Genomic DNA, 248405 nt, shown 5'->3' with positions numbered 1-248405 from the left:
ACAGGATGCTAATTAGTTTTCCTATCCAACGGTTACGATGGCAGCCCTGCTTGGAAAACTGCCTCAGTACTGCAGGGTTTAGAAATTTGAACACCTCCAGCTTTTGTTCAGAACTATAAAATGACACCAGAATATCATTTTGTTCTGATTAGTTTTCCTGCTGAAGTTGTAGTTTTTGTTAGAGAGGAAACCCAAATGATCTGTCTTAGTGAGACATGAAAATTAGGATAACAAACAACCAGATTTCGCCTCCGAATTTTTCTTGCTCGGTCCTTGGTGTAGGTAACCTCTCGTGTCCTTTCTGCTGTTTTTGGCCTGTCCTTTTAAGCAGTGATATAAACTCACTAAAGTTCTCTCACCCCAAAAGGGTGTGGCTTCTTTTGGAGCCAGAACAGTTGGCGTGCACTTCCTGTAGCACAGATGGTAAGAAAGTGGCTCCACATCTCTGTTTCTAAACCAGCGTTGGAGAGGACTACCCCCGGCACAGGACTTGGGTATTCGAGAGCTTTTCAGCATTGCCAATATGAAGTATTCCAGCATTGCTGGGCGCAAAACCATAGCAAAAGTCCCAAGTCACACCCTAGGGGAAGGATTATGGGGAACTTTAACTTTCTACTTTGTATAGTTTTGTACAATTTGAACTTTCCACAATGAGCATGGAAAACAGTAAGGAAAAAAAAAAAGCAATCAAAGCCTGGCCATGTTTATTTGGAAATGGTCTCTTTATCCTTTTCTGTCTTAGCTGCTTTGGGTGGGTTAATTAACCCCTCTGTCCTTATCTATGAAATGAAGGTAATCATATACTCCTTATAGCATTGTTGAGTGTTAAAAACATATAATATATGTAAGTACACATATCAAGTGCACATAGTAACACTCAGTAAGCTTTACTATTGTTGTTGTTGATGTTGCTCATTACCAATGTCCAAGACTCTCTCTCTCTGAAACACAGCTATTGAGTGGGGCAGAACATAACTCGCACCCTTTGCATGGAAGGGAGAGAATCAGTCCTAATTAGAAGGACATTCTATCAGGAAGACGCTGAAAGATACAGGCAAATTCACAGGTTTCCCCACTTCTCTAATCCTTTCTCCAGAGAGCATCTAGAAAGATCACTGTCCACTCCATACTCCCTCTAAGAATCAGTTAGATTAGGCCACTCCCCACATGGCTCTCTCCCAAGGCTTCCACAGCACTCTGAATGAAGTCAGCCTCCTTACATGTCCTCTTGATCCCACATGATCTGCCCACTTCTGTCCTGGATCCTCCACTCTCCCACCAGTTCATTTAGCTCTGGCCCCCCACAAGGCCTTGCGTGAGCAGCCGCCTCACCCCACGTCCCATGCTCAGTGCTCCTCACAGCTTAGATGTCACATCCGCAGAGAGGCCTTTCCTGGCGCCCCTTTCATTATTCTCTACACGGCCCCCTGTTATTTATTTTACTGTACTTATCGCACACCACAATTAGTTTATTTGCTTTCTTGTTGGCTTTCTCTCTCTTCCAGAATGCAGGCTCCAGGAGGGCAAAGACAATGCCTGCGCTGCCACATGGTAAGTGCTTAATAAATACTTGTGGAAAGAGGAAGAGAAGAGAAAGGGAAGGAGGAAGGAAATAGGAAGGAATGAGAGGGGAAGGGAGGGAAGAAGAGAGAGAAACTACAAAAGAAGGGAGAGTACTCAAGGGGGTAGGTTTAAAAGCGTAACAACTGGTAGAATGTGGTGCCAATGACAGAAACAGTAATAGTTTGGGAGGGAGAATAAAGTTAGAGAATAAATTGATGAGTTCAGTTCAAACATGTCGCATTTAAAGTGAAGGCAGGACACCCAAGTGAAACATCTAACATCTAGCAGATAAATAGACGCAGTAGTGAAACTCAGGGCCAGGCCAGGGCTGGAGCTGCCAGCTGGAGTGTCACGAAAATGTCACTGAAGCTTTCAGAACGGAAGAAATCTTTAAAGGTAGGGAAGGAAGGAAAAAGAGAAGCTGCTTCTGGGAATCAAAGTCTTTGGGTTCTGTGGGGAATGTGACTGCAAAACTGAAACTTAAAGGAATTCATCAGGAGTGGAGCCTGCAGCTTAATTTGACCCAGCATGGGAAACCACACCCAGCTCAGACACGGACAGGATCAGCAAATTGATGTCTCCATGCAGGATCAGTGAAGGTGGCCGAGAAGGCACATTCAGACAGGAGCAGACAGAAGGTGCTGTGACGTCAGGGCCAGTGGAGAGGAGCAGGTTCTGATGAGACCAACAACGGTATAAAATGCCTAAGAACCCACTGCTAATGGGTTAAAGACTGCAAAGACTGCTTAGCTCAGCGTCCTGCACAAATGTGCAGAGGTGATGGCGAAGCTGACAGGCAAAGTTGTGGTTAATGGAGTGTGTCTTTCCCTTCAGGGCTTTCTGCTCCATTTGCCCCCTCCCTGGCTGCTAGTGGTGTTTTTCAGAGTTGCCATGGAGAGGAAGAAGGAATAAAGGCTCTGGAGCCAAGGGCCCTGGGTTTGCATCACCCACCACCATGTGACCCTGGGACCATTTCCTCTCTGAGCCTCAGTTTTTTAATCTTTCAGGTGAGGATGATAATAGCTACCTCCTACGGTTTTTGTGAACATACTAGAAAGCCTCTGAGAAGCCCCTAGCACATAGCCAGTGCTCAACAAACGTTAATGCTCTTTCCTCCCAAGGCCTCTCACATTCTGCCCCCTCCCATTCTAAGCAGACATTGAAAATTTAGTGGAATGACATTGGCTTTTCTAGGGATATTGGCACTTGACATTTTTTATACACCTGTGGAATTTGTTTTTAAATTATTCACTCATTCTTTCTTTTCACAAACATTTATTGAACACCTACTATGTGTCCAATGCTGGCCTAGGTGCTGGGCATACAAGGGTGAACAAAACAGATGCACTTCACTTCAAAGCTGGTTAGGGAAATCAGCTTTACTGCTCTAAAGCACATAGACGGGAGTAAGTACATAGCAGTAGTGCTCAAACTCCAGCAGGTATCAGAACCACCAGGAGGGCTTGTTCAGATTGCTGGACTCGCCCTCACAGAGTTTCTGATCTGGAAAATCTGGACTGGGGTCTAGTAGTTTACATTTCTCACAAGTTCTTAGGTGCTGCTGCTGGTCCAGGATCCACACTTTAAGAACCACTGGAATGCAGTATTAGGAAGGAAGGGGGATAGAGTATTAAAAGCAGTAAGTCAGAAGAATCTGATACCTCTTATCTCTAGGATGTGTTGTTCTCCTTGATGAGGACAAGCTGGTGAGTATTCCAGGTAAGTGCACAAACTCTCAGAGATTTTGGAGAGAAGGAGGAATCTGAAGGCGTAGTGATGTCGGTTCCCAGATGCTGGAGCCCCGCTGGACCCCAGTCTCTCTCTTCTCTGCCCACAAACTTCTCTGTGTCCTTCAAGTTTCTATTCGAATCAAAGCCATTGTCTGACAACTTTCCTCCCTTCCCCAGGCAGATTTTTGCCATCCTCCACACTCATAGCACTTAATACATCTCTCTATTATGACAACTGTCTCATTGGACTGTGGATTTGTTTATTGACCTATATTCTCCAGTAGACAACGAATGCCGTGATAGATGGGACTGTGTCTTTATTGACTGCCAGACCGACTGATTGGCTACACAGGGTATGGTTAAGGAGTATTAAAACATATGTGGTGCCAGGAAAAACTATCGCAATTGATATTTTATGTAGACATTGAGAATTGGGAGCAAGTATTTTCTTGTCTGACAAAGACGGGTTCAGATCTTTGCTCCACCATTAGCCATGTAATCTTGGATAAATCATTCTGAGCCTCCATTTTATCATTGGTAAAATAAGGACAATGATCTTAGCACGTATGTGAGGACCAAATGAAGTAATATGTATAAAATGTTTAGCATGGTGCTTGGCATATAGACAACATTAAACAAAATAAAATTCAATATTTGATAAATAAAGCAAAAAGAACAACAGAAAAATGAAAATTGATTGGGCTGGGTAAAAATAACCCTGTCAATTAAAGCTATTTACAATATTTGCTTAATATTTATGCCCAATTACTAAGCAGCAAAATATTATTTTGCATATCACTTAATATATATCAAATTAACTTCAATAATTATTTTTCCAACATTAAACTCTGTTCATTTGTGTTGTTCTCAAGTCAAGAAGACTGAAGACTAAGGAAAAGCCATTTGACCTTAGGATGTCATTCAGAAAAATGGGTACATAAGAGGATAAGGAAGGATTTTGAAGTGAATAACAGGAGGCCACAAATATAGACAATTGTTTTTAGGATGTCTGCCAACAAATAATGAGAGAGAGAGAGAAGGAATAACAGCTTTTTGTTGAACAATGTATCTATAGAAAATAAATGTTTCCATTGACCTTAGTAATATATATATACATTAGTAATATAGAGATAAAAATATAGACATTAGTAATATATATATGTATATACCAAATTTGAAATGGTTTTAACACAAAGTACCAGGCATTCTTAAACCTGAAGTCCTACGGTTTTTTTCTCTAATTCTGTGAAGTAAATGTTCAAATATACATATAGTTCATTTTAATGTTTCATTGCAAGAATGGTTCCTTTACCAATGGATTCCCAAGGATATTCCTTTATTTATTTATTTTTTTTATTTTTATTTTTTTGTGAGGAAGATCAGCCCTGATCTAACATCCATGCCAATCCTCCACTTTTTGCTGAGGAAGATGGGCCCTGGGCTAACATCTGTGCCCATCTTCCTCTACTCTATATGGGACGCTGCCACAGCATGGCTTGACAAGTGGTGCCTCCATGCACGCCCGGGGTTCCGAACCCTGGCCCCCAGCAGTGGAGCGCACGCACTTAACTGCTACGTCTCAGGGCCGGCCCCTCAAGGATATTCTTTTAATCAGCACTTAAACCATTTCTATTTTAAGATTTGTAGCTGTTTTAAAGGATAAATATTTTTAAATGGGCAGCGCCTTGTGAGAAGAAGAACACTGTTCCATAAATGAGGTCCTAACCACCTGGGCAGGGTAGAGCAAGCAGGAGTCTGTTATTGGCTGAACTGGTCTCAAAACAGTAATGTACCGGAAACAGATGACAGCAAATTTCAAAGCACAGCAAAAGCCTCATTAACGCTGAACTTGGAAGTCGCACTTCAGCTTAAAATTTGCTGAAACAGAAATAAAAAACATACACGAGGCCCTTTGGGTCTCCATGTGTGCAAAAAAAATATGAGTGATGTATTATTCTATGGGGTTCTATGATAATCAAGCTTGACTGCTTGTTTTTTAGGAAGCTTTTATCTTTAGATTCATTCTCGAGGCAAGCTCGTTAGGTGCACTCTCCCCAGTGTGTTCAAGTGTGCACCAAGGACTTTCCTGCAAACAGAAACTTGGAGAGGGAAACTTAAAGAAAAAAAGCTTTCTGCATTGCAGTTAATGACCTCTCACTGCTTGCTTTGCAGAGGATAAGCACAGATTGGAAGCATGGTTAGTAACTAATCAAGAAAAAAAATTAAAGCATTATTTATGTTTTTTTGTTTTTCTATTACTTGTTTTATTTTTTAAAAAAAATGTATTTTTCTAGTTCAACCAACCCTTTGCAGAATAAGAAACACAATGGAATGTTTGTTTACCTTTTCCAAAGAGTTCAATACCTAACATTTTAGATAGGATCCTATTTTCTAATCTTGATTAATCCATAACTTTCAGATGCAGTGAATTGCAAACAGTCATTTATAAGGTGATCCCTTGGAAGTTTGAAACATTTTTTAATGGGAAAAAAAGTTCTTTGCGATGACTAGATTTTCACACTAGCCCACACAAGTCTAGTTAAGCCCTGATATACCTAAAAGGACAGTAGGAATAAAAAGTACCGAGGCAGCGCTGTTTTGGAGATGAGAAGAACACAGACATTAGAGCCAAAGAGAGCTGAAGCCTGGGCTGGAATCTAGGTTAGCCGCTTACCAGTTTTGCAATATTTGGGCAAATAACTTTACCTATCCAAGCCCCTGTGGCCTCACCCATAAGATGGGGATAAAATGCTTAGATCCCAGGGTTGCTGCTGTGACAACAGCACACGGATTGAGAACAGAGGCTCTGAAGCCAGATACCCTGTTTTGAATTCTGGCTCTGCCATTTACTTGCTAGGAACCTCGGACAAGTTACTTAACTTCTCTATGCATCAATTTCCTCATCTATAAAATGACAATAAAATGGAAATTTACCTCTACAGTTGTGTCAGTTGTGTTAGGTTGAGTCAATATATAGAGTGTTTAGAATAATACTTGGCATATGGTAAGCACTATAAAAATGTTAGTTATTATCATTATTATTAGGTATGCCTCCTGTCTCTTCTTAAACAATAATAAGAAACTATCCTAAACTTAAAAAAATGTATAGATAGATAATAGAGGTACTTTCCTAAGAAATTGATTTGGTTCATGGTAATTTCCCACTATATATGTGAAAGAAATTTCAACCCCCAGAATGTGCAAATAAAGAAATGGAGAAAAGAAGGGAGGATTGTGTCTAGCCAAAACACAATTTCAGATGCACCATTCACTTGGTTTAGAAAGAATGTCAAGTGTTACCTATTCTTCACCAGAAGGAAAACAAGCAAGTCTCTACAGCCAGACATAGAAAGTATTGTTTTGAGAAAATGGAAAGGCACTCTCCGACATGCTTGGGCAAGATTATCATTCCACTGCCTTTTAATTACAATTACCATACTAAAAATATTTGCATTGTACTTCATTCATTCATCATTGTTCTATAGCCCCGTTTGTGGAATATGAACATATTTGATGCCTTGCAAATGAAGACAGCTGGATGCTTAAAAGCCAGTTTGAAGTATTAAATAGACTGAGAATCTTAATGTATTCTTTTTCCCTGGTACAGTGAAATTGTTGTTTATCAGATATATCATTAATTCCTAGGATTAGGCAGCGGTGAGGGAGGAAATGTAATTTTAATAGAGAGGTTGCCAATATTTTAGCTTCACCTACTTGGAAAGTTTAACTCCTAAACGTTGTAATGAACCAGGAGTCATGGCCAACCTTCCAAGATGCCAAAATGGCGCCCCGTTATAGGGGAATAGAGTGGAGGAATAAATGAGGTAGGGATTACATGAGAAGAGCTAGTCACTTCATTTTCTAAAATCTGCTGTCCCTAGGAAGCCTGAAATCACTGAGACCACGGCCTCAGGGAAAAAAATATGCCTTTCTCTTTTGGGCCCAGACTGGGACCCTTGGATAAGGCAATGACTTGGTATGGGGCATGGGGTTGTGGTGGTATGGTGTGGAGGTCCTTAGCTTTGAATGTTCCTGCACAGCAGAGTGTCATCCCCAGAAGCAGGGCTTCCAGCTGGAGAATACCTGAAAATAAAAACAATGCTAAGTATCACTAATACACTGTAAGTTATTTTGAATTTCATCTTGGAACTGGAAATTCACAATGCAACTCTTGGTATTTCTCAATTAGTTTATTGAGACAAAAAAGGGCTCCAAGGCCTAAGTGCAGATCACCTTGGAATTTTCCAGGGATCCCAGCCCAACCAGGGCAAGTTATCTCGAGGGCTGTCCAACTTGAAGGTGGGTAACTGGTGACTTTAAGGAGAAAAAACCAGAATAACACGAAGAGGTGCCAGAGAACACATGAAGCATTCTGGGACACTTGGCCCTCCTAGTTTCCTTTTAAAATTATTTTTATTATTATAAACAACTTTGCAGAAAGTTTATCCCATAACCTCTTCAATAAAATTATTGACATATCTGTATGAATACTTATAACTTTGTCCATATGTACATATCTTGCTTATAAAAATTTAGTCACTCTGAATATGATGGGGGTCTTACTTTTCAGGTAGCATTATTTATAACATTATTTTCTTTGACTTTTTCTACATATTTATGGTATGACTTCATATTTAACGTTTGATATATCTTATCCAGTTGATAGAACAACTTATTTTCTCAAAGGTGAATCAGCTTCTTACTCCTTATTGTTGGACTCGGACCAAAAAACAAAACCAACCAACCGAACAAACATTCCCACCATAACTTACAGAAAAGTTTGTTGTCTGTTTCTTTTTACCCCAAATGAACTACTTTATTTGAACATATTATCAACTCACTATTAGGTGATCAAACACAAAAGTTTTCATAGTGGCAACTCTAAAAATGGCTAACAATGATGGGAACAATGCAACTACTTAAAGGAAAAAATGGAGAAAAAAAATTTGTTTATTCTTTTGTCCCTATATTACAATGTAGTGAATTTTGCTGGAGTCTGATATGACCACTCAGAAGGCCAAAATGACCCAATTGTGCTGTCCTCTGGAATCTCATTTATTCACTTATTCATTCATTCATGCAACTAATATTTACACACCTGCTCTATGCTAGAGACTATTCTAGGCAGTAAAAATACCCCTTTCCTCATAGACCTTATTGTGGGGAACATAGAACAAATAAATGAATACATAACAAAATGTCAGGTAGTGATGAGTGTTATAAGGAAAAGTCAGGAAGGGTAAAGGTATAGAGAATGACAGGGGTGGGGTGAAATGGGGAGGCTGCTATTTTAGAAAGGGTGGTCTGGGGAGTTTTCTCTGATGAGGGGGTAAGTGAAGAGAGTGATTCCTACATGTGTCTATGGAAGGAGATGTCTTGTGTGTCCCCGTGGAAGAAGTACAGCTCACTTTTACATCTCTTCCTTGTTTGTTATTCATTCATTCAAAGCATATTCATTTTTGTGAACGTGCTACTGTTTTGAAAACTATGGGAGATCTGAGTGAACCATACAGGCATGGTATCTGCCTCTCAGAGTTGACGGAAAGACAAGAAATTACAAGTGTACTAATGCTTTGAGAGAGGAAGTACCGGGCGCTGTTTATGCCTGGGAGGTCAGGGAAGGCTCCTCTGTGGAAGTGGCCTTTAAGCAAAGAAGTAGGTGTGAGCCAGATTAATGTGACAAAGGCACTGGGAGCAAGGGAAATTTACAAACAGAAGGGTCACTGTACAACCTTGTTTTGCTGATGCCTTTCAACTTTGTCACCTGTCCAACCTCCTGAGGGCTAAGAAGTAACATCATTTGATCGTATTACCTTGCCTCTCTCTGGAAGATGTACAAATGCACAAAGAAATGATTTAGCAGCAGATGAATAAAGGAAAAGATACAGCACAGGGGGCAAAAATAATAACAATACAACCCAAACTGCATGACTCTATTGTACTTCAGATTTGGATATCTTTATTTATAGAAGGTTTTATTGTCAATCAATCCTTTTGATAGCTGGAGTGCCCTTTGAAACACAGAATTGGGGTAATAAATTTTCCAAAGACTACTTATCAAGCTATGGTCATTTCCGGTTTTGTTTCTAATTGGACTCATAAATTTTCTTGTGTCTTTAAAATAAGATTTATAATAGAGAAGCAGCAGTAAGAAGAGAAAACACCAAAACCTTACAAGAAAAAATATGTAAGTTTTATTCCTTGTCTATACCAACTGATTCTTTGAAACACAGTATGGTAATGATATAGGGTAGGAAAGCTGTTGGCTCATCCCCTAATCCCATATTCTACTCGCAACTGTTCATAATAGAGAAAAATTAGAAACAATGTGAGGGTTTTGCAAAATGGTGTATGGTTCCTCTATACAATGGAATACACTATAGCCATTAGACATCATGTTGTAGAAGAAGGCTTAATGGCATGGGGGAATATTCACAATAGATTAATTTGAAAAAGAAGGCTGCTAAACAAAATTTTAGTGTGATAAAAATTAGGTCACAATGTAATTACAAAGAAAACTTGACAAAGAAAATATATCAATATTTTAACAGGCATTATGTCTGCTTAATGAAATTATAGATTGTTTTTATTTTCTTCTTCATGTTTGTGTTTTCCAAATTTTTTGTCACAAGCATGTATTGGTTTTGTAATCTGACAAAAAAACACCATGGACATTCTTATCTTTTTTTTTTTTAATTGCAAAGAGAAAGCAGGGATTTGAGTAGCAATCATTTCTTTCTTTCTTTTTTTTTTTTTTTGCTGAGGAAGAGTTGCCCTGAGCTAACATCTGTGCCAATCTCCCTCTGTTTTGTATGTGGGGCGCCACCATAGCATGGCTGCCACCAAGTGGTGTAGGTCCACGCCTGGGAACTGAACCCAGGCTGCTGAAGCAGAGCAAGCCGAACTTAACCACTAGGCCACTGGGCCGGCCCCCTACATACCGGTGGGTCTTATTTTAGTGTAAGGATTAGAGTAGAGAGCAAGCTTTCTGAGTTTCCATATGGCTAGCTAGTTGTTTTAACAGCATTTATTGAAAAATGCACCTTTTTTTTCAATAGTTTAAAATTCAACTTTATATTATACTCAATTTTCATGTCCTTTGGGTCTGTTTCTGGATGCTATGCCTTTTCATTCATCTATTGCTCTGTTTCTAAACCAACACCAGAGTATTTTAATTACCCTGGTTTTGTAGTATGCTTTGATAATGTGTTAGGTCAAATCCCCCCAAATCCATCCCCATTTTTCTTTTTCAAAAGCATATTGTAATTTTTTTTGAGTTAATGCATTCTTAAATAGCTTGACTTAACACTTTACTTTGCTTTACTAACTAGAAAGGATTCTTCCTTTAAAAAAAAATATTATCCAGAGAGTGAATTTTAGTGCTGTTCATTCTAGCAAAGCAGGGCAAAAACTATGCTAGCTTTTTGAAGACAGAGTCTATTTGTTCTTCAGGGCTTCTGTTGAGAAGCGATGTGGTCACTGGCACTTTAGCTCCCTCTAGCAAACATCCTTTGGCCAAATAGCAAAGCCCCTTTGACATTTGAGCACCAAAATCTCTGGAATCTTAGCCATGTCCCCATGTCCGCAGACAAGATCTGGTCTAGTGGCTAATTACACGGTCTAGGACACATTCCAAATGAGGTATTATTGCTCTCCCATTCTGAGCAGCTATGACCATCCCATTCAAAAAGAGCCGAGGAAGCAGCGGAAAGAGTGATAAACACTGGTTAACCCATTAATGCCTGATTTCTAAAAATTCTCATTTTTGTACGCCCAGATACGTCAACTCTGGTTAAAAAAATCAAACCACACATACACGTATGAACATAAACCTCTTTCAACTGGGTCAGCTGCTAAGAGATAGCATGATTCTTTTTCTAATATCCCCTTAAATAACAATTGTCTTCAAAAAGTCATCTGGGCTCTCTGGCTTCATTCATTTCTGTCCCTGACTTCCCCAATATCCTATGGTAGATCCTCTGGCTCTAGAAGCAGTTTTAATAAAACAGCTTTCTTACAGTCAAATCTCTTTGTTGTTCATCCAAAACCTTTTTCTCAAGTGTGAGTTTCCCGTATCTTGCTTCTAAACCTGTCTGTTGAGACTTTCTTCCAAAGTTGCTCACACCTGGCTTTTCACTTCTGGCTTCTCCTTCTTTTGCTCTTGCTACTCTATATTTGCTCCTGTTCCGATTCTCTTTCCACTTCAGTAGGCACCTCTGGGGAATCTTATTCAGCCTGTGCCCCCTACTCTGCGAACTACCCATCCCAGCCTCTTCTGTTCTCTCTCTCTGTCTCCCTTTCCCTCTCTGAGGTTGAGAACATTCATAAAGGGCCATGTACAAATGGGGTGGAGCGTGAGGAGCTACAGAGAAAGAGAACCATAAAGCAGACAGGCAGGGAGAGGATGAGTCCAGGGGCCACATGACCCCGGAGAGAGGAGGAGAGGGGAGCTGCTCCATGCCTGATGGCACCTCAGTTCTAGTCCTCTCCTCTTTGGGCTTAAGTCAGTTGAAGAGGCTTCTGTTTCTCGCATTCCCTAAGTGTGAGACGATACCCCTATCCCTGAGGACAGTCCTAGTTATCTCCTTTTCTTTATATGAAACCCGAATCGATGGGAGAATTTTTAAAAAATAATACCACCTTTGAATTGATGACTTAGAACATATGTCTCTAAAATATGAAATTTCTTTGTTTTCCAAAGGAATTGTCTAAAGGAAGAGGCGATTTACTGAAGTATTTAAGAGTGTGCACTATGGAGTCAGACTGCCTAAGTAGCCTGAGATCTCAGGACCTCTCTGTGCTTTGGTTTCCCCATCTGTAAAATGGGAATAATAGAAGTACCTACCTTACAGGGGTTTGAATGGGGTGATGCGTATAAAGCTCTTAGAACAGTGCTTGACACATTGTGAATCTGCAGTAAATATTGCTGTTGTTTTTGTTATTATTTATAATAATATTAATATATAATAAATATAATAATAATAATAATGCTCATGGGCTGAGCAACATATTCCTACTTGGTTTTCCACAAGAACTTTAACATGTCCATCTCAAGACTTCCCAAATTCTTTTCAAAGAGAGCAAAACTGCATGACTTCCTGGGCCTGTCATTGCCTTCTCCATCCAATCCAACAGTCCTGGAATTTGACCTCAGCTCTGTTTGACTTCAGAGCCTGTACTTATTCTATTAGACCAGCAGTTCCCAAATTTGACTGCATCTCAGATCCCAAAGATATAGAATCAGAATCTTCCAGATTTGGACTTGGGAATCTGTGTTTTTTTTCATTTTTTTTTTTTTTTTGGTGAGGAAGATTGGCCCTGAGCTAACCTCTGTTGCCAATCTTCTTTTTGCTTGAGCAAGATTGTCCCTGAGCTAAGAGCTGTGCCAATCTTCCTCTATTTTGTATGTAGGTCACTGGTATAGCATGGCTTGATGAGTGGTGTGTAGGTCCATGCCAGGGGTCCGATTCTGTGAACCCCAGGCTGCCGAAGTGGAGAGCACAAACTTAACCACTACGCCACTGGCCGTCCCCCATCAGGAATCCGTATTTTTAAAAACTCCTCAGTTAATTCTAATGGACCTGACCATTGGATCAGAGTTTGGGGAACTACTGTGGATGACATTACTTTATCCTCACTAACTTCATCTATACAACAGGTGCAGTAAATATCTGTTTGATAGAATTGTTAACTTAATATATATTGAATCTTCACTGTGTGCCACTCACTGTGCTAAGGGCTTTGTATCTATTACCTCATTTAATTCTCACAAGAATCTTGTGAAGTGGATACTATATTATCCCCACACTACAGATGAGGAAACCTGAGGTACAAAGAGGTTAAGTTACTTGATAAAAGTTGTTCAGCTAGTAAGTGTGGGGAGCGAGCATATCAACGGCCAGGGTTAATCTGAAGATTATATTAGATAATATATTTAAAGCACTGACACACAGTAGGTGCTCAATAAATGTTCTTTTTGCCCTTTCTCTTATCCACGTGATTCTATTCATGCTCAGTGAATTTTAGGTTGAAGACAATACTTTGATCTTAACAGTGCATGGAGAATTGAAAATTCAGTATTCCGGAAGGTAAAAAATAAAAAGGAAGAAGGTACCAGTGGAAGATGGAGATGTTTGGGATCTCCAGAAGAGAGAAACACAAGGGAAAGTATAATTACATATGGGAGAACAAGTGCACGTGAGGAGAAACAGTAGCTTGGCCACTAAGGGTAGGGAAAGGCAGGCTGATAAAATTTAAAAGAGGAAAACCAAGGTATGAGGGTAGAACCACAACATCTCAGGGGGGCAGAGTCCTAAAAGGACAACTATTCTAGCCCCCTCCCAATACATGGTCATCCAGTTCTTACTTGGACACTTTCTGTGACAAGAAACTCAACTTGTCAAGGCAGAGGAGGCTCTAGTTATTAGGAAATTCTTCATATTGATTCATTCTAGAGTTTCTACCCACAGGTCCCCCTTCTACCCCTTAGGGCCTTGAAGAATAAGTCTCATTTCTCTTCTATTTGACAGCTCTTCCAATATATAAAGACAGTTACTCTGTACCTCCTGAGGCAAAACCTTCTGCTTCTTTTAATCGTTCCTCATATGACGGAGTCCCCAGCTTCTCTACATCCTGGTCCCTCTCCTTGTGCATGTAGATAATTTTTCTTTATCAAGCCTTAGTTGGAAACAATACTCCATGTGCATAATGACCGGCACCGGGCAGCACTGTAACTCGGATTTCTTTACATACCAAACTTCTATCCATGCAGCCTAAGATGGCATTCATTTATTTTGGCAGCCACACTTCATGGAGGACCCAGATTGAGTTGTCTGTCACCGAAGACCCTTAGTCTTGCTCTTACATGCATCTGTGAAGATACCTCTGCCCCTAGTCTGCCTTTCAGCAGTGGGTTTCCCAGGGTGGGACCCCCACATTTGTTTCTGTGACAGTCAATCCATTGCTCCAACATTGTATATGCTATCTCTTCCCCTCCTGGCTTTGTGTCATCTGGAAATGTGATGCAAATGCTCTGGGTTTTCATTCACAGCACTGATAAAAGTCCTTAGGTCTGGGTCTTAGAGTGAGCCTTCTGTCATCCTGATGGTAACTAGTGTGGTATGAAGGTTTTAAAGTCCAACAAACCTGGTTTGAATTATGGCCATGCCACCTACTGTGTGACCTTGGGCCAGCTGGTTAAACTCTGAGGTTCAGTTTCCTTATCTGTACCACCAGGATTAAGGGAGAAGATGCAAGGAAAGCATTTATCACGTATTAGATGCTGCACAAATGTTGATTCCCTCCACCCTTCCTTCAGGTCAACATGGATTCATTAATCAGCATCTTTAGGGTACGGTTCCCTAACTAGAGATTCATCCATTAATTATACTAGAATCCACGCCCATATACCCTCATCTTGTCCACAATATCTTGTCATGTGCATTGCTAAAATCCCACTTACATAGAGCGGTCTCCTCATGAAACCAGGGCAGAGACAAAGAAAACAGCAATAAGATTTCACTTGCACGTAAACTTAGGAAAAGTAGTGAGCTACCAAGAAAGTTGGTTGACTTTGAAAACAGTCAAATTCAGGCCACAAGCAAGTATTGGGCAACCACTCTGTGCTTGGCAGCGAGCTGGGGATAGGCAATGGTTTTACAATGATTAAATCGCAGTGTCTGCGTTCAAGGAACAACGCTAGAATTCTAGAGTCACAGGGGCTAGTCTGAATCGCGGAATTGAGTGAAGTGATTTAGTTCCACTTGTTCAGGTATCCAGTCAACATTGAAGCGGCACTTGCTAGATGCCAAGCCCCCGCCCCCACCCCTCCATCCCGCTAAAACAAAAAAGAAGACACCGTCCTTGTATTGGGGGAGTTTAACATCTAGAAGGGTTAGGAGTTCTTTGTGCTAAAGGCCCTCTGCTGAGTGCTTGAGATGCCAAACTAAGACAGATTCTCTGTCCTCTCAGTATCCAAGTTGTATCTTGCTATGAAACGTTTATTTTCTGTAACTATTTGTTTTCTTTCGTCTTGCTCCCTGGACAGCTTTTTGCGGTAGAGACTGCGGCCGCTAGGGCGGTGTCCGCCTGCCACACAGTAGGTGGTCAAAACCTGGGCACCGGAATGAAATGCAACGGAATCGCTCCGGGTTGAGCTTTCTCCTTTGAGCGAGAATAACAGTTCCAATGTGGACGCTTGGAGGTCAAGGCGAACGAAAAGAACGTAAGAACACTTGGATGGAAAAGCCTTCTAGAAATACTAAGTATTCGTTCTCTCGTTTGGACTGGGGCAAACGAGAGTGTTTCAGGAAGGGTCTGGCACTCTGTGTTCCTAAAATTGGTTTCCTAGATGGAGTTGGAGGGAGGGGAGTGAGGAAATGCTGCTTTGAGTCACGGCGCCCCGAGTGAAGAAAGGGAAGGAGGAGGGGTGAGAGCGGTGAGCCAGACGCAAGCCAGGGACCTGGAGCAGAGGAACATCCCAGGCGATTGCAAGCAGTGCGGCGTCTGCACCCGCAGTGGCCACGGCGCGCGGGAGACCTGGGGGAAAGGGAGAGGGCAGGAGCGAGGAAATCCAGGGACAGCGCGCTGATTGGTCCTCCCCTCGGGGCGTGCGCTTCTGTGCGCCAAGCGATTGGTGGTGGGAAAGTAGCAGGTAAACCGGCCCCCGCTGCCTCGCCATTGGTCAGCGGCGTCTCTAGCAGCCACACAACTGGTCAGCAGGCCGCCGAGCCGCGCGCGGATTGGCCGGGGGCCACCGCCGAGACCGGCTCCCTTCGGGCGCTCGGATTGGCTGGCGGGAAGAGGCAGGTATCCGGGCTCCGCGGCTCCTCCATTGGTGGGCGGGGAAGGGGGGTTGGGCACAGCGATTGGTGGGCGGGGGGCCGGGCCTGGGCCGGCGGGGAGCGGATTGGTCGGAAAGTAGGTTAGTGGTGCGACATTTAGGGAAGGCAGAAAGTAGGTCAGGGACGGAGGTGCCTGTTTACCCGCGCCGGACTCACCGCCGCCGCCGCCGCGGGATCTGAGTGGGGGCGCGGGCGCGGGCGCTCCCGGCGAGCCACGGTGAGTGTCGGGCTGGCCGCGGCCAGCGGCGCGGCCCCGGGCACCCCGTCGGGGGCCGTTAGCACCCTGGCAGGCGCGGCGCCCCCGCCGCCGCCCCGGGCGCAGCCCGGCCGCCGGGGAACCCTGTCCGACGTGCCCACTGCCGGCCTTAAAGGGCCCGTGCCCGCTCCCTGCCCCCACCCGGGCCGCGAGGAGGCTGCGCCCCTTAAAGGCGCCGCGCCCGTCCGCCCCCATCCTCTCTCGCGGGGGCTGGCGCTGCGAGGTAGGGCGGGCAGAGGTGCCACAGGCGCCCTTAAAGGGACCGGGAAAGTGTCCGCGGGAGTACCCACCTCCCCTCTGCGGGCATCGCTACCTGACCGGGGGGAGGGAGCAGCCAGCTGCCTCTTAAAGGGACAGCTCCGCCCTTTGGGAGCAAGGGCTCGGCTGAGGGGGAGTCCTAGGATGTATCCTCGGGAGCTGCGGGGACCCCCGAGGGGACCATCCTTGACGGCTGCACCCCAAAGGCGTTGGGCGAGCAGTGCCTCTTCTGCCCTTCCTCCGGCTCTCCTGCACTTCCCTTTCGGGAGCCTGCGGGGCTGGGTGGGGGCGGGGAGGGCGTCTCCATCGGGCTTGGGGAGTCCGAGCCTGCCTTCCCCTTCGGCCCTGTCGCGGGGGCTGGCGCTGCACCCGGGAATCCCCGGCCCGAGATGGGGCCGATCCCAGCCTGCGAACTTTCGTCCGGCCTGCGCCGTCTGGTCCTGGGCAGCCCCAGGAGGATCCCCGTGGGTCTGTGGGCAGGTGCCCCACGGCGCGGGGCTGTCCCCCGGCGCCCAGGTGTGGGCCCGCCGGCGGCCCTGGAGCCCGCGAGCCCCGCGGAGGGCGCAGCGAGGCTGGCTCCAGCGCCGGGTTTGACAGATGTCAAAGACGACGGTTCCCTTCTCGCTCGGGGTTGCCGGGCGTTGACAGCCGACAGAGCTCTCGTTTGCTCGGAGGAAGGAGTGGAGGAATAGAAATTACTGCCGACCTGTGGGGCGCGAGTCGGGCACCCCGAGGGGTCGCGGGAGCCGGCTGCAGGGCGCACGCAGGTGCCGGAGGCAGGCGCAGGGCAAGGAAGGGCTGCTCTGGACGTTGGCATCTCTTGTCAAGTTTGTGCTGGCCGGTGGGGAACCAGGCTGACACTCCTCACCCCGCATTCTCTACCCCCTTGTCCCTCCCCCGCTCGACCCTTCCCGGTCACCTAGCGTCGTTTTTGGCTCTTTGGCGCTTATGATCTCTTCTCCTGCTTCCATAGCTACTCCTCAGCAAGGAATTATGAGCCAAGTTTTATTACCCAGCTTCCAGAAATAAGATTCAGTATTTATGAAGTAGCATTTCTTCACTGTACCTGTATTTCCCGGATCTTCGTTTTTTAAAAATCCATAATAGCTGCCCATGACGTGCATCTCATTTTCCACAACGTTTGCTTGTCATTTGTCCTTCTGACATCTGCTGCTCTTTCCCCCTTTAATCTATTTTTATATGGCAACTATTATTTTAATTCTTCTGGTCCCATTGATATCAGGATCTGTCAATTTGGGTTGGTGGAGTTTTTAATTAATGTGCTGGTTGAATCATGAGCTTAAAATAATCATTGCTGCTCCTAAGCAGTTTTGAATAATCTCATGCTCTCTGTGCTTGCAAGACTAAAAAAAAAATAAAATAACACTGCTGTTAAATTTGATTTCCATATCAATGAAACTCTAAAATATTTTTTAAAACACAAAATTGAATCTTTCAGTCCATGCTCTGTTACTGAGTTCACTTTATTGATAAGTCTTTAAAAACAGTTTGTTGAGCATATTTAGAAGGCTTTAAAGTTTCCTGGGTAGGATTTGACTCTGCCTGTATCATCTGAAGCTGGATCTGTAGAGGCATTTTGGTTTTGATTGTAGATGTGGCCAGTGGATAATAATAACAGTAATGTTAAAACTAGAGTGAAATTTGTATCTTATTCCAACCCCGAAAGTTTAAAAAGAGGGAAAGAGAGAGGAGCAGGTGTGATAGAAAAGCACTAGCCTGAGAGTTAGAACATCCTAGTTCTAGCCCAGACTTGGGATTTTGTGGCTGTGCCACTGGGGTCAAGTTACTGAACCTTTCTGGATTCTGTTTGCCTCAGATGGAAAGTAAAGCAGTTCAACTAGATGATCTCAAAGGTTCCTTCTGCTCTGAAGTTCTGTGTGTCTCTAAATATTTAATACATCTGAATTCAGGTTGGTACTTACCTGCTGGAACCTCCAGGACATCTGAGCTGAAATCCTATTTTCATAGGAAACTTAAACAGATCAACAGATGGTGTTTTAAAGAATCCATTTCAAATGATTTATAAAATGACGACTACTCGCGAGTTTGTCTGCTCTTTGCAGAAGAGGTTTGCATGCCGCAGGGAGGAAAAGGAAGTGGCCGTGCTTTCAGATTTATCCCTCCTCACCAACAATCTCTGTGCAATTTATATACTAAACGGTGGACAAGCACTGTAGAGAGCACTGTAGAAAAACTGCCTACAAATATGTAAAAACTAAGTATTTAATATCTCTCTTTGGTATAAGTGTTGCCTTCTTTCTGTGAGCTTTCTTCTCTTTGTGAGTCCATCATCACCTCTCACTTTGGTGAGAGAAGTCAACATCAAAGAAACAGTTTCTGCCCCTTATGATGTTACAATTACAGGCTGGGATTTTAGCTAGCATCATGGTAGACACTGGCAGAGAAGTAAAAATCCTTTGTAGACTTTGAGATTTCATTAGCAGCCCAGAAACACAAGCATGTCGCCCTTCTCCACAGTCCTTTCTCTCCTCATTGCCACTTTATCACAGTACTCAGACTTACCCCAAGCACCCACCCTGGCTTTTCTTCTCCCTCTGTCTCGAAACAAACCCTGCTGTGACTTCAGCTCCCTCAGCATCTCTTGCTTCCTGCTCAAAATGTCCTGTCTCTTTCCCCCATTGTCTTCTCCCCTCCTCCCAGTTCAGAAAAAGCAAGTGGATCTCTCCTCTGTTCTCTCTTCTTGGACCCTCACTTTGGACAGAAGCCTGGACTCTGGTTGCAGAAGGACCTGGGGACTTGGGTTTGGGCTGTGTGGTCTTGGACAAGTGCTTCGCTCCTCTGACCGCAGTCTCCTCCTCTGTGGTGCCTGCCTCATGGAGTCCGTGTGAGGATCAAGGGAGATGATGTGTGTAAATGCCTGGCACACAGGAAGCCCTCCCTCCGTGCCTGCTGCCACTCCCTCCCGCCACTGCCAGGGTCCTGTCACCGGAATATCCTTGGTGTTGTTTGCTCTCAGCCTCCTCCCCAACCCAAGAAAAGCTTTTGTCTTGCTTTAGGGGAGGAAGGATGGAAGGGGAAGAAACAGACCGGGCATGAGCCTACTGTGCGGCAGGCGGCTTTCACATGGCTGCTCTTGGTACCCCTGAGTCTGGATATCTCTCTCCCTGCTCCCTGCCTGGTAGCCTCTCCCAGGGCTGTGAGCGTTCACCTCCTCTACTCTCTCATCTGCTCCTCCTTAGCTCCTGCCCTCTGGCTTTTCTCTCTACTGCCTTTCTTCATATTTCTTCTCAAAGATCTCCAGAAACTTTACGTCTTGAATTCCAGGGGCCCGTCCTTTGTCCAGAATGGTTGTGCTTGGCCCCTTTGTAGCTTTTACCCTGCCTGTCTTTGCCTCTTTATTGAAGTCCCCTCCTCCCTCAGCCTTTGGGTCGTGATGCTTTCTTGGCTCTCTTCCTGCCACTCTAAAGGTAGGTGTCTGTCCTGGCCTCCATCTGCACACCGTCCCCCTCACCCGGGGGTACTTTTCCAATCTTGATCTGTCTCTCCTGTTTCAGCTGCTAGTAGGGCCATTGTACACATTCACAGCAGCTGTAGCCAGTGTTCGTGGCCTTGGAGTTACAGGTTGCAAACTGCTTGCAAGCACTGTCTCCTTTCATCCTCGTAACACCCCGGTGCCTGTAGCCCTTCACCCCCAAGCTGTCCTGAGAGGCAGTTTGGTTGGGTGGTTAAGAGTGCAGACTTTGGAGCCAGATCTCATATCCTAACTGTTCCTTACTACCTTTATGACTAGTGGTCACATTGCTTTGCTCTCTCTGTCTTGTGTCCTCATCCAGAAGCCTGGGATCACTGTTGTCCTTACCTTAAAGAGTTGTGGTATGGATTAAATGAGTTAAAACATTAAGGATGCACGAAGCTATTCATGGCACATCGTAAACACTCAGTGAATGTTAGCTGTCAGTATTGCTGCTCCTTCTTGCCTCTCCATATCCAGCTCGCGTGTCTCCCAGGCCTCGCTGTCTGCACAGGACTGACCGGTCAAATTGGAGGGCTGTCTGTTCCCTGGACCAGCCATTGGCCCATTCCACGCCCCCACTTTCTCATGTCCAAATGCTACTCTTCTTTAAGACCCAGCTCCAAGGCTTGGTCGCCCAGGAGCTGTTTCTGTTTGGTTTTCCTTCCTCCCAGCCCTGGCAGCAGTGTCCCCAGCCCTTGAGCTAGCCCTGATTCTCTGAGGTCCTGCTGCGTTCTGCATCGTGGTGGGCTGTCTTGGGGTGTATCTCACCTGCTGGCTCGGGCCAAGCTCTTGGGGGCAGTTCCTCTTGGCTTCCCAACATCACAGGCACAGGGAGCCTGCAGGACATGCTTGTCCAACCCCAGGGAACGGTCTTGAGGAGGAGGAGATGGGATTGATGGGTACTCAGGGACTAAGCAGGTGGAGGGAAGGGGGAGACGCCTGTGGAGAGGTGGGGGCATGAGAAGAGAGGTGCAGCAGGGGCACGAGTAGACATGGCCGTGAGTTGTTAGGTCTACACGGAAGGAGCGTTTGAGTTGGGGAGCTCACGTTAGGAGGAGATGAGGTTGGATAAACTTTAGTCATCATTGCTTCAGGGGAACGCTGAGTGCTGGCGTATGATGGAAAATGATTTTTACGTCAGTACACGCTGTCCTTTTAAATAGTATAAACTCATGTTTATCAGCCTGGTTAAAGAAGGGGATGGATGGTCTGTCTAATTTAATATTCTGGTTAATACTCTACCCGTTGGATTTTGTACATATACTGAGTAAAACATTTACATGTATTTATGCCTTCAACCACTATTTGAAATGTGTGACCTGGGTGAATGAGTGAGCTTCTTTGAGTCCGATTTCCCTCATTTGCAAAATAGGAATGATAGTGATGATGGTGGTAATAGCTGCTACCATTGATTGAGCTCTCCCTATGTGCCAGCAAATATGTTTGTCACCTTATGTTGATTAACTTGTTAAATCCTCATAACAACCCCATGCGGTTGGTATGATGATTATCCTTATTTTAGGAGTGAGACGGTTTTGTAAACTGCCCAGGTCACTCAGCTGGTACGGGGTGGGGCAGGATTGTGCATAGGGGACTTCGGAGTCTGCTCCGGAACCACGGTAGTCAGTGCCCGCTGGGAGGAATGGCTGGATTAGATCCTGAGTGTGAAGCACCTAGCGCCTTGCCAGGAGCCACGTAGAGCCGCAGTGATGGGTCCCCAGTCTTTTTCTTGACAACTGTGGTACGCGTCTCTGTATCTCCTAAGCAGGACTGAAGTCCTCTGCAGCGGGACACGGGGGCAGGGGGTTTGAATATTACTCTAGGAGCAGGTACAAGGGCTTGTGAGCATTCTTCTCACATCCTGTTGTGCATTTCTGTCTCTTGCTTCCTCCTGCCTTTCTACGGCATTGCTCTGACACGGGCCTCGAGTGGCTCAGCCAGCCCCTTCCCGGGCAGCTCCCTGCGTGAGATGAACCTCGGAACAGAGCTCAGCACTCCTGCCCCCATCGCAGCCATCCGCAGGGCTTCTCACTGTGGAAGAGACCTTTTCAAAAGTCTCTCACCTTCTTCCTCCTCTCCCCAGCTTTTTACCCCAAAGACAGATGTCCACAGCCTTGGTATATGTATATATATCTATTTTTTTTAATGCCAGTTGTTCCTGAATACATTTAGATAGTAAGAGAAACATTGTTTTATGTCAAGAACCTGTTACATAAAAATGTGTTATATAATGTTCAAATATATACTGCATAGTGAAATTAGATACCACTTTTTTCCCCAAAGAATAAAAACATAATAAACACAGGCTACACTGCGTATAATTCATCTCAGACTTGGAAGGCATGAAAGGATGTGCTCTGCCCTCAGAGCTGTCATTTTGAACCTCTGTTATTCTCCTCGATGCTCCAGGTGTAGGATGTATAGGAAGTTGACCTGAATCTGCCGTGGAATGCTGTTGTGAAATACTCTGGAAGTTGTCTTTTCTTAGGGGAGAAGTGCCTTGCCATCTTGCTCACTTCTAGCTCTCTCCTGTCGAAGCAGAGGGAAGAAGCTCTTTCTGCCCATCCTGCTTAGAGCACTGAGGGCATCTTCTAACCAGTTTTCTGCTCTACCCTCTACTTCCTTCATTTCTTCCCACACAGTGGGGCCAACTTTGCCTACCAAGAACAGCCCTGTTGCCAGCAGCCTGTGGTTGACACCCCTGTGTCCACTCCTCCAGGCTCCCCAGAGTCTGACCCTGTTCCCCCTCACCAGCCCTGCTCCCCTACCCCAACTCCCATTCCTAGATGGAGCCCAGAGCTGGAGGTGCAGCTGTGCTTGTCTCTGCCCTGCCCGGGCCGCCCAGGCCCTACTCTCTCCTGCTCTCTTGCCCTGAGAGGAGCCTCCTCTTTGCCTCGGCCTGCCTTGAATTTTACTTCTTTGCGAAGCCTCCTCTGATGACATTTGCCCCCTTTCCGCACTTGTGCACTCACTCTTTTTTTTTTTTTACTTTTGATTGCCAACCATTCCTTCAGAAGCATTGGTACTTCATAATTAGCAAATTGTCATGTCATATCTCATCAGGAGGGCCAGTTCTCTCACTTTTTAATTGTTTCGTGAATAATTATCTTGTCTTCACTTCCCACTCTCCAGGTCTACTCATTTACTCACTCAGTGAGGTTATTGGATGCCCACCGTGTGTGCAGCACTATTCGGGGCACCGAAGATACGACGGTGAACAAAACAGTCCCAGTGGAAGGAGACAGACAGCACACAATTAAACATGGGAACTCCTGGTAGCGGTCGATGCTAGGAAAGCATTCACATACAGTAAAACCATAGTGATGATGAGTGGTGGGAAGGAGGTCACGGTAGCTGGGTCCTCTGGGGAGGCCTCTCTGAAGAGGTGACATTTGAACTCAGCTGCAGGAAGATCTGGGGGAAAGTACCCCTGGAAGAGGGAACAACCAGTGCAAAGGCCCTGAGGTTGGACATAGCTTGATTGTTTTTGAGGAAAGTAAAGGCCAGTGTAACAGCATCATGAGTTCCTTGTGTACAGATGTTTCATCCTCCCTGTAGCCCTTAGCCCAGCACTGGAAAGACCCTGTACATGCTTGCACACAGAATTGGAGCATTTGCCTTTGGTTATCTGTTGTATAAATAGCAGTCTACTAGACCCTGCTCAGAAGGCTTTTAATAAAACATTATATTGCATATAATCAAATTAAGGGTTTAAAGAGTTTTCTCATAAATGTACTCCAAGCATGTGTCACCAACCATTACTGTTTAGTTATGTTCAGTGCAGAGCTTCAGACCTCAGAATTCTGTTCTACATGAACAGCCGTCTTAAAAACAGGTTTGTTCCAAAAGCTCATTTGTAAGGCAGTTGATGGAAACGTGGGATAAATTTTTCTATAGAAAAAAAAAAATGAACTAAATGGTGGTTTGGTTTCCAGGTGAGCCCACAAAAGCCGTTTAGTGCTGACTGTAGCTGAAACCATGCTGTTGACTACTAAAGATTATCAGCATTAATTAAGCCTTCTGAAGCTAGACCCCCTCATCCATGTAGCACTATACATCATTTACTATTAAGATTAAGGGGACCCACTTGCCTTAGTCCATCTCCTACTATTTTTCCAGTCTGTCAAAAAGTTATAAAAGGGATTTTTAGGGGGCCGGCCTGGTGGCGTAGTGGTTAAGTTCGTGCACTCCACTTTGGCGGCCCGGGGTTCATGGGTTCGAATCCTGGGCACAGACCGACACATCACTCATCAAGCCGTGCTGTGGTGGCGTCACACATACAAAACAGGGGAAGATGGGCACAGAAGCCAGTCTTCCTCAGCAAAAAGAGGAAGATTGGTAACAGATGTTAGCTCAGAGCCAATATTCCTCACCAAAAAAAAAGGGATTTTTACTCTTGTGCCTTTAAGATTTAGCTGCACGTGTTTTAAACGAGACAGTGGTGTGGAAAGTGGGGAAAACCCTGGACTGGGAGCTGGGAGAGGCCCGGTCTCCGGTTTTGACCCAGCCACGGACTTGCTGAGTAATTTTGAGTAAGTTGCCCTCATGGAACTTTGATTTCTCAGGTCCTTCTGGGCTATAAAATCCTATTTTCTTACCATAACAGGAAAACATACATATATTTCATTGTGGAAATCTGTTCTCAAATGGCTACCTCTGATTCCTTTTGAAGAAGTAGATGACACACAAATAATGAGGAACTCAGGAAGTTCCCATGTACGGTGCTCAGTAGTTACGCATTCAATATGAATCTTGGTTTTGATCTGCTATCTTTCTTGTTGAGTTGAAAGAAATTTTGTCCTAGAACTTTTGGTCCAGATAAGATTCTTGTGTTCTTGGCCAACTTATCTTCCATGTAATTATGTAAATTGGTTTTGCTTTTTAACTCTTAGGGATAAAAATGGTGACTATGGTTTGTTGCTTGTGAAATATACTTGTAAGTGCCCTTAGGGAATGGAATGAGTTTGCAGGAGAGAGCAGAGCTGAAAGAGTGTGGGATCAAAAACAATTTTAAATGTTAAATGCAAAGCTATTTTCAGTATCCTGCTGGAAGAAAAAAAATTTTTTTGAGGCTTTAGATGATAGAAGAGGTTTCTGCTCCAGAGGAGAAAAGAGCCTCATGTTTTGCAGTAGTGAAAACTACCTGATCTTTTAACTACCACCCCTTTCTTCCTCCTTTCTCACCTCTGAGTTTTTTTCTTTCTTTTGGCATCATGAGCCACATTTGCCTTTTGAGAGGTCTGATATTTAAACGACGCTGGTCACAGAGCTCAGCTGGGACTTAGAGTGTTAGGGACTTAGAGTTCAGATGACTTAGGGTGCAGGATGCTATGTTGTGACCTTTCCCAGCAGGTTCTAGGGTGAGGGAAGCCTCATTGGGTGTGACAGAGCACTTTTAGCACTGCTTCTGTTTGGTCAGTTGTGAATGGTATGTTCCATTTTTTTTCTTTTTTCCTTACTTGAAGGCATAGCAAGGAGTTGGTTGCTCTGTGGATTTACCTGTGGAGCTAAAGGGTGGCCTTATACCTAGCCTTCCTCTTTAGATGCTAGACTATGAGCAGGAATTTTGTCTGTTTTGTTTTCTGCTGTATCCGCAGCAACTAAGACAGTGTCTGCACAGAGTAGTCACTCAATAAATATTTGTTGAACGAGTGAATTCAGCTTGGGAAAACCTCAACTTTCCCTCCCTAACAGTATTAGCTCATGAGCTTGGTCTTGCAGGGTACTTTGGAATTTAGGTTACCATTTCCTTTTGATATCTATGTTTTTCTTATTCTTCTGGTTGGCCAGATATAACATCTTTTATTGAGGGTCAGGACTTAATTGGCCGTGGTTGTCACTGCCCTGCTGATTTTCATCTTTATGTTATCTTTAATTGACTCCAAAGTACAGCAAGTCAATAGCTGAGCAACATCAACTAAAAGAAAACTTATTGCATATTTCTTTGGGCATAGTACTACACATTTATTTATTCAGTCAACAGATATCTGAAGGGCCATATACCATGCACCATGCTAAACCGAGAAGAAGAGTAGAAATAGTTGTTGTGGCCAAGGAGCCTGCAGTTTCATATACCGGTAGAAGATAATCCAAGGCCATGTATAATGCCAATAAAGTGGTCTAGACTATCTGTAAGTGCTGCAGAAATTCAGAGACCAGAGAGATCTTTGTGAGTTGTCATGGTGGGGAGGATGCTTCATGGAAGTGATCAGGTTTTTAAGGATGGGTAGGGTTTGGATTCACAGGCAAGGGTAGCATAGGTATTTCCAGGGAGTGGATGGGAGGAAACATTGCACAATTAAAAGCACGGAGGTAGGAATGACCAGTTTGTATTCAGGGGCACAGACTTGCCTAGAATGGAGAGTTCTTAAAAAATGGCGGGAATTTAAGTTTGGAAGATCATTCAAGGCCTAAATCGGAAGCATGTCATTTCAGATGATAATAATTGCTAATATAGAGAGAGTTCTTATGATGTTCTTAGCATTTCACATATATTATCTCATTTAATTTCTACAAAACCCCGTGTGGTAGGTACTATTATTAGCCTCATTTTAGAGATGAGGAAATTGAGGCACAGAATCATCCAGTAACCTGCCTAAGGTCACGTAGCTAGTAGGCTGTGGACTCGGGCTTAAAAACTAGGCCATGGAGGTTCTTGACCAGTGGACTCTGCTGTGCCCCAGTGTCCTCCAGATGTAGGATTTGGGCTTGATTGGGGGTTTTAGAGTCATGAGCTGAAAGTGGATAAGGATCTATTTAGCTCACTTCTTCATTTTGTAGATGAAGAAACTCAGCGAGGTTAAGTGGCAAGTCAGTTTACCTGGTGAGGTAGAGATGGTAGACAGTGGAAAACCACTGAATTTGTTTTATTATGATTATGATTATGATTTATTGACGTGAAATAATTCTCCCTAAAGCATTAGTCCACTGTTGGTGTTCCAGTTGGATTGGAGTAAAGAGGGACTGACTGCAGTAGAGCCCTGATAGGAGGCTGCTGGCTGAATCCAGGCAGAGGGTGAGAGGGAGCCAGGACTGGGAATTAATTGTCAATTATGTTAACAGCACGGCTGTTTTCAGTCACCCTTTAGATTTCTACAGTACGAGGCCATCTGCCTGTGCGAGTGGCTTTCAAGTATGTGAATCTGCACTGCACTGTGACCGAGGTACCTTGGTCAATGAATTCTCCAGAAGCAAAGCACCGTTATGGAAGTTGAATGTTTAAAAAGAAATACCCACATTTTCTGGAAAAAGCACAGGATTGGGAGCCAAATAACCTGCCTTCTAGGCTGCTTCTGCTACTTGAGCCACCAGATAGCCTAAGCCAAATCACTTAGTGTCTCAAACAGTGGCTGATTCCTTATCCGTGGAACAGGTGTCATGATTCTTGTCCAGCCCCTTATAGTGTGGTCTGATGTTGGAGTGAGATAAGGGAAGAATAAGGGTTTTGAAAGCTGTAAAGTTGCTCCCTGGTGGTGGAGAGCAGTGTCCTGGCTTTCATAATGAAGATGTACTGGCCTTACAGGGATAGCCTGGAGGGCACAGAAGGAAGTTCCCCCGCCTCCAGGGCAGGTTTAGGGATGAGGCGCTGTCCACCACATGGGTGCTGACAGGCCTCAAGTTGCTGGGTAGGGCCATATTTTAAAGTTGATGATATGCTTCACCCTCAGACATGGGGAGCCACAGCCTGGGTGGCTGGAAAATTAGTCACAGACGTCCAAGTTAATCTATTCTCCTCTGCACACACCTCTCAGGATGGTGATGGGCAGCTGTGAACCAGAAAAACAAGTGTCGGGATCCAGCCAGCTGGCCAGTTGGGCATTCTTGGATGTTTCACCTATCCTGGGGCATTAGGCAGACATCCAGAAGAACCTTGATTAGCCTGGAAGATTAATGGGTGAGCCAGCATGCTGTCCAGGTAATTCTTGGTTGCAAAACCTGTAGCAAAGTCTTGATATAAAGGACTGAAGATCTGCCAAATCTTAATTTTTGTTATTTTTAATAATAATAATAGCAGTACCTAACCTTTGAGTATTTACCATTTGCCAAGAACTGTGCTAAGTGCTTACTTGCATTTTCCCATTTAATCCTCACAATAGCCCTGTGGGCTGGGCACCGTCAGTCCCACTTTCTAGTTAGGGAAACAGAGACCCAGAGGTGCTTCAGATGACACACAGAGAGTGGAAACGCTGTGATTCAAACTCAGGACAGTCTCACTGAAGAGCTTGCTCTCTTAACTGCTGCAATCTTCTTCCTCGCTTTTCCTGGCACCCCGAAATGCTTCCTGTGTCTGGTTTTGAGGTTTCTAGCAGCACAGTGGATCTTTGGAAGGCGTTTTTGGTTGATAGACATGTCGCCGCACAGTGGCCTCAGCTCACTGCAGCTCCCCCCTCTTCACGGCCCACGGCTGACATCTAGCAGCTCTCACTGGCTGCTCTGTGGCTCAGGAGCAAATGGATGCCAACAATGAATGCAGCAGAGTGACCAACTCTTGCCAACTAATGCACGTGGGGGAATTTTAAAGAGAGAAAAAGAGGACAGCAAAAGAAATTGCTCTGGGTCAGTTTTACAAAAAGTGGCTGGGTAGTTTGTAGTCTGCTAAGTTTTCTCGTTGATGCTCATCAAAATCTCTCCACAAAAGCCTTTCCAAATGTCATGATCCCGATAGCAACACCATTTACCTCTCTTGTGTGACTTACAAAGTAGTTTTTACATGCATTGTCCTGAGAAGAGGCGTCATAAGGACTGTTTTGCAGGCTGGGAAATACCTAGAGTTTAAGCTACTGTCCAAGGTCCCAAAGCTAGTCAGTGGCAGAGCCAAGACTTAAACCCTGCTTTTCTGACTTGAACTTCTGTTCTCTTCCCAAGTTCCTCTTTCCTTTCTCTATTGAAGAAGTTCTTGAATGTTCTGATTTACTGTGTTTAGAAGTCAGCAGAAATTATTAAAGGGAAGTATTTTGTGCTGCACATTGTTACTGAATCAGAATTACTGAATCAGAAGAAATAAAAGGTCGCATGATTGGTTCTTGTGTTGGGTTGAATTGATTTGCACCCACTTGGTATGGCACAGAATATACATATATCTTTTGTGGTTATTATTGGACCAACAGTCCTTCTAACTTTGAAAGTCCAAAGGCCTTAGTAGATGATGAAACATGGAGTTTATATAATTTCTTTAAAAAGTTGACCATCGGGCCAGCCTGGTGGCACAAGCGGTTAAGTGCACGCTCTCCGCTGCGGCGGCCTGGGGTTCGCCGGTTTGGATCCCGGGTGCGCACTGACGCACTGCTTGGCAAGCCATGCTGTGGCGGCGTCCCATATAAAGTGGAGGAAGATGGGCACGGATGTTAGCCCAGGGCCAGTCTTCCTCAGCAAAAAAAAGAGGAGGATTGGCAGATGTTAGCACAGGGCTGATCTCCTCACAAAAAAAAAAAAAAAAAAGTTGACCATCAAGTTCTTGGTTAGGAACAAAAGCTCCTGTTATCACATTGTTTCCATGGAGAGATTTGCCTTGGCTCATATCGTTTTGGCCCTCGGTGCCTTTTCTAGGAATGGAGTGAGCTGCTGTAGGAGAGAGGACTGGTCGTGCTTATCAGTTAGAGCTCTCTCCCCTCCTGTTATTGCAGGAGGCTGACGTGCTTTTCTGGGCTTTCTCGGTTTTTCCTGTGACCGGAGCATAAATCACCTTTATGATCCTAGTAATTTTTCATTTTTTAAAAGTTTTCCATGAAATAAACCTGAATGGAACACTTTCTGACATAATTTTGAACATCCCCTTTAAAGTATTTAATTGGTGGCAAGGGGCTTTGCTAGCAGCCTGTAGAACTGGTCTCACTCACAAGCTTCTTGCATTAGTTGGGGCACAAAGCAAGTTCCTGTATGAAAGAGATCCACAGACACAATGGCTGACGCCAGGTGGAAACTGATTTTTCTCTCATGTACAGTCTAGAGTAGACAGTGGTCCAGACCTATCTTCAACATGTGGCTTCCACTTGGTGGTTGAAGCTGGAAGCTTTGGTTTTTACCATCTCGCAGGGGAAACAATCAGGGGGGACACACATGCAGTCATTTTAAAGGCAAGACCTGGAAGTAGCACATTCTTTTTTTTTTTATTGTGAAATTTTTGTTGTACATTATTGTTTATCAGTCACCATATAAGTGCATTCCTCCACCCCTTGTGCCCACCCTGCACCCCCGCTAGCTCCTGGTAACCACCAAACAGTTCTATCTGTCCATGTGTTGGTTTATTGGAAGTAGCACATTCTTTTGTCCCGGTGGCCAGAATTTAGTCGTATTTAGCTGCAAAGGAAGCTGGGAAATATCTTTAGTTCAGAGGCCACGAGTCCAGCAAAATCTCTGTTTTTAAGGGTGGAGAGGAGATCGAACATTGGGGGAAGTTAGCAGTCTGCTGCATCATGGTACCAGTGGGAGGGAGTAAACAGAGTTTGAGGCTGGTGTCAGAATAGCTGGGAAGATACTGGAGTCCAGGGTCAGAATCTAGGCAAGCACGCAGAAATCAGTGCACATGCAGCCATCTAGAGGTCAGGGCAGCTCATTGGTCAGAAACCAGGCAGCCAGGTAGAACCTAGATGCTGGAGGGAATATGAATAATCCAGATGACTTCACTTGTCAATAAGAGGAAGTTCACCAGTGGAGAGAGTACTGGACTAGAAGTCAGAAGACCTAGCTTTGAGTTCAGCCTTCTACTTTATAACCTGGGGCAAAGTACTCCCATGAACATTTGCTTTATCATCTGGGTTATGAGAGTAGTGGTGATGTCCTTCCCTGTCTCCTGGGCTTAGTGTGAAGATAACGGATGGGGAACTGCTCTGCAAACTGCAGCTCCATGGAAACAGGCATAGCATCTGTTATTCACCTTTGTGTCCTGAGCACCCAGCCCAATGCCTGGCATGTGCATATTTGTTGTATGCAGTGCGAAATATTATGAGAGGTAGAAAAAATGCATTGTGCTAAGGAGATCGTGATCCTGGACAGTCTTCTAGGCAGAAAGATTCTTCTGCTCTCCACTGGCCAAGGTCTTGGGCCTACGTATAAAACCAGATACACCACCAGGAGATGGGCAGAAATCAGGGCAGCTCCTGACTGGGTAGGACATGACACATAATATGTCCTTGGCAAGGCCATTTTATTACTCAACTGTTTAGGTGACAGAATACAACAAAACTGGAGATAGGACTTTCATTTGCATGTTGTAGTCCATGAATGTGAACTGATCATTTTTAAATGATTTAGTCCACTGGCAGATTGGAAGAGAAACCTTCCCAAGGCCACCAAGACTTGATTTCTTGCTTCAAAATAATAAGATGCAGTTATGAAATTCTTCTTTTGATTTGAAAAAAAGTATGTGACTTGTTCAAAACAGTAGATATTTATTGAAAATATGATGTAGGTAAGAGGATACAAACATGAGCTTAATGTTTCTATTTTATGGGACATTTCTTTTCTTTTTTCTTTTTCTGAGTAAGATTTGCCCTAAGCTAACATCCACTGCCAGTCTTCCTCTGTTTGTATGTGAGCCGCCACCACAGCATGGCCACTGACAGATGAGCGGTATAGGTCCATGCTTGGGAACCAAACCCGGGCTGCTGAAGCAGAGTGCGCTGAACTTAACCACTAGACCACCAGGGCTGGCCCTCATGAGCCATTTCTATCCTAGCAATAGTGATTTTTTTTTTTTCTTTTGCTGGGGAAATGGGGGCTCAGTGGAATAATCAGATTTTTTTTTTTTTTAAACTTCATGAAGGGTTTCTTTTATTCATTTTGTTGTTTATGTATTCACGAAGGGTGAACTTCTTTCTTGGAACTCTGTGGAGTATTTTTAAATGGACTTTACTGGAAAGAAGCAGGAATTGAAATTATATTCACAGCATGCTCTTGACTCTGTTAAAATCTCATGCACAGAAGGAGGGAAATGCATCAGAATGTTAACAATGGTTCTCATCTCATGGAATTAGAGGAGATTTTTCTTCTCATCTTCTTCTCTGTGGTTTCCTGTTTTTCAACAATGAGCATATATTACTTTTATACTCATAGAAGCCCAGTTAAAAATTAGTTCCACAAATTAATACTCTCCAGCTAAATCAAGAATCTATATTTTTGGCAACCTGGCCTAGGCTATAACCCTCATGTTAACTCTGACCTATCCAGATTATTTTCTGTCAAAGGCATTAAGGAACCTGTTATAAAGAGGATGTTTTCCTTCTGGAAATCCACATAGAAAGCTAAGGGTTTATAATGTGTTAGGGGAGATGTCCTGAGTAACTCTCCTCCTGGAATTTGACTAGCCTTTATTACAGTCAGTTAAGGTAATGAATTTTGCAGGTGTCTCACTCACTGTGTGACTGCTTTTTCCTTTATCCTATACCCCTATGTCCCTCACGTACCCCAGACTCCATTGTTCTGGGATTGGGTGACCCTGTCCTCTGTTCTCTCAGGCCCCTTCCATTTCTAGTGTTCTCAGTTCACGTCCCTTCTGTCTGTTCATGACTTTTAGGTTTGGTTGTGGCTTCTTTCTACCAACACTTTTATAGACTGAAGAGAGCTAATTGTTGTCTTTCTCCCTGTAGCAGCTTCCTCTTGCTCCTTGTCATTGCTCAGGTCAGGGGCCTGAGCAGTGCTCCTGGGATGTGGTGAAGAGGAGGGGTCAGGACGGCAGGGAAGGGGTGGGGGCGCTGGGCTGGCTGAGAACCTCGGGAAGGCACTGGGCCATCCATCCAGCACTTGGCCCACACCTGGCAGGGCAGGCTCAGGCACGGCTCTTGGAGATGACTGCTTGGTGTTTGAAGCCAGGCAGTCCCTGAGCCACGCATTCATCTGTGGAGATCCTGCAATGTGGCAGCCATTGTTCTAGATGCTGGCTGGGGGCACAGTGATGAGCAAGGCAGACCTGGCCTCTGCTCTCAAGGAGGTTTCATTCTAGTGGGAGAGAGAAACGGTTCACAGAGAAATAAACGAAGAAGATAGTGACAGATTGTAAGAATGGCCCCAGAGGTGGTTACACTTGACCACGTGTAGCAGAGCAGGGCCAGAGTTGGGATGATTCCAAGGCCTGGCTTCTTATATGTCCCCGTTACTTTCTGTGGGGAAGGGATGAAATCAAGGAGACCTCTTGGTAAAGCTGAGGGCATGAGCCGGGGCGGGCTCTCTTGGTCACTCCGCCTGCCCATCTCTGGACTGCCTTAGGTGCGTGTCTGTCTTTTCTGAAGACAGATGAGCCACTTTGCACATAGGGGTCCAGATTTGTGCATGCTGCAGCTTTGCCTGAAGGCGAGCTTGTATTTTCTCCCTTACTTTTGGCTTTTAATGAGGACCAGCCTCTCAGTGTCCCTCCAGTGGGATATTGGGCTGTTACCTTCAGGAAACTAGTTTTAATTAACTCCTCCCTGCCTCCCGTCACCCAGCCACCCCTAATCTTCTTCCTGCTGGCTCAGAGTCTGGCCTTTGAGTGTATTTAGAATATTTTACTGTGCTCTTGCCCTTTCTGAAATTCCTGACGACCAGCTCTCACAGGATCTTTCCGCATCACTGTCTGCTTGGCTTTTGACTGCCCAGAAATGCTTGAAGCTAAGCAAATGTAAGCGATTTCTCTGAGCATCCTTGTTGAGTCTTCTTTTATGTTATACTTCTGCTGTCAGATCTAGGACATTCATCCTGCTGTCTGTGTCCCTTCTTTCTGAAAACCAGGACCCCCACGCCCATGGAGACTCTGCACCCTTCCTCCTACAGACGTTATGATTGCTTTCCTGACCCTTCTCCTCCCACCTTCCTGTTCAAAGAACGAAGCCTTTGAGGCTTGCCTTGCACCGGTTTGATGCAGTGTGGGAGACTTCAAGTTATCTGCCTCCTGAAGGGGTCTGGGGATGCACTTGGCTTCCAGAGCTCCCCTGACTCCCCTCCCATCCACGGACTGTGCCGTTCCACCAGAGAAGCAGTCATTCATGCAGCCATCATTTAACACTCCTACCAGGGCCTCCTGGGGAGGCTCTTTGTTACTAAATTCAGTCTTCTTGGGTGGGTGGGTGGCGGGGGGGCGCGGGGGGGGAGCTCGTTACTATTCTCATTCTTTGGGTGTTGTTACATTCCTTTAAAAATATGTCTCCATACCTGCACGTGTGTGTGTGTGTGTGTGTGTGTGTGTGTGTTGATATATCTCCTTGTACGGATGACAGAGGACTTTGGAATGAGTGCGGCCCTCAGAGGGCCTGGATTTAAACCCTGGGAGGGGTAGTGATCTTTTGGGAAATAGATCCATTTGTTTCAAATATTTGCCAGCTCAAATTTATTAAGTTTTGTTTCAGCCTTAGTTTCACAGTTTTCCCCAATTTCTGAGATAACTTTGGAGTCTACTGTATTCAGCATCCAGAAAGCAAACAGTCATTGGCTCCCCACCTTAAACTCACAGCCTCGTGAGGAAAGCCCTTCATCGCCTGCCTGGTGCCTGTGGCTCTGTGGGCCTTCAGCAGTCTTACACGGCCTCCTCCCTGGGAGTGTTGTTGGGGGCCTGGGGACTCAGAGGGCCAAGGCTCTAGCCTGGAGCGCGCCTGTTACAGTCGGTACAGCTGGGCCTGTCTGCAGGCCTCCTTTCCCTTGGCCCCAACGTGGTAAAGTACGTCTAGTTTGCTCTGGAGTAAGCCATTTTATTTTTAAAAAGTTTACACCAAAAGTTGCCCCCTAGGTGGTCTGAATGGCTGCAGTCTTGCCTCGTGAGTTTCCAGTGGTTAATACGGTGGCCTGGCCCTGGTCTGACGGGCCACACCTGGCTAGCAGGCACCCCTGTACCCCTCGATGTGGGGTCGCCTCCCTCTGCTAAGGAGGAGAGGAAGAAGTGGTCCTTTCCCCTATTTGAGCCAGGACAAGCTGGATGAGGGAGTCATCATTCATTCAGCATGTTGAGAGCAAGAAAATATGATTTATGTTTTCTAAGGGTTCTTGCAGCTGCCTGTGCACTGAAGTGGGGAGGACGAGTGTGAGCAGGGAGACTGGTCCGGAGGCGGTTGTTCTGGTCAGGTCCAAGCCACGTGGCTTGGACGCTGCTGGGAGGCGCCCATGGGAGAGTGGGCAGGGCGCAGACAGGCCTTCACTGGCTGCCCTTGCCATCTGCCCCCAGGCTGTAGCCCTCCTGGACCGTGAGCCTGCCCTTCCTCAAGCATGCCAGGCCCTGCAAAGCTCCTGTCCCATGGCTGATGCTGTTCATTTCACCTGGAATGGTCTCATCCCCTGCTTCCTAATCCCAGCGGTTCTGGCACTGCCCAGCCGAGTGACCGTGGCAAGTTACCAGATCTCTCTTGAGCCTCAGTCTCTTCTATGAAAGAGTGATCACAGATCCGCCTGCTGGGACTGAGGATAATACAATATACAGTGGAGTGGGTTTATTCTAGTAGACTCCAAAGCGGTCTCCTGCTTCCAACCTTGCCCAGCTGCTGTGTGCTCTCTGCCCAGTGATCCTGGGAAGAGGGGTCAGACCAGGTCATGCCTGTGGCTAGAACTCTCTCCACAGTAGCTTCCTGTCTCACTCAGAGGAAAAGCCAAATCCTTAGCATGGTCCACAAGGCTTCCCGGTACTTCTCTGACCTCATCTCCCACCCCGGGGCCTGGGTATGGTTGAGCAGGCTGGGTTCCACGTAGCTCACTGTGGTGCATGTGAGTGGTGCCCCCTTGAGTTATGCAGTGCACAACTTGTGCAGCTGTACATGCTGATCCTGCCTGCCCCTCTCTCACTCCACTCCAGCCCCTCCGAATCCTTGCTGTTCTTCAAACATGCCAGGCGTGCTTCCTGTTCAAGCTCTCTCCCTGGACTGCCCACTCCACCCTTCCCCTAGATATCTGCTTGGTTTGTTCACTCACCTTCTTCAGGCCTTTTCTCAAATGTCACCGTGTTTAAATTTGCACCGCCCAGCCCATTGCCCTCTGGGTGTTCCGTTTCCCTTTTCTGCTTTATTTTTGCTCTTAGCCCTTATCACCATCCTACATATTACACATTTTACTTACTGATTTGGTTTTTTGTCTATCTTTTCTCAATAGGACGTAAGCTAAGAGGGGAGAGACTGTGTTTATTTTGCTTACTTCTCTATCCCCAGTGCCCAAAACAGTGCCCGACAGAGAATAGGGGCTCAATAATGAAGGAGTCGGTGCGTTTGCAGTAAACCCAGCGAAGTGTTTGGTACTGTGCTTAGCACACAGTAAGCGCTCAATGAGTGCTGGCTGCCATTATTTTTATTGGTGTTGTTGATCCCCCTCAGGGACCAGCTCAAGTTCGGCTTGTGGGGTTGAATTGGTCACGGCCGCCTCTGCTCCTTGCTGCCCTTCTCTCTGCGTGGCAGTGATCATGCTGCATTTGTGGGGCTCACCACATCTTTTCCCTCTTCGAGTCCAAATTCCTGTGGGGCAAAGACTGGGTTGTTGGGATTTGTGTCTTCAGTGCCCTGTGGCTGCCAGTCAGCATGTAGTAGGAGCCCAGAAAGTGCTCCTTGCGGGCAGCATGGCAGGTGGGAAGAGCTCTCGAATCCGTCAGGACCCTCCCCAGTGGTCCTTGCTCCAGTGTCAGTGCCTAATGTTTGCACCCCACTCCCAAGGGGGCCAAGGGAGAGTTTGACAACCAGTTAAATGATGGAACCTCTAATGTTATATTTAGAGCAAATTTTGGGAAAAAGAGGGCCTCTGTGCATAGTTCTTCCGGTGACCGCTTCTGGGTAACCTGTGCGTACCACATGTGCGAGCCTGGCCCTTTGGCTGCTCAGGCCCCAAGGGGTTGGGTCATTCAGTGGAAACAGTGTGAGCAACACCAGCGTGTGTGGAGGAGGCCTGGGAGAACGAGAGAAAGCTTGAGCTGGGTGTTAGGGGACTTGGGGTCGAGGAGGAGAACATGGCTTCTGGAGGTGGCGTAAGGAGCAGGAGAGCAGCCCCTGGCCCATCTGGGGACAGGGGTGAGTGCCTTGGGAGGCATGAGTAGGTAGGTGGTTTGGGCCGTGAGAAGAAGGACCTGAAATGCCAAAGCAATGTGTTTGGCCTCTTGTATGTGGCAGGAGGGGTCCAGATTGGGGATTCTGATGGGGAAGGGGTAGGAATCAAGGGGGACAGGGGCTGTGGGGAGGAGCTCTGGAGTCATTTTTCTCTTGTCCAGAGATGGAGTTGTTGTCTTGTGGGACCCAGAGGTGGCACAGCAGTGCCAGAGACCCTGCCATTAGGGACCAGCATTGGCACCCTCAGGGCAGCAGAGCTTCAGCTGAACCAACAAAGTGCAGGGGATCGAGGAGTTAGAGGCGGGGCTTTGGCAGGGACTGGGGTGCAGGAGGGGACTCTTTCTCTTTGGAGGCAACTGTTGGTGTCTTGGGGTCGCTCGGATTTTCCTGCCCTGCTCTGGTTGGACTCACCTAGTCATAAGCCGCTGTTTCTCTGGCATCAGTTGGGTTCCTACACTTTGTGCAGGGCCAGTTGGTCTGACTCATCAGTCAGTCTTGCGCCAGGTTGCTCTACAGAAGAGCTGTAAACCCAGAGACACGCAAATTCGGACTCAAGTCTGAGTCGGCCTGTAACTCTCGGTGTGGCCTTGGCTAAGATGCTCCTTCTTTTGGGGGTTCACTTTCTTTATCTGCCAGGTGAGCAGAAAAAAGCTGAATCTCTGAATTCTGGGCTGGAGCCCCTTAAATCTCTCCTGCCTTGGGTCAGGATTAGCCTTTGAGGCTTGGGAGGGGCTGAGCCTTCAGATGGGAGCCCGGTGGCCACACTATGGAAAGGACAAGGCTTGACATGAGTGTCTTAGGGATTTGAAAATTGTTTTCTCATCCAGGGCTTGATTCGTTCTGCAAACTAGGGAGGGTTCTCCCATTCCCCTTGCCTGCTTTGGGATGGAATTCCCGAAACGACCTTGGCTTCATGGAGTCTTTTCCATCTCCCATTCTGCACTCCTAAGCAGGCCCCTGCCCATGCCCAGGGTTCTCGTTCTCCTTTGGCTACCGCATCCTCTCTGGCCTTGTTTACTGAGATTTCTTCCTAGCTTTCCCTTAACGTTCATTGCATCCAGCTTCGAGCTCTGGACCTAATGTGCCCAGCTGGGCAACCTCGATGGCACGAACACATGTCCCTACACATTTGCCTCCCCTTTATTCTTAAGATTATATCCTCAGCCTTCTTCCATGTGGCTCCCTGGTTTTTATCATGCTCATTTAAGATGACTGCATAATGTTCTATCAAGGGAATGTCTTCAATAAGCCATGAGCTTGCTGTGGGGCATTTAGATTGCTTCTAATTTTTGCTCTTTCAGCTAATGCTGCATTAAGCCCCGTTTGTGTGTTACAGAATCATTTCATTAGTTTGGCATTTATCTAGCTAATGGCAATGGCCCAGGATTAGATAGAGAATCAGAATTTCTTTTTTCAAGAGAAATGCTGTGAGGATATATTAAAATTTTACTTTAAATGCTAGGAATGTCTTGGTCGTGTTTTCCATGAATGGAGAAGCAGGGAAGTGGTAATGTGAAATGAGATGTAAGTGAAGGGCTGCATGTTTTCCAGTAATAGATGACTTGTTTGTTTCTAAGTGTGGAGGTGAGCCAGTACATTCTCTTAAGGTGTAATCTCTCTGCTCAAATTGAGGAATTCTATATTCCTCTATCTTTGACACTTTGATTAAAACAATAACAAAATAAAATAAAGTGATACTTTCTTGAGGATGTTTTTAAGAAATGCCCTAAAACAAGGAAAAGTAAATAGGACTTCTGAGAAAAAAACATGTCTCCCTAAGCCAGAGTGAGCCTGTCAGGAAGTGCTCTTCGCAAGGGAAGCAGGTTGCAAATTTGCTGAAAGGATTTGGCATTTTGTTGGCCGTTAGGAAATGACTAGAATGAAACTGACAAACACACACCACCGGCTTGGTCCCCAGTACTCTTTTGAGCCTGAAATCTGTGTTGGCTTTGGGGTGACAGAGAAGGCTTCCTCTGTCATGCTGATCTGTTGTCGTGGTTTCAGTCTCTGGTTGATTATTATGGAGACCCAGGCTCCAGGCTTTTGTATTTCAACTTAATCCAATAAATATTTATTGAGTCTTTACAGTGTATAAAGTTGCAGGGAATAAAAATTGGGGGAGAAAAAAACGAAATTTACCCTTGACCTGGGAGTGGACAGGATAAAACAAGTCTAGAACTGATTATTATTGAAGAGAGATTAAGAAGAGGGCCCTGGGAGAAGTCAGCCCCACCCTGTTAGAAAGAGAAGAATTCCATCTCCTTGGGTGACTGGGGCGGGGTATCAAGAAAGGTGTTGTGGAGTGGTTGCTTTGGTCAACACCTTGAAGGATGGGCTGAGATGGAGGCTGGACATTCCCAACAAAGGGAAAAGGCGTGACTAGAGGAAATGGAGGTGGGAGGACGTGGGGGATGTTTGGGGTTTGGCTGAAGTGATGGGCACATGTAGTGGTGGTTATAGCTAGCACTTTAGGGCTGTATCATGTTCCAAGCCTGGTTCTAAAGAACTTGATATATATTAAGTCTTCTAATCCCTGCAATGACCCAAATGAGGTGCTGTCGCTGTCTCCATTTTACAGATGAAGAAATAGACATAAAGCAATTAATTAACTGCCCAAGATCGTACAGCTGTAGAGCCGAGATTAGACCTGGTGGGTCTGGCTCCACAGTCTCTGCTTCTAACCGTGAAGCTGTCCTGCCTCTGATATAGAGGAAGAACAGGCACTAGAACTGGAAAGGTGGGCAGACACCGTATTTTAGAGGCTTAGAATACCAACAGTTAGGCGTGCAGAGGTAGAAGAGGAGCGAGAGATGGAGGTGAGAGGGATTGCAGAGGTGGGGGTGTGGGGGAGTTTGGTGAGAGCCATGAGGGGCCGCAGGAGTGAGAATTTCAAGAAGGGGGTTCATCAGCAAGGCCCAGGGCTGCAGAGAGTTCTGGGAGGTGAGATCTGAGAGCAGGTCTGAGCCAAGGAGAAAGCTGAAAACCTCTAGAGAGGGGGCAGCGGGCTGCGGACAGGAGGAGCTGCTGTCTTTCTGCCTGGGGGGTGCTGTTCCTCCTGGGAGGCTTCACTCTGTATTTTGAAGACGGCGAAGCAGGCACAGGCATCCAGTATCGTTTTCTGTGTCTTCTCATGACAGTGAGGGGCAGGTGAGAGCTGGCAATTCTAATTTGGCAAACCCAGTGGCTTTTCTGCAGCCTAATGATTTCTGAAAGCTGTTGGCTATGCTGAGGCACAAGTGTGACTCCTCATCTGAATGCTGTAGCAATCGCTATTTTTCCTGGAAAATTGGGCCCATGTGGGCTCTGTGTGTGGTTTATTTGAGTTCCATTTTTATAGCCTTATTACCTTGTCCCTATGATGCAAGAGGCCCCTCTTTTCTCGAGCTCTGCAGTGAAGATTGTTTCTTAAAAGGCACAAAGTGATCTCTCATCATCTGGGTGGTGCTCTCTGCAGCAGCAGTTTTCTGCAGGCTCGGCACACACTTTTCATCACCCCTGACACCAGTTGTCGTGTTTTTCTGATCGTTGGCAATTTACTGAGAACTTTTAGGCAGCTCTTGAGTCTCAGGACATAGGTGTTTGCCGCGGTCTTTTTCAGAAGAGTGTAAATATCCATTCAGCTCCTTCTCTCTGAAATGTGGCCCTACCAATGACCGTACTAGGGCCTGACACCCAGTCTTGTCCTCTGGCCTTCAGTTGATAACAGTGGCAATTAGCATTTATGGAGCCTGAACTGTTACCAGGCACATGCTAAGGGGTTTATGTTCGTGGTCTTAATTATTCTCAGTCCTTATAGAGAAGGTACTATTATGTCCCCATTTTACAGATGAAGAAAATGAATCTTAACGAGGTAGAGTCACTTGCTCCAGGTCACACAGCTAGTAAATGGCAGAGCCAGGTCTCAACCCAGGCCTTCCTAACCTTGGAACCCATGTTCCATTCATTCACTCATTTATTCATTCATTCAACAGCAAATAATTGTCTACAACATGCCAAGCCCTGTTCTAGACCCAGGGGATACAGCAAAGGAAAAAAAAAAAGCAAAATTTCCTGCCTTCAGCTAACATTCAAATTTGAGGAGATAGAGAAAAAAAAAAAATGTATATATAATATGCATTGTGCTATGGTAATAAGGACTATGGAGAAAAATAAAGCAAGGAGGTCAACTAAGAAGTGTTAGGAGAAATTTAAATAGCAGAGTCAAAGAAGGCCTCATTGAGAAGGAAACAAAATTGTTAGGTTAAGTAGCAAACAAACCCCCAAATCTCAGTGTAGCAACACAAGAAAACTTTGTTTCTTGCACAGAAAAATTCCAGTGTGTCTGCTCCTGGTTAGCAGGCATCCATCCTTGTGGCTGTTGAAGGACCCGCATACCTTCTATCTTGTGGTTCTGCCCTCCTCAGAGTACTTAGATTCCTTTCCATTCAGCTGGAGGATGAGGAAAAAGAGAGAGTTTTGTGAGGAAGTTTTTATGGGCCAGTCTGGAAAATGCATACATCCCTTCCATCCATTGGTCAGAACTCAGTCACATGTTTACTCCTAACTGCAAAGGAGGCTGGGAAATGTCATCTAGCCATGTGCCCACGAGAAAAAGGACATGGGTTCTGGTGAACTCCTAGCAGAGTGTATGCCATAGTGAATGAAGTGAAGAAGTGAGTCGTGTGTTTAACTAGGGGAGGAGCATTAGGCAATGAGAACAGTGAGGTAAAGGTGGCCGGGGTGGCTAGAGTGCGTGAGGAGAAGGTGAGGAGGAGAGTAGTAGAAGGTGAGGACAGAGAAGTTTTGGGGGCCAGGCCATTGGGGTCACTGTCAAGACTTGGTTGCATTATGAATGACAAGGAGAACCAGGAACATTTCAGGGTTTTAAAAGAGGAATGACACGACCTGAGTTACATCTTGAAAGGCTCACTCTGGCTGCTGTGTTGAGAAGAGACCGAGGGAGCAAGGAGGACGCAGGGAGAGGAGGCGGAGTCTGTTGGAGTTATCCAGGTGTGATGGGAGTAGCCGGGTCCCGAGTGGTGGTGGTGGTAGAGATGGTCAGAAGTGGTGGGACTGGAGGTCTCTTCTGAAAGGGGAACAACGGGTTTTGCTGTGGGGTTGGTGGTGGGGTGTGAGAGAAAGGGAGGAATCAGGACTGTTCTGAGGTTTTGACTTTTGTTTAATGACTATCAGTGTCACTTTTTACCATCAGAAGTAAGAGGAGGAGGAAAGTTTTTGGGAAAAGATATCCGAATGCCCCCTGGGCCCTGACTTACCTCCCACAGCCTCTTCTCCGCGGGACTTGCTTCAGCACAGATGCCCCCCTTGTTCATAACTGAGCTACTGAGCTTTCAGACAGAGGGAGGGCGTTTGTAGCTCCTCCCAGCACAGAGCATGGACGAGACAGCATTGGCAGTGGTCTCACATTGTTGCTGTGGGTCTTTAAGCCAAGCCTTGGGGCCCAGTGTCCCCTCTGGGTGGCCAAGAGATGCCTACAGAGGCCACTTCCAATCCCTCCTGTCCGTAATGTAAGAACGTGGGTGTGTTTGGGAATGGGAGCAGAAACAGTTTCCCTGGTTCTTCCTTGGCAATCATGCCCTGCCAAGGCGGAAACTAGAGATGGAGCTTTTTAATAGACGGTGATCTCACTAAGAGCATAAAGGGGAAGAAAGCCTCTCTTAGAGCAGAGTATGAGCTGTGGCAACAAATGTTGCAAGGCTACTGGGTGCTGGGCACTGGCTAGGTATTTTGGTTTCATTGGAGAGCGAAACAGATGTACTATTCCTGCCCTCATGGCAGAGGGAGACCATGTGGCTAGACTGGAGAATGATTTGTGGAAGAAATTATATTTACACCTAAGTATTTCTTTTTTTTTTAAACGATTGTGAATGCTATTGTATTTTTAATTTCAGTGTCTACGTTTGTTGCTAGTATATAGAAATACAATTGATTTTTTATTTTTATCTCATATCCTACATCCTTGCTAAACTCACTAATTAGTGCTAGGAATGTTTTTTGTATATTCCTCAGGATTTTCTACGTAGACAATCATATCATCTGCAAATAGAGATTGTTTTGTTTCTTCCTTTCCAATCTGTATGTTTTTAATTTCCTTTTCTTGCCTCTTGTGCTGGCTGGGACTTCCAGTACTATGCTGAATAGCAGTGGGGACGATGGACGTCACTGCCTGTTCTTAGTCTTGGAGGGGAAGCCTTCAGTCTTTCACCATTGAGTTTCTTGTCAGCTGTAGGGTTTTTTGCAGATGCCATTCGCACTTTGCTGGTATGGGTGTGGGTGAGACTATGGGGTTATCTGTGTTTGGCTGAAAGAATGGTTGTTATCTAAAAGTTTTGCGTTTTGCTAGAGGGAGCAAGCTTTCCTTGGGGCTCTTTTTGTCTGTGCCTGTGGCATTTCCAGGTTGTCGGCCTCTTCAGTTCCAAGTCTGGGATATGTGAGGCAAAAAGAAAACGCAGGGAACCCACCACGGTTCCTTCCTCTGGTCCTGAGGTCCCTAACTGGTCTGCCCTCTTCACTCTGCCTTTCAGAGTCTTCTTATATTTGTTTTACATATAACACCCGCGGCTTTTAGTTGTGCACAGCAGCTGGAATAGGGGAAAGAATGTCTGCTCCATCTTCCTAGAAGTGGAAGTGTTGGGATATTAGAGAACAGAGGTTGGGGCCAGTCTGTGAAGGGCCTTGATCCTAGTGGTTTGACTCTGTGGGTGGTGTGGAGGAATGGCTGGGTTGGGGAGTGGCTGTTGCCTGGGTCCAGGAAGGAGATCATGAGGTTCTGGACTGTGATGGTGATGTGGGGCAGAAAGGAAGAGGAGGAAAGTCCACATGGGTAAGGAGGAAGTGTGAGGAAACTAGGTTGAGTCTGAGGTTTCTTGTGCAACTAGCTATGAGATTGAGAAGGGAGGGGGGCAGTGTAAGTGCAGCAAAAGGGGTACATTCTAGAGCACATCTGGAAGATTGGACTAACTGTGCTTCCCTCCAGGGAAAGCTCCACAGAGGAGGCCTGGCTGCTATGTAAAAATCCAAGGAGCATGCCTTCTGGGCACAGGAAGCACTGTGGAAGAGGGCACAGATACAGGTGGGCTGTGGGCTGCCAGCTAGCTGAGGTGTCAGTGGGTAGTTGCTGGTTCCATAACTGGGAAGGATGCTTTAGGAGTTCCCGAAAGGAAGAGGTTCCAGAATGGGAGTTGATGCTGCCCGTGGCCTGTCTGGCTCCTTGCCTTCCATTCTTTGTGTGTTGGCATCAATCTTTTCCACTGCAGACAGTCCACCCTCCTTGACAGGGCCCCACTGCTGACAGCCCCAGTTTAGCAATTCCAGAAGGGAGAACTCCTTTCTCTACATCCAAAATCAATTCTAGAGACGGGCTCTGATTGGCCTGGCTTGGGTGATGTGCTTATCCTTTTGGACCAATCACTGTTGCAGGGAGCAAAGTATTCTGATCTGGGCTGGATCATTTGCCCACCCCTGTGGGACAGGCAAGGTCTTTTCAAGAAGGCATCTAGGGAAGATAACAAAGAGTATTTACTTTGGCTACTGTGATATGTCTTGAAGAATTTATAGTATGGCAATATAGGAACTCTGGAGAGTTTTAAGCAGGAGACTTGATCAAATTTAGGTTTTCTTAAAGTCATTGCAGACACTGTATGAGGTTTTGGTTGGAAATAAATAAATGACTAGAGGTGGGGAGACTGGTTAGGAGGCTGCTGCTGTAGCTCCGAGGAAAACTGATGAGACCTGAGCTAATTCAAGTCCATACTTATTTCATTTGAATTTCACCTTCCGCCACAGCATCAGTGAGGTGAAGGAGAGGGATAGAGCCCGGAGACAATTAGGTGGACAGGGCTTGGTGACCAGCTGGAGGGTGCACAGAAAAGAGGGGCTTAAAGAGGTTTCACCAGCACCACAAAACGGGTAATAACTGTTCTCTGGAAGGCTAGCTTTATCTTTGGAAACTGGTTATTAAGTGGTAGCAGACTTGACATATCTTACTGCTTCTTGAGAAGTGTGAGTGTTGTTGGCTTCTTATGGTGCCCTAACTGGAACAGGAAGCTCATTGATTATATTTTTCTCCCTTTAAAAAGTTTCCTTTCTTTAAGGAATCAGATAGTAGGAGATACAGTCAGGACTGCCTGTCAACAGACAGATGGATGGGAGGAGGACACTGGCCTGAGGACCCTTCCTCCCCTGCCAGCCTGCCCCGGGTCCTGCAGGTCTACTTTAGAAACATTCATCCCTTTGGCATTGTCCTTGCTGGGGAACCCTATAAAGATTTTAAGCAAAGAAATGACATAACCTGACGTACGTTGCAACAGATGCCCTCCTGTGTTGAGAATAGACTAGGGGTGGAGGTAGGAGTGACACCAAGAGTAGATGCAGGGAAGCAGGGACTCCAGTTGGGAGGCTATTACCGTAATCTAGGATGGTAATGGTGGAGCAGCGAGAAGCGGGCATAGTCTGAATGTATTTTGAACATAAAAACCAGTTTTGGTGAGGATTGGATATGGAGTAAGAGAGAAAGAGAGGAGATGAGAATGACTCCAAACCTTTTGGCCTGGGCAACTGGAAGACTGTTGGCTTAAACTGAGATGGGTGAGATTCTGGGAGGAGCAGGTCTGGGGGAAGGTCAGGGGTCTGTGTTAGACGTGTTAGGATTGAGACATCAAACATGTCTTACACAGACCTCCTGTCCACTTGACATCTGACTTGAAGCAGGCAGCAGGATATGCTAGCCAGGAGTTCAGAGGAGAATCCAGGCTTGAAGAGAAATCTGGGCGTCATCAGCACGTGGGTGATACTTGAGTCCCTGAGACTAGGTGAGATGACTGAGGGGCGATTGGAGGTATACAAGGGGAGATGAGGACAAGGACTGAGCCCTGGGACACTCTGACATTAGGAGGTGGGGAGATAAGGAAGAACTCCAAAGGGAAGGAACAGCCAGTGAGGTGGGTGGAAAACCAAGGATGCCGTCCTGGAAGCCAAGTGGAAGGAGTTGTCAAACAAGAGGGAATGATTAACTGGTAGCAAAAGCTGTAAGATGAGGACGAAGACCTGCCCATTGGATCTAGCAACATGGAGGGTAGGCCAAATGTGTGCTTTTGGACCCGCGCTTAACCTTTCAAATGAGTCATAGTTCATGCCGTGAAGGAGAATACAGTTGTGCGAAAAAGGGTCATTTAAGATTGATTGAAATAAATCTGAGAAAGATATGAAGATAGTACTGTGGGAGTCCAGCAGAAGGGGACAGTATTTCTGGTTTTTGTGGGGAGGGTTGGGGTCAGATTCATTCATTCATTCATTCCACAAAACCTTTTTGGGTGCCAGGAACTGGGAGGAAATAACTGGAAAGTTACTGTTTAAGGGGTATAAAGTTTCAGTTTTGCGGATGAAAAGAGTTCTGGAGACAGATGGTGATGGTTCTACAACAATATGAATATACTTAATACCACTGAGCTGTACACTTAAAAGTGGCTAAGCTTATAAATTTCGTTTTGTGTGTTTTATCACAATAAAAAAAAATTGGCGAGAAAAAAACTTATTGGACCCCACTGTGAACTTGGTCTGGAATATAATGTTTGAAATGGATGGCATTTCAATAGAAGTAGATAATGTGGAGAGAAGGGGAGGAAAACATCCAGCTAGAGGGAATACTGAGAGGCAAGGGACCAGCCCTCAATTCTTTTTGTCTGGATCGGAGGGTCCACTGGGGGATACCTTGTAAACTGAGGCTGCAGTCAGGCTGGGCCAGTTGGTGCAGGCGTGGCAGCCTGGGTGCGGAGTTGGGCTTGCCTTCTTAGATTCTGGGAGCCTCTGAAGGTTTCTGCCCACAGGAGTGTCATTCCAAAGGACTGCATTTAGAAGATTAATCTCGTTAATCCTTCCTGTTAAACCATTGCCTATTAAAAGCAGTGGGATGGAGGCATGCATTTCTACGGTGGAAACTGTGGCCTAGCAGAATTTTAGATACCCAGGCATGTGTTAATGAATTGAGTAGTTATTTTTCTACCCATTTTACAAATATTTATTGAGAAATATCAAAATGCCCGTAGTGTTCTGGCACTGGGGGTAAGGAGAGGGTTGATTTTACCAAATCTCATCTCTTGATAATTCTAGGGACCACCCCTTGCCCCATTCCTAAATAAGAAATGCTCTCTTGTGCCATGTGTCACTATCAAGTTCTCAACAGAGTTCCGTGGGAGCCGAGAGGAGGGGGCCTGGCCTGCCTGGGACACTGGGGAGGCTTCCAGCGAAAGACTGCCCAGTGGATTTGAAGGCTGGGCAGGATTTTCTAGGCAGAGAAGCAGAGATGGGCATCCTGGGAGGACGGCAAATTGAAACTTATTGAGAGTTATAGATTTAAAGAAAATGTATAAATATTCTGTTTTAAAGCTAAACTCCTGTTTCATTGGCTTTTAGGTGGTGTTGGCTAGAGTGCATGCTTTTGGACTCAACCTTGACTTTTCAAATGAGGAATCCTAGGCCTTCACTGGTAAGTTTATTTGATGCCTTCTTACCAAATTATGCTATCGAGGATTGGTATTTGGAATGAAGGGCAAGGTTGTGATCATTGGCGCTGCTCTGTGGAGGTTACCGAGACTGGACCCTTGAGAAACCTATAGTACAGGTGGAAAGGATCCGCAGGAGAAGTGAAATCTCACTGTAGTTTTCGGTGGTAGATGCGGAGAAGGAGGCCAGAGGAGGAGTATTCAGGGGTGCGCAGGATGGACATAGCTGGCCTCGTGGAGAGGTGGAGCTTTGGCTGTGTTTGGAAGGAAAAGTCCAGGGAGGAGTGAAATGAGCTTTTTGGCTTGAGAAGGTGGGTGTAAGATGTAAAGAAAGTGGGCTTAGCGCAGACCCGTAGAAGCAAAAACTTCATCCAGAGGAGTCACGGGCAAGAACTTTGGCAGGATCTGCTGGCGTCTGATTGTTCTAGGGCAGGTCCAGCAAACTTTTTCTGTAAAGGATCAGAAGGTAAATGTTTTCGGCTTCCTAGGCCGTGAGGTGTCTGTCATAGTTACTCAGCTCTGCCACTGTAGTGTGCAAGCTGCCGTGGACAATACGTAAATGTGGGCGTGGCTGCATTCCAGTAAAGCTTTATTTACAAAGCAGGTGGTGGGCTGGATTTGGCCTGTGGGCTGTAGTTTGCCCACTCCTTTTCTGGACCCTGAATGCCAGGCTCAGGCACTTGGACTTTGTTCTCAAGGCAGTGGGAAGCCATTGAAGTTATTTTGGGCAAAGAGGTGAAATGGCAGAAGTGACATGTTAGGAACATTCGTCTGACAGCTGGACAGGAGGCATGGGCCCTGTTGGAAGGCAGCAGCAGCAATCCAGGCATGAGGTCATGTGGTTAACAGTGGGTAAAATGGGAGCAGGGGACCAAGATGAGCAATATTGCAAAGGGAGAATCATAGGATTTGCAGTCTTCTTAGACTTTAAAGGCAGGAGCCAAAGAAGATGAAAATTTAGACTTGGAAGTTCACAATGGTACCATTGACAGAAATGCAGATATCGGGGGTGGAGAAGGGTAGTTGATGCATTTGGTTTTAGATACATTGAATTCAGGATGACAGTGGTTCATCCACAGGAAATGTCCAGTAGATAAGGGCAGGTCTGGAGATGTAGAACAGAAGCCATAGGATTAGATAAATTCTCCCCATGATGAGCAGAGGGCTGAACCTTGGGGAATGGGCATAACTCTGGGATGGGAAGAAGAAGATGGAAGAGAACCAGAAGCCACGGAAGAGAGTCCCAGGAAGGGAAGAGGATGAGGCAGCAGAGACGAGGGAGATGGGACCAGAAGGAAGACTGCCGAATTTGTGATAAGGTGCTTACAGGTGGCCTTGAGGAATGTGATGCCAAGAGAAGGAAAGGAGAGAGGAAGCCAGGTTGCACAGGTTCGGACATAAACAAGGGATAAAGAATCAGAGGCATTAGTAAAGTAGACCACTCATAGAAAGTTTGGGTGGTAAAAGAAGGGAGACACATAAGGTTTTGGTATTTGCATGTCAAAATCACCTTTTCTTTAGCTTTGAGGCAGGCAAAGCGTGCTGTGACTGGTTCTTGTTTCCTCCTCTGGAGCCAAGCTGTGTTTGGGAGTTTGTGTGTACAGTGGGCTTGCGATTGTGTTCTTAGGCTCCCTTTGAGGTGTGGTGTTCATAACTCTGCCACAACTTGCACCACAGAATCCAGCCCATGTTTGGACTCTTGCCATGAGACAAGATGTGACCTGTTGGGGAAATAGTTGCATTCACCTAAATTGGAGGAGAAAATAAGGTAGACCAAGAAACTGAAATGAAACTTCTTATTGCAGAGTCTCCCCAAGTCTGGGAATTTGAGATAATTCCTCAAGTCATTCAACTAGATATCAATTGATGTTCTGAGTGTACGTTCTTTGATTTGAATTCTAAGTACTTTTTGGCTACTTAGCAGTTAGAGATCTAGTAATAAAAGCAACAAGTGTGATGGTTTAGAGCTGCCATTTATTGACTGCCCACTGTGTACCAGGCACAGTGTTGACTGCTCTGTAGGTATCATTTTATTTCATCTTTGCAACAACATATAGCACGAGAATTAGTATTCTCATCTCAGCAATAAGGAAATCAGATCATAAAGAGGCTGAGTGACCTGCCCAAGGTCACAGGGATTTGAATCCAGATCTGTCTGACCCCTGGTTTATGCTGCCCCCTGTTGTCTCTAACCGGAGTGTGGACTTTGTCCTCCTGCTTATGTAGAAGGACCAGAGACACATGGAGCTCTACAGGTTCAATATTCAGAGCCGGTAGTGGGTATTTCCATTTCTTAGGAGTCTATTAAAAGGGTGGAAGAAGTGTGGGACCTCTGGAAGAGTCGAAGACCAAACTTCACACAGTTTAACTGTTTCCCCAGCTAAAATTTTCCTTCAGTTGGAGAAGGTGGCAGCCTTGGGCTTGGAAAGGAAGTATCACTAGAAGGCATGACGGTCAGATTCCAGGCCTAGCTCTGTGGCAGTTATAATCTACTTTTTGTTCCAATCCTTGGTATTTCTCTCTGTCACCTCCAACTCCAGGCTCCCAGGGCAGGGTCCTGCGTTGTCTTGTTCACGCCCACACCCCCAGCGGTAGCACGGGATAGGGCATGTAGTGTGTGCTCACTACATATGTGTTGCTTCTAATGAGCCAGGTGACTTGGGACAAGGGGCTAACCCTTTGTGTGCCAGGCACTGCATCATAGAGGTGACATAGGACAAGTTGTCTGTCCTCAGGAGACAGATGTTCTAGGAGGAGAGACAGACAGCATAGGTGTGTGAGACGTGTCATGTGAGGTCAGGCCGGTGTGAGAATGCTGAAGTGAGATGGTGGGAGAGAAGGAGGTGGAGGGCGATTGGGGGACAGTTTAGTTAGGGTCATCGGAAGGCCTCACCTAGAAATGAAGCAGGACGGTGGCGCTGTCGGGAGGGAAAGAGTCATAATAATGTTCTTTGAGGTGACTACAGGCATGTCAGCTGAGCCGTCAACACTCCACTTTAGTTCTTTTGCTTGGCTGTGGTTGCTAACAGCCCGCTGACTGCCGCTCCCCTTGGGCCTCCTGTCTGGCCGTGCTGAGCGCTCCCTTCCCCTCCCGGGTCTGTGCTCACTCTCCTGTCTGGCCTGCATCTCCTGGTTCCCCTCCAGCCCACCAGATTGCCGCCTGCTTTGCAGTTCTATTTTCTCTGTCCTTAGCTGAAGAAGGTTTTACTTGATCCCTTCACGTGCGCCCAAGTGTTCTGGCTCGTCCACCGCTCACCTCTATCCTGAAGTCCCCCAGATCTACGCACCCAGCCCAGAACCTCCTCCCAGCTCTCTGCCCTGCGGGTACCTCAAACCTTCCCTCCCCTGGTGCCCAGTGTGTCTCTCTCGCTGTGTTGCTTGTCTCGGGTGGGGCTGCACCCCTGTTGTGTCTGCTGCAGGAGTGTCCCATCGCTTACCATGTCCCAAAGAGCCATCTTCTAATTTGTCAACTCACTCCCTTCTTCTCCCTCTCCGCTCCTTCATTTAGGACTCACCATTTGGATTTTTTTCAACAGCCTCTACGTTGGTCTTCCTGTGTCCATCTTTGTCCCCCTCATTGCACCCCCACACTCAGTGTGATGTTTCTAATTCACGCATCTCATCGTGGCTTTCTTCTGCTTAAAACCCCCGAGGGCTCCTCATTGCTTATAGAAGAAAACCTTAGCCCCTTCAGTGGCCTGCAGTCCTTTCACACTCGGCCTTTGGCCACCTTCCTCTTTTGACTTCTTCCCTAACCCATCTTCTACCCACAGCCCACCCTCCCACCGGCCTTCACCTCTTGGCGCCTTTGCCAGTGCTGGGCCGTCTGCTGGGATGGGCCCGGGACGGGCCCGCCCCTGCTCCCCATTTCGGGAACTCAGCTCGAGTTTCTGAGTTTCCGCTCTCCCGGACACCTTCCTTCCCCACCCTGCCCCTCTCTGTGACCTGCAGATGACCTTCCTCCTGGCTCCCAGAGCGCCCTGCATTTCTCTGTCTCCCCAGGCACTTGTCAGCATAACTGTTCATTTACTATCTGTTGTGCTCAGGAAACTGAGCTCCTTCAGGGTGGGGACAACATACACACACACACATGCACACAATCTCTGGGTTCTCAGTGCCAGCACAGTGCACTTGGCTCAGGAATTGTTTGTTGAAAGAGTGAGAATAGCAAAGTCTGTTTGTGCAGCCAGACAACAGATTTATAAGGTGATCAGATATATTTGAAATCTGTTCATTGGCCCTTCAGTTTGGTGGGGCCACCACTCTTCTCAGTTTTGAGCACAGGATGGATTGTTCTAGGCTTGGGTTTGTGGCTGTCTGTTGTGTCTCCCAGCATACTGAGGCCTTGAGAATATAACTTCTTTATATTCTTCGCCCCGGACATTTTTTTTAACTCCTGTTGTTGATGGGATAGTAATAGCAATTCAAACGAAAAGTCATCCATCAAGGAATGCATAGGAGTGAGGTCCACCCAGCTTCATCCTGGATGAATCCCGCATTTCCTAAATTAGCCAAAATAATGATTCTTGCTAACAGCTTCCCACTCAACTCCCCCACCCCCACTCCCATAGCCCAGCTGAGGATGCTTTTCTGGCTGCTGGATGAGGATAGCTAGTGGTCCTTTGTGGAGGTGCCCAAGAGCATTTTCATCTTCATGTAGAACCTTGTAAAGTCCTCAGTGAGTACTGAAGAGTAGCAAATTGAAAGAGGCTCTGACCCCAGGGATACCAGGTGCTTGGTGCACCTAGGCGATAGCCAGTGCATTCTCATGTTTTCGCTTGGGGCCTTCGGCTTACGGGTCCTTGCATCTTCTTCACTTCCTAGTTCTGCCACAGAACTGGGAAATTGTGCCAACAATGCAGCTTTTATTTGGGGGCTCACAGTAATCCAGGAAGGCCTCCTAGAAGAAGAAGCCATTCTCAGCACAGAGGTGTCCTGTGGACCAGGGTGCTCCAGTGGGCACCTGGGACTTGCCTTCTTTGCCTGGAAATCCTTAGGATGCTGCTCTCCCTTTCAGGGGCTCTCCGTAAGCCTTTCCCTCGGCACGGAATGCATTTTCCTTCTGCTTTGCCTGATTCGTGCCAACTCACCCTTCAGATCTCAGCTGCTCTGCCTCTTCTTGGGAAGCCTTCTCCAACCTCCCTGATCAGAAACCTGGGTTTTACCATCCCCAATACCATGATCATTACCTACTGCTTACTGCTTACTCACCACGTGGCAGGCACTGTCAAAGCACTTGCTGGGTAACCACATAGTGTTAGGGTCTCAGGAGGTGTTGGCTGGGGTAAGTGTGATCGTTATTATCCCAAAGATACCATTTGAGGAAACTGAGGCCCAAATCCATTGAGGACATGTGAGCAGGGGCTTGCCCGCAGGTGCCTGACTGGGTTTGTGCCCACTGTCTTCAATCCTCCCCGGGCCACTCTGCCACGTGTTCCAGCAGCCCACCCTCCTGCTCATTCGCAGCCCTCATCAGAGGCCATTTTACACGTATTTGTGTAGATAGATTAATGCATGTGTGTCCGCCCCCGCCCCCCGCCCCGCCCCAGGCAGCCCCATTAGCCCCACAGTGGCAGGAGCCTGACCTCTGGAACTCGACACAGAGTTGACCGACAGCCTGCTGGACTGCCCAGGCGGCCACTCGCCCGCTTCTCTCCTTGCCCCTTGCATCACTCTGAGCACAGAAAAGGGGCTCCCCTGGGGCCCCCACGTTTCAGCCTGCCCTCTCATCTCCTTTTCTCTGTCAGAGCGGCTGCGCTGAGCAAGTGTCTGTGCCTCTGCTACTCCCTTTGTCGTTTCTCCACCTTGCAACCACCCCTCCCCCCCATCCTCTTGTAAGGAAGTGGATCCCTTTCTCTTCCCAGGACAGAGCCAGTGCCCTTCCTGTGCGCCTCTGGACCTGCACGCACTCTGAGGATGGCTCTGACCACCACGGGTCATCATGACCCCCATGCCTGCCCTCCTGGTCCTGCCCAGCCCCTCGAAACCAGCGCTGGGGTGGTCTCAGGCAGGGCAGTACCTTGTATGGTCAGGGCGGGGGGTCTGCAGACTGGGGTAAGGGAGGACAGAGTTATTAACCTTAAGAGCAGCCGCTCCGCGATGCAGTCTGTGTGCGTGTGCCTGTGCTGGAGAGTGTGTATGGGGGTGTGTGTGTTTCTTGCTCGATGTTTTTACTTGCATAATTTATCCTTGTGCACATTCGAATCTATGTTTCCCTCTCTCAGGGGTCTAATATGGGGCTTTGAATAATGGATGTTTCATAGCTGTTAGCTAAATAAATATTTTCTCCTCTCCCAAGTCAAGGGCGCCTCCCCTTCCCCATTCCCCACTTTGATACCTTGGCAACAATTTCACAGGGTTGTTGTGACTAGCAGGACCCTCTTTCCAGACTCCATTCCAAGAGCAGTGATGTGAAAGTCCCGTCTAGACTCCAGCAGGCGGGGCAGGGGCCAGCTACTCTGCCTAGGCTGGCAGCAGGAAAGCTGGGTCCCCCAGGGGCACCTCACAGGGCCTCCAGGGCCCTCTAGGGCCAGGCTGGCTGAGCTCCGAGTAACTCACACCGTCTTGAGTGGGGAAAAGTAAAAATAAAAAAATGGCTTCTGCCCAAGTGGGGAAAGTGGGCGTTGGGGAGGAGCGGCAGGAGGCCGGTCGCCACACCTTAGGTACCTTCGCTGGCAGCAGACTGAGGTTGGCTTAAAGCGCAGGTGGCCTCCAGGACGATGCTGCCTTTACAGGACAGTGGCACACTGGTCTCAGGCCCTGGAGGCAGACTTGCTTCAGAATGTCAGCTCTGCGCCTGCCAGTGGTGTGACTGGAGACAAGCCACCCAGGGTCCCTAAGACTCAGTTTCTTCATGTGTAAAATGGGATGGTGGTAACAGTAGTTACCTTGATGAGGTTCTTGTGAGGGGAAATGAAACGTGCCGACTACTGTACCTGGATGTAGAAAACGCCAGATGTCTATTATCATTGTTGTTATTGTTAATCATAACTGTAAGAAGACTTTGGACAAGGTACACAGTCTAAAATGCACAGTTAAAGGCCGTGAGGAGTAAGTGAGATGGTGTGTAAGAAAAGCACTTTGTGAATTGCAAATTATGTGCAGTTATTATTAGCACAAATGTATCTGTTATTGTTTTGGCTTTAGAAAAAATGAGCACAATTTGATGATGTTGAGTCTAAGTTCTTTGTTGTTTTTGTTTCTAGTTTTGGAGGGAGATTTGTCAGGCGAGCGTTTCTTGGGATCTCACCCAGAGGCTGCGTGACCCACATTGGTGGCACCTGGCACAGAGGAGCCTTTCCGTGGCTGCTGTTATGATTTTAAATTTTTTACCATAAACATTTAATAAGTAGTAGTATATAGTAAATTCTTGTAAGTTCATTGACAGTAAACTGTGGGAATTTGCTCTGGAACTGAGAAGATCTCACTTTCAGAGTTTTGTGCCTAGCATAGCTGAATAAATTTAAACAGTTATTCAGAATTTGGTTATAGATAACTACCATTGTTTTCTCAAGTATGTTAATATCAACTGCTTGACTCTCTTGTGTTTATCTCCATTCCATATCATTTCCTGGCTTTCTCCTATCCTTCCAAAAATAAAATTACACAAAAATTACCCATGTAAAAAAAAATGTAGATGCTTTTAGGCGGAGGGTGAAAACTCTGCTCACTGGCTGCATCTGGCTGACAGATGTGTTTTATCAGCACTCACAATGTTTTAAAACTTTTTAATAAGTGGCTAACATTTAAAAATCCGTAGATATTGGCTAGAAGTCTGAATTCCCAGCTCTTCATGAAAAATCGAAGATCAGGCAGCAGTGGGTCCGTCTCCCCTCATGGTGATGCTGCAGAGTGGGGTCCCTCTTCCAGGGTCTCTCTGTCCAGTTGGCCGGCCCCGCTCAATCGGTGGGTAATTGAGTTTGTAGTCTCTGCTAAATGTAACCAACACCTGTTAGCACTCTGCATCAATTTAGAATTATTTTCATTAGCAACTTTGATCATAGATAGGAAGGTTGTTTCACCCGCTAAGTTGTCGTTTTTATCATAACCCGAGTGGCTGTAGTGTTTTCTTCAGGCTCTTTGGGGTTTAGTAGAGTCACCTTTTCTCCTCCCTGTGGGATTTCCTCATTAACAACTTCTAAGAAGTCTTTAACAAGACTTATAAATCCACATAAAATATTGGATACCTCAGGACATAAATTTTGATGGCCCCTATTTAAGGGAGGTTGAAAACATGTCAACTGCTTTAATTCAGTAATTTATGATGTTGTAAATTTGAACAATTAAATACACTTAATCCTTTTTATTAGCCATCTCATTGAAACAGTTGTAATTTGGCAGAATCCTTCTTGAAATAGGGGAGGAGTTTGAGATTCTCAGTCCTGGAGACCGTCCCTGTCTGTTGTCTTTCCTTGGGCAGCCCACACCCCCTTCCAGCCAGTGAGAATGCAGGGCTGGTGGCCACAGCAGAGCTGGGAGAGGCGATGCTGTGTCCTACCACGGTTACGGTGGGGGAGTCCTTGCAAACACTGACACTCTTAAACTTGTGATTACTCTATGAGCCTTCAAAATCTGTTTTTTGTTTTTGTCATCATGAAAGAGTGTACTTTTGTAATAAATTCAGACAACCCTAAAGTGCGTTAACATAAGAGAAGCAAGTCTTCTGTGAGCCCGCCCTCCCAACCTTCCCCAGAGACAGGCACTTCTGAGACTGTGTTGGGTATAGCACTGGACTTTTTCATTTGCTTGTGTCCCCCCAACCCCGGCCTCCTTTGCCCTCACCCCCAACATACACGTGTTTACTTTTGTTTTGTAAAAATGGACTCTTTCTCTGCATACTGTTCTGTAGCTTCCCTTTTTTTAAAAAATTTTTATTGAGGTCTTGTTGCCTTATAACATTGTGTAAATGTCAGGTGAACATTATTATATATCAGTTTCTGTTTGGACTGCATCATGTTCACCACCAATAGTCTAGTTTTTATCCGTGCCTATACACATGTGCCCCTTTACCCTTTTCGCCCCTTCCCGCCGTCCCCTGTGGTAACTACCAATCTGTTCTCCATATCTATGTGTTTGTTAATCTTCCACATATGAGTGAGATCATAGGGCATTTGTCTTTGTCTGACTTATTTCACTTAGCATAATACCCTCAAGGTCCATCCATGTTGTTGCAAATGGCACGATTTTGTCTTTTTTTATAGCTGAGTAGTATTCCATTGTATATATATAGCACATCTTCTTTATCCATTCATCCATTGATGGGCACTTGGGTTGCTTCCACATCTTGGCTATTGTGAACAATGTGCAGCTTCCCTTTTTATAGCCAACTGTCAATTATTATGGTTATCTTTTCAAGTCGATATGTACAGATAAATGTACCTTATTATTTTTAACAGTCATACTCCATGGTATGGATGTGTTTTAAGCTTATGTAATCATTCCTGTATTGGTAGACACCCAGGTTGTTTCTGGTCTTTGCCATTACAACCATGGCTGCTGTGGAAATTGTCGCACACGCTTGTGGACTTTTGCATGAGATTTTCTGTGGTATAGATACCTAGAAGTGGAACTTTTGGTTTAAATAGTTTGCCATATAAAATTTGGATCATTATTGCCTAAATGCCCTCCAAAAAGGCTGTACCAATTCATGCTTCTCCCAAGAGTATCCAATTATAGCTCTAATAGTTCAGTTTTTGCTTAAACACGTATAAGAAAAGTAAACTTAAAAACTCACAAATATGCCATCAAAATGACACATTTGGCTTAGATAAGCATTCAAATACGTAAATATATAGATTTAATTAAATGATTTTCATACCTTGACTTTGGGTGGTTATCACCCTACAAGTTGACAAAAATGTTCCCCAACTGTTGTAACCAATTTAATTATTAAATACTTATCTGAGGATTTCAGTCATGCGGGGTGGCCTTTGGGAGAATAACAGCCAAATCACGGCTTCCTTTTCCACAGCTCCACCAGGGCTGCCTTGTCTTTCCCACCAAGGGCTGAGCCCTTGGTACAGAGGCTGGGTCAGCATTTAAACAGGCTACCCCAGGGAGTGCCAGGCCTGAGGCCCAAGAGACTCAGGGAAGGGGAGACGGCAGGTGCTGTGGTGAGGTACCGAGGGTTCCCAGCACCCCTCCTCGCATCTGCACACCGTTTTACATTGACAGGTCTTCTCTGTGTGTTTTCTCAGAGCATCCCCACGACCTCCCTGTGAAACAGGCGCTCCCCTCTCCTCCCTGTTTATTTCTGGGGCCACTTAGGCTCAAAGAAATCCGGCTTATTGAGTGTTGCACAGCTGGTAAGGGGCCGTGCCCTGCACACAGGCGTCTGACTCCTCTTGTGAGGGAGTCAGACCCCTGTGAGACTGAGAGGCAGCTCTTTGCCTACAGCACTTCCACTGTCACGTGGAAGTTTCCTTTACTCACCTGGGGGTGGAGAAAGGAAAGGGAAGTGACAGTCCCAGACTTCCTGTGGTCACTTTTGTCCACAGCTTTCTCCTAGGAGTGCTAACATTTATGGTCGTGTTCTCAAATGTTTCCTTAGCATTTGGGAAGGATCTGTGAATTCTTGACCAGGGGCCTTAACTGATCACACGTGGTTGAGAACTGCTGATCCAGAATATATCTCCTTCTCCTTTCTGATCCAGAATATATCTCCCTCTCCTTAGAAAGGACAGGTCTCGGGAGATGGTCAGCTTACCGCCTACTTCTCTGACCTGGCCTCTGGCTTCTGCTAACAGGTTACCTATATTGGCTGAAGCTCCTGAGCACTAACCTCACTTATGAGCCTGCAGGGAGATTTGATGTCCAGACCACTTCTCCTTCCAGAATACCCTCAAGTTCGTTAGACCCGTGCAGGGTGGTCTGGTTTAGTGAAAACAGGATCTGGAGTTGGATAGACCCAGGTTCAAATCCTGTCTCATTGCTTTTACTAGCAGGTGAACCACTGGCTGTTGACCTCACCTCGCCTTACTGAGCCTCAGTGTCCCCTTCTTACCAAAGAGGGGTAATAATTCTCTCATGGGGGCATTTTGAGGAATACATGAATTAAGATGTGAAAGGTGCCTCTCAGATGTTCAGCACAGAATAGACACTTTATCAGTGTGAGAGAGAAGGTTCTCTTCTGGGGATGCTCCAAACTAGTGGCTGCTGGCTGGGGATCATGGGGCCAGGGGAAGGCCACCACATGAGCCCTGAAATGAATCATTCCCGCCATGTACTCTCGAGAGCTCACTGTTGTAGGGGAGCCCAGTGAGCAGAGACAGTGTCATGTGTGCAATAATAAGAATCAGGGGGCCGGCCTGGTGATGTAGCAGTTAGGTGTGCACGCTCTGCTGTGGCAGCCCGGGGTTTGCAGGTTCAGATCCCGGGAACATACCAACATGCCGCTTGTCAGGCCATGCTGTGACAGCGTCCCCTATAAAGCAGAGGAAGATGGGCATGGATGTTAGCCCAGGGCCAGTCTTCCTCAGCAAAAAGAGGAGGATTGGCATTGGCTGTTAGCTCAGGGCTAATCTTCCTCACCAAAAAAAGAAAAAAAAAGAATCAGTTAATAGAGGAAAGATTAATTAACGTCCAAGTGAGGTGGGATGGAAGAAGTCGTCAAGCAAGTAGGGTATTGAGGGTTGAACAGGAGCTTAATAGAGAGGAAAAGGCCATATGTAATTAATAGGCAACTGTATCCATTAGTGATAAAGTTACATTTTTTAATGTATGTATGTTAGCTTCTCTTTGACTCTCACCAATACACTGATATATTCAAATTCAGCCTCTTTCTTTTCCCTTTCCTTTTTCCTCTCATTCTGCCTCTCCTTCTCCCCACCCTACCTTAAGACATTCAGCCACTAAAAATTTCTTAAAGATTTTCTTTATGTGTTAGTCAGTCCTCAGAGGATGACGCTGCCTCACTCTACTAAGTTTTTACAAGGGCTTTGGTGTAGCTATTTTTTTTTCCATTCCTTTTTTCTACAGTACGAGTGAGTTCTTTTGCTTTCTCAGCAGTGAACAAGCTACCGGCCATTTGATGTTACTGCGTCACTCCTGTATGCCAGGGGCCTGTGTTGTCCCATGTAGTCGCCGGAACAGCTTTGTGGGACAGGGGCTCTTAATTCTTTTTTACAGATGGGGAAACGGAGGCTTCAAGAGGTTAATATACTGAGCGTTACGCAAGCAGGGTTGCCTCAGTTCAGCTCGGGGCTCCTTGTCCCTGTCCCCTGCTGCCCTGCTCAGGGCCTCGCGCACAGTAGGTGGGCTGCACACGTTTGTCTGAACGACTGAGGGGGCTGCCGCCACCAGTCATCTGGACTCGTGCTGCTGGTTCTGTTACTACTCAGTGCGGTGACAGTGTCCGCACGGAGCTTCCTGCCAGAATCACGCAGCAGTTATAACTGACGGAAAACCCACTTCCCGTTCCTCTCGCTTTATTTCTAAGGCACTTGTAAGCAGACAGGTTAGACTGTTAAATGTTTTGCGCTGTCTCTGCCCTTTAAGGAATATCTGATGGAGAGCAGGTGCGGTGCCCCAAGAGCCCGGCCTGGGCGTCGGAGACTGAGTCCAGCTCCGGCTCTGCTGGTGACTCCTCAGTAAGGGTGGTGAACCACATCTCTCCAGAACCGCATTTCCTCCGTGCAGCCTGGGGCGCAGGTGGTTCCTGAGGACCCCGCCCTCGTATGATAGAGTGAGGCTGTGGAGTGTGCTGGAAGGAACACGGGTGATGGTTCAGGAAGACCTGAGTGTGAATCCTGGCTCCTGTACTTCCCAGCTCTGTGCCCTTGGGCGAATCACCTAACCTCTCTGATACCCATTGTCCGCGTCTGTGAAGCAGGGCAAATAGACCTGCTTCCAGGCTCACTCTCGTGGTTACAGGAGTCCGTGGAAACACAGTCGCCTTCCTTCCCCCTGTCTCCCACCCCTCAGTGCCTTGGTTTTGGACTCGCTGGGTGTTTCTGCAGTGAAACCCAAAACGCCTTCCTCGAGTGCAGCATTCATTACACCCACGACACCCTGAGATGCTCGGCTCTTAGATTTTGTGAAGCTCTCTTGTGTTGTGAGGAAACTCCTCAGAGGAAGAGGGCATCCCACCCCACTGAGCCTGGTTAGCGCTCCAGGGACAGCGCCTTAGCCCACCCCCTTGTCCCTGTGCAGACAGCAGCTGCGCTGGGAGTCAGCGTGCATGCATGTCATTTGTTCTGCGCCTCTTTGCAGAGGGGAGAACTCCATTCATTTAGCAAATGTTCGCCATGCCCAGGCCTTCTGTTAGGAGGTGGCATGCAGAGAGGCCTAGACTTACAGTCGCTGCCCCCTAGGAGCTCGCAGGGAGGAGGGAAGGGTGCAGATAGACAGTGGGACACATGGGCTGTGCCATCATCAAGGCACGGAATAGGGTGCCGTGGGAGAAAAGCGGCCCAAGTGGCTCTCTCCTGGGGAACCAGGAGGGGCCTCAGAGACAGGAGTTGAGTAGGACTGGACGCTGCTGAAGTCCAGGAGGAGGATTCCAGGCAGGAGGAGCCACGGGGCGGAGGCCCGAACTCTGGAGGAGGTGACACCCGGGTGCGTGTCTGGAGCTGAGGCCAAGAGGTGGGGGACCTGAGTTGCCGCGTCCTGCTGTTTGTCTGTACACTGTTGACCCCAGACCTTTCTCCTGAGCCCCCCGCTCACGTACTCACTGCTGGCTCAGCATCCACGCTTTGATGTTTAATGGGTTTCCCAGACCCAACATAACTGAGTAGAAGTCTTCATTCTTTTTTAAAAAAAAAGCAAACCAGGGGCCGGCCTGGTGGTGTAGCGGTTAAGTTCACATACTCCACTTCTGCAGCCAGGGGTTTGCGGGTCCAGATCCTGGGCGCGCACCGATGCACCGCTTGTCAAACCATGCTGTGGTGGTGTCCCATATAAAGTAGAGGAAGATGGGCACAGATGTTAGCCCAGGGCCGATCTTCCTGGGCAAAAAGAGGAGGATTGGCATCGGATGTTAGCTCAGGGCTGATCTTCCTCAAAAAAAAAAAGCAAACCATCCGTGCTTCTCCCCAGTCTCCCCCATATCATGCGGTACCACCATTTACCTGGTTACCCAGGCCCAAAATGTGGGCATCGTGATCTTGCTCCTTCCCTCACCCCTCACAGTGTCTGTTTGCAGTTCTTGGCAGCCCTTCCATCAGAGTAGATCCTGAAAGCCAACGCCCTATTCCACCCACGTCCGCATGTCCTCATCTGTCAGCAGGTCTCCCTGCTTCTGCGCTGGCCCCACTGCGGTCAGTCTTCCACACGATCAGGCAGAATGACCTTTTAAAAAGTAAATAAGGTCATGTCACTTCTGTGTTTCAAACTCTCCAATGGCCTCCTAGCATCCCTGGAATAGAATCTACACTCCTGGCCATGGCCTGCCATCCCCCCCTTCTCTGGTCTAACCTCTTAGCACTATCCCCTTTGCTGCCTCCTTTCCAGCCACTGTGTCTTTCTTGCTGTTCCTCTTTCTTGCCTCAGAACCTCTGCACTTGCTGTTTTCTGTCTGGATTGCTCTTCCCAACATCTTTGCCTTACTCACCTTCTGCTCTCTCTTCAAGTGGTCTTGCACCCATCTAAAATGATGATGGGTCTGTCCCACCCCATCATGCTGTCCTCTTACCCTGTTTTATTTTTCTTCATTAGCACCCATCGCTACCTGAATTTATGTTATATATTTATTTGTCATCTTCATTGTTTGTCTTACCCCACTGGAATGTGAATCCATGAGAACAGATCTTGTCTTCTCTCTCTCATCCACCACTCTGTCTCCAGGGCCTAAAACAGAGCCTGGCACACAGTAGGTGATCATCAAACATTAGATGGGTAAGTGAAAAAATGAATGAATTCATGCAAGTGAAGACTTGGGTGTTTGTTCCGTGGGCAGTGCAAATCCAGTAGACATCTCTCAGGAGGTGAGTGACGTGGTCAGCAGCTTTATTTTAGAAAGCCAGCTGGTGGCAGTGTGGGGGCTGGACTGTAGGAGGTGGCAGCAGAGCTAGTTTAGAGGCTGTTAAAATGGTCCAGGGAAGTGATGCTGAGTCCCGTGTCGAGCTGTGGGATGGGGAAGAGGGAACCAATAACAGGATGTAAAGACCTTAAGTATCTTTGGTTCTTATCGGGTAACTTGGTGTGGTGATTTCTTTATAAGAAAAACAGGAGGGGACGAGCTGGTCTGGGGAAAGGCATGATGAAAACCTGCATGATGTTTTCTCTCCAAGCAAACGTCAGCCCCGGGATGCACGTCCTCTGCCGTGCTGTTGGTTCTCTGGGGAGCGACTCTGCTGCTCTGTGGACTCCCCCGTGCAGTCTTTCTGCAAGAGTGTAGTCTAGACGGTGGCCCCAGTGAGTCTGATTGTTCTTCCTGCACACGAGTCCCTTCGCCTTACACACTACACGCCACACTAAGTCATCGGTTCTTTCTTGCAATGGGAATATTTCTCCATATTTGACTCCAAAAGAGACTGGCTCTAACAAACTCTCCTTTTTTTTAGAATGCCTCGGTTCTGCCCAAGTTCAAGGTGGGGTTCTCTGAAAACTCAGAGGTTCAGCATCTCCCTTAGCAGAGACATGCACAGGAACTCTTGTCCTCCCTCGGGGGTCAGGGGGTCACACTGACTGCAGGCACACGTTCCTAGCCTGGGTGGAGCCGTGCTGTCTGGTACTGCCTCTTGAGAATGTTCTCCTTGGGCTTGAATGATTCCTTCTTCCAGAAATCTCTGATCCTCTCCAAGTTTTGATGACAAGCCTTTCATCTCGGAGTAAACACATTTGCACTCATCTCGCTGAGGTGTCCCCTCTCTGTCCCTAACAGAGTATGTCCATAACAGAGTATGTCATCCCAGGCTCTTAAGCCTTGGTCCAAAGTTCTCATCCTGTTTGTGGAGCCCTGTGAAGTGAAAGATGGTACCATCTGTACAGCCAGTTGCTCACGTCCCACACCTCCCTCTCCCTTCCAGAGGTCCAGATGTCGTAGGAATAACATTAATAGCTACACCATGCAGCTTCCTGTTTGCCAGGTGCTGTGTTAAGCACTTTACGTGCTACCCCCCTGCAGGGTAAGTGTTGTTACCCTTTTGCAGACAAGAGAGCTGAAACCTGGCAGTGCCGTGGGGCTTAGTGTTAAGAGTATGGGCTTAGAGTCCAACAGACCCGGGTTTGAATCCCAACCAGCTGCGGCTCTCAAGCATGCGACTTAACCTCTTTAATCTTCTTTTTCCAGATCTAGAAAATGGAAATAATATAGAGAGGGCTCGTAGTTTTGCTGTGAAATTAAATGAAATAACATACGTAATTTCATAAGTACTTGCTTACTGTATGCTAGACATTGTGCCATCAGTAAATAATAAGCCCCTCACCATAGACACTGTTGTCAGCGTCGGCATCATCATCATCTGCTCAAGGCCACACAGCTAGTCTGTCTCTAGGTGGGGCCAGGATTTGAACGTAGTCCTGCCTAGTGCCAAAGTCCACATTCTTTCTCTCCTGTCCTACGCTGTTGCTCCCAAGTTCATCTTGCCTAAGACTTTCTGGTCCCTAAGTTTGTTCTCTTTGTCTTTCCTGGTTGTGCCATTTGTTCCCTGCTGGGCGATGGGCTCAAGTAAGTCTCAGCAGTTCCTTGGTCTGTTCTAGCGGATGACCTTTTTTCAGTCATTGACTGAGCAGTCCCCACCAGCTGGGGTGTTCAGGCTGGAGCTTAGACAGTTTTCCCTGATTGTCAATGTCGTCTTGTCTACCGGGAAAGCCAGGGAGGCTTCCCATACAACAGGATTGTCCAAAGGAAAGGAGCAACAGCAGAAAGGCCTGGTGGGTGTTCCTGTCTTTTGGGGTCACAGATCCTTTGTGAAGCTGGTGAAATTTATGGGGCTCTCTCCAGAAAAATGCACATGAAGATACTCACAAGCCCGATATTTTTCATGACACATTTTCCACGAAGCCCAGTCAGGGATCCCAGCTGAGAAATTCAGATCCAGAAGGTTAGCTTAAGTGCTCTTTTGTCATCCTGCCCCTCCTCATTCACAACCATGAAGAATTTTCTGTTTCTGTGGGATGTTTGTATTTGAAGGTTGTTGGGCTGTCCTGGTAGCGTTGGAAATACCTATTTGATTGATATCATTTGCCGTTTTCATTTCTTTCTCATACTGGAGAAATGTATCCACACGCTAGAACTGGCCTGGCCATTTTGACAAGACTGACCTGCAGATTTGCACATAAATTCAAGCCATTGCCTGCATCTAGCAGACAGGCTGGAGAGGTTTTTTGGCCACAATTATCAGACTAATAGGAATTTTATGGTGATTTATAAATCATAAGGGTGCATAAGCTTAGCCTCAGCAGGGTTCAGTGCTCTAAATTCAGGTAAATGTAAATCTCTACTTTTCAATTTTAAAATTTTTGAAATTTCAATCTTAAAGAGTATGCTTTCTTTCCCTTTTTTTTTCTTCCAGTTCCCAAGGTATGGGTCTGGGAGAAGGCAGATTCCAAACACCTTAAAGCCCCAATCTTGTAACTCGCTTGGAGGCCCCTCCTTGGGACCTTTCCAGCGAACCATGGAATCAGTCTGCTCTTTCTGACAGCGAAGGAATCATGGATGTCACTGCCAACGGCCACTCCCCTCCCTGCCTGGCCTTTGAGGCCCCATAGAAGGACAGGAATGAGCTTCCAGTAAGCGAGGCCCCAGAGTCCTTCCTGCTGCTCTGGCTACAGTGCCAGTGCCCTTTGCAGTGGGACGTGGCACGTGGATTTTGGGCGCAGGAACTGAATCCATCATATACTAGATCATTTGGTATAAAGCTCTTTCTGATGAGTAGTTTTTCCTCTGAAGTTTTTCTTCTTTGCTTTTTCTAAGTTATAAAAGCAACAGGTGCTCATTTCAAAGCCAGGATTAGAACTCTTCATGCCTAGCTTGGAATTCCAGCTCCATCAACTTATTAGATGTGCGGCCCTGGGAAAAACACACACGCTCTCTGAGCCTTGATTTCTTGTTGTACAGGAGAGATGATAATTTCACCTCATGACATGGCTGCGAGGATTGAGGGAGATTAGTACCTAGAATGCACTTCCAGAGGTTTGGCATGGATTCATCTAGCCAGTGAATATTTATTAAGCACCTACTGTGAGCCAGTCACCATTCTAGTTGCTCTGAAAACACTCAAGAACAAGACAGAGAAGGTCTCTGCTCTCGTGATGCTCACATTCTAATCAGAGGAGGCACAAAGAAACAAGATCGTTTCAGAAATTAAGAAATTAGAACCCATGGGTGGTGCGCAAGTGACAGGAAGGGCCACTTTCAATTGGACAGCCAGAGGAGATGGCCTCTCTGAGGAGGCTTAATGCTTTGTGACCCCTAGGTTCCAAGTTTTCCAGGACACCTTTTAACAATCCTGCCCTTTAAGTACAGGTCCCAATTTGGAGTTTGGAAAATCTGACCACGTAGCCCACATCAGTTCTCTTTTGGGTGGTACTCATTCACCAACTGGCTCCGCAATCAGAGGCTGAGCTCCTGGGACTGGGAGCCGTGTTGCAGGCCTTTGGTAAGCCTCTTAGTGAGCACAGGGAAGTGCTCCTCTCATAGCACTCACCCCTTTGAGCTGGCGCTGAGTGGGGAGCCTCTGGGGCGGGAGAGGGGTGATTAGTTCCTAGTGGGAGCCCATTTTGCTCCAGTGCTGCTTTGAGCCTTCCGATTTCTAAGGGGCCGGAAGTAATTTCTCTCCCAGTGAGACTATGGCCCACTGCAGTCTCCTGATTCTCTGCGTGCTGTTCTTTAAGGGCTCGTTGCGGCCACACGAGAGCCGGGCCGGAGCTGTCCCAACCTGTGCCTTGCCAGTTGAACCACAGAGCAGGCAGCCTGACACCTGATGCCGAGCGCATCGCCCCTGCGGGGTGTAGTCTGGATTTTAAATGCCTGCTGCACTGGGCAACAGTGACCCAAACCCACGAGTGAGAGAAGCTGCCGAGCAGAGGGCGGGCTGCCTCTGACTCGCCTGCCATGTTCGTAGCTGACCTACTTTTGTTTGACCTTGATTTGCTCAGTGCAATTAAAGACACTGTCGAGAATGCACTTCTGCTGCCTGACTGAAGTCCAACGTGTGACAGCCCAGGATCTCAGACATACACATGACCGAGGCAGATGGACGGACGGATGGGCGGTTAGTTTGTCACTTACCTCTGAATTGTAATTCGATCACAAGGAAAGGGCTTAATTTCAGGAACACGGAGCAATTATTTGAGACTAGATACGATGCCAAGGCAGCAGGCCTTGATTCTTTGCTACAGGGCAGCTTAATCAGGAAATGGCCTAGATGGCTGCCTTTCAAGTAGGTCCTTGCAGTAGCCTGGCAACTGGCATGGGGTCATAATTGGAAGAATTTGGCTCTGAGTGTCTATGGGTGTTTACAGGGCTGTAGGGCAGGGCTTCTTTTATTTATAGAATATTGTGAGCAACAAGCAGCAGAAGGCTGAAGAGCCACTCAATCTCGATTTATTTTTAACAAATTCCATTTTTCCCCTCATCCCAGAAAGAGAACTGAGTTATTAAAAAACGGTAAAAAATACATCATCGCAGAGCATGCCATATCTAATTACGGGGTTGCCAGCGTCGGCCTGCAGGCACGTTTTAAGGGTTTTGTAAATCAACCATCCATTCAATCTGTGAACTTATATGACTCCTATTCTTCGTTTAGATGTAGAGCGAAATTATTGGCAAGTGAGAACTGATCAGAAAAAGTTCTACACTGTCTAAATTGGGAGATGGAAGATATAAATATAGAATGTTGTACTTAACGTTGTCAGAGGGAGATAAAATCACTCTTCGTTGTCCGTTAAACTTAGCTATACAGCGTCCATCCCATAGCACTAACTGTCCGCTCTAGCGTTTCTTGCTCCTCGCAGTGGCGAGTCTGTGCCATCAAAGGCGCTGTGTTGTGACATCTCGCTGAGCCCAACCCGGAGACTGTTACTCACATGGTGATGAAAAGACAGGAACGCAGTGCTCTTAGGCCTGTGTGCTCATGGTGCATTAGAGCTGGACAAGCCTTCAGAGACCCCCTAGTTCAAGTCCATCTTACGACAGGTGGGAAGCTGAGGCCCAGAGAGGAGGGACTTGCCCAGGGCCCCATAGCGAGTGATAGCAGAGCTGGGCTGGGGCCGCGGTCTCTGTGCTTTTCTCTGACAGTGCCCTGCTGTGCCAAGCTCGGAGCCAGTGAATTAAACAGATCTGATTTCTGCCCTTAGGGTTCACAATCTCAGACAGACAGACATCAGGACAGCTGAATAATCACCGTATGCCTAAGTAGACCAAGGTATATGTGTGCAAGACCAAGGTATATGTGTGGGTGGAGGAGAGGAGGAGAGCAGGGATTTTGGAATCTGTGCATTTGGAAACCAAGGCACAGGTAAAATCAGTTGCTCTCTCACCCACTTGGGAAAAGCTTTACAGATGCTGTGAAGTTTCTAATGGAAAAAGGTGTGACACACTTGCTGAGTGTTGGCGGAGGGAAGGCATGGTGCCACGGTGGGTGCCAGTGAAGATAATTATTACAGTTTTGGAGGAGCCCTGGGAACGGATATTGAGGAGATTTCATGAGAATACCAAAGGGAGCGAAGGGCTGGGGCACAGGCCAGGGCTGGGTGGTCTTGAGTTCCATGGAATGCTCCACCGTTTACTGGGATGGCATGGGGGTGGCATGAGTGCTGCATTCCCAGTCCCCTGGCCCCCAGGTAGAAGAGTAATACCTGATCATGGTGGTCTTTTTTCTGACCCTCAGAATCCCTCTTTGCACAGCTTTCTTTGTAGCCATTATCAATGGACTAGAGCTGGCATGTGAGCTGGAACCTGTGTCTCTTTCTTGCCCTGGGCTAATGCCTGGCACTGTGCCTGGGCCAGAGTGGACTCTGGGTGTTAGTTCTCTTTCTGAGGCTGGGAGGGGGCAGAGAGACCCAGGGAAACCTTTATGCGGAAGGACAGACTGTGCAAGCTTCTGGGGAAGTCACCTCTAGGCGATGCTGGAGGCCAGTGGTTTTAGAGGATGTGAGTAGGCCAGGAGGGGGTGACCTGGGCCTGAATTAAGGCCATAGCAGTCAGCACAGGGTGGCCAAGCGGGAGAGGAGCGATTACAGAGCAGGAAGAAGCAGTGGGAGTTAGCTGCTGACAGCCAACCAGAGGGGGAAGGACGGTGACGTGCTGGGACTTGAACCTACAGCTGCAGAGGACGCTCGGGTGGGGAGGGAGGAATCGGGGCTGTGGCAGAGCCAGCAGCTCGGGAGCTGGGGTCACTCAGGCTGGGCTCTTTGGATTATTGAGTACATTCTCTATGAGAAGAGATGGTCAGTCTTCCTGCCCAGTGAGCTCCTGGCCACCCCGAACAGTGGTTCTCAAACATGTTGCAGGTGTTTCCAGGTGGCGAAGAATGAAATCAGTACATAGAGTGGCCCCAGCATCACCTCCATAAATTTTTTTTCTCAGTCTTTTGATGCCTACAGCTACTTCCTGCTTTTGAGTTCTCAGAGTTGAGATATGTAAATTAGCAGTAATAATTGCACAGCAAATAGCTGATGAGCTTTAGTTGGAGAATTTTATAGTTTTTCTTGGATTTATATTGTAGTTTTAATACAGTCTAAGAATATTTTCATTGATAAAATAGTTTCTAGTGTTAAAAATATTTTTCATTTTTATAGTTTCTAAAGGTAGTAATTTCTCATGATGGGGGATACCTCAAGGAGCAAATTCTCCCCTTTCTCTCGCTTCTTTCCTGCTCCTGGCCATTTCCCTGTGTCCCAGCCTCTTTTCCGATGTGCGGCTCAGTCCAGGAGACCAGTCAACCCAGGTCAGGGGGTTGTGTCAGTAAAAGGTTTGGTGGTAAAGAACATGGAGACCCTCGCCCGAGAGGAGGTTGGGAAGTTGCCTGTGAACTGGGACAACCCCCAGTCTTCCTGTCCCAGGCACTGGCCGGGAAGTTGGCCGACCTGGTCACTTCATGCTGCCTGCCCCCAGATGACAGTGGCGTCAGTAATTGATGCTATCTTTAAATTCTCCAAAGTAAGAGGATGTGATGATTGGTTACCACGGCCCTGTCATCTCACACGTTCTCTGAATTACTGTGCCAGGGACCTAGCAGGCATTCAAGAAACACTTTTGGTTCATTGAGCCATTGCTGGTCACAGTCACCTCCGCCACCACCAAATGGTGTTCTGAGAGCCTTAAGCGAAAGTCCTGAAGGTTGTGTATGTTAAGTCTGGTCCAGGGTCCATCCTCCTTCCTGCAGGCTGGTTAGCCACACCTGGCCATCAGCACCTGTTTGCTCATATCAGAGATAGAGTGGTCCAGGGGAAGGGACAGCAAGGGTCACTTTCTCTTGCCATTCAGCTGTGTGGGAAAATCCCATCTACTGATGACAGGCAGGCCCCTGGCCCCCTTGGGTGCCACACCCCGGTATCCTGCTCCCCATTTATGGATGTGTCTGCCTGGTAGAAAATCCTTCTTTATTTGAATCCAACCTCCCTCTTGGTGCTGTTTCCTCAGTGACCAGTTCTGCTCTTGGTAGCCATGCAGAACAAAGGTGGGTCGGCATGGCGGGATTCCACTTTCCAAGTCTGGTAGTCATGCTCATGGACCCCCTTCCCCTCCCCTTCCCCACCCGCTATCCCCTCCCCAGGATTTGTGTCCTCCGGTGCCTTCAACTATCCTTTCCATGGCATGGCTGTCAGTATCAGTGTTAACAAGAGGCAACATGAATCCAGCGTTTACCAGGCACTGTTCTAAGCTCCTTACATGCATTGTCTCATTTACTGCTTACAGCCACCCAATGAGGTGGGAACCGCCAGTATCCTTGTTGTACCAGTGAGGAGACAGGAACACAGGTCCAGTCTCGGCCAGGGTCACACAAGGAAGCAGAGAGCAGAGGTTTGGACTCCGCAGTCTGGCCCCGAGCCTCAATTCTTAGCTGCGGGGCTGTGATGTCTCACAACCTCAGCACCAAAAGTAAGCCCGTGGTGCACTAGACTGGGGCTGGCCCTGCATTAACTTATTTTGCAAGAAGTGCTGAGTTGAACCATTTTCTATGAAACTTCCTCAGTTTGTTTGGACAGTATGGACTGTGGGGCAGAGGCCTTTGCACTGTCACCGATAAATGGGCTCATCCTAGCTCTGCCGGCCCTGCAGCCTCATGGAATTTGGGTTTAGATCAGGGTGACAAATATGGGCTGTTAGTATTTTCTTTCCTGACCATGAAGTCTGATGCAATAGGTTTCTTGTTTATAGGCTTAGTCATGGTTTGTGGCCAGAAACTAGAGGGAGAAAGGTGCTAGGAAGTGTAAGACGGCCCACCTCTTCAAGTCCTAATGCAGTATTCAGTCTCATAGCACAGCCCCAGAGGTCACGGGGTAGAGGGATTGGATGCCCACCTGCCCTCCACAGCTGGGATGGTACGTGCCAAATACACACTTCCCTGAAATGCATACATCAGGAAGGGCTTCTGAGGGTGCAGGAGAGGGAGGTGGGAAGGGGATGGGTTGGGGCTGGTCCAACCTGGGCTTGAGTGTTGGCCCTGCCCCTTGCCAGCTGTGTAACTAGGTGCCAGTCACTTATGGTCTTGGTTTCCTCTTCTGAAAGATGAAAGTAACACTTTTAAAGATATTTTAAATAATATATTAAATAACAATAACAATATATTATTTAATAATAATATGTTTTAATCATCTTTTCATGGGGTGTTTTGAGGGTTAAATGAGCAGAGGCATGTGCTGTGAAGCTGCAGTGACTGTCGGGGAGTGTTCCCCACACCTGATACCTCAACGTTTGCTTACCGAGCCCTCCTTCACTGTCCGGCCCTGCCTGCTTTTGTGGCGTGGGCCCAGCCCCTCCGCTGCCTGCCATCCCGTAGAGTGTGGAGAGGGACTGGAGGCGTGGCCGTCCGGGGCAGGAGCAGTCCCAAGGCCCGGCCTTGCTTTCATGTTGCTCGTTGTGCCCTGACCCTGGCAGCTCAGGCCAGGCTCCCCCAGGAGTCCAGGACAGATGACCCATGACTTTGTCAGGAGTCTGCTTCCTGTGCTCAGGGGCCTGGGGCTTTTCCAGTCCAAGCTCTGGCCACACACTGGCTGAGCCGAAAGGGCAGAGAAGCTGGGGTTGAACCATCTTTCTCTTTGTCGGTTGCTTTTCAGGTAGTGCGCATCCCAGATACCATTTCCTAGAGATTTAAGCAGCCAAGTGAGGGACCTGGTCCCCCAGCTGTGGCCCCAGAGACCTGGAAGGAGAGCAGCTCAAAGCAAGAGGGAAAAAGGGCTGGATAAAATCAGTTCTATCATTACGAAAACTGGGGCCCTGAGCAGGGCCCTCACCTCCCTGAAATGTAGTGTCTCTATCTGAAAACTGGGGACTGACCCCTCAGGTTGATAGGAAATTGGGATGAGATCCTGTACGGGCATAGCAAAGGGCACCTAGCACAATGTCTGGCAATTAATAAATATGAATATTAGAATAATAATTTCCTTTCTCCTCCACCATCTACTCCTTCTCCTTTTCTAGTCCTGACTGCTGCTGATTTTCTATATGGCTTTGGGTAAATATCTTAACATCTCTTTGCCCCTTGTCTCTTTGTAGAAGAGAGTTGAACACCATACTACTGGTTCTGACTGGGTACATGGCGCCCCCATTAGACATCTTTGGAAGGGGGGCGGATTTGGCTGCCACACGGATGGGATACAGGGTTTTCACTGGATGGGATACAGGGTTTTCACTGGGGGCCAGCAGGGATGCCAGATGTAACACGTGGAGAACAAAGTTCACTGGGCATTCATGTAGGTGAAACCCTATTTATAATTGTCTGAGCCTGGAATCTGACTCCATTTTACACATCAACACAAATAAGTTTTGCATATTTTTAATATACACTGAATTTTCCAGGAACACAACCACCAATATGTGAGGTTTACCTATTTGTTATCAATAGGTCTAAGCATCTCCTTATCTTCCATTCTGTCTTCTAGAGTCACTGTGGCCAATGTTTGCATATTGATGGACATACTGTCTTATTTTAACTAACTTTATTTCTTTTCTTCTTTGTATTACAGTTAGGGTATTACGTTGATTGTTTTTGAAATTATAAGTGTTGGCATGTTATATTATTTACGAATTTCATTTCAAGAGAGTGAAAGGAATGTTAAAAATAATTGTATTGAATCTTTGCAAGTACAAGAGAGGGAGTGTGTGTGTATTAGCTTATAAGTTAGCTGGAGAAACATTAGGATAGACTTGAAATAAAAAGAAATGGTTTCATCTCTCTTAGAAATGTCCCTTTACGTGAGGCTATGGAATAGAAGTCAGAATTTTTAACTGCATCCGTTGTCAGAGAAATAAGGTGTTTTGATGTTTCCCCTGTTCATTTGAGAAAACACATAATCTTAAAGAGTCTGAAACACAGTTTTTATTATCATCTTTTTTCATCTTTACCACCTCTGTTTTTTTCACCCCTCCCACCTGTCCATATATTTTTTTAACATCCATGTGCGGATTTTTACAGAAAGGAAAACCAGCCGAGCTCCCTGCTCTTTTCCAAGTGTGTTTTGCTTGTTTTGTGGCCTCTGCCTGCATAAATGAACTGTGTGAATTGTGTGAATTAACCTATGCACGTTCTTTACTGATTTTTCCACTGAGGGGTTTGCCCTTCTTCTTGATGTCCAGGAGGTTTTATTTTCGTTTTGTTTAACTCAGAAAGCGTACTACCCCTTCACCTGTTGCCGAGCTGTGAGTCAAGCAGACCCGGGCTGGAATCCGGGCTCTCCCGCTTGCGAGCCGAGAGACGGCTGCAGTTTCCTTGCCTCTCCGAGAACTGGTTACTTCTTCCTTGAGAACAAAGTGGAACAGCAGCGACCTGTACAAAATAACAGCCTGGCGCGTGGTTCCCGCTGCTGCAGCGTTTGCGTTGTTGTTATTGTTGTGATTCCCGCACTGATTATTTTCTCAGAAGAAGCACCCCCGCTCCACCGCTCACGCTCTTTCGAGGCCTTAGACGTGGGACACTCACTTGCTGTAACCGAAGCTCAGAAAAACGAAACTGAAATCACTGAGAGGTTTTTTTTCATTCCTCGAGTAGGAAAGAGACAGATGAAGGAAAACAAGCTGATTCCGTTTTAGTTGAAAGAGGAACCTGCAGAGATATTCCTGGGGGCAGGACACACTCAGACGGTCCTCTCAGCTCTGGGCCCCGGTGCAAGGCCTCGGGCCTCTTCCCAGCATCAATCGTCTCTCAAACCGTGCTTGCCAGGGCCGGCGAGCGGGCAAGGGCCTCTCAGAAAGGTGTCCTGTCGGTCAGAGTTGAAACAGAAAGGATCATCTGTTAACTGTGAGTTAACCAGTTAACCACCTGCCATTCGCCGGCACTTCGGTTGTTCACGTCCTTGTTACCGGTTTGGCGTCCTTGCACTGTGGGAGGGAGGGGGGTGGGCGCGAGCCGGCCCTGCCCTCTTGCTCCTACTTGGGACAGAGCTTTGGCTTTTGTTTGCTGAGTCACTGAAGCAACAGAGCATGTGCGGAGTCCTGACTCTGGAGTTGGGCACATCGGTTCTGTCCCTGTTCCCCTCTCCCAGCTGTGCCATCTTGGACAAGTTGCTGCACCTCTCTGAGGCTCAGTGCCATCTTCTACACATGTTGATAATAATGCCTTCCCCGAAAGGTCGTTGTGAGGACCAAACGAGCTGTGTCAGGGCCAGCCCTGTCCTCGGCACATTTGATGCTCAGTGACTGGGAGGTCGTCCTTGCTCCAGAAAGGCGGGGTGCAGGTACACAGACCACAATGTAGTCTGTGATGCAACTCAGACGGCTCGTAGGTACCTCGCGTTAACATGTCCCGGACCAACGGCTCCTGCCCTGCTGTGTGGGTGACAGCAGGCAGCCCTTCCTCCAGCTGTCACACAGGCACGCCCCCTGCAAGTGGAGCTCGGGTTGGGTTTTGACCCCCAGTCGCCCCCTCGGCTGGGGGCCTTTGTGCCATTCACAGCCTGGCTGTCACCCCTCATGTCAGAAAAAGACAGGAAATCCCGTTGGCTGTTCCTTCAGAGTATACCAGGAATCAACCACTTCCCGTCACCCACCGTGGCCACTCAGCCCCGACTCCCCTTCCACCTCACATCCCGTCCATCAGCACAGGCCGCCTGAAAATATGTCTAGAATTCAGCCGATTCCCACCACCTCCTCTCCTGAGACCAGGGCTGAGCCGGATCATCTCCCCAGACTACTGGCCTCCCCCCACCCCCTACACACACTCATGCACACGGTCCCACCACACACACACAGTCCTCCCCACAGGATCCCTCCTCCCCACGGTCTCTCCTCAACACGGCAGTCGGACTTAAACCCCCGGTGGGATCCCGTCACTTCCCATTTCACTCAGAGTCAAAGCCCAGGCCCTTGCAGGGGTCCGCCAGGCCCCGTGTGGTCTCTCCCGCCCTGGTCCGCTCACTGGTCCTCTGACATCTACGCCTCCACCACAGCCTGAGCACTGGCTCTGCTCAGCCTGGAAGGCTCCTTCCTCACGCCCTTACCTCCTCACGTTTGACCACCTTCATCTCCAGGCTCCTCCTGCCCCATCTCTGACTTTCCTCCCCAGCACTTACCACCAGCCAGCATCGTTTCCTTATCTGTCTCCTCCGCTTGCCCTCCTCAGCAGAACGTATACAGATGGGGACAAGGATCTTTGTCTCCCCAGCCCCAGCCCTGCCGTGGAGAGCAGTGCCTGGCACTTGGATGCCCTCGGTAAATATTTGTTGAAAGATTAATGAATGATTGTGGGCAGCACACCAACACTGTCTTCATTATTACGAAATTGTCCTGAATTGAAATTTGACAGCCACATGCAATTTGTGGTGGAAATTTACTCCAACAACCAATTCTTTCACCGTGTGGGTGCTCAGTAAATTGTGTGGGATGGATTGCTCTGGGGCTTTGGGGCCACGATAGCCATCTGAGGCCTCCTTCCCCATCAGCCAAAACCTGTGGTGGGTGGGACATAGGGGGGATGTCTCCTCCCCGTGCCCCCGACACCTCCTAGCAGGGTGTCGCTATGTCACCCAGAGCCCCTGGTGCAGCCCAGCTCCGGGCAGAGGCTGTCTCTGTAGGGAAACCATTGTCCTCTGCTTTCACCATCTCATCATCCTGGCAACTGCAGAGTTCTGTTTTTATCCCCCGTTGACTTCACTTTCTCCTTATCCTATTCCAGCTTTTCTCTTTTTAGGAGTTCTTTCTCCGTGTTTTAGTTTCATTGACTGTAAAATGAAGGAGCTGGACTCCTAACGTACCACTCACCTTTCAAATTCTTACGCGTCCTCAGTGCCTCCTGCTGCAGAGTGCTGGCCTCTGGGATGTCCCCCGGCCCTCCCAGGTCCCTCTCCAGCCTTTCCCGCCGCCCTCACTGACTCCCTCCTGGTCCCCAGAGCTCACTGTCCTGGGTCTCCTCGACTTTAACTTCCTTCCTGCCCGCTGCCGGGCTCCCCACATGCTTCTGCTCTCACCATCCCTGAGCTCCTTCATCCCAAGATTTCCCGTCCGAGTTTGCTTTCTTGGACATCAACGCTTACCTCCCACGGCCTCCACCCCTCCTTCTTCCGTGGGCACCAGGTCGTCCCTCTCAGTAACCGCAGTTACCCGACGGGCATCCTAGTGCCTTTCATGTATTGAGCTCATTCAGTCTGGGAGGAAGAATCCGCCTCCTTTTACAGGGGAGGAAACCGCAGCTCGCGGAGGGCACGGAACTGGCCCAGGACACACAGCTAGTAAGTGGCAGAGCTGGGATTTGAACCCAGGCTGTTGGCTCCAGAGGCCCCGCCCTGTCCACCTCTCTTCACACACCCATCATCTCTCGCCCTTTCGTCCACACCCAGCCTGCCTCCTGCCTGGGGGAGAATCCCAGCTCTTCGTCTGCTCCTGCTTGCAGGGGTGTTGGGGAGACCACAGGCCTGGTCTGCCGGGTCTGGATAAACGCCTGCTGTGCGGCCTCACCTGGGAGGCTCTGTTGCTCCGCACCCCCCACACACCCCTTCCCAGCCTGTCTCAGGGTCCTCCCCCACTTTGCAGTCGGCCTTGCTCTCTGCCATGGCGAAAAGGGGAAGGCTGCTCCATGTTAGATCCCTCAGTATCCCTTTTCTCTGCTGCTCAGTATTCTTCCCATTTTCTGTCCTCCTCTCAGCCTTCCCTACATTCTCCAAGAAGGCATATCCCTTTTTCTCTCTGACTCTCAGCCCTCCCTGGGTGCACCCTGCGGCCTGTCCCAGCCTGCCTCCATCCGCAGCCCCAATGAGAAACTGAGAGCACCTTGCAGGCCTCCCCATCTTTAACTCTGCTCTCCCTCCCACCAGCATTTTTCCCTTTACCACCAATAACAGCAGTGCATCCTTTTATTTCCTTTAGAACAAGATGCAGATGTTTTCCAGAACTTTCTTCAACTTCAGGCAGTAAGTTTTTTGGTGGAAAGAGTGTTCTTCCCTATGTCTTTAGGGCCAGTCTGTCTTCTCTTGTTCTGTAGCATTAAAAAAAAAAAGAAGAAGGAAGAAGAAAGTAAAAAAGAAAAAGGGGAAAAATAACGGGGCCAGCCTGGTGGCGTAGCAGTTAAGTTTTGGCGGCCTGGGGTTCGCAGGTTTGGATCCCGGGTGCGCACCCATGCACTACTTGTCAAACCATGCTGTGGCGGCGTCCCATATAAAGTAGAGGAAGATGGGCACGGATGTTAGCCCAGGGCCAGTCTTCTTCAGAAAAAAAGAGGAGGATTGGCAACAGATTTTAGCTCAGGGCTGGTCTTGCTCACAAAAAAAAAAACAGGAGCCAGGCTGATATGCCTTTGGTTAATGAGCATGACTCATTGATCTTCTTGGTATGGGGGGCAGGAAGTCGTCCCCCGTGCCATCTTTGAATGCAGGCGCATGTCGAAGCTAAGAGTCAGGAGGAGAGCTTTGCCCTCGAGAGGCTGCCTCTCAGAGCTGACGTGGCAGAGCAGACAGTCTGTGGCGGGTACAGAGCACCACCCCCAGTGTTGAGCATCTTCTCCGTGTCAGGCCCTGCGCTGGGCACTGAGGTACAGAGGAGGATGAGGAGAGGCAGCACCTGTGAGCTCCCTTGGCAGCTTCAGATTCCACTGTCGTCCTGCAGGCAATGCAGAGAAACCCCGGGCCTCGGCTTGGGGAAAACCCTTGGGGTGGAGTTTAGGAAGTGGGCTGAATGCACGTGGGTGCTGCAAACAGAACATGAGTGGTGAGAGGCAGAGGGCAGCCTGAGACAGAGGTCACAAACTGGGCAGAGGAAGTGGCTGGAGACCACTCACAGGAAAAAGTCGGCTGGGGACCTCAGACCCCAGGGCTGCTTTCAGAGGAGCCAACAGGCTGATAGAGCCATACCAGGCGCCTTCTGGCAAGGAAATCAGCAGGGTAGGAGAGAAAGCAGGATCATGGGGAGGGGGATCCTTAATCCTGAATGGTTTTGCAGAGCAGGGTTCCCCTTAGTGTGCCTGCCCAAACCTTTTGTCTATTAGATAGATGTTAGATCCAGAAAGGCGTGTGGACGATTGGAGGCTCCCCTGCTCCTGGGACTTCACCCTCCCTAGGGCCATGTTAAGGTTCCGAGAAGCCTGCAGAAGAGAAACCTAACTATTTAACCCAGTGCTCCCCATACTTCTGTGACCATTGACTTTTTCCCCGTATAACATCATTGAAGTCTCATGGAATCAGTGTTCCATGACAGACCCTTGGGAAGTGCTGGTTTGAAGAATTTTTCAATCCCCGCATATTCTGGAATGTGCCCATTTCTTATTTTGCATGGAGGCCATGCCATATATTGGAAAGACTATGGGCTTTCTATAGGACTGAGCTGGGTTTAAATCTGCCTTCCTATAAAATCACCAGCTTGGTCAAGTTACTTAACCTCTCTGAGACTTAGTTTCCTCATCTGTAAAATGGAAGAGATGACATTAGCCATCTTACAGGGTGTTGTGATGGTTAAATGAGAAAATAATAATGGTTAACACTTACAGAGGGCTCATTCTGGGCCAGACACCATTCTAAGCACCTTATATATCTCCTTTCATCCCCACCTTGGCTCGGAGGTAGGGAATGTTATCGTCGGTATCCCACAGGTCAGGAGACCGTGACACCCAGGGCTAAGTGTTTGTTGGAGCTGAGATTTGCACCCCAGGCTCTGATACATGGTGGCATCAGGATTTGAAACCTGACTGTCGTCTCCCAGCCGAGAGCATGCTCTTAACCACTGGGTCATAGAAGGCCTGGGCATTAAAAGCACTAAGTAATATCAGTTCCCTTTTTGGGTGGTTCATGGATATTTGAAGGGGGATCAGTCATTCCTGAGACTCCAAGTCACTCTGCAATCTTCTTTATCAAACCTAGTAAAGGAGTAGTCTGGATCTGCTCTTTGCTCAGTTGCTCCCTTGTGACCCTTCTGTTTGCTCTGCCTCCACCTCCTGATCCACCTCCATTGGGCAGCTGCTCACCTGTCAGCTGGAATTGGGCCAGTTCCCACCCCGGTGCCATCAGTACCTCCCCATCCAGGACTAAGAGTCCTCCCAGAAAGCCCTGTGGGGCCACAGCTTGTTCCTCAGACTGTTCTCCTTCCTGTATTTCAGTGACAGACTTGGCAAAGGTCTAAGGCATCCTTTTATCATTCATTCAACAAACATTTACTGAGCGCCTTTGCTGGGCTAGGGGCATGCCCTGCTGTGTGACTCTTAATTAGATCCCTGAATCCCTCTTAGAGTCCTCAGTAGCCCTCCAAGTCTGGAATTCTGTAGACTCTCCTCCTTCAATGCTATTGGGGATCTTTTCCACAAAGACCAGCCTTGTTTCGATTCACAAAGTACCCCAGGATTCACAAATCCTGCCCCCTGTGAGACCCTCTCAGCTGGCCCCCCAAGGCCTGTAGTTCCAAATGCAGTCTCCTTGACTTCTGTTTGATTTCGGGATCCCAACATCTAGAGCTACCAGTAGGACTGGGTACCTGAGTGTCACAAACAGGGTTCTCCCTGGGGCCCCTGACATCCACTGCAAATACTGCTGTCCTCTGCTCAGAACATCCTTCCGACCATCCAGTCCACCAGGCCACCATCTGCAGCACCTAATTCAAGCCTCACCTCCTCCCTGGTCCCTTCTTCTGTTACCCCCCACGCTCCAGCCAGTAAGCTGAGTATTTTCTCCTCTGTTCTGCTCGCGTACCTTACATATGCCCCACAGCTAGAAAAAAGGCACTCCTTCCGCAAGACACTTGACTGCCACCTGCTGGAAGTCTCTCATAACGGCTCCACAAATCTCTGCCGCTTACAGAGGTGAACGCGCGTCCTGGGGTTGTGTGGTGCGCTCCTCGCACAGCTGTAAGCACGGCCCTTCCTATTGCAGTGATCAGGCTGTCACGTCTTTATTTAAATCCTGTCTCTCTGACTAGATTGAGGGAATCTAGAACATAACGACTGCTGATTCTTCCCTGTGTCCCCGGTGCCCTGGCTTCCACTAGGGGCTAGAGAAATGCTTGCTGAATGATCCTGGTGCAAACACCTGTTACCTTAGGCTCAAGGCACCTGGTATCACTGGGTGGATGTTCTCTAAATCCATCTGTTGCAAAGCAAGGCAACCAAACTCCCCACAGGCTGTCAGAGTAACATGGAGGGTCAAGGGGGACTTGCAGAGGGGACAGGGCTTGTTCAGCCTCTCGCCTCAGCTCAGAGGCGACCGTCGTCTGTACAGAGCACAGCAAGTCCACCCTCGTTCCCTCAGTAACCTGGGTCGGCACCAGCACCACAGAGTGGAGAATGTGGAGAACGGGGCCAGGCCAGCTGCATGGCTCTCTGGGCGGGGGGGAGGTCCTTCCAGAACACTGCTGTGCCCAGGGCCAGCTCCTTGTGGGTTGTGGGGATGCAGAGGTAGCCATACGGGGGCGCTTCCTGGGGAGTTTGGGGTTTTGTGGGGACGCAGATCAGATCAGTAAGCTTACAGCTGCTGCACAGCGTGGTTGAGGACGCTGATTCACCATGGTCCATATTCTCCTAAGCTGTGCCCTTGTGTTAAGCCACGTCATCGAAAGCCACTACCCCGGTGACATCCTGGGCTTCACAAAGTGGTCTTAACAGAACGCTATCCAGCTGTCACACCTGGGGGTGGGAACAAGAGAGGGGACAGGCTTTCACTGGGGTCCCATTTTAAAAAGGGGGAAGACCTCTGTTTTTTCACAAAGCTTGTTTCCCCAGAGCCATTCAGCAGAGCATTGTCAGGTTCCACAGAGAGAACCCCACCCCCCAGACACCCCTCCTTGCTCAGTCTGTGCTATTGAATGAATACACTTGCCGGCCTGTGTGAGGGCTGAGCATTTCCCTTTCTGCCCTGGCCACCAGGAAGCCCAGAGACCACTTGTTGGCTCAGTGTCTGTAGCTTTTCCGACCCAGGATTGCTCCTTCTTATTGTTTCCCCTCACTCCTGCCCCAGGGTGCTTGTTTTGAGGGGTTTGTATTTTACTCTGTGGGGTGGTTTTGGTGGCAGGACCAGCAGCCGTGTGGCAGATAGACGAAGAACCAGCAGTGAGCCAGACACACCTGGGTTCCTGTCCCCACTTGCTGGCTGTGTCATCTCACACAAGATAAATTTGCCTCTTCAATCCTTAGTTCCTTACCTGGAGAATTGGGACAGTGATCGCAATTAAGGGACAGGTTATTGTGAAGACTAGTCTAGTCCAGTGTGAGCGCCGTTGTCCCTTTGCCCTCCTCCCAGATGAGGCTTGCTCTGTGCCTCCAGGATCCTAGTCTGTGTTTGCTTCCTCCCGCCTGCGTCAGGCAGCTTAGGAGTGAGGCAGCGGTGAGAACTGGGTGGCCGCCGTCCTGGTTGTCTGGGATAGGGGTTTCCCGGGGTGCAGGACTTTCAGTGCTAAAGCAGGGAGGTCTAGGCAAACAGAGTGGTCACCCCGTAATGAACCACCTCAGCACCTCAGGGGCCTCCAGCAGCAAGGGTTTATTTCTCCCTCGTGCTCTCTCCCCCCGGGACCTTGGCTAAAGGAGGAGCCTCTAGCTAGGAAGTTGCTGGTCTTAGCACAGCCAGAGGAACACATGGTAAAGGTTCTGTTGGAAAGTCGCACTGTCGCCTCCACTCACATTCACTGGTCAAGGCAAGTCTCCTGGCCAGGCCTGACATGGGGCTGCCCACAGGGAGGGGCGGCTAATAGTTTGAACCTTAATGCAATGTACACGCTCCCCTTCCTCTTCTTGTAGCATTCTGGGGTGCTGGGGTGGGGAGGAGGGAAAGGAGAGACGCCGGGTCTGTGACTGGTGGTCTTTGATGTGGTCGTCTTCCTGTAGATGGGGCGGGTGAGTTTTAAGGGTGGTGCAGCCTCGCCCCGCTCTGCTCAGAGGAGCAGCTGAGTCTCCTTCTGGGCCTGACAGTGGCTGACGCCCTCCCCCTCCTCGGCTGCTGAGGCGTCTCTGCAGGGCAGCCTGGGCCGGCACTCCCCTCTTAGCCCCCTCGCTCCTTCTGGTGGAGCCCCTGAGATCCTCCTTCTTGTGCTCTGAGGAGCTCAAGGGGAGTGAGGGGGTCAGAGGGTGCCCCAAGTTCTCCACAGGCATACTGCACACGTCCCTTCGTGCCTTGCTTTCTCTGGCCACCCAGTGAGCCTTCCTCCCATGTTTGGAAGTCTCTAGCTCAGAAGGGGGCACACAAGTGGCCTCCGACTCCAGGACCACTGGCCAGGCTCTCCCAAGAGCATCCTCTCTAGGTGTCACTTGCATGGCAGCCCCAGGGCTGGCCCTGAGCCCCACTCAGCCAGCGCCCCTCTCACAGGCACCTGCAGCCTCTTGGAACCCCCTCCCTTGGCTCAGCTCTCTTTCATAAGTAGTTAGCACAGAAAGAGGTTTTTTTCTTTTCTTTTGTTGTTTCATTTATTGTCTTACATTTAGAATACTTTCTTGGAGAGAAGACAGTTTTCAAAAAATAATTGTGTCACAGCTGATTCAGCTTCCTTACCTTGTCCAAGCATCTAAGAAAGGCCTTCTGGTTTTTGTTTTGCAAAATATAGTGCCAAAATCTATGTTAGCATTTCTTATTTCTATAAAGTAAATTTTAATTTGGAAAAATTGATCAAAATAAGAAATTTCAGAGGCCAGCCTCGTGGCACAGCGGTTAAGTGCACGCGCTCCGCTTTGCCGGCGCGAAGGTTCGCAGGCTGGGATCCCCAGTGTGAACCAATGCACCTTGTCAAGCCATACTGTGATGGTGTCCCATATAAAGTAGAGGAAGATGGGCACAGATGTTAGCCCAGGGCCAATCTTCCTCAGCAAAAAAGAGGAGGATTGGCATCAGATGTTAGCTCAGGGCTGATCTTCCTCACACACAAAAAATAAATAAACAAGAAATTTCATATGGAGTTTGGTACTTAGAACCTTCATCTAAGTTTCAGGGTGGTGGGGGAAAAGAAGGAGTGAGGCGTGGTACTGGGGGACACCTCACAATAAGATCACAGTGTGTGGGGTGCAGAAAGAGAGGGGCCGCAGGGTATGAAGGGAATGGTAGGAACCACGCATGGAGAGCCAGAAGGCTTCTCGGAGGAGGTGACACTGAGGGCGCTTGAAAGGAAAGCAGGAGTTCACCAGGTGGTAAGCGGGGAAAGGGAGTGTGGGCACAGCTGAGGTCGCGTGCTCCTGGGAATTAAGTATTTCAGGGGCTGGAGCTTTGGGCAGCAGGTGGGGAGGTTGGGCTGGAGCATAAGGAGCCCAAGGCATAGGCCTGGTGTTTCTTCCTGGGGGGTCTGGGGTTTTATCTGGAAGGCTTGGAGCAGAGCAGTGAAGCCATTGAAGGGTGTTAAGCAAGGGGGCTGGCCTGTCTCTGGCCACAGTGAGGAGGGGGCGAGGCTGGGGAGGAGAGCAGCCTGGACGGAGGCAGTGACCAGGGATGGAGGGAAGTGGCTGCTGGACCATCCATCAGAGGGCTAAGGGGAGGGTTGTGGGATATGGGAAGGAGAGGGGAGGATGCCCGGGGTGGGTCACGGGTTGCTAATTTGGGGCCTGGGGGGCTAGTGTGTGACCTGGGTAGGGAACCAGATGTGGATGGGACCGCATACGGTATGCCCCCCTCCAGCAACACTTCCGGGGACTTGGCATCCCTTTGCAGCTCTCTATCAGCTGAGGCTGAGGGACTAGAAGTCCAGAATTCCCGGTCACGTTGGTTGTACATGCCCAGACGGTGAAGGTTTCTGAATCAGACTGCAAAGAGGAATAAACTGGGAGGACAAAACCAGTTCTATTCCTGGATTTTCTTTTGAAGGCCTTTCTCATGATCAAGACAAAGATAGGTAATCCGAAGACTGCAAGAATTAGCCGGCGGAATGTGAAACATCAGGATTTTTGCTTCAGAAAGGTCAGGAAAGCCCTATTTAAAACCCAAGTCCTGCCATCTCCGGACAGAGCAGGGATGGAGTAGGAGGGCAGCTGTGGCCCTTTTCTTCCTTTAGAGCCCCTTCCCCCAGACGCAGGGACCACAGGGCAGAGAGGAGCCCCCTGGCGGACTGGTAGGAGATGGGCGGGCAGCGCCGCTTGGTCAACAGGAGCGCCTCTTCAGAATTGCTTTCTCCTCAGCCTTATGTGTGCCCAGAGGTCCCTGAGGTTCACGGGCATTCTCTTTCACACCCTCGCTCACTCCCAGGAGTGTTAGGTGTTGGCCCTGCTGGCATTAATTTGTTTTGGCTTAATGTTTTCTGGACATTGGCTTAATGTTGCTCGTTGTCTGCGTTTAGGTAACTGACCTCACTCGAGAGAGAGTTAGTGATGTGGTGGCGGCGAGTGTAGCTTCCGGAGCCCACCGCTGTGGCTGTGGGACCTCGGCCTGTTGCCTCACCTCTCTCTACCTCAGTCTCCTCACCAGCAAAATGAAGAGAACAATAGTGTCTACCTCATAGAGTTATTTTCAGGTTGAAATGAGTTATAAATGCAACAAGAACAGGGCCTGACGCCCAGCACACACCCAGTAGGTGTCCACTACGATAATTGCCTGACCCAATAGAAGAAATGGAAAACACAGTTATCTTCCGTCTCTGAAGGCCGTGTCCAAGAATCCATGTTTAGTAACTTAAAAGGCATTGTTTTTCACAGGAAACATCTCCTGTCAGATTCCTTCGTGTGTTTGCAGTTGCGTCTAACAGGCAGCTGAGGGCTGGGGCTGTGAAACGTTACTCCCTGTGATTAGGAGTTAGGAGCTAGCTCCCCCACCTCCCTTGATCATATGAGATTTTTACATTTATTTACCCCAAAGTAACCTGTCTGGGTTTTCTTTTCCTGTGGGCCCCACTGTAGGTTTCTAGAAGAAGTTAACTGCCTGAAAGGAAAACACAAAACATGAAAATCACTTTGAGGTAACCAGCAAGTCCAGTGGCCCCTTGCTTCTCCCAAGGTGGATCTGAGGCTTAAGAACTGCAACTTCAGGTAATAAATAAATCCTCTCTCCTCCTCCACCCCCCACCCCCACAACTGTCATTGGCAGCTTGAATGGTAGTTCTTCCTTCAGGAAGTGTGGAATATTCCATCTCATGCAGTTGTCTCACTGTTCAGCAAGAGGGAGTGGGGGCTGGAGTTGGCACCCGGTGTCTGCCATGCAGCCCAGAGGGTCACCAAGACCCTGAGGGAAGAGCTCTGTACTCATTCCTGGCCCTACTTCTCTTAATGTCAGTAACAGTGATAACAACAACAGCAGACACCAACAGGGCCTTCAGTGTGATTAATGGTTATAAAATGCTTCTCGAAGGATAAATCTGGGAGAATAGCCAGGAAATTTCTGAAAATGAAGAGTAATAAGAAGGAAAGGATTGTTCTACCAGATATTAAAATGTTTTATAAAGCCACAATAATAGACAGTGTGAAACTAGAATGGAAATAACTAGATCAAAGGAACAGAACAGAAAGTCCAGCAATAGGCAATAAATCAATAAAGGTGGCATTTCAAATGACAGGTAACAGGACATATAGTCTGGTAAATGGTGTTGGGCCAGTTGTCTACCCATTGGAGGGAAATAAGAAATTCCCAACGTTAGGTAGTGTACCAAAAATAAATTCCAAGTGGATTAAAGAGCTAAATAAAAAAACTAAAACTTTAAAAATATTAGTAAAGAAGAGAATATCTTTATTATTTTGGAATGAGATACAGCTTTTTAAAACATGTCACTTTTAGTACCACATACAAACATGATAAGCAAAGTTAGAAGGCAAGAAGGGGGAAAATATTTACATCTATGATGAACAAAGAATATTCCTAATATGCAAATTTATTTACTCATTCACTTAACGTCTGTTTCTTGAGTACTTACTATGTGCTAGGAGGTGTTCTAGGCACTAAGGGTGCAAGCAGTAAGCCAAACAAAATCCCTGCTCTTTTGATCCTTATAGTCTAGTGGAGCCAGTAAGTAAAGAAAGAAGTACATGATTGTAGGCCAGATTTTGATAAGGGCTTTGGAAAAAAATTAGGCAGGGAAGGGGTTGTATTATATGGATATTTAGGGAAGCTTCACGGGTGAAGTGACATTTGAACAGAAATATAAAGGAAAAAGGGGGAGAAGTAGTTAAATTCTGGATGTTTTTTTGAATGTTGAGCTGGTAGGATTTGCTGGTGGATTGCATGCAGATTGTGAAAGAGAGAAGGGAATCTGGGTGACTTCTAGGTTTGGGGCCTGAGCAAGCAGCAGGATTGAAGCACCACTTACTGACATGAGCATGACTAAGAGGCTTGGCTTGGGGAGAACCAGGAGTTTGGTTAGGGATGTGTCAGTCTGAGGTCTCTGTGGTATATACAGAGGGAGATGTCGGGAGGTGGTTGGTTATAGAAGTTTGGAATTCAGGGAAAGGTCCAGACTGGAGATGTAAATTTCGGAGTTGTCATAGCATAGATAGTATTTAAAGCAAAGAAACTAGACAGATCTCCTAGGAGGTGAATATAGACAGGGAAGAGGTCCAAGGACATCCATGGGACCCTCATTTAGAGGTGAGGGAGATGAGGAGGAACCAGCTAAAGGAGTGGCCACTGCGGTAGGAGAACCATGAGAAGGTGGCGCATCTCCGAAGCCAGAAGACAATGAGGAGGGAGAGATCAGCTCTGTCAGATGGTGCCGATGGGTCAGGTATGGAGGACGTGGAGAACCAGCCATTAGATTTAGCATATGGGAGGACACCGATGAGCCCAACAGAAGCTGTTTTATTGGAATGATGGGGACAAAATCCTGATTTGAGTTAGTTTATAGAGAGTAAGAGGAAAGGACTTGGAAACAGAGAAATGGGGCAGTAACTGGAGAGGAATGGGGTTCAAAAAAGTTTTTATTTTTTTCCTCATGATGAGAGTTGTTGTAGTGTGTTTTTTATCCTAATGGGACTGACCCAGTAGAGTGGGGAAAGTGGATAATGCAGGATTGGGGGCAGAGAGACACTTCTGGCGTGATGGTCTTGAGCAGTGAGAGAGGATGGGGTCAGCACACCTGGCGGGGTGGAGGGTTGTCCTAACCACAGCGTCTAGGAAGGCTGGCAGATGTGGTTGCTAGCCTCAGTGAAGTAGAAAGCAAGGTTATCAGCTGAGAGTGAGGATCAGGGAGACATTGGAGGTTTGAGGAGAAAAGAGAAAGAGTGACGTCCTCCATAGCACAGTGGGAGAATAAATCTAACAGGGGAGTCAAGGCTTGCTGGCCGCACCGGGCCTCTGAGGTGAGACATCATGGACTGAAAGTGAGAACAGTCGGTTCGCTGTATGTTTTTCTCCCACCAGGTTTGGGTGCCCAGGAGAACATGAGTTAGGAGGCCCATCAACACCAAAGACAACATGGTAGAAAAACAGAACATGAGTAGGCATAAAGGAAGACCAAGAAATGCCTATAAACACAGGAATGCCATCCGTAATAACTGAAAAATACAATTGTAAAAACAATGAGGTTTGGGTTTTTTCTGTCAGGTTGACAAGAGCTCTTGTTGGGGGTATAAATTATTGGAGCTTTGCTGGACCACAGTGTTTTAGTATGTACCAAACATACAATGTGTGTCCCCTTTTGACCTGTCAGTCCTACTTTTAGAAATTTGTACTAAGAGATAACAGCTCAACTGCACAGAGATAAATGCACAAAGATGTTCACTCCAGCGATGGGTGTGAAAGTGAAAAACTGGCACACGCCTAGCGGGGAGGGCTGGTTCACTCAGCTGTGGGCATAAAGTGATAGTGAAGCAAGAGCTCACACTCACCTCTGCTTTGCAGATGAGGAAACTCGGGCCCAGAGGGAGAGAGTGACGGCCCTGTCACATCGTGTGGAGCTCAGACCCCGACTGCCGTCAGTGCACGGCCCTCTTCAACTTGGACTTGGAGTCCCTTGCAAGGTACTAGTCAGCCTCTTTTTTGGGGCGGCTTACTTTCTGCTTTTAAAATATGAATTCTCCAAATATTCTGTAAATTTGTTTACAGTGTCTTCATTTCATTATGCAAGGTTTTCCATGCATGGGATGCTGGGTACTAAAGGATGGGGCGGGAGACAGGACAGACTGCCTGGGCCAGCAATAGAGACGGACCATATTTTCTTAACTCCCAAGTGGGACTTACAGTCTGAGAAAGGATATTTTTTGCTTTCCTACAACTTTTACAAGAGTTGTAACAAAAACACAAAGATAACAAGTAATTCATATTTATGTATTTCGTTGATCAGATTTGTTGATTAGAAGAAAATAAAATTAGGACCATCAGAGAACATCTGGGCCCTTGGTCCCCTCAGTGGGAGGAGCTGTAACTCCTGGAGGGTTGAGTTCTGGTTTAGTTCTTCCACACCCTAGCACGGGGACCTGGGAGAAGCCACCCAGTTTCTCTGGGCTTTCGTGTCTTCATCAGAAAAATGAGCTGGGGAGCCTAAATTACCTGTAATGACTCTTAAGGTAAGTACGATGCTCTTTCTGTTCTACCGTGTCCTTGTTTCTGTTGGCCGGATGAGAGATGTGTTGGGGCTGTGAACAAGCCCCCGTGTCCCTCTACAGCGCCACCCTGGCCCTCCACCACATTAGAAGGGCATGAAGAAATAAATGCACCTCTGTGCCCCCTTGTACCAATTTCAGACCTCCAATGGCGGACCAGAGGATGGACATTTCTTCAACAATCAGTGATTTCATGTCCCCGGGCGCCACCGACCTCCTCTCCAGCCCCCTGGGCACCAGTGGCATGGATTGCAACCGCAAACGGAAAGGCAGCTCCACCGACTACCAGTAAGGCCTCTGGGGCTCGCCTTCCTCTGGCTAGGCGTGGCGTCAGTTCACGGGCACGGAACACCTGGGGGCCAGCTACTGTTCCTCCTGGGAGACGGGATCCTCCTGGCGGAAAGGGATGGGAATGAAAGATCCCACTCTAGGTGGCGGCACAGTTGATTGTTGACTTTATCTTCCCCCTGGATTGCAAGCAGGAGGGAGCCTCCAGCACTGCTGAGGCATTGACTTCCCCTTTCTGTCCCCAAATTGTTCCACATCGAGGGAAAAAGAAGAGCCTTAAAGCCAAATTCTGCCTTTTACCCCTTTCTTCGTCATCCTTTGCTCCTTTGAGGGGGGCAGCTAGGTCTGTGGATGTAATCTCAGTGGTGTCAGAGAGCTTGGCCAGAGGGGCTCTCTCTAGGAAGACATCAGTTGCCTAACTATGTTTGGAGAATGAGTAAGTAGAGGTCATCTCTGAGAACAGTCTAGGAACATTGACGTTGTCCTTAAACGTTATTTAAATTAGTATGTACCTGTTATATTAAATAGTATTTTTGTTTCTTTTTAGACTTGATGACTTTTCTTTTGAGTAAGTAAATTTTCATACTTACAGCCAACTCTTCTATATCTGTATGAACACCTAGGGAATAAGGCAGTGTAGACCACTCAAAGGCACGTTTTGTTTCATTGAGGCAACTGCGTGGAATGTTACCCAAATGTCCACTTAAGAAGTTTTCTTTTGTTTAATGAGGGAAAATCTCCAAGGAGGTGTCCCCCCTCCAGCAGATGTCCTTTCTGCTGAAGTTCACAGGTCGAATTTGGGGAGCACAGTGGCTGGAGGTCAGATGCCCACTAGGAGATGCTATGATTAATCTGTAAGTTATCCCAGATGGTGAAGAGAGCAAACGCCCAGGGGATGGAGAGCGGGTGTGAGGACCGAGAGGGTGTTCTTCCGTGGTGGTAACTCCCCAGCAGGGAGACCAGGACCCCCTGTTTCGGGCAAGTGCTGATGGAGCCATTGACGTGTTCCAAGACCTCTGCTGTCTAGACCTGTGGTTTCCAACCTTGTCACCACCCAAGACCTTCATGTTTCCCTCATGGACCCCAGTTTGCAAATCTTCTGTAATTCATGGAGACCCTACTAATGAAGCAACCTTAATCCCTTTCCCTATCATTTTAATGTACTAAAGTCACATCTACCTGCCAGGCGAGCTTCTCTTCCCCTGAGATGATCAACCTGGCCTCAGTGAACAGATACAAGTCTAGACGAAAGGGGAGTGGGAGTTTTCATTTTCCCATGTGGCTTGCATGATTTCCTCTGAACTTTAGGACTAGCTTGAGAAACTCTCTGCCTGTGAGGAAATCAAGGGTGCCTGGTTGGGAACCACTGTTCTAGAATGCCCATCATGTGATTCAGAGCTCCTAAGAAGTTGTTTTTGCCCTTAAGATTACATTGTTTGAAGGGCCATCATCCCTCCTTTCATATGGGAGACAGGAGAAAGGAGAGTGGCTCAGGTGGCAGTCAGTGCCCTCCTGATAAATTTAGGGGCGGAGAAGGGTGTGAACTGACCCAGGGGATTTGGAACTCCTTCCTCTGAGGATTTCAGTCTTTTTTCTACTGAACCACAAGGTGCCATGAAACTTGGATTCCAGAGTCTGTGAAAGGGAGGCAGATCCCTGCTGTGACCCCAGGACCCTCCATGGCCAAACAGGGTTCTACGCCCCTCAGCCCCACTCCTCCCCTCTCTCCTGATTCCTCAGGTCTAGGGGTTTCCCACCTAGCTGAGAACTGGAACATTGGGTGGCAGTGCCTTTGAAAAGCTGCCTCAGGGCTCTGCTTAGTACTGCTTCGTTGGTACTTTGAGTCCCCCTTCTTATCTCTCCCCCCAAATATATACGGTTGCACACGTACCTTTGATGCTCGATATGTTTTGCAAATGAATAAACTCCATTTATCCAGAATGATGGAGGAATGAGGTATTATAGTTATCTGGATACTCTGGTTAACTAAGAGTTTCCATAAATGATATGTATTCCCAATTTTCAAACAATCAAAATATGGTAAAATATATGTTAGCACGCAGACTCCTTGAGACTATATATAAGTTTAGCTTGATAATCTGGACAACCAGTCCGAGTCTTACAGTAGGTTCAAGTTGTTTTTGTTTGTTTGTTTTCCAATTATATATCAATAATCAATACTATGGCTATTTGAGCTTCCTAATTGTTTGGTTTCTGGATAAATGAGAGCCTTCCGTATTATGATAAGCTATTTAGTATGTCTTTTTTAACAAACAGTCACGTTCTCTTTTGCTTTTTCAGAGAAAGCATGGACACAGACAAAGATGACCCTCATGGAAGGTACCATGAACCCAGTCATTTGAACTTCAGTGTCCTTGTAGCATTTTCTTTGCATGATTACACATTCTGTTACTTGGTGCAGGTTCTTCCCACGTCCTCGACTGGGGATAAGCAAAGAGGCTGTGAGCCTGTGAGCTCAAGATTGTCTGCCCCCCGCCCCCAGCCCCCAGTATGGCTAACAACCAAGACCCTTGTGTGTTGGGATGACAGGGGTTAAACAGGGAAGAAAATAGAGATGTGTAACTTTGCCATTAATCTCCAGGGGATTGTGTTTTTATCTTTTGCTTTTTTTTTTTTTTTTTCAGGTTAGAATACACAGAGCACCAAGGAAGGATCAAAAATGCAAGGTAAGCTTGGGCCCTCATTCTTTCCATAAACTGTCCTTGTTCTGGGCGCTTAGAGTGAGGGACAAGGCTCTGTGTATCTGGTCCCTGTCTAACAGTCCTTTTGTCACTGTCACATCCTTAAGAAATAGAGAAGGGGGTAGCAGGCCTTGGCTTGGTGTGGCCTTCTGCCCCTCACTCTCTCCAGGCTAAGCTGGCCTCCACTCTTTGCTGTCTATGCACATTTAACCTGAAGGGGACTTTGGAGGTAGCAGAAAATAAATCAAGGCTCAAGTTTTCCCCAGTCTTCGGCAGGTTACTTGTTCCTTACTTGGCCCTCCAGAGGAGACCTGGCTCAGTGATTCAGTGCCTGTCCTGGGCTGCACCCTGCCTCTGAAAGGGCCCTTATTGCACTGCAAGTTGCAACTGAAGGCCAGACATGGCAGATACCCTGCTCCCTTGAGTAGATTCTCTAACTCAGTCCTTCCTGCCTCCAGCCACACTTGCTGACTCCTTTCCATTGGGTCCTCAGCTCTCCTGTCATTAGCTCCAGGGCCATCTGAGGCTGTGTCCTGACACAGAACCAGGGGCTGCGGAATTCGGCTGGCCTGAGACTTTGGCTTTTCCCTCACAGACCAGCCTTGGCAGGAGGTACCATGGCTCTGTTGCTGTGGCAGCAAACTACATGTCCACTGTTGATGCGCCCCCTTAGGGGGGCAATCACAAACGGCAGGTGCAAACCAGTCAGGGAGAGAATGTGCCGGAGAAAGTGTCACCCTGCCTCAGCAGGCAGCAGCTCCTGGGAGGGAGGAGTATGACATTCTTCGGAGGAAGCTCCTGGGGACAGATGTAGCATCTGCTCTGTCTAGGTGGGGTCATGGTTGATCCAAGGATGGTAGCCTTAGTTACCTGGTGACTCAATCGGTGAGTCTCTGACAAGTCACACAGCAGGTTCCTTGCAAACCTCAGAGGGAGCGCACTGGGGGCCACAGGACCCTCACTGATGGCTTTCTTGATGCTTTGTTCTTGGAAACCTCCACCTCCCTTTTCTTTCCTTCTACCTCATCTTAAAATCTAACTTTACAGAGGCTGAGAGGAAAAGAAATGAGAAATTAACGATATCGTTTACTCTGGAAAGACAGTTTTTGTAATATTTCTCCTTAATTCTAAGCATGACGTAAGCCCAAAAAAAACTAATACTGACCTGGCAGTGAGGCCACTGTTTTGGTGACTTTAGTAGAAAAGTCTAGTTTGAATCACTCTGCAGCTTCTAAATTTGCCCTGTCAGAGGAATACTGGAATCAGTTCTAACTTATTTTTGTCCTTGTTTCCTGGATGCTCGCTTACATTTTATAGAAATCATTTTTCATATTGTTGTTCAGGGAAGCTCACAGTCAGATTGAAAAGAGGCGTCGGGATAAAATGAACAGTTTTATTGATGAATTGGCTTCATTGGTACCTACATGCAATGCGATGTCCAGGAAATTAGATAAACTTACTGTGCTACGGATGGCTGTTCAGCACATGAAAACGTTACGAGGTGAGACCCTGGGCCTGATTGTCCTTTGTGCCCTTGCCCACAAATGTTACCACCCTTGCTAGAATGTTTCTGAGTCCCTAAGGCAAACGTTTATGACTTGCAAATGTGTAGCTTTGAGTAATATGCCTGTAATTTTCAGCAATAAACACGATGCCAAATGAAGTGATTATTGAGCTTATGTGAGTATCAAGATGTGGTTTTGCAGTCCTGCATCCCCAGAGGGCAGAGGCTGTGTTCTGTGCATGTGTCTGTATGGGCGCGTGATCAGGCTACATGCGTATCAGAGAGGACACCGCCCATACAATGATCGACATCAGAAATGCAGGTGCGCTTGGTGACACAGAAAAGTCAATTTCAGTTTTCAAGAGGAAAATTCATCACAGTTCATTTGAAGAGTGAGTCACTGGTTGATGGTTCTTGCTGCATTTTATTGTCAGGAATGAACACTGATGATATTTTCATCTTCTGGAATTTTCCCAATCCAGATAGATTCTTTATGAGGAAGGCAGTATTTTCCTCCTTTTTGAGTGTGAGGAGGCTGAGAAAACAGAGGCAGGAATGTGGAAGTGACTTACCCACACCACAGGAGAAATCTGAAACATATCAGGCATTTTAGTGAATCCTGTTCCTGGAATTTTCCATAGCTCGTCTTGGACTATTTGAGGAGATTGGAAAGTGGGCACTCAGTCAGCTCTCTGACCTGCGTGGTAAAAGAATTGCGTCTTTATAGTTGTACAAAGCCACCAGAAATAAGAAGTACCTGCTTTTGTCTGAGTTTTGGTCATTATTCAAAAATATAAATGTTGTATCCTGTGCTGGGAGAATGGCATTTAAAAATTCATATTAGCAAAGGTGGTAGAGATTAAATTATTATAAGCTAATTTCTATTAAATTGAAAGGAAAAGAGTGGTAAATCTCAATTTATCATAAAAAGCAGAGATGTGGATTAATCATGCACACCTTGTTAGTTGACATGAAAGTCACAGACATGTTCCGTTTCCCTCCTTGCCCGTGGTTCTTTGAATTGTTATGGCTCCATTCCACTAGTAGAATTCTTTACAATTCTACTAACCATTCTGCAGATTCCAGGTCACTTACTGCTGGCATTTTTCTCTAAGTTATTGTTCTCCTGAAAGATGCCAGATTGACAGCCTTTTAAACATGAGTCTTGTCCCATTTCAGTCCTGGGAGCTCGAGCTGCATTTACTGAAGTAATGCATTTCTCCAGGTTGCCAAGCTCATTTAACTCATCTCTGATGAAGAGGAACTCACACTGAATGCCTTCTCCAATATATTTACTCAGGGCCTGGCAGACTGGATGATTTCCCAAGACCATTTAGAGTGGTGATTTGAGGGCCTGCTAGACAACCCATTTAATACAGATCTTGAGAGGAGGGAACCCTCCCCAGAGCCTCTACCACTTTGCTTCTAGAGCTGCCTTCTCTCTTAGATGTGGATTTTTAACTTCCTTCTATTATCTCTTGGTTTTCCCTATAGTGACAGAAGCAAGCTTGTTAAATCTCCTGTGGGCAACAGTGTTCTTTTCAATGGAATTCTCTTTGGCATTACAGGATTCTGTCCAAAGCCAAATCTTGGCCTCTCAGTTAAGGAAAAAGACGAGAAAATTTAAATCCCAGCGCGTAGGGACTAGGCTGCGTCTGGAAGGTGTGAGGCAGTGAAGTGGAATGAGACATTTTCTGAATATAAAGTGTACCAACTCTTTCTCTGTTTTCTCCCTAAGGTGCCACCAATCCATACACAGAAGCAAACTACAAACCGACTTTTCTGTCAGATGATGAATTGAAACACCTCATTCTCAGGGTATGTTGCAATTACGGGATTGTTGTACACAGCGTTCATGTTTACACATTTCAGAGTTGAATGCCAGCATGAAGGAGTTTGATGTCTCAACACTGAATTTTTTAGGCCCACTTCCCCTTTTGGGTCTGCACCTTCATCTTATTGTCTGGACAGTCTTCACAGTCCTTCCTCGAGACCTTCCTTCTCCTCTTCCATCCTTGCTTAGGCAAAGATTAAAGATCCATGCTACTGTGACTTTAAATCAGAAGAGACAGGATTTTGTTAAAAATAGGAGGTAGTTAAGAATCACATTCCTGCATGGAGGTTTTAGAAAGGGACTGAAACTGATAACAATTGAGAATTTCTCTTGTCCTCGCTTAACCACTAGCACAAAAACATCCACCTAAATCTTTACACCAGAATCGCTTCAAAACAACAACACTTCCAAAGACTTTGTGGTTCAAGGAGGAAGGTAAATGGAAGAGGTAATGCTCCACCCGCTTGACCACGGCTCGTCATTCATCCTGCTGGTCTCTGCAGAGAGGCAGTGGAGGCTGCACCATGGGAACCTGGCTGCCGTGCAGAATTAGGTCTGCGCAGGGCTCCAAGGCGTGTGAGTGAGATTCACTTGGAAATGGAAGGGAAAGAAACTGGATTCAGAAACATGTCCTCTTGCAAATCATAAAAAGAAAAATAGGAAAACCTAACTAAAAGGCACGATAACTGCCCCGTCCCCACAGCCAGGGTTGACCCTGCTTGCTGGGCCCTCTGCAACATCTTGGCGCCCTTGTTTGAGCAGATGTTTGCAAAGCCCCAGGATAGAGGGTAGTCCAGCTGGACTCTTGCATTATCGCTACCCATTTTCAGCTCACCCTGGCTCCCCTGTAAGTCTGGCCTGCGTGCTTACTCCAGGATTCTCTGTCCAGCCCCTCAGGCCGTGCTGTTTTAATTAGAAAGCTTTCAGCTGCGAGGAACAGAAGACCTGACGCATAAGTAGGGTTTTGTTTCTCAAGTACAGCTGGTCCTGAGTAGGCTGTGAGGGGTTGGTGCCGTGGATTAGTGAGGTCAGCTGGAACCAGGCTCTTCCTGTCTTCTCACACCACCATGCTGAGCTAGCGTGCAGCTTGCTTCCTCAGTGTGGCGAGATGGCCGTGCCAGGGCTGAGTAGCCAGACCAGCCAGACAGAAGGGGCAGGGGAGGCTCTAGGCCAGGGAAGGCCTATCAGGAAAGGGTACACCTTCCTGGAAGCCCTGGAATGGACTTCAGCTCATCCAGAAGATGTCACCTGGTCGCCCCTAGCTGCAGGGCAGGTTGCAGGACAAGGATTTAGATTTTCCAGCCTCCACAGTAGAGGCAGGCAAGAGAGAAGAAGGGAGTTGGGAATTGGCCCCCCAACAGCATTTTCCACACACACTTTCCAGAGCCACAACTGTTTGCTAGATTTCCCTGCAGAAGTGGCTCTCACAGCCCAACACAGAACTTCAGCTGTGGTCTGGTTGGCCCGGGGTTGAGTGAGCTGGTGCCCCGCTTGCCATAGAAGCCATCTCATTAGTGCCACATTTTGGGCAGTGGTAATATTGCTCCTCCCCAACTCTCTTGTACATGAATTATTGTAGGTTAGGGCAGGTTATTTCCATCTTGTATGGGTGCGGTTTGTTTGTTTGAACTTCTCTTTTATCTCCATCAAAATCTATTGATTGAATGGTCCCACATTCCAGCTTGTCATTAGCGATCCTTTGAGGCCTCATGTGACTTGTAGATCTGATAGGCATGCCTTCTGTGTCTTTCATTTTCATTCATTCACTAATTCAACAAACATTTCTTGAGTACTTACTGTATACGCATGGCATTGTTCTAGCAACATCCAATCAGTGTACACACGTTAGGGTGGGCCCAAGCCTTCCCAGCAAGTTAGTGATGGTCCCTTGGTTCCACTCTCAGGGCACAGATATTCAGAGCCAGCTCTGCCCTCACCTCTCCATCCTTTTTCATACACATGTTCTGGTTCTCAGGGAGAACTTGCTGAAGTTAAGATGTAAACTACGTCTGTAGCATCTCTAGAGAAACCACCAGGCTGGCTTCATGGGCGTGCGACCTATGCAGTCACACAGGGCCTGGCGCTTGGTTTAATGCTCTGCTGTTGCCATCTTGAAAATCATAATTTTTGAACAAGGGTCCTTGCATTTACATTTTGTACTGAGCCCTACAAATTACGTAGCTGGTCTTGATTACCATACCGGTAATTTGATGTTTTCAAGAAAAAAAAAAAAAAAAATATATATATATATATATATATATATATATATATATATATATATATATATAAATAAAACAAGCTCCTTTTGTAATGACAATTGCTTAATAATTTTTTTGTTGCTACTTTTCTAAATAATTTCCTCTCCGATGCCACACTTATCAGGGTATAGAACAAGGATTTCAATGCTATTCAAGCTAAATACTTCATCTTGTGCTTGCCTTTTCTGCTCTTCTGTTTCATAAAACACTGATGGTGATCTGTCTTCCCTGATGAAACTTTTGTTTCTCCTCTGGCCCATGGCAGTGGCTGTGAACTACTCTCCAATCCCTGGCCACTCCCAGGTGCCCATTCCCTGGGAATTTACTTCAACAGAAGGCACAGTCCACTTGGACGGTGTTTGACCAGTTTAGTAGCAGGGACCGGACTTCCACTGTCCCTTACCTGTGTAAATCTGACTAATTGCTTTCTTTACGAAGCGCTTTCAAAAATATCTTTAATAAATGGTGTGTCAGGGAGCAGTCAACCTGATCCGTTTATAATGTCTAGATACTCTACTTGCCCATGTTTTGAACACTAGGCAGACCCTACCAGGGCCTGGTGTCACTTATTAACTAACAGCGTCCTCCCTGAGAGCGAGGCTGCCTCTGATTTTCCTGTGGCCTGGTGGTGTTCTCACACCTCTACTCTTCAGCCGTCCCCTCGGCCGCGGCTCCTTCACTGAGTGGTGTTTGTCTGCCCAAGGAAGCGGACCCTTCCCTACACTAACTATTCACTGGCCTTTGGAACCTCCTGTCTCTCCCCTGGATGTGTTGAAATCCACTTGGCTCATGTTATCGGTTCAGGCGTCACTCTGCCCAGCATTTCCTCCAGGATGTCACAGTCCCCTTCTTCCCAGGCACCTTTCATGCCACATCCCTTCATCAATGAAAAGCCTCAAAACGCTTCTCTTGTTACATATAAGATTGTCTGCAAGGCAAATGAGGAAGTTATTAATACCCTATTTTTTGACAGAATGAGGCTTCCAGCAGATGGTGCTTGGAGAGTTGCTTGTCATCCCTTGCCCCTGGGCCCGTGTAGGGGCCTCACTTAGGAAGGGAGCGTTCCTGGCTCCCTTCTGGCTGGGTGGCCTGCCAGGTTCTCTCCCAGCAGTAGTGATTCTCTTCCCCTCTTACTGACTCCTTTTATTGCAGCACAAGTGCCTGCACCATTCGTTTACCTTCTGGCACATGAATTCATTTCCTAGTTTTTTAAATTAAACTATATCCCAAAGGCCCTTTTTGGAAAAGGGAGTGGAGTTTCTCTATATTTTTCCAAAGAACAGACTGAGCACTAGTGAATAAAGCAAGATATTGACCCACTGTGTATTAGAAGCGTGGGAGCTGAGTGTGAGAGCAAGTGCGTGATAGAGTGGGGAGCACCCTCCCCATCCTGGGGAGACCCCAGCAGGAGGCGAGTAGTTGTCCATCTGGAAAGTTGGGGATAGGATTTGTGCACGCATAGACAAAATATTCTAGGCTCTCAGATACTATAGCTTTGGTATTTATCTGCTTCAGTCTATCTGACAAATATTGTCCTGTCTCTATACCTGTCTTTCTTGGCACTTTAGATTTTTACTTATATTTAAGGTAAAGAAGAGGTACAAAGAATCTAAGGGGAAATTTTTGCTTTGCTTTGTTGTCTCACTTAGGATACAAACAGCCCAGCACTGGGTCAAGGGATAATACTTGAGAGCAGTAGTTCTCAACGCGTGTACATTAGAATCACTTTGGGGTGGGAATGGGGATGGAGTGGGGGTTAAAGCAAGTGATCCAGCCCCACTCCAGACCATCAGCATAAAAATACCAAACCAAGACAAAACACCACCACTGCAAATGCTGAGAACCACACTTCTAGAGAGAGCTCCCCATAAATGGAGATGTTCAAGTTGAGGACAGACAGCGGCCAAGATATTGGAGAGGGGATTCTGATCTTAAAGATTCCTTCCAATCTCAGATTATCTGATTGTACATAGAGTTGTTATAGTCAGAGCAATAAAATAAGACTTCTGTGGACCTTCATACAATCAAAGGAAAATTCTTAAGCTGAATTCTGCTTTGAAATAGAATTTAATTTAACTGGACTTTCCCCTGTAACCATTAAATGATATATGTGTATATATCTGCCTTAGAGAGAATCTTATTGTTCTCATAAGGCATTTGTTTGAAGCATCTGTTCTCAGGATACCTGTGAAACTGTCAGTGAGTGCCCTTCATAGTGCTTTGGATACTCAGAAGACAAATCCTTATTTGCTATCAGAGTGATTACAAATCCTGTTTCTCAATGTGTGATAAATTAACTATCCATTTCTCCTGATTAGGCAGCAGATGGATTTTTGTTTGTCGTGGGATGTGACCGAGGGAAGATACTCTTTGTCTCAGAGTCCGTCTTCAAGATCCTCAACTACAGCCAGGTATTGCTCACGCTCCTGTTAGTGCTGGGCAGCCTCAGCAGCCAGCAAGGTCCCCCACTTTTCAGAATAATTGTAGTATTCAAGTCACATGTGAAGTGCTTATATTGTCCACCTAATTCTTCTTCCAGAAAATTCTTTACTTCTTAATAGAGAAATGAATTTAAACTTAGAAAAATACTATAATGTGTTCCATGTTTCCCCCATTGGAAGGTCTGAGTCTGATCTCATCAGCAGCTTTATGACTTTCTTATTGCTGCGAAATAACTACCCCACAACTGTAGGGTGGGGGTGGAGGGCGAGGGGCTATCGACAAGGAAGAAAGGTAAACTGATAATACAATACCAGGGAATAAGATAATTGGGAATCCACCCATATACTGTGTTTGCAACAATGTGTCACTTATTAGCCCTGTTGAACCTCAGCTTCCTAAATAATCTAAACATTTATGAAAGCTTCCAGAGCAGAGCTTTTCACCTGTTACATCCCTAGAGTTTTTATTCACTCATTCATTCATTCATTTCCTTATTAAACATGCTGGTGTTTGCAAGGAACCCTGGTAAGGCAGAAGAATTGAAGAATCAAAATAACATTTATATGAATTAGAATTGATGTAAACTCCATGTTTCCAAAGCGTTTTGCTCTTTTTAGTCTCGGAGCAAAGTTACGGAGGAAGTTTCTATGATCTCTGCTAACAGATTAGGCTCTTGAGGCATACGGTGTGACCCAACTTGCTTAAGAGGAGAGAGGCTCAGTGGAGCTCAAGTCAGAGCCCACACGCTACAGTCCTTCTGCTGAGGTCTTAGAAGGGAATTTGTGGGCATCAGAAGTATATAAAAAAGGAATACACACAGCTGAAAGATTCTTGCCTTAGAGGAGCATGAACTATTTATATCATCGAGCCCTTTTTCCCTCATGTGTGACCAAAACCAGACTCCTGATGCCTCATTCATCGTGTCTGTTTCTAGGCAAAGTGACTGGACATGTGTACATGTTCACATATGAAATATTTGAAATTCTCATGCTTAAAAATACAAAATAAAGACAAAGCACTTGTTGGATAATTTATATTCCAGCTGCTGTTGACTTGTCATTTTTAACGTTTCATCCCCACAGAATGATCTGATTGGTCAGAGTTTGTTTGACTACCTGCATCCTAAAGATATCGCCAAAGTCAAGGAGCAACTCTCCTCCTCCGACACGGCGCCCCGGGAGCGGCTCATAGATGCAAAAAGTGAGTAGGGGAGAGGGCTGCCGCTGCTTCCCAGCAACCGCTCAGACCCCGGGCTCCGGGCAGAGAGAGCAGAGTGTGTGCGGCGGGCTCGGCCTCTGGGTTCCTGCCTCTCTGCCCTTTGTCTGGGTCACAGGGGCTGTCTTTGGCTAAATGGAATTATTTACATTCCTTTGTGTTTGTTTTTGTTCTGTTTTACATAAAGAAGAAAAAACTCAATGCTAAATTCCTTGAGAGGAAAAACAGCTACTTTGACTTGATTCTTTCTGATCTTTAGTCATTTTTTTTCCGAATCTAGATAGTCCCAGCCGTACGCTCCTGGGTTTAAAGGGCGCACACCAGTTAGGTTTGTTCCCCCTGAAAAAAGCACCTCTGTTTATCTGAGTGGCACACGTGCAGCCTCATGAAAGTAAGAAAACTTCAAGTATAAATATGTTTCTTTGAGCAAAGTGGTTCCTCCTTAGTTTGGCTCCACCTCCTGGCTTCCTTCGTGCAGCATTGGAACCCCTGTTCACATTCTCCCCCCAGCTTCCTGCTCCTGCGTCCCCTCCCTGCCTCCTGTGGGAGGCCCCAGTAGCTCTCTTCTTGAGTCCCGTAGGAGGCTGTGCACTCAGCAGTTAAGAGTGTGGACTCTGGAGTCAGATTGCCAGGCTCACATGTTGGCTCCATCATTTATTAGCTGTGTGACCTTGAGCCAGTTACTCAACCTCTCTGTGCCTCAGCTTCCTTATCTGCAAAATAGTACCCATTTCATTGGGTTGTTGTGAGGATTAAATATGTTAAACTACATAAAGCACATGAGACAGTTCCCAGCATATAGTAAGCACAACATCAGTGTTGGTATTGGCCTTGGCCCAGTGCAGTCATGGCCTAACTAGTTTCCCACTTCCAGGCTCTCCATTTTAATCTCTGGAGGGAAATACACGGAGGAATCTGCTTTAAAACGTCCTTTTCATTAAGGCACTCCTCCTCTTCCTAAAAGTACAGTGCAGTCCCTGGTACCTGTTGCCCTTTATAGCCTGGCCCTGGCAATTTTTTAGTGACTTGAGAAAAAGATGGATGATGTTTGGTCCTTGCCTTTAAGGCTCCTACCATATAATCAGGGAGACAAAGGACAGACAGCAGCCTGCAGCATAGGTGCAGCCATGGAAATAGTACCAGGCATAGAGAAGGGATGATTAATTCCCATGTGGGCGTGGGGACAGGCATCACCAAATAGATGACAACTGAGGTGGGTTTGAAAAGATGATGAATTAATGTTTGCCAGGTGATGAAGGGAGGAAGAGAGCAGAGAAAACGATTGGTGGATGGGTGCAGAGGTGTGGTGCCGTGTGGCCTGCTTGGGGCTGCTGGTGCAAAATGTACGAGGGCATGGGAGGGCTGGACCACGAAGACCTTTCCATCCGTGGGGACGCGGTGAAGGCTCTGAGCTGGGTGGGGCAGGCTTGGGTTGGCATTCTGGGGAGGATCACAGAGGTGGCAATGTGGGAGGTAGGTTGCGGGGGGGGACCCAGGAGGAGCCCTGGGCAGGGGCCACGCCTCTGACGGTTGCTCCCGTGATGGGCAGGGGGCACTTGTTCCCCCTGGATGTGATCTGGAGCTGCAGCTTCTGCACTGACAAGTGGCTGCGCTTCCTGTCAGGTCACAGTCATGCTCCTCCTCCAGAGGCTCTCATGCAGTTGCTCTAGAACGGCACAGTCCGATGGAAATAGAAGGCAGACCACAAATATGAGCCACATACATGACTTGACATTTTCTGGTAGCCACTTTAAAAAAGTAAAAATCACTGTAAAGTTAATTTAAATACTATATTTAACATCATAAATCCAAAATGAGAGGTTTTTTTTGTGCTACGTCTTTGAAATCGTGTGTGTATTCACACTTACAGCACATCTCCACTCAGTTGCTCCATGTCTAGTGGCTACCTCGTGGAACAACACAGATCTAGAATGGGGTCCAGGAATCTGTATGTTGATAAATCAGCCAGGGGATTCTGGCATACGGCCAACTTTGAGAACATAAGGCAGTCCCCTCTTCCTCTTTTCCATTCCAGTATCCAAATCTTGCCCATCCTTCAAATCCCAGCCCAAGTTCTTCCCCCTCTGGGAAGCACAGGTTGTCTCTGCCATTTTTTGGGACTAATCATACATCACCTTGTGTTATTTATCTTTTCATGGTGAACTTCCATTTCCCCTTCTCAGCTCTGAGCTCCTGCTGGACAGGAACCCCGTGCTATATTTCTTTTTATCCCCAGAGCACCTAGTCCATTCATCCAGTAGCTGCATTCTACATGATCTATACACATTTCCAGATTGACAACGCACCTATCCGTACTGCATCTTTTAAGGCCTAAACTGAGGAGAAATGTTATTCTCATGTCGTTGTTATAAAACAGTGAGGCAGGAAAGAAAAGGCTTTTTCCAAGGTCACACTCCCCCTCCTGACAGACAACACTACCCTCAGTTTATCACATTTTGTGTATTGATTTGCAGCTGGACTTCCAGTTAAAACAGATATAACCCCTGGGCCATCTCGATTATGTTCTGGAGCACGACGTTCTTTCTTCTGTAGGATGAAGTGTAACAGGCCTTCAGTAAAGGTTGAAGACAAGGATTTCCCCTCCACCTGCTCAAAGAAAAAAGGTAACCATTTACCAGTTCTTTCAAGTCCTAGTACAGGTGAGGCTTGCTGTCTACACCGGAGCTCACAGCAGGGTGTTGATTCAGTGGTTCCGAGCTGGTCAGAGCGGCAGGCCCCAGGACTGCAGCCAGGACCCCACTATCTCCCCGCCTAGGGAGCAGGGGAGAGTTGGAAAACTCTGATGTGTTGTCCTGATGACGGATTCATGGGAAGGCTTCCCCTGTTTAAATTCTGTTTGTTTTAATGTGGTTGAGAAAGAATACTCTCAGCCACAGTCGTAACTGCCTCCCGAGCACCCCACTGATCCACCAAAATTACTCTCGCTAAATTCACCAATGACCCTCATGTTGCTAAATGCAATGGACACTTTTCATTATTCTTCCATCTTGAAGTATTCTCTTCCCTAGGATTCCATGAAACCACATTCTTCTCATCTCCCCTGTCCTCTGTCACTCCAGGCTCTCTTCCTGGTTCCTTTGCTGGCTCCTCCTCTTCTGTCCTGGGCCTTCTGCTCTGCTCCATCTATACTTGATCCATAGGTAATGTCATCTACTCCCTTAGCTTTCAATGCCATTTATATGCCAATAACTTCCAAGTTTATATTTCCAGCCCAGACTTCTCTTTTGAACTCCAGATTCATAAATTAACTGCTTATTATATCTACCTGCTTAGATATCTCAAGGGCATCTCAAACATGATACATATAAAAGTAACCACCTGAACTTCTCCTTGAAGTAAATGGCACCACCATCCATCCAGTTGTGCATACTGGAAGCCTGGGAGGCACCCTCACCCCATTTCACCCCCCTACCCTGATCCAGTCAGTTATGAAGTCCTGCCACAATGAATTCCTTCTGCAGAAGTTATCTGAAATATGTTTATCTATCTTCATGCTTACCACTATCACTAGATCCAGTCTGCCCTCAGCTCCCACTGGTGAAATAGGCTCCTCACACTTTCCATCCTTCCACATAGCAGCCAGAATGATCTTTTTAAAAGCAAGTCTTTGTATCAGTCCCCTGTTTAAAACCCTTCAATGTTTCCCACTGCTCTTGAAGAAAAGTTCAAATTCCTTAACATGACCATGCAGCCCCCACCCCTGCCACTACTCTGTACGTTTGAGCCATGCCCACTTCCTTTCCATCCAAGGCCTCTGTACTGGAACTCCCCCTCCCCACCAGCTCCCTTCACCTGGCTCACTCCAGCTCATCCTTTAGCGTTGGGCATCAATGTCTGTCACTCCCTCAGCCTGCCTTATGCTGTCTTGTAGCACCCTGCAGGTTTTCTTTCTAGCACATTCTTACAGTTGCAGTTATGTAGTTATTTGTGTGGTTCTTTGTTTAAAGTCTGTCTCCCCCATTAGACTGTAAACTCCACAAAGCCATGTCTGATTTGTTTTCCACTGTTTCCCAGTAAATAGCACAGACCTGATGCTTGGTAAACACTCCATAAGGATTTGTTTATTATTGAAATTCACAGGTGCTTCACACTTAATGTGTCCCAAAGTGAAATCTTTTCTCCCTCTCCTCTAGAACATACTCTGCATTCTCTCCCCTAAGTCAGTGAACTGTACCAGCAACCACTCAATCCAAAAAAGCTGGAGTCGTCTTCATTTTCTTTCTTCCATACCAAATATTTTGATATTCATACCAAATCCCAACAGTTCTAGCTCAGAAATCTCTCCTGCGTCCTTCCCTGCCTCTTCCTCATCCTCAGTGCACTGCCAGAGTACAGTCCTCGTCATCTCTGCTGTACTATTGTCCTCCTTCTGGTTTTCACTTTTTTCCAGTTCACCCATCACTCTGCTCCTAAAGCATCCAAATCACGATTTGATTTTGCTGTTTCCCCACTTAAATACCTTTGGAAGCTCTCCATTTCTTATCTGGAAAAGACTATCGCATTTGTTAGCACATAATCCAAGGCCGCTATAATCCTCCCCCAACCTGCCTTTCCAACTCTATCTCCAGCACCTCCCTTTCTACTTCAACCCGACAGAGCTCTCTGCTATTTCTTGTACAGAATATGCCTCTGTGCCTTTGCACATTCTAATCCCTTAGCCAGTGCTCATCCTTCTTGATCTACCTCCTACATTGTTTTTCTGGGCAGCCTTCCTTTCCCCAGGTAGATTTAAATACACATTCCTTGGTTATGTAATGCCTTTGGTATAACTGGCTCTACTTAGCACATATGACACTGGATAATAATGATCTATTTTTATGTCTTCCTCTCTCACTAGATGCTCACTTCTGGAAAGTAAAGCTTTCTTTTTTATATTTTGACTCTCTACCTACATCCCAACCCATCATAGGCTGCCTATGCCTTCATGCCCCAAAGCTGCACTGACACTAACCATGGCCTTTGCTTTCTAGCAGATCGAAAAAGCTTCTGCACAATCCACAGCACAGGCTATTTGAAAAGCTGGCCACCCACAAAGATGGGGCTGGATGAAGACAACGAACCGGACAATGAGGGGTGTAATCTCAGCTGCCTTGTTGCAATTGGACGACTGCATTCTCACGTGGTTCCACAACCGGTGAACGGGGAAATCAGGGTGAAATCTATGGAATATGTTTCTCGGCATGCAATAGATGGGAAATTTGTTTTTGTAGACCAGAGGTAAGAGTCTGCATGTTGCCTTTGAACAATAATGATAGAGAATTTTTTAACCTTGAGTAAAGCAGAGAAGACTGGGCCATCAGCAGGCTTTCTTAAGGCTAAAGAGAGAGAAGGAAATGATGGGGATCTCTGCTAAGAAATGAGACCCATAAGAATATCATCATAAATACAGAGATTCTGCTCTGTGTCATTCTTTGGCATATAGGGACAGTTAAGTGAGGTGGTTTGATGTGCATGGCTGAAAGAGAAATAGTAGGCATAGCATGCTATCCGAATGTATGGAATGTTCCAGGACCATTACTGTGATTCGAATCCTGGAATGTAGGACTTGGAAAAGATTATCTAGTCCTGAGCTGTCCAATGTAGTAGTCATTGGCTATGTTAATCTTATATGGCTATTCAAGTTTTAATTTAATCAATTAAAATTAAATTAAATTTTCAATTCCTCAGGCTCAGTAGCCACATTTCAAGTACTGAGTAGCCACAAGGAGCTAATGACACAGATATAGAACAGTTCCATCATTGCAGAAAGTTCTGCTGGACAACACTGATTTAGTCCCATCTCATTTTTTATGGATGAGGAACTGGGGCCCAGACAGAAGCCTGGCCTCCTGCAGGATTCACAACTAATTGGTGGTAGACCTGGGCTAAGAACTCAGAGGTCCCAAGTTTCCCACTGCTCTCTGCTGCCTCCTTAAGAATATTCATAGGCTAATAATTTTTCTGGCTACTAGAAATAGTCACTAAGTGCTGAAAAATGAGAGAGCTACTTTTTAAGGTCCATGTGGTCCCCGCTGCTGAAGCTTCTGGTGTTTCGTTATGCTGATAAAAAGTAGACATTGAAACAGAGAAGTTTTGCACTGGGTTTAGATTTCTGCCACATTTTTATCTAACTAATATAGATACCATTTTTAAACCTCCTAAAATTTGATTTCTTGTGATAACAGCTCCGTTGAAAGGGTTCTTTGCCTTCTCTCCCTCCATTTTTATAGCTTTGATGTAATTCAGTTGTGTGAAAAAAATTATATCCACATAATAAGCCCCCTGAAAACCCACCCAGCCTTGACCTTGTTCTCATTGGCTGTAGTAGGGTTCATCCATTGCAGAGATGTTATTAATTGTCTGAATGGCTTTTTCTTTTTAAAAAAATTCCCCTCTAGGGCAACAGCTATTTTGGCGTATTTACCACAAGAACTTCTAGGCACATCATGTTATGAATATTTTCACCAAGATGACATAGGACATCTCGCAGAATGTCACAGGCAAGGTAAGCGGGGCTGTACAAAAAGTCTTAAGTTTAAGGTGTCCCCCTGCTTCTAGACTAGTCCACATAACCTTCTAGAGAAATCTGCCCTCAGTGAGGTTGGAGTCAGCCAGCCCAAGAACCTTGAGGCCAGAACAGCTGTGAAGAGAGGAAGCTGATGCTCCCAGGCCCTATTTACCCCCTTACAGGTAACCCATCCCTGACGGCCGAGAGTTTTCTGTACGCACGCCAGGACAATTTCTGGAAGGCATCTCTTGTTCAGAGGATTTACCTGGACACTGTAAAGATTTAGTATGGCCGAAATGGATCTAATTCTCTTTTCCATAAAATCCTGCACTGCCTCATATATTTTCCTCGTGACTAATAGCACAGACACATATGTAGCCTCTTGAGAGAGAAGCCAGCACTGACATCTTGCTTTACTTCATCATCCACCAGATCCAAGAGGCCCCTTATTGCCACCTCCCCTTCCACGAGCCTGGTTCAGGCCCTTGTGCCCACTTGATAATTGTAATAGATCCTCCCTGCTCCCTTCTGCCCGCAGTCCATCTTTCATCTTCCATAGTTACCCCATTTATTTTCCAGTGGATCGAGCCTGATAATGTCACATCCCTGCTTAAAACCTCCTTCCTTTATACTCAAGCCCAAATGCGTTGACAGGCATTCAAGACCCTCTACCTCCTGGCCCTGACCCACCTCCTCAGCCTCATCCCCCCTCCCTGCCTGTAGAGGCCCTGTGCTGCAGCCACACTGATGATCTCACTGTTCCCTGCCCCCCAGGCCCTGCCACTCGTCAGGCACTACTGGGTTCTTCCCTCCCTCCTTTTGGCAGACTTGTATTCATCCCTCAGGGCTCTGATCACCTCCCCTGCATAGCTGCCTCTCATTCCTCTCCTAAGGGCAGGGGTCATATCCTGTCTCCTCTTCTATCTCCAGTGCCTAGCACATGAAAGGTGCTCATTACATTTATTACATGAAAGAATGAGGTTTGAATAGGTGAGTGACCTCTCTGGATTCAGGTGTCCTAAAAATGCTGTACTGCCCCCGGGCTTTGTGATGGGGAAAGACATGGGCCCTTCGGACAGTGCCTTTCATTTGTTGGTGTTCACTTCAGAGCTGATTCCAGTTAGATGTCTGTGATGCAGTTATTCCCTGGTGCCTTCATTTTATACACTCTGGAAAATAGTGACAGATTCACAAATGCATTGAAAGGCTCTGAATCAGACCCTCAGAGACAATCTGTTCTCTGAAGTGCCAGCTCCCTTGGCTGGTTAAAGAATGATGGCATCAGAGCCCGAGCACACTTAGGATTTGGTTAGTTTAATACACTGGTCTGAGGAAACAACAATGTTCATGGTTTGTTTGCATTTTCAGTTTTACAGACGAGAGAAAAGATTACAACTAATTGCTATAAATTTAAAATCAAGGATGGTTCTTTCATCACACTACGGAGTCGATGGTTCAGTTTCATGAACCCTTGGACCAAGGAAGTAGAATACATTGTGTCAACCAACACTGTTGTTTTGTAAGTGTTTTTCCTATATCAGAAGCTCCCTTGCTTCAAAGAGAAATGCCTTGGGCTCCTTACCTGGGAAAACGGGGCACAGGCAACAGCCAGTATCACATCTTTTAATACCACCTTGCTAATATCCTGTGAAGCCTAAGGATTGGCAGAAGCCAAAACGGTTGTTAACAAAGGACAAGCTTCAACACTCATACCATGCAGGCCGCTGGCTTGTGGAATTCCTCCAGGAAACAGCAACCTTTCCTTCCTGATAAAGCAGTCAACCTTTGATTTCTGCAGGCCCTGCACACTGGGTATCCACTGGTACTGCTGTGGAGGGAAGGGTTCACAATCCATGAAAGGCTGCCTTGGGCACCAGCTGATACTGGCCTTGGCTGAGGATGGGTGGGTATCCATGCCCACCAGGCTGGTGGCCCAAGCACTGGCAGCTAGAATGCCGCCTCAAAGGCTGCCACCTGCTAGGTGAGCACGGAAAGAAAGGACCTCCTCTTTGGCCAGGACTGCTCCCCACACCTCCTTTCCCATGGTGTCCAAACCCTACCTGGGTTAGAGCTGAGCGAGGGGCCGGGGCTGGGTGCACCAGAGGCTGGCAGGAGAGGAGGCCTTCTAGCAGTGGCACTGGGCTGCTGCAGTCACCACCCCTGCTGGACTGTGTCCCACATGAACTAGGAAGGCCCAGGCAGGCAGTGAGGCCAAAGGCCGGGATGCTCTCCACCGTGTTATCAAACAGCAAGGAGGCCTGTTGAGCCACTCAGACACTTCATTTTCTGGCCTGTCCAGGTCCAGAGTGGACACCGGACACCTTGGCCAAGGTGAAAGGTGCACAGTTCTGAGCAGGCCTGACTCACGTTTCCTTATTGCTGGGATGTTCACAGAGCCAACGTCCTGGAAGGCGGGGACCCAACCTTCCCGCAGCTCACAGCGTCCCCCCACAGCATGGACAGCATGCTGCCCTCTGGAGAAGGTAACTATGTACCGCCGGGGCATTGGGGCTTGCCCGTGAGAAGCTGCTTGTGGCCAACATACCCTCCCCACGAGTATTTGGGATCCCCAGCCACCATATTCTGTGGAACAGGGAGGCCTCAAGGAGATAAGCACTAAGGACGCTGTCATCTCACTTGCACTGTTGAGCCTGGAATACTGGGAACTCGTTTTTGCCTTTCCTGAGGCTACCTGGACCCTGGAAGCCCTTGAAATAGCAAACTCCTTGCTCCTCTTGTGCCTTCCTTCCTCTGTGTTGCCCAGTGGCTGTGATGTTGCCCAGTGCTCTTTGGTGACTGTCACTGGCTCCTGTGGTGGGAGGAGGGTGTCTGTCAGCAGTGGGGTGTGTGCCATACCCAGCGGGGCTCCCTCCCAGGGCTCAACCGTGGCCCCTGCTCTCTGCACTCAGCTCATCCTTCCTCGGGACTGCCTGTGCTTGCATGGCTTCAGTCCCCACCTCTCTCCATCGATGACTCCTCCATCGGTCTGTCTCCTGAGCTCCAGATCTTTCTCTCCAACTGCCTCCTGGACAGAGCCACCTGGAGTCCCAAAGGCACCTGAAATTCAGCATATCCAAACTGATTCTCTGCACTCCCTCATCTGGTTGCTTAGCCAAAAGCCTTGACTCCCAAATCTCTCCCATTCTATCTAAACACGAAATCCTGTCACTTCTGTCTCTTAACCCTCTCCATCACCACTGTTGCTACTTCACCCTCCTCATCTATAGCCTGGATTACTGCAGATCACTTCCTAACCCTAGTCTTCCTCTCCCCCCTCCCTGCCCCCATCCTCCACTATAGTTCATTCTCCATGCAGTGGACTTTTTTAACCCAAATCTAAGTCAGTGCCTTGTCTGTGTAAAATCCTTTGGTACTCCTCATCCCCTTGTGAATATTGTCCAAATCTGTTAGTGTGGCATCCCAGGCCCTTCATGATCTGAGTGGTACCTGCCTCCAGTTTCACCTACCACTCCTGCATCATCGTTCACGATGGCTTTTTTGGAGTAGTCTCCCAAGTTTTGTTTTGCTTCAGTCCTCTCGCATATACTAGTTGTTGTGCCTGGAATGCATTCCCCTCCTTACCTCTCTGCCAAGTCTAATCTATATTCCTCTCTCAAGACTCAGCTCAGAGTTAAACTCTTCCAGGAAGCTGCACCTGGCCAGGATGAGTTGGGAGCCTTCTGTTTACCTGTCAAACTTATCACACTTTACTCCAGCCATTGTTCATCTTGTCTGTCTCCTCGTTAGACTGTGAGCTCCTTGAGGGCAGGGATGCTGGCTTATCTCTGTGACCGTGGCTCACAGCACAGTGGTATTCAGTGAATGTATGTTGAGTGCATGAGGGGAATTAGAGCTTCATATCAGAGATTTAGCATCTGATCCTGGAAGGAAACTTGAGCCTTTTCCTGCTGGAATGCCTTTTCCTGACAAACTATGGCTCTGATGTCCCTCAAGGCACCACCCTAAGGTTGAACTTCAAGTGGATCATGAGATGAACTGGTTTTAACACATAATAGCATTTCTTCCTCAGCTTTCCCCTTTCCCAATCTCAAATTCCTTTGTTGTAGGTGGCCCAAAGAGGACTCACCCCACTGTTCCAGGGATTCCAGGGGGAACCAGGGCTGGGGCAGGAAAAATAGGTCGAATGATTGCTGAGGAAATCATGGAAATCCACAGGCAAGTACCACCTTTCAGTTGCTCCTTTAAACTAGTAGTTCTCAACTCGGGATGTTTTGTAATGTCTGGAGACTTTTGGTTGTCACAGCTGGGTGGGAGGTTGCTGCTACAACATAGAGTGGACAGAGACCAGGGCTGCTGCTTGCTAAACATCCTCCAGTACACAGGACAGCCTCCCTGCCCCCAACAAAAGATTTTCCAGTCCAAAACGTCAATAGTGCCAAGATTGAGAAATCCTGCCTTAAATAAAGAAGCTAAACCCAAACAGGCCAGAGCTAAAGGGAACTCTTTGGGAGGCTCGACTTTCTTATTACTTTGTGTCTGACTCAAGGAACTTCCCAGTGAGGATGGATGCAAACTAGCATTACAGAACTGCAGGAGGGGAGCTGTGAACTGCCAGACTGATCTGGGCCTTAGCAAAACATTAGCTTCTTCCAGTCTAAAAGCTGCCTAGGGTTAGTATTAGAGACCAGGCATATCAGCTAGTAATAGAAGCTCTCTCGGGCAGAACTTGTTTTCCATATGAAAGAGAAGTGGAAGCAGTTTACCTGGGTTTGAGTCCTGCGCCTCTACTTGGCTGTGCTTAGGAGATTCACTTAACTTCTTGGTCTCTGTTGACTTAAGCCATAAAAGGGAGGCAATATCTGCTTCCCAGGGATTGCTTTAGGATTGTGGGAGAACTCAGGAAAGTTCCTAGAACAGAAACTGACTTATAGGGAGTGTTCAAAAATTGTTAATTAAATCTAAGTCTTTAAGAGCAGTCATTGAGAGGAAAGCAGTTATTAAAAGTCCATTTGAATTTGGGGAATGGAAAGAATGCTAACCAGGTCTTTAGGAATGAGAACTTGATGGAACATAATCATAGGAAAAGGAAAAAATTACTACTGTTCCCTGCTGCCCCTGGATTGATTCTCTCAGGAGAATTGGAGGCTGGCCTAGTGTTCTAGTTGGCCACAGAGGGACTCTTATCCCAGTGGGAGCACAGTTCTGTTCCAACCCTACAAGAATGATGGATGTGTCTGCAAGAGTCTACTTCTGGAAGGAGTTATGGGGGTAGTGTGTAATTATAATCAGATTCTTATCAGCCACTACATACTCTGTGCTTTGCTTGAGACCATCCAAGAACAGTATAAAGTCCTTGACCTCAAGGATCTTACAGTCTTTGAGAAGTCTATTTTCTTTAGGATAATAGAAAAAAGGGAGAGTGCATAGACTGAAGCAAGCAAGGGAGGAAGGATTTGAACTTGGTTTTGGCTGGGGGTTGTGATGAAGGTGGGTGCTCCTTCTAGAAAAGACAGGCACACGCTGGAGTGGGCATGTGAGTGGCATATTTAGGGTCAAGAATCAAGCCACCTAACAGGACAGCTTCTTTGTAGGAAGGAGCCACAGAGTGATGGGAGATTGCTAAGAATCCTAAGAAATGATGCTGAGCAGTTTAGGCTGGAAGAAAATTATAAGACCCCATTCATTGTAGGATGCTGAACAGGTGTCCAAAGTGGCATGTTAATAAGTATTGTGGAAGTTGAACTGGAATAGGAAGAGATGAAGGTGAGCATGCTTAATAACCCAGGAATGAGGCCCATCCTACAGTGATGATACTGTCCAAAAGAGAAATCAATAATTTAAGGACTAGATATTGAAGATGAAATAAGTGATGATGAAAAGGCAATTCCAAGATGGGGAACCTAGGAACATAGTGGTTTCATAGACATAGGTAGGGAAAGGTGGGACTTAAAAACTCAGCAGTTTTTCAGTAAGCAGTTAGTAGCCATCTGGATGTGCTAAGAGTGCATGGTATATAGCTGTATCCTGCCTTGGAGGAGCTCATGATCCAGGGGAGAGAGAAAGCTTGTTCACTTACAAATCTACGGAACTAGGCAGTGCAGGCCAAGAGCCAAAAGACTGCTCGGCAGTGGAGGAGGGGTCCCTGGGTGACCCACAAACTGCAGTCATCCACACAGGAGCCTAGAGCCTGGTGGTCACACAGCTGCCACCACACTCTCCCTAGACTCTAGCTTCAGTGCCAGCCCATGGCTTCCTTTCCTGAGGTCCTTCAGCCTAACAAAGTTTATGTGGATTTACAGTTCTGAGTCTTTCCCTCTGTAAATTATGCTGAGAAATTCGCTAGCCGAGAAGGGCCTGAACCCATTTTTCATCACCTGTTGCCTTAGAAGATGACGACTACTGCTACTGCAAGGCTGCTTTCTAGGTGCGGCTGAGCTACCGCAGCACCCTCCATCTCCTAAGAGTAGTCACGAGCTAAACAGTGTTTGTAGGGAGGAAGATAAATCATTTGTTGTGGATTCTAGTTCATGGTATCAAAGATGGAGGTTGGACTTTTAAAGTTCCCTCCGAGATCTGGATTCTGTGAAGAAATAAAACTGGCCACTTACTTGAAATTCACCAACCTGAAATCAAACCCTAATCCAAGGGCTTTGTGAGTGAGATGCTTGACTCCAGGGGTCTGCATTCTAGATCGGGTGCCTGTGGGATAAATCCAGCTTATCGCCTGTTTATTAGTAAAGTTTTACTGGAGCACTGCTATACCAATTCATTTACATATTGTCTATGGCCGCTTTCAAGCTACAAGGGCAAAGTTGAGTAGTTGTGACAGAGACCATATGGCCTACAGAGCCTAAAATAGTTACTATAACCCTTTACAGAAAGAGCTTGCCAGTCCCTGTTGTAGATCATCATCCTTCTTCTCACCCTCACCCCTCAACAAAACACATGCACTCTACTGAAAAAAACGAAAGGCAATGTAACTAACTCCTCTTTTCTCTGACAGGATAAGAGGGTCATCACCTTCCAGCTGTGGCTCCAGCCCATTGAACATCACAAGTACACCTCCCCCTGATGCCTCTTCCCCAGGAGGCAAGAAGGTAAGACTGATGACTCTCAGACTAAGGCCCCTCTTAATCTAGAGAGCTTCTTGCCCAAGTTCTAAAATGTTGGAGGCAGTAATATATAATTACAATTGTGGTTGCTGAAACAAGTTGGACCCTTTTTCCTCCTTGAAGTAAATGCATCTGTGTGAGGCTAGGTACAGAGCACACAAGTAGAGCTAGGGAGGCTTGCTGACATCCTTAGAGGATTAATTCCAAGTGGGGGAAGGCAGAAAGAGATTGTTCTAAGGAATGGGGAGCTATCAGTCTATTGCATTGAGGGAGCAAATCAAGAGCTCTCATGAGGGAAGAATTAGTGACTACCTCACAGAGAAACTATCTAGTTCTCTGCCAGTTTTCAAAGGAGAAAATATCATTAGTGTCTAGTGTAGGCACTAGAAACAGTAATACCACCAGCAGTGCTTTGGAAGGCAAGCCATGCTTTTGCAGCTGCAGAACACTTGGGAATCTGCCGCCTGGGTTTACTGTGATGTGACAGCATTGGGTACAAGTAGTTTATCAGTTGTCAGCCCTAACAAAGAGCTGGTTAGAAGACTCACTATAAATGGGGTTAGAAACCACTCATCTGTTTTCTTCTTTGACAAAGAATTTACAAGCGTAGGCCCATGTTAATTGTAAATCATAAATCCATTTATAGTGCCTGATGTTAATAGGTTAGGATGACCCAGGGGCCAGCATCTTTGGACATAGAGTCTTCCTTCCCATATCTCCCAAAACATACAGAGAGAAAGAATATTAGTAATTTACATAAATGGGACTCCTAGGGCACAAACTCTCAAAAGCAGGACATGGGTTTTCAAAACTGGGCTCCTCAGAGGCTCAGGTTACCAGGAGCTGTAGTGCTGCCAGGTGGGATAGGGCAGGGGCAGTTGGTGAGGAGAGAGGGTAAGGTCAGCACTCCTGCTTCTACCAGGCAGCTTTCTTTCTGTTTTATATATGAATTGTCTGTAAAAGGTTCTATTTGAAAAAAGGTTTTGCTCCCCGCAAAAAGTTTCAAAATCAATAAATTAGTGGGTAAGAGCATCGTCAAAGTAGGAGAGATCAGGGTTTGAAGCCTGGCTTTGCCATGTGCTAACTCTGTGACCCTGTACAATGTTTACGCTCTAGTTTTCTTTATAATGGGACTAATATAGGTTGGGACAGCCAGCATCTTTGCACATGAAGTTCTATTATGAGATAATATATGTGAAAGTGTCTGGCCTTTGGTAATGACAAAGAAAATAGCATTGATAGATGAAGTCTGGACTAGGTACATCCCCCTGCCACTCCGGCGGCTTGCATGCTGTGCTCTTAGCTCTGTTCTCCTGTTACACCCCTAGGTCTTTCCTCCATATTGGATCCACCATCTCCTTAGGGTGGCTTCCCCTTCTCTGTTCTCAATTCAACTTTTAGGCACATGACTTCCTGGTATTACCAAAAATCCCACTACAGTCACCTGTCGCTTAACAACAGGGATGTGTTCTAAGAAATGTGTCATTAGGTGATTTCATCATTGTGCAAACATCATAGAGTGTACTTGCCCAAACCTAGATGGTATAGCCTACTACACACCTAGGCTATGAGGTACTAATCTTATAGGACTACCATTGTATATGTGGTCACTGATCGAAACGTCGTTATACAGCACATGATGGGACTCTGTTTTGAAAGGTTATCGCTCCAGTATCGTACTTACCTGTTACTCAGGGAACTTTCATATACGTTGTCTCATCTTATCCTCACAACTTTATATACAGGTGACAAAATCCAGGCTCCCAAATGTTAAATGATTAGCTCAGCATTTGTTAATAAGTATGGCCCCAAACTAAATTCAGGTCTCTGGACTTCTGATTCTTTTCATGCCAACAACTGCCAGAGATCTAAAAGTGTACTCGGCATCACAAAGTCCCAAGTATTTTCGAGGCATTTATGCAAAATTTTTCCTTTTCTTTGGGCTTATAAAAATGGGTCTGGGGGAAGAAATTCTGAATGTGTTCTCTTACGAGGCCTCAGCAGCAGAACTTATAAGAAGAGCAACCTAAACAAGATGGAGTTAATAATGACAAGAGCATTAAATAGTGTACCAAAGCCACAGGAGTAAAGGTGGCCCCATGCTTCCAGCCCTTTCCAGTCACTTTCAAATTTGGCAGGTCCAAAAATGAGCCATTTAGCTTGCCAGTTCTTGCAGTCAGGGTCAAGCTAAAAAGGGGAGGCTAAGTGAGCCTCATAGGTTCCAGGAGCGTCTGGACATCCAGAGGCACCAAGGCAGGTTTGGATAAAGCAGCAGTTCCCTAAAAGTCATCTGTAGTCTTTTGGGGGGTGCCCCAAGATCCTCTCAGGGGTCTGCAAGGTCAAAACTATTTTCATAATAATGCTAAAACGTTATTTTTCTCACTGTGTTGATACATGGACTGATCTTGCAAAAGCGATGTTGGGTAAAGTCCTGGTGCTTTTGCAAAAATCAGGGCAGTGCACCAAACTGTCGTAGTAGTCACTGTATTCTTCACTGCCATATACTCACAATAAAAAAATAAATAAAAAATGCTAAAGCCAGTTTAAGAATGTCCTTAATGAAACAGTAAAAATAATTACTTTTATAAAGTCCTTGAGTGAATCTTTTTAATACTAGTGTATGCATAAAGCACTTGTGCTGCATACTGAAGTATGATGGTTGATTCAAGGAAAAGCACTTTTTAAGTTACGAGCTGAACTAACCACTTTTTTCATAGAATAGCATTTTTACTGTTTCAAACTATGGTTATTCAGACTTGGGTATGTAGCATACATTTTCCTGAAAATGAATGAGGTGAACCTGCTACTTCAAGGAAAACAACTGACAATATTTGTTGCCTACAATTAAATTTTAGCTTTTAAGCAAAAATTAGAATTTTTGGAAAACCTGTATCTGCTACTTTGAGCTCTACAGCTTCCCAAAACTTAAAAGATATTTCTGATGATATAGGTAATATTAACAATGATGATGTTTTGATGTTGTACAATGAAATGTGTCAACATTTGGAAGATCTGCATAACTCAGTGAACCAAATGACCAATTTAAGCTATTTCAAAGTCATGCAAAGGTATAAGATCCATCCTAAGTGCCAAGATATACCAATGGATTTTAACATAATAGACTACAAAAATTTCATTGATATGATTTCAGATTCCACATTTCAACTGATCTTTAAGAAACTTCCACTTGTTGAGTTCTGATGTAATATCAAAGAAGAATACCATGATTATTTGAAAAGACTATTAAAATACATCTCCCTTTTCCAACTACATAGCTACTATGGGAGGCCAGATTTCCTTCATATACTTCAATCAAACAACATATCTAAACAGAACGAATGGAGAAGGAAGTATGAGAATCTGGTTAAATTCTATTAAACCAGACGTTCGATTTGCAAAAAATGTAAAACAGTGACACGTCTCACTAATGTTTTGTTGTTGTTTTGGAAAATGGTTATTTTTCATTAAAATGCTATTCATGTTAACATGTAATAAGTTTATTATATTTTAAAAATTTATTAGTTTCAACTTCAAATATACTAAATAGAGCCTTAATAAACAAAAGTTCTTTGGAGTACTCAATTTTTAAAGAGTCTAAAGGGCCCCCTAGACCAAAAAGTTGAACTGTGGAGATAAAGAAAGCTGTAACACCACCTACTGGCAAGGCCTGAGATCACTGCCTCTCCTGAAATCCAAGCAGCTGCCAAACTGTTTCCTCACCTGCATTCAAATACTTCTCAAAGATGCTTTTCTACAATGAGACTCACCCAGGGGAAGGAAGCTGCGGGGAGACAGGATTAAAGTTCTACTATTGGGGAGTGGTAATAATACTTCTCAGTGGCCTACCTTAAGAACTTAAACCACTGGTTACTGAAGTCGGCAGTGTAACTGGTGATAAAAGATTTACTTCTAGTGTTTTGTTGTTCATTTGTGGCTCCTCAGAGCTGTGTCTCTTCACAGTTAACAATCCTTATTCATCAGCAATATCTGTTGCTCTAAGAAGGTTTACTCCCTTACAGGGGAACTGTCCAGCTGGGCTCACTGAAGTTTGGTCCTTGGCCTTAAAGAAACATGTGAGCAGCATGACCCAAGGCAATTGAACGCTCTAGGGATTTTATTCAGCCTTTAAATTGCCTGTGTGGGCAGAAGCAAATGCAGAGAAAAGAGTAGTTTTGGGGAGAGGTTTTTTCTTACTGTGACCATTCCTAACAGTTTCTTGTTTATAATCATGCAGTAGGAAACTGAAGCCATTTGAAGCTTTTTTCCCCCACCTTCCTCTTTTAAACATGCTTCATTTTCTTGGTGACATTGCCTATGCTGATTGAAACTGTTGGTGATGTGAAAACGTCACTTTTCTTTGTAGATTTTAAATGGAGGGACTCCAGACATTCCTTCCAGCGGCCTATTACCAGGGCAGGCTCAGGAGAACCCAGGTTATCCATATTCTGATAGTTCTTCTATTCTTGGTAAGTGGCATATTATTTATTTCCATTGCAATGAGCTTGCAAAACATCTGGCATAAAGTCAGTTTTAAGAACTGAATGTACAAAATAAGCTAGTTTTAGATAAATTTGATAAGAACAAAGTAAAGGTTTAAAATGTGTTTACTTCAGTGTTGAGTTTAATGGTTGAGCTCGGGGGGGCCGGGGAGTCAGAGTTTGTCCCTGGAACTCAAGAGGAGACTACAGGGGCCGGCCCTGCGGTTTAGCGGTTAAGTGCGTGCACTCTGCTGCTGGCAGCCTGGGTTCAGATCCCGAGCGCGCACCGACGCACCGCCTCTCCGGCCATGCTGAGGCTGCGTCCCACATACATCAACTAGAAGGATGTGCAGCTATGACATACAACTATCTACTGGGGCTTTGCGGGGAAAAAGATAAATAAAATTATTAAAAAAAGAGGAGACTACAGCAGCCTAGACACAGGTTTTCTCCCACCACGTGGGACATAATCTCTTCAGAGGGAGAGGTGATGAAGGTTCAGAGATAAAGCCTAGAAGGGTGATCAATAAGCATTTCAGAAGGTATTAAAAGTCATTAAGCGATGAAGACTTTGCTTCTCCTATCCCACTCATCTTTTGCTCTGCTTGTCTTTCTAGATCTCTTTTTTTTCCTAGTTCTACCTTCCTGTTTGTCTTTCCTTCTCTAACTCCCTCCTTGTAACTGGTTATATCAGAACATTAAAATGAGGTCAATTCAAATGCTTTTAATCTTTATTGAATTTTAAGCACTCTATTTCTAAAAAGTTGGTTCTTCCCTCTGAAAACACCAAAGTTAAAAAAAAATATAATGCAATGCAGCCCCAAAAGCAGCCTCTCTTGCCCTTCTCACTCTACTGTTAAGTATAACTTTTTTATTAAAAGTGTGCTTAGGGGCTGGCCCGGTGGCATAGTGGTTAAGTTTGCGCGCTCTGCTTCAGTGGTCTGCGATTTGCAGGTTTGGATCCTGGACACAGATCTACATACCACTTGTCAAGCCATGCTGTGGCGGCGTCCCACATACAAAATAGAGGAAGACTGGCACAGATCTTAGCTCAGGGACAATCTTCCTCACCAAAAAAAAAAAAAAAAGTGTGCTTAGGAATTGCTTACTACAGTTAAACAAGCTTTGGTATTATCACTGACCAGTCTTTATCTCTTCCAACAGGTGAGAACCCTCACATAGGCATAGACATGATAGACAACGATCAAGGCTCAAGTAGTCCCAGTAATGATGAAGCAGCAATGGCTGTCATAATGAGCCTCTTGGAAGCAGATGCCGGGCTGGGTGGCCCTGTTGACTTTAGCGACTTGCCATGGCCGCTGTAAACACTACATGTTGCTTTGGCAACAGCTACAGTATCAAAGTGCATTACTGGTGGAGTTTTACAGTCTGTGAAGCTTACTGGATAAGGAGAGAACAGCTTTTATGTACTGTCTTCATAAAAGCCATCTCAGAGCCATTGATACAAGTCAATCTTACTATGTGTAACTTCAGACAAAGTGGAACTAAGCCTGCTCCAGTGTTTCCTCATCATTGATTATTGGGCTAGCTGTGGATAGCTTGCATTAATTGTATATTTTGGATTCTGTTTGTGTTGAATTTTTTAATCATTGTGCACAGAAGCATCATTGGTAGCTTTTATATGCAAATGGTCATTTCAGATGTATGGTGTTTTTACACTACAAAGAAGTCCCCCATGTGGATATTTCTTATACTAATTGTATCATAAAGCCGTTTATTCTTCCTTGTAAGAATCCTTTACTATAAATATGGGTTAAAGTATAATGTATTAGACAGTTAAAATATTTTTAATAAATGTTTCCCTTGTTCTATAAATACTGTTCACATTTCAAATAATTAGGAAAAAAATCCTACATGCCACAGGGCTGGAGCATCGATTTTCTATAGTGGATGTTTAAGGACGATCCATGCCAATGACATTTACAGTGCCTTTCTGGCCTTCGTAACAATTCTGGGACTTACATAATTTCCCCTTGTTACCAGCTTAGCTGTATTGTTAAGACAGTGAATCTCTAAACTGTTGCAATTTTAATTTATGTGAAAACAAAGCTGTTACTGCTTAAACACAAATTTCAAATCCTCTGAAATTAATCACAAATTCAAGATTAGATGTAAAAAATTGGCTTCTCTTCTACAACTCCTCTCTACCACTACTCACAGTCGTATGGCTTCAAACATTAAGTGACCCCAGACCCAAAGCACCTAAATACTTCTGATTCCTTTTTGAATTGGGCCACAGAATATTAAAAAAACAGCATTTGCATGAATAATATGCTAAGCAGAGCAACATATTATAATGAAAAAAGCACTGAACTACTGCCAGAAATTGGCTCTGAAACTTAAGGTTACTATATGACCAAGTAAAGGAATTTCACCCTTCATAGCAGGTTGGACTAGAAAAAGTTCTCTTTTCAGCTCTATCATCGTTTTGGATTTATAGTATATTTTATAATTAGTAGGGAACCTAGTACCTCATCACACATATATCAAATTGGAGTTCCTTGAGCTACTATTTGGTTTCTAGTTATACTGACAACAAGAAGACAGGAAATCTGCTAATTATGAAACTAAAAATCTGGTCAAGGTGGTTATAAAGTTGATCAGAAACGTTAAAACAATGGAATTTTATTTTGATGAAAAACTCGAGTTTACAATCATTTAGTAAATGAAGAGCAAACACTTAATTTTCCTATCCCATACCTCTTAAGGAAAAAAAATCATTAGTAAATAAATATCTGTGAACAGATAACGGGTAAGGCAGACTGGATAATAAGCCACCTCTGATGTTCACACTCCCTGCATGTGACTCACTCTAAAAGGGTGAAAACGGCACTGGAGATAAGTGATAAGATACAGGCTTTGAATCTCATTCTAATCATTCAAATAAACCCAATGATAAATACTCATTTTTTGCTCATCATGGGCAGCAAACTATACACGTTTTACTGAAGGAATACTTTGAAAGAAGCACTTATTTAAGTTACATTGTGCATCACACAACTATAAAAATGGCTTGAACAGTTCCATTTAACCACCATTTATAAAGTGCAACTATATAATATTCTGCATTTTATCTGGAGCATGACGAATATCAATCCAGACTGAAAGTACCCCAGCTGCCAATTTCCACGACTTCTTAAAAGATCTAGATGTGTGAAAAAGGACTGTCCCCCATACAAAGAACCAATTTCACAAACCTACTGGTAAACAAATACATTTATATGGATGCTAGAATTATACTCATTTAAAAAACCATTCAGCTACCTTTGGTCTTTAAAAAAAGCCTACACTGCAATATCCTAAACATTGTTATGTGCATCTCACAATGAAAAGAGTGGCTTTGCAGTGCAGAATGAGGAGAGTGCAACGTCACTGTGAAGAGTAGCATGCTATGGTTTCAAGGAACATCAGCATCACAGCATTGGATTCTGTGCATCAGGATCGAGGTCATTGTTGCCAGGAGGATGGATAGGGAGACTATCCAGCTCATCTACTTGCGGAGTTGGGTGCATGACTACCAGCTGGTCCTGGGGAATGTCTGCGGCAGCTGCTGCAAGGTTGGTGATAGATTTACTCTTTACACACTGAAAGTCCACATGCCGACTCTTTCCTTCTTCCTTCTCCCAGGACATTCGAATGAAGGGTCTTTGGACATAGTTGTAAATCACTTCTGGGCGGCCCCCAGGCCTTTTCTTTACTTTTTCTTTGTAGGTAGGATAACCTGGAGGAGAGAAAGGCTTTAAAAACTGAGGATACACACGCACATGTGTGCACACACACAGCCCCCCACACTTCTCACTCAATTTCGCCTGAAGAATGCTTTTCTGCTGAAACTCCTGAACAAACAAAACCAAGAAGGGAAACCAATATTCCACCCCCTCAGTCATCAGTTCAACAGCCAGAAACTGAAATCCTACTCATGTAATTCACAAAACCTTCCACCATCCTCTCAGCTACTCAATACACCAACCACCAGAAAAACATTCTTTAAGAGCATGGAGGGGATGGCTCCCAGATAAAATGGTGCGTAATCTAGTGCATCTTGGGCTCTAGCTGTGTATCCTTAATCTTACTATCTGGCCTCAAGGCCTGCAATTTACTGCCACATTAGCATTCTACTTTTCTTAAACCTAAATCTCAGCTTCATATTGCTCTGGGTTTTTTCTGTCCACTTCTTGCTAAATGACGAAGAGCTATAGAGCTCTCCCGCTTCACTGGTTCTAGGTACTTCTACACCCAGGTCAGCAAAGCCAATATCTTAAGCCCCCATATCATTTTAATGTTACTACTCCCAACAACCAAGCAGTTCATTCAGACTGGCAATTCCAAAGCAGCATTTCTTGATTAATTATACCTTCCTCGTCTTGGATCATAATCATTGAAAAGTAACAACCAGTAAGGACAATCCTAGTTTTGGAAAATTTTCAGTCATTTACCAGTAAGGCAATTTCTACAAAGACATAATCTCCTTAGACACCATTACAAGTCCCTTCCCTCCTTCCTACCAGCAAGAATTGCTAGTTTAGACCACAGACTGGCAAACATTTTCTGTAAAAGGCCCGAGAGTAAATATTTCAGACTTGTCGGCCATATGTTTCTGTCACAACTACTCAACTATGCCATTGTAAAGTGAAATAAGCCACAGACAATACATATATGAATGAGCATGTCAGTGTTCCAATAAAACTTTATTTATAAAAAATAAGCAATAGGCTGGATTTTGGCCATAGTTAGATCATAGTTAGAATCAGAAAAAAACAGAAAGGCCTCACATAGTAGGGACTCAATTCATGATTATTGCATAAGGGGATGTACGTAGGCATCATTGCTAGCTAGTATATTTAGCCATGCGTGGGGTATGTGTGTATGTGGTTGAGGTAAGGGAGTCATGGGGCAAGCAGGGCTAAAGACCTTCTAAAGACCTTCTATAGAATGTCTCTTCATTTCACGCTTTCAGTCAATTACCATCTGAAAAGCAGCACTTGATCAGAAAGGTCTCCATCTCTATTGTCTTGTCCTTGATTCCTCTTGGACTATCAGAAAATCTAAAATTCCCATCTCATCATATTCCAATCTGTCCTCTACAGAGAATCACCACTCTAATACAAGTGTAATCATATTACATCTTTAGAATATAGTATTCAAACTATATTCTAAATGGGATCCAAATTTTTAGCCTTGTTTTTTCAAAAGAAAACTAATAGAAAATAATGAAAATGTCTTACCTTCTATTCCCAATCGAATCTTCTTAAGACCCCGCTCCTTCAAAACTGATTTGGCCACATCTCTGTTTTCAATGTACTTGAAAAATCTGTATAATTTTGTGCTATAAATAACTGGAAACAAAAAGACAAAAATATTTTATTAAAATCAAAATACTTGGAGATGAAAAATTTATCTTGATCATCAAAGGGGCCTGACAACCCTAAAAGCCCAAATAATGGATGCAGTGATGCCAAAGGATGACTAGCCAACAGGACAGGACAATTCAGTACAGTTAATGTATAAGCAAATGTCTACTTAAGCTGAAACAAGAAAAGCTTTAATAACCAATTTGGTAACCCAATCCATAGGAAGAATCTCCTTCTGAAAGATATATCATACACAAACTTATTGAAATAGGACCTGCCCAATTTCTTCAAATAAGAGAACCAAAAGAAGATATCAATATTACATCATTATCAAGCAGGCAAAGTAAAGGACTTTGCTACAATGCCTACAAGGCCTCATCTACAAGGGAAAAACACTGCCTTGACAGAGAGTACAAAATGGATACATCTTACATTTCATGGATTGAGCAACTATTAATAATTCCCCAAAAAGGCAAAGACCCTCCCCACAAACTGTTTTTCATTCAGGCGAACAGCCCCATTTAATACTGATGTTAAAAATGGCAGATTCGAGCATGTTCTGCCTAGGTTAGTCTGTTTAGAGCAAACTGGCTTTGCAAAGGACAGACATTCCACTGACAACATGTTGAGTCTTCCAAATGTGCTGAGAACTTCAGGGAGTTAGACTGATGGACCTTCCTCGCCTTCTCTCTTTCAGGTGGAGTTATCTCCCTTAAAAGGTGAACTGCAAAGGTTTTTTCAAAAAAAGAAAAATACACTCACAAACCAAACATGCTGGTTTAAGAGCCAATAAATGGAAAATACGTATACAGATGCTACTCATGGGATAAGTTTGTGATTATTACTACATCCTTAAGATTGCTGATATTTTAAGATAAAGATTTTTTGACATCTCAGAATAGATGGTGTGATAATGTTACATTTAGGAAAATCAGGCTGAAGAGGCTCTCTCTTTCTCCTCAAATGAATCTTCTTTAGGTTGAAACATCTTGGCACAAAATAAAACATATTTAAGACTAAATTAAGTAAAAATGTTTTCAGTCCTTTTAATCTTCAAAGCTTAAGTTAAGAAAAAAGAAAACAAACTGAAAAACATTAAAATGGAAAGCTCAATAATTAAAAAGGAAAAGCCAGATCTACTGTAATTCCCTATCACTATAATGTTGTTTCTGTGTTCTATGGTTGGCTCTACTCTCTTGGAGTCAAACCTTTTGAAAACTAAAATACATATTATAAGTTTACTCATTCCTCTTTCTTAGCAGAAAATAATTTAGTATATTTCTTTTGATTTGGTAACCTTTCATTTTTCCTGTTTTGTTTAACTTTTTATTCCACGTATTATTATAGAAAATGATTGCCAACAAAGAGCCTAGGAATGAGGAAATAGCAATAGAAATGCCTATTACTACAACTGTCCACAAAAGAATCACAACACTCATTTAAGTACATCATGCAAAGAAAACATCTCACTGTAAATTCTAAAAAGTGCTACCAGAACTTATGTAAAAATAATCTTCTGAAAATCTTCAGAAGTCAAAAAGAATAGCACTTGGAGTCTGTTCTGTTTTGTTTTTAGAAAAGTGTAAGTAAAATGGAAAAATCAGAGATTAAAGGGTTTTGGTACTTTCTATATTTCTGTACTTTTTACGTAAACCTTAATCCTTACCGAGTCAGACTGGAGTACATACAGAACAAGATGCTGGGCTATTTTACCTAGCTCCTCAAATCATTCTTTTAACTCTATCTTCTTCTCAATCTATAAAATCAAAAATATTACTTTGGACTCATCAAGAAAAACAATATAAGATAAATTTTATAACAAAAGAAAAATCAAAAGGCTCTAATCAGAAGAAGTTTGGAAGTACACTAAGAAAAAAGTTGGTCACTGCTGCTCAAGATATGTTGTTTTGGTCAGAAATACCTAACTACAGTTCCACAAAGCTTTCTGAAGGGTCACTGTATCCTTCAGGAACACATATGATATTAAAAAAAGAACATCTTAGAACTTCAAGTCACCCTCGAAAGCAATGAGTTGAAGCTTCTCATTTTATATACAAATAAAAATTCATCTAAAAAAAACCAGCTTATTTTTTATAATCTACTATTCTAGGATCTACCTTTCTAGAATGCCTCTAAATGCAAAAAAAAAAAAAAAATCCATCAATATCCAAATACTCAACAAAGAGCAAACTATTTTTGTGCATGACAAGGGTGAGCACACTTTCTGTAAAGGGCCAGAGAGTAAATACTTTTGGGCTTGCGAGCCATGCGTTCTCCATTGCAACTACTCAATTCTGCCATTGTAGCACAAAAGCAGCCATAGACAATACATAAAACTTTATTTATAAAAACAGGCAATAGGCTAGATTTGGCCCACAGGCCATAGTTTGCTGACTTCTGGTGTAGTTAAGAGTTCAATGTACTTTCTTTATAAAAACTGTCCTTAGATTAACATTATAAGAGATAAAAAGAAAATGTGTGATGATTCAAGAGAGAGAAAACATGCCACAATACTTACTTTGTGAATACTCTTCTCCCATCTGTGGTGGATACTCTTCATCCCAATCAACCACATCATCATCTGTAAGCACCACTATGTGGCATTCTCGTTCGCCACTCTGAGCACTAGCTACCATGAGAGGCAGGATCATTTCTTCCAGATAAAATTCAAACTGTCTACGAGCACCATCATTTGATAACTCATGCATTAGAGCACCTGAAATGAAACCCACAAAAATACCCTGATTTTTTAGGTGACTGATGAGTAAAAGAAGAGCACAAGCAACAAACAAATAAAACATGTAAGATTAGTTCAGCATCTACTTTGGAACCCTATACACGATACAGTGGTTATTCTTTAGTCAACAAAACTTTTCCTAGGAAGAGTTGTTACGGAACTGTAGAATTTTACAGCAAGAAGGGCCAATTAAAGGGATCTAACACAAGCTCCTTTATTTTACACATCATGAAGTAATTTGCCTTAGGTTACAAAACTAATTTGCAAAATCAGAATTAAATCTTGATTCTCCATCCATAGCTCAGGGTATTTTTTTACTATATCATGTCATCTTCCATCAATATATGCAATTATATCTTAAAGTATACCTTAAAGGTATTTTTCAAATTATCCATATGAACTAAAGTACCTCCCATATTCCATCTTTCACATGTTTTCTTTATCAGAAAATTATTCACAAACAGCATTAATATTTCAGTGTAGGAAGAGGGGTGAGATGAATAGGGTCAACTGGCTTTGGGATAAGCCAAAAGGCCAAGCAAAATAAAGCATGGTGGATATTACATAGCAGACCTAACCCAAGAATTGAGAAGGGTCAAAGATAGACTTCACTTCACCCTCCTTAAGCATAGAACTAATGAACAACTTCAACTTCCCAAATACAGAGCCATAAATTCACCGACATTGACCTAATCTTTTATTTCTATTTCAATGGCAATGTCTTTTCTCCTACCTAAGGCTCTACCATCTCAAGAACTACTGGGAGGGTTAGAGAAGGACACTACAACTCAAATCTTATAGTCTCCCAAGGGAGAGTGCTTTTCCCCCTACAACATGTTGTCTAACTATATAATAACTACTAATAATATATAATTACTAATAAATGATTGATTAAAGAATTAATCTATATTATTATTTAGTCATGTCTCTCTCTAGGCTGGCTACTTCTCATTATGATTTTTTTTTTAATTCCCTTTATAGCCAAGCTCCTAGATGTATCAACATATTCTCTTTCTCCTAACTTCTGAACCAATTCCAATCCGGCTTCTGCACTCACTACTCCTCAAAACTGTTCTCGCTATGGTCTACAAATGAACTTTAGATTATTAAAGACAATGGACATCTTTGACCCCAATCTATTTGACCTCTCAGTTGAATCTCTTACAGGGACCACTCCCTCCTTCTTAAAACACTCTCATTCCTAAGAATCTCTGATACCATTATCCCTGGTTTTCCTTCTCTTCTCTGGCTGTTTTTCTTCAGTCACCTTTGCCAACTCTTTCTCCTCTAGCTGTTCACTAAATATGGATATTTCTCAGGACAATTTTAAGTTCTTTTCTTCTCTCACCCTATGCTGACAATTGCCAAATTTATTCTACTAATTCTGCCTTCTATATTCTAGATGCATTATATTCAACTGCCTTCTGGAAATTTCCACTTGAATGCCACCTCACAGGCACCTCTAACTCAATATATCCAAAATTGAACTTAAAATCATGTGTTTTCCACATCAGTAAATGGCATCACCATCCACTCAAGTTCTCAAAATCATCTCAGAAGAGTGCTGGGCATACGACAGGCACTTAAATATTTGTAGAATAAATGAATGAATCCTTGATTCCTCTTTCATCTCTTAATTCAATCATTCCCCAACCCCTATCAGGTCCACCTCTTAAATACATCTTGAATTGCATCATTTCCTTCTCTGGAAGATGCTATTTTCCAAAGACAGTTGCAAAATCTCTTATGCCACATGCTTTTCTGCAATGTGACCTTGACATCTCCTCCCAAGAGGTGGGGTCTAATCCCCCTCCCCTTTAATCTAGGCTGGTCACACTGATTGCTTATAACCAGGGGAGCATGGCAGAGGTGACGGTGCATGACTTGCGGTTTTGCCTTGGTCTCAGGAACACTCGCCCTCCAAATGCTTCCTCTCTGAACCCAGTCTCCAGCCTTGAGAAATCCAAGCCACATGACGAGGCCACATATAGGTACTCTGTTTGACAGTCTTAGCTGAACCCAGCCTTTGAGTCATGCCCAGTTATCCCAGGCAGCAGACATGTGAGTGAAGAAGCCTCCAGCCTTTTGAGTCACCTCAGCCCTTCAATTCTTCACAAGATAAGGCCTCAGATATTGTAAAGCAGACATAAGCCACCTCTGTCGTACCCTGTCTGAATTCTTGACCCACAGAATAAAAACGTTTATACTTTATGCTACTAAGTTTGGAATGGTTTGTTACATAGCAATAGTTAATCAGAATACATTCTATCCCCACTGCCCCTACCATAGTCCAAGTCATCATTAACTCTCGCCCAAACTACTGTAAAACCCTCTAACTACATTCCCTCAACATTTGCTTTTGCCCCTCTGTAATTCATTTTCCCCATGGCAGCCATATCTAATTATGCCTGTCCTCTAGTTTAAACCTTTCATGGCTTGTACTATCCTTAGAATAAAAGTCCCAAATCTTCAGCTTGGTCCATAAAGCCCTGTTATGTGAAAAAGGGAGTTACAGATCAGTGCACACAGTCCTTTAGAGAAAATATTTTCTTTAAATACTATCCATATATTGATGACTCTCACATATAAATATCTAGCCCACATTTCTCTCTTGAACTTTAGAGATGTATACCCAAAGGCCCACTCAAGATTTCCACTTGAATGTCTAATAGGTATTCCAAACTTAACATGTGCAAAATCAAGCTTCTAAATTTCTGCTGCCCATGAAGTCTCCCTATCTCAAATAACGGCAACTCCATACTTCCAGTTAATTAAAGCCCTCTTCTCTCTTCCCCATATTCAATTAACAAGCAAATCCTGACAACTCTACCATCCAATATATCCAGAGTCTGATCACTTCTCATTGCTTCCACCCTGATTTAAGCCACCACCATCTCTTACTTGAATTATGGCAACAAAAGTAAGTTTCCTAACTATCTCTTTGCTTCTGCCTTAATTCCCCTTCCAGTCCATTCCCAACACAACAGCCAGGAGTGATTCTTTTAAAGCATAAGTCAGATCAGGACTATAGCACTGCACAACTCTACAGTGAATTGTGTGTGAATGGTGCTCATGAAATGGTAAAATGTGGCAGCCTTACAGATCATATCACCTCTCTGTTTAAACCTCCAATGGCTTCCCATCTCAGTCACTCAAAGTAAATGCCAAAAGATAAAGGCTCTACATGACATCATCTCCTACTAGTGACACTCTCACTCCACTCAAACTATACTAGTCTCTTTGCTGCTCTCAAAAATGCCAGGCAGGCTGCTTCAAAACCTGCACTTACTGTCACCCTCTGCTTGGATTTTACTTAAATTTTCTTCTCCAATGAAGGCTTCTCTGTCTACTCTATGCCCCTTCCTTACTTTTTCCCCCTCCTCAGCACTTATCACTATCTAACATACCAAATGTTTTTTGTTTGCATGTTGTTTGTTTACCTTGTCTGTCTTCCCCAAAAGAGTGTAAGTTCCATTAGAACAGGACGTTTTGCTTAGTTTGTCCATTCTGCATCCCCAGAACTTAGAACAGTGCTTGGTACAGAGTGGACAGTCATTAAATACTTATTCAGTTAATAAATTTTGTTTTCTCTCTACTTCTCCAGCCTTATTTCTCACCACTTGCATTCCGCCCCTCTGCTCTAACCACACTTCCTTTCTTTCAGTTCCCTGAGCATGTCACATTCCTTCCAACTTCACAGCCTCTGCAAAACCCTTTTCTGCTGCCCGGTATAGTTAGCTTCTTTCCCTCTTTGCTCTCAGCTTTAATGTCACTAACTCAGATAATTATTCTCCACAGCCCCTTTTACCCTACACTTCTCATAGCATCTCATTTCTTCACTGCATTTTTCACAGCTTTTCACTACTTGTTGAATGGCTGTCTTCCCCACTAGACTATAAACTCCATAAAGGCAGGGACGATGTCTGTCTTGTTCATCACTATATATACTACATGCATGGAACTCATGATAAGCCTGATTAAGAAGGAAAAAAAAAACAAATTACACATTAAATAGCAAACTAGAAATACATAGCTGGTACTTAGGAATTAGAGATAAAGACTTAGAAATCCACAGTGTACAGGTAATATGTGAAGCCACAGTGACGAATGGCATCACTCAGAATAAGTGTATAGATTCTGTGAGAGAGAAGGTAGCTAAAGACAGAACAGTAGGGAAGGACCACATTCAGCAGATAAAGGATCAGGGAGCAAGTGAGAGAACGAGAAGCAGAAGACCTAAAAGAAGGATGTCAAAGAGCAAAAGGAAAAGAGAGTCAAGAAGAAATGGGTGACTTAACAGGGAAACCTAAAGGAAATACCTTTAAAGACAAGGATGCCAGAATTACCACTAAATTTAACATTATTCTAGCCAATTCAATAAGACAAAAAAGATATTAAAAAGTATTATTTATAACAAGGTCAAGTATCTACCAAGAATATATGAGAACCAACTGAAAAAACATGAGAAATAAACAGAGTTCTGTTGGGTGGCTAAATATAAATGTACAAAATTCAATAATTTCTTATATTGGGGCCGGCCCCGTGGCTTAGTGGTTAAGTGCGCGCGCTCCACTGCTGGCGACCCGGGTTCGGATCCCGGGCGCGCACCAACGCGCTGCTTCTCCGGCCATGCTGAGGCCGCGTCCCACATGCAGCAACTAGAGGGATGTGCAGCTATGACATACAACTATCTACTGGGGCTTTGGGGGGAAAAAATAAATAAATAAAATCAAAAAAAAATAATAATAATAATTTCTTATATGTTAGCAGTTAGAAAATTCTACATACAACTACAACAAAAAATACAAAATAGCAAAGAATAAACTTAGACTAGAGCAAAAGTTTAAAAAGACATAAAAGAAAACTGAATAAATGGAAAAACAACAGTTGGAGCAGGAGTCAGTATAGTAAACATGTTTATTCTTCTAAAAAATTAAGTTCAAAGAATTCCAATGAAAAGCTCAAAGTTTTTTAAATGATAATTTTTTGAATGTCTAGAATAGACATAGGTCAGATGTGAGTACAGTTGAGCCTGAGGATTACTCTATATGAAAAGAAAAAGAGGGCCAGCCCCGGTGGCCTAGTGGTTAAGTTCCATGCACTCCACTTTGGTGGCCCAGGTTTGTTTCCCGGGCGCGGACCTACACTGCTCTCTTAGCAGTCATGCCATGCTGGCGGCCCACATACTGAAAAATAGAGGCAGACTGGCATAGATGTTAGCTCAGGGCAAGTCTTCCTCGACAAAAAAAAAAGAGAGAGAAAAAGGCTAATGATATGAGAGAAGACAACAAGTGGAATAGGGTCTTAAAAAATACATGAGGGAATAAAATAATTTATTCATTCAACAAATGTTTATTGATTTCTTACTATATGCCAGGCACTATGGACACACAGTTGAAAAGATATAGTCCCTGTCCTCAAGTTCAAACTGGTTTAATGCTACAAACTGAAAAACAGCAAGATCAAGAGCAAGAACGAGAGAACACGTGTGTCTCTACCGTTTCAGTGTCCCTGTTTCAGTGACTCCACAGGCAGGATCTGCCTCTGATCTCCCTTTCTCAACGGGCTTAGATATAACTTCATTTTTTTGGTCTTTGATTGCAGTCCCATTGTCTCCTACATGGATGGTGCCTTACTTCCCAGGCCTTCTGAATTGGTGCTTTACTCAAACTTTAAATTTCATTTTCCATACCACTTTCACCTAAAGACACTGTATTTTCATTTCTTTTAGCCCTAGGCCTTCATTCCTGAGTTCAATCCTGGTTATCAAAACTTCTTCTGGATTACAGTGCTTACCTGGGAAGAGAATGTAGACACTGAAGAAATTTATAGCCTAGCTGGGGAGCTACTATTTACCATAGATTTCCTTCAGTATATGTTTAAGTTCTAGTACAGAAGATTGAGAAGTCAGTTCCTCCCTGTACTAATCTTCTTGCCTCCAAACATACCATTCCTTCTGCTTGGAACAACTTCCTCTTCCCTTTCCCCCAGAAAGCTTCCTCAAGCCCCCATCCCTGAGTTAAGTACAGTTCCTATATGCTCATTTAGCACCTTATTCTTCCTCTAACACCGTAATATAATTAACTTGTCTGTCTTTCCCACTATACTGCAAGCATAATGAGAGCAGGGACTTCGACTTTTTTTGTTGCCTTTTATATATCTAATATTTGGTACAAAGTGAGTGCTCAATAAAAATGCCGAAAATGACTGATATTACTATGTAACCATCAAACGAGTTGTTATTAAAGAATATAGTTATTCACAATATATTTCCATGTGGAAATATTATAAAATAGCATGTACAATACAATCCTTTAATATTTTTTCATTTAATTTACCTTTATTTCCTAATTTCGCTACCTTTTATTTTAAAGCAAACCCTTATTTAACACTATGCGTCAAGCACTGTTCATGTAATCTTCACAACAATCCTATGAAATAACTAATAATATTGTCTCCATTTTAAACATGAGGTAACTAAGAAACAAGGTTTTAAGTAACTTGGCTAAGAAACCCAGGACTCTGTCTATTCAACAAACATTTAGTGCTCATACAATTTCTTTTTAAGTTAAGAGACAAACTTAGATATTTTAGTGTAAAGTACCATTTCAATATTCAGTAAAGGTACATATTTGCAGAAAAAAATTATTTTTGAACTCAAGTCTATACCTATAGTATCCTTTTATATTTTTACAAGACCATTTCTCTCTCTTCAAATTCTATATAGTTTTGTTTTAATGAAGTCTATGAGAATCTCTAAATTTTTAGTAACACATATTACAAGTAATCTAGAAACAATTACAAGTATTATTTAAAAGCCAAAAGTCTACGAAAACCATATTACACATATTTTACATAAAGATTCTTACTTTTAATTCCATAACAAATAAATGATACTTAAGAGTGATGAGAAGGTAACTAAGTCCAAAGGATTACAGAACGGAAATCCATACCATCTATAAAAAAATTCTAGTGTTTTTTAAGACAGACACCAAAATTCCACATCTAATTATACGGAGTTAAATTAAAATGGTCCCATGAATAAAAAAACATAAAACTTGAAGTCAAGGATCTATAATTAGAATAATTAATGTTCATGTTTAATAATTAATGCTCAATTAGAAACATTTTTTTAAGAGGTGAGGAAACAACAACTTTGTTCAAGTTTACAGTTGTATGCCCTAGCTGTCCAACTATTTGACTTTAAACTTTTAAATATCACTTATAGAGAAATGGACTCAGAGGTGGACCATCCACTTGTTTGTCCTATCTATTGATTTTCTTTTTTTTTTTTTGTGAGGAAGATCAGCCCTGAGCTAACATCTGCCAATCCTCCTCTCTTTTTGCTGAGGAAGACTGGCCCTGGGCTAACATCCATGACCATCTTCCTCTACTTTATATGGGACGCCGCCACAGCATGGCTTTGCCAAGCAGTGCGTTGGTGCATGCCCGGGATCCAAACCAGCAAACCCCAGGTCGCCGCAGCGGAACGCACGCACTTAACCGCTTGCGCCACCGGGCCGGCACCCCATCTATTGATATTTTTATAGAGGCTTTAAAGAATGGCAAAAATAAAGTGGTACTGAGGAACAGACAATAAGGCCACTCTTTTTCAAAGAGTTAGATCATTATGGAGCGTGAAGAAGAACAGTTATATTTAAGTATACAGTAGGTGCCTTAAAAATTTAAATAAAATTTCCCATTCACAGTTTCTAACACACCAATCTTTGAAAAGGTACGACAGCACTTTGCCAAGCTGGTGTGGAGTTTAGGTAATGAAGTAAAGATAACCATATGTCTGGAACCAACACAAGGCTATAACCACGTGTGGGAAACTTTTAAAATGGCTTCCCACTGTATATGGGATAAAATGTAAGAACATTAGTTTGGACTCAAGACCTTCCATAATCTGGCCCACCTATTTATTCCTGTGTCCTTCTGGTCCTGATATAAAGTCTCTGTTCCAACGGTTATTTCCAAAGTATATCTTTGGCATCTTTGCTCTAAAAATCTCAGCTCTTAGAATGACCTACCCACTCTACTCTTTCTAAATCATTCCTATTCGTTCTTCTTTTTTTTTTCTGTGAGAAAGATGAGCTCTGAGCTAACATCCGATACCAATCCTCCTCTTTTTGCTGAGGAAGACAGGCCCTGGGCTAACATCCGTGCCCATCTTCCTCTACTTTATGTGGGAGGCCGCCACAGCATGGCTTAACAAGTGGTGTGTTGGTGCGCACCAGGGATCGGAACTGGCAAACCCCCGCCCGCCAAGGCGGAGTGCATGCACTTAACCGCTGAGCCACTGGGCCAATCCCTCCTATTCGTTCTTTATTACCCATCTCCTCTGAACTCTTCCTCAAACCCTCTAGCCCACAATGATCTCTCCTTCTTCTCAATTTCTCCAACCATTTAATATCCAAGCCAACATTTGATAATGCTCATATACTATTTTGACTTTTCTGTGTATAATCACCTTTCTTTCTTAGGCATGGCATAAGCGAAAGGGAGGGGTGCTGGGGAGGTGGTGGGAGGAAAATACCAATCAAAGAGTTAGGATTCCAAAGTTCTACACCTTGCTCTGAGATTATGTTTGAAGTTCTTAGATGAAGTCACTTAACCATTTGTATAAATGAGGGCTAGGTATTCAATTTAAGGACAAATATTGTTTTTGAGAATTATTTGTACCTTCCATAGTGGCTTAGGATATTATCTTACATGGTAACTATAAAAAATTATAAATTTTTGGTTGATGTGATCTTAGGAGTGAAGCCAAACACCACACTTGACCACACTCCCAAGCTGGGAGATAAAGATTGGCAACAAACGATAAAGGAAATAGTCGAGGAGGAAATTTGGGAGAGTCTATCAAAAAAACAAATTATTAGAGTTGAAAAAAAGTTTTGGAAAATTGCAGAAGGAACTTATAAAGATCACTGTAGACTTCCCAAAATAATCTTCATGGTACTAGAATGCTTTACAATTCAATTAAATAAATATTCGAAGTGTAGATAAATAGCACTATTTCAGGCTTTTCATTCCGGTATATTGTAACTCTACAAACCACCCACACACAAAACATTATACTTACTGAGATCTCTACATTTAATAGTACTATATTCAAAAGAGATACAAAGATAGTCACATGCTTCTCTCAGTTCTGGAATAGATATGCCATCAGGACAACGGATTATTCCTGTTTTATAGTAATCCTAAAAAAAAAAAAGGTAAGAATGCATAAAACATCTGGAGCATGAGGTAGCCAAAACTTATTATTAAGGTTGGGCTAGTAGCATTTTCTAAAGTACCAGAGCTCTGAGATTTCTGATTTGTGGAATTTTAAAGTTAGCTGGGACCTCAGACCTAAAATGAACCACTTTTTCATTTTACCAATAAGAAAAACTTAGGGCCAAATGGGAGGAGTGGGGGGGTGTCACTGACTCATGCAGTCACAGAACTATTTAACGGCAGAGGTAAGATTAGAACCCAGGTCTTCCCATTAATTATGCATCTCTTCTCTCTACTACATCATACTAATTCATATGTATTTTCTCCCCTAAAAGTTATTTTTCTATATAACTACCATAAATTTTTAAAATTTTTTAAAAAGGAAGGTCAATGATATATTTTAAGTTACCTTAAATATTACCTAGAGAATTGAGCAAAATTTATTATTTTTAGTAAAGAACTGTAAGGTCATATCCAAGTATTAAAATATGTAAAACAGAATGCACAATTAGATATTCTTCCTCCAAATACTATCCTTTGGTATTTCCCATATCACTACAATCATTAGTAATTATTTCCAAAATCTACTTAAAATGTTGTTAAGGGCTGGTCCCAGAATTAAAAGTAAGTTACTCCACAGCTGAGTCATAAAAACTTTTCTTACTTGTCAACTCCATTAGAGGTCAAATGAAAGTATGGGCAGCTGAAAAAAAGCACTTCACAAAAAATTAATAGCTGCCTCATTTCTTGAGGTTCAGAACTACAGTAACACAATTTCTAAAGCTGCTGCATCAACGGAAGCAGAACAACATCTGGTACTTGTCCGAGTACTAACAACCTAATCAAGATCAGCTACTTTTTCTGTCCCGTACCTCAGGATCCTCCCTCCTGTCTTCCCCCAAAACTATTTGAGGAAACCATATTTTCAGACTGTGGCATAAACTGTCACACACTGTAAATCAAATCTTTATCACTAATTTGAAATTACAAGTAGGGATGCTATAATACTAATGCGAATATTCCTCAAAATCAAAGGTTAAAACTTCAAAATTTATGGTCTAAAACAAAGATGCTAACAAATATATTTTAGAGGTCACTTTCAGATGTTCAGAAAGGTCCATATTTGCTGGTTATGTACAATAGGTAGCCACATTCCCAGGTAGCAAAAAATGATCAACTTATTATATTTAAGAGAATTAAGAAGGGAGTAGTAATATGACTCCAGAAATGTTACCAGTAAACCCTTGAGAGAATTGCCTATGCAGACCTAAGAGATGAAGCATTCCCTATCCTATCTTCCCAAAAGTCATAAATTCACTTATTTATATCATATTATCTTTATGTACTAAAATAAAGATGAATTAAATGGTATTTGAAAAAAAATAATATCCTGCATACCTCCATAGAGATATCCAAGTAGAACTCTGCTTGCAATTCAAGTATCTACCAAGAAGGGGTCAGATGATTAAGTCAATATACATAAGAAACAAGAACTTACCAGAATAGCTCGAAACACAGTGGAGCCAATTCCCTCTGCCACCTCATACTCTCCCTTCTCATTAGGACGTGTAAAGTTATGCTCTCTGCCTGATCCAAACATCCTGTGATAGCAAATAATTGAGAAGTATATCAATAGGATACTTGCTTCAAAAGGGGAAATTGATTTCATGTACAAAAGTAAAAAGGAATTATAATTTAAGCATTAAATTAGTTTAAGAATTTTTATCAGAAATTTATTCTGGCAAATGTAATAAATGAAGGAATATAAAAAATATCTCCTTTTTGATGAGAGGGAACAGTAGCACAGATCCTCTATAAGTAAACAAAACCAAGTGATAAAATTCAGAAGCTAAAGAACGTTCCAACCCCTTCTCCTCAGGTGGGGGAAAAAAGAAAAATCAACCTATCTAGGTAAAAGGTGATTTTTATACTAATCTTACGTGAAAGAAAAAAAAAAGGAAAAGGGAAACCATGTTATCTGTACCTTTTCCTTAAAACTGCTGTCTTCATTAACTATAAATATAAGAAATCTTGCTCAAAATTCTTACACTTGCATCTAGAAGTGAAAAACAAGCAAATACTGGAGTAGAGAGGAATGAAGAAATCAAGAGGAGAATGAAAAGTTTAAATAAGTGAGAAAAAGTAGTAAATTTTTTTTTTTTTTGGTGAGGAAGATTAGCCCTGAGCTAACATCTGTTGCCAATCCTCCTCTTTTTGTTGAGGAAGATTAGCCCTGGGCTAACACGCATGCCCATCTTCCTCTACTTTATATGGGACGCCACCACAGCATGGCTTGATAAGCAGTGCATCAGTCCATGCCCAGGATCTGAACCTATGTACCCCAGGTCGCCAAAGCGGAGCACATGAACTTAACCGCTATGCCACCAGGCAGGGCCCATAAATATTTATTTTTACATAAGGAAAATACAAATGGATTTATGTTTTTTCAAGTCATGTTGTTGGCCCTTTAACAGTAACTATTTAAGAAAAGAGGCAATTTGCAAAATACGTCCTTCAAAATGAAAAGTTTAATGTTACTACTCCCAAGAAAATTTTTAAATTGTGATTTAAGGAAATTGAACCTCTGAATTCAATGACACCACCATTCCTAAAGTAAACACGGCTGATGTAAGTATTCTGCTCAATTTCCCAATTTAAATGGTTTTCCCTTTTGTTATAACACAGAAAACTATAAAGAACAAAGCTTTTTTATTTCAAAGTTACCAAAAGAATGATAACTGCTTTTTACAGTTCCCATGAATATTAATTTTCATCCCCAAAGATATGCTTTAGTCAATTGACATGAAAAGAAGCCTTCACTGATGAAAAAAAAAGACAGCCTTTCAGGAATCAAATGTCATGCAATTTTCTCAAATACTTGAACTTTTTACAAAAGGGGAAAGCTATACTTTTCAGATCAATACGGACACACACACACACACAAAAAAAATCTTTGGGTTTTGTTTTGTTTTTTAAAGAAAACAGCTGAAGCAAAATATCAAGCATCTACTTTTTAACTGTTTCTTTAAAGTTTAGGTAAAAATATAAAGTATTAACAGTGTCAAGTCATCCTCCTAACAGCTTCCATCAATAATCTTCCCCTATGCTACTAAAAATACATTAAAGCCTATAGTTTAAGTATTTTTTTCCTCACAGATATAAGTAAAGTCTAGTGCCAAAGTTAAAAGAAAACATTTATCTACTCAAAATGTATACAGTGTCATATGCTAGCATTTATTCTGTATTTAGGGACACCGACAAATCACTCACACACAAAGGCATCCAAATAGTTACTCATATGCAACCCAGAAAAAAGCCACAAGTTTTTTACCTCATGGAAACTTCTATTTCATTTATATGCCCCTTCATTTTATAGAGTGAACAGAAAAAGATACTAATTTTACAATTAAAAAGATACTAATTTTACAATTAATTAAAAGGTATTTGATCCTAGTTTTGGACACACTGAAAAATCAAGTCCACGCTGTGTATATCATTTTTAGATTGCAGTTCCAAAAACTACAAACTTTACATTAATCTATTACTCTAGATCAGCAAAGATTAGAAGATGACTATTATCGCTCCTTCATTGTCCTAACTACTTGTTAATAACACTCTTTTTTTTAAGTATCTATATCAAACTGACAATTCATGATAACTTTTCAGCTAATCAAACTGTTAGGTTTTTTTTTCTTTAAACAATACTGATACCTGCTGTATTTGTGGTTGAATTTCGGAGCCCCAAGTAAAGGAAATGTATTATCACTGTTAAATTTACCTTGTTAGATATAATCTATGGTAACAACCTGTAGAGATCTTTTAGTATCCAGTCTTCATTAACTAATATATTTACTACTCCTACCAATACAGCAAAGATCGTTAGAAATAAAACCAAGTTCAAGATCTGGCCCCACTAGTTTCTAGTTGTATTAACTTGAACAAGTTATTTAACCTCCAAATCTCAGTTATTTCATCTGTAAAACAGGAACACTACATTCCAACAGAGAATTGCTATAAAACTTAAATGAAAAAAATAAAATAATGTGAAAGTGCTTTATAATTAGTAATATAAAGAACTGCAATAATACAAACCTGCCCAACATTGTATTTGGCTGTGCAGTAAAAATAGATGGGTCTACGACAAATCTAGTGTTATCCACTATTAGTGTCACTCGTTCTGACGTTCTTACATTCCGAGCTCCTTCTTTTGCATTTTCATATACAAACACCATCTCCCCAGATGCTTTGCAGCTACCATCTGAACTTGACTGACTACTGTTTCTGCTGCTGTTCCCAGCACTGCTACTGGAACTATTTGGAGATGCTTTTTGAGGACGAGGGCTGCTTGGACGAGAGGAACTGTGATCTTTTTCTCGTTCTAAAATAAAGATGTTAAACAAAGTTATGCAAATTTCTTCTAAAAATTCAAGAACCAAATACATCTTTTTAAAATTCTGATTTAGAAAAGTTGTTTTAAATCACAGTATTTCTGCTTTTTGACTTCAAATAACAATTTCACAGAATTCCATAAATGTTAATTTATTTCCCAGGAATAAAACCTAAAACATCAAAATGTTTTCTAAAATAATTCATCTTCGTAGACTTTTAAAAAGATGTATAGCTGACTAATGTTGACCCAGACTAATACCAAAATTAAGGTAAATTTTATGTTATTATTCTACTTAAAAGTATATAGAAATCCAACGAACAGAATAATATCCTTTTTTCTTTTTTTTTTTTTTTTTGTGAGGATGATTGGCCCTGAGCTAACATTCATTGCCAATCTTCCTCTTTTTGCTTGAGGAAGATTGTCACTGAGCTAATATCTGTGCCAATCTTCCTCTATGTTGTATGTGGGACGCCACCCACAGCATGGCCTGATGAGCGGCGTGTAGGTCCACGCTCGGGATCCAAACCTGCGAACCCGGGGCTGCCAAAGCGGAGCAGGTGAACTTAACCACTATGCCACCGGGCTGGCTCCAGGAATAGAATCTCCTTACAAGCCAAATAAATGAGCATTGAAAGTCAGTAAAAGATTAACAAGAATATCAATTAAAACTGTCCTAAATATTAAAAGTATTAAAACTATTCTGAGAACACAAAGCACCAACTTTGGAATCTCACTATGTTAACAAGGGCATTCCAAAACCTGCAATTTATCTCACAAAAGGAAGGTCCCAAAGGATGAAAAAAATTTCACTAAGGACAGCAAGAAGTATTTATTTTTTTAAATGAATTTTAATTTCTACTAAATAAAGTGGCTTTAACAGCTGGTAATATACTGCTTTCTTTTCATTCTCACTTTTGTTGAACAAAGTACTGCTACAAATTTTATAGAATCATTGATAATTTTAATAGGTAGGAAATACTGTTAAAATTCAGAAAATTTTCTTTAGATGTTCCAATATTCTACAAAGGGGAAATTAAAACTAAGACTTTCTGATAAATTTCCTTTAGAGGCTAGATCACTAAACTTTAAAGGTGACCTAAAAATGTACCTCCATCTCATCAGTTTCATCTGCTTTTCCCAAATTCCTCCATGACTCAGGCTACTGAGAACACTCTGTACGGCTTTACTGATTATATAATTAGGTTTGCTGATTATATCTCCAGAGATACTCTGACACCTCCCTTTTACTGCCTGTTTCCACAATGCTGGTAGCATCCCAAAAGCAAAATTTGCTAAAGTAATAAAATAATTTATTATATCCTCTTATTCTCTTCCCAGATACTGAACTTTGCATATAACAAACTGTCAACTCTTATTTATACTTTGGTTGATTTTTAGCTTATGAGTACTAGCCTGACTTTAAGGACCTACTTAGATATTGGATTGACAACTTCTATGCTAATTAGACCCTAATATAAACGATTTTGATTCATAACAGATAATCTGAAATTACCTCATATAGTAAGTCAAAGTATTTAATCTGCCCCTTCCCCAAGGGAAAATGAAAATTAGCAAGCTCACATTGCTTATTACCTCTGCTTCAGACTGGTGCTTTATAGTTATACAATGTATTTACCTAGGGTAATAACGTTCATTTATAGTAATGAGTAGGAAGGAAGAAAAAGACCTGAGCTAGTTGCCAAGAAAGCAAATCACTTCACATCTTCCCCTTCATATTCTATCTTTATTATTAAATTTAAAACACTGCCAAAAATCAAAATAAATTACTCTATGAGGGTTATTTTAGCTTTCATTTCCTTTTTTTAGGATGATTACAAGGATTCCTATCAACAATTTACTATGAACTACTTCAAAATAAATCAATGCTATATATCTCATAAGATAAAAATCAACTTAAAAGATTTTTAAAAATCTATATATCACAGTTTTAAAGGCTTTTCAAATTACTTATTTTATAAGACTGCCCCAGACTCTTAAAAAAAATTCACTCCTAAGTTTCATTTAATAAGTTGTTTTTTCACAGCAAGAACCAAGCTAAGCTAAAATAGAAGCAACTGAATAGAAATAAGAAGTTAATTTTACCCTGAAGTATTAGGCACAATTCATTGTCATTACTACTTTAAAAAGGTAAATACATGCTTTGAAAAACTGCTGGGAACATTAGTTGATTTTACATACCAACATGGTGCTGTCGTGTTGGAGAAGTAACATTTCTAATACAAGGAGTGAGCTGAGATTCCGTTCTTTCATGAGATGAATCTCGTGATCTGTCACTTGACCTTCGTCTATCTCTTGATCTCTCATGTCCCCCACTAGCACCATGTAGACTCATTTTGGTGTGGTCAACAACTCCTTTAGCAACACGTGAGGGAGTACTGACAAGTTAGAAAAGAAAATTAACCATAAAAGTAGAACATGAGATCACAAACACTTTTAAAGAAAAAACCAATTAACATAAAACTATTAATATTTTGAAGTGCAAGAATGAAATGCTACTTTACAACTCTGAAACCCAATTTACCTCAAACTTATAGGTTTTATAAATTCTGGAACACTATGTCTTTAAAGATCATAATCCAACACAGTTTTTTAAGGATGAGAAAACTAGCCCAGAAAGGTTAACTGACTTTTGAGTTAGCAGTAGAAGTAGTAGTAGCAGTAGTAGTAAAAGAGACCCAGATTTCCTAAATATTACTCAAACGTTCTTTTGATTTCTTTGATTGTGGGGGAAAAAAGAGAAGGAAAGAGTCCAGCTTCTGGAACTCTTAAATAACTGAGGGATGGGACAAAGTAACTGGTCTCCCTGCCAAATAAAGTCTACATGCTAACTTCAATCAATTCATTTTGATTTTGATTGAACTCATTTCAAAATTGTTGAACAGTATTTCCCTAAAAAGCTTAACTGCACTGTGTAAAGTCACAGAATTTAAAATTTTTATACATCTTATGTAGAGTAAGTTTGCCCATGAGAAGTGAATAAATGAGAATGATGATTAACTAAAATAGGCTAATTGACAGAATTCATTCATATAATTATCTAAGTTACATGTACTATGCATACAATGTGCTACATGCTAGTAGAGAAGCTCCCTCAAGCAGCTTATGATTTAAGTGTAGCAGTACATAATAACGAATATGTAGAAATTTAAATAATTCAAAAGTTATCCCAAATTTCAAATATAAAATGACTAAATATATCTCAAATATATAACTAACAAATAAGTGATAGATCATAAATGCTTTAAGATCTCAGAGAAAGAAGACACTATAGATTAGGGTTAGTCACTGGTAAACCAGGAGCTGACAAATAGATAAGATTTTAATAATCAGAATACATTGCAAGTAGGAAAACTGATGGGAACAAAAATGAGAGAGCCTGACCTAACGCATTCTGGAAATTTACCATCTTAGCATATACCACGGTTCATGGTTGAAAAATATTAAAGTGTTTTTTAAAAATAGAAGGAACTTCATGGCTTTAAAGTAATAAAGACTTAGAATCAAACTGTCCTTTAACACTTAATTGCTCAACATGTTAAATGTTACTTAACATTTTAGAATCTTAGGTTCCTCATCTGTAAAATGCAGACTCTGCTTTCTAAGGTTAATATGAGGATTAAATGAAGTATAATAAACTGACGAGCTGTACCTGGCACACTATAATCACCCATTAAATATTAGTTTATTTAGTTATGACAGATGAGGATATGAAAGTTGAAAATTACAAGACTTGCTCAGAGTCACACAGTATTTAGTGGATATGCTAATAACACTGTAACCTAAGTCTTTTGATTCATTCCAGTGCCCCCTCCATAATATTATCCTGCTCTCCTTCAGGATTTAAAATTTAATTTTGTGTGTGTGTGTGTGTGAGGAAGATCAGCACTGAGCTAACATCCATGCCAATCCTCCTCTTTTTGCTGAGGAAGACCAGCCCTGAGCTAACATCTATTGCCAGTCCTCCTCCTTTTTCTCCCCAAAGCCCCAGTAGACAGGTGTATGTCATAGTTGCACATCCTTCTAGTTGCTGTATGTGGGACGCCACCTCAGCATGGCCGGACGAGTGCTGCGTCTGTGCGCGCCCAGGATCCGAACCCAGGCCACCAGTAGCGGAGTGTGCGCACTTAACTGCTAAGCCACAGGGCCAGCCCATAATTTTCTTGATGATTCAATTTTAAATCCTGCAGTGCTTCAGGGTCATCTTTTCTGCTGGCTTATTAGCTGTAACACCAGTTTTGTTATTTTAGTGATTTCTTTCATTATGAAAATCAGTTATCACCTCACTACAACAGACTACAAAGACAAAAAGAGCTGACTTTGTATTTACCCTAAGAGTTACTTCTAGGGAAATAAAGGCAACCTATCGGCCTTTATCAATCATTTGTCTCTCATAAACCTAGAGAAAAAAGAAATTCTACTTCCACTTTCTTTCTAGTGAAAAAGATCAGAGTAGAACTACATCTTTGGAACATAGTCTTTTTCTTCAAATAGAACAAATCAAAAGATCCTACTGCATTCACGTCAAAAACCTTAAAGTAGAAACAATGGAATTTCTGGCTTATGTCCTAAAGTAGAAAAAAGAAAAGAATCCATACTAATAGAACAAGGATTATATATTGGAAAAAATAACTCCTCAAATTATTCTAGCCGCTAAATTTTAAATGTGCTAAGCACATTTTCTAAACATGAATCTAATTGATAATTTAACGGACAAGGCACAAACACAACTACGACTAAGGCAAATGCAGGATAAAGGTTCAGTATGAGTAAGGGCCAAGCCGACTGATTAACTGAAAAAAGCATTTCCACCAGACATCTCTGTAGCTAAAAGATTAAACACTGCTAAGCATTCTGTTGAAATATTGGCTTCATTTCTAAACTGTCAGATTTTTAAATGAATGCAAAAGGTGTCATAACACACTTCTATCCTTTCTTTTCATTCCCAAGTGGAATGTATTCTGGATCAGACCTTCGAAATCAGATGTCATGGAAGACTAATTATGTCCTACCCTATTTAATTAAATAATTTTAGATCAGGAAAGCACTCTAAGGGCAAAAATAATTAATATGTGCAAAAGAAAATGAGGACAAGCAAGTTCAGAGGGGATAAGTGTGCTTCATGTTGCACTTAAAAGAGTTTAAGATATATGAATTGAGGACAGGTAAGGAGATGAGTTTATCAATCCCAACATCTGCTTCTAGCCAAGACAGAGTAACAAAGACTAAATTTACTTACATGTCTAAAACGACCCCCCAAAATGGACAAAATATATGAAATAATGGTTTGCAAGACACAGTACATGAGGTAAAGAAAGAGAGTGATCCCTGAAAGATGGAAAACAAATAAATCCAACAACTGCCTCAAATTACTACTTTGAGCGAGTTTCCAGAGTAAACACAGGGAGGTGAAACCCAGGCAAAGCCTGGACTCTGAGTTAAGGATATGGAGCTGAGAGGTTGGGGACAACAGGCGGCTAGAGTTCTCAGGAAAGAGTATCAGACAGAGCAGAGCAGCAGAGAGAAAACCTCAGAGATCTGCAGTCTTCCTCGAGTATTGAGCTGAGTACCAATCAGCACACATATGTGAAGAAACTACTGAGGCTAAGGAAAGAACTCACTCAAAGGATTAGAGGAAACAGCGCCTAGGACTTACATAGGGCCAGGACTAAGGCGTGTTCCCCCCTAGCCGGGCTGGAAAACCTCATAATTCCTAGGGCATTGAGGAGAGAATCTAAAGGGTCTTGGCTCTGAAATGGGAAATAATCAGACCCAAACTGAGCATCGCTCTTGTCACATCTAACAAATCTTAACAGCAAGACCTGAAAGAATCAAATTGTTTCTAAGCAACTAAACTAAATTCTCAAACAAAGCTCAAGAATATTTATAGAAATACAAAAATATCCAGCACCCAAACAAGGTAAAATTCACAATGTATGGCATCCAATAAAAAACTACCAGGCATACTAAGAAGCGGGAAAACATAACCTATAAGGAAAAAAAACTCAATCAAAATCAACCCAGAGCTGGCACATATCTTAGAATTAGAAACAAAGACATTAAAAGTCATTATAATCATATTACTCCAACAAGTTATGCTGAGATATAGAACATAAAAAAGACGCAAATCAAAATTTCTTGAGATAAAAATGACAATATCTGAGATGAAAAATACACTGAATGGAAGATTACATATTATAAAAGAAAAGATTCATGAATTTGTAGACACAGCAACAGGAAATATCCAAAATGAAACAGAGAGAAAATAGAAAAGCAGAGCATGAGTGAGCTGCAGGTCAACTTTGCTGCTGTCAGTGCCATCAAGTCAATTCCAACTCCTAGTGACCCTGTGTACAGACAGCATGGTGGAACCCTGCCTGGTCTTTTTGCGCCATCTTCTCACCTTCCAGCGTTGTATCAGACAATGCTCCACTGCTCTTCACGTGGTTTTCACGGACAATTTTTTTGCAAGTGGGTGGCTGGGTCCTTTTTCCTAGTCTGTCTTAGTCTGGAAGCTCCACTGAAACCTGTCCACCATGGGTGACCCTGCTGGTATTTGAAATACTGGTGGCAAAGCTTTCAGCATCACAGCAACAGGCCGCCACCACAGTATGACAACTGACACAAGGGTAGTGTGATTCCCTGACCCGGAAACAACCTGGGGCCAAGGTGGTGAGAGCACCAAATCTTAACCACTAGACCATCAAGGCTGGCTGGGTCAACTTTAAGTGCCTTAATATAGGTATAAATGACGTCCATAAAGGAAGAGAGGTGGGGAAGAGAAAAAATATTCAAAGAAATAATGTCTTGAAATGTAATGAAAACTACAAACCCACAGATACAACATGCACAACAAATCCCCAACACATTTGAAGGAAAAAAAAAAAAAAACATCAACCTACATTTGTTATATCCAGTAAAAATATCTTTCAAAAATAAAGGTGATAGGGCTAACCCGGTGGCACAGTGGTTAAGTTCGGTGTGCTCTACTTCAGCAGCCCGGGGTTTGCAGGCTCAGATTCTGGAAGCAGACCTACATCACTCATCATGCCATGCTGTGGCAGCATCCCATATACAAAATAGAGGAAGATGGGCACACATGTTAGCTCAGGGCCACTCTTCCTCAAGCAAAAAGAGGAAGATTGGCAATAGATATTGTTAGTTCAGGGCCAATCTTCCTCACCAAAAAAATAACTAAATAAAAAATAAATAAAGGGGAAATGCATTTTCAGACACACAGAAAAAGATGAATGAATTCATCGTGAGCAGACCTGCACTATAAGAAAAGTTAAAGAAAGTCCTTCAGGCAGAAGAAAAAATAATGCCAGATGAAAATATGAATCTACACAAAGGAATGAAGAACACTGGAAATAGTAACTACATTGGAAAATATACAATTTTTTCTTTATTGTTTAAATCTCTTTAAAAGATTAGTTTAAACAATAATTATAACAATACAGTATAGAGTTTATAATATGTATGACTATACAATAGTACAAAGTTTGGGAGGAGAGAAATAAAAGTACACTATTGTAAGGCTCTTATACTATACAACAAATGGTATAATATCACTTTAAGGTAGACTACGATAAATTAAAGATGTATATTATAAGCCATAAAGCAACCACTAAAGTAAGGAAACAAAGAATTATAGCTAATAAGCCAACAAAGGAGATAAAATGAAATCATAAAAAAGATACAATGAATCCAAAAGATGGCAAAGAAAAAAGGAGGAGGATGGGGAAACAAGAACAAACAGGACAAAGAAAATAAACAGCAAGATGACAGACTTAACCTTAACCAAATCTATAACCACGTTAAATATAAATGGGCTACGGGGGCCGGCCCAGTGGTGTGGCGGTTAAGTTCGCGCGCTCCACTTCAGTGACCTGGGGTTCGCAGGTTCAGATCCCGGGCGCAGACCAACATACTGCTTGTCAAGCCATGCTGTGGCGGCATCCCATATAAAGTAGAGGAAGATGGACACCAACGTTAGCCCAGGGCCAATCTTCCTCAGCAAAAAAAGAGGAGGACTGGCATCGGATGATAGCTCAGGGCTAATCTTCCTCACACACATACAAAAAAATGTAAATGGTCTAAGCCATAAAAGGTAAAGATTATCAGACTGGATATAAAAGCCAGACCCAACTATATACTGCCTACAAGAAACTCACTTTAAATATAAAAGTACAAAGAAGTTCAATATAAAAGGATAAGGAAAGATAAACTATGCTAACACTAGTCAAAAGAAAGCAAGAGTGGCTATATTCATATCAGACAAAGTAGCCCTCAGAGCAAAGAATATTACCAAGGCATTTCATAAGGATAAAGAGGTAAATTCATTAAGAGTACTTAACAATCCCAAAAGTACTCATGCCTCATAACAGAGCTTCAGAATACACAAAGCAAAAACTGATAAAATTACAAGGAGAACTAGACAATTCACAGTTATAGTCAGAGATTCCAATGCCCCTCTCATAATATTTAATGGAGAGAGTAGACAAAAATCAGTACAGATGAATAAGATTTGAACAACACTATCAACTGGCTTGACTTAATTGATATTTATAGAACGTTTCACCTAACAAGAACAGAAAACTCATTCTTTTCATGTGTACACAGAACATTCATCAAGACAGTCCATATTCTGGGCAATAAAATAAGTCTCAATAAATTTAAAAGAATTTAATCATACCAAGTACGTCCTCTGACTACAATGGAATCAAATTAAAATTCAATAACAGCAAGATATCTGGAAAATTCCCAAATATTTGGAAATTAAATAAGACCTTTCTAAATAACCTATGGAACAAAGAAGAAATCAGAAGGGAAAACAGAAAATTTTGAAGTGAAAGAAACCCAACATATCAAAATTTGTGGAATGGCATAACATTATAGCAATAGTTAGGGAGCAAATTATAGCATTAAATGCTTACGTTAGAAAAGGAAGGCCTAAGAAAAATCATCTCAGTTTCCACCTTAGGACACTAGACAAAGAGCAAATTAAACCCAAAGAAAGTAGAATAAAATAATAAAGATCAGAGTGGAAATCACACTAATAGAAAACAGAAGAAAAGTTGGGAAAAAAAATCAATGAAAACAAAAGCTGGTTCTTTGAAAAGATCAACGTCTAGCTATACAGATTGTGAAAAAAATCAAGAAAATACAAATTAACTATCAGAAGTGAGAGAGGTGACATCACCAGAAAGGTTACATGTATTAAAAAAATGACAGAAGAATATTATAAACAATTTTATACAAATAAATTCATCAACTTAGAAGGCCTGGATCAAATTCCAAACTACCAAAACTCACTCAAGAAGAAACAGATAAGGTAAATAGCTCTATATCTATTAAAGAAATTGAATCTGTAGTTAAGAACTTTCCCTCTAAGAAAACCACAGGCCCAGATGGCTTCACTCATGAATTCCACCAAGCATTTAAGATAGAAATAATACCAATCCTGCATAAACTCTTCCAGGAAACTGAAGAAAAGATAATAGTTCCTAACTTATTCTACGAGGCCAGCATTACTCAGATACCAAAACCAGACAAAGACATTATGATAAAACTACAAATGTATATCTCTCAGAACACAAATGCAAATATTTTATAATTTTATTTATTTTTTTTCCCCCAAAGCCCCAGTAGATAGTTGTATGTCATAGTTGCACATCCTTCTAGTTGCTGCATGTGGGACGCGGCCTCAGCATGGCCAGAGAAGCGGTGCGTCGGTGCGCGCCCGGGATCCGAACCCCGGGCCGCCAGCAGCGGAGCTCGCGCACTTAACCGCTAAGCCACGGGGCCGGCCCAAATGCAAATATTTTAAACAAAATTTTAATAATTCAAATACACTAATATATAAAAATGCCAATACATCATGACCTAATGGGATTTACCCTAAAAACCCAAGATTAGTTGAATATTCAAAATCAATGTAATTCACCATATTAACAAGTTAATAAAGAAAAAATTTGTATCTCAATATATGTAGGCAATACATTGGACAAAATCCAAAATCTATTCCTGATTAAAAAAGAAAAGAAACAAGGCCAACATCACCCTGATCCCAAAGCCAGACAAGGACAACACAAAGAAGGAAAACTACAGGCCAACACTGCTGATGAATATAGATGCAAAAATCCTCAAGAAAATATTGGCAAACCAAATACAGCAATACATCAAAAGGATCATACACCACGATCAAGTGGGATTTATACCAGGGACACAGGGATGGTTCAACATCCACAAATCAATCAGTGTGATAAACCACATTAACAAAATGAGGAATAAAAACCACATGATCATCTTAATAGACACTGAGAAAGCATTTGACAAGATCCAAGAGTTTATGATAAAAACTCTCAATAAAATGGGTATAGAAGGAAAGTACCTCAACATAATAAAGGCCATATATAACAAACCCACAGCCAACATCATACTCAATGGGGAAAAACTGAAAGCTATCCCTCTGAGAACTGGAACAAGATAAGGGTGACCACTCTCGCCACTCTTATTCAACATAGTACTGGAGGTTTTGGTCAGAGCAATTAGGCAAGAAAAGGAAATAAATGGTAACGAAATTGGCAAGGAAGTGAAACTCACACTGTTTGTAGATGACATGATTTTATATATAGAAAACCCTAAAGAATCCATCAGAAAACTATTAGAAATAATCAACAACTACAGCAAAGTTGCAGGGTACAAAATCAACTTACAAAAATCAGTTGCATTTCTAAATGAACTAACAGAAAAGAGAACTCAAGAATACAATCCCACTTACAACTGCAACAAAAAGAATAAAATATCTAGGAACAAATTTAAACAAGGAGGTGAAAGACCTATACAATGAAAACTATAAGACATTATTATTTTATTTATTTACTTATTTATTGGTGAGGAAGATTGGCCCTGGGCTAACATCATGCCCATCTTCCTCTACTTTATGTGGGACGCCTGCCAAAGTATGGCTTGATGAGTGGTGTGTAGGTCCATGCCCGGGATCTGAACCCACGAACCCGCGTGCTGCCAAAGTGGAGCGTGCAAACTTAACCACTACACCATCGGGCTGGCCCCCGATAAGACATTATTGAAAGAAATCAATGATGACATAAAGAAATGGAAAGATATTCCATGCACATGGATTGGAAGAATAAACATAGTTAAAATGTCCATACTACCTAAAGCAATCTACAGATTCAATGCAATCTCAATCAGAATCCCAATGACATTCTTCACAGAAATAGAACCAAGAATCCTAAAATTCATATGGGGCAACAAAAGACCCCAAATAGCTAAAGCAATCCTGAGAAAAAAGAACAAAGTCGGAGGCATCACAATCCCTGACTTCAAAATATACTACAAAGCTATAGTAATGAAAACAGCATGGTACTGGTACAAAAACAGACACACAGCTCAATGGAACAGAATTGAAAGTCCAGAAATAAAACCACACATACATGGACAGCTAATCTTTGACAAAGGAGCTAAGAACATACAATGGAGAAAGGAAAGTCTCTTCAATAAATGGTGTTGGGAAAACTGGACAGCCACATACAAAAGAATGAAAAGTAGACCATCACCTTTCACCATAAACAAAAAAGAAAAGGAAAAAAAAAAACAAAAAACCTCAGCAAAGTAGGAATACAGCAGAATTTCATCAGCTGGATAAAAGATATCTACGGATATCTTAGATGTCTACAGCCGACCTGGTACTTAGTGGTCAAAGACCAAATGCTCTCCTCCTAAGACCAGCAACAAGACAAGGATCTCTACTCTCACCACTTCTATTAACCAACGTACTGAAGAATCTAGCCAGAGCAATATGGCATGAAAATGATATAGAAGGCAACCAGATTGGAAAAGAAGTAAAACTGTCCTTATCTACAGACAACATGATCATCTATTGTAGACTCCAGTACAAAAAGTTACTAGAATTAATGAGTTTAGTGAGGTCACAGAATACAAGATCAATATTTAAAAATCAACTATATTTCTATAAACTAGCAACAATCAGAAATTGAAATTTTAGGGGCCGGCCCCGTGGCTTAGCAGTTAGATGCGCACACTCCACTACTGGCAGCCCAGGTTCGGATCCTGGGCGCACACCGATGCACCACTCGTCCAGCCATGCTGAGGCGGCGTCCCACACACAGCAACTAGAAGGATGTGCAACTATGACATACAACTATCTACTGGGGTTTTGGGGAGAAAAAGGGAAAAAAAAAAGGAGGAGGATTGGCAATAGATGTTAGCTCAGGGCCGGTCTTCCTCAGCAAAAAGAGGAGGACTGGCATGGATGTTAGCTCTGGGCTGATATTCCCCACAAAAAAAAAAAAGAAGAAGAAAAGAAACTGAAATGTTAAAAACACCACCATTAACAATGACATCAAAAAACTGAAATATTTAGAGGGCCGGTCCCGTGGCGCAAGCGGTTAAGTGCACGCGCTCCGCTGTGGCAGGCCAGGGTTTGCCGGTTCAGATCCCGGGTGCGCACGGATGCACTGCTTGTCAAGCTATGCCGTGGCGGCATCCCATATAAAGTGGAGGAAGATGGGCATGGATGTTAGCCCAGGGCCAGTCTTCCTCAGCAAAAAGAGGAGGATTGGCAGATGTTAGCTCAGGGCCGATCTTCCTCACACAAAAAAAACCCTGAAATATTTAAGGATACATCTGACAAAAGATGTGCAAGACCTGCATTCTAAAAACTACAAAATATTGCTAAGAGAAATTAAAGAAGACCTAAATAAATGGAGAAATTTACCATGTTCACAAGTCAAAAGACTCAATATTGTTAACATGTCAATTCTCCCCAAGTTGATCTATAGATACAACATAATTCCAATTGAAAACCAAGCGAGTTTCCTTGTTAAAAGTGACAAACTGGGGCCCGACCGGGTGGCGTAATGGTTAACTTCACACGCTCCACTTCGGCGGCCCGGGATTCACAGGTTCGGATCCCGGGCGCAGACCGATGCACCACTTATCAAGCCATGCTGCGGCGGTATCTCATATAAAGTAGAGGAAGATGGGCATGGATGTTAGCCCAGGGCAAATCTTCCTCAGCAAAAAAGAGGAGGATTGGCAGATGTTAGCTCAGGGCTAATCTTCCTCAAAAAAAAAAAAAAAGTGACAAACTAATCCTAAAATTCATATGGAAATGCAAAAGACCTAGAATAGCCTAAATAACTTTAAAAAGAACAGAGTTGAAATACTTAAACTGATTTTAAGTCTTATTATAAAGCTATAGGAATGAACACAGTGTGCTATAGGCATAATGACAGACAAGCAGACCAACGGATTAGAACAGGACCTACATACATATATATGGACAACTCATTTTCAATAAGGGTTCAAAGTCAACTGAAGTCTTTTCACCAAATGGTGCTGAAACAAACGCATATACAATGAATATTCCACTTCCAGCACCTCTAGGGGAAAAAAAAAGAACTCTGACCTAAAGCTCACATCACATACAAAAGTGAACTCAAAATGGACCCCAAACCTAAATTTGAAACCTAAAACTATAAAACTCCTAGGGAAAAAAGCACAACTCATTTAAAAATAAATCGATATAGTGGATTATACCAAAATTTAAAACTTTTGCTCTTCAAAGACACGGTTAAGAGAATGAAATCATATATCTGATAAGGGACTTGCATCTAGAATATATACAAAAAACGCTCTAAGTAATGGGCAAAAGATTTGAGACATATAAATGGAAAACATAAGTACATGGAAAGATGCTGAATATTATTAGTCCTTAAAACCACAAATTAAAATCACAAAGTGACATCATGACACATCTATTTGAATGGTTAAACAAAAACAATGACCATATCGGGGCTGGCCTGGTGGCACAGTGGTTAAGTGCACGGCAGCCTGGGGTTCATGGGTTCAGATTCCAGGCACGCACCGATGCACCACTTGTCAAGCCATGCTGTGGTGGCGTCCCATATAAAGTAGAGGAAGATGGGCACAGATGTTAGCCCAGGGCCAATCTTCTTCAGAAAAAAGAGGAGGATTGGCATTGGGTGTTAGCTCAGGGCTAATCTTCTTCACAAAAAAAAAAAAAAGAAAAGAAAAGAAAAAGAATGACCATATCAAGTGTTGGTGAACATGTGTATGAAATGGAACTCTCATTAATACTCCTGGTGGTGATATAAAATGCTATCACCACTTTGGAACTCTTCTGGAAAACAGTTTGATAGTTTCTCAAGAAGTTAAATATACACTAGCCATATGATCCAGCCATTCTATCTTAGGTATTTACCCAAAAGAAATGAAAGTGTATGTCCATATAAAGCTATCAACATTGTTAGCAGATTTATTTGTAATAGCCCAAAACTGGAAACAACCTAAATGTCTATGAACAGGTGAATGGATAAACAATCTGTGGTATATCCATACAATGGAATATTACTCAACAATAAAAAGGAATGAACTACTGATGCAAGTTACAATATGGATCAAGCTCAACATAATCATGCAGAGCGAAAGAAGCCAGATCCCCTCCGTTCCCAAACAAAGGTACATTTATATTAAATTCCAGGAAATATAAACTAACATATAGTGTCAGAAAACAGACTGGTGGGTTGTCTGGGTTGCAAAGAGAAGATGAAAAGGGTTACAAAGGACTCCAAGGAAACGTTCGAGTATGATGGATATGTTCATTATCCTGATTGTGGCGCACAATTCACAAGTGCACACATATGCCAAAACTTATCAAATTGTACACCAGAATTCGCCTCTTGGCCAAAACACAGTGTGCTTAAGGCTACCCTCCCAGGAAGTTGCTATTTAGCCATTTCAATTACACTTAAGTAATATAAGTCATGCCTTTCTTCTAATAGTTAATCTTTTCTTCTCAAGCTTTTCTCACCAGAGTTCACTAAATTCTCTGTAACCAACCTACACAAATTCTTGTATCCCTCTTATAATTTCATGTTCTCACAAAACCAAAAGAGTTTCTATAATCAGCTACCATCTCCAACTGATCACCATTTGAAAACCTCACAGATCAACATTTATTATACAACAAAGTTATTACAGAAACCCAAACCAGAACCCTTTCTCATGAATCCTCTAAGATCACAATTTTCATCAACTAAGGAATATCACTTCCAGCACCTCTAAGTTATGTAAATAAATTGACCTTAAACGCAAACCCTATTGCCAAAAGAAAATATTTCTATTTGTAAATTTTGTAACTTTATAAGCTAATAAGGCTTCTGACTTCTTTATCTTACACCAACTTTTCACTTAACTTCAAAATCATGCTTTAACGTACAAGGTAAATCAACAGGCAGTAAGTCTCTCCAAAAAGTGTTAAATCTTACTAAAAATGGTCACTCTCAGATGCAAATATCTATTTACATCAAACTTTAGAATATTAATTTTGTATGAACTTCTGCAAACGACTTTGCCACCTCATTTGTTTAAAAATTCTAATTATAGCAACATCTTCCAATGGCAGGCAGGTTCCTAAGGACTGAAGAGAAACGTATGAGTCTCTATTATTTTGTTCAATGAAACTACAGACTCCTACAGGAGAAAAAATAATACTAAAGTAATATGTATAGAATTTTAAAAATTTTAACACAAACCATGCAACTCTCTGAATGGATAAATAAACTGTGGTACATCCATACAATGAAATACTACTCAGAAATAAAAAAAGAACTACTGATATGTACAACAATGTGAATGGATCTCAAGGGCATTATGCTGAATGAAAAAACCCAAACCCAAAAGTTTACATACTATCAGATTCCATTTACATAATATTCTCAAAATGACAAAATTATAGTGATGAAGAACAAATCAGGGGCTGCGGAAGCTAGGGATGGTGAAAGGGCGTGACTCTAAAGGGGTAGCTTGAGGGAGTTTCTTTGTGAAGATGAAACAGTTCTGTATCTTGATTGTGGTGGTAGTTACACGAATCTACAGATGTGATAAAATATAATAGAATATACACCAGAAAAAAAAAAGGAGTGTATATAAAAACTGATGTCTACAGTTTAGTTATAGTATTGTACCAATGTCAATTTCCTGGTTTGATAAGGTACTACATTTATGTGAGATGTTATCATTGAAGGAAGCTGAGTAAAGCGTACCCAGGAATCACTGTACAATATTTGCAATTTCTTGTAAATACAAAATTATTTCACAATAAAAAGTTCAATAAACATAACAAAAAAGGCAATAGACAATGTAGAGATAGAGAAAAAAAGCAAAGCTATAACCAATAAACTCAGTGATATAAAAAAAGATATTATATCCATAAAACAAGGACAGGGATGCTATTTTTTTTTTAATTTAAATGAGAAAGACTTTAAAAATTCAAAACAATAGCAGAAATTTTTAAAGGTTACTTGAAGGGTTAAAAGAAAAAGTTGGGAATAAAAGAAAGAGAAAGAAATGGAAAATAAGAAAAGATGAGAAAAGTAGAGAACTAATGAAGGAGGTCAACATTCAACTAATATATGCTCCAGAGAGAACAGAGAGGAGTGAATTACCAAAGAAATAATACATGAAAAATTTCCAGACGTAACTGATATTACTAGCACTGCTGATACTTTAGAGAAAATTGTTGTAACAAACACACAAAACTAAAATATCTACAAAGTGAATGGTACACTTATATATGTCACCTTTATGTACTATACACATGGTACAACCTTACATGATAGCACTTTCCTGGTTGAGGAATTATCGTACTTATCTTTAAACACTTCCAGCAACTAGTATCATAACCTGGTGCATCTTATTAATGTACGTTGAATTTAGCTGAAGTTTCAGGGTATAACATCTAAGCATTTCCCTTCTTCAATTGTTTATTCCTTGTCAAACACTATCATAAATGTGTGTGTGTAGAGCTACAGATATGAAGCTTTACAGTTTACAAGATGTTTTAAACACTGAATGAAGCTTTAAAAAACAGATTTTTTCTTAAAGATGAAGTGCGCATTTTTGTCAATTTCGGATTAGCTGTTCCTATCCATTTGAGTTAGTCTGTCCTTATTAAAGAAGCAATATTTTAAAACCTATTTTTATTTGGGGGGAAAATAAGTGTTTTTATTACTACAACAAATATCATATTTTATGTTCTGCTTTTTTTAACTAAACCTTTTAACTGATTTTATATTAATATATTTTTGAAGCAATTAATTTGCATATGCTTTTTATAAGCATTTTTAATGTGTTAAGAGTTGGCAAACTTGCTCATGGGATGAATTCCACCCATTACCGGATTTTGTAAATAAAGTTTTATTACGGGCCGGCCCCGTGGCTTAGCGGTTAAGTGCGCGTGCTCCACTACCGGGTTCGGATCCCGGGCACGCACTGAGGCACCGCTTCTCCGGCCGTGCTGAGGCCGCGTCCCACATACAACAACTAGAAGGATGTGCAACTATGAATACAACTATCTACTGGGGCTTTGGGGAAAGAAAAAAGGAGGAGGATTGGCAATAGATATTAGCTCAGAGCCGGTCTTCCTCAGCAAAAAAAGAGGAGGATTAGCACGGATGTGAGCTCAGGGCTGATCTTCCTCACAAAATAAATAAATAAATAAAGTTTTATTAGAACACAACCATGCCCATTCATTTATATATTGTTTATGGCTGCTTTCACTCTATAATGGCAAAATTGAGTAGCTGTGACAGAAACTGTATAGCCCACACAGCCAAAAATATTTACTATCCAGCCCTTTACAAAAAATGTTTGCTAATCCCTGCGATGTGTCAGTAACTGTGATAACATAAGAAATGCTATCAAACTTCTAAATCTATTTTCAACAGATTTAATGCAAATTTCTCTCTCATCTTTTCCCTTTTTTGCCAATTAGCCTTTTCTGTAAGTTTTTTGTTCTACTGCTTAATAGATATATTGTAAGTTTCCCAAGGAACAAAGGGTAATTCCTCAAAGGGCAGTTCTCAACTGAGGAATGGACTCTGCTCTCAAAGACCATCTGTAAATCTGTTTTTGATGCATTTTTTCCATAGAAATATTTTAAATGATACTTAAATCCCAGATTACCTCACAAAAGACAACTTTGGCAAGACATATATAGTCCAAGAATAGTTTTAATACTAGTCCTAAATCCTAACATCTTTCTCTTCTTCCTAAAATCCCATTGTCAGATATGTCAGCAATTCTAGTGAGGCAGAAGCAGCAGGGAGTTTGATATACTGTTGTATGATCGCTCTAAGATCATCTTTTCTTTGAAGTCAAATGGAGGCCTAGATATTAAAATTTTAACAGAAAAGTACCCTTTATGGCCACACTTTAACATTTTACTACCAAGGCAGAAGTTTTCCCAACTGATAAAAATTAATTTCATCCAAACAGTGAAGGAGCTGGAGGTTTCTTTTGCTTTTAAAATGCTTATTACCTTGTTTCTGGCTTTTGAACTTTTTTAATAAAGGCAAGCATCTCCCCAAATTGAGGAGTCTCTAAATTGAAGCCATAATATCTGAATGTTATACTGCTAATTATTTTAGTTCTAAAAAATACCACGGTTTTAAGTCATCAATAGATATCAGGTGTCTGCAACATACAACAACTAAAGCCTATAATAACTAAAAGTATTCTTATCCTGTCCCATAGCAATGTTTTTAGTTTTATCATGCATTCACTCTACCAAATATTTACTGAACACCTATCATATGCTACTTACTATTCTAGTCCTGGTGGATATAACTGAGAAAGTATCTGCCCTGAAAATTAATACATTCTAGTGGAGAAAAATATAGACCATATTACAAATAAATACATTAAATATCATATGGCAATAACCGCTACAAGAAAAAATAAAGCAGGGTAAAGAAGAGACAGAGTCATCATTTTGAGGTGGGAGGTTCTATTTTACATAGAGTGGTCACAGTAGGACTCTCTGAGGAGAAGATGTCTGAACAAAGACCTAAGGAAGTGAGAAAGAGAACTAAAGAACAAATAAGGGAAAAGTGGTACAAAGACCCTGTGGCAAGCATAATCGTTGGCTTTTTCAAGGCATTCAAGAAGGCCAGGATAGCTGGAGCACAGAAAGCAAGGACAGTGTTAAAAGACGAACTCAGAGAGACAAGGCTAGGATCAGATCGTGAAAGGCCTTGAAGGAATGTTTAAAGGGTTTTTGCTTTTGATCTGAGTGAAATGGATACCACTGAAGTGTGAATTACATGATCTAACTTATGTTAGATCAAGCGGACAATGCGAGAAAGGGGGTAAAGGTAGAATCAAGTGACCATTTCAGAGGCTACTGCAAATAATCCAGGTGAGAACTAAAAGTGACCTTGACCAGGGTTGTAGTAGTGTTTGTGGTAAAGAGTGGACTAGACTATTGAAGAATAAGACTTTAGAATTTGATAGATTAAACGCAGGAGGTGCGAGAGAGGAGTCAAAGATGACTCTATGACTTTGGCCTGAGCAACTAACAGAATGGAGGTTCCATTTACTTAATGCGAATGAAAGTGGGAGGATTAGGTCTGAAAGTATAAGTGTATCTTAGACATGTTAAGAATGAGATGTTTATTAGACATCCAAATGGAGATACCAAATAGGGAGTTAGAAACATAAGTCTAAAGTTCAGGGGAAAGGTCCAGGTTAGAGATAAAAATTCAGGAGTTGAAAAATCACTATATATTTGATATTCTCAAGCAACTCCCTACCAGAGAAAATAATAAAGTATTTCTAAAAAATAGCTAACCACTATTAATAACAGAGCAGATCTAAATTAACGGTCAGAAAGATATATTTTATATCTATTCATTCATTCAACAAATATTTATTAAATGACTACTTTGTGCCAGTTACTCTTCTGGGTGCTGGTCATGATTGAGAATAATATTATAATGCAAACACAATTAAGTACTTTTAACGGTGCTTTAAAAAATTATAATTATTTTTAAAAGACTTTTGTAGTATCTTTTCTATTTATCAGTAAAGGGAAAAAGAAAATAAAACCAATGGAAAAAAGATATGAAGTACAAATAAAAGATTCAGTTTTAGAAATATTTATCAAACGATTGTGAATATTTTAACAAATTAGTTTCACAAAACAGGTTTCTTGAGAGAAATTACAGCAATCCCACAATCATTAGTACTTCCAACTGGCCTTTTGAAAACACAAACTGACTTGTTTCACTAAATTCCCACCTCTATACTTCATACTAAAATTTTAAGCAGTAAAAAAATTAAAAATCTAAACTATACTGCAATTAGATTGATAAAATTAAAGAATAAGAGAATGCGCATCAGATGCCCTTTGATGTTGGTCATTCAATATGCTTAACTATCCTAAGAAATAACCATAGAAACATAGAATCTAAGTTTAGGAAAAACCTTTTAGGAAATCTAGTCCAAACACCCATCTAATTCCTGAATCTCATCTACAAAGTCCTCATGAAGTCGCTGACCTACTACTGTTAATAAGAAGAAAGAGTAACTTGTTTTTTCTTTTTAACAGTTTTGTTCTATCTTTGGAAAGCTCTGACTCTTAGGCAGTTTTTCCTTAACGTTAAAGGTTAATTGAACCTTTGTACCTGACCCTAGTTCAGGGTTTTGGATCAATTAATTCTTTGTTACGGGGAACTGTCCTGTGCACTGTAGGATGTTTAGTAGCACCTCTGGCTAGATGCTAGTAGTACTCCCTTCCCCCAGCTGTAACAACAAAAAACGTCTTCAGACATTGCCAAATGCCCAATGAGGAGCAAAATCACCTCTCTAGTTGAGAACCACTGCCCTAGTTCTATCAGCTAGGACCAAATAACAACACTAATATTTGAGCATTTATTACACACCAGGCACAATACTGAGCACTTTATGTATATTTTCATTTAACCTCAAAACCATTTTACAGTTGAGAAAACAGAAGCTTAGAGGCTAATCAACTTACCTAAAATAAGTGGCAGGTCTGAGATGCGACCTAAGGAGTTCAATGTCAGAGCTCATGCTTTTAATCTCCAACAAGTCTGACTCAAACCACATCTAATTTCTTTTCCAAAGGATAACTCTTCACATATTTGAAGACAGCTCCTATTGTAAGATTCCTTTATATCTACCAGAGCTGCCCCTCAAGACCCCTAAATTCTCAGTTCTTTAAGCTGACAAGACTTCCAACTTCTTCACATCCTTCCTTTTGAATATACACAGAACTAAAGACAACAATACTTTAGTGTACAGCAGAGGGGCTCTAGCCTTCTTTTCTATTAACTACAATGAATTTTTAGCAGGGAGGGCAGGGGAGAAGATGAGATGATGGCGGCCATATTGTACTTTTGTTTCATATCAAGTTTACCACCAACAACCACCCTCAGGTCTTTTCCATATGTGATGTTGTAAAGCCATGTTAACTTAATGTTATGTTAGTGTTTTTTGGGCCTTATGTATACTCCTCCCAAGTTCATTTAAATTTAGTCCAACAATCCAGACTCAGAGATCATTTTGGATCATTTAGTATATTATTTACTATCCTTCTTCCTTCATTGTCACCTATAAATTTGATAATTTGCCTTCTCCAGATGAGCGTAAGACAAAGAAAAGAACAAAGTCACCTTCCAAGATCAATAATCTTTGGATAGGGTCAGTCAACATCAAAATTGTGTTGATTAACTAACACAATCAACTAGTGGTGAACTAATTTTTCCTTCATCTTACACCCAAGGATATAAAAAAAGACTTTACCAAAAACCATAAGTCCAAATACTTGCTACTAGTCTCCCAACTGCACGAGAGAAAAATCAAAGTTCCTGTGACAAATCTGTTTTTAGCAAACCCATTCTGGAATTGTTTTTACACTTTTTCTTCAACTTCATAAACAATCCTTTTCATTTTTTGTTCTAAAATCAACATTTTTCAAAATTCGGGCCTAGAATCCTCCATCTTTCAGCACTTTTTGTATTCTCCTAAAATCTTTTAAGACCACAAATAACACCAATAATTTTAAGATTTTGCAGGCAGTTGCTTTTATAACTATCAGATGTTTCAACTGGCCCAGAAGACAACTCATTTAACTAGATGCCTCTTTTATCTCTATATCCATGCTGGTTTTTATGACCTTCCTAGCAATGTTTGCTTTGTTATTATTGTTATTGGTGGTGGTGGTGTTTGCTCTTCCTCTTTAACAAAGAAGCTCCTAAATAAGAGTTGAGGGATCTTTTTCTTCCCTCACTGCCATGCATTACACTTGCCTTGATCATCTTATTTAAATGTAATATAAGAAACCCTTTTGGTTGGTCTTAGCATTTTTTTAAAGTCTCACTTGTTTGAGCTCTTGTTTTCCTGATTTTTTAAAAGATTTATTTTCTATACTTTGTATATTTATTATGGCAATCTTAGCTTTTTGCTTTGTTTTAAAAGTAGTGTGCATATCTTGAAAGAATTCATTATGTAATCACACTAAAGATCTTATTCAGTCTGAAAAATATGAGAATTACATTTTTACTTAACTCCCTAAGACATCTTCCTTTTAGGAGAAATTTATACTCTGGAATCATGCTGATCTTTTCTCTGATCAAGAATCAGAAAAACTCAGTTTGGTGAAATAAACTACAAAACATATATACACAAAACACCCTGCAGTTCTTAAGAATTATGCTATAGAAAACTATTTCATGACATAGGGGATGTTCATGATTAAGGTTTTCTTAAAAGGATGGGTTATTCTTAAAAGGATGGGTTATGTAACAGTACATACAGTAATATCCCAAAATCATTTTTAAGTACATATGTGTGATTTTATATTTTCATATATACACAGAAAAAAATAGGTTATATGCAAAAACATTTAAAGTATTTTTCTTACAATTGTAGAACAACATATTTTTGTTTTCTTCTATGTGCTTTTCTGTATTTATCAAATTTATGCAATGAAGATGTATCATTTTTACAATAACACAAGCATTATTACTTTAAAAGAATAAGCAGAACCAGAGGAAAATATTCTATAAAGTATAAGACAAAAAAGCCTAGCTTGAGATTTCTCCATTTATAACTTTATTACTAAAACAATCTTAGAAAAACATTTCTGGACACCAAACCACAAAAAAAAGCCAATACAAGATACCACTAGTAAGTCTAACTATATAAATAAGTTGTGACAACCACCAAGATGACTATTCAAACTTTTAGAAATTAAATGGGGGAAATCACAAGAACTTCCCGACATTTCAAGGAAAAGATGTTATAAACTATTTAAATATATTAAAAATAAAATAATTTTAAAATGTATATCCCCCAAAATCCCTACAAAATGAAGCATGAGTAGGATAGGGATAATGAAGGCAAAAGAAAAAAACCATTAGTCAATTTTAAGCCACAGTTTAAAATTGTGCTAAAATTTCCTAAAAAGTAAGCAGTGTCACCTGTTAAGATTTAAAATCTCATAGCAAGAACAATTATCTTTATTTAGAAACTTTGTCTGGTTGAAAATCAATGTGCAATAACCCAAAAACTTATATGGTTTACTCTCTATTTCAGCAGCAGTGTCTAGATAATCTAGTCAAAGTCTATATTATAAATAAAAGACTAAAAAGAAAGTAATTTTAACCAATTAAAACTTTATCATTCAAATACATTTGGTTCTATAAAATACTACTACATATAAGTGGTTCAACTAATCCTTAATTCATTCAAAAGTAAAAATATATTCACCTTCTTCAGGAAATTATTTCAATTATTTCATTTCTCTATCTTGAATTTTATTTTCAAACATATCAAAAACATTATTTCAAAATTAGTTTTTCCTTAAATAAATTTTTTGTTATTCATAAAAAAATACCAAACATAATGCACTCTCAAGTTACATGAAGATTCTACTAAGACTTTAAACAAAATAAAAAACAAAGCATCAAACCCATGAAAACAATAAAAACACACTCCATTTATTTTAAATAACTTGCCATTAAACTGACAATCAAGACATATGATCTTTTACATCCAGACATGTAAATGATTATAATGAAACAAAGGCCAAACATATCTCTTAATCTCTCTTATATTCATATATGTATAGAATTATAACCCAGTAATATCACGTAATAAATGAATACACACCTTACTTTAGTATATGCCAAGGTAGACACACAAAAACAAGAAAAAAATTTTGAAATCAGAGTATAAAGGGACTCTGTTTTTTCAAACAATGCAGCACTGAAAGCCAGGTCAGCATCCTTGGGCATTACTAGGAAACTTTAGCACATCTGATATTTCCATCATCTTCAAGATGCCTCTGAACAATCAGAAAATTTCCCAGTCTCCCTCTATCTCGCCTGTCCACAGACTTCCTTTAGCTTTCCTCCCTCTACTGTATAACAATGCTATTGCGGTTATTTAGGCTTTAAATGTTCAGAGATACAGCCCCCTCTCTCTATTAATTCAGTTCATTTTCTCACAGACACTGACTCAGCCGTGGGTTGTGCAGCACTGACGTTTCTAACCAAACAGCATCGTGTGAGCTGTGATCGTCCCATTTCTCCATCTCCATGCAGTGATTGGATATTGTAATTGATAGACAGGCTGAAGAAAACTCAGGAGATGAGGGCTTAGTGATATGTAGATATGTTACCAAATGCCATCTGTAAAGCTAATTCTAGCTCTGCCAGCTTGCCAGGTTTTAGAACACCAGGATGCAGCTAACTTTCTTTTTTCTGTTCAGTATTTTATTGTGTATCCATTCTGGGCAGTAAAGCTTCTCCTTCAAATCAACGAGAAAATATTATTTGTACTTTAAGAATCCACTCAAGAACTACTCTTTAAAGCAACCAAACTTTTCCATTTCTAAACTGCTGCTGGGACTATGGAATGACTTAAAAGGGAAACTGGAAAGCTCAATCTTCATGCAGAAGCAGAAGGAACGAGCATGCGTACTTCTATGTGGGAATGAAACCTTGCGGCAAAGTCTGATATTGAATGTATGATGCATTTATCTTTAGTAACCTGAGGAGACTGCAGATGTGAGTTTTAAATAGTCTTATTTGACCCAATTCAAATAGTGAAGAGATTTTAGCATATCGTCAATCTAGGCATTTTAACGTTAGTTAGACAGAAAAAGTGCTCTTTCTTTTTCCTTTTTAAATAGCAAAAACTCCTCTAATTTATAATTTAAAGCAAGTTGTCGCAATTCAAGCCAAATACACTTCAACTGAAATGATCTTTAACCTCTCAGCAAGCTACCAAATCCCTCTACACAGGTATTAACTACACAACTACCCAGAAAGAAACAAAGCTCAGTAATTTTTAACTATCTAATTCATTTATGCGCTTGCAGACGGATCATAGGCACTCTGAAGTCCATTCATGTCCAGATTAGCTTCTCTGTCTTGTCTTGTCTTTTATATTTTGGTGTTATACATACCAAATCTACATTCAAAAGAAAGTTCAGAAAAGAAAGTACCTTAAAGTTGTATTAGATGGAAAAGAAACCATAAGGCAATGCCCACCAAACTCTCAAACCTCAATGGTAAGCACACATAAGAGAGTAAACTATTCTTACTTTTATAATTCAAGAAATTTATTTTTATCCTTGCCAGTAAGAAAACATGGGGCGGGGGGGAATCAAAGGAAAAAGAACGAAAAAAAGCAGGCTATTCCAAAACGTGAATAGAACAAACAAAAAACAAATTTAAACAAGAGAACTTTTTAGATTATCTGCAAAAACTGAATCAATAAAGTATGTTTACTTCTTTACTGCTAAAGACTGAATGGTTGTGTCCCCCAAAATTCATGTATTCTCCCAATGTGATGTATTGGAAATGTGGAGGTGATTAGGTCATGAGGGCAGAGTCATCATGAACGGATTAGTCCTTTTATAAAAGAGATCCCAGAGAGATCCCTAGTCCCCTCCACCATGTGAGGACACAGCAAAAAGAGGACTGTCTGAACCAGGAAGCAAGCCCTTACCAGATACTGAATGTGCCAGCACCTTGATCTTGATTTCCCAGCCTCCCAAACCGTGTGAAATAAATTTCTGTTGTTTATAAGCCACCCGGTCTATGGTATTCTGTTATAGCACCCAAATGGACTGAGAAATTTACTTTTTATAAATTTAAATCCCCAATTGTTTGAGGTGGCAATGTGCCCACCTGTATTTCTCAGCTTCCCTGATCCAGAGATGACCATATGACACATTTCTAGCCGATGATTTATACGCAGATGCTTGCTGGAAATTTCCAAGAAATTTAATTTCCTGATATAAATGAAACTCTTTTCCCTTTGTCTCCTTCTGCCTTCCTCCTCCTCGTCTGGAAGGTGGACATGATGGGTGGAGCCACAGTAAGCCATACTGTGATCATGAGGAAAAGCCAAAAAAATCAGCGATTTTTGACCCTAACATCCTTAAGCCACTAACTCTACATCAGGCATTGCCTACCTGTGGACTTCTTAGGTACAAGAAAAATAAACCCCTAACTTAAGCCAGTGTTTAGTCTGTTGTTTTTTTAACTCAAACATCCCTAAAAAAAATACACAAGATTCAAAAAAAGCATGAGAGTAGGCAGAAGCATAAGTGAAACAAAATCGGTTTTGTTTGTTCGAGTTAAACTGAAGCTGGGGAATGGGTACACAGGGGTTCATTATGCCTGTTCTCTCTACTTTACAGGTATTTGAACTGTACCATAATAAGTTATTTAAAATTTTAAAAATAAAAAGAATGAGCAATTTGTTTATAAATCCTAGCTCTGTTGCTTAGAAGTTGGATGGCCTTGGGCAAGTTTACTAACCTCATTTTTTTCATCTGTCAAATGGAGACAGTAAGTAACACTACTCACAGAGCTCCACCTTCAGATCCAGTCAAGGTAATCTCCAGAAGGTCCCTGGCAGGAATGTCCTCCATCTACCTAATCATCCAAAGATTAGTGCAAGTCTCATTTTCACCTACTCAAGTTGATATTGATTCCTTCTCTGAACTCTTATTTTACTACAACTCACTACCACGTTTAGTGCCCTATTGTCCTCTAATTGTTCCATATGTGGATATTAAAGCATTCCATGATGGGACCCTCACAAACTTCTGAATCTCTCCTGAACTTAAGCACAGGTTCTCAACTACTTGCTGACTGTTAGTTTTTAAAACCTCTCAGTCAATTAATTTACTATCAATTCAAAAAATACCATTTTTAAAAAGTCAAATTGTATATTTTTTTAAAGTATGCCAAGTTATATGTTCCTAAGTACAGAGGAATAAGAAAAGTAAACTGTTTACTTTAGTAAACTCCCTAAAGGTAAAACTGTTTTCCTTTGGGCAGATTTTCCATGAATGAGGTTAAAATAAGCTCATAGGATTTCACGGTATTTCCATTAAAAAGAAAGAAAAATCAATGTACTTATTTTATATTTCTCTTCATATTTTTCACTTAAACAACCAACACTGCTGCAATCTACCTGAGAAGAGCGCCAAAAAGTTACTGATGCCATAGACATCAAGAAGAACTATGATACTTGTTACTGAAATGAAATAACAATGAAAAAAGTACTGTTAGTTTTTATAAATTTTTCCCATTGTATGCATGTAGCTTTTATAAAGCAAACAACAGCTTATTTTCACCCTGTCACCACTTCATATATAATACAGTATTGTACATCAGCAGAAAAATATGAAGAACTAGGAAAAATAACATATAATTCACCTGAAAAAATGTATACAACATAGCAGATATAAATACAGCCCCACACTTAATGAGATAAAACCACTATCTCTTTAACCTCAAAGCCAAAATAATTATCCATGTAAGCAGGATGGAGCAAAAGAACTAGAGACACCAGGTGAAGGACAAACACACACACACACACACACACAAACGAACAAACCAAAAAACACTCATACCATTGGTGTGTACTTATAAATTAATAAAGTCAACTTAACATTTTCATTCTAGACCTCACCACATTAAAAGTCCACAATAAAGGCAGATGTCTTGTCAGGAGACTTAAACAGTACCAATCATTCATATTTTCTAGCTATAGCATATAGTTTTAAAGTACCGAATTATCTTTAAAATTACAAAAGGTATTTCAATATCATGACATGTTTTTATTCTTTTTCAAGAAAGCTGGTATTAGTTATCAGTGATCAGGAGAATTTTACATTCAAGTAAGTTAAATGTTCAATAATATCCCCTAAGCAAATATTCATACAGCACAATACTCCATGAAAACATGCTTACATACCTGTAATATGTGAGGTTTATGAGCTGCCAATTAACACTTTAAAATATCAGATCATAAAGTGTTCTAAATGAGGTGTTCCTCATTAAGTCACACAGCACAAAATGAAAGCTTTAATAGTAATATATAAATGGGCTGAAACTTTTGAAATGAATTTCATTTAATATATCAAACTTTAAATGAACCAGTAGAGTCAATGCAGACAGATGGATTTTCCCATTAGGATCAGAATGACAACACAATATAAATTCACATAGTTAAAAATGTATGGAGGCAAAGACTGACATAAGCCCATAAATTATCATGTATAATCTACATACACAATGTATTCAGAGCACAAAATAAATTCCTAATAGAGAGTTTTAAATATAAAGAACTAACTTGTCTTGCCAGAGTTCCAAATTAAATTAATCACTGCATTTATTCATGGGATCAAGTAAGGAGATTTTAACATTATTTAGAAACAGAAACAAAAATTCAAATAAATACAAATATAAGAAAATTAAAAGGAAAGAAACATTTCTCTAAAAGTTATTTAAGGAGAAATGTAAACATTCATAATATTTTGTAAACCAGCCTCCATTCTCTGACAGGACTTGCCACAACCAAATGCAGTTTGATTCTGTATAAAAATCAATTTTATCAGAGCTTTGATATGTGAAATACATATTTTCTACCTACCTTGAATGTTTATAAAGTTTACGAGGTCTACTATGCAATTTCCGATCCCAATTCTCTGGATCACTGGAGTTACTGTCATAAGGATGAGGCCGTCCTGCCATCCCACTTCAAGCTTCCTCACACTACTGCTCTGAAAGCACACATGTAGCACCCATAACCTACATAAAAGAGTAGTGTTGACCTTTAAATCTATTCCATGCAGAAGAAAATAGTCACAGAATTTACATACTTTCTGATATTATTGTGACATTTTTTAAATTGATGAATAGGATTATAAAATACTAGACATACAAATGCCATAAATCAGATTAAAATAAACACCAGAAGTCTTTTTAGGTACTTTTCATTTGATTCTTCTATTAAATTTGCTACCTCTATGCAACAGTGTAATAATGTGCTATTTATATTTAATAAATATACTTAACTGCCTTCTGGGTACCTCATGTTTCCAAACATCAATATAGTACCAAAGAAGGCAAAAACTATTCCACAGAATGATTCTTGCAGACAAAATTTCACTTGGAATACATTTCTTAATTACTAAAGTTTAAGATGCTTAACAAAGCATCTAGTAAGACCAAATAATGTTGTTATTTCTTTAACCAAGTTAAAGACCCTAAATAGAAATTTAATATTTGCTCAAAAATAAAAGTATGTAAACATCCTAATGTTTCCTTACAGTGCAATTACCACAAAAATATTTTATCAGTATGATTCAAATACTTTATATGCCTTTTCTGAGTGAGGCCTATGACTATTATTGCTACTATAGTCATATGAAATTGTAAGAAAACTCACATAACAATAGTTTTACAGAATACCTGGACTAAGCACTTTAAAGTCTATTCCTATCCAATTTAATCTTCACAATCACCTTATAAGGTAGGCATTATAATCCCTATATACAACAGAAAACAGTCTTTAGTAACCTTGCCAAAGGTCACAATGCTGGTAAATGGCAGGATTATAAAGAACAACGAAAATTTATTATACAGAATAAAGTCTTGACCTTGAAAAATGCTCAGACTGCAGTATTTTATTTGGGAATAGTAGGTTAGATTTGACTTTTAGAGACTGCAAACACCAAAATAAAAACCAAGGAGGTTAAACAATTTGAACAAAGATATACATTGGACTAGAACTGAAGTTTCCTGACACCCACTCCTGTATGCTCTCTATATACTTTTGCAAGCTGGATTTGACACAGGGAAGAGAGGGGGAGCTGTGCATAAAAGCCAAAGGTAATCCAGAATTGGGAAAATACTATATTACCTTACTGAGTTTTATAAGGTATTCCAGTACAATTTCACAAAGAAACGCCAAAGATAAACTCATTAAAATTATGAGTCTATCTCAAAACTTCTTAAAAGAAGTATCTTCATTCTAGAGAAAATATTTTGCTATTTTACAATTTTTCCCTCATAGTTACTTAGTACTTTCTTTCCAAAAACAATTGAAAATCTTATAATAAATTAACATTTTAATATAATAAATATGTATATAAGTAGGTAGATCAATGAGTGAAATACATAAAAATAATAGAAAAGGGGAAGGCGTAGAACTGCACAATGGCTAATTCAAATTTCTAAGCAAATGCCACCCAGTTTATTTGCTCAATGCTCCTGGAAAAGGAAATCTATTCCCTTAAGGATCACTGAATGATTCAAAATCAGATACTAGATGAACATAAAAACTATAAAATTATTTTGAAAACAAAAAAATTTCAATTTGCTTTTTTTTGTTTTTTTTTTTGTGAGGAGATCAGCCCTGTGCTAACATCTGCCAATCTTCCTCTTTTTTTGCTGAGGAAGACCAGCACTGGGCCAACATCTGTGCCCATCTTCCCCTACCTTACATGGCACGCCGCCACAGCATGGCTTGCCAAGCAGTGCGTTGGTGCGCGCCCAGGATCCGAACCGGCGAACCCCGGGCCGCGGCAGCGGAGCATGCGCACCCAACCGCTTGCACCACCCAGCCGGCCCTTCATTTGAGTTTTCACTTATAAAAATAAAATATATTTACTAAAAAGGAAACTTTTTAAAACTTCCATTTGATATTATAGCTAGTTATCTGTACTGAAGAGATGAGGCAGAAGAAAAGGGTGAGAAAGAACAAATCAGAGAGACAAAGGAGAAAGTCAGAAAAAAGTGGTCATGGAGCAAGAGACACAAAAGTGTGGAACAGTATGGAAAAATTGATAAGGAGGGGAAAAAAAAGATGTAGAGAGGCTTACTAGGTTCTGTAAAATGAGATTTAGAGCCTTTTCTCCTTACTTTATAGGTCTTCCAGTAAGTTATTTCAGGCATCAACATTTCTTTACAAGAGCATTTTATCTCCTCCTAACCTTTAACTATAAGACACACTCCTCTGAATAGGATAGTCTTGTGTAGTCTTGGGACAACACAAGGTATTTTTAGGGGGTGATGGACCTATTCTGTATCTGGATTGTCGTGGTGGTGATTACACAACTGAATGCCTTTGTCAAAACTCCGAACTGTACACTAGAAAGAGAATTTCATTGCATGTAAATTTAAAAAGAAATTTTACAAGAAAAAATCAGCAGAGATATTTAATACTTAGAAGCATTAAACATATTAGCATGACATAATTAAACCACTTTTTGATCAAAAACCCCAAATCATACTGCCCCATTATCATATCAAGCATACTTAATCAATAGCCATCCTCCCACTGCCATAAACAACATAAATTTTTGAATATGACAACTGGTGAGAACTTTTCTACTTCTGCCACAACAGTAAGTGACTAGGAGAAAAGGTTTTGGAATCAGATAAAACTAGTTGTATGACATTGTACAAGCTTCTTAACCTACAAGACTTGACTTTCTTTAAATGTGAAATGAAGAAAATAACACAATTCTCTTTACCACTATTTCATCATTACTACTATTACTATCTATTACTACTACCTATTAACTGCTAATCAAATTGTTGCTAAGAATAAATGGGACAGGACGCCCTATATAATACAGTGCTGGATACATTGCTGACTTTCTCTAGCAGACTACCAAATGCAAATTTTGCATAATAATTAATTAGTTCATTCATCACTTTCTATTTGCCTTTTGAGATCACAGAAGATGAGAATTCCTAGAGCCGCTCGACATTTATTGAGAACCTATAATGTGCTACATGGTTGGAATAAAAAGATGAGTATGATATCATCCATGTACTAGTTTAAAAAAAAAAAACTAAAATAATCACAACACAGGGGGCAGGGGAAGAACGATTAAGAGGTAAGATTTCTACTTGTTTTGAGTTTTCCTAATTCCTCCAGGGTACACCTGACCCTCCTCTGTTCTATTTAACATCAAACATACCTTAGACTTCTACAGGGTCATCGAAGAGCCATGTACTTTGGACACAGTTGCTAGTAACAGCTTTAGGAGCTCAATTAAAACCTATGTCATTCCTATAGTAACTATATGAAACAGAATTACTTCACAGTTAGTTTAAAAGTAAATTTTAATCTCTGGAAGAATAGACCAATCATCCTAGTTTCTAACCTCTTCAAAAACTCCTTCAGTTATTTTTTTCAGAATATCCTTGCCATATCCAAGAAGCTTAAATTTTTAAAATTTTTTTCTCTTTTGGACATAACAGCTTCCTTGCTGCATAACAAATCACCACAAATCCAGTGGCTTACAACAACACACATATACAGTTGACCCTCTGTATCCACAGGTTCCACATCCACAGATTCAACCAACCACTGATGGAAAGGCCTATGATGGTTGCTCGCATCAGTACTAAAGATGTACAGACATTTTTTCCTGTCATTATTCCCTAAACAACATAGTACGACAACTATTTACATAGCATTTACATTGTATTAGGTATTATAAGTAATCAAGATATGATTTAAAGTATACAGGAGTATGTGTGTAGGTTATATGCAAATACTATGCCATTTTATATTAAGGGACTTGAACATACACAGATTTTGGTATCCATGGGGGGTCCTAGAACCAATCTCTCATGGATACAAAGGGATGACTGTATTATCTCAGTTTCTGTGGGTCTGGAATATGGAATAGTTTAGCTGGGTCCTCTGCAAGGCTACAGTCAAGGTGTCAACCATGTCTAGAGCCTCATTTGGAGGTTCTACTGGGGAAGAATCTACTTCCAAGCTTACTGAGATTGTTTAACAATTCATTTCCTTATTCAAAGGAAATGGAGGATTCAAAGCCAACAACAGCGAGAGAGAAAGTCTGAGAGCAAAATGGAGTCTTATGTACTGTAATAAGGGAAGTAACATCCCATTACCATATTCTTTTAGTTAGAAGGAAGTCACAGATTCTGCTCACACTCAAGGGGAGGGGATTATACAAAGGCATGAACACCAGGAGGCAGAAATCATGGGAACTACCTTAGAGTCTGTCTGCCATATTGTCGAACACATTTTTCCTATTACACTAAAAGTTTAAGATTCTGCTCAGCCCTTATTCTAATTATATATACCACTATAGTAACACACATACAAACGCATAGCATCTCTTTTCTCTCCTTGACACATATACAGCATTATTTGTCATAGCAAAAACCTATAACCAGTCTAAATGTTCATCGAAAATGAACTGGTTAAAAATATGCACAGTATCATGTAACCAGTAAAAATGAAATAGACAGACAGATACATACTGATAAGGAAAATATTCCAAGATATATATTGCTAAGCTAAAAAGCAAAGTACAGATATACATTATGTACTCCATATGTATTTTTTTAAATAAATATGCAAACACTCACTCATGCCTGTATATGTTTTAAAAATGTCTACAAATATCACATAAAACTTATGACTAGTTGCCTCTGAGGAAAGGCTGGAATGAGAGAGAGACTTACTTTTCATTGTACCCCTTATACTATAAGAACATATCACATGCTATTTTCATAATAATATGGGGAGGGGGGTCTACAATAAAGTATTCAGAGGTGGCTTTGTTACAGAAATTTTCTCCCTTGTTTAATTTTACTGCTCAAGTATAGTTTTGTTTTTGATTGCTTAAATATGGTCAATACATATTGTAGGGGAGGAAAAATATCTTTTTCCTCTACCCTTCTAAGTTCTCGACTAGGACCCCTGTAACAAAAGACAGATTAACAAGAGAAAAGCATACAAATTTATTTAAGATAAGTTTTATGTGACACGGGAGCCTTCATAAGGAAATGAAGACCTGAAGCACTAAACCTGAGTGTTCTTATGGTAGGTTTGATGAAGAGTGGAAAGTCATGGAAAGATAAGACAAAGATTATGAGCTAAGTGTAGTAAACTGAGGGAAACTTATTAGCAGGTCCTGTTGTTCAGATTCCTCTCTGTGTCCCTTCATCTTCAGAGCTAAGGATGCTCCTGTCCTCTGGGTATAAGGAGGACACCTCTCACATGAGGGTTTATGACCTGCTTCAGGGGCAGGTCAGAAAGTCCTTCCTGTACATGCCATTTCTCAAATTCCTTCAGCTTAAAATATTCAACATGCCAAGGTGCCATATTTTGGGGTACCATGTCCTGAATCCCATCATTATGCATTGGTAGAATGTTTCTGCCACATGTCCCCCATTAAACTGTAAGATCTTTCAGGGCAAGAACAAAGTATGATTGATATTTGTGTTTCCACGGCTTGGTACAACTTGTATGTAAGCTTTCACAAAATGTTTTAATTAATTAAATTAAGATGAAAGAAATTGAAGGATAATTCATTTAACACAACCCAGAGTGCAAAGGAAATACAAATTATGAAGATTTATAGGCAGTCTTCAACTTAGTTGCTTATCTTTAAAAAGAATAGTATCATAATTATACCCACGTTTTAGTTGCAGTAAAGAGCACCAATCATGTAAACCTCCCCCTCAAACAAGCAAAAATCATAACAATTCAATTTCCAATGCCAATACTTGCTCTCGGGAAATATACACCAAGGAAGTGGCATTAAAAGTGGGCAAGTACAGGGGCCAGCCCAGTGGCCCACTGGTTAAGTTGGGCGTGCTCCACTTCAGCAGCCCAGGTTCAGTTCTTGGGCATGGACCTACACCACCGTTGGCAGCAACCCACATACAAAATAGAGGAAGAATGGCACAGATGTTAGCTCAGGGCAAATCTTCCTCAAGCAAAAAGAGGAAGATTGGCAACAGATGTTAGCTCGGGGTGAATCTTCCTCAGCAAAAAAAAAGTAGAAAAGTACAACAACTATCCCTGGAAACATTTTTAAAGATATTATCAAATGACCTGTAAGTTTCCCCAAAATATTCTCAAAGCTGGCTGTCTAAATCTCATAGAAGCCCTTTCAACTGTCAAGGCTTGTCCCTTTCTGATCTGCTGCAGTTAAAATAAGACAAGTAAATAAAGCTGAGAACTTTATTCAGGATATTTTTATACTAGATTATATCTGACTAAATTTCATGTAACTAGTTCCATGATATCAAATTCAACTGGTTTATGCTTTCATTCAAAATTTATTCATTGGGCACTCAGCACCTTTTCAGGCATCTAGCTAACTGTTAGGGATACTCAAACAGATTTAATAAAATTGCATGGAATTTCCATTAAAAGTAGGGTACACTTTGTCTATTTAAAGGGCCTCCTTATCTAATCCACCAAAATGTAAGACTTCCAAAGTCAAAGCATATTTAGTCCTTGATCTTCCAGAGGTGACCTGGAGATAAAATATTTGAGTTAACTGATTTTATCACTTTTATAGAATTTCTATTCAAATTCTGCCGACTTCTTATTCAAGGCATTAACACTTCAAGAAACATTTCATTTATTTTTTTTCCCCATCTTAAACAGCTCGATATATGTTTGAAAATCTTTCCATATCTTAAGCATTTTCTAAGTACCTACATTACCTGATTAGCACTGTAAACAACTAGATGCTGTTTATAGTGCTAAATTCTTAAAACTCACTAAAAGGCATATGATTTTTTTTTATATACTAAAGAAAATCTTAATGTTTTGTTTTCTATGCATATGTCCCTATTTTTCCTTTTCTTTTATGACTAAATAGTATTGCCTTCAAAACTGAAAACATCTTAGTTGAAGCAAATCACCTTGACGTAAAATTTATTATAGGTAAATCTCCAATAAGCTGATAAAGTTCCTAAATCAAAGGAGATTACATTCAACTCCTAAGAACCAGTACCCTTTAAACAAAGTCAGATTTGTAAACAGTGTTTTCTTTTTTTCCTCTGTGAGGCTTTTTAAATAAGTTATAGCATATTTTTTTATATAACCTTTACTAAACTGTTCCATTTTGACCCATTCAGTATTCCCATTTCCTTTCATTCCTTTCAGATTTTTGTTTGTTCATCTGCCATCAACTCAATGGGCTAGAAAAGGACCTAAAAATGATTGAAGTTCTAACTGCAGTGGTGCTCAATAGAACTCTGTGTGATAATGGAAATGTTCTATGTCTGCACTGTCCAAAGAGCAGCCACCGGTCACATGTGGCTATTAAGCACTTGAAATGTACTACAACCAAGGAAATGAATTTTTAATTTTCCATTTTAATTAATTTAAATTAAATACCCATATGTGGTCGGTAACTACCACATATGCCAGCACAATTCGAGGCAGAATAGCAGAACCTTCTCCAACAAAAAAGTTGTTTTTCCTCTAAATGCTTCATTTTAAGGAATATAAAATTTGCCTCGAGACAAAATACTTGCTCACAGAGAAACTCTACGTATCTTTGTGTCTTAATATTACAGATAGTATTTCTTTCTTTTTTTTTTTTGGTGAGGAAGACTAGCACTGAGCTAATATCTGCTGCCAATCCTCTTTTTGCTGAGGAAGATTGGCCCTGGGCTAACATCCATGCCCATCTTCCCCTACTTTATATGTGGGACGCCTGCCACAGTATGGCTTGACAGCGCTGCATAGGTCCACGCCAGGAATCTGAACCTGCGAACCCCGGGCCACCGAAGCCGAGCACACGAACTTAAGCACTATGCCACCAGGCCAGCCCCCAGTAGTGTTCTATTTTAATAAAATAAAAATTATCTTCTTATATTCAAAGAACACTAAGGCTTATTTCAAAAACTAAAAGTCTGTAATACTGGTATGTGAATAGACAGACGAATCAATGAACAGAATGAAAGGTCCAGAAATAGACCTCTAAAGCGTAAACAAATTTGATATACGATAAAGCAGTTTCTCAAATCACTTGAAAAAAAAACAGACACTAATAAATGGTATTGAGACAACTGGATAAATATTTGGGAAAACATAAAACTGAATCCACACCTCACACATATACTAGGGTAAATTCCAAATGGATCAGCTGTCTAAATGTAAAAATTGAAATCATACAAATACTAGAAAAAAAAACATGAGTGATTTCCTTTACAACCTGGAAGAAGGAAAAGCTTTTATTATTTGACTGTGTAAAAATAAACATCTTTGCATTGCAAACAGCAGCAGAAACAGTAAACAAAACTTAAAAAACAAATATTTACTATATAAAGAGCTCTTTAAAAAGAGAAAGAAAAGACAGCCTCCCTCCAAAAAATACAGAACGCACAAAAGACACAAGCAATTCTCAGAAAAATAAAGGCAAATGGCCTTAAACATATAAAAGTATGCTCAATCTAACTCGTAAGAGAAATGCAAATTAACACTTCCAATTTTGACCATATATTCTGTTGAGGAGACTGTGAAGAAAGAGACATTCTCTACATTCTCATACATTGCTAATGAAAAATACAAAATGATATAACCCCCATGGAGAGGAATTTTGCAATATCTAACTAAATTACACAAATGTTTACCAGTTCCACTTCTAAGAATCCACCCTGAAGATACAACTCTATAAATACTAAACGAAATATTCTATATATATTCTCTGTGGCGTTCTTTGTAACGGCAAAAGGCTGAAAACAATCTGAATGTGCATCAAAAGAGTATAACTGAATAAAATATGGTACATCCACACAATGAAATACCATGTACCTATAAAAGAGAATAAAGAAGATCCCCATATACTAATATCCAAGATATATTGTTAGGTGGAAAAACAAAAGGTACAGAACAAGCAGTATACAGTTTGCTACCTTTTGTAAATAAATCAAATATAGACATACATATATACATGAATATAAATATACATATATTTGCTTATTTTTACATAAAGAACCCTAGAAGGATAAACAAGACACTAACAGAAATGATTACCTACAGGGGCAAAGTGGGAATAGAGTAAAAGTAATATAAATGTAAGCAAGACTTTTGAGTATTCTTTTTATACAGTTTTGATATTTGAAACATGTAATAATTTATATATTCTAAATAAATAAATAAAAGGCCTACTACCCTACTACTACCATGTTCTCAATTGTACCATTTTATGGTTCTTTGGTTTTGTTTAAATAAAGAAAACAGTAGATGTACACTTTTTATGTAACTACAGATTTAGTAGCGATGAATAGGGTTGCCACGTCACTCAAATTCATTCACCTCTTATTAAATATCTCCATCTAGAACAGTAAGCAATGACCAATATGTATCAGAATAGGTTCCTTAATAAGGTCAAGCCACCCACCTTTGGGAAGGTTATCAGACTGGCAGTAGATTAGAGCTATGCCTCAGCACTAAATTAGCTATAGCAAAATATTCAGTGAGATTTTTCAAGCAGGATGGAGGCATAGGGGCTAGATGCTAGCATCTAACTCAGGGAGGCTTGGATAATAAGTTGGATTGTCATATATATTATCTATGCTAATCCACATATCAATCCTACAAGACACAAGAGGTGTCTTTTATTATGTAAAGGTGATCCCTTTTAAAAAACTGAGAAACTGGCTTAAAGGGATTATGTTATTTGCCTAACGTCACACAGCTAATAAATAAACTAGGACTCAGACACACATCTCTACAGTCAAATTCAGCGTTTTTTCCACCATACTATTTAATACACAACCCATCAAAATGCTATGCCCAGAAAATAAAGTGTTAGTGGTAGCATTTCAAATCACTAAGAGAGAAACAGATAAATGATAGACAGATAGACTCAAGGTTAGATAGGTAGGTTTTAAATTAATTGGTTAACTATTTGAGTAGAAGCTCCTTTCCTTCCTCACATTTTATCTCCCCCAAATTCCACATTATTAAAAAATTCAAAGTAGAACATAAAACCATAAAAAATCAGGAAGAAAATATAAGTGAATATTTATGTCTCAGAATACAGAAGGAATTTCTAAGCCCAAATCAAAGAAAAACACCATCAAGCCAAAGACTTTTAGTATGAGAAACAGGAATGTGCAGCCAGCCACTTTATGCTAACATTCTCAACCACCATTAGTGAAAACTTCCTCAGGGATCAGAATTAGGACTGCAGACCACCTTTAAGAAGCATTAGATTAGACTACATAAAATTTCAAACTATAAAATATAAATGAAAAACTATTATAATTTTTTTAAAATATAAAACAAAGGATTAAAATCTTAAATATATAAGGAATATTTATAAATCCATATTAAAAAATCTGAACACTATGATGGAAAAATGGACAAAGTTTATGAACTAGCAATTTACAAAGAGAATACTAGTAGCCAAAAAAGGGAAAAAGAAGAAATATTCAACTTCACTAGTAATATAAGAAACCCAAGTTAAATCTGAGATGTTTAACCTATCAAATTGTCAAAGGTTTGTCTGTTTTAATGATAACCAGTGATAGCTAAAGCATTGGGAAAATGGCTACTCAAGCTTGTGGAAGTATAAATTGTAAAACCTGGAGGGCATTATACACTTTGACACAAGAATCCTTACTTTTAAAATTTTATCCTAAGACATATGTTTACGAAAGCATTTATGGTAAGAGGGAGAAGGAGGAGAGGGAGGAGTGAGAGAATGTTAATTTTTAAATCTAGTTATGTAGCTGTATATTATTCAGATTTTCTTTTAATTTCTCAAAATAAAAATTTTAAGTCATTACATACAGAATGATCCCAACTTTAGGGGTGTGGTGTGTGTGTGTGTGTGTGTGTGTGACTGGAAGCAATTATCATTTGGGTCATGGATTACGATGCCATGTTCTTTGATCTTTGCTAAATGTCCCAAATTGCATACAATGCATTACTTTTATAGTAGGAAAGAAATTACTCCAAAAAATCTACTTTTATAAGTAATTTTTCAAAGTATTAATTGTAAAACAATTTCAAAATCAACAAGCGTTCAAGTCTACTGTTAATATCATTCACTAAGGAAGCAAAGATTATCAAAGATGTCACACCACTTTTCTTCTAAAAGATGACACTTTTTCCCTTTCTTAATATGTTTTTAGTTCAACTAAGTTGAACAGCTCCACATATGTCTATGAATAATGCATATATACTCTCATACCAATACTATGCATATACCACATATACACAAAAAATGGAAATGAAAAAGGGATAGAGTAAAAAAATAAGTATAAATGGAAGTTCTGTTGTTTTCTTCACATGGCACAATGAGCAAGTTTTTCATACACTCCCAGAAGAACATGCAACCCACTAGGGAGATCACTGGAATAAACCACTCAGACTCAGAAGACTAAGAGTCTTATATTCTAGTCTCAGCTTTCCCACTACCAGCCAATACCTTTTATCAAAATCAGGTAAGGGGGCTTAATCTGCACTTCAGGTTTCTCTTCCAAAAATTACAGTATTAATGATTTTAAAGTACTTTCAGTATTATTGTCTTATAATTCCACTAGTCTCTAATGACTAAATATTCTCTTTTAAAAGAGAAACTTAGGCAGTTTCAAATATTCAACAAGAAGGAAACAACAGTGCCCCAGTTACCCATTTTATAGGAATTTCTTTAATAAAACTCTAAATTAACAAATGAAAAGCCAAAAGGTCAGAGTAGACTGTATTGCTTGCTCTCCAGATGTGAGAAAATCAAAATCAATCCTGCATTGTATAAAACAAACTAACCTGAATGAAATAATTACCTTTAAAATAATTCAGGGCCGGCCCCTTGGCTTAGCGGTTAAGTGCGCGCGCTCCGCTACTGGCGGCCCGGGTTCGGATCCCGGGCACACACCGATGCACCGCTTCTCCGGCCATGCTGAGGCCACGTCCCACATACAGCAACTAGAAGGATGTGCAGCTATGACATACAACTATCTACTGGGGCTTTGGGGGAAAAAAAAAGGAGGAGGATTGGCAATAGATGTTAGCTCAGAGCTGGTCTTCCTCAGCAAAAAAAAAAGAGGAGGATTAGCATGGATGTTAGCTCAGGGCTGATTTTCCTCACAAAAAAATAAAAATAAAAATAAAATAAAATAAAATAATTCAGCACTATTTGTATGAGCACCCAAGAATGAGAAAATTATAAAAACATTTTCTTGCACAGTTTTGCACCTGAGATTCTTCTTCAGCTATCTGAGTTTTAAAATTTATTTTTAAGATGACATTTAATATAGTCTGCAAATAAAACACTCAGGATAATTTTCTACTCATCTGCTACTAGCAATGAAAGTCAACGATCTTAAAGGGAAATAATCCAAAATAATAAAAATAAAATGGTTTTATTTTCTAGAAGTAGATAACAGTATCCTAATAGATGACTTTTAAAATGCCATGCCATCTCTCTCTTCAATCTATTCTCCCTTCCCTTTTCTCTACTATTCCATCTGGCATTCAAATTACATAGAATACCAGATATCAGTCAATAGATGCCAACATAAAAAGCAGGAAAAAGAGCTTTTTTATTTTGATGAGGAAGACTGGCCCTGAGCTAACATCTGTTGCCAATCTTCCTCTTTTTGCTTGAGGAAGACTGTCCCTGAGCTAACATCTGTGCCAATCTTCCTCTACTTTGTATGTGGGACACCACCACAGCGGGGCCTGATGAGCTGTGTGTAGGTCTGCGCCTGCATCCTAACCCCCGAAATCCCGAGCGAGTGGAGCGCTGCAAACTTAACTACTACGCCACCTGGCGGCCCTTTAAAAAGAGCTTTTTATTGTTCAATGTTGACTAGAATAAAGAAAAAGAAAAAAACTTTAATTTCCAGTCGAAAAGTCATATTGGCAAGGCTGTAAATACCTATTTGAACTTGTTCCCTCCAAATAAGATAGCTAGATGTAAATGTAAATTTACCTAACAGATGTGTTGCAAGATCACTGGCCAGTATGCTATTTTTTGAGCATAAACACAGAACGAAGTGCTAACAAGTTATAGTCATTTTACTATTTACATAGCACTTTTATATATTTTATTTCATTTCATTCTTAAACTCCTGACAATTCTGTTCTATCTCCATTTTTCATGTGAGGAAACAAAAGTTTAATGAAGTTAAGTAATTTTTATGTCATAAAGCTAACAGTTGGCTTTAATCTCCGATCTAAATGATCCCAAATAAGGTATTTCAAGCAGAAAGGTATGATTACAATTTAAAATGACCTTAGAAAAGTGTTATTCATAGTTTCTAATTAAGTATTTCAATCAGTGATTCACTATGACAGACTCTCACTCCCAACCAAATACTAAATGTTAATTTCAGTTTGCGATCAAAAACACTAATAGATCACTCATTTCAACTGCAATGATAAAAATAAGTACCATGTAATCAGATTGCATTTTTAAACAGAAAAATAAAATTAAACTATTAATTAAGGGTAAAGAAAGATGCTTTTATTGGCAAAGATACCTTTTAGCATCTTACTAATCTTCAGAAATCTGTGATATAAGGTCACATATTTGACATAAAATCTTTCCTCTTTTATGTTCAAGTTTCTACCATTTCAAGCACTCAGCTCATTGTGTTCCCATTGCCTACAACTAACATTTACCAACCTCATAATCCTCTCCCGGAGAACATTTCTTTGAATTTTGATTGTTTACCTTCCATCTCTGAGTTCTAGATTGCTACATGCTTAGCAAGGTAGGTCTCAGTTTCAAGGATGCCAAAGTAAACCAGAGAAAGCCATGGTAGGGGAAATGCAACATTAGCCTGAACCGTAATAACCATTCTATCCAAGAAGAGAAAATTTTTAAAATAGTTCTCCCTCCATTAATGAACATCTATAAATCTCTTCCTTTCTTACTGTGAATTCATAACCAACAAAGAAATAAAATAAAGGAGTCAGACAGATGAAGATAAAAATATGGCTGAAACTAGTGGCCAAAACACTTATTACTTAACTGAACTTACTCAGAACTGTAGATGTCCCATTCCCTTCTCCCTTATAGGGTCCAGCCTGCTCAGGTATCTACCATACAAAGGAGGAGAAAGAACTGGGAGGTCCCCTAAGAATTGGGAGCTCCAAAAGTAGAACCAGAAGGCACTGAGCAAAAGCATACTCAATCCCTTCTAGTCTCACCTAATCCTCCCTTGGGAAGGCATCTGAAGGGGTAGAAAGAAGGGGGAAAGCTACTTTCAAGAGAGAATTTCCTACTTTACAAGTCATGGTAGAAACACGAGAGAGAGGAAAATGATGTTTCCCCCTCAACAAATATAATCTCCACAAATGCACAAAAGATTTTTCAGAATGTTTTTAAAACTCTCAAACAGGAACACCTCACAAACATAATACATATTTCCCTCTGTTCCACTTCCTATACCAGAGAGAGGCAGGATTTGGATGAAGAGACATTAGACTAGCTTGACCTGAGAACACTGGGCTAAAAGAAGAAAATTAAGTCTGCAAACTCCCAAAGTAGCCCTGATTAAAAACCAAAATGCTATGTAGTCTTGCATGAGTTATGATCAATTTAACTGTAAAAGGCAGAGCTCTTTGTAAAACTGCACAGTAGACAAAAGGATATTTAACCGTTTCATCTTCCTTTTCAAAACTCTCTCCCTCACCTAGCCTCCTCTCTCACCCTTACTCCCATCAAAGACTCTCATCTTGCCCTCTCTATGCCTAAGATCCACTTCTGTCTTAGGTCTGACCTCTAAACTCCCATTCCCCACAGCCCAACTAAGTATGAATCAGATTATGTGATTAAAGTACTTCACACTAATGGGTAAATGTGGTTTAATCCACAGGGTACAATTCCACAAGTATCATTAAGCTCTACCATGTATAAGGCACTGTGTTTAATCGAAGTACCTATTCTTCTTACCAAAAAACCTAGTTAACTCAAATCAGTCTTTTAATGGACAATGTGAGGAAGAAGCACATGAGTGCCTGCTTCACATCACACTCTCCCCATCCCATTTTTTCCATCCCGATTCCCCTTCCTCCCACCCCATCTGCCAGGAAATAAAACCCAAGGAATCAATATTGCTTCCAGTAAAAGTCAATGACTGGGAAGACACTGTGAAATGGTATAGCAAACAATAAACATTCAAAACCATAGATGAGTTGTAGAGGGGCTCCTGGATTTAATTTTACACATTAATTGCAAGTACAATAAAGGGCTTCTCAATAAATCGATCTCCTTACAGGATACCTATAAATTAGCTTTGCTCAGAACCCTGAGTTATTAAACCATAAATAGTGAGAGGTTTTTTCCTTCAGTTATTTCCACAGTTAAAATGTTAACAAGTACCAGTTCAATTTGCCCTACCGTATTCAAACGCTATTAAACTTCACTATTAAACTTATTTACTGTTTTCAATTAGATTTGACATTTTTCCCAAGTCCTCCCAGGTTTGAAATTCCAAACTAAACGGCATAATTGCTTTAAATCTCTTTTGTTTTTTTCAGTTGTAAAATTTATTAATTCTGACCTATAAGAGAGGTCCTAAACTGGAGAGCAAGACACAACTACTGACAGGTTTGGGTTTGGTTATGCCACACGAAGTTATTTTTAATTGTTTTAATTAGTTGTCGATATCTTTAAAAATCAAGAGACTGCAAGCAAAATCTAGATTTCCTGTGTTGAGAAGGCTGAAAACTGGGCCCATACTCATGTATGGCACTAATCAGGTGGACATGAGAACTGGATGTCCCTCTTAGATGGGGCATAAACTCTCTGGTGCATTTCACTCATTTTCATTTTCATTTTCATCTGCCTAGTACCTGAGGGCACGTGAGTTTGCTATTCATAAATTATTCCTTTGAAAGGTGCATAATATTTTCCAGATAACTTCCACACTTCACCAAGTCACCTAAATGTAAAAAGCCACAAAGCAGACCGTAATGGTTTGCAACTTAATTGGCATGGCTAGAAGAAAGGGTGAGAAAAGAAGAAAATTCAGACTGGTGGAAAGGTCACATACAGAAGGTAAAAAGCCCATCTGAAAGATTTTTTGGGAGTGAGAAAAAAAGATGAAAGAACTCAAAAACATTGTTGAGACGCTCACTGAAAGCTTTCCTGATTGAACACAATGTTACTCCATGGGTTCTTACCACATTCCACACTTCAGAACCTCCCTTCCCACTCTCTTTATGTATAACAATAACAATCAGGTCATAAACTCTGAGAAATGTTGGGGAAATTTATGAAACACATTTACACCCTCAAAAATAATTCTCCTCACACACTTTGTTAACAGTCTTAAACCACCAACAAATCCTTTCCCAAGTATTTTCTATTGCTTTCTGCTTTATAAATCCTTTCCCAAGTATCTTCTATTGCTTTCTGCTTTATATTTAAATGTCAACTGCAGTCCTCCTTTTCAAGACTTGGACTTCGGTCCTGGAAGGGCTCTCCAGCACAGAAATTTTTTTGGGTGGTGAACATGATGTAATCTATGCAGAAATAGAAGTATAATGATGTACACCTGAAACTTATACAATGTTATAAACCAATGTTACCGCAATGAAAAAAAAATTTAAGAAATTTTTAAAAACAGACATTTTTTTGGCCCTTGGCTGCACTCCTTAATATATCTCTTATTCCAATTTCTACAGTCTATTTCATTCAAAATTTACCCCAATCCCCTCTCTAAAAAATCTTGACCAAATTTGCGGAGTTGGGGAGAGGGAGGGGGTCCCAGTTGTCTAAATAAAATCAATATACCACGCTGCTTCATTCAGATTAACTCAAATAAAAAAGCATGAAGACTCTCAAAGATTAACAATTTAAATAATTTTTATATGCTAAGTGCACAACGTGACAAGCAGATGAGGCTCTAGCTTCAGCATGTCTGGACTAGTGTCTTTTCATCATGAACTCAAAATACCGAGTAGAAAAGAGAAGTAGGAAATCTGTGAGGCCCTGGGATGATCACATTGCCCCACATTAACAAATTACTAAGTGATGTCTCACCTCCCCGCACCCCATTCCCGAGGATAAAGGGTGTTAGGAGGCTTATATCAGAAGAGGTAAAAAAACAAGAACCTTTTCTGTGCAAGTTTTGGGAACACAAAGCTTTACAATACGTGATACTGTTACAGCACAAAACCGCGCAGCACATTATTGGGGTCCCACTCCTCTTCACCCAAAGGGAGGGTACCTGCCTCCCTATCCCCTACTGTGATGCGCCCTTCTCAGGATGTGGCTGCTTTAGCCCGAGGATGACAGAAAAGGGGCGGGGCACGGGGTTACTCTGCCCCGGGAGGGAGGGATGCGGGTATTATCGCCTTCGGCCCCGGGGAAAGGCCTGGGGACTCTCGACCAAACACAGCACCTCCGAAACCCAAGTCCCATCCCTGCCTCTTCGAATTCGGTGCCAGTGGCCGGAACCCAGAACCCACCCACGGCCCCCTAGCAGGGTCCGGGACGCCCCGACCCTGGCCGCAGCTGCCCGGCTCTCCAGCCCAGATTCGCCGTCCGCCCCCTTCCTCTTTCGCCCCCGCCAAGCCCAGCCTCCGGCGCCGCCCCCACCGAGTTCCCCAGCTGAGTCCAGTCACCCTCGAACCTGGAGTCCCCTCTCAGTGTCCACTGAGTGCCTAGGCAAAGGCCAGGGGCAGCGACACCTCCGCCTCCTCCTCAACTGGAAACCTCGGAGGTGTCTGTGGTGGCGGCCACTCAGGCGGCTGCGGCCACCAGACCCGCTGGGGCAGGTTGCAGGCCGGCTTCTAAGCCTCTTCTCGCGAGAGCCCTCAGTCCTAAGAGGCGAGGCTACCTGCGTTCTCGCGAGAATGACGGCTCACCGCCCAGGAGTGGGCAGGGCGCCGAGTGTGAGGGCAGTTGAGGGAGCGGCAGCCTGGGGTGGGCGTTCGGCCTGGGGGCTAGCTCCGCTGGGTGGAAGGCGCCCGTCCTCACAGACGTCAGCTCGGGATCACGAGCGAGCCTTGAGCCTAGTGGCTGCGAGCAGAGGCATCCCCAACCTTTGAATCCCACGTTCTTCCTTCGACTTCCTGTCACCGTTAGAAAAAAGCGGACAGCGTCTCCAGCCCAGCGTTGGAGAAATACCTCTGGGACCCTAAGTTTGCTCAGGGAAGGCGTTTCCCTCAGCAGAGCAAACTCCGAAATCGCCTTTGCCGGCTCAGCTGGGCGGGTATTAACCGACCTGGGCTCATGAAAGGCTGTCGTCGCGAGGGCCACCCTCTACTCCTAGCGTCCACTGCTGTTTGTTTTTAAACGCCGCGTTGGCGGGAACTGGCGTGCCAGCTGAACCCGGCCAGCTGTCGAACGTCGGGAGTGACCTGGAGGGGGTGTTGCTCCTTGGGGGCAGAAGGTCGCAAGTAACAGTTTCAGTCTCTCAACTTGACTGAGCCTGCCGTGTGCCAAATGCTGGACTCTACAAACGCGAAGAAATAAAAGACGGTCTCCGCTCTCGAAGCTCACACCCTGAGGGCGAGACCCACCCCAAAGCAGATAATCTATACCGTGAGAAAAGCCGAGTTGATCGCAGTGAGCTGTGGGAGCAGACAGGGAGTCACCGGCTCTGCCTGGAGGAAACCTCCACCAGGGAGTGACGTTTGAGCTGAATCTTGAAGGATGAGTAAGAGTTCTCCAGTTTTGAGAAGAGTGGGAGGGGTGTTGCAAGCAGAGGAAGCAAAGAGGAAGAGGACCTGGTTTGAGTAATTTGTATGAAAATAGATTTTGCAGAAAGAACTTTGTTGAAAAACTTTTAATCATTGCTTAGTTCAGAAGAGAAAAAACTTCCAGGCTGCCACGTATGATAACCAAAGTGTTTTCCAAACCAGTGTTTATGCTAAGGAGATGAACAGTTGAGCTGCACAATGTAGGATAATGAACATCCTCTTCCTCATCTGAGGACGCTTGGATATCAGAGACCTGAGGGAAACAGAAGTTATTGTCATAGTATACCAAGTTATTATTATTGCCAACATTCTGCTGGATTGGAAATTGCCAATAATCTTTGAAGATGTCTAAGTAAGAAGAGCGATCTAACAAATTTTGTAATACAGGTAACCTCATGCAGAAACTTCAAAAATATCCTCAGGCAACAAAACAACAAAAACACTTCACCAATCTTGATTTGTTATCAAAATTTTCTTTTGTAAGCTAAGATCAGGAGAGGTAATTCTATAGTCCAAGTTAGGGTTAGTGAGGTCTGTCAAATAGGAATCATTTCCCTATATCAAAATAGAAGCTATCATTTCCTAAAGAAAGGCAGTGGTATTCTACTATAGAGTTTCCATCACACTCCCTTTAGACACATGTTATTTTCATATTATTATGTATATTTATGTATACTATAGTTTCATTTGGCTCACCCTACTCTCCCTACAAATAAGCCCAACACTTAATAGGAAAACAAACAAAGTTCTAACCCTGCTGTGGGCCAATCAGGTGCTCTGCTTACCATAATTCACAAGTTATAGTCCAAGTTCTAGGAATTTTCCAGGAAATATTGAAAGAATTATATCAGCGAAGGATTTCAAATGAAATATGGAAACTTTATTACACGCTGGAATCCGGTCAGACCACTTTACCTTGCTTTGAGGGGCCTACAGTTTATTTCATTCTGTTATTCCTTGAAAAACAAATTAAAAAAAGTTAAAAATCTAATAAAGTTACCATTGTCATTTGCTTAAAAAAGAAAGTTAACCTTTCAAACTTTCATTTGGGAGGATTGGTACAGCTATACATCTACCAGCTAAATTCCATTGATTCAGACCATCGCAAACTGCTCTGCACAATAATTTGTAAAAGGCGAAAGATTTATGCGATCTGAAGAGAAACCAGAGTATGCACAATAATTTGTAAATGCTAGCTGCTTGAATGAGCTAAGGTTCGGACACGTAATGAAAGTCTTTCTTCCACAATATCAATGCATGCATCAAAGACGTCAATACAGAAATAAAGCGAGGTTTCATATAGAAACAATGAACTAACACGTTCCTTTGGTTGTCTGTTATTGCACCTCATAGCATGCTAAGACATGATTGTTTCACAGCAGAGGATGAGATAGCCTTCTGGTTGAATACTTGCTCAACAAATTAATGATAAGCCACAGACCCAGAATCCTATTTAACTTTAAAGCCTACGATTTCTTCATGCTCCAATGTTTGAGTACTGTCGTCACCTGATGGCAGGAACAGGAAAATCATATTCACATAAAAAGAACTCTATCCTATTCAGCAAATATATTTATTGATCAAGACCCTGTGTAAGAATACTAGGGGAGAGAGACATTATTATACAAGTTCTACTGATATAAATGAGATGTGTAATTAAGTAACAAATAAAAGGAAAACAAATTGGATCGTAGGGAGATAGAGATCATGTGCTGTGGGAGGTCAGAGATAGGAACGATTACTTCTAACTGAAGAGATGAGAACGTGCAGGAAATGGGGAGGAAAGGAAGGGTGTTTGATCTGGGGCCTTAAAGAATAGATAGGGTTTATGCATGAAGAGATAGTAGGAAAGGGCGAGAGATCAAGAAGGGCGTATAAATGGCTAAGTATCTTGTAGGGGGAACAATGAGCAATTCAAAAAAATGAACAGGAAGTAATGTGAGAGAAGTAGATTGAAACTGGGACATAAGGGCCTGGAATGTTAGGTTAAAGTAGAGGTCTGCAAATTTTTCTGTAACTCGTTAGCTTGTAATAGGGTAAAGTCTCAGACCTTTCACAGTTTTTGACAAATCCTATTAGGGTTTTTTTGTGGAGATTGACAAGGTGATCCAAAAATTTGCATAGAAATGCAAAAGTCCTAGAATAGCCAAAAAAAAAAAAAGGGAAAAATAAAAAACAAAGTTGGAGAACTTACACTTCAAGATTTCATAACTTACTACAATGCTACAAGAATCAAGATGGTATGGTATTGGCATAGAGCTAAGCATGTAGATCAGTAGAAAGAATTGAGAGTCTGGATATAAACCCTTACATTTATGGTCAATTCATTTTCAGCAAAAGTGCCAAGACAATTCAATGAGGAAAAGATAGTCTTTTCAAAAAAATGGTGCCTGTTATATCCATGTGCCAAACAAACAAACAAAAAACACCAAAAACCTTAGATCCTTACCTCCTTACCTCACATCATACACAAAAAATTAACCTTAAATTGATCATAGACCTAAATATAAAAACTAAAACTATAAATTTGATAAAAGAAATTAGAGAAGAATTTCTTCATGACTTTGGGTTAGGCAAAGAGTTCCTGGGCATGACACCAAAAACACAAGCCATAAAAGAAAAAAATTGATAAATTGTGCTACATTAAAATTAAAACTTTATGAGCTTTAAAAGACAGCATTAAGAGAATGAAATGACAAACCATAGACTGAAAGAAAATGTTTGCAAATCATATAAAGAACTTGTATCCATAATGTATAAATGTTACCGCACAAAATTGGGGTTCTCTGCCCAATGCACATAAATAAGCCACTTAATTATGGCATCAGCCTTTGGGGGAGAAATCAGCTTTTATTCTGTGAGATTGATCTATAGGGAGACAGGGGGTATGTGCCCTCAGGTCTGTCTCTCCGATTCAGGATTTGGGGCAAACTTGAAGAGGTTAGGGAGAACAGGCTGGCAGGTAGAAATGCTGGTGGGACAGTCTTTGATTGGTGGGCTTCAAGCATTTATGGTAAGGTTTTATACATTTATGATAGGGTTCTAAACATTTATGATGGGGTTCTAAACACTTTTGATGAGGTAGGGAAGGAATTTTAACACTGGACACTCCTGAATGAGGGACCCCTTACTTCTGATGAGTCCAATTTTTCAATTTCCAGTCATGTCCTCATCCTTGGGTTCTGTGGGAAGGAGGATCTTTGGTTCCAAGGTCATTTCAGGTCGTGATTTCTTCTTTTGCGCATGCCCTGGCTATGTGACTTTGCAGTTTTTCTGAAAGACAATTCTTAATCACTCTGTTGATAAGAGATGGGGTCAGTTGAACTGGTCCTGGAGGGCCTGTGGTTACATAAAGAACTCTTACAACTCAGTAATAAATAAGACAAACAACCTAATTAAAAAATGGCAAAAGACTTGCATAGACATTTCTATGAAAATACACAAATGACTAATAAGCACAGGAAAAGGTACGCAATGTCATTAGTCATTAAGTAAATGTAAATTAAACCACAATGAGATATCACCACACACCCACTAGAATGGCTATACTAAAAAAATCAGACAGTAATAAGTATAGATGAAGACAGGGAGAAACTGGAACCCTCATACATTTCTGGTACGAACATAAAATATTACAGCCATTTTGGAAAACAGCGTGGTAGTTTTTTGAGGTTAAATATAGACTTAACCATACTATCCAGCAATTTCACTTCTAAGAATCTACCCAAAAGAAATGAAAACAAATGTCCAAACAAAAACTTGTATATTAATGTTCATAGCAGCTTTATCCATAGTAGCCAAAAACTAAAATCAATTGGTGAATAGATAAATAGAGTGTGGTATATTTATACAATGGAGTACTCTTCAGCAATAAAAAGGAATGACATACTGATATGTGCTACAACGTGAATAAATCTCAAAAACAATATGCCAAGTAAAAAGAATGCAAAAGACTGCATATTGTACAATTCCATTTCAATGAAATGTCCAGAAAAGGCAAGTTTATAGAGACAGAAAGCTGATCCATGGTTGCCTGGGGCTAGGAGTCAGAGCAAGGATTGACTGCAAACAGGCTCAAGGAAACTTTTTGGAGTGATGGTCATCTTCTACATTGTGATAGGTGATAGTTGTACAACTCTATAAATACTAAATATTGCATACAATAGGTGAATTTTATGTAAGTTATACCTCAATAAAGCTGTAAAAAGAAAAAAAAGGACATTAATCCTATTGGATTGCATACCTCAGTCAATTCTTTGGATCTCATTTTTTATAATCATCCTATTTTAGTTTGCTTTAAAAAATACTTCTAAACTCCTACAACTCAATAGCAAGAAAACAAATAACCTGATTTGTAAATTGGCAAAGGACTTGAATAGACACTTCTCAAAAGAAGACCTACATTAGTATGTATGGCCCACAGGCATATGAAAAGGTGCTCAACATCACTAATCATCAGGGAAGTGCAAATCAAAACCACGATGAGATATCACCTCACACCTGTTAGAAGGGCTATTATCAAAAAGACAAAAGGTAACAAGTGTCGGCAAGGATACGGAGAAAAGGGAACCTTTGTAAACTGTTGATGGGAATGTAAATTGGTACAGCCACTATGGAAAACAGTATGGAGGTTTCTCAAAAAAATTAAAAGTAGAACTACCATATGATCCAGCAATCCCACTTTTGGGTATCTATCCAAAGGAAATGAAATCAGGATCTTGAAGAGATAGCTGCGCTCCCATGTTCAGTGCAGCATTATTCACAATAGCCAAGATTTGGAAACAACCTAAATGTCTATCGACAGACGAATAAAGAAAACATTATATATATATAATATTTTAATGGAACATATATAATATTTTAATAATGGAATATTATACAGCCTTAAAAAGAAGGATATCCTGCCATTGTGACAACATGGATGAACATGGAGGACATTATGCTAAGTGAAATAAGCCAGACACAGAAAGACAAATACTGCATAATCTCACTTACATATGGAATCTAAAATAGTCAAACTCAGAAACAGAGAATAGAATGGTGGTGGCTAGGGGCTGGCAAGGGGGCAGTGAGAAATGGGGAGATGTTGGTCGAAGGGCACAAAGTTTCAGCTATGCAAAATGAATAAATTCTGGAGATCTAATACACAGCATGGCAACTATAGTTAACAATATTGTATTGTATACTTGAAATCTGCTAAGAGGGTAGATCATAAGTGTTCTCACTACAGAAAAAGAAAGAAAAAATGGTAACTATGTGAAGTGATGAATATGGAAAAAAAAAACTTCTGAAAATTGAAAACGTGCAATGAAAGAGGAGAGGTTACAACAGACACCTCAGAAATACAAAAGATTATAAGAGAATACTATGAAAAGCTATATGCCAACCAATTCGACAATCTGGAAGAAATGGATAAATTCTTAGAATCATACAACCTTCCAAAACTGGATCAAGAAGAAGTAGAGAATTTGAATAGACAAATCACCAGTAAGGAGATTGAAACAGTAATCAAAAACCTCCCCAAAAATAAAAGTCCAGGACCAGACGGCTTCCCTGGTGAATTCTACCAAACATTCAAAGAAGACTTAATACCTATCCTTCTCAAACTCTTCCAAAAAATTGAGGAGGGGGGGAAGCTCCCTAACTCATTCTACGAAGCTGACATTACCCTGATACCAAAACCAGACAAGGACAACACAAAAAAAGAAAATTACAGGCCAATATCACTGATGAACATCAATGCGAAAATCCTCAACAAAATACTAGCAAATCGCATACAACAATACGTTAAAAAGATTATACACCATGATCAAGTGGGATTTATTCCAGGTATGCAGGGATGGTTTAACATTCGCAAATCAATCAACGTAATACACCACATTAATAAAATGAAGAACAAAAATCACATGATCATTTCAATAGATGCAGAGAAAGCATTTGACAAGATACAGCATCCATTTATGATAAAAACTCCAAATAAAATGGGTATAGAAGGAAAGTACTTCAACATAATAAAGACCATATATGAGAAACCCACAGCTAATATCATCCTCAATGGTGAAAAACTGAAAGCTATCCCTCTAAGAACAGGAACCAGACAAGGATGCCCACTGTCACCACTCCTATATAACATAGTATTGGAAGTCCTAGCCAGAGCAATCAGGCAAGAGAAAGAAATAAAAGGGATCCAAATTGGAAAGGAAGAAGTGAAACTGTCACTATTTGCAGATGACATGATTTTATATATAGAAAACCCTAAAGAATCCACCAGAAAACTTTTAGAAGTAATAAACGAATATGGTAAAGTTGCAGGATACAAAATCAACATAGAAAAATCAGTTGCATTTCTGTACACTAACAACGAAGTAGCAGAAAGAGAAATTAAGAATACCATCCCATTTACAATTGCAACAAAAAGAATAAAATACCTAGGAATAAACTTAACCAAAGAGGTGAAAGATCTGTACACCAAAAACTATAAAACATTTCTGAAAGAAATTGAAGAAGACACATAGAAATGGAAAGATATTCCGTGCTCTTGGATTGGAAGAATTAACATAGTTAAGATGTCCATACTTCCTAAAGCAATCTATAGATTCAATGCAATCCCTATCAAAGTTCCAACAACATTTTTCACAGAAATAGAACAAAGAATCCTAAAATTTATATGGAACAACAAAAGACCCCGAATAGCTAAAGGAATCCTGAGAAAAAAGAACAAAGCTGGAGGTATCACACTCCCTGATTTCAAAATATACTACAAAGCTATAGTAACCAAAACAGCATGGTACTGGCACAAAAACAGACACACAGATCAATGGAATAGAATCGAAAGCCCAGAAATAAACCCACACGTCTATGGACAGCTAATCTTTGACAAAAAAGCCAAGAACATACAATGGGGAAAAGAAAGTCTCTTCAACAAATGGTGTTGGGAAAACTGGATAGCCATATGCAAAAAAATGAAAGTAGACCCTTACCTTACACCATACACAAAAATTACCTCCAAATGGATTAAAGACTTGAATGTAAGACCTGAAACTATGAAACTTCTAGAAGAAAACATAGGCAGTACGCTCTTCGACATCGGTCTTAGCAACATCTTTTCAAACACCACATCTGACTGGGCAAGAGAAACAACAGAAAAAATAAACAAATGGGACTACATCAAACTAAAAAGCTTCTGCACAGCAAAGGAAACCATCAACAAAATGAAAAGACAACCTAACAATTGGGAGAAGATATTTGCAAACCATACTTCTGATAAGGGCTTAATCTCCAAAATATATAAAGAACTCATGCATTTCAACAACAAAAAAACTAACAACCCAATTAAAAAATGGGCAAAAGACCTGAACAGACATTTCTCCAAAGAAGATATACAGATGGCCAACAGACACATGAAAAGATGTTCAAAATCACTAACTATCAGGGAAATGCAAATCAAAACTACAATGAGATATCACCTCACGCCCGTCAGAATGGCTATAATTAACAAGACAGGAAACAACATGTGTTGGAGAGGATGTGGAGGGAAGGGAACTCTCATACACTGCTGGTGGGAGTGCAAACTGGTCCAGCCACTATGGAAAAGAGTATGGAGATTCCTCAAAAAATCAAGGATAGAACTACCATATGATCCAGCTATTCCACTGTTGGGTATTTATCCAAAGAACTTGAAAACACCAATTTGCAAAGGTACATGCACCCCTGTGTTCATTGCAGCCTTATTCACAATAGCCAAGACTTGGAAGCAACCTAAGTGCCCATCAAGCGACGAATGGATAAAGATGATGTGGTATATATACACAATGGAATACTACTCAGCCATAAGAAACGATGAAATCCAGCCATTTGTGACAACATGGATGGACATTGAGGGCATAATGCAAAGTGAAATAAGTCAGAGGGAGAAGGTCAAATACCGTATGATTTCCTTCATTAAGTAGTAGATAATAACAACAATAAACCAACACATAGAGACAGAGATTGGATTGGTGGTTACCAGAGGGGAAGAGGGGAGGGAGGAGGGTGAAAGGGATAATTCGGTACATGTGTGTGGTGATGGGTTGTAATTAGTATTTTGGTGGTGAACATGATGTAATCTATGCAGAAATAGAAGTACAATGATGTACACCTGAAACTTTTACAATGTTATAAACCAATGTTACTGCAATAAACAAAAAATTTAAAAAAAAAAATTGAAAACATGCAAGTGAAATTTCCCAATTCTAAATTTGGTATGCAATGTAAAAATTTCATAAACATATGGAAAAAATTGAGAGAAATTAAAGACCCTAATAACTGAAGACTCAATATTATAAAAATATCATTTCTCTGAAAACCTATCTATAGGGTCAAAGCAATACCAACTGATTTTGCAAGGGTGTATGTGTGTGAGGGATAGAGGGACAATTTAGCAAACTGAGTCTAAAATGGAAATAGGAAAATAGAATAGGTGAAGAATAACCTAAACATTCACGAAGAGGGAGAACAGTGTGTGATAAAGTGTTCCACCAGATATCAAGACCTAATATAAAACTATAGATTTGAGGTAGTGTAGTACGAGCATAAGAAAAGACAAAAAGATCAATGGAATAACATAGAGACCCCAGAAATAGTTTCAAACATACATAGACTCCTGCCTTACAACAAATGTAGCATTGCAGAAAAGTATAGAAAAGCATAGTCTTTTCAATAAATAGTGAAACAATAAATAAATTGAAACAATTGGATATCTATATAAAAAAAATTAAACTTGACCTCTACCTCACACTTACACAAAAATCAATTCCAGATGGGTTATTTATCTAAACATAAAAGACAAAATAATAAAGCTCTTGGAAGATAATATAGCAGAATATCTCTATTATCTCAGGGTAACTAATGAGTTCTTAAATAGGACACAAGAGCACTAACTATAAAAGATTGAGAACTTTGACTACATTAAGATTAAGAATTCTCATTCATCAAAAGACACTATTAAGAAAGGGAAAAGGGAAGCCACAAAGTGGATAATCTATTTGCGATACAGATAACTGACAAAAGAGTGGTATTCAGAATAAATAAAGGATGCTTATAAACCAATATCTAAAGACAAATAGCCGAGGGGCTGTCCCCGTGGGGTTAAGTTCAGCACACTCCACTTTGTCAGCCAGGGTTCATGGGTTCAGATCCCTGGCACCGACCTACACCATTCATCAGCCATGCTGTGGCAGTGACCCAGATACAAAACAGAGGAAGATCAGCCCAGATGTTAGCTCAGGGCGAATCTTCCTCAAGCCAAAAAAAAAAAAAAAAGAGGAAGATTGGCAACAGATGTTAGCTCAGGGCAAATCTTCTTCAGCAAAAAAAAAAGACAGCCCCAAAAGAAAATGGAAAAGAACTGAATAGGCACTTCACAGAAGAAGAAATGTGAATGGCAAATAAATATATGAAAAGACACGAAACCACATAAATAACCTGGGGGATGAAATTAAAAGAACAATGAGATGCCCATCGATTGGCAAAATTTTGAAAGTAGTTGGTATTTGCAAGAATGTGGAGCAAGAGGAACTTTCATACACTGCTGGGGGCAGGAGATATAAACTGTTACAACTGCTTTGGAAAATCGATTGGCATCTCCTAGCAAAGTTGACCACGCAACTCCATTCCTGGGTACATATGCTAAGGAAACTCTTACAGGTGTAAGAGACATGTAAAAGAATGTTCATTGTTAATAACAGCCTATCTAAAAACAACCCAAATATCCATTAAGAATAAATGCATAAATAAACTGAAGTATACTTATATAGTGAAATACTATACAGTTAAAATAACTGCAGCTAGGGGCCAGCCCGGTGGTGTAGCGGGTAAGTTTGCGTGTTCCGCTTGGGCAGCCTGGGGTTCGCTGGTTCCGATCCTGAACGCAGACCTACTCACTGCTCATCAAGACACACTGAGGCAGCATCCCACGTAGAAGAGCTACAACTCTACAACTATGATACACAATTATGTACTAGGGCTTTGGGGAGAAAAAGGAAAAAGAGGAAGATTGGCAACAGATGTTAGCACAGGGCCAAACTTCCTCAAAAAATAAATAACTACAGCTACATGCATCAATACAGATGCATCTCACAACGTTGAGTGAAAAGAGCAGAGTGCAATATAATAAATATGGTATGATTACATTTTGTCCAAACCAGACAAAAATTTTTTTTAACCGTATATGTACATATATGCAGTCTCTCTCCCTCTCTCTCTCTCTCTCTCTATCTATAAATATATATATATATGTGTGTGTGTGTGTATATATTCTAGGAATTGTGGCAGAGATGTCTAGCTTGCCACCAAATCCAGTGCTTTCCTAGTATAGAGTTGTCACTGGGAAGTATCTACCCATCCAGAGACTACATTTTCCAGCTGCCCTACCCCCCCCCCCACTTCACAATATTTGATGTGTTACATAACTATATTATAATCAATAGAATGTGAAGAGATAATGTCACTTTTTCCAGGCATGTCTGGTTAAAATTTCCCACGTGGCATTCTTACATTTTTCACTTCCAGCTAACTGGGATGAAGACAAGCCTAGGGTTGCCATGGTAGAAGTTGAATCCCTGGCCACCCTGTTGACCTGTTTACCTGCCTAGTAATATAAGATTCCAGGAATGTTATGTCAACAAGAAATAAACATATATTTAATTTAGGTGGTTATACATTTGGGATCTATTTGTTGCAGCAATTTGCTCATCCTAACTAATTCAGAAATGAGAACCATTAAATGAAGTGCTGACTAGCAAAAACCTAAATTATAGAGCAGGGACTTAGCCATAGTGGATGGTGAGAAAATAGATATCACAGGCTGGAAATACAGAGCCCATGTTATGCAACAGCATACATTTGAAAACATAACATTGGAGTATCCATCTAATCAAGGGATCTTGACTTTCTATAAGGAAAAGCAAGGGAATAATGATAAATATAAAATAAGGAGATGAGGATGAAGGGGGATGTGATCAAGGAATGGCTTACAAGGAATTTCTAAGGTACTGGCAATATTCTATTTCATAATCTGAGTAGTGAGCAGTGGGCATTCATTTTATTTTTTTCTTGAGAGTCTATATATATGTTTTATACATGCTTCTGTATGTACAATAAATTTTACTATTTTAAAAAGTAACACCATATCAATATCAAGGAAATTTTATCCTAGGTATGCAAAAATATTTATCACAGTACAGGACTAAAAAAAATTACATGTTTTTGGAAAAAAAGCATTTTATAAAGTTCAATACCCTTTTATAATTTGAAAATAACTCTTAGAAAACTAGTTATACAAGGGAATGTCATCAATATGTTAAAGACAATTCTCATGTTGAGAAATTACAAACACACTCCCAGTAAGATCAAGAATATAATAAGGAAGCCCAATATTATCATTCATTAACATGGTATTAGAGTTACTGGATAATACTATAAGAAAGGAAAAAAAAATTGTAATCAGAGGGAGAAAAGAGAAGAAAGTGTCATTATTTGAGATTATATGATCATCTACACAGAAAAGCAAATGTAATCAAAAGATAAACTATTAGAATTAATGAGAAATTCCAGCAGGGTTGTTGGATATAAGATAAAATTATGAAAATGAACAACATACCTCTATACCAAAAATAACCAACTAGAATATGCAATAAAAATTTAGATACCTTTCACAATAGCCACAAAACTATATAGTATTTAGCAATTTAACAAAGGATACATAATATTTTTCTAGAGAAAATGTTTAGACTCTATTTATTTTTAAACCAGTTATGGACTTTATTTGGATATTAATCCAAATAAACCAAAAGTTAAAAAAATTTTTAAACAACGATCAGGGAAAATAGAAAATAGACTATTAAGAGATTATTGTTATTACTAGATATGATAATGGCAAAATGGTTTTTTTATTGAAGTATAATTGACAGATAACATTATATTAGTTTCAGGTGCATAACATAATGATTTGATATTTGTATACATAGTTACAAAACTTTTTTTCTTGGGATGAGCACTTTTAAGATCTCTCAGCAATTTTCACATATGCAATACAGTATTATTTACTATAGTCACCATGCTGTACATTACCTTCCCAAAATTTATTTATTTTATAACTGGAAGTTTGTACCTTTAGACCCCCTGCAAAATGAGGCAAAACCTCATTTTGCCTACTCCACATCCCCCACCCCGGCAACCACCGATCTGTTCTCTGTACCTATGAAGCTGGTTTTTTTAGACTCTATTTAAAAGGCATGAAAGGAGATCAGAATAAACAAAGATCCCTACTATGTTAATGAATAGAATTATATAATAAAGATAACAATTCTTCCTAAAACTAATATATTAATTTTGATACAATCCCAATCAAAACTGCAGCCGGATTTTTTTTTTAGAAAAGGACTTAAACTCATTGTAAAATTTATATGGTAGAATAAAGGTCTGTAAAGAAGGATGTATGTGTGTGTACTTTATATTGCAGGAACAAACACATCAATAGGAGAGAACAAACAGAGCTAGAAAATAAACCTATGTTAACGACATCAGCAAGATGGCGGAATAGGAAGTCCTAGGCCTCGTCCCCTCACTGAAACACTGGTTAACAATGGTATACAAAGAGTAAAATACCTTTATGAGAAGCCTAGAATCCAGTTGAGAAGTTGCGGTACCCCCAGAGAACCACAAAACCGAGAACAGCCACAGTGAAATGGTGGCCATGGCAGAACAACTCAGACAGGAATTGATATGTTCCGTCTGCCAGAACTATTTCCAAGGTCCCTGTTTGACATTCTGCAAACATGACTACTGCTTCACTGGCCTCAGGCATTTGGAAATGGAGAATCAGGCAGCCTTTTCACTTCTCCCCAGTGTCTTGATATCTCTTGGATCCAGAGAATCCAGACCAACATGGCCCCTGGGGAAACTGGTGGCTGAGATCAAAGTGATGATGCCTATGATGAGCATGTGCTGCTAGATGCTGAGATTCTATGTGAATACGTCTCTGGATCGGCCACAGCCAATGACTTCCTCACATTCTCTTAATGACCTGCGGAGCATCAGATATGAGCAGATGCAGATGAGACCACCAGAGAAACTAAAACATTCATCTCTGCCGCTTGTGGCCCAGAGTCCTCCTGCTTCACCTCTGGCTGCCGCTATTGGGAGGTAGAAGTTGGAGGAATATTGGAATGGGCTGTGGGTGTTTGCAAGGAATCTGTATATCATGAAAGACCTTTCTTGGTATCTTCAGATCTAGGGTTCTGGGTTGTGAGCCCCAAGGGGGGACATGAAGTCACTGCCAACACAGAAACGGGGACTGTTCTCCACATGGACCCAAACTTGCAGATAGGATTTTCCTGGACTGTGACCTGAAAGCCATTTCATTTTTCAGTACCACTGATGGTTTCTGTTTATACACCTTCACAAACGCATCTACCTCAGAGCCTCTGTGTCCACTCTTCCATCCTGGGATCCCAAGAGAGGGTGAGAATGTGCAACCCATGAAAGTCTGTGCCAAGGATGCTACAGATATCGAATTTGATCATAGCTCTCTTAAGGAGATATGTGAACTCTGTCCAAAACGAAGAGCATACGGGGCGAAACTGATGGATCATACACTCCCGAACTCTTGTGACATTACCAGGAGTTTATATGGTTGCGAAAACCACCCAGTTTGTTTTACTGAAAAGGAAGCCTTAGGATAAGAATGGCAAAAATATTGGGCCAGCCCAGTGGCATAGTGGTTAAGTTCCCATGCTCCGCTCAGCAGCCCGGGATTCACGAGTTCGAATCCCGGGTATGGACCTACACACTGCTCGTTGAGCCATGTTGTGGCAGCGTCCCACATACAAAATGGAGGAGAATTGGCACAGATGTTAGCTCAGGGCCAGTCTTCCTCAAGGAAAAAGAGGAAGATTGGCAACAGGTGTTAGCTCAGGGCCAATCTTCCTCACCAAAAAAAGAAAAAAGAAAAAAGAAAAAAAAAGAATTGCAAAAATAAATCATTGATTTTTAACACCTTACTTAACTCTAGATACAGTAGTCCCCCCTTATCCGTGGGGGATACCCAAGACCCCCAGTGGATGCCTGAAACTGCAGATAGTACCAAACCCTATATATACTGTTTTTTCCTGTACATACATGCTTATGATAAAGTTTAATTTATAAATTAGGCACAATAAGAGATTAACAATAATGAATAACAAAATAGAACAATTATAACAATATACTGTAATAAAAGTTATGTGAATGTGGTCTCTTTCTCTTTCAGTCCAAACCTATTCCTGAATCTGTGTAAACATCCCTCATTTGCAGTTAATGTCTTGGTGTCACTCATTTCAGGGTATCCCTTGCTGAAATCTTTATATAGACTCAGTGCTTTCTGATGCAACACATTGCCGCCATTTGGAACACGTTTTCTGTTCATGTCTTCCATCTACAAATTGAATACCTTTTCCATCTTAACTAGGCACTTATCATGCACTGTGGCTGTAACTTTTGCAATTTGAGGTGTGACAGCAAAACAAACACATATTTCTTTTTCCTTCTTCACAATTTCACTGATAGAAGATTCGTTCTTACTGTAGATTTGAGCAACCTCTGCATATGATTTTTTTTCCTTACCTTATTAAGTCGAGAACTTTCACCTTTTCACTTAACGGAAGCACTTTACAGCTTCTCTTTGCCGTGTCCAAATTGCCAGCATCAATGGCAATTTGCACTTTGGAGCCATTATTAAGTAAGATAAGAGTTACCTGGACACAAGCACTTCAATACCATGGCAATTGACCTGATAACCAAGAGGGCTACTAAGTGACTAAGGAGTGGGTAGTGGATACAGCGTGGATGCACTGGACAAAGGGATGATACACCTCCCTGGTGGGACAGAGCTGGACAGCAGTGAGATTTCATCATGCTATTCAGAATGGTATGCAATTTAAAACTTATGAATTGTTTATTTCTGGAATTTTCCATTTAATATTTTCAGACTGCAGTTGACCATGGGTAGCTGAAACTGCAGAAAGTGAAACCGTGGATGAGGGACTACTGCTGGGTTATGCTCAGGATGAAGTTGAACTAGACCCAGGAAGCCCACAGTTTAAGGGTAGGTCATTTCTTCCTCTTGCATGTTTCCTGAGGGCCACCTCCATGAACTGCTGCTTCAAGATGGAACCAAGAAGTTGTTGCTCTGTAGAGCCTGGGTTGGATATTCATAGGCTCAATCCCTGAGGACTTGGGAAGGAAGGTTTCCTGTGTATGGGCCACATGAGGAGGAAAATTGTAGGGTTGGAGACATTCAGAGGGACACAGTATCTAAGGATTAAGTCAAGAAATGGAGAGAGAGTCAGGGAAGGGTGACTTGTGGGCCCCCACCTGAGACTGATCTTCCATGGACTAAAAGTTGATTCAAGGGGCTGGCCTGGTGGTGCAGTGGTTAAGTGTGCGCCCTCCGCTGCGGCGGTCTGAGGGTTTACTGGTTCGGATCCCTGGCACACACCGACGCACCGCTCATCAAGCCATGCTGTGGCCGCATCCCATATAAAGTAGAGGAAGATGGGCATGGATGTCAGCCCAGGGCCTATCTTCCTCGGCAAAAGGAGGAGGATTGGCATCGGATGTTAGCTCAGGGCTGGTCTTCCTCGCAAAAAAAAAAAAAAGTTGATTCAAAGGGCACTTCCTAAAAATAAAGTAAAAAAATTAAACTTACATTTACATGGGAATTTAAGATATGATTTTTTAAATATATCTACAAAGCTATGGGGACGAAAAGACTTGTTTAATAGATGGTATTTGGAACACTGACTGTCCATATGAAAAAATAATATTAAAGTTCAAACATAGCATTTGGTCATACACAAAATTAGACTCCAGAAGAATAAATACCTAAAAGTGAAAGGTAAAACTCTACAGCAGATGTAAGAGATAACTTTATGACTAGGGTTGGGGAAAGACTTTTTCAATAAAACTCTTCAAATACAAACAATAAGGTGAAAAATTGATTTATCTACATCCATCAAAATTAAGCATGGAGTTAGTAAATACATGATACACTGGGAGAAAATATTTGTGACATTTGAAACCAACAAGGAATTTGTATTAGAATATGCAAAGAACTCAAAATTAACAGAGCTAGAAAACCAATAAAAAAATTGGCAAAGGATATAAATAAATAGTTCACAGACAGGGAAGCCCAAGTGGGCAACATGTAGAGAGAAGTTCAATATCACTAGTAATCAGAGATATGCAAAATAAAATAATGAACTACCACTTGACATTAATATGGCAAGACTTTTTATAAAGGCATACACTTCCCATTGTAGGTGGAAATAGGAAGCAGAAATGCTTAGCTCTGCTGGTGGGAGCATAAACTGTACTTCTGTTTCAGAAGCAGTCTTGAGAAGCTTGTTTATGCATTATGATTCCACTGCTGGGTAAATATCCCAAAAAAATTCTCACACAGTTCCATCAGGGGACATATTTAAGAATATTCATTGAGGCGTGATGCTACCAGGGAGTCAGAGGCACAGTCTATGCCACTTTCTAGTGCTCATTCCTGTATTAGATGGGCTGGAAAGCTAAAAACTACATTTCCCAGACACCTCTGCAGCTATGGTTCTAGAAGAGATTTAGGTTCAGCCAATCTTATGCACTCCTGTGAGATTGGGAAGGCAGAAGTAAGATAATTCTGCCACTTCTCCCTTTCTGTTGGCAAGCACTGTTGAGGAAGGGTTTGATTTTGTTGTGCTAATGTTAGCAGATTCCAGCAACAAGGCACTGACTATATGTCAAGAAACGGAGCGCTGATCATCCATGTTTTTGCTGGGGCAGGTTGTAGTTGGTGCAGTGTGTTTCTGGAGCAGCAGCAGTAGGCAGCTGCCTCCTGATCAGGGCAGTCTCAGGATAATATCAGGCAGCTGCTGATATTAGAAGAGAACTGTTTAAACTAACTGAGGTAGGTTCTGTTCTCTGCATTTAAACCAAAGCCTGATTGATTCTACCAGGATGCAGGAAATGTGTTAACATTCTTCTATTCTACATTTTGCAAAATCTACTTGCCATTTAAGTCCCATCTCAGTTGTTCCCTACATCAAGCAGAACCGTTCCATTCTCTCTGTATTTTGCATGTAATATTGTAATTACTTGCGTACTTTTCTGTCTTCCTCAATAGAACATCAACTCTTTGGGGCCGCCCGGTGGCGCAAGCAGTTAAGTGTGCGCCCTCCGCTGCAGCAGCCCGGGGTTCGCCGGTTCGGATCCTGGGCGCGCACCGACACACTGCTTGGCAAGCCATGCTGTGGCCGTGTCCCATATAAAGTGGAGGAAGATGGGCATGGATGTTAGTCCAGGGCCAGTCTTCCTCAGCGAAAAAAAAAAAGAGGAGGATTGGCAGATGTTAGCACAGGGCTGATCTTCCCCTCCAAAAAACAAAAAAAAACCCATGAACTCTTTGAGGCCAGGGATAGGATCTCATTCAGTCCTCGGTGACACAAGCCGAGGACTGAAGCACATGTTGCTACCTTATCCAACAGCACAGAATATAGTACATTTCCCTCACCATAGATAATTCTGTTGGACAGCATTATCTAAATGGATCAGAGCTCTGCATTTCACATTCCTGAAGTATCTTGTGCTTTTCTTTCATAGCATTTATCAAAGTTGATAACAAATTAATATCTGTCTTCCCCACCAAATTGTAGGCCCCAGGAAGACAGGAACTGTGTCCATTTGCATACCATTTAATGCCCAGTGTCAAATACTGTACATGACAAATAATGAACACTAAATAGATATTTGTCAAATGAATGAAGTTATATTTTAATAAATACAAAAATTCTATTCCTTGCAATTTGAGGCCCAGACTAGAAATATGATCAGTGGGTTTGTGTATAGGCAAATGCTTTTGCATCCATGTTTCAGACCACTTTCTGCCTTTCCTTGCTGAGCATTTCATTTCCTTTCTGGAAATGAAGAGGACAATAGTATCTAGCTAGTGAGGATTTGGGGACCTGGTACTTTGGCAATATTAGAAGAGTGATGTTCAAAATACCAGAATGTAAAACACTTGATTAAAAAAACATTTTGTGTTGTTCTACCCAGCCACGATCAATTTAAACATATGTGTGTTACTCATAATCAAAAAGACGTTCTCATGACAAGTGAGAAATACTTATTCAGAATCATGATCATCAAATTTTTATTTTGCATTGTAAGATGGAAGAGAAGTTAAAAAGTGCAATTTTATTCTTTTATAAATTATGCAATAACATGCTTTAAAAAGAATAAACAATAGAAATAGAATAATTAAAAGAGCTCTTAAATGAATAAAAGTAGAATCAAAATAATCAATTAAAATTGCAGCTATCATGGCTAGCAATGGATTACATGTAAAGTTTGGAAGGTTAGAAATATTGGCACTTGGTAATCATAATAGAGCTTGAAAACATTAGCAGCATGTAATATTGTTGCCCTATGGTGTCTAGATCTGCACTCCAATCATATCTGTGTTCACTGGGATTTGGCTTTACTCAACACATCCACATCAGCTTTGTCTGCTTCTCCAAGACTTTTTTGATGGCTCTCAACCAGGACATTGTCTTCCTTTTTTCGAGGCCTCTGGGAACCACCATCTCTGTGAAATATAGGAACTCCAAGGGCAATAAAATTGTGCACATCCTGCAGCTTCTTCCGCAGCCATTCCACCCTTTCCACTGAGTTCAGATGTTTGCCCAGGTTATGCATAAGCTGTATTTCACTCACAGATCTCCTCCTGGAGGGAACAGAACAGAGAGGACCACTCCATCAGTTCCCCTCTTCCACATCCTAAAGTCAACCTTAACAATCCAATTCCCATGCCTCCACCATGCCGAACAAGATGCAGTACTTACTTAACAGGCTTCCCATCCGAATTTGCAAGAAAACAAATTGCAAACAGGACAATCATTACTTTAACCATGTTTTTTGCAGACATCATCTTCACTAAAAGGAAAAGCAAAACAGAGGTATTTAAAAATATTTTTAATATTCCAAACCATCTAATAAAATTTACAGTAGTTTACATTTATAATCATACAACTGTGTACAGAGTGTGACAGTAACTAATTGGATTGGTTTTCATGAGAGGCTTTTGGAATCAGCCTCTTTATTTTATAGATACATTAGCATATATTATATATATGCATAATTTTACTTAGAAACTAGACAGGTTAGTTTTACTTTCTTACGTATCTTTTTGAGAGTCTTGTGCAAGTTTTAATACATGAATTTTAAGCCACATGAGGAATGAAAAATCTTTTTAGAATCTCCTCCCACATTTTATGTTGGTTATGACTAAATGCTTATAACTTGCTTGAAAATGGCTAATTCTCTTAATTAGGTAAATTGTTAACACTATTTATTTACTTAGCAAATTTCTGTTTCATAAGTCAGCTTCATTTCAGGCACTGCAATAATAATCATAGGGCCGGCCCCGTGGCTTAGTGGTTAAGTGCGCACGCTCTGCTGCTGGCGACCCGGGTGCGGAGCCCGGGCGCGCACCAACGCGCCGCTTCTCCCGCCATGCTGAGGCCGAGTCCCACATACAGCAACTAGAAGGATGTGCAACTATGACATACAACTATCTGCTGGTGCTTTGGGGGAAAAAATAAATAAATAAATAAAATTAAAAAAAATAATAATAATCATAAACACCAAATTAATAGACTCTGATTTAGAGATTTTTACTGAATTACTGCTTAGTTCTCCTACCATGAGAAAGAATGTGTCAAAGCATTTAAAAAATCATCTAATTAATTACTTGTTATATGAATTTGGAGCTTTGGCTTCGTGTAAAATGCTTATCTGTATCTTATTTCTTCAGCTTATTTTATTAACAATTTTGCTTCAGTATAATTTTTAGCACTTTCTTCTTTTGCTCATAAAGCTTTTCATCTCAGAATAGTCTTACCTTAATTTGCATTTCTATAATTGCAAAGCCTGTTATTATAAAAGTGCTTTTTCTTAATGCCTAATGTTCTCCATTTTAACATACACATGGAGTGGCTAAGTACTCATATTAAAAGGAAACTGCATGATCTAAAGTAGCATAAGAAACATTATAATCTACTACATTTATTTTCACTGTGCAATATAAAGCTATCGATGGAGCAACAATGAATATTCTTCAGTTTTGGTTTATGTTAGAAACAGGCACCATAGCTAGAGGACAGGAGCATTGGTTTCTAATCCTAGCTCTGTCACATTCACCTAGTGACTTCAGACCTCTCTGCTTTGCTTCCTTGTTCTTAATAGAGAGACGAGCTTCTTACAAGAATGTCATGAAACAGCTGAAAAACAGTCGTAAAACACCCTTGAAATTCATGTACAGTTTTCAGAACAGAAAATTACAAAAGGCTGTATGTAAAGGGAATAAATATTCAACAGTAAAGCTGAGTTTCTCCAACTACAGTGCACAGATTGAGCTCTCTATGGTTCATAAAAAACAATCCAGATAAGGATATTCTATAGGAAAAATGAATTTTAACCTAATAAATTTGTATTGGTTATTTAAATCAGAATTATTCATTGCTCATTAGGCTGCTTTATTTCAAAACTTCAATAAGATACCATTAGAGTATATCGTGCCAAATTTTAATTATTTTTTGTGTAATTTCAGATACATTTAAAAAAAGCAAGGAATCTCAAAAATAAATCACAAAATAATGATTTAAGAGTATTTTAATAGCATAAGTTTATTTCGTACTGTGGCATTTTATACTAAACATAATTCAAACCCTCCCTTAACATTTTACCTTGAACAAGCAGCATGATATTTGTGGAAAACGGGAGACATTAAATAATTGCTTAATTATATAAAAATCTCATATAAAATTTAAAAGAGAAAATAAAGATAACTCACCACACAATGTCTTAGCACAGGATCCTCTTTCAGGTGTATTAGCAGCTGATGCTTTCTTAAAGTTGAGTAAACTTAAGAAAGCTGATGAATTGACTGTAGATCCTTAAATGTGACTTTTATATATAGGTCTTCCGCTCGCCAAGAGAAGCTTTTTTGTTGTTACAGATGATGTCACTCCCAATTCTCTCAGATAATTGGATATTAAAAGGAAAACAGTGTGGGGCTGGGAAAAGGGTCTATGCAAAGATTTCTAACAAATATTGAATTGTAATTCTGACCGGATTAATGAATTTATATTATAGAAAAGACTGATTTCAAAGATTTATGATGTCATGTTCTTACTTGAAAGTAAAATCTGAAAATAAGTATATTTGTTATAACCTTACTTTTAGTACAATTATTATGAGGATTATAATGAATCATATTATGTTTTGCTTACTTTACAAGCCATCTTGAACTGATCCATATCATTCCTGGTCATCTTTTAAAAAAATTAGATACAGTGCTTTTCTTAAAGGAAGTGTTAAAAATACTTTGATAAAATGCTCTTAATACGTAATTAATTTTAAAGACTTCAAAAGTGAAATTACTTTAAAATTCATTTAAATTACATTTTATTTATGCATTTTAATTTGCAATAATAACATTTGATAAGCACTAACAAGATGCCCGACTATACATGTGTTACACTGCTAAGTCTTCACAGCAATCCTTTAAAGTGAATACTATGTTTAGCCCCATTTTCACATGACGTTTGGAAAATGGGGAAGAGGGAATGCAACAAAGGTCTTTAGGACTCCAGAGCCATTTTGATTCTTATTACCTCAGTTTCCCCCTAGAAATGTAGCCCTTCTTTGAACCCCAGTCTTCTTGATTCTAATTTGCCTAACCTTTTGCAGCCTCTTTGCCCAGGAGTTGGGTCTTGTTCCTCACGTTCCCCAGCTGATGTTTGAGGGCCTCCTCCAAAACCTAGTGGAGGCATGATGCTGCCACTTGTCTAATTTAAAATATTGCTACAGCTTGGTCCCCATATATCAGATCAAAACCCCTTGAAAGCCCTTGGTATATTTAGGGTTCATTTAGGCAGCTTGCCTCCCAACTAAAATCCCAGAATTGGATCCATTCTCTTAGCTCTGGTTCTACCCAGGCTTCCTGTTACCCCCTTTCCCGCTAACTGTTGCCAAGGTTTGACCCTACATCAAGAAAAAGCCAGTTCAAGCTTGAACAGTACCTGTACAGAGTCCAGAATGAGAGATATATGGTAGTCCTGCTCTAGAATATTCTCTGTACTGGGCAAATCTCACTTGGAGTATTGGTCCAGGCTCCATTTTAGAAGTGTTTAGAGACAAATTGCAAAACGTCTGGAGGATAATGGTGAAAATGTTGAAAAACATGATGTATGAGAAGCTGTTGAATGAAGCTGGAAAAGAAAAGTTTGGAAAATAAAAGACTTCGGATGACTATATAGCTGTTTTTACTTCTTTATAGGGCTACCATAAGGAAGAAGGAGTATTTTCTGTGGTTTAAGAAGGAAGAACTTAGTTCAATGGTTAAAGACTACAAGGAGGCAGATTTGGGCTCAACTGGTTATTATTATCATCAAAATAAGGAATCAAGTACCATCTTGAGTAGTGAGTTCACTAACAATGTAAGTACTCGAGTAGAAGCTAGATTAGCATTTATCAGGGATATTATAGAAATCCATACATAGCAGAGGATTGAACTGAATAACCAAGAGGTCCCTTTCAACTATAAAAATCTATTGTTTTGATCTTTTTAAAGACCTGTTCTGATGCAAAGTCTACACATGATGTTTGTGTATCAATTTTTTGTTATACTTTGTTGAGAGGAAGGAGAATCAGAAATGTAAACGGTTTTATAAACACATTTTTTACTGTTATTATAAAGCCTTGTTTAACATTCTTAATCTGGAAGTTTTTCTCCTTTCTTTGGGTAAGTTTGACATAACTAGCAGCCTTCCAGGAGTGATGCAATTGGTGCTTTCACTGTCTTCCTCCTGTTACAATTATTTAAGAATAAATTGTCATATTGAAGACAACCACATATTAAACTAGTTTTACAGAAAAATAAAGCAGACGTTCATTCATTCAAAAAATATATTGAGTATCTACTATCTGCTAGGGGCTCTGTTAATCACTAGATTATTGAAACACAATCCCTGCCCTCAAATTTAACACATAAATTGGAACATAATGTGATAGGTGTTATAACAGAGATATGAACAGAGGCTTATAAAAGCTCAGAGGAGGAAGTGACTAAATTTCCCTGGAGTTGTTGGAAGCTATTTTACTGAGAAGCTGAAGTGTTCTCAGGGATGATTATGAGTTTCCATCAGAGAAAGTGGGAAAGGACAGAGGGAACAGCACGTGCACAGCCTGGAGGCAATGAAGGTGGAATATATGCTAGGGAAAGGAGGAGGGACATGGGCGATGACCCTAAAGAGTTAAGTTGGGTACAAACTGTGCAAGGTTTTTGTGTATATGCCAAGGAGTTTTATCATGTAGTCCTCTCTAAACTCGTGTGTGCATTAGTAGTGTTTCTGTGTCCTTCAGCTTTTTTAAAGGACTACTTGACCTTCCCAAAAAGAAGAGATATAGCTGCCAGAATTTGGCACATAGTTTATCTGAACCATCAGGCTTTAGGACCGCAGAAACTAGATAGAAGGAAATCATTTAGGAATAAGAGGGCTAGGGGCTATGTGGGCACAAGAGGCTGATATCACAGTGACAGAGAGAAGAGCTGAGCAAAGCTTTATGCTTTGCAAAGCTCAGCTTTTCTTATCATTCTCAAGTTCTCTGAAGCTAGGATCAGACAACCTACTGTCTTCCTCACATTTGGGAAGGATAAAGGGCCATGTGTTATTTCCTCTTACATTATGGGAGGTTTAATTTGAGACTGATATTTTTCCTTCTGTTTGCTCATAGGAATTAGTATGGTTTGGGGGAGTTAGCATCAAGAAGAAGCTTCCGGGGCTGGAAAATCTGGCCACAGTTCTCCTAATTCCATGTTTTGTTGACAGATCGGACGGTGTCTATCTTAACAGCTGACTTACTCTTTTGCTTTAAGCGCCTCTCTGCGATATTGAGCTACTGAATTCGTTCTGATCTGTCAGAAAGACATTTCCTTCCTCTCTCTCACCAGCCCCCAAACTTATCTGTAGTTAGAGACAATGAGCAAAAATGCTTAAAAGGACGGCAGATAATAACTGTTGGATTTTCCAAGTGTTTTCTGTAATCTTCAGTTCCTGATTCTTCTTTCTCCATAACCTTTTATTGATAGATACTGAGTGTGGTTCTCTAATAGGCAGCATTTAATAAGCTCCTGATCACTTTACATTCATGATCTGTTATAAGCCCTGGGATCCATTATACCTGAATGGCCTTTTGACGCTGAAATATGCAAGCACTCGCACAAATAAAATATTACTTGTTGCTTTTTGTACATTCAATCGGTGAATGTCCATCCCCGCATGCGTTTACAGCATTCTGCATGTTTATGTGGAATGGAGGAGTGTCAAGATGACACGCACTGTTTTCACAGTCAGAAAGAGGCATCTCTATAGGTAGGGACTGAGGGTAAATGGTGAGAGACTGGATGTCTGGGATGAGACAATCATTCTAAATACAGCAACAAATGTCTCTGTCTTGTCACAGTGTAAATGTGGGGAAGCCTTGGGATCTTTATTTGATTGAAAAGATTTCTAGTTGTGCAGATACCTCTGTAACGTTCTCTGTGACATAGGTAAAGAACGGAACATGTCCTTGAGTGTCCCTCATTCAAAAGCTCCCTGAGATTTAATCTATTCCTATTCTCTATTTCTTAAAGAAATGGAGGGGGAAAAGTAGGCTTACTTGAGAGTCTTCATTTTTTTCTTTTTTTTTTGAATCATAAGGAAGATGGACAGCCACAGCAATTTAATCAAGAAGTGAAGTCTCACATTTTTGGTGACTCTCTTCAGTGAGCTGAATAGACCACTGATGTCATCACTCCTAATTCTAAATATTCTTTTTTTATTGTCCCATAAATGTGTTCATACTTCTGAGACCAAGTGTTCCAATTTGGAGTTCACATAATATGTTTTCCTCAGTTAATGTTGATCTTCCTTTGGATTACATAGATTCTTAGTTGTGCTCCACTCTCTTTTTACCATTGGCAGAAAATCATATGCAACTTATGATACCAGAAAAAAATACAAAGTCTTTCACATCCCTTCCTAATGTTCAACTGGAGCCAATAGGCTGTGTACCCTGACTCTTTTATGTTTTGAAATAGTGTGAGAAAAAAGCAGGATGGGGGTATTGTTTTCCCATTAGTGAAGCTCTAAGTCCAATGATCTGGATTCTCAGACTCCTAGTTTAGGAATGACAACACAGCAATCTAAATTACAATTTCAATCATATAGTAAAGATTTGTCGAGTATCTAAAATCAACCACTCAAGAAACAGTAGCAATTTCCCTGCTCATAATCTTTTCCCTGGGTTTTGTTGTCAAGTGATTTTTTTTTTAAGTTAGAGCATCTTACCCTTTCAGATCTTAAATTCCACATCTCAAAAGTAGAATATTGTCTTCACTCTTTGAGTTATGAGCTTTCAGATATGAGCTATCATGCGTGAAAGTGTCTCACATATAACTGGCGTTCAAAAAATGCATGTTGAATCTAAATCTGAAAGGCAAATGTCCCTTGCCCACCCCCTCAGATGGGTCTACCTCACTTCAGGAGTCCCCAGTAATAAACATGGCGAGTATTGAGCTCCTGGGCCCAATCTGCTCTCTGCCTCTAAGATCTGCCACCCTAGCCCTCTGAAGGGCAAAGAATTCTGAGGCAGTTATGATGCTCATAAAATCCATTCTGAATTTGCTAATTGCACAAGGAATTGTTGTAAAATTTAAATTAAAACTAAGCATATCTTTGTATGGTTGGTAACAAAATGTGCTAAGCATGATTGGAGAGTAGACCTAGTTAACAAACTGACAGGTAGCCCTAGAAGCTATGTTCTCCTCACACCCACCTAGCAGCACTGTCCAGTGGAAGATGCACTGAATATGGAAGATGAGGGTAAAGGTCATAGCTCTGGCACTTAGTTGCACAGCCTAGGATAAGTCATTTTAACACAGAACCTTAATTTCCATGGAAAAATAGATATAAACTACCCCATAGAGTTATTGTGAGGATCATACAGAATGATGTATATGAATGCACTGTGTCAACGGCATACATGGTATTGATTAAAATAACAATTAATAATAACATTGTTTTCACGAATCATGTTAAGGTGATGTAATTCCAGTTTGTAGCTTTCTGTGTCCCACTTCTAACTTGATTGCATAGCACTTCAAACATCAGAGCTGCTCTAAAGGCTAATCCCAGATTGCTATTGAGTTCATCTTTCAACAATAAAGAGAATCTTCAGTGTGGCCTAATGCAACAAACTGTCCAGAATAATGCTCTAATGGATGTGAAGAGAGGCATGAAGATGAGATTCTGTATTTCCACTGCAGGAACATTCTCCAGCTGTCTAGGACACCAATAAAATTGAAAAAGTCACCATAAAACTTAATTGCAAACATACTCATGTGGTTGCTTATTTAATGAAATCAACCAGAGGGAAGGTCACAGTGTAAAGAGCACAGCATTTAGAGTCAGAAGATCTGAGTTCAGATCCTGGCATTACTAGGGCTGCCAGATTCAGCAGATAAAAAACACAGAACACAAGTCAGCAATAATATATTTATTACTTAAAGTTTTATTAAAAGGGTAGATCTCATGTTAAATGTTCTTTCCACAATTAAAAAAAAAGAATTAAAAGAAACCCACGGGACACCCAGTTAAATTTGAATTATTTCTAATTACCTATGCGTATGTACACTGAGATAAAAGAAAAATATTGCATGAGACACACTTATACTAAAAAATTATTTGTGTTTATCCAAAATAAATTTTAAGTATCTAATTTACATACTTCTTTCTTTAATTGTATTTCCATGGCGATTTGATTTTTCTTAACAACTATTTTGTGGAATTTGCTTATAAGGTTTCTTGCAGTTACCGTCAGTGTTCCAATTACATAGTAACATGGCTTCTACATCCAAATTATTTCATTCTTTTATGCATTGAACATACATTAACGAGAAAACATTCTCAACATTATCATATGAGCTGGTAATCTGAACATGTACCGGAATAAAATCAATAACTTAACAAGTTTCTTTAAGCAATGGAGCACTTTAATAACACTGTTTGCTCCCTCTTTCAATTTGCATAATCTTACTGCTAAAGAAATACTGAAAACCATGAACAAGAAATAAGCAGGCTTCACTCAGTGGAGTATTTAAAAAGTCAACAAGAATTTGGGGAATTTTTTCTTCAGAAAGTATGATTCCAATGCATCAAACAAAGGATTCTCTAACTATATTTGTTAAAGACAGTCAATGGGTTTTTAAATGTGAGAGAACCGAATAATAATGAATACCAACAAAATTCCCACAGTTTAATCATTCAGTTTGAACAGAATAAATACTGAAGGTTAGATGGCTATCTCTGTCCCAATCGTCCTGTGGCCTGTTGTCCATTTAGCAGGGGCTCTGGGTAAAGCAAACTTTCTGTAAAAGGAGAACTGAATAAGGTAGGCGATTGAAGCCAAGTACCCGAGGGTTACTGTAAATATTCCATAAGAACATGGTTACCCTTCAGCTTTGTTCCCAACACAGACACAGAGGAAAAGAAGTTAATCCATGCATTGTTATAATCTTGTTAATTTGCTGTTTTCTTGTTTAACCTGAGGGGTGACTCAAGGGTCACAAGGATTTATGAGCTTGTTTTGCAGAAGAAAATGAATGCGTTTAAGGAAGTTATGACCACCAGATAACCAGCCCTCAGCTGCCACTGACAGCCAGAAGTCTGGTTGCCCAAGAGCTTATCTGGAGTGAAAGAAACACAGGCTTCCCCTTTTGTTTCTCAAAAACTCCCTCTCCTAAGCCCCTTAGCTCTATAAAGACCCCCTGCTTCCTTCTTTCTTTAAGGTGGATTTGAGAGAACCTATCCTCCTGCCTTCTCGTTTTGGCCAATTTCAATAAGCCTTTCTCTACCTCCAAGATCCGGTGTCTCAGTGATTGACTTACTGCACATGGGGAACATGAACTTGAGATTAAGAGGTTTCGTATCACAATAACATACATCTCCACCTTATAGAATCAAATCACACATCAAGTATTTGCTTTAACAAATGTTTAAAAGAGGGAGCATAACTTCCTACTCCTTAAGTGTGGGCTGTATAGAGTGACTTCTTCTGAAGATTACACTATGAAAAGGGGGAGAAAAGTAACTTTACAATAGAGAAACCTACTTCAGCCAAGTAAGCAAGGTCAATCAACAGTGATAAGTGGTTGATGGAATGTACCCTTGATATTATGTGATGAAAATAGCATTTTACCCCTGTGATTTTCCTCCCCAAAATCCATACCCTAGTCTAATCATGAGAAAAACATGAGGCAAATTCCAATTGAAGAGCATTCTACAATATACCTGACTAGTATTCCTCAAAACTGTCAAATCATCAAAAACAAGGAAAGTCTGAGAAACTGTCACAGCCAAGAGGAGCCTAAGGAAGAATGACAACTAAGTGTAGTATGGAATCCTGGATGAGATCCTGCAACAGAAAAAGGACATTAGGTAAAGCCTAAGGAAATATGAATAAACTATGGTCTTTAGTTAATAAAAATGTATCAATATTAGCTCATTAATTACAACAAATGTACCACACTAATGTCTCATGTTAATAATAGGGGAAACTGGGCATAGGGGTGGATATATGGGAACTCTCTGCTATCTGCTCAAATTTTCTGTAAGTCTAAAACTCTTCTAAAAATTGTCAATACAAAATAACCAGTAACCGTTCTATAGATAACAGAGATAAGGTGAGTTTTATTCGAGCCAAAGTGAGGATTATAACCTGGGCAGGCAGTTTCCACAAAGGAAGAAAGTGTTCTAGAGAAGCATGGTTTTCAGTACAGTCTTATACCTTTTTAGAACAGAGGATATACATTAAATATGCCCAGGATACATATTCATCAAAGTTTCGAAAAGGTAGTCAGTTGCAAATTAGCAGGTCAATATGACCCTGATGTCGGTAAGGGACTAATACGGGTGTTACCAATAGGGTGTAGGAGAGGAAGAGTGCATTCTTGAATGGTTAAAGCAGATGTACAATGCATATTTTATAGGCCATAAGTCAGGCTTCTTTAGTTCAAGCCAAATCAGTTTTGAACCAGAATAATTAAACCATATACCTCAATACATGAAAATCTCTTGTCAAAATGAAGTCCATTAATTTAAAAAAAAAATGCATGACGATACGGCAGGCAAGATAAATAAATGAGGACAACATCTAGAAAAAAATGTTTAGCAATTGAATTGAGAATTAGAGAAGTGACTTGATACAGCAAAATTCAGAGTCAAATAAGATTTTTTGATCATCTATCGTCACTTTCAACTGCACTTTATATTACGCATTGTCTTATTTGATTCTCACAGTATCTGTGAGGTAAATAGCATTCCTATCTTTAAAGTGAGAAGCTGAAGCTTGGACTTATGAAGTTACTGGTTCAACTTTACTCAACTAGTGAGGGGACACGTCTGGAATTTAAATCTACATCTCTTATATCAATGGTTTTTTCCTCAATGCCATACTGCAGAGAATAAAGGTCAATAGAATGGAAGAAGGGAATTCAATCCAGAAACATGTCTGCTAAGGCAGAGGCCCTGTGTTGGAAGCTACGGGATTATAGAGAAGGGCAGGCATGGACCCTGACCTTGAGGAATGGATTCACTAGTGGAGGAGTCAAACAAATATGATTTACGATAATACCAGCTCCATTGGAGGGGGAAGGAGAGGCAGATGTGGCTGTTCAACATGCATGTAACCTTACTCCTGTGGGTGGTAAGCAGTTTCAAGTTCAGACACCTACACTCATTCGCAATCTCTGCAGATTGGAAGATTACTTCTTTTTACCTGAGGGAGCATTGAAGGATAGGCATCTTGGTTTCTTTTCAGGTGTAAACAAGATGACACACAAATGATAAAGTGAACAATCTTTTATCTAGTATAAAGATCTTCGCCTATAGTTTTTCAACTGTAAATGCTTTCCTTGCCACTAAATAGTTCAGCTGACAATCTGATTTTAAGCTTGGATTCAGCAAAAGATTCTGATTTTTCATTAAGCAGAGTGCAATAATGGAATAATAGTTACACTTTAGAGCATTTACTATATGCCAGAAACCTAAGTGCCTTACAAACATTATCTCTTTAATCTTTACAGCAATCCTAAAGTGGTAGTATTTTAATCTCTATTTTACAACTGAGGAATCTGAAACATAAGTTTAAAACTTGTCCACGGTTACCCAACTATAGCAGCAGAAACATGATTTGAACAGAGGAGTGTGACTCCAGAACCCATCTTGTAATAATTATGTCATATTGTCCACCTACCCCCTCAACACACACATGCACACACACACTGAAGCAGTATGTTAAGGTGTGTTTACTTATACTATAACTTATATGTGAGGAAATATAATTTCTCTAATCTCTAATATTATTTTGATCTTCTCAAGCACCCCAAGAGCTAGTTAGAAGGGACATAAAAATTCTCAATTTGACTTAGTTTAAAAATGAGTTCAATTATACGCCATCACCATGTGGGATTTATTCCTGGAATGCAAAGATGATTCAACATGCAAAAATCAATTAATGCACTACACCACATTAACAGAAAGAAAGGGAAAAAAAATGGCATGATCATCTCAATTGGTGCAGAAAAATCATTTTGACAAAATTCAACATCTTTTCATGATAAAAACTTTCAGCAAACAAGGATTGAAGGAAATTACCTCAACATAAAGATCATATAAGAAAAACTGTTAGCTGACATCATACTCGATGAAAACTGAAAGCTTTTCCTCTAAGATCAGAAACAAAATAAGGATGCCTGCTTCTGCCACTTCTATTTGACATAGTACTGGAAGTTCTAGCCAGAGCAATTAGGCAAGAAAAAGAAGTAAAAGTCATCCAAATTGGAAAGGAAGACGTAAAATTATCTCCATTCACAGACAACATGATCATGTATGTAGAACACCCTAAAGATTTCACACACACTAAAAACTGTTAGAATGAATAAACAAATTCAGCAAATTGGCAGGATACAAAATCAACACACAAAAACCAGTTGGTTTATTTACACTAATAATGAACAACCCAAAAAGGAAACTAAGAAAACAATTCTATTTACAAAAGCAGTAAAAAGAATAAGACACTTAAGAATAAACTTAACCATGGAGGTGAAAGACTTGTATAGTGATAACTACAAAACATTGCTGAAAGAAATTAAAGACACCAGTAAACAGAAAGATATCCAATGGTCGTAGATTGTAACTACAGAACAAAGCAATCTATAGATTCAATGCAATCCTTATCAAAATTTCAGTGACGTTTTTTGCAGAAAGAGAAAAATCCATCTAAAATTCATATGGAATCTCAAGGGACCCAGAATAGCCAAAACAATCTTGAAAAAGAAGAACAAAGTTGGAAAACAAAACTTCCTGATTTAGAGGGCCGGCCCCGTGGCGCAAGTGGTTAAGTGCGCACGCTCCACTGCCGCAGCCCAGGGTTCACTGGTTGGGATCCTGATGCGCACCGACGCACCGCTTGTCAAGCCATGCTGTGGCGGCATCCCATATAAAGTGGAGCAAGATGGGCATGGATGTTAGCTCAGGGCCAGTCTTCCTCAGCAAAAAGAGGAGGATTGGTAGATGTTAGCTCAGGGCCGATCTTCCTCACACACACAGAAAAAAAAACTTCCTGATTTCGTAACTTACTATAGAACAAAGGTAATCAACACAGTGTGGTACTGGCATAATGACAGATATAAAGATAATTGGAATAGAATATAAAGCCCAGAAATAAACCCTTGCATACATGGGTCAAATGATTGCCAAGACAATTCAATGGGGGAAAAGACAGTCTTTTCAACAAATAGTTTTGAGAAAACTGGTTATCCATATGCAAAAAAATGGAAGTTGAATCCTTACCTTATACCATATACAAAAGTTAACTCAAAATGTATCAAACACCTAAATGTAAAGCTAAAATTATAAAATTCTTAGAAGAAAACATAGGGGAAAAGCTTCATGACATTGATTTGGAAATAATTTCTTGAATATGACACCAAAAGCACAGGCAACAAAAGAAAAAATAGATAAGTTGGACTTCATCAAAATTAAAAACTTTTGTGCATCAAAAGACACTATCAACTGAGTGAAAAGGCAACCCATGGAATGGGAAAAAATATTTGCAAATCATATATCTGATAAGAGATTGATGTCTAGAATATATAAAGAACTCATATAACTCAACAACAACAAAACAAACAACCTGATTTAAAAATGGGCAAAAGACTTGAATGGACACTTCTCTAAGGAAGATACACAAATGGCCAATAAACACATGAAAAGATGCTCAACATCAACAGTCACTAGGGAAATGCAAACCAAAACCACAATGACGTACCACTTCACACCAATCAGGATAGCTATTTAAAAACAAAAACAAAACAGAAAATAAGTGTTGATGAGGATGTGGAGAGATTGGAATCCTTATGCACTCTTAAGGGAAATATAAAATGGTGTAGCCACTGTGGAAAATAGCATGGTGGTTCCTCAAAAAATTAAACATAATACCCTCAATGTCCATCCATGTTGTCACAAATGGCTGGATTTCATCGTTTCTTATGGCTGAGTAGTATTCCACTGTGTATATATACCACATCTTCTTTATCCATTCGTCCCTTGATGGGCACTTAGGTTGCTTCCAAGTCTTGGCTATTGTGAATAACGCTGCAATGAACATGTATCTTTACGCATTGGTGTTTTCAAGTTCTTTGGATAAATACCCAGCAGTGGAATAGCTGGATCATATGGTAGTTCTATCCTTGATTTTTTGAGGAATCTCCATACTATTTTCCAATTATGTAAAGTGAAATAAGTCAGAGGGAGAAGGTCAAATACCGTATGATCTCACTCATTAAGTAGTAGATAATAACAACAATAAACAAACACATAGAGACAGAGATTGGATTGGTGGTTACCAGAGGGGAAGATGGGAGGGAGGAGGGCGAAAGGGATAATTTGGCACGTGTGTGTGGTGATGGGTTGTAATTAGTATTTGGGTGGTGAACATGATGTAATCTATTCAGAAATAGAAGTATAATGATGTACATCTGAAATTTATACAATGTTATAAACCAATGTTACTGCAATAAACAAAAAATTAAAAAAAAAATTAAACATAGAATTAACATCGGCTCTAGCAATTCCGCTTCTAGGTATATATCCAAAAGAACTGAAAGCAGGGACTCGAACAGATATTTGTACACCCATGTTCATAGCAGTATTATTCACAATAGCCAAAAGATGGAAACAACCCAAATGTCCATCAATAGATGAATGGATAAGCAAAAAAAAAAATAATGTGTGTGTCTATATATATATATATATATACACATATATATATATATAGAATGGAACCTGAAAAGGAATGAAATTCTGACACATGCTACAACAGGGATGAACCTTGAAGACATTATGCTAAGTGAAATAAGCCAGACACAAAAGGACAAATGTTGAATGAGTCCACTTATATGAGGTACCTAGAATAGTCAAATTCACAGAGACAGAAAGTAGAATGGTGGTTGCCAGAGGCTGGGAGGGAGGGGTGAGTGGGGGGTTGTTGTTTAATGTACAGAGTTTTATTATAGGATGATGAAAAAGTTCTGGAGATGGGTAGTGGTAATGGTTATAGAACAATGTGAATGTAGTTAACGCCACTAAACTGTACACTGAAAAGTGGTTAAAATGGTAAATGTTATGTTACGTATATTTTTCCACAATAAAAAATAAAATTAAAAAATTAGTTCAAGTCACTCATTTAAAGGGATTTCTAAATTTAATCTATCCTTTCTAAATTCACCACCCTCCCCTTTTTTATAGCCAATTGGCATCCAGGGGTGTAGGTGGCCTATAAGATCTTGTGACATCGGTGAGTAAAAGGTCCCACATCAAACTTGGTCCATGTACATGCACTGCCTGCCATCCATTCAGATATAGTTGGTTCATTCCTGACCCTTAGCACAAAATTATGGCCTATTTCCTATGTGCTCAGTTTCCAGTGACTTCTCCTGGCAGATGCTTCTCTTGTCTCCAGGTATTACAGTCTACACTCTCAGTCTCTACCAGATTCTCCAACTAGGCCCTGACCTGGACTGTCCACTGTTCATGACTTTGCTGCTAGACTATCTTACTTCTGCAATTGTGAGTCCCTGTCAGAACCACTGGTCCCCAACTCAGAGTTCCCACCACAAGAGAATCCAGGGCACTTGGGAGAGCAAATTGAACCCTCTCTCTTCCTGGCCAGGCCACACAACTTACTCAACTATCCTGCACTTTCTCTTCTTGTATGGAGTCACACAGAATAGCGATTTCCTTCCAAGGTCCAAATGGGGATCAGGGCAATACCTGCTTTGTTCTTGGAGTTTATCTTAAATTATCCAATATCTCTCCATGTCAGAGCAAAGCCTGAAGAGGTAAAGAGAATCCATGAGTATAACTTCTTACCTCTTCTCTCCTCTCTTGACCTCTCCTATCCTCAGTCTTCTTTCATCTTCCAATCAGCCTCCCTTCCACTATCATTTTGGCCACAAGTGGTAGGATTTTATTTTAATTTCCCTATGTCATATCCTCCTACTACTGGGCAGCACATCTCCTGTGCTAATCATAGTAAGTGAAAGGATTATCTTTTCTACTCTATGGAAGGAACACTGTGATCTAATTCTTCACATCTAACCTTTGATATATAAAATACAAGCTAAAGGAATTTAGAAAATTCTTTCACAAAGCCTGTCTTTCTTGCTATAATATCCTATTTTGAACATTAAAATTGTGGATATTATTTATTTCATGTTCTTTGTAGTCCTTCTGTAACAAATCCCAACCTCTCCCAAGGAGACGATGCTTAGATTCTACAACAGAATGTCCTACTTTCAGAAGTGAAACAAACAGAAGTATATTAATACATTGTCAAAAAACATTACCCCTCTTACATTTGTGTCATTGCTTCGAAGTGTCTCTACACCAACTCTACCACCCAGCTCATTGTAAATACCCTGCATCTGGATAACAGCACTAACTAACCTCCAGACAATCCATTCTCCACATAGTAGTCAAAATGTCACTTAAAAACAGAAACAGATCACATCGCACACCCACTTAAAACCCTCCGTTTCCTATTCCCTTCCAACAAAATCCAAACTCCTGACCACGGCCAAAGAGGCCTGACATGAAGTGACCTCTGTCTACCTCTCCTCTTTCCACTCTCCCCCTCCCTTTGTAAACTCAGTACACTGCCTTCTCTTTGTTCCTAAACAGCCGAGTTCATTAGGGCCTTTGCATTCATTGCCTCCTTTGCCTGGAATGCTTTATCCCTAGATCTTCGCATGGCTAATCTTTATTATTTGGGTCTCAGCTCAAATGTCACATACCCTGTCTCTCCTATATTCAGTCCCTAACCCAACACACACACACACACACACACACACACTCCAACACTGACTGGCTCTATCACTTTACTGAATTTTATTTTTCCTCAATGAATTAATCACTATCTGAAATTATTTGTTTACTATCTTTCTTAAAATAGAGGTTGGCATATGGGAGGTCTTCACTAAGTATTTGTTGATTTAATGAAACTGAAAGAATTTACGTTTTTTGAGACTTTCATGGGCAAAAAATTCTAAAAATAACTATATATTATTTAACATTGTGAAAATGTGGGTTTGGTGGCTGCTTAAAAATTTAAGAGATTCCTTGGTAGGTAAAAGTGAGAGAATAAGATAATGTATTTAAATTGCCTACCATGTGTCTGGCACAGAGTAAGCACTCAATAATACTTACAGGGGGCTGAGTGTGGAAGTACCCAGTACCCACATCGTGCTCTCCCTGAGCAGTAGGGCTAGTCCCACACCTGTGAGAACTGGTCGCTGCTTACTTCATGTTACGTAAGTAACCTCACAGGGCACTCTCAAATGTCTATTTTCTTTCTATCGTCTTCCCCAACTGGCTTGACATAGCCCTCTTCACTATCATCTCCACTCTCTCTCCCCCCCAACACACATACACATACCGCTCAATCCTTGTGCAAATGAACTGATTAGGCATAATTAAAGCCTGAGATGCATAGGATAACTAAGAAACCACAAGTTCCATCTATAATCCAGAAGTAGGATGCTCCTCTTGGCTGGGGTTGGGAGGGAGGGAGGGTGGTAGCTTGAACATGGAAACATTAGTTGTTAATCTGAGGCAGGGAGGTGCCAAAAGCTATAGTCTAAAGTAGGAGCCAAACATTGAGAAATGAGATACAATTAATGTAGTTAGAGCTAGGGACACACAATGGAGTCATGAAGGTGCTCTGACTATTAATTTTGCTGAATACCATTGGTCTCTGTGGGTATTCTTTGCAAACACTAGGTCTTATTCCAAGGAGTCTTGAAGACACTACCTATCTTGTTATATTACCTTCCCTCTTTTTTGACTTGAAATTTCCATTCCTGAAGTCCATTGATCTTCATTTGGGTAGACAACAAAGCTGGTAATTGCCTCTGGGAAACTTGTGTAAAACAGACATCAATGGAAGAAGAGGAAAGTTCAGTGACCTGCCTCTACTAACATATTAGATTAGATGTTGCTATTTCCAAGGGACAAGATAAAATAATTCATATCTTGAAAAAGAGATATATGAAAGTGGTTTTTTTTCCAAGAAGGGAAGACCCTCTTCTTAAAATGAAAGGTAGACACCAGGTATCTATCCATGGGGACAGCAGGAAACGGCAGGAGAGCATCCCAGAAAAAAGCTCCATCTACTACCTTATTCCAACTAGAATTGATCCTGGCAGGTGAGGAGCTCCTCAAATGTAATATTTTGTTAGAAACATTCACAAAAGAAATTACTTATTAATTATCTGGAAGAACCAAGGACACTCTTACAACATTCCAGTACTAACACGTACTGAAAATTTTATATACCATCATGCCACCCACGGATTCCTAGATTTAGAAGCATCTTCAAGGTTGGTTTCTGAGACTACTCTTTCCACTGAAAAAATATCCTATAGTAGAATTTCCTCCTAATCCCACTACTCAACAGATAATGTGAACAATTTCAAATCATTTAAGAGGAGTCTGCTTCTATGACTATGCAGTTTTACATGAGTCAAGTCTCTGTCCTGGGGCTCCAGTTTCTCTCTTTGCCACTTGGGAAATACCTCCTCATCTCTAAGATCCAGCCAATTATAATATCCTCTGTATGCCTGCCCAAACACTGACCACTGAGACATTCCTGAGGCAATTTATACTCATCTCTACAAAAACATTGAAAGTGGCAGCCAAGGCTGGAACCCAAGTCCAGCTATTTCCATCACCCCCCACTGCCTCTCACATTACCTTCTAAACTTGGACACTTGCAAGCTGACTCAACAGTGAATCTCAAAACAGAGGGCTAACGGAGGCTTAGCCTTTTCAGGAAGGCAAAGAGCTGTGTGGTAGTGGTTTTGAGTACTGTGATCAGCTCTTTTCATACCTGAATTCTTTTGTTTATCATGAAAACTCCCTCAACTGGTCTTTAGATTATCAGAGATTGAAGAGAGGGATCAAGTGAACATGTGTTTAGAAGCATAGGGGCATAAACAGCAATGAGCACTATCATGTCTTTCTGAGCCAGGTACCATGCAGATTTCCCTTGGCTGCTCCATGGCAAATTCCATCCACCTTCCAACTGCACTCTGTTGCCACTAAGCTCCAAGCCATTAATTTCCAGGACCAATGAGAAACATTCCAAGTCTCTTTCACTTTAACCTCCTGCTGTACACATACACACACAGTCAATTTTGCACTATTAACTGTAGGGACCACATATTAAGCAGGACTGCAGAAACTTCCTTCACTGGATTTTGAGTAAGAGCACAATCTCCTTCAAAGATATCTTTTTCACAAAATCTCTCCTTCTATACTTCTTCATAGTCTAGAAGTGGGTGAGGAGGTTCAAGAGCCATGGAATGGGTTTCCTCTCATTTCCTTTGTAAATTCTGTTTATGCAGATTCGTTTCACACAGCCGTTGACGTCTCATATCTCTATACTTAGCACCACGGCGCCAACGGAGGCAAGAGAAGCCCTTTCTTGTTTTTTTTTTGTTTTTTTTTTTTGTGAGGAAAATCAGCCCCGAGCAAACATCCATGCTAATCCTCCTCTTTTTGCTGAGGAAGACAGGCTCTGAGCTAACATTTATTGCCAATCCGCCACCTTCCCCCCCCACCCCAAAGCCCCAGTAGATAGTTGTATGTCATAGTTGCACATCCTTCTAGTTGCTGTATGTGGGACGCGGCCTGAGCATGGCCGGATGAGTGGTGCATCGGTGAACGCCCGGGATCCGAACCTGGGCCACCAGTAGCGGAGTGCACTCACTTAAACACTAAGCCACGGGGCCGGCCCAAGGGGAGCCCTTTCTAACACCATGTTGTACTATATGTATAGTTATCTAATACTGCACTACAAATTACCCCCGAACTTGGTGGTTTACAACAACAATCATTGTTATTTCTCATCATTTCTATAGTCGGAAATTCAGCAGTGTCTTGGCTGAGCAGTTTTGTCATAGGGCTCTCATAAGGTTGTAGTCAAGACATTGGCTGAGGCTACAGTCAGCTCTCTAAATTTGAAATGTTGAGTATTTTTTATCTTAAATTCTAATTTTCCAATGACTCTAAAATTTATATGTTAGTCCTGAGTGTTCACCCAAGTTCTGATTGTATATCTCCACTTGTTGACTAGATCTGGCAACTTATACTAACCTCCAACTCCATGTGTCTCAACTGAAAATATCAATGTCATTCTTAACTGGCTTCTTGAATATGCCAGTAACAAATATTTATTGGGGGCCTACTATATATCAGGCTTGGATTATGTGCTGGCATAAAAAAATGAATATAAACAATATCTGACCTTAGGGAGCTCACAATTTAGGAGAGAGAACAAGAGGCCAATAAGAGCCTGAATATACAAATGGACAATCACCAGACTGTATATAAAAATAGAACTTTGACCCACAACTTGCAGCAACCTGCCCAGGAAACCAATCCCTTATCTACAATAAACAACCCAGGAAGCCAGTCTTCTATAAATCAGACTTGTAGAAAGCAAGATTACTATCTCTAGTAATAATCCAGGAAGCTAAACAATAACTTCTGTAACAATTGGCCCAAAATGGCAAGGACTTGGCTTATAACTGACAGCTTTTCTAATTTTTGTCCCTGCTTCCAAATTAGGACCAAACAGAGAAAGCCAAATATGTACCCCTAACCAATCACATAGAATGCCCCACTTCTAGTTAGCCACTTACAGCTTCCCCATGGCATTCTATGTGACATGTGACAAAATGCAACTGACACTAGCTGACTCCTTTGCTATACCAAGCTTAGAATAAATAGACTTTGCTTTTCTCATTTGATTGGTCTTTGCTTTTTTCCACCCCAACATCCACATAAATGTACAGGACAAATGCCTTGATGGCAGCCATGGACACACAGGGTGCTGTGGTCAGGGTGGAGGGGGTGGAGAGAAAATTTTCTCAGAAGAGGTAACATTCTGGCTGGGTCTTGAGAGCAAGGAATTATATAATTACTTAACTGTTTTACATGTATATCTTGTCTCTACAACTAGATCAAAAGCAATTCATGGAAGGGAGCCCAACAGAATCATAGTTGCAGACTTAAAAGGATCACTAGAGATTACTTAAACCAACATCTTCATGGTACTAACTGCTATATGTTGAATGTTTGTGTCCCCCGCAAATTCGTATATTGAAACCTAATCCCCAATGTGATGGTACTCGGACGTAGAGGTCTTTGGGAGATGAGGTCATGGGGGCAGAGCCCTCATGAATGAGATGAGTGCCCTTACAAAAGAGACCCCAGACAGCTCGCTCACCCCTTCCACCATGTGAGGATACAGAGAGAAGATAGCCTGTCGATGAGCCAAGAAGCTGGTTCTCACTAGACACTGAATCTGCTGTCCTCTTAATTCTTGAGCTTCCCAGCCCCCAGAACTTTGAGAAATAAATTTCTGTTGTATATAAGCCACCCAGTCTATGGTACTTGGTTACAGCAGCCCAAACGGACTAAGATGCTAACAAAGAAACTGGGGCTCTGAGAGGGGAAATGACTTGCTTCAAGTTGTTCTTCCATTTTGTTTGTGGTACCTGTCACAGAGTTAATGTGTCTAAATCTCCCCACAATGGGAATATGAAATGATTTCTTTAATACCCAAATTATGAAGTCTTTGTGCCCCCATCCCACTTGACTGAGGAAGTTCAGTCATTTAATCAGCTCTCTTCCCAGGTGGTTTTAACAATCCCATCAAAGAAGCGTACGTGTCCCACAAATCCAGCCTGGTGAGGTATGCTACCTCACTAAGCCGCTGGCCTCAGAATGTTGCCTTTCTATCCACAAGCATGGCCACTCACTTTCCTGCCAATCACATCCTGCATTTTGGGGATTACCCCTCTGGCATGGGCAGTGAGAGAAAGAGACAGGTCTTCCTTTAATTGATAATTGACAGAAAGTAGAATAGACAAAATAATGTACATCTGTTGTCGAACGTGGCTGCTCAGAGTCTTCAGGCCCAGCCTCAGACCCATATCCTCTCAGCGTCCTGGAAGGATGCCCCTGCCTAGCTGCTGGTCCACCACCTTCCTATCTCTGGCAAAAGAGAATCCCTAGAGCATCTCACCTGCCATGAAGCAGGTTTTGGGGCCATCACTCTAGTCCTCATTTTCTGTTCCAGAATCAACATCTTTCTAGGCTGACAGGATGAGTGGAGGTGGAAATACCCATTTCATTCAGGAAAACCCCTTCTACTATCCACGAGGGGGTTATAGTACAGAATGGCCCACAAAAATACAATCTCATTAGACCAAAATATTTCAACATCAGCACAATTGGGTTATTCCTTTGCATTATCTGTAGACATCAACAGTCCAGTCCGGCCCAGTCTACTTCCTTTCTTCCTATTCTTTCCTCCAGCTCCAGATAAAGTTTGGGACCTCACATTTTGGTGCATTTTTCAGATTTCCAGATCTCTGGGAATAAATACACTCTCATAATTCCAAAAGAACAAACAATAAAGCTGTTTAAATTCAATCAAAGAAAAGAATAATTTTCCCCAAATAAGCACAAATTCTGCAGTGTAGCACTGCCAAAATACATTGAATTTACATAATCAAACAGAAAACTGAGCTGCTGCATTCAAAACATCTGCTTTCATGTTGTTTCCATTTTCTTGAAAAACAATGGATGGGTTTTTGGGATGGAGTTCTATACACCAGAACACTTCAAGTGGCTTCCCCAAAATCAAGTAAGGTCTTCCTTAAAGGCAAACAAGGCAAAACAAGTCCTCACCTTTTATTAAAAAAACAAAGAAGAACTGCTTAAACTTGCAAATTACACATATCCACCTTTTGTCCATCAAAGTTTTAAAAAATCTTAGGGCTTAAAATGTTCTGGAGTAAATGAATGAATTGAATTGAATCAACTCAAATGTTTATTGAGCACCTATTATATGCAAGCACTGAGCCAGGTAAATGAGTACATTACTGAAAAATAAAACAGTGCCCCTTGCCCTCCTGGAATTTCAGCCTAGTGGAGAAGAGAGGCAATAAACAAATTAATACTTAAATGTAAATTGTGATAAGCACCATGAATGAACTAGACTTGGTGCTACAATAGTGAATAAAGGTGTATGGGGATGTGATGATATCCTCTTTAAATAAGATGTCAGAGAGAGCCTCTTTAAGGCCAAGCCATTTAAGCCAAGATTGAAAATTGAGATGCAGTCAGATGTGCTGAGCAGGTGGAGCCACAGGTGTGCAGGCTCTCCCCTTCTAGTGTCTGCAGAACTGAAGACTGGTTCAATGATGGTGGAGTTCAATGATGGGGAGGAGAGGAAGCTGTGTTAATAATTCATGTGGGACCTAATACGATGCTGTAAGGGGTCTAGATTTTATATTGAGTGCAATGAAGGAGCCAGACAGGATTTTAAATAGGACTGGGATGGGGATTGGACAGAAGATGTGATTAAATTCATGATTTCAAAAGATTACTCTGCTTGCTGTGTGGTGAATGGATGGGAAGGATGCGATGGATAAGATCCAGGAGATCAGCTAGGAGGTTCTTGCAGGTGAGCGATGAGGGTAAGTCAAGGTGAGAGATGAGGGAGAGTCCAGGTGAGAGATGAGAGTGACTTGGACTAGGATGGTGGCGTGGAGATTTGATCCGTAGGTGCGACTAGAGGTGGAGAGTGAAAAAAAAAAGTCAAGGATGACTGACTGTTTGCTGTTCCTGTCTTGAGGACCCTTATGTAAAGGCTTCTTTTTCTCTTTGAGTTTATGTCTTCTTGGCCTAAGATCCATTGACACTGAATATGATCAAGAGTACATTTAAAAACCTGCAATTCCCATAGCAGCTATCCAGAAAATGTGCAAAATGAAATCTGCATTCCTTACCACTACAGGTCATTACACTCATCCGACTAGGCAGCAGTCCTAAATTCTTAGCTTGCTGGTCCTAAAGTTTATTCATCTCTGTATCTTTTGCAATACTTAGCACTCTATTAACACAAAGTTGATGATCAATGAATTATATGTTGAACTACACTGAGGGAAATTAAATACCCTCAAAGTTGGCAGGTCTATCCTTTGAAAATGGTTTCAGAATTTGGGAATAGGCAAAAAATCATTAGGAATTGGATGTAATAATAGCTCTATTTAAAGGCATGATGTGGCCATAAAGTAGTGAGTGATTTTCTTGCATAGGTAGTAAACTGATTGAAAAGACAACTCCCAGAGAGGGGCTACTTCCTCCTCAAATTCCTGAATCCGCATACCAAGCTGCATGTGCCCATTGATTGAGTACTTACAATATTTAGGGTAAGGTCTGGGTACTGGAGATATAAAGCTGCATAAAATATGGGCCCCCAAAGAAGACATATGGTGACCTTTCCTACATAATGCCCCGGTAGCAATCTATACTTCCTCCATCAAAGCATATATCTCACTTTGTCGCAGTTTCTTGTTAGTCTGTCTTGCAGCCTTAAACAAGGCTGAAGTGCTCCACAAGAGCAGAGATGTGTGTATTTTTTGTTCACATTGTATCCTTTGCGCATAGCAGTGCCTAGCATGCGGTAGAGTGGTTGTTTGTCTTTGCTTACCCATTCTTCTTCCCTCTTCTTTGATAAAAGAATGCTCTTTCCCCCGAAGCATCCACTCCATGTGGTTTACTTAGCTCTGACCCCATCTGTATTCACAACAGTTGCACAAATCAGAGTTCTCCCTGGAACCTTTCAGTCAGAGATTTAAGGGGAAGACTCTTTCCTCTGGGCTTGGCCAAGCTGCACATGAATCTTGGCAGCCATCATGCCTGCCACATGGATGCTCTTGGTGCCCCACCCAGACCCCATTTACTGGGGGAAATTAGCACAGTCCTTTCCCATCTCACAACCCTTGACTGACAAGGAGGTGCAAAAGGCAGACCCCCTTGCCTCAAGGTGGGATAAACTCTGTGGGATGATGTATGCTCCAGATCTCCCCATGGGAAAAGGCTGAAGCTAGCCTCCAGCTGAGACCGCATTCTTGCTTAACTTTCTTCCCCTGCTTCCCTCACACACCTTTTCCTGAAAGCATTCCCTCAAGAAATCACTTGCATGAGAATCCTACTTCAGGCTCTATTTCTAGGGAACCCAATCTAATCAGCCTGTACCAAAGAAAAATGAATACTAATAACATCATTTGAATGCCTGTATCTCACCTTGTACTTTTTTACTTAGGTGAGCTAGTTTGTTTAAGCTATTTGGATTTGAGTTTCTGTCATTTGCACTTAAAAGAGTCCCGACATTTAGCACCATTCTATAAATGTTTGTTGACTAAGTATATTGAATTATAAATAGAGTAAAATGGAAATACAGGTGAGGATGAAGGCATGGTGCACGAGTTTGTTTAAGCTACTTGGATCGAGTTTCTGTCATTTGCATCTTAGAGAGTCCTGACATTCAGAAGGCATTCTATAAATGTTTGTTGAATAAGTATATTGAACCATAAATAGCATGAACTGCAAATAGAGATGAGGATGCGATGAATTCCATTGTTTTGAGGAGAAACGGTAATTTACATTGATCTGAGCCTGTAAGTATGAATAGTAGATCAGCAGGAAGGTGAGTAGTGGGGACATTCTAGGCCTAAGGAAACTTTGTAAGAACAAAGCTTTCGCAATGTGAAAGTACTACATGGTGTTTGGGAAAAAATGAGTTGTCCTACATGAGTAGAGCGAAGGCGTGAAAAAGTGCACATTTTGTTGAAGCAGTAAGTCTATGAGATTGTATAGGAGGAAAGCCAGACTATCACTGGCCTGTCTTACCAAGATTGTGGGTAATGCTGACAGGTGGGCTCTGAAAGAAGGTACAAGATGTACAGACAACACTCTGACATGTTTGGGACGCAATGGCAAAGAGATTGCAGCCAGTGTAATCAAGCTGGGGCTGTTAGTCATGCTCACATGCAATCAGGGTAAAGATCTGCTGAGTCCCATTGATTCTGAGGTATGTTCTTCACCCCCATGGAAGCTCGGTGTACACATGTCAGTCCCCTTGGTGTTGTTTTGTCCTGATCTGTTTCACTTGGGTGATGCAAGAGCTGGCCTGTACAGAGTAAAATACATTTATTTTGATCATGTTTAGTCATCATCAAAGATGTCAGTGTTTTTCAGAAAGCAATATTATAGTTGTACAGTATTATTCATATTGATTGCTCATAATAATGCTTGCTCCCACAATGTATATAGCCAGGTGCTTTCACACGAATTGTTCCATTTAATCTTCACAATCATCCAACAAGCTCAGAGAAGTTTAAACTTTGTGAAAGTCACCAGACTTTAAATTATGTCTTCATTCTTCAAGTTCATGCCTCTTTCTAATATCTGAGAGTAGCCTCATAGTGATTCCTATGGGGCACTCAATAAATATTTGCTAAGATGAGCTGAAATAGCACTGTTAGTTCTTGGTTCTTGTTTGTCCATGCTCCTCAGGATAACAGCCTTCTTTATCTGACACTTGCCCCAGCACCCACGGCGTCAGGCTTCCCTTGACAATCAGCCCTCCTCTTCAGCTGGTTTTCTTGCTGGAACAGCCTGACCCTTATCCTACATGCCTTTTGGATGTCTTACAGGCATTTCAAACTTCACATGTCTAAAATGGAATTCTTTATGATTTTTTTAAACCTATATATTCTCTAGTTCTCTCCCACTCTTCCCCATTTCAGCAAATAATGCCACCACCCAAGAAGTTATTAAAGCCAGAAACGTGTGTCAACCTGTTAATTTCACTTCCAAAATACATCTGGAATCTTTTCATTTCTCTCCATTTACCTCCACTAGTACCATCCTAATCTAAGACATCCTTCTTTCATTTTGACAGCTGCAATAGCCTCCCCGCTGGACTTCCTGATTCTAATCTTGTTTACTCTATACGCCCATCCATTCTACACACATCAGCCAGAGTGAGCTTTTAAAAATGTAAATTAGATCACAACATTCTTTGTTTTAAAATCCTTTAATGGTTTCCAATTGTACTTTGGACAAGCAGCTCTCCAGTAACCTGCAGTGCACTGCCTGTATTGCCTGCTTCCCTCTGCAGGAGCACTGTCCTCTGTGCTCAGTACACTCCAGACACATTGGTTTCTGTCAGTTCCTGGGGTACTTCCAGCTCTTTCCCGCCTCAGGGGCTTTGCTATCGCACTTTCTCTGCTTAGAATGCTCTTGATGGGGCGAGTTCTCCTTTATTCTTCCTGACCTGACAAAATTTTAACTCTTCAAAGAGGCTTTCTGTAAAACCCCTATTGATAGTAGTTGTCTCTGATATTCTCAATTATGGCACATTTTCCTTTTCTTTACAGCAATCTACAATTATTTGCTGTAATTATTTTATTTTATTTTATTTTATTTTTTTTAAAGATTTTATTTATTTTATTTTTTCCCCCCAAAGCCCCAGTGGATAGTTGTGTGTCGTAGCTGCACATCCTTCTAGTTGCTGCATGTGGGACTCGGCCCCAGGATGAACGGAGAAGTGGTGCCTCGATGCGCACCCGGGATCCGAACCCGGGCCGCCAGCATCGCAGCGCGCGCACTTAACCACCAAGCCACAGGGCCGGCCCTGTAATTATTTTATTATTTGTTAAATTCCTTGTTATATGTTTCCTGTGCAAGAAAGTAAATGTCATGAAGGCAGGGACATTGTCTAGTCTTGGCTATATCACTAATTCTTGGCACACAATAGGCCTGCATAAATATTCTTTAAATCAACAAATGATTGAATGATCTCCCATCTAACTAAGAAGGCTGTAAGATCCAGTATTTGTCCTTGTCCTCATGCCACTTACGTGGCCACTGACCTGGCCCAGCTCAAAGAGAAAGTGTAGAAATTTGAGAACTATACACAAGGAATCAACTTATCAGCCTTTATGTAGTGGAAACATCATGGGACTTGGAGTCAAAAGAAAACGGCATTCTAATTTGGGAGAGCTACCTAACCCTTCCGAGCCTCAGTTCCCTCATGTGTGAGAACAGGAGTCATGTTGCATACCTTGAAGCCCAGTGTCTTGTATTCACAGTGCCTGACATATAATAGATGCTAAAAATATGATTGTTTAATTAATAAAACCATAATACCATCTTACAGAGCTTTTGTGAGAATTAAATGAGATATGTATATAAGGTTTGGGGGTATTATAAGTGCTCTTTAAATGCTTATCTCCCAGAACGTGCAGTTGAAAGAAACTTAAAGTTGCTTTCTTGTTCAAAGCAAATCTGAAGAAGAACAAAGTTGGAGGACTCACACTTCATGATTTCAAAACTTACTAAAAAGCTATAGTAATCAAGGCAGTGCAGTACCGACGTAAGACTAGACATAAAGATCAACAGAACAGAGTTGAGAGTCTAGAAATAAACCATTACATTTATGGCCAGTTGATTTTTTTAAAAATTTTCATTGAGGTAAAATGTCATAACAAAATTTACCATCTTAACCATTTTTAAGTGTACAGTTCAGTGGTATTAAATACATTCATGTTGTACAACCATCACCACCATTCATCTCCATAACTTTTAGTCTTGTAAAACTGAAACCCTATACCCATTAAACAATAACCTCTCATTCCCCCTCCCTAGCCCCTGTAACCATAATTCTACTTTCTGTCTCTATGATTTTGAGTACTCTAAATACCTACCTCATATAAAGAGAATCATATGGTATTTGTCTTTCTGTGACTCATTTTACTCAGCATAATATGCTCAAGTTTTATCCATGTTGTAGCATATGTCAGAATTTCCTTCCTTTTTAAGGCTGAATATTCCATGACATGTTTATGCCACATTTTGCTATTCTGTTCATTCATTGATGAACACTTAGGTTGCCTCTGTGTTTTAGCTATTGTGAATAACACTGCCATGAACATGGGTGTACAAATATCTGTTGAAGTCCCTGCTTCCAATTCTTTTGGATATATACCCAGAAGTGGAATGCTGGATCATATGGTAATTGTGTTTTTAATTTTTTGAGGAACTGTCATACTCTTTTCCATAGCAGCTGTACCATTTTACTTTCCCACCAGCAATATACAAGGGTTCCAAGTCCACATCCTCACTGACACTTGTTATTTTCTGGGTTTTTTTGGTAAGGAAGATTAGCCCTGGGCTAACATCTGTGCCCATATTTCTCTACTTTATATGTGGGATGCCTACCACAGCATGGCTTGATAAGCGGTGCATAGGTCTGCGCCCAGCATCTGAACCTGCAAACCCAGGGCTGCCACAGTGGAGCGCGCAAACTTAACCGCCACGCCACCAGGCCGGCCCACTATCTTCTGGTTTGTTTTTTGTGTGTGTGTGTGAGGAATCAGCCCTGAACTAACATCCATGCCAATCTTCCTCTTTTTGCTGGGGAAGACTGGCCCTGGGCTAACATCTGTGCCCATCTTCCTCCACTTTATATGGGACGCCGCCACAGCATGGCCTGACAAGCGGTGCCTCGGTGCACGCCCAGGATCCGAACCCAGGCCACCAGCAGCGGACTGTGCGCGCTCTTAACCGCTACACCACGGGACCGGCCCCTATTTTCTGGTTTTTTTGATAGTAGCCATGCTAACGGATCTGAGGTGGTATCTCACCGTAGTTTTGATTTGCATTTCTCTAATGATTAGTGATGTTGAGCATCTTTTCATGTGCTTATTGGCCATTTGTATATCTTCTCTGGAGAAATTTCTAAGTCCTTTGCTCAATTTTTAATCCAGTTGTTTGTCTTTCTGTTGTTGAGTTTTAGGAGTTCTCTATACATTCTGGATATTAATCCCTTATCATATACATGATTTTCAAATATTTTCTTCCTTTCTGTAGGTTGCCTTGTTACTCTATTGATAGTGTCTTTTGTTGCACAAAATTAAAAATTTTCGTTAAGTCCAATTTGTCTATTTTTTATTTTGTTGCCTGTGCCCTTGGTGTCATATCCAGGAAATTGTTGCCAAACGCAATGTTGTGCGGCTTTTGTCCTATTTTCTTCTGAGTTTTATACTTTTAGTTCTTACATTTAAATCTTTGATCTATTTTGAGTTAATTTTTGTGTATGATATTAGATGAAAGTCCCTTCATTCTTTTGCATGTGGGTATCCAGTTTTGCCAGCACCATTTGTTGAAAAGACTGTCCTTTCCCCATTGAATGGTCTTGGCACCCTGGTCAAAACTCATTTGATGACATATGCAAGAGTTTATTTCTGAGCTCTCTATTTTAACCCATTGATCTATATTCTGTCTTTATGCCAGTACCACACTGTTTATAGTCAGTTGATTTTTGACAAGAGTGCCAAGACAATTCAATGGAGAAAGAATGGTATTTTCAACAAATGACGTTGGGATAACTGAATATCCACACACAAAATAATGAAGTTGGATTCCTACTCACATTATATACAAAATTTAACTCAAAATGGATCAAAGACCTAAATGTAACAACTAAAACCACAAAGCTCTTAGAAGACCACATAGGTGTAAATCTTTGTGACCTTATATTAGTCACAAAAAAAAACATTAGTCAATGGTTTCTTAAATATGATACCAAAAGCACAAGCAACTGAAGGAAAAAAAGATAAACTGGACTTTATCAAAACTAAAAACTTTTGTGTCAAAGGACACCATTAAGAAATTGAAAAGAAAACCCAAGGAATGGGAGAAAATATTTACACATTATATATTAGATAAGGGAGTTATATCCAGAATATATAAAGAACTTTTATAACTCAACAACAAAAAGACAAACAACCCAATTTTAAAATGACAAAGGGTTTTAGTGACATTTCTCCAAGGAAGATATACAAATGGCCAATAAGCACATGAAAATATGCTCAACATCATTAGTCATTAGGGAAATGCAAATCAAAACCACAATGAGATACCACTTCATACTCATTAGGATGGCTATTAAAAAATACAAACATCACAAAGAGGTAGTGAAAAAAAAGAGACAGCAACAAATAAAGCAGAAAATCACTTAAATAAAGAAATATGTGGTGCAAAAATAAAAAAGGAGGAGTTAGTGAGAATGTGGAGAAATTGGACTCTCACACCTTGCTGGTAGAAATGTAAAATGGCGCAGTCACTTTGGAAAACAAATTTGTATTTCCTCAAAATATTAAATATAGAGTTGCCATATAACCCAGCAATTCTACTCCTAGATATGTATCTAAGAGAACTGAAAATATGTCCCCACAAAAACTTGTACACAAATGTTCATAGCAGTATTATTCATAAAAACTAAAAAGTGGAAATGACCCAAATATCCATCAACTGATGAATGGATAAACATCATGTGGTACATTCTTACAACAAAATATTATTCAGCAATAAAAAGGAATGAAGTATTGATACATACTATGACATGGATGAACCTTGAAAACATTATGCCAAGTGAAAGAAGCTAGACACAAAATACCAAATATTGCATGATTCCTTTTATATGAAATGTCCAGAGGGGTAAATCCGTTGAACTAGAACTTAGATTAATGGCGGCCAAGTGCTGGGAAAGGGGGGAATGACTACTAATGGGCATAGGGTTTCTTTTTGGGGTGGTAAAAATATTCTGAAATTACATAGTGGTGAAAGTTGCACAACTCTGTGAATATATGAAAAACCACTGAATTGTATACTTTAAAAGGGTGAATTTTATGGTATGTGAAATATATCTCAATCAAGCCGTTATAAAAAGAACATTTACCCAAAAACCTCATTTTAAATGTGAAGAAACTGAGATCTGAAGATTTGAGTGTTTACATATATACCAGTGATTTTCTCTTCAAATGACACTATTATGAAACTATAAAGGCAAGCCACAGGCGGGGAGAAAATATTTGAAAAAAATATATCTATAAGGACAATTATTCAGAATATACAAAGTACTCAGTAATAAGAAAACAAACAGCTCAACTAAGAAAAATAAGTAAAAGATTTAAGGATATCTTCTTTGACCAAAAATGATAGAAAGAGGGTAAATAAATACAAGGAAAGATACTGAAAATCATTATTGATTAGGGAAATGCAAATTAAAGCCACTGGTAGATACTTCTTCACGCCCACTAGAATGGCTAAAATGAAAAAGACTGACAATACCAAGCGTCAAAAGGTATGTGGAACAATTGGAACTCCCTACGTTTCCCGTGGGAAGGAGAACTGGTACAGCCACTTTAGAAAACAGTTTGTAGTTCCTTATAAAATTAAACATGCACTTACTATCTATCCCAGCAATCCCACTTCTAGATATTTATCCAAGGGAAATGAAAACGTATGTTCACTCAAAGACTTGTATATGAGTCTTCATAGTAGATTTATTAATAAAAAATTAAAAAAAAAAACCCTAGGAATGACCCAAATGTTCATCAACTGACAAATAGATAAAAATTGTGATTATATTCATACAATGGCACATGATTCAGCAAGAAATAAACAAATTACCAATATGCACAACATTGATTAATTTCAAAAACATTATGCTAAATGAAAGAAGCCAGACATGAAATTTTTGAAAAGGCAAAACTGTAGTGATAAAAATCAGATCTATGTTTTCCAAGGGCCAGGGACAGGGAAGGAGACGGTTTACAAATGGGCAGGAGGGATCTCTTACGGTGATGGAAATGAAATGTTCTATATCATGATGATGGTGGTGGTTACAGGACTACATACATTTTCAGAACACATCAAATTACCCTTAAAAATGGTGAAATGTATACGCCAATAATATCACATTAAAGCTGATTTTTAAAAAGAGCATCACCCAAAAACCTCAGTTAAGGACGCAAATGTTGAGATCTAAAGGCGAGTGGTCACACAAGTAGCACAAGTTAGAAGTTCATCCAGCATTAGAACCAGTCCTCGACCCCTCATCTAGGGCTATCCGCATTATACCTTGTACCTTTTTTTTAGAAAGAAAAGCATCAAATGTACTTTTATTTATTTAGGTTTTCCCCTCTCTCCTATTTGCTAGATTTTCTTTGGAACACGGTAATTAAATGTTTGTATTATCATGTTTGTCTTCTATTTAGCTCAACCTAGGATTAAGCCTCTTGATAATAAATAATACATTGGAGTCCTCAGTTGAATGATACATTGTCTTACAGTTTCTAAATCCCTTCAGTGAAAGGGGAATGATAATTCTCCTGTCAGCTTTTAAACAGACTGAGAAAAACTAAGAAAGCCTCAGACAATGGTCTGATAGAAATGAAAGGGGTTATTTCCAGACTTGTGATTTGTTTTGTGTTTCTCTATTGCCTTGCTCCAAAAAAAAGTGAATAACCTGAGAACTCGGAAGTATTCAGGTTGATGAATGACGTTTTCACAGACTTCATTTGGAAATGCAGGGGAGCCCCCTGGTGTAGCTTCTTGTTACTGCACTTGAGTGATACTGCCATCAAGCGAGAGAAGAGAACCACTGGAGGATGAAAACAAATAAAAGCACTAATTTGACATCTTGTTCATTCATATACCCCTGATGCTTTGTGTTCATCACAGTGACCGGCCAGGCTAATGCAGAATGTGCTTGAATTGTATGTAATTCAACAAGCATTATTGAGAGTCTATTATTTTCCAGGTGTTAGACTGATGCATGAAGAATGGATACTTGGAGACAGATCACTTTAGAATTAAAAGTTAAACGTTACACAAAAACACAAACAACCCGATCAAAAAATGGGCAGAGGATATGAACAGACATTTTTCCAAGAAAGATATCCAGATGGCCAATAGACACATGAAAAGATGTTCAACACCACTAATCATCAAGGAAAAGCAAATCAAAACTACACTAAGATACCACCTTACACCCGTTAGCAAGGCTATAATCACCAAGACAAAAAATAACAAATGTTGGAGAGGATGTGGAGAAAAGAGAACCCTCATACGCTGCTGGTGGGAATGCAAACTGGTGCAGCCTCTATGGAAAACAGTATGGAGATTCCTCAAATAATTAAAAATAGAAATACCTTATGATCCAGCTATCCCACTACTGGGTATCTATCCAAAGAACCTGAAATCAACAATCCAAAGAGGCTCATGCTCCCCTATGTTCATTGCAGCACTATTCACTATAGCCAAGAAGTGAAAGCAACCTAAGTTGTCCCTTGACTGACGATTGGATAAAGAAGGTGTGGTATATATATACAATGGAATACTACTCAGCCATAAAAAAAGACAAAATTGTCCCATCTGCAACAACATGGATGGACCTGGAGGGTATTATGTTAAGCAAAATAAGCCAGAAAGAGAAAGACAAACACTGCATGATTTCACTCATATGTGGAAGATAGACAACACACGGACAGAGAAAACAGTTTGGTGGTTACCAGAGGAAGGCGGGTGGGGAGGGGGGGCACAAAGGGTGAGGGGACGCATTTATATGGTGACTGACAAACAATAATGTACAACTAAAAGTTCACAATGTTATAAGCTATTATGACATCAATAAAAAAAGTTAAATGTTACAAAAATTTATGGCTTTCAAAGTGCTTTTACGCAAATTATTGGGTTTGATTTACTAACAGCTCTAGGGGGTAGGTATTATTGTTCTAACTTTACCAATGTGGAAACTAAGGCTCAGAAAAGCAGAGATCTGCCTAAGACTACTTTTTTAGAAAGCACTTTAAAATTAAATGCCTTTTATTATGTAGTCACCCTTGGCCAGGTCCCAGGGATATAAGGGAAAATAAGTCCAAGAATCTCACTGTTCATTGTAAATATGTAAAATAATTATAACACAGAGGAGGAAGCCCCCAACTGTGATACAGAGAGTTGGGAAGTATTTCCTAAGAGTAATGAGTTGAATCTCAAAGAATGTAAATAAATTTCCTATGTAGAGTAGAGGGGGAAGAGGTTTCCAGGCAGAAAAAAACATCATATGCAAAGATATGGGAATACGGAGGAGCGAGACATGAGAGAATGGTGAAATTTCCACTGACTAGAGAGAGCGTCAGAGGAGCATCATCATCACAGCATCAGAGCATCAGAGCACCTTCTTCTCATGAGAAGTCATGAGGTTGAGCCTGGGAAACAAAGTTGCAACCAGATTGTAAAGGGCTTCTATGCCATTCTAAAGAGTTTGGATTTTAAAATCTGTGTGTGTTTCTACTGATTACAAAATCAGCAGAGTAATGTTTTAAGAAGATAACTCTGGAGCCAATGTGGAAGCGACTCTGGAGGAGGTGGGTTAGTTGGGGGCTGTTGGGAAGGTCAGGCATGAGATGATGACAGTGTCAACCAAGGCTGACACAATGAAGATGAAGACAAATGGGCAGAATTAAGAGATATTAGGAATCAGACTTGTCAGAACTGGGTATTCAGTTGGATTTGGGGGGTTAAGAGAAAGGGCGAAGCAGACGATGACTCCAAGTTTGAACTACTGGGTGGATGTTAACACTGCCATTATTTACAAATAGGGCACAAGATTTAGGGCCAGTAAATGATGGATCCAGAACTCAATCCCAGGCCTACTGACTCCAAACCTTCTGCTCACTATACTCTAACACACTGTGTTTTATGGGCTAGCGACACCAATTGTGGTAGAAAAATATTAATGAGAGTAATTTAAAATTCTTACAAAAACAAATTCTGCAATACAGCTAAATTATTATGTTATCATAGCCTCTTCTATTGTGTAATAATTTCTCAAGAATATCTTCCTTTAAAGCTCTAATATACTTACGTCACTTCTCTGTCACTAATTCTCTGCGAGGTCTCGGTCTACTTCCAGAGAAATTACTTACACAGAAAACTTGGATATATACAATCTAGTCCAAGTTATATTACCGTGATGGCACGGAAGTCAACTTGCTCTGGTTCAGAGGTGCTCACTCTGCCTGATGATACTGTAAGTCCCCTAGCCACCTAGACCCGTCACCATCTGTCAGTGATCCACCTCTCAGTGTCACTCATTCAGTCACTGCACCCTGCTGGCCCCTATACCAGGCACTCTCCACACAATAGCTGATTCAATCTCCTAATATCTCTGTGAGGAAACTATTGTCATCCTCACTTTATATGTGAGGGCTCTGAGACCCAGAGAGGCTGACTAACTGGTCCAGAGTCCCACACTTGAAGTGTATGTACTAACTGCTCCCACACCTTCACTTCCAGTGGAAACATCACAAATCTCAGACCAGTATCTCCAACACTCTACTAGCCAGCCCCACCTAGACACACTTCACACGCCTCATAACTCCATGCCTCACATCAAGCTACACAGCCTTATTCTTGCCAGTGCCCTCCTCCTAGGAATTTGGTCCCTGTTCCCTGCCTGCTGGCTGTGGCATCACCCATGGGGCCCTCAAAAGTCTCCCTTTTAAAACCCCATGCTTGAATTATGGCTGAGCTCATTCTTTACATATAATGCCTTGTGGGCCTGATATCTCCATCTCTCAGTCCAAGGAGTCCTGAGTCCAAGACGTGTCCCTGGCCGAGAATACTAAACAAGAGCGTCTGGTCAGGGACCAGAGCATGTCTTCAGGACCAAACGCGACATCGTCTGGAGATGCAGCGTGGTATGCTGGTGTAGCGGACATGGTGATGCGTTCCTCACTCCCCGTCTACTTCCAGCCCAAGCGTGGTAACCCCATTCCCCTTCCCGGTGATTAGTATAGGAGTGGGACAATCCTGGCAATGAGACACGAGGGGAAGCCTGCTGGGGGAGCTGACGAAATAGATTTCTTCATTCCTAAAATAGAGACACAGAGAGAGATGATCCCCTCTTCCTTTGGACGTTGTCATGTTTAAATGAGATGCCTGGAACCACTTCAGCCTCAAGCCAATCCACTCTGGAGGAAACAGCCAAGAGAATCGGAGAGAGGTAGAGCTGGAATCCAGATGCGCTGACCCTAATGGCTGCCCGACCTCTAGATTTAATAAGTGGGAAAATATATTTCCCTATGGTTTAAGACCGTTTGAGTGAAATTTCCTATTACTTGAAGCCCAAAACACTATGAATCTTTCATGTGGATAAACTACTTATCACCTTTGAGCCTCAGTTTCTTTATCCAAAATAATCCCTACCTTCTTGTATTTTGAAGTTTAAATGAGCTTTGTTGTATTCATCATCATGAGGCTATCATTACCAGGTTAAAGATAAGACTTCTTTGCCCTCTTCATAATCTGGCCTCACAGTGAGGGGTTCAGGTAGTTTGGATTCTATTTCATATTCTCTGAGGAATTGAATCCCACATAATCTGGACTGAAGACCTTAAAACTGAGTAAACCTCAGTCAGCTCCACAGAGCTGTACAGCAGTGTGGTATAATGATTAGGAAAGTGGGATCAGGAATTAGACCACCCCAGAACACACTAACTGCAGTCTTTGGTAGATTGCTTAACTTCTCCAAGACCCAGTGTTCCCATCTTTATGGTGTAGATAATAGTACCTACTACAGAAGGTTGTTTTTACATTCAAATGAGGTGATCCATATTAAGATTTTAACCCATTGACATAGTTCACAGTAAAAAAAAAAATTGCTGTTATTATTTGGTCACAGTAGTATAACGATTTGCTGGTACATCTTTAATCTCTGTTTACTTAGCATCTCAAGTTTTCCTGTATGTTTCTGTGAAAATCCAAAATATACTGAACTTGAAATGTGGTTGAGAGCCTTATTTTCTCACCCTTTACTATTATCAAGTATCATTTTGAGTTTATTTTTCTTAAAATTTCTGATTTTGTGTTTAAGACTTGTCAGTCTGTTTTCGACGTGTCTCATATGCCTGGAAAGAGAGAGGACTGAACTGAGAGCAAGGGGTCAGTGACTGCCTGAGCAGACCTTACGTACCCCTCTCTCCCCCTACACCTGTGGCCTGAAGGTGAGTGGTGACTAAGGGGATGAAAACATTATTATTGAAACAGATGAAGTGTCTCTGGGGGCTACTTCTCCTGAGCTAAGTCTACTTTTGAAAGCTGTCATGAGCTGAAAGAACCAGGGAGATGGACCAGCACGGCTTCAGGATCCTTCCTTTTCCTCTCTCTTTTTCTTTCTTCCCCTGACTCCTGGTTTGCTGTATCAACTCAGCTAATCCTGACGCAAGAGACAGTTTCTTTAACGTTTGCCTGCCTCTGCCTTACGGAGAAGAGGTGCTCAAGAATCACACGGACCATTAGGTATGAGGGCCCTTAGGACTGTGAGGGCTGTAAGACAGTATCCAACCCAGCCTCCTTACTTGATATTTAAGAGACGCTGGGCTCCCAAGTGTCTAATGATCATACAGCTATTTAGGGGGTAGAGTAAGGACTTAAACCCAGGTCTGGACACTCTAGCCAGAGCTCTTTATTTTTATTTAATGAGTTAATCTGGCAAGAATTGCTAAAAAAATTCATATTTAGGTAATACTTAGTAAATGCTATCTACAAGTCAGGAGCCGGGCCGCATGCGTTTACGCCATCTCCTTTCATCTTTGCAACTAACCCTATGAGGGGCTTGGAGAGGTTTGGTAACTTGCCAAAGGTCACAATGGATCGTAAGTGGAGGAGCTGGGATGTGGAACTACAACTTCTGACTCCCAAACCAGAGTTCTTAAAAGAGAAAATGTTTGTGCCAAGTCTACCTACACTTCACCCCACACATATGCTTGCATGTGCATGGTGAAAGTTCAGTGAACAGGTCCCTCTCTCCCTTCAACCAAATCACATTCAGCCAAGGGAAACATTATTTATTCATGAATTTCAAGATTTTTAAGAAAATTTTCCTAGGGAACTGGAGCCTCTAGTCCCTAGCTATGGAAAGTGTGGTCCTCAGACCAGAAGCACTGGCATCCCCTTGGAGTTTGCTAGAAATGCAGAATATCAGGCTCCACTCCAGACTTCCTGAGTCAGAATCTGGAGGTGAGCAAGATCCTCAGGTGAGTCATGTGTCCCTTAAAAGTTAAGAAGCTGTGCTCCAGTCTAACTGAAGATGACGGATTCCTGACTTCTGGGGATCAGAGAGTATCATTACCAAATTTCTCATTACCATGATGAAATTTCCAAATAATTATGTCCAAACCACCCTCTCAAGAATCACAAAAGAATCTCTTGGAGAAAAATAAGATTAACACTAGATGATATATCTTGCTAAAGGCAAGGAGACTTGAAATCAACTTGAAAGCCTTTTTAAAAACTAACAAAGAATTTAGACAGACAAACTTCATCCACACCTCAAATCACTGAGTCAAACGAAGATAATAAAAACTTATTGAAAAAATGAAAACATGAGGGGAAAAATATTTATTGAATAGTTACACCAGGCATTTTACATAGTTTAATTTCTCATCACATCATTGAATCCTCACTGTATATATAAGGAAACTGAGGCAAGAAGATGTTAGATAAGTTGTTCAAGGCCATGCAGACTTGAGTCTGAATCCAGCTTTGTCTATTCCAAAGCTCCTTACGTTGCTCCCTGTGTGTGACCCACTTGTATTGTGCTAGGTGCTACAGAAATCTGAAAGCAGTACCAATTTTCTCAGTTCTAAGATGAACATTTTTTCCCACAGCTTAACATTTCTGAAGTTGGGATGCTTCTTAAAACCAATGTCAAAGGAAACCTGCCAAAGTGCCAAGAATATAAAACATAGGATGGAAAGTTTTTCAACAAATGGTGCCAGAACAACTGGATATCAAACTGAAAACAATGAATCTTGACCTATACCTCATACCACACATAAAAATTAATTTGAGATGTATTATAGACTTAAATGTAAAAGCCAAAACTATAAAATGAGGAAGAATGTATCTGCAACCAGGGGAGAGGTAAATAATTTTTTTTAAAGCCACAAAAAGCACTAAACAATCTTAGGGCATTAGAAAGGCTACTATAAAAAAAAAAAAAAAAACAGAAAATAACAAGAGTTGGTGAGGATATGGAGAAATTGGAATCCTTGCACACAGTTGGTGGGATTGTTAAATGGTGCAACTGTTATGAAAAGCAGTATGGAAGATCCTCAAAAAAATAAAAATAGAACTAGCATATGATCCAGCAATCCCACTTCTGCATATATATCCATAAGAATTGACATCAGAGTCTCAAAGAGATACTATTCACAATAGACAAGAGGTGGAAACAATCCAAATGTCCATATCCAGATGAATGGATAAACAAAATGTGATATATACATACAATGGAATATTATTCAGCCTTGAAAAGGAAGGAAATCCTTTCACATGCTATAACATGGATGAACCTTGAGGACATTATGTTAAGTGAGATGAGCCAGTCACAAAAAGACAAATACTGTATGATTCCACTCATATGACATCAAATTAATAAACAGAAACCTCATTAAATTGGAATCAGGAGGCCAAGAGGGGAAGCTCTTAGGCCCTATGTCAATAGCAGAGACCAACAGGAAGAAGAAAGACTTCCTCTTCTTGACCAGCAAGCTCAGACAACAACAGACTGTGACAACTAAGCCAATGAAAATCTCCTACACCTCGAAGAACTCTTTGTTTACAGCAGCCCTCCCCATTCCCTCTTTCCCTCTGTAAGAGTTTCTCCTCCCCTTGCTGCTGGGGGTCTTGCACTGTGGCTTGCTATGGTTGCAGACTCCGAATTGCAATTCTTTGCTGACTCTGAATAAACACATTTTTGCTGGAGAAATAACTGGATGTCTATCTGTGTAAGGTCAACAACGTATATAGAGTAGTCAAAATCATAGAGACAGAAAGTAGAATGGTGGTTACCAGGCGCTGGAGGGAGGAAGAAGAGAGAGGTGGCTGTTAATGGGTGTAGGGTTTTAGATTTGCAAGATGAAAAAGTTCTGAAGACCTGTTTCACAACAATGTGAATTTCTTAGCACTACCGAACTGCTCATGTAAAAATGGTTAAGATGGTAAATTTTATGTTCTGTGTTTTTTACCACAATAAAAATTTTTTTAAATCTTCACAGAAAAAAACACTTAATATAAAAGAAAAAATTGATTAGTTGGACTTCATAAAAATTGAAACTAGCCGTTCATCAAGACACTGAAAAGAAAATGAAAAGGCAAATCACATATTCACAACATTCCCAATACATATATCTGCAGTGGAAGCTTCCACAACTGCCAGAAGTTTTGGCTGCTGGAAACTCAGCAGTTGTGTCTGCGTCTAGACATGACACTTTGCCAGAGGATCTTGCCAGGAACAGAATGCCTCAGTCCTGAAGTGATTTGGAAATATGAACATGGAGGTCACTGTTATCAATTGAATTTGTAGTTCTGTGTTGAAATGTCCTAGGGATAGAGCGTTGAAAGAGAAGAGGCTTACAAGAGATTTAAGGAAATCCAGTGTTTAGTGTCTGGGTAAAGGAGGGAGAAGAGAAGAAGGGAAGAGACAAGAAAGATAGGGGCATCCAGAGAGATGGGAGGAACATTAGGATTTTGTGGAGACAGGAAAGTTGAGGGAAGAGGATGCATCTGCAAGGAGATAGTCTGTCAAATGTTGAGAGATTATGTAAGAGAAAAATATGAACAATATATATCAGATTTGGCAAC

At 41.8% G+C, this 248405-nt stretch overlaps 3 protein-coding genes across 14 annotated transcripts; 1 reads left to right on the top strand and 2 right to left on the bottom strand.

Annotated features, from left to right (window-relative positions):
- Positions 1-16222: 16222 nt before the first annotated feature.
- On the top strand, positions 16223-120698 carry BMAL1 (basic helix-loop-helix ARNT like 1). Of its 10 annotated transcripts, none has more exons than XM_014783104.2 (21): positions 16223-16352; positions 47532-47604; positions 84931-85059; positions 87860-87978; positions 88702-88848; positions 89396-89416; positions 91150-91188; positions 91494-91535; positions 92894-93051; positions 94793-94872; positions 99465-99557; positions 100671-100788; positions 103278-103427; positions 105798-106041; positions 107202-107308; positions 108680-108830; positions 109706-109794; positions 111379-111487; positions 114276-114369; positions 118748-118850; positions 120027-120698. In XM_014783104.2, exons 5-21 carry the CDS (start codon positions 88709-88711, stop codon positions 120185-120187), a joined length of 1899 nt encoding a protein of 632 aa, XP_014638590.1. In that variant the 5' UTR covers positions 16223-16352; positions 47532-47604; positions 84931-85059; positions 87860-87978; positions 88702-88708; the 3' UTR covers positions 120188-120698. The 10 variants fall into 10 exon arrangements, with proteins under 10 accessions (XP_014638590.1, XP_087289308.1, XP_014638598.1 ...); XM_087433182.1 differs by having other exon boundaries at positions 105795-106041; XM_087433183.1 differs by lacking the exon at positions 16223-16352 and adding an exon at positions 27880-28060 and having other exon boundaries at positions 105795-106041.
- Positions 120699-121492: 794 nt separating this feature from the next.
- BTBD10 (BTB domain containing 10) lies at positions 121493-187352 on the bottom strand. 3 transcript variants are annotated; one of them, XM_087433187.1, is made up of 9 exons: positions 187157-187352; positions 169441-169598; positions 142786-142982; positions 140289-140574; positions 137695-137797; positions 136060-136180; positions 126753-126950; positions 124109-124219; positions 121493-122604 (listed from the first exon to the last, which is right to left on the bottom strand). In XM_087433187.1, the coding sequence occupies exons 2-9, from the start codon at positions 169539-169541 to the stop codon at positions 122297-122299; spliced, it is 1425 nt and encodes a 474-aa protein (XP_087289313.1). In that variant the 5' UTR covers positions 169542-169598; positions 187157-187352; the 3' UTR covers positions 121493-122296. The 3 variants fall into 3 exon arrangements, with proteins under 3 accessions (XP_087289313.1, XP_014638621.1, XP_087289314.1); XM_014783135.2 differs by having other exon boundaries at positions 187191-187352; XM_087433188.1 differs by lacking the exon at positions 169441-169598 and having other exon boundaries at positions 187191-187351.
- A 19248-nt stretch (positions 187353-206600) lies between these two features.
- PTH (parathyroid hormone) lies at positions 206601-207250 on the bottom strand. The gene is made up of 2 exons (XM_014793196.2): positions 207165-207250; positions 206601-207046 (listed from the first exon to the last, which is right to left on the bottom strand). Exons 1-2 carry the CDS (start codon positions 207248-207250, stop codon positions 206785-206787), a joined length of 348 nt encoding a protein of 115 aa, XP_014648682.1. The 3' UTR covers positions 206601-206784.
- Positions 207251-248405: the final 41155 nt, after the last annotated feature.

Source organism: Ceratotherium simum, chromosome 7 (genome assembly GCF_057802395.1).
Source record: "Ceratotherium simum simum isolate JZ-2026a chromosome 7, ASM5780239v1, whole genome shotgun sequence".
Taxonomy (NCBI): Eukaryota; Metazoa; Chordata; class Mammalia; order Perissodactyla; family Rhinocerotidae; genus Ceratotherium; species Ceratotherium simum.
The sequence above is the reverse complement of the archived record's forward strand: the minus strand, read 5'-3'. Positions and strand labels throughout refer to the sequence as shown.

What these genes read in the sequence shown, in the direction of transcription:
- BMAL1 (XM_087433182.1), top strand. Translation starts at nt 88,709, where the DNA reads ATGGCGGACCAGAGGATGGACATTTCTTCAACAATCAGTGATTTCATG. An exon ending in TCAACCAACACTGTTGTTTT is followed by an intron (nt 108,831 to 109,705) that starts GTAAGTGTTTTT and finishes GGATGTTCACAG; the next exon opens with AGCCAACGTCCTGGAAGGCG. An exon ending in CATGCTGCCCTCTGGAGAAG is followed by an intron (nt 109,795 to 111,378) that starts GTAACTATGTAC and finishes CCTTTGTTGTAG; the next exon opens with GTGGCCCAAAGAGGACTCAC.
- BTBD10 (XM_087433187.1), bottom strand. Translation starts at nt 169,541, where the DNA reads ATGGCAGGACGGCCTCATCCTTATGACAGTAACTCCAGTGATCCAGAG. An exon ending in AAACTTTATAAACATTCAAG is followed by an intron (nt 142,983 to 169,440) that starts GTAGGTAGAAAA and finishes CTAACTTGTCAG; the next exon opens with TACTCCCTCACGTGTTGCTA. An exon ending in GATTCGATTGGGAATAGAAG is followed by an intron (nt 122,605 to 124,108) that starts GTAAGACATTTT and finishes TCTCTCCTCCAG; the next exon opens with GTTATCCTACCTACAAAGAA.
- PTH (XM_014793196.2), bottom strand. Translation starts at nt 207,250, where the DNA reads ATGATGTCTGCAAAAAACATGGTTAAAGTAATGATTGTCCTGTTTGCA. An exon ending in TCGGATGGGAAGCCTGTTAA is followed by an intron (nt 207,047 to 207,164) that starts GTAAGTACTGCA and finishes TGTTCCCTCCAG; the next exon opens with GAGGAGATCTGTGAGTGAAA.